At 38.6% G+C, this 228,930-nt stretch overlaps 7 protein-coding genes and 1 long non-coding RNA gene across 10 annotated transcripts; 4 read left to right on the forward strand and 4 right to left on the reverse strand.

Annotated features, from left to right (window-relative positions):
* The first annotated feature begins 8,533 nt into the window (after positions 1-8,533).
* On the forward strand, positions 8,534-9,223 carry ponzr10 (plac8 onzin related protein 10). The gene is made up of 3 exons (XM_056247608.1): positions 8,534-8,624; positions 8,747-8,934; positions 9,011-9,223. The coding sequence occupies exons 1-3, from the start codon at positions 8,534-8,536 to the stop codon at positions 9,221-9,223; spliced, it is 492 nt and encodes a 163-aa protein (XP_056103583.1).
* Positions 9,224-10,399: 1,176 nt separating this feature from the next.
* Positions 10,400-24,779, forward strand: ugt5g2 (UDP glucuronosyltransferase 5 family, polypeptide G2). The gene is made up of 2 exons (XM_056247834.1): positions 10,400-10,582; positions 23,198-24,779. The coding sequence occupies exons 1-2, from the start codon at positions 10,460-10,462 to the stop codon at positions 24,770-24,772; spliced, it is 1,698 nt and encodes a 565-aa protein (XP_056103809.1). The 5' UTR covers positions 10,400-10,459; the 3' UTR covers positions 24,773-24,779.
* Positions 24,780-43,673: 18,894 nt separating this feature from the next.
* Positions 43,674-48,642, forward strand: tlx3b (T cell leukemia homeobox 3b). Its single transcript, XM_056247835.1, has 3 exons — positions 43,674-44,354; positions 46,528-46,765; positions 47,928-48,642. The coding sequence occupies exons 1-3, from the start codon at positions 43,913-43,915 to the stop codon at positions 48,139-48,141; spliced, it is 894 nt and encodes a 297-aa protein (XP_056103810.1). The 5' UTR covers positions 43,674-43,912; the 3' UTR covers positions 48,142-48,642.
* A 2,961-nt stretch (positions 48,643-51,603) lies between these two features.
* On the reverse strand, positions 51,604-61,594 carry npm1a (nucleophosmin 1a). Its single transcript, XM_056247836.1, has 11 exons — positions 61,487-61,594; positions 60,188-60,267; positions 59,961-60,080; positions 59,763-59,856; positions 59,535-59,647; positions 59,411-59,460; positions 59,275-59,335; positions 59,104-59,181; positions 58,881-59,003; positions 58,608-58,682; positions 51,604-52,347 (listed from the first exon to the last, which is right to left on the reverse strand). The coding sequence occupies exons 1-11, from the start codon at positions 61,524-61,526 to the stop codon at positions 52,297-52,299; spliced, it is 885 nt and encodes a 294-aa protein (XP_056103811.1). The 5' UTR covers positions 61,527-61,594; the 3' UTR covers positions 51,604-52,296.
* A 1,442-nt stretch (positions 61,595-63,036) lies between these two features.
* On the reverse strand, positions 63,037-109,306 carry kcnip1b (Kv channel interacting protein 1 b). 2 transcript variants are annotated; one of them, XM_056247837.1, is made up of 8 exons: positions 108,541-109,306; positions 66,974-67,098; positions 65,300-65,369; positions 65,136-65,206; positions 64,935-65,042; positions 64,734-64,838; positions 63,845-63,907; positions 63,037-63,400 (listed from the first exon to the last, which is right to left on the reverse strand). In XM_056247837.1, the coding sequence occupies exons 1-8, from the start codon at positions 108,626-108,628 to the stop codon at positions 63,353-63,355; spliced, it is 678 nt and encodes a 225-aa protein (XP_056103812.1). In that variant the 5' UTR covers positions 108,629-109,306; the 3' UTR covers positions 63,037-63,352. The 2 variants fall into 2 exon arrangements, with proteins under 2 accessions (XP_056103812.1, XP_056103813.1); XM_056247838.1 differs by lacking the exon at positions 108,541-109,306 and adding an exon at positions 89,290-89,528.
* On the forward strand, positions 78,132-127,868 carry LOC130082920 (uncharacterized). The gene is made up of 2 exons (XR_008806801.1): positions 78,132-78,271; positions 127,773-127,868. It is a non-coding gene; the product is annotated as an uncharacterized LOC130082920 (long non-coding RNA).
* Positions 120,670-123,710, reverse strand: LOC130082919 (nucleophosmin-like). Its single transcript, XM_056247841.1, has 10 exons — positions 123,602-123,710; positions 122,303-122,382; positions 122,076-122,195; positions 121,878-121,971; positions 121,650-121,762; positions 121,526-121,575; positions 121,390-121,450; positions 121,219-121,296; positions 120,996-121,118; positions 120,670-120,797 (listed from the first exon to the last, which is right to left on the reverse strand). Exons 1-10 carry the CDS (start codon positions 123,639-123,641, stop codon positions 120,678-120,680), a joined length of 879 nt encoding a protein of 292 aa, XP_056103816.1. The 5' UTR covers positions 123,642-123,710; the 3' UTR covers positions 120,670-120,677.
* Positions 125,152-176,072, reverse strand: LOC130082917 (Kv channel-interacting protein 1-like). 2 transcript variants are annotated; one of them, XM_056247839.1, is made up of 8 exons: positions 175,307-176,072; positions 129,089-129,213; positions 127,415-127,484; positions 127,251-127,321; positions 127,050-127,157; positions 126,849-126,953; positions 125,960-126,022; positions 125,152-125,515 (listed from the first exon to the last, which is right to left on the reverse strand). In XM_056247839.1, exons 1-8 carry the CDS (start codon positions 175,392-175,394, stop codon positions 125,468-125,470), a joined length of 678 nt encoding a protein of 225 aa, XP_056103814.1. In that variant the 5' UTR covers positions 175,395-176,072; the 3' UTR covers positions 125,152-125,467. The 2 variants fall into 2 exon arrangements, with proteins under 2 accessions (XP_056103814.1, XP_056103815.1); XM_056247840.1 differs by lacking the exon at positions 175,307-176,072 and adding an exon at positions 151,405-151,643.
* Between the last annotated feature and the right edge of the window lie 52,858 nt (positions 176,073-228,930).

Here is a 228,930-nt window from a genome sequence, read left to right on the forward strand (position 1 = left end):
CGCTACTTCTGTGTTTTAGAAAGTTTAAAACAATGCTATTATGAATATATTTTTTAACGATTTAATTCAAAATATATATTTAAGAGATAGGCCTATATATATATATATATCAATAAAATATTATAAAATATAATATTTATAAAATTATAAAGTATAATAACTATGTTTTGTCCTATTAACAAAAGACAGGCAATGTAGCCTATTAACAAATGTTAATAGTGTTTTTTAAGTTAAAATGATACTTTATGCATCTGTTTTGTGTCAAATGATTAACAATATAAATTGAACAAAGCTTAAAACAAACAAAATAATAAAACGAAAACAAAGCTTGAGCATTTGAACATTTTATTTAATTGAAAAGCATTTTTTAAATAAAATGTGTTTTCCCCCCCTCTGAAATAGCAAAAGCATCACACACTAGCTGTACCTCCTCCAAATAAATAATAGTAATTAAATCAAAATATAAAATCAAAATAAATCAAATAAATAAATTATATAAAACAAAATCAAACCAAAGAAAATAAATCTTATTAAAGTTATGCAGGCACACATTTAACAATAATTCTCAAGTGACAAATAAACTAAATAAATCAAAACTCCATACACATGGAGTTAATCCTGATGATTTCATGAGGCGCCTTTCGTCATGACACTCGCTTTTATTTTCTTTGGTTTGATTTTGTTTTTTATAATTTATTTTATTTAGTTCGATTTTTATTTTTTATTTAATTACTATTATTTAGCTATTTAGAGCAGGTATATCTGTGTGTGATGCTTTTGCCATTTCAGAGGAAAAAAATAATTGTATTTATTTAATAATTTTTGTTTCAGTCCACCATAGAATTATGTTGTTTGGTCTGTGAAAAAAAATTGTTAGTTGTGAAATGGTTGAGTATTAACAAAATAGTTTTTTAAAAGTTAAAATTATACTTTATCCATTTGTTGTGTCAAATGATTAACAATATAAATTGAATAAAGCTTTAAACAAAAATAATAATAAAATTAAAACAAAGCTTGAACATTTGATTGAATTGAAAAGCATTTTTAATAGTAGTATATTGTCTTTTGTTAATAGGACAAATAATTATTATATTTTATAATATTTGATATATATATATATACAGGTGAAACTCGAAAAATTCGAATATCGTGCAAAAGTTATTATTTTGATAAATATGGCTTACAGATTATGAAAACCCCGAATTTAAAATCTCAGAAAATTAGAATATTACATGAAATCAATACAAAAAAGGATTTTAAATACAGAAATGTTGGCCCTCTGAAAAGTATAATCATGCATATGTATATATATATATACTAAATATATTAGTTTCACCTTTTAATTTGAATTACTGAATTACATGAACTTTTGCACAATATTCTAATTTTTCGAGTTTCACCTGTATACACACAACTATATATATATATATATATATATACACATCTTAAACATATCTTTAATTAAATCGTTTAAACAAATATTTATAGCATTGTTTTAAACTTTGAAACGTTCTAAAACACAGAAGTAGCGCAATGCCTGGCCACGCCCACTTCCGGCATCAGACTGTCAGGCTGGCGCTGTCATCCTCACACTGCTATGACGTATGGTTCTGCGGTTCTGCAGTCGGACCTATCTCCTAGACGCGCGTAAACGCGTCTTTACTAACATTGAAATCACTCGCGCCAGACGTTCAAGAGTGAGTGAGTAATCAAAAAACCTTTGCTTTAGCCTCAATTGAGAGTGTAACACCATATGTGTAACTTCGGCCATTCTCAGTGGTGTGACTGGGACACTAGCTCTGCTTGTCATCATAGAAACAGATAATCAGATTGTGATGTTTATTCTGAATATGCTGCCTTCCTTTCTACGCACAGCTCCACTGCCCAGCAGACCTGCAACCGTCTCGCAAGTATTGATAGGCTATTATTCGTCAGGTGTAACCAATCAGATTGCGCCGTGGGCGGGGCATTGAGCAAGTCTGCAGACTCGTGCAGAGCGGCAGCTAGCTTATATCAGAGCCAGCCAAAGTAGCGCATTTAAAAATAAAATTGACTTTAATCAAACCACGGATCCGTGATAAGTTTTGTGATCCGTCTCACCACTAGTGTAGTAGCACTGATCACTTTGAGGGGGGGATAAATTTATCCCCATCGGGGATAAAAATAATTAAGCAGAGGCAGGGATACATTGACCAGAAAGGGGGAAATCCCACGCATCCCCCCCCGGCAAATCGCACCCTGCATGTATTCATCCATCCATTATTTTGCGTGTTTTACGTGACATCTGCGTTAAGTTAATTTCATTTTCATGACTGGGTTCCCTCTGCATCACGCAAATCGGGACATACCTTTATCTGCAGGAGGGATGGTGTCCTATCCTCCTTTTGCAGCCACTTTGCGTCCACATTTCTTGCAAATTGGATATCTATCCTCGAGGACAACCACGCTTTTTTTCTACAAAGTATTTTCATACTGGCCATAATTCGCTTGGCGCTTCGGTTTCAGCTTCAGCTGGTTCTGCGTCACCTTTTTTGCGCGTTTGTTCTCCCGCCCTTCAATCAATGCAGTAGTTTCCGGAGTGTGTTTTTTCTTTTTTTTTCTTGTATTATTATTTTTTACTCAGTAACGGATATGATTTCAAATGTAGCGAAGTACAATAGGCCCTACTTCAAAGAAAACGTACTTAAGTAAAAGTAAAAGTAGCCTACAGATTTTAAAAACTAAAAAAGTAGAAGTAGGCTACACAAAAAAACTACTCAATTACTTAACGCGAGTAAATGTAATTCGTTACTTTCCACCTCTGAAAAAGGATCGGTACCAGATATTCGTGTTCCTGCTGAATCTCCAGAAGAACGGAAGTGAGTGTAACGTTTTATTAAACTTTATATTAATATATTAATCTTTGCAAATCGCTAGCTGCACGCTTCACAATGAATGCGTCTAAGGTTTACACTCAGGGTACATTACGGCATGTTTTCTATGTATGACGTTCTCAATATAATTCATAATCCCACGTTTATACTGAACAACCGTTATGGTTATTGAGTTACAAACGGTGTACGCACAGAACAGAGAGGCGGGGTGAGCAAAGCTCATTATCATTCAAAGTAATATGCACTGAAACGGCGTGCTGAAAACAGCTGTTTTTGACCAGGTAAAATAAGTGTTTTCTTACACTTAAACCAGGTAAAATAAGTGTTTTCTTACAATACCAATGAGAATTTTTAATTAAAGTATATTACAAACTTTTAATTTAGACCCTAAAGAATCATATTAGCTTGTACAAAAATGGCATTATATGACCCTTTTAAGTGCATCATTCTACCTTGCCACCAAGTGGCAAGCCGTTGTATGTGGAATATTTTCCCAAGGGGGTAATCCATCAGCCAGAAACTGAAGCCTCCCTGGGCGCCGCCATTGTAGCAGAACTTCACCTGCTGTTAGCATTCCATTGACTCCCATTCATTTTGGCGTCACTTTGACAGCAAATAACTTTACATCTGATGCGTCCAAAGACTCCATTTGTCCATTATAAATTTGTCCACTAAAGAAACACAACAATGTATAAAAGGCTCCATTACTTTGTATCTTACGTTATGGCCCCATAGAAGCCGTTTTTGTAAAAATAGGCTAACGATTGCGTCATAACACGCGACTCTGTCGCACAGTAGAGAAATTACCGTATAGACCGGAGAAGCTCGCAGGCAATCTTTTACTGTCTATGAGGCAATAGGTGGGACATGGAGGCATAAAGTCAAGGGAGAAGCCCATGGATAGAGAGTCCATACATATTTCAACAACGTCTCTGCAAGATTAGGTAATTCAGATTCCTCTTGGCACAGCTACTAGAAGACTTACAACTGTCAGACAGGTTGCTCACGTCACATCTACGTCATCAAGCTCAGTTTGAGCATGCCCAGTACGCTCAGCCATCAGTGCTTCTAATTGGCTTCACTTTTCTCCGTTGAAATCTATGGGGTTGCTGTATCCATAGATATCCATAATAGATGTCTCGTCCGCTGTGCTGGCCATGGAGGTCGACGTCTGCACCTGGCGGCCATCTTGTCACAGGCAGCTCGCTCACTAACATTGTGTTTTAATGGTGCATGTACTTTTTAAATAACCATAACTTGCTCAATTTTCTACCGATTTTCAAACGGTTTGGTTTGTTATAAACGTCTTAGATGTAGTTATGGCACTGCATACTTATGAATAATAAGTGTATAAATAAATAATCATCCAGAATTATAGCTACGTTAATAACGTTTGTATGAAACCAAACCGTTTGTAGATCCGTCAAGATTTCAACTAATAAGTATTTGTGTTCGTGCTGATCACTTATCTTACATCAGGTACCACAGAGCCAGCCAGGGGTGCGTTTCCCGAAAGCATTGTTAGCCAACTATGGTTGCAAGTTCCGTCGTTACCAATAGAGTTCAGTGGGATTTGCAACCAACTTGCGACCATAGTTGGCTAACGATGCTTTCGGGAAACGCACCCCAGAACGGTGGAGTGTTCCTTTAAAATCTTTTCTCAGAAGTGTGAGATATAAACTCGCAATTGCGAGTTATAAAGTCAAATTCCTAGAAAAAAAAAGATTGACTCTTATCAGAATTGTGAGTTTGTATCTCACAATTCTGACTTTATAACATGCAATTTGGACTTTATATCTCCCTATTGCGTGTTATATAGCCTAAAGTCAGAATTGCGAGATATAAACACCATCCTGCACAGGCTGAACATTTATCTAAGCATGTTACAATTAAAAAAAGTAAATAACATTGTTCTTAAAGGGATAGTTCACCCAAAAATGAAAATTCTGTCAGTAGGCTAATTACTCACCCTCATGTTGTTCCAACCCCGTAAGACTTTCGTTCATCTTCGGAACACAAATTAAGATATTTTTGATTAAATCTGAGAGCTGGATCACTCCTCCATAGGCTTCTAAGGGATTGAAACTTGCCGGCCCAGAAAAGTTATTAAAGACATCGTTCAAACAGTCCAAGTGACTAGTGGCTCAATCTTAAGTTTATCAAGCGACGAGAATAGTTTTTGTGCGCGAAACCCCCCCAAAATAATGACTTTATTCAACCATCTCTTCTCTTCCATGTCATTCTCCTAAGCCAGGGGTAGGCAAGTTCGGTCCTATAGAGCCGCTATCCTGCAGAGTTTGGCTCCAACACTGAAAAAAGACTTCTCCTGCCTATAGCCTTAGGAATCCTGAAGACATTGATTAGCTTGTTCAGGTGTGTTTGATTAGGGTTGGAACTAAATTCTGCAGGACAGCGGCTCTCTAGGACCGAACTTGCCTACCCCTGTCCTAAGCTGTTGACGTAGTGTAACAGCGCAGCGCTTCTGTGTTGTACGTCAAACGTAGGCTCACTATTGGCCGACGCTCGCCATGTGTGTGATGCGTGTGACGTACAACACAGAAGCGCTGTGCTGTTACACTATGTGAACTATCTCGAGGCCCACAGAGAAGGAAATGAATAGTTGAATAATGTCGTTATTTTGGGGGGGGTTTTGAGCACAAAAAGTATTATCCTCGCTTGATAAATCAAATCAAATCAAATCAAAGTTTATTTATACAGCACCTTAAAAAACACACTGTGTACCAAAGTGCTGTACAATTTCAAACGAATTAGATAAAACACAATAAAATATAAGAAAGAATACAATATAAAAATTAAGTAGTACAATACTATAGATATAAATTCAAAATCTAGCGGTCAGCAAAGGCCTCATCAAACAAATATGTCTTAAGCTGAGATTTAAACATGGTTACAGAAGTAGAGGATCTGATAAACATTGGTAACCCATTCCACAACTTGGGAGCAGTGACTGAGAAAGCACGATCTCCTTTAGTTTTTAAGCGTGACCGAGGAATTTCAAGGAGTAGCTGATTTTGTGATCTCAGGGATCTCTGTGAGCAACTCAAATGTATAAGTTCAGAAACATATTTAGGTGCCAGTCCATGTAGAGCTTTAAAAGTATATAAAAGTACCTTGTACTTTATTCTAACATGAACTGGTAGCCAGTGTAACGAGGCCAAAATAGGGGATATATGATCCCTCTTTTTTGTGTTTGTCAGCAACCTTGCAAATAAACTTAAGATTGAGCCACTGTAGTCACTTGGATTATTTTAATTATGTCTTTAATTACTTTTCTGGGCTGGCTCTCAGATTTAATAAAAAATATATTCATTTGTATTCCGAAGATGAACGAAAGTCTTACGGGGTTGGAACAACATGAGGGTGAGTAATTACTAACAGAATTCATTTTTGGGTGAACTAACCCTTTAAAGGTGTAGTAAGCGGTTTCAAGAAACTGTTGAAAGTGGATCTGACAAGTGTCACAACACACTCGTAGCCAATCAGCATAGTGTTCACTCATGATGGTGGAGAGAGAGTGAGATTTGAAGAAAGGCTGTTTTTTTTGTCAATGTTTATCTGGCGCTGGTGTGCTGCTGCATGGCGACTAAAAACCACCTCTTGCTTGTACTGTGCACTGTATGTTCATTTTTTGTTCTTGTTGTTTGTTTGTATTTTTGATTCCCATAGATCAGCTGACAAACTGCCTCTAGTTTACATACAATGTTCATTACATTTTAATTGACCTTGGATTGTTAATACGCTTCGGGTGCAATCATTTAAAAACATTTGTCATTGAGGTAAATAAGGGGGAAAGCAGAACAGTGGTGAACTCTAAATTTTATGTCTCTCTTGTAAGAATTCAAACCGCAAGAGGTGGAGAGATTCCATCATATTCATTGTGTTGAATCAGACAACCTTTTTTTCCACCACTAGGCCCTATTTACGTCATTAATAGTGAAGATTCAGGTTTAGCTGCATATTTTCTGTGTTTTTTTTTCTCTCACATGAGATCTTGCACTTATAAATGCGTCCACTTTCACTTTCTTTGGACAGAAAAGGGAGAGGTTGCACTAGAGAGAGTAAGTAAGCCTTATCTTTTCTCATTTTTTGTAGCAGTTAAATCAAATGTTTACACTGTTTACACTCTTACTGTGGCTGTCTTTTAAAAAAAGTTATACAGTGAGAATTTGTTTTATTTGTTTTTAGAATTTTAAATGTTACATATTTCTCATATGCCAAATGTTATATTTCATTTGTGTGTCTTGATAATTGCAAATTCCAATTACAAAAAAAAAAAAAAAAAAAAACCTGCATATCACTAACTTGATAAGGTTGCACAATGTTTATGGGTGAAATTTATTTAAGTTAAATCATCTGTACGTGTTTGCATGTACAATTAGGGCCCATTAGTTAACATTAGTTAATGTAATGCCTGTGTAATTTGTTACAGTATTTATTAATCTTTGTTAATGTTAGTTAATACAAATACAACTGTTCATCGTTAAATCTTGTGAGCTAACTCAGGTCCATTAAAAAATATGTACAAATACATTTTGTTTTAGCTATACGTATTGTATAAGTGTTTTTCATTGTTAGTTCATGTTAACTAATGTTATCCTTATTGTAAAGTGTTACCTAAATATGATAGAAATGGTCTTATTTTGTTTTCAATATGTAGAGCTACAGGCTGCACAAAACAGAAAATAGTTACGAATGAATCATTTTAATTTTTTGTAAGATTAAAAAAGAAAACGATCTTTAATTAAATAATCTTTGATTGATAGATTTAGTGATTTAAGCATTTCTGTGATCATTACTCAGAATACTTGAGAAGTTATTAATAACAGACATTTGAGAATAAATGAAGATTTTTGCAGTTAAATGCCGTTTTTGTAATGTCAGTTATGTTTTGTTCATTCATATACATTCACTGTTCTGACAAGCAGCAAACAAAACAAAACCCAGTGGAACCGGTTCAGGCCTTATAGGAAACTAATTGGCAAGTGATCATTTTTGAATATGAAACGAAACTTTACTTAAATAGTTTGGTAAAACTTGCCAGACAGGGCCATTTGAACACAGTGACCTGAAAGTTTACCAATGCATACAAAACAATTTCCAATAATTGTCCAGCATGCATTGCTGTATAAGAAAAAAAAACTAATAGAATAAAATTGCATTAAAGGATTAATAACCAATTATAATTTATTGCATTACTAAGCCTATGTTCAATACACTGCCTGTTATGCTTTTGTTACACTTTAGTTATATTTAATATGTATTTAAGGACTGAGTAATATTAGCAACATGTACTTACTATAGTTTTAGGATTAGGGTTTGGTTTAGGGTTAGTTTCATGCAATTATGCATAATTTAATGTTACTACTATTGCACATATCCATGTAACGTACAGCAAAGGAACTGTAAAGTAAAGTGTAACCCAAAGTTCTTTAAATCCAGCTTTCTTGGGTAAACTAATCGATTTGAGTTGGGTCAACTCCAAAAATTGCTAGTAATAAGTTATCTTTTTAAAGTGAGGATGTGTAGATTTTCAGTACAATTCAGTTTACAGGATAGTTTAAAAAACCGTACATAACTAGGATCAGTGAGAATCACTGAGAATTTTTGTCATTCCTCCATATCAGTAAGGTCACTTCACAATGGCGGCTTTAATGATGCAGCAACGTTACATCAATACTCATAGAGGATGGAGTTCAGGATTGTGTGACTGTTGCCAGGACATGAATTCTTGTAAGGATGCTAATTCCATTTAAAGGCCTTATAATAAATACTTCAGCACCATTTTTACTGTTCATTAAAAATAATACAAATGATATCCCGTTTTTTTAATATTTTTTTTATGTTGTCCTCAGGCTGCTGTGGGTTCTGGTGCTTTCCTTGTTTTATGTGCTCCGTCACTGGTGATTTTGGGGAGGGCACCTGTCTGCCTCTCCTGGACATATTCGGCCCAGGTTTCCTGGCTTTTTTCGAGATTCCAACATGTGTGCCGCCTGTGAGTCTGGGAATGAGGGTGGCAGTTCGCTACAAATATGATATTGGGGTGAGTTTTCCTTCGCTTTTACCAATAAACGAAAGAAGGCCACAAAACAATAATTTGTTTGTTTGTGTTGCAACAGGGCAATATCTGCGATGACATCATGGTGTCTTGCTGTTGCATCTGGTGTATGTGGTGTCAGTTGAGTAGAGAAATCAAAGCACACAAACAAAACATCACCATAGTGCAAACCTTACCTACTGTGATTCAACCAATGTCAACCACCACTCGAGTTGTCTCTACACAGCAGACGGTTAGTTTGGGACCGGTAGCAGCTCCTGCAATAGTGATGTAACCAATTCAGACTGGTCCAACTATGGTCACAACAGTTGTTAAATATAATATAGATGTTTGTGACATACACTCATGTTAAGTTTCCAAGTTTTATGGGGACTTTCCATAGACATAATGATTTTTATACTGTACAAACCCTTGTTTTCTATCCCCTAAACTTAAACACAACACTAACAAAAAAACTTTCTGCATTTTTTACATTTTCATAAAACATCATTTTGAACCACATGATTTTTTTTAACTGTTTTCCTCACGAGGACCAAAATATGTCCCCACAAGGATTTTGGATATGTGACATTTTGTCCCCATACCGTAGGGTTTACCAGAGCAACACACACACACACACACACGCACACACACACACACGCACACACACACACACACACACACACACACACACACACACACACGCACACACAACTAGGTGATCCATATAGTATAACATTGTATAGTATAAATTAGCAGCTTAATCAATACAAATTATTTTGTGTGCCCGTGTCTTTATTTGTTTATTCCTTTAATATATAGTACCTATGTAATCAGACTTATTCAAATGATATAATTATTCAAATAATAATAAAAAACATCTGATTAATTGGTTATAGAAGTCTTTTTTTCTTAATCTGCTGATTTTTGTTTTATTATTTTAAAGGGATCTTGTCTGTGAATAACTTTGAGTCTTAAATAGCAGAAGTGAGCAGACACCTCAATTCTGAAGAAAACTGATTTTCATAAACGGATATGCTGTTTGCACATTTACAGTATGCAGTATGGAAACTGAGATTTGTCAAAAACTAAAGCATTTAATTGTAAGAGAATTTGAAGTGTGTTGTGTGTATATAGACAATTTAAAAATGTAAATTTATGTGTGCAATTCAACATAACATCATAACACATTTTTTGCATTTCATGCTGGTCAGAAAGAACTTGGACTAAGAAATGTTTCACAACAAAATTCTTTTGCCAAATGAAGGAATTATGTTCAATAGGGAAGATAATCTCTCAGAGACTTTGTGAAGGCTTTTTTTTACGTGCAGCAACATTTTTGTGCGACTGAAACTGCAAAAGGCTCAACTGAGGTATGTAACCTAAACAAAACAGGTATATAAAATAAATTGACAGTCTACATTTTAATCATTTTTTAAATGTTGTGTACACATTACTTGTATTATAGAGAAATTTAAAGTGATGTTCATGCTGATTGTTCTTGTTATTTTGAGAGAAGAAAAAGAGAAGAATGTGTGGATACGCATTCCTCATTTTCCTTTGGACATCCATCCTTCTCTCTTTACCCTGTGGTTATAATGGCGACAAGATCCTGGTTTTCCCCATTGATGGCAGTCACTGGGTGAACATGGAGGTACTGATTTGAATACGCAGGAAGTGTAGATTTAAATGTGTAGAATTCCAGCAAAGTTCATTGTTCTTTATTTGACTGAGTTGCTGTTTTCCTGTGTTTCCCTCAAAGTAAAAACCAAATCTGGTCATTTAAAATAAACCAAGAAGTGAATAAAAGACGTGTAGTTGCATTATGATAAAATCACAATTATGAAAAATCAATTGCAAAATTTTGTCACAACTGAGAGATGTAATGTCACAACTCCCTTATTTATTTTTTAAATATATATATTTTTATTCCTCTGAAGATAAACCATTTATTTTTAAAAAAGACAAAAAGTGAAATGTATAACCAAGGTAATCTGTCATCCTTTTTGGGTAGCGTTACATTATGATCACCCTCATTCAAGCGCGACAAGACAAAAAGAAAACGGGCTGTTTGCGAATATACTGTCTATGTGACACACACACACACACACACGACACAAAGAAAGACGCGCGCGCATAGACAGTGCGCCATGCAGAGTTCTCTTTTGCGCTTGAACGAACAGAAAACACACAATTATGCCACAATGTAAGTTTTGTCCAGTATCCTCATAAGAGCAGTCTTAAATGAGTTCAATAAAGTCTTAAATGAACGTAAAGAGTGTGAGGCGTGTGAGATCCGTGTCACGAGCAGCAGCAGATCTTAAAGTGACAGCAATCCCTAATACTGTCTGTCATTAATGTTGAAGACCCCTTTGTGTAGAAAATGCAAAGTCATAATCAACACCATGGCTGAGTTTTTCTCCTTAAAACTGCAAGTGAAAAAAAGACGCAGGTGTTTCTGACATCACAACATACCTTAACCAATCACGAAAACATGTGGGTGGGCTTTTTAGCATATAATTAACTGGAAAGCAGGGGAGTCTCAAGAGAGCCTGTTAAGCCCGGTATATTTTTCTGGTGATATAAAAAAATTCAGGTACATTTAGCAATATAGTGGGTGAATTATGTATTTGATGATCAGGGTTTGAAATTAACACCCGCCAAATGCGGGTAAAAATAAATTGTGGCGGGTAACTATGAAGGTAAAATAATGCCATAAAGAATCGCAGGGTAAGATTTGTGAAAGTGTACATAAGATTGCAAGCGTAAATAAAATATGCGTGCGAAAGAGAAGATTTGTAAAGGTGTAAAAATATTTGCTGCATTTAACTGTTATTTTTAAGTGTAATGCATGTATTGTGAAACTGCAGCTTCATGCTTATGCAAAATAAATAGGCAAACAAGTTCCCAAAATAACCCTATTTGTACAGTTGTGTCTTTCTTTTAGCTGCGCAAAATTCAGTTTTAACTCATAGTCAGCCTAATGGTGCACAGCTTATTAAGAAATCATGATTTATTTATTTAACATGTAGGCCTATGTGTGCATTAAAAGTACAATTTCGGCAACGAGAACGATCCAAATGAAGATAAAGATGTGTTCTGGCAACTGGCGTGTTTATTGAACCAATCAGATAAGAGTAAAACTAAAGTCAGCCAGAAGCTCATTATGAAGAAGGTGGACCCTCCCTCCTCTTCGCGCTTGCAAAACTCAATGAGTGAGAGAATCGTGCCAAAATTGTAAGTGCAGGTAAAAGAAAGATGCAACTGTACAAATCGGGTTATTTCGGGAACTTTTTTGCCTTTTTTGGTCGGCGCGCCAGGCATGGTCTAAAAGGGTTGTCTCTATTCTCTTAATGAGTAATGGGTGTGTTATGGGATTTACGTGCAATAAACCAATCAGGGTCTCATCTCCCATTGCCTTTAAATTCCAGTTGCACTCGTACGCGAGGTTAACGCGTGCGAGCAGACTATGCGGGACAAGCCGGATTCCATCATATCTTTATGTACTCAATAATAATATTTTACATTTTAATTTTTTATATATATATTTTTTTATATTCACCTTTTAATTTTAATATTTGGCATGTTTGTGTGCTGCTGCGCGTCCCTGTGTGTTAAATAAGCATAGTATACGCGCGTTGTGGACCGTCACCCGCCTATAGGTGTAGGCTACATTACTAACAAGCTCTTTAAATAACAAAAAAATATTGCGCCATTGACTTTAGACCAGGTTTCAGTTGGTCAATGGTGCAGTCTCTTTCAGTTGCCCCAAAATAGCAACTCACCATCAATGCGCCTGAACACACCTCTTTTTCAGACCAACACGCCCATGGGCGCACATGGGCGCAAATGCTTGCTATTTTGCATGTGAAAATGATAACTGCGTCAGGCGGAAACTAGGAAAAAACACTTGCGTAGCACCTGGCGCTGCATGCAGGGTGTATGATAGGGCCCATTATGTTACTCACTTTGCTGGGGAAGGTCGTGTAAGCCAAATCTGAGCAGATTAGGCGCAAATAACTTGTGAGTCATCATGATATATAAAATACCGTGTATTGTGCAGAACCTGCGCGTATCTGGCTCCATATGAGGGCGCTCACAGGACGAGTGCAGAATGAATGGAGGTATAGGCTATATGGAGATACCCCACAAAAAATTTTTGGCTAGTAATTTGAATGTTGTATTCGAAAGGAGATTCAAAGAAATTACTCATTGCTGGGTGTTAGATTTTTTAGAGTCACTTTGCTTTAAAAAGTATTTTAAAATGTCAATGACGTCATACACATCGTACGACCAGAGATGAGATACTGCTTTACGGCAATCCTTCAGTCACTTTGGTGCTTTCGCGCTCTGCACCAGGGAATGTCTAATAAGGGACATTAGACGGGCTCTGTCTGCACTTTCTTTTCTCTCGAGGCACCGACAACACAGCTGACACAGGTAAATACACGTGCTAGAAGAGTTTTTGTTTTGTTGTTTTAAAAGACCACCCCGAAAATACACACACACACACACACACACACACACACACACACACACACACACGCACACACACACACACACACACACACAGGCCTATATATACACACACTGACACACAGACAGACAGACAGTATTAATGGTCGTTGGATTTTTGGCGAAAGTTACCCATCAGCTGGCTATTTTACTAGTGATGGGGAAATGAAGCTTTGTGAATCAATGAGGCTTTCCTCTCAAGTGTATCGTAAATTGGTTCATTACTCGAAGCTTTTCAACACGGTGCACATTAACGACATCTTGTGGTCAAAAGGTAGAAAAGCTACCTTTCCCAATTTTTCTATTTTTTGTTTTATGTTATAAATCACTTTGTGCTATGAAAACCACAAAGCAATATAATCATCAGTGTTAGTGTTGATGTTTACACAATATGAACAAATGAGAGATTAATTTATGAAAGAATTAATACATAGGACAAATTAACTCTGCTTTGTTTAACAAATGCAGCCTTAACTTTAGTCATAGGCCTAAACCTATGAGTTCATAGGCAAGGCTCATATATGCATACTGTAATCAAAAAGAAAGCTATTGTGGAATGGTGAAAGGCTGGGTAGTGAAAGTGCTTGTGAACTGGGGAGTTGTGTAATTGAAGAAATTAAAGATTTTTTACTAAGGAATAGGACTTGTTCAACAGTGTGAGGGCTAAGTCTATTTCTTTTTTTATTTACTACTTCCCCTGCCCAGTGGCGGATTTAGCAAATTGGGGGCCCAAAGCGAAGGTACGGATGGGGGCCCCCCCATCCCATCTTTATGAGAACGGAAAAAAAATTTTACTGACTGAATGGTAGGAAAAGCTAATCTACAGGGAAGTAAAGGTTGGAGAGGAGAAAAAAAAGCCTTCCCCGACAGAGAATAAGGTTTCAGATAACACCTGTCTTTGCCAAAATGCCAGGAAACCCAGCACTGTTTTTTCTTTTTTTAAGATCAAATCAATATCAATATAACCAGCAAGACAAGTAGTTAGGGTAAACCCCCACAAACAGCCATATACTTAGCAAATATTGCCAAGATGAATAATTGACTTTGAGTGAGTGAGGTTGCAATTGGCATTGCACATGAGATTGACATTTCAAACATTCTACAAACAAACATTTTTATAGGTTTGTATTAGTTTATATATTTTATAATGTAATAATTTCACAGTTAATCTACAAATGAATGTAGAGACAACATAAAGACAGTATATTTTAAATACTTGTTTAATGGCATCTTTTTATGAATGAAGGTCAGTATCACTGATACTAATACAGCTATTGATGTCTGGATAGAAAATATTTTTTCCCCTAATTTTAAACATTAATTATAGCCATGCCATCCAACATTACAGTGTAATTGAAAGCCAAAAAAATTACATTTTGTTAGGCTTCAAAAAATATATAACAACTTTTAATTTACGTGAACTTAAAACAATCATCAGATAAACCCATAATAAATGTCATATTTACTTTTGCCCTTTCAGTCTAAAGGCCTGTTCACACCGGGACGAATTTCGCGCGCGTTATTCGCCGACGTTTAACGCCTCGTGACTAAACAAAGGGCGCCTATTACAGGGGCCCTACTACGACCGCTGGTAGGGGGCCCCAAGCAGCCGCCTACCTATGCCTCTATGTTAAGACCGCCACTGCCTATGCCTCTATGTTAAGACCGCCACTGCCCCTGCCTTTGAGAATATTCTCTCACATGGGACTTGATACGACCTGAAAATGCTGCCAGGCTTCCGAACGGCCTCGTTTCACTACCGCTTCGGTAGTAGAAGCATGACACTCGAAACCTGCGCAAGGGGTTTGCGCTATTTTTGATTCAGAATATGAAGCAGTCACGTGGTTGTGTGTCGAAACGAAGCTTCGGACGTCACTGATCACATGGTTATGGCAAAACGAATCAAGCTCCGGTACAGTGGTTCATGTTCATTTTTTTATACAAGCTTCGAAGCCTCGGTGCCGAACGTCACATCACTATATTTTACTATACCCATCCTTTATTTCCTAACACAAGAATAACACAACAAGTACTCAAATTCAATTTATTTTCTGTGTAAATTTTCTGGTCCCGCTTCGGATGCCACGATGCCATCAAGCGGTATCTCTGGTCGTAACAGAATGCTAGCGTGTAATGGGCAACAACAACTCAACCTGTAATGTTTCATGCATAATCATTACTTTTGCCGGTTCTTTGTGGCAAGCTTTATTTCAGGTGTTGCGTGATATATCTGCGCCCAAGTAGCAGTACTTCGCCTGAGGCCACGAGTTACTATCTTGAGGCTACGAGTTAACTATCTTGAGGCCACGAGTTAATTATCTTGAGGCCACGAGATACTATCTTGAGGCCACGAGTTAACTATCTTGAGGCCACGAGTTAACTATCTTGAGGCCACGAGTTAACTATCTTGAGGCCACGAGTTAACTATCTTGAGGCCACGAGTTAACTATCTTGAGGCCACGAGTTAACTATCTTGAGGCCACGAGATACTATCTTGAGGCCACAAGTTAACTATCTTGAGGCCACAAGTTAACTATCTTGAGGCCACAAGTTAACTATCTTGAGGCCACAAGTTAACTATCTTGAGGCCACAAGTTAACTATCTTGAGGCCACAAGATACTATCTTGAGGCCACGAGATACTATCTTGAGGCCACGAGTTAACTACCCAGCAAACATTGGTCCGACGGCAACGTCGTGTCCCTGGCCAAAAATAGTTGCGGCCAGGACGTCATAAATCGGTAAAAATATGTAACACAGAACATTTCCTAAAAATGCATTCAGATACATTTGTACATGTCTACAGTTGCATGTATAATTGTTATTTTAACTTTTAGCTACGTGTAGTTATGTTTAATGTATCACGTGAGAGGACGTCACCTGGCGACGTCTTTTCCACGTGCATTTATAGTCCATCATGACCCTCTATGAAACCTTGTTAAATATGCAAAAGCTGCGCTTAATCCTCGCATGGTTAATACTGCAATAATTAATGTAATTGCCCATTAAAGTTTTTAAGGGGTTGTGAAGACGTCCACTGGCGTCCTTTACACGTCTAGTCAGGCTGTGAATAAACGTCCACTGACGTGTTTTGCACGTCTAGTCTAGCAAGACAGAAAAAAATTATCAGGAATTATAATTCTTTATAAAATACACGATTTATATACAAATGAATATTTACTTTATCTTGTTTTTATAAGTTATTCACAAAATGCCCAGTATAGTCAAGTGATTGCCACTAAAATGCAGATTGCCAAAGCCACTGCATTTTAGTCATTATTTTAACCTGTTATATCTTTATGAAATACACAATTTATATACAAAAGAACATATATCTACTTTATCTTGTTTTTATAAGTTATAATCACAAAATGCCCAGTATAGTCAAGTGATTGCAAAGCCGCTGCATTTTAGTCATTATTTTAACCTGTTGTACCTGATGTTGTCGTTGTTATTTTTTATGTAATGTATTTATATACAAAAACAGTAATGTACCCGGTCACCCTTTATGTCTGAATTGGATGTAATTGCCCAAACCATAAACTGTGCTGCCAAGATGTAGGAACAAAAAATCTCGCGATACAACAAAATCCCGCAATAGGATAGATTATCTCGCGAGATGTTAATGCGTTCTCACATTTAACGGCTCTGGTTCTCCCCATAGATTCTAGAACTTTGAACAACCACGAGGAGAGGACGGAGTTGTGTCGATAATATTATTAAAAATCTACTGTTTGGTAAGTACATGTTGTATTAGATTAACGTGCTTGAGGTTTACTTGTGTGACATGAATGAACAGAAAGAAATGATGCCCACATTGTCAACTGAAATTTACTGAGTTTGGCTAAAAGGAACTTTTAGCCAAACTTTTATATATTTTAGCCAATATAATAAAAGTATATTGTTTAATGATACAGTCAAAGTTATTACTGTAACTTATTAATGTAGCCTTTTGAGAGTTTCTTTCAGAAAGTAAATTATCTGAAATGGAATGAAATATTTAGCTGGATTTTAACATGTATGTTTACAGTAACTGCTTTAAAAATAAAAGCAGAACATATTTTATACAATAAAATAAAATGTAATGCATGTTGATTACCTTTTTCTAATGTTTCATTCATGATTCATTCATCTTGTTCCATGTTTTTTTTTTATTTAGCTGTAGACCATAAAAATACACCACAAATAAGTGCATATCATTTACTTCAAATTTATAATTTTATTTATAAAAAAAAAAAAAAAAAAAAAAAAAAAAAATATATATATATATATATATATATATATATTCTCTTCCTTTAGATGCTGTGAAGAGGTGGAGCCCAAATGCTACAGACTCTGAAATTGATGCAGCAATGGCAGAACACCTGAAAAGCTCCAGGAACAGCTGGTGGATACATAAACTGAGCCAAACAATGTGTTTAAAGGGATAGTTTACCCAAAAATGAAAATTGTCATCATTTACTCAACCTCATGTTTCAAACCTGTATACCTTTCTATGTTATGCTAAACACAAATATGTTTGTAACCAAGATGTCGCTCGCTTCCCATTAATCTTTCTCCAATAATGGTAGTCAATGGTTGCTCTATTTGCTTGGTTACAAACATTCTTCAAAATATCATCTTTTGTGTTCAGCAGAAGAAAGAAACTCATAGAGGTTTGGAACATGAGGGTGAGTAAATGAAAGAATTTTCATTTTTGGGTGAACTATCCCTTTATATAATAATACAGTATTTTGTAATTGGTATTTTAGTTTGGTTAACAAATTTAAACATTGAAAAAATATTAAGAGACATTTTGGCTGTTCAAGATCAATTAAATGTGCTAAATCAGAACATGCTGCTTTTTTTCTTATGTCCACAAATAATGTGTTCTTGTTTGTGATGTAGGCTACACGTGATTAAAACGTTTTATTGACGGTCAGGTCTGACTGGACCAATTTTGGACCTTTTTAGAACCTTTGTCAAGATGTGTAAACCTCAAGACTTGATTGCCTTTCACAATGTTACACAATATGTGTGTGATTATTTTAAATGCAGGCTTACATACACTTAAATTATGCAGCAACACATTTAAACACACAAATGACGACGCATTTAGACGTCCAGGGATGCGCTGAAGAGACGTGGAATTCACGGCCAGAAGAGACGTTGAGTTCACGGCCAGATGACGTCAAAGACGTCGGTTCAACTTCCATTTTGGAACTATTTTTCAACCATGACGAGACGTGTCGGACGGACGTCTTTTCAACGGTCGTTACACGTCCAAATGTTTGCTGGGTATCTTGAGGCCACAAGATATATCTTGAGGCCACGAGTTAACTATATTGAGGCCACGAGATAGTATCTTGAGGCCACGAGTTAACAATCTTGAGGCCACAAATTAACTATATTGAGGCCACGAGATAGTATCTTGAAGCCACGAGTTAACTATCTTGAGGCCACGAGCAGGGCCGTTTGAAGGAATTTGGGGGCCCCAAGCAAAATGGACATGGAGGCCCCCCAAGGACCCCATAAACACAATCATGCAAAGAAAAAAAAGCAGTAAACCACCCCTTTAATTGTATTAACTACCCTAATAACGTTAGAAAATCATGAAAATAAAAAAAATGACATGACAACTTATCGTTATAAAATCATTATTTATTTTATTAAAAGTTAAGAATTCAGGTTTGTTTATCAGTACCATAGCAACACTAACTTTCCCTGGAATTGTCAGATAGGAACCGTCCCAACGTTAGCGGTTGGTTATGACAGATCCAGAGTGACTCTGGGCAGATCCAATAGTTTTAAACTTCATCAGAGTACCCACCTACAAGGAAGTTAACGCTTGTCAATGGAGCGGTGCCAGACTCTATGTACAAATGTACGAGAGTCTGGTGGGACCAGGCTACGTCGCTAGTAGGCTACATAACAAATTACTGCGCGCTTATTTGCAATGAAGCAATAGCGAAGTTTAAAAAGCATTTGGTTAACAGAAAAGACAATGTTATTTTCCAACATCCTAATTTTTCTTGATGTTCTTTGTAATGTATTGATCTGTCACCTAAAACACATTTTTGGTGATGAGGATGAAAGAGGAAGGGAGCAGGAGATGGCTGGATGACAGGATTTTGTTTGAATAAGAATGTATGAAATCCAAACTGTATTTTTATATATATATACTGTATATATATATATATATATATAGCCTAGCTGTGACATAGTTAATCTGGTTTATTTCTTCATTTTGGCTAGTAGAATTTCTGAATGGCCGGTAACTTAAAAATGTCGTAGCCAAATTGGCTGGTAAATGAAAAAGTTAATTTCAAACCCTGATGATGATGTATATTACGATGTTATGATGAACTATATGCCTTTCTCCACTGACGTTCTAGGTTGTTCAAAGGATGTTGAACAACCTTGTTGTTTCTAAGGATGGCGAATGGGAACATGGTTTTGTGTAACATTAGCAACACATTATTAGCTGTTTGATAACGTAGTCAAGCAAAACGCTAATCATATTAATTACCGTTATGTGTCCGACGTTGTTGAGAGCGATACACAAAACGCATTACCATTCTGATTCATCGACTTGTAGACGACGCTGTACGACCGAGTAAATCTCTGAGCTGGTGCGAGTGAGTGGAGGCGGGGCTTATTGCATATTCATGGATCCATGGCATGTATACTAAATGAAGCAAGGGTGTAGTTACATTCAAGCTATTTATGGCATGAATAAAAAAAATTCACAGGAAAAAACTTTTAAATATGTCATTTTGATGATCAAAGATGAGTTTTAAGGGATAGAATTATTTACTACAGGGGGACTTTAATCAAAGAACAAACATAGAAAATTAGTCACTGCTCTTGATTAAATAACTTTTGTATTTAACTTTAATTATAAATGTTTAATTTATAATTTATGCAGGTCAGACTGTTTGATAACTTTATTCAATTTCAGTATTTTTCTACCTGTTGGAAGGGCACAGGTAAATGTGACATTTAGTGAAGTTCACAACGTAATATCGGGAGGAGTGAACCCATCTAATCGCAATTAACAGCCGGAGCATAAGCAGCCACTCACCTTGCTCTGGCATCAGCTGTTTTAGCATCCCTCCATGCGCCATCAATATAATTTAGGCATCTTGCTACCATACTCATCATCCAAGCATTAGTAGTCCCACTGGGGGGTATATCTAAGCCCGAGTTGAAGCTGCTTCCTCGAGCCCCTCCACTTGCGGACAGCAAGCCAAATACGCTTAAAGGTACAATATGTAGGATTTTTGCAGTAAAGAATCCAAAAACCACTAGGCCAATGTTATTTATTTTGTTTAGTTGATTACTTACAATATCCCAAATGTGTCCAACTATTTGTAAATTGTGAGAAAATTGCGATTTTAACCAATGAAACGGGGCGTGTGAGCAGGGGTGAGGAGTCGCCAGTCAATGGCGACATATCCGCATTACCCTTGGTTTCCGCATAGTAACCATGGCGACAGACGTGGACAACTGGGTTATGCCTAGCAGGACGCTCACGCTGTTGTTTTGTTTAAACATTATGGACCATGGTAAGCAGACTTTGAGACAAAAAGAGGACTAAAACGAAGATCAACATCTTTCGAGATGCCGAGAGCTTTACGTCGACTAACTTCGACTTGACAGAGACGTGAGTGTTGCATGTACTTTATTAGACAGGTGAGCAAATGTACATAAAACTGTTATTGTAATGTTGATCTAGCTTACTGCTAGTCTCATATAGCCAAAAAACAACCTAACTAACAACATTCAACACACTCAAATGCCGTTTAGTGTGATAGTGTAACTGTTAGAGCAAGTGAAACAGCGCTGCATTATCTCATGTTTAATTTGTCTAATAAACTGACCTGTGTGAGTATTAATTCAGCACTTGCGTGTAGTTCGGTAGAATGAAATGTCCTAATTCTTTTATATCCGCAGGACTCGCGTTGCGTGTGGCACTGGTATAACGTTACGTCTCTCATTAGCAATCGCGCCCTGCTTCATACCACAGTCATGTTAAAAACATTTATTTATTCTCTCATCCATAAAATATCCATTAGCTTGACGACAAGATCCATAATTACGCTTAATGCTTTGCGTCATCAATATACACCTTTGTTATTGTAAGAGGTTAGCGACCCCTGGTGGCGAAAAATCCTACATATTGTACCTTTAACCTTATTAGCTTAAAAATTATATGGGCAAAGGAACTCGTGAATTATGGGTTTATGTGAGGATTGTTTTATGTTCACTTAAATTTAAAGTTGTTAAATTTTTTGAAGCCAAATAAATGTTAAAAAATTTGATAAATTTAGACATACACTCACCTAAAGGATTATTAGGGACACCATACTAATACTGTGTTTGACCCCCTTTCGCCTTCAGAACTGCCTTAATTCTACGTGGTATTGATTCAACAAGGTGCTGAAAGCATTCTTTAGAAATGTTGGCCCATATTGATAGGATAGCATCTTGCAGTTGATGGAGATTTGTGGGATGCACATCCAGGGCATGAAGCTCCCGTTCCACCACATCCCAAAGATGCTCTATTGGGTTGAGATCTGGTGACTGTGGGGGCCATTTTAGTACAGTGAACTCATTGTCATGTTCAAGAAACCAATTTGAAATGATTCGAGCTTTGTGACATGGTGCATTATCCTGCTGGAAGTATCCACCAGAGGATGGGTATATGGTGGCCATAAAGGGAGGAACATGGTCAGAAACAATGCTCAGGTAGGCCGTGGCATTTAAACGATGCCCAATTGGCACTAAGGGGCCTAAAGTGTGCCAAGAAAAACATCCCCCACACCATTACACCATTACACCACCACCAGCCTGCACAGTGGTAACAAGGCATGTTGGATCCATGTTCTCTTTCTGTTTACGCCAAATTCTGACTCCACCATCTGAATGTCTCAACAGAAATCGAGACTCATCAGACCAGGCAACATTTTTCCAGTCTTCAACTGTCCAATTTTGGTGAGCTCTTGCAAATTGTAGCCTCTTTTTCCTATTTGTAGTGGAGATGAGTGGTACCCGGTGGGGTCTTCTGCTGTTGTAGCCCATCCGCCTCAAGGTTGTGCGTGTTGTGGCTTCACAAATGCTTTGCTGCATACCTCGGTTGTAACGAGTGGTTATTTCAGTCAAAGTTGCTCTTCTCTCAGCTTGAATCAGTCGGCCCATTCTCCTCTGACCTCTAGCATCAGCAAGGCATTTTCGCCCACAGGACTGCTGCATATGGATGTTTTTCCCTTTTCACACCATTCTTTGTAAACCCTAGAAATGGTTGTGCGTGAAAATCCCAGTAACTGAGCAGATTGTGAAATACTCAGACCGGCCCGTCTGGCACCAACAACCATGCCACGCTCAAAATTGCTTATCACCTTTCTTTCCCATTCTGACATTCAGTTTGAAGTTCAGGAGATTGTCTTGACCAGGCCCACACCCCTAAATGCATTGAAGCAACTGCCATGTGATTGGTTAATTAAATAATTGCATTAATGAGAAATTGAACAGGTGTTCCTAATAATCCTTTAGGTGAGTGTAAGTAGCTGTATTAGAATCAGTGATACTGGCCTTAATTCATAAAAAAATGCCATTAAACAAGTATTTAAAATATACTGTCTTTATGTTGTTTCTACATATTATAAAATATATATATATAAAAAAAAATTGCGATTAATCACAGAAAAATATGTGTATTAATCTAGTTAATTTTTCTAATTAAAACCTGGATGCACTCCTTTACTGCCCCCTAGGTGCTGGTGAAGAAGCTGCAGTCTCGTGGACACGAGCTGAGTGTGATTCGCATGGAGGACAGCTGGTTCATCCAAGAGAATTCACCTTCCTACACCTCCATTACAGTGAAGCTTAAAAAGAAACATATAGGCCTGGACCTGTTTGAGACCGCAGTACAAAGGATTCTTGAGGCCCGCAGGAAGGGCCCGATGATGGGAGCACTAGTCCAGATGTCTGAATTTATTGGAATCATGAATGTGGCTCACACCGCAACCTGTGCCATGCTGAACGCCATGCTGGAGAACAAAGCTCTGATGAGACAAATAAAGATGGCGAACTATGACTTAATGCTCACTGACCCTGCCACGCCAGGTGGGATCATCCTGGCACATTACCTCCACCTTCCAATGGTCTATAACGTCCGCTGGATGAGTTTTGGAGAGGGACACTTCTCCATCGCACCTTCTCCAATCTCCTACGTGCCTGTACCCGGCTCAGGTCTAACGGACCGAATGGGCCTGTTAGAAAGATCCCGTAATCTTCTGCATTATGGGTTGAACCTCATTCAAGAGCGCTGGCTGGTGATTCCCATGTATACCAGCTTGTTGCTCAACTACTTCCCTCCGGACGCCGACCTCCTCGCCATGCAACTTTCAGCGGAGATGTGGCTAGTGCGTGTTGACTTTGTGTTCGAGTTCCCACGACCCTCCATGCCAAACCTCGTCTACATTGGTGGCTTCCAGTGTCGTCCAGCCAAGCCTCTTCCTGCCCAGCTGGAGGAGTTCATGCAGAGCTCAGGAGACCATGGGGTGGTCGTGATGTCTCTGGGAACGCTGATCGCAGGATTGCCCCGAGAGGTCATGGAAGCCATTGCCTCAGCTTTCGCCCACATGCCACAGAAGGTGGTCTGGAGGTTTATTGGCGAGAGACCTTCATCATTTGGCAATAACACCCTTCTACTTCAATGGATACCTCAGAACGACTTGCTGGGTCATCCGAAAACCCGTGCTTTCGTGGCTCATGGTGGCACCAATGGTTTATATGAAGCCATCTATCATGGAGTACCAGTTCTGGGACTCCCTTTGCTATTTGACCAGCTAGATAACATTGTACGTCTTCAGGCAAGAGGTGCGGCACGGATGCTGGACGCAGCTACTTGTACATCAGAAGAATTCCTTGAGGCTTTGAGCGAAATCTTAGAGAACCCAACATATCGTCAGAACATGCAGAAGCTCTCTGGTTTACACCGAGACCGACCTCTGCATCCTCTCGACAAAGCAGTGTACTGGATCGAGTTTGCCCTGCGCAATAAAGGTGCGCGCCATCTGCATGCTGAGGCCTACAACATGTCCATGTACTCCTACTACTGCCTAGATGTGGCTGCAGTGGTTCTCCTCATGCTTCTGGTAACTCTGGGAGGTGTCTATACAATATGGATACGAAGATGGAAAAGAGAGACAAAAAAGGCTGTTAGAGATGGCAGCAAGAAAGCTGTAAAGGATAGCAGTAAGAGGCTGAAAGAGAGCATTAATGCTCTGAAAAACAGCAATAATATTTCTATTCCAAAACTAAGAGCAAGCAAAACAAGATTTTAGTACAAATCCAGAGAGCTACATACTTCATTGTTCTTTATATTTTTCTCACTTTCATTGTATCCAGTGTCCGTTCATTCGGTCGTCTTTCTTTCTTTCTTTCTTTCTTTCTTTCTTTCTTTCTTTCTTTCTTTCTTTCTTTCTTTCTTTCTTTCTTTCTTTCTTTCTTTCTTTCTTTTTTATTTCTTTCTTTCTTTCTTTCTTTCTTTCTTTCTTTCTTTCTTTCTTTCTTTCTTTCTTTCTTTCTTTCTTTCTTTCTTTCTTTCTTTCTTTCTTTCTTTCTTTCTTTCTTTCTTTCTTTCTTTCACCATTAACCCCCCCCCATTTCTTTTCCTTGAGCTCTTGCAATTCCCTGCCAAGACTAAACTGTGTGCTGGTGATTAGGTGCAGATCTCTTCCTGGAATCCTTCACATTTGTTGTAATCCCCCTGTTTGCACACAATGCATTTAAGGCCATTCGGAAAAAAGAAAAAAAGAAAAAAAAAGGTGAGTCACCTCACCAGTGACAAACAGCTGCTGGTCAATAGGCTATTCTGTGATCGAAGGATAAAGCCATGCTGTATAAGCTACTCAGCCTGTTCAGGATATGACATAAAGTTCCAAAGTGTACAAAACATGTAATCATTTGTAGCTCCATGAAACAATTTGATTGTAACCATTCACTTTTTCAGCGTGTAAAACATGGCTAATTACATGCATAGTAATGCATAACAAATGGTCAAAATAAACGCTCTTACCCGAGTCCAAAACAGCAGGTTTAATTTTAACAAGCATTTATATTCTGCAGCCAATCACCAGCAGGTGGCGCTATGGATGTATTCAAAGTACTGCTCACAATAATTTCTGCAATCCAAAATTAGATTACATACTATTTTACATCAGTGCAATGCTTTTTATACACCATACATCAAAATTCCATGTTTTCATTAAAGCAAAAATGATTTAAATTGAGATGATCACAAACCTGACCAAAATGGTGTGTGTCACCGCACTTTCTCTTTACCACAGGAGGAGGCCATTCTTTTCTCCAGATATGAGACAGGAGATGGCTGGAAGCGCATGCAGGGACAGAATGATAAAAAGAAGACAGGCAAGGATGAGAGAGCTCTAACTGATTGAGGGGACATTAGCCTGGGCTGTACTCGCTAATGTATGCTTCTAATGACTCGTTATCTCATTATCAATCTTATTCTCGCTCATCTTTTCTTTTCCTCACTCTCTCCCCTTCCTCTATCTCTCTATCTCCTCCCAATCGACCAGCAATGATGGGAATAGCAATTAGGACGCTAGGCTGCCAAATGGCTATTTTAATTAGCCTTTCTTAGCGAGAGAGAGAGGTGGGACGAGAGAGCGAGTGAAAGAGAGAGAGAGAGAGAAAGAAAGAAAGAGACTAATGTTCTTCATAAGTGCTACAGATTAGAAGGTCATTAGGCTTTTGCTTGAATTAATGATTAGGAATTCCTGCAGGTCATAGAAACTTATTACACAAGCCTACTTAACATTAATAGAACCATCCTATTTGTGTTAAACACAAAGAAATTAAAACTAAAAACCAATTACAGAGTGATGACATTGTCTTTCGCCCTCCCCCTGGTCACCCATAACGGAGACCCAGTGTAAAACTCTCTGGACAGTAGAGACTCTATTGTCGCACAAGGATAAATGATCGGTTTCGCTCGCGCTCCCCTGTTTTATTCTTTCCCAGTTTTACTCCCTGGTCATTCTACGGTTTTTCTATCTGCTTTCAATATCTTCTGCTTCTCCACTGTATGTTCCGTCATTGTCAGTAAACCGCAGTGTTTCTCCGTTGTGGTACGTAATTTTCTTCAAGAGCACAATGCAACATTCTTGTGTGTTATTTGTTCATTTGTGGCTTGTTTGGGACACGGGCTGGTCTGACGAAAATCTCTTCAGAGGCACTTTCCATCCCAAAAGAGATAGACTACTTATTTCAGCCCTTTCTTAGATCCATCCCCCTGACGCATAAAAACAAGGCAAAGCACACACACACACACACATATAACACACACATATAAGGCCTACTTTGTGCACATAGTGTTCATACAGAAAAAATACGTGCATAGATCATATAGAAAAGTAATGTAGAGTATAGCCTACATAACAAAATCATGATTAAAAATGTCCTCTGTAGCCATACGAGTGATTTGTGTGAGGAACAAACTGAAATTCACTATTTGCTGATAATGTTCCCCTCCAGTGAGCTGTTAACTGCTGCATTGAATCAGTGAGTCAGTGAGTTGAACTTAAGAACCGAATAAATTTGATTCATTAACAGACCGTTCCGTCTGTGTTTGTGAAAGGAATCTGAATTGATTCAATGAAAAGATCTGGCTCAAAGGAACAATTTTATGAAGAATGGTTGTAAACAGTACCAGATTAGGTACTACATTAAAAAGTCATGTCATGACTGGGGGTATATGTTTATACATAAACTAAACAGTAATTGAAAACTCAAACAATATAGATCTGTCACTTACATGCTTAGTTGAGAAGAGGGGAGAAGTATCCTCAACTGAACAGAGCTGGCCACACATTTTCTGTTAAAAAAATGAAAAAATAACAAAAGGACAGTATGATTGGTACAATTTTAAAGTTAAAATGTATATACATTTTAAGAAGGACATCACGTACCTGTTGAGAGTGTGTTGGCAGTCTGTGTAGTTGGATGTTGATGATTGGCTTTCAAAGAGTGTTTTTGACAGTTCCAGATTCAAAAAACAAAAGGGCGGGAATAAAAAAACCCCAATCTAAATAAAATAAAAAACACACAAAAAAAACATTTCAGCATCTTTCAGGATGATATTGTTCTTACTATATGGTATTTGTAAAGGACCTTTTAAGAACCATCTTTTTTTTTACAGTGAATGATTCATTTATGAATTTCTCTCATGAACTCAAGGTGGATGTAAAGATTTCTAGCGAATATAATGACTTAAGTTTTGATCTGTTTTTCACACAAGGTGTCATATGATTTTAAAAGATTTATAGCACACGAGTCACATGGACTACTTTTATGATGTTTTTATGGTCCTTTTTGCATCCTTTTTTAAAAAACAAACAAACAAATTACTTTATTATGGCATCACATTTCATATGTAGGCTAATGTAAGCAACCTTAACTATAATCATAATGTTACAACCCTCATATTTCAACAATTAAACATCACAACGATTCCTAGCTGTACATTGTGGTTGTATTTGTATAGTGTCCCTCAATTTTCTTTCTTTCTCTCTTTCTCTCTCTGTCTCTTTCCTTCTCTTCTTTATCATGACGTGCCCTGAGGTTATGATTGTTATGATTTATATCGGACTGTTTTGAGATCTCTCTCTTTCTCTGCCCTCTGTCTTCATCTCTCTTTAGCTTTCTCATTTCTCCTCTCTCCTTTCTAATCAGTTCTCCTTGCATCCCCCCAGGTCGATTTGGGGAGTAATAATGAAAGAGATTTAACCCTTTCATGTTCAACCGCTTTGACCCCGAACACCTACCCTCCATAGCTTTACACACACACACACACACACCCCTCTTATAAATAAATACACACATATTTGGGTGCGGATTACAACAAATGCAGACACGGATTGCAATGGAAAACATACAATGTAAAACAGATATTTAATTTTTTCTTCGTTCCAAAAGAGTGAGAAATTAGAACACTGTTGACTTTATGAATCCACATATTTTTCTCCCACACACTGTTCCTTGGATATGGTGTGATTTTCACCCGTTTATATCCTTGCTGCCTGTTTTGTACATCCATCTGCGAATCCGTCTACCTGCCCATCTGTCTGTCAGACTCTCGGCCTGTGCGTTTAAACCCCTGATGACGTCATGAATAAACAGGATATCTTCCCACCTAATTATGCGCTGTTAATTACAAATTTGGACTAATGTGCTTAATTAGACGAACATCAGTTGCTCTCAGATACAGGACATCTTTTTTTTTTTGATTTAGAAAATTATCTCTTTAACAAACAATATGACTTAATTGCAGACATTTGCATAAACAAATGAGCTAATTAATTACAACCAAGCACTTCCTGATGAGTCGAAGGACAATGAGACTCCAAATGTTTTCCTCAGGGATACAGAAGGAGGGAGGGAGGAAGCAAGAGAGAGAGAGAGTTTAAATGAAAGTTTATGAGCTTGTGAGCATGCTAATATGACTCTCTGAGCATGAGGAATTATGTATGTGTGAGAATTTGCTATAAATGTCCAGATAAATAAGTTTAAGTAGCTTACTTATCGGCTGTGGTGGTTCGGCTCTGGCAATATATCTCCGGATGGTATCGGTGTAACACTTAAAATCCCTTATTCCCTCTCTACATTCATCTCTCTCGTTTTCCCCTCCATCTCTTTTTCTGGAGGGTTTGTAGATAGAAGGGCCTCTCCCCTCCTTTTCTGTGTTGGAATTTAATATGCAACTTTTTATTGGAAAACAATCGTGCGTGCCTGCGTGAATCCTGACCGCAATATATCTGTTAGTGCAACTAATCCGATCAGGCCAGAGAGGGCTATTTATCACTGCAAATCCAGGGCATTTCAGCCCACATTTTATTATTTTAATATATTTCTCAGCTATTAAATCACCAAAATGATGAATTAGAACTGTCTGGCACGCTTTCAGCTGTATGACAGAAAATGATGCACTACCCAATTTGAGTGGTCATTTGGACTTTTTAAAGACAAAAAATGATACAGGAAAATGTCCAATATTTTTGTGTTGTTACGTCTCTGCCACCCCGTCCCTCCGCCTCCCCCCTCTCGCTGGCTGTTTTTAATAAAACACTCTAAGTGAGCTTTATTGCTGTGTTAGAGAGGGCAGGATCACAACTATCTTTAATATACAGCCAATTACCAAACGCACACAAACATGCGCGCTCACACACATACTTATGCGCACACAAAGACAGGTACGACGATACACAACTTTGTCTCTTAATCATAGCGGGCAAACATTAACAAATAGTCAATCTGTATACACCCACATTTCAAACGATTGAAGATGAGAATTTATGTTAGGGTGCCATGTTACCTGAGAGGTGAAAATATGAATTGAAACACATATTTTCACTTTCTTTAGATATCATACAACAATATTTACACTTATTCAGCTCTTTATTTACAGTTTATATTCCTTTTCTTTTCCTTCTTTTTTTGTTCTTTGCAAATGATGGGTTTATGCAAGATCAACCAGCATACACCTCGTATATTAGATTTAAAAAAAAGATTCAGAACTTCAGTTTATCTAAAATATTGGGTTCTGGGTAGAAATTATAATTAGTGCTTATTATCCACTGAAAGGGTGAAAGTTTGGAATTATTCTAGGGGCCCACACATGTCCAGAAGGGTCACAGGAATTTCTTAATTATTATTATTTATTTATTTTTTAAATGTAAGGGGCCCAGAAGGATATACATTATACACACAGAGGCACTGAACTCATACGTATAGCTCTGGTTAGGAGGGGAAAAAATAAGTTTTTTGAAAAATCATCTTAAAATATGTAAGCATAACTTTATTTACCTTGCAAGTGTGGTGCTTTATTAATTTGAACTGTTTTAGCATAAATAAATACTAAAATTAGATACAAATTGAGGTGTATTTAGGGTGCTTAAATTGTTTAAAGTCAAAAAGTATGCATTTAAAAAATATATATATACACAGTGGTGTGTGGAGGTGTTTTAAAATGAGCAGGTGAAGTCCTCACATTTTCATATAGGCCTATATATATATATATATATATATATATATATATATATATATATATATATATACACTCACCGGCCACTTTATTAGGTACACCTGTCCAACTGCTCGTTAACACTCAATTTCTAAGCAGCCAATCACATGGCGGCAACTCAGTGCATTTAGGCATGTAGACATGGTCAAGACAATCTCCTGCAGTTCAAACCGAGCATCAGTATGGGGAAGAAAGGTGATTTGAGTGACTTTGAACGTGGCATGATTGTTGGTGCCAGAAGGGCTGGTCTGAGTATTTCAGAAACTGCTAATCTACTGGGATTTTCACGCACAACCATCTCTAGGGTTTACAGAGAATGGTCCGAAAAAGAAAAAACATCCAGTGAGCGGCAGTTCTGTGGGCGGAAATGCCTTGTTGATGCCAGAGGTCAGAGGAGAATGGCCAGACTGGTTCGAGCTGATAGAAGGGCAACAGTGACTGAAATAACCACTCGTTACAACCGAGGTATGCAGCAAAGCATTTGTGAAGCCACAACACGCACAACCTTGAGGCGGATGGGCTACAACAGCAGAAGACTCCACCGGGTACCACTCATCTCCACTACAAATAGGAAAAAGAGGCTACAATTTGCAAGAGCTCACCAAAATTGAACAGTTGAAGACTGGAAAAATGTTGCCTGGTCTGATGAGTCTCGATTTCTGTTGAGACATTCAGATGTTAGAGTCAGAATTTGGCGTAAACAGAATGAGAACATGGAACCATCATGCCTTGTTACCACTGTGCAGGCTGGTGGTGGTGGTGTAATGGTGTGGGGGATGTTTTCCTGGCACACTTTAGGCCCCTTAGTGCCAATTGGGCATCGTTTAAATGCCACGGCCTACCTGAGCATTGTTTCTGACCATGTCCATCCCTTTATGGCCACCATGTACCCATCCTCTTATGGCTACTTCCACCATGTCACAAAGCTCTAATCATTTCAAATTGGTTTCTTGAACATGACAATGAGTTCACTGTACTAAAATGGCCTCCACAGTCACCAGATCTCAACCCAATAGAGCATCTTTGGGATGTGGTGGAACGGGAGATTCGCATCATGGATGTGCAGCCGACAAATCTGTGGCAACTGTGTGATGCCATCATGTCAATATGGACCAAACTCCCTGAGGAATGCTTCCAGCACCTTGTTGAATCTATGCCACGAAGAATTGAGGCAGTTCTGAAGGCAAAAGGGGGTCCAACCCGTTACTAGCATGGGGTACCTAATAAAGTGGCCGGTGAGTGTATATATATATAATGTAAATGTAAATGTATGTCCCTATTACACTTCATTTTCCTGGTTAAATAAACATTACGTAAAAAAGAGAGACCAAATACAATTCATTTTGTATTTTTACACTATGTTCTATTTATTAAAACCAAGTATAAATTTCATCAAGTTAGTGTTTTCACGCAAATTTGCATTTTTTTTTTTTTTTTTACGCATTTTGAAGCATACATTTAATTGACAGAATCGACAGAAAAAACATGAAAATATCTCGTGCTTGTGTAACTGTCGCAGGCCAGCAAGAGATGTGTGTGTAAACCTCACTCCTCTGATCTCAAGAGGCGCGCTGATGCTGGAGGCTGCGATCTTTAGCCTCCTTGTTAGAGCGACCGCCTCCCACGCCAGAGACCAGGGTCCGAGTCCCGCTCGGAGCAAGGCGAGTAGGACCGGTTACACGTGTGTTCACTACAGACCTTATTTCAAGCATTTAATAAAAAAAAAACTTTCTGTACATCTGAAATTTGAAAATTTGAACTTCGCGTTAAAAAAGTACGCTCTATATAGAATGTAATCCGGATGTACTAGGCCTACATCCGCCATGTTAAGTCATTATCATGTGACCTACCAGCGTCAGTTGCGTTGCTTCACCTCCATTCACAAATCCTTTCCCGTGGCCTCATGGGATAGTAAAGTGTCCATCACATGCACACTTCAGAATCTCGCCAGAAGTAGGTCATCCGAGTACTTTTCGGTACTGTTTTTTGAATAATATGTTTTCGGACATACTACTCTGTTGGCGTACTGTTTTTCGCATGCTATATACTAGGGAAGTATTTCGATTTCGGATGCAGCATTTGACTTCAGGACGATTAAACCGGAAGTGCTAAATGCTATCTCGTTTCCGGGTGTTGTAATCATCCCTGCTGTCGCATTCGGGAGCAACAGTAGGCTGCTTGAGTGCTTTCCATTAGACGGGAACTGTATTGACAAAACATTCGTATTGCAATTATTTAGCACTTTACATTTTACAAGTATATCACAGAGTTTTGTTTAAACACTATTAATCCAAAAGACACTTATTTTCCCGTTAAACGTCATTCCCCTTTGAAAATCAGTGAATAATTTGTGGAGCGGTGCGGCTACGGTCTGTTCAGCACAGACATTTTTTGACTTCAGGATGTGTAGATATGGTGCTTCACCGCCGAGACTCATCACATCAGCACATCGCAGCTTCAAGCACTTAATCTGCCAAGTACACAATAATTACTAATTACCTATTAACTAATTACTCTGCATCCAGCATCTGAAGGCAATCAAAATTACATTAAGAGTGTTGCATCGCTTGTCCACTCCCCCCCTTCCCTTTATTACTCTGATAGTACACTGCCGCTCCAATAGGGGGCGTCAGTGCCGCAGGTGGGTGGTGGGGTACACACTGCTCTGGGACAGCTGGCTTAAGCCTTCAGACCCCATGAGTCCTCACACTAATCAGCTCAGAGCAGCCAGAATCAATTAGCACCAGGAGGGGGGGGGTGGGGGTTGACGGGGGGAGAGACCCACAGAGGACGACTGGCCCCACACCTGGCCTGTCTCTCTCTCTCTCTCATCTAACGCACTGCTCTTGTCCATTCAATCATCCATCCATCCATCCATCCATCCATCCATCCATCCATCCATCCATGCGGATCCTCCAACAGTGTTGTTGTTTTTCAGTCCATCTTCCTGGCTCTCTCTTTTGGCTCTACATTTTAAAGATGTGTGTTAATAACTTTTAAATAGTCTGGCAGCATAGGGCCGCAGGGCTGGTTACTCACCTTATTGCTCTCCTCTTCTCTCTCGTGCGTTCATAAAGTAGCTCTATTTCTCCCTCCTGTTCTCATTCACCTGTACACTCCTTCCTCCCCCTGCCCACATCCATGTCCTTTTCTCGCTCTCTCCGTACAACAATAATAGCGAAAAGCATGTTCTTAAAAGCATTATGGGATTCGAGAATCTCCCTCTCTATTTCAGCTAATCTATTCCTCAGTGCTGCTCAGAGAGTGTAAATGATATTTTAGCATGTTCATAAAATACCGTGATGTATTCACAGTGCAGCACGTATTCCACTTTATGGTTCACACTGTCATCGTCTCTAACTCAAATAGAAACATTACATTGAAACAAATTATTGAGCTGGAATAACACACGTTCACGCGGCAATGGGAATTTATTTTCCTCTCGAGCAGGCTTATACTTCAAGCGAGGTACAGTATGATACAGTGTGTATTATAAAAGCACATGTATCATCTACAAGACTCCTGCACTCTTTTTTTTGAACACACATACACAAGGCAAGTGCAGTCGGCCCGGGTAGTGCTTTATAAACACATGTAATAATAAATCAATAGCGTCTTTGCCTCAGAGTCGACAGAGACGCTGACCAGCAGGTGTCAGTCTGTGTTCCAACTACAGACCGCATGGAGCAGATGGACTGAGAGGGCAACTTCTCAACTCAGAGCCTCTTCCTCGCTCAGAAACGGGAAAAGTTGAAGCAACAGAGGGATGGAGAAAGGGATGAATCGAGGAGAGGGAGTTGAAGATAGCCTTCTCCTACTCTCACACTAATTGCGTTTTCCCTGAGCAGAATTGAGTTCCAGAGAAAGAGAGAAAGGCCAGAGGCTTTTCATAATTGTATCGACAGGAAAATGAATATGATGAATGGCATTCATTCAGCGCGGCCAGGATTTATTGTCTTATCCTCCGGGCGTTAATCGCTCTGAAAAGTGGGGTGGAGAGAGAGAGAGAGAGAGACAGGAGGAGAGGGATAAAGAGAGAGAATAACTGAATTCCAAACCTCTGTCCTGACAGTCCTCTTCCAAACTTAAGTCAACTTGCAGAGCACCTTCATTACAAACTCTGCTGGCCGCATGGAGCCCCGCCCACAACTTTGATTGACACCTGTAAGGAAATCTGCTAAATCTAATTAGTTAAAAAAATATATATTTTTAATGAAAGTTATATCTGAGATTTCAGACAAAAAAGACCACAGAATGGATGAAAAGCACTCTATGCAATTTCCCCCCACACTTCACTATGTTTCTCTGTCGCTACCCAGTTTTTTTTCTTCTCACATTCGGTTCACACATGCGCGTGCACACACACACACAAACTCACACACATTCATACACGTCCCAGATAAATCTGGTTGTGGATGCTGTGAATCCAGATGAATGCTCAGCTCATAAAGTGTGTGTTTGAAAGCCATCCATCATGGAGATGTCAGAAAGAAAAGAGCAGAAAGAACCCTCTCTGAATGTGTGTGTGTGTGTGTGTGTGTGTGTGTGTGTGTGTGTGTGTGTGTGTGTGTGTGTGTGTGTGTGTGTGTGTGTGTGTGTGTGTGTGTGTGTGTGTGTGTGTGTGTGTGTGTGTGTGTGTGTGTGTGTCCATTGGTTTGGCTCACGAGTAGTGCTGCTGGTTTGCATGAGCGTTTGTGGACATTTCTTAAACTCAGGCTACTATATAGCATACATTTTCAATTTGTTTGAAATATGTAGAAGCTATTAAGGTAGTAATGGGGGAAAAAATCACTTAATTAATTCCTGCATTTTACTTCAGTTCACCGTATACTTACATGTTGACTTACTTATTGATAATAATAATAATAATAATCTCACTGGTTTTTTTTGTCCATATTAAAGTAAAAGGGGTTCAATGTTATTTTGGCCCCCACTGGCGTTCTTTGTATGAGTAGGCCTAATATCAGTTCCTCAAATGATTTTGTGTGTGTGTGTGTGTGTGTGTGTGTGTGGCCTGGTAAACCCTATGTCCCCACAAAGATGGCAATATCTGAAATCCTTGACCATGTGGGGATATTTTTTGGTCTCCATGAGGAAAACAGCTTATACTAAGTGATGTCTTTTGAGAAACTCTCAAAATGCAGAACGTTTTCTGTGATGAGTAGATTTAGGGTTAGGGGATAGAATATATACGGTTTGTACAGTATAACAATTATTATGTCTATGGAAAATCCCCATAAAACATTAAAACACAACGTGCGTGTGTGTGTGTTCCACAGAATAAAGTAAGTCATGTACAGTTTTGTAAGGACATGCTGGTGAGTGAATGCATTTTCATTATTGGGTGAACTTACAATACTTTTAAAGCATTTATCAGTGTAGATTAATGCCAAATTGAACATTTTCTAATGCATTTTGTATAGCATTTCAAATTGTATAGGCTAAATTAAAATTCATGTAGTATGAACAAACTTGAATAAAAAATAAAAAAATAAAAGTATCTAGATTCATAAATGCTGTAAAACATGTTTTTCATGGTTAGTCCGTGACACTTAATGCTAATGCTAAAATGTTTCCATTGTTTTTCAATGTCCATAACTAGCACTGTTATCTCTTAAATCCCCCAGTAGCCTCATGTTGGATGTCAGCACACACACATACTCGAGACAGCAAACAACATTAATAGAAAATCCTATAAACACCCTCAAACCAGTAGAAGAGTCTATAAACCGCGCTACAAGTATGTCACCACCTAATGTAACTTAAAACTGACAGTTAACTCTGTAAACAGACGAAAACAGCTTGGAGGGAAAAACGACTATTGCTACTAAAAGAAAATAGCACTAAAACTAAACCCCCCCAAAAAAGCGACAAAACATGAAATGAGCGGACTGGAAGTGAGCGGAGATGGATGAGACATAGGAGGAGACAGCGAAAGCCTCGGGCAGTGCTGAGAGACGGTGTGTGTGTATGTATAAATGTGTGTAGGGCAGGTGGGACAGCAGGGAGACTGGTGGCTCAACAGCTTGCTCCACCCTGAGGGCCCAGCGTGCTGGGAGGAGCAGGGTCTCTGCCAACGAGCGGGGCAGTAAGACTGGTGGCAGCTGGTCCTCGCTTGCTCCCGTCCCGCCGGCAGGCAGCAGGCAGGGTGAGAAGGTCAAAAGCCAGTCGTTAGGAAGACAAAGAGAAGCACAGCGACACACTGCATAATCGCCTTTTATTGAGTGTCTCTGACACGATTCACGGCGAGGCTGACACCGACACCACACACACGCAAAACACACACACGCACGAGCATGTACACACACATATTAAGAGGAAAACACAGTGCACATGTAGGAAGAAGCAAAATAAACACACTGAAGGGGAATTCAGAGCAGGAAGGCGATTGTAAGGTTTAGCATCAAGTGTCCCAACAAAAGTTGTTCTCCAGGCCAAAGAAGTCAAACTCTTGCAATGGTTCCTGCAGCTGCCCCCCTCAAACATGCAACCCAGCCCCCCCCAACCCCCCCGCCCCGTCTCATTTTCCATTAAAGCAAAACAGAGCCTCGCACTCAACCATCAGAGAAGCGGTTCTGCTCTCCACATGCCACAGATCCAGCGTCCCCTCCGGCACGCACAATGTTAATCTGCTTTCCATGTTCAGCGATCACTTCAGCCCTTTCTGATGACGACTTTACCTGCAAACCTGTTAGATCAATGCGGATCTGATTTGGTAATGTTTTAGATGACATTCTACGATCCTCATATGACCATCATTGATGTTTACTTCATTGATCCAGGCGAGAGTATTATGTATTTGAATGTAATATATAGATTCGCAATTGAAACATTAGAATGATATAAAAATGTTTGATATTATAAAATATATTTATTAATGCAAAGGAAATAATATACATATATATATATTTTTTAAATAAAAGAGGTAAATATTGAAATGACATTAAAATATTAGTATAGAAAAATGTATGTATATATGCATTAATCGCATATAATATAAAAGTTTGTTTATAATATATGTGTGTGTACATATTATTATATTTATATATATTTTGTGTGTGTGCGTGTCTGTGTATACATAAACACACACACACACACACACGTGTGTGTACAGTATATACACACAGACATATATATCATATATATAATAATATACACATATATATAATGTAAACAAACTTATGTTAGATGCGATTAATCGCAATTCATTGATTTGACAGCACTAATAATAATATATAATATTATGTTCTTATCAAATGTAATAATAAATGTTAAATCAATGCTAATAATAATACAATATTTTATCATAGAATATTAAAACAAGCAAACAAAAAAACTTCAGTTGGATTAGTTTGATTTAGTTTGTGGATTAGATGGGCAGATGCTGTTTTATATTACTCATAAAGCTCATCAAGACAGACAGAATGTGGAAACACTAAACGGCCATAGTGAAGCATTTACAAGACCACAATCTTTGCATCACATCAAACAAGGTCCAGTCCAACATACACAGAGAGGAGCACTTCCGATTGCGGCTCATTTCTACACAGCGTGGTGTGTTAAACTCTCTCCATCTCTTCACTCAATGGAGCGTAGCTCATCTGAACACTGAGCAATAATGAGGCACAGAGATGCACTTGTGTGTCTGTGTGAACCAAAGCGAGTGAGCGAGAGAGCTCTGGTAGAGGAGGGGGAGAGAGAGAGGCTATCCATTTCCTCCCTGGGGCAACTCCTCTTTGGCTCTTTGTTGCTGAAATGCTCCCAGTGAGCAGGTTACACTAAAGCCTGCTCTATTGTCTTAAACAGCTGTGCGTTGCACACTCCCTCTCTCTCTCTCTCTCTCTCTCTCTCTCTTGCTCATTTTTTTTCCAGGTTCCTCAATCAGGAGCAGTTTCTGAGATCTCTAAAAAGCAAAAGCCTGTGGCAGTGCCCCCCCCCCCCCCCCCCAAACACACACAGAGAGATCTGCTTCTGTTTACAGTGTCCCACGGTAGGGGGTCTTTCCTGATTCAGCTGCTTTTCTATACAGATAAACGGGTTCATATTACCATACACTGCAGATTACTAATAACAGCGAGAAGTTGAGAAAGACAAGGAATAATAATTATTGTAAGCTGAATAATACAATAGAAAAAAGATGATGCAGTAAATGAAGTCAAAACTCTGGCATGTTAAAACAAAATGTATTAATCTGTCTTGTATATTACAACATACAGACTGCTAAAATTATTCAGAAGAATTAATGTGCATATGTACATGGTCTTTAGTCTTATATTGATCAAGCAATGCATCAGTTTGGCAGAATCTGCGCATTTCGGGTGCTTATTTAACTGTGTTGTGAAACTTGGAGAACTGTGAATTTGTCAGCTGAATATTCATGGGGACAAATAGAGTAGAAATGTGTGTATCTGCATTTTGATGATATTTGACTCAATGATATGAATCAATTAGGGGAGACAGGAAAGTGTTACAGTCAAACTACTTAGTGTTTTTTTGTGCTATGTGTGTCTGATATTTTTTACATACTATTCCCATATTTATCTGCTGTATATTAAAGTAGTTAAAAAATTCTGTGTCTAATGTCAGGTACAAAATGTGCTGTTGTTACAACCTACTATACCTACCAGTGGATTGTAATAGCCTAGAGATATAATACTAAAGATTTTTTTTTGATTTTGTGGATTACTTTATAATTTATTGTGGTGTTCAAATTTACTTAAAATAATCATAATTCCATTCCCAATCCCATCACAACCCACTGCTGTTCAAGCCATTCAAGCTGTTTAATTTAGAATAGAAAAAAGAGGAACAGCAAATAAAATACAACAGTATAATACATCAAATGAATAACTATGTATAAACAAACAGTGTTTTTGCTGGTCACTCTCACAATTGTGGCAGACAAAGATTTTAAAAGACAGAACTAGCATCATAATCAGCAGGTTCTCTTGTTTAATTTGATGTATACAGCTATAACCTCCACACAAGCTTATGTTTAATTATTATAGAAATATGATGAGCAGAGAGTAGGGTTAAACAAACTTTCCAATGTGTTGATAAACATTAACTGCACAAAATGGGTCAGTGTAAGCATATCAACATGACTGTAAAAATCAAATACATTTTACTTTATGTCTACATTTTTAAATATGTTTTTATATTTTTTACACAGAAACTTACATGTTTTACTGTCATTTCAGGAGGGTGATGCACATGTCATTCCACTGTGGTGCATGGAAAGAAAGAAAGAAAGAAAGAAAGAAAGAAAGAAAGAAAGAAAGAAAGAAAGAAAGAAAGAAAGAAAGAAAGAAAGAAAGAAAGAAAGAAAGGCGCAGATGACGCACCATGTAAACTAAATTAAAAGGAGTTCTATTACAGCCCAAGAATAATAAGCAAGAACAACAAGCAGAAAAACAAAGAAAAGCCATAAAGGACATTAGGCGCTGAGCTTTATATAACATTTGAGTGAATATTTCATGGGCAGAGAGATAGAGAGAGACTCTAAACTTTCATTAAGCAGGGTATTTCGCTGGGAGGGAATTTCGGCGCCTTTCACTTTTTCTTGGCTTTTATTGCAATAATACAGATATCTCTCTGGCTCCCAGCCCCTCCTCATTCAGCCCATTTCCTTCCCGCCGTCTCTCTCACTCTATGCTTTTTAAAATATAGTAATAAAAACATACTAGATCCTTTTTAAATGCACTATTACTTATCATGGTCTTTTCATATCGTAGCATCACAGGTGTTTTAAAGCCGCTATAAAAGTGCGTCATTTATTATTCAAAAGCAGCGTCGTCTTTTTGCATATTATCCGAGCGCTTTTATACTGCGGGCTGCCAGACTCCCATTTAAAATGTTCGGCAGAATTGATAACGGCAGACACGCGCAATAAAAACAGCGCCGGAGGCAGGGTGGCACGCGCGCCCGCTCATATGCAGATCCCGGTAATTACTCCAACAATCCGCCAACCATTCCTTTATTTGCTCTTTGAGCGAGGGATTTCACGCTTTTAATTCAGTTTTCATCAATCTATTGATTCTCGGCTGCTAAATTGTTTGCACGGGTCAAAGATAAAAAGCAGGTCCGAGCGCCCTGCCAGGTGAAACCGTTTGTGTCCCTCATATTGTGATGAATGGATTTTATACACACCCACAAAAAAAGAAAAAGAAAGAAAATGTTACATTTTTAAAGTTGATTTTAGTCCATGCAAAACATTTAATTGAACTATAGGCCTACAAAAATGGACAATTGCACATTTTTAAAAAAGTGCTTCACCTTACAAAAATATAGTTTTTTATTGTACATAATAATAATAATAATAAAAAGAAGAAGACGACGTCGAAGAAGAAGAATACATAGGAATAATAAAAAAAAATATCGTACTATTTATGAGAGTTTTTATGAGCGTTTTTATGTGACTGAATGGCGATCTGTTTATTTACGGATTCTTGAACACGTATACGGCTATCTATATCTATCTATCTATCTATCTATCTATCTATCTATCTATCTATCTATCTATCTATCTATCTATCTATCTATCTATCTATCTATCTATCTATCTATCTATCTATCTATCTATCTATCTATCTATCTATCTATCTATCTGTCTATCTGTCTGTCTGTCTGTCTGTCTGTCTACAGTTGCTACAAAGTTGCTACATTTTTACATACAAACAACTTGGATGTTTAAGTCATTTCAACTTAAATTATATTAAACTGACTTAGAAAATTTGTTGAATCTTGTATAAACTATAAAAAAAAAGTTGAAAATTGCTTAACTTATTTTGATGAGTTCAGGCAAAGTATAAAAACACATGTTATCATTGATCAAATCATTTTTTACAGTCTATCTATCTATCTATCTATCTATCTATCTATCTATCTATCTATCTATCTATCTATCTATCTATCTATCTATCTATCTATCTATCTATCTATCTATCTATCTATCTACACTGTAAAAATATGTTATCGATTTGTTATCACAACATTTTTTTCTTTTGTCAAATCAACTTAGATAATTTATGTGGTTCAGATAACATAATGTTTTGAGTTTCTGTTGATTAAACCAATCCCCCTTATTGTATTAATTCAATTAATTCAATTAAATTAATTTGAATGAACTTACCAGGTTACTTACTTTTTTAAGTTAAACCAACAGTTTTTTTTACAGTCTATCTATCTATCTATCTATCTATCTATCTATCTATCTATCTATCTATCTATCTATCTATCTATCTATCTATCTATCTATCTATCTATCTATCTATCTATCTATCTATCTATCTATCTATCTATCTATCTAGGCCTATCTATCTATCTATCTATCTATCTATCTATCTATCTATCTATCTATCTATCTATCTATCTATCTATCTATCTAGGCCTATCTATCTATCTATCTATCTATCTATCTATCTATCTATCTATCTATCTATCTATCTATCTATCTATCTATCTATCTATCTATCTATCTATCTATCTATCTATCTATCTATCTATCTATCTGAAATATGTAACATGATGAAAGCAAAGCGAAACAGTGACCATGGGTCAACGACAAGCATCACGGGAATGACGTAAGCGTCTTCACCCGCTGGACAAGGGCCGAGCTCCCGGGGGAACGGGGCTTTTTAGCGTCAGCACTCACTAATGGTCTATTAAAATATCAACTACTTCAAAGTAAACGGATTTTCTCCACACCAGCTCCCACCCCCTGAAGCTAATCAAACGCGGCGGCCAGGCCAAAAGAGCATAATCATTTTTACGTGGCAGATTACAAGGAACCACTTAGATCCGCTGTCAGAAGATCGGGTGTCCCAACACTCTCGATTAAATAAGCGCATGGGAGTGCAGCTCTCCGAGCGCCGACACTGCATGGCTCCTTTAGGCGCACAGCTGCCAAACGCTTTCCGGATGCAACAGCTAGCTAAAGAGCATCTCAAAAGATATTAACATGTGCTGATTATAATGAACTCAATTTACTATAACATTTCAGAAAATATTTTACAGAAACAAAATAATTGACGTGGATTAAAGAACACTTTAAAAAGTCTGCATTAACAAAAGTGAATTTGTTTTTCACTTGTGAGATGATGTGCAATGTTATGTTACCGTTATTGTCAAATGATAGGCTACTCTGTATCTCGGACATAAACCATTGCTAAATTAAATCGTCAAAGACGTTTTTCTTTGGTGAGTCTCAGGCTGTTTATTTTTTGTAACATTTATGACTAACATATAAGCGCCGCGCTCTCAATAAACACGCACCAAAAGATGTGCAAGACCATTTAATTAACATGATTAATAAAATAAATCAGAATTTTAATAATAGGCCTATTATAACAGCGACGAAGTGAACAGCAAAAATGAAAACTCTTCATATTTTTACTTATTGCATAGTCCTACTTTTAATTATTTATCTTATCTTATTTATTTAGCCTATATATATTATCATTACTATATTTTCCTATATCTTGATATCATTTTATATGAACAATACACGACCTATTCCCACATTCCAACTGCCCCATGGACATAATAAATAAAGAGGATATTTAATTTGTTTCTCTTCATCCAATAAAGCCGAGAACGAGTCTAAAGTTGATTGACATATTAGAAAAAAAGGTTGAGGGCAGCTTTAAGGTCAAAAGCACTCATCTGATTGCTGGAGGCGATATAAAAATTTCGATTATTTTTTATTTAAAAGCGTGAATGATAATAAGCGTCCCTTGTTTTAGCTCGCCGTTTTTAAGTTTCTCATTAGAACAGATGGTTAAAAAAACTCATCAAATTATGCTTTCCTCATCTCATCTGATTAAATTGCATTATACACAGACAGGGCCATACATGGCCAATAATACAGTTGATGAACACTTTATTTTCCACATGAGGCCACGGTAGAATCTCTATTAAAACTCAAATATTTAAAGAGCTAATGATGACATGCTGATGTCAGCATGTCCATAATAAAGAGATACTTGACCAATACAAAAATTGAGAAGTAAATGATCTGCATTTTGAAGAATGATGTCACCATATTTTGTGACTTGTAACAAAATGAAAGCCAATAAAGAGAGGGAGATTGAGCGCTGTCCAATCAGTGAAGAGAAGAGCTCAAAGAGCCTCGTGCAGGGATCCAGTGGAGAGAGAGTGCCAGAAATCTGCCAAGTCCTCGTGCCAAAAACTTTTCACCCACAGACGAATGCGTCCAAGCCATCTTAAGTCAAGAATTGAATCTCGAGGAGTAATACATCAAAAAGTAGATATTACTAGGGATTCCCTTACTCATAGAGGCAGAGTTTTCCAATAGTGCAATTCCAGGGCAGTCAGAAATTGTCTGTGGAATAAACCCACTGGAAAGGTTCGGGTGGTGAGGATGGACCGAGCCTCAAGCTCCAGCCCAAGTGGCACTAGTCAAACATCACAACCTACCCAACATGAACCCATCAGCTTCGGCATTGACCAGATTCTCAGCGGCACCGATCAAGAGTCACAGCAGAACTCGAGCAGGAATAGTTCCGAGAGTAGCAGCACCGCGAGCGGAGGCGGTTACCATCTCGGCAGCCCAACGGGAGCGAGCGCAACGCCGTACACGACACTAACCGGCACGTTTCACGGTATCGCTTCACCATATGAGGAATCCAGTCCATACGGAGTGAACTTGACCCTTGCACCCGGAGGAGTGATTAGGGTCCCGGCTCACAGGCCCCTGGCCGCGGCCGTGCCTCCACCCATGGCCAGCGCGGTGCCCGGACTTGGGAGTCTCAGTTTTCCCTGGATGGACAGCAGTCAACGCTTCGCAAAAGACAGATTTGCAGGTAAATAAATACTCCCATTCTTTCGATCGGTTCCTTTCGTGTTTCTAACAAAAAGCTCCTCGTGTGTTTGAAATGTCCGAATCAGGAAATTGTAAATTGACTGAGAAAACAAAAAATCACTCAAGTTCACCATTTGCGCCTAACAATAAGACAAACATAACCGTAAAAAGCCCAAGCGCTAAACGAATTATGTTTTAACATAGGCTATTTGTGATGTATTTTGAAATGGCGTTTGTAGGCTAGATGTTGTTTGACAGAAGAAACGTTGAGCAGACACACAACTTATGAAATGTAAAACCATAATTTCTGCTTTTAGTAGCCTAAACAAACTAGGCTACTCTCTGGTGTGTGTGTGTGTGTGTGTTTCTTGTTTTAAATGTATTTTTATTTATTTATTTAAATTTCATTTATAGGACGGCATCATTAAACGTGAATAACTAAAATAGAAAAGCATTTTTTTATGTTCCTTATTGATGATAATAACAGCTTATTAGTAGCCTAATAATAACATTGAGCCTATTATTAGGCCTATATGCTTCAGCTATTAATAAAGTACATTTGAACAATTAGGTAATATATAGGCTATTTTTAATATATATTCATATTAACAAACTACGGATTCATCAAGTAGTTTATAATGTTTAAATACTGACGTATTAGGCTATAGTTATTGCAATAGTTCCCCAAAATACAATAACTGTACAAAAATCTTGTTATTTTAGCTGTGGAAACTGTGATGCAGTTGCATGTTTGCTTGTGAAAGGATCATAAGGATGAATTGATGAAGGTTTCAATACAATAAATATTAGACAGTCTGTCTGGGAATCTTGATCCTGGGTTTTCCAGATGAATGGATGTTGCTGAAGAGCTCGTTTTAATTAGACCTCGAAGAGCGTGAAACACCTGAACCGTTTATGAGTGAAATTAAAAGAAAAAGGGCAAAACAAAGTCAACACTTCAACACGTCAGTGTCTGTTTACTTTATCGGCATAAAGATGTATTATTATTTTTAAAATCTACGTTGTAGGCTATTAATTTAATCTTCAAGCGCGGACAAATTTTATAATCTGAATAATTCATCTAATTGTTAAAACCATAAACATTTTTTATAAGGCGTCTGAAAAAGGCTATAGCCTGTTTTATTTGAATACACCGTTTGATTAGGTGAAAATATGTGAATATAAAGACTATTTTTTCAAACATGTAGGCTATTGAACAAACGTGCAACATAAATACGGAAGTAAATGAGTTATTGTTATATTTAGTTAACCGCTGTTTTGCATATGAATGTAAACTCTTACAGTTCAGAGCTGTCACATAGATCATCAGCTTTTTTTATTCTGGGGCAAATGGTGAACGCTGTTCCATTAGAAAGACATATCAATATTTTACCAGCTCTAATTATTGCCACTATAACTGCGGTAACAGGCGCTATCTGCTGCTCTGTGTTTTTTAGGTAATAAATAAATTAACAATACGGGAAATTACTGTTATTATATGAGAACAGCTGGTGTTTGTATTTGATGCAACATTAATAGGATATATTTTGTGTGATTTTATTGTACAGCTTATATGTAACCTGAGTAACAGGCCTCTCAACAAATCCTAAGAGCATCAGCAATCCATCTATTTATGAGTTTTTTTTTAGTATTTATCAATCAATAACACAATGTCTGATTTTACATCTAAAAGGTATAGTGCATGATGAAGGTAATTTAAAATGATGATGAACGCAGTTTTCCTTTGACTCAGCAAGAGTTAGAAACTTGGGCTGATTAATGCAGTCTGCTGTGCAAAAAGCTGTTTACTTCTTAACAGTCCTTCATAAAAATAAAAATAAAAGATAAAAAGTGCATACATTCTTCATCTAATAGATTTAAAATTTCCTGTAATGCAACCCATTTTTGTGGGGACTTGGACAGTCTGTCTTTACATTCAAACGTATTTAATATAGGCCTATATATACTCTGAAAACAGTGTAGATACACAAAATAGGTATCTTAAAAATATACTTTTTATAGCATTTTTAAAAGGCATCTTGAAACTTGAAAAGGCAGATATAGCAATCATGCTTTTTTTTGTCTACTAAGAAAAATGATTGAGTGTGATAGAAAGAGGTCAGCAAGCTGTGTGACAGATTTTCCTCATCTCTCACTCCTTCTTCAAACCACAGCAGCTCTGACGCCCTTTACTGTGGCTCGGCGTATCGGTCACCCGTACCAGAACCGCACACCACCTAAGAGAAAGAAGCCCCGCACATCTTTCTCCCGAGTGCAGATCTGTGAGCTGGAGAAGCGCTTCCACAGACAGAAATACCTGGCCAGTGCTGAACGAGCAGCCTTGGCCAAAACTCTGAAGATGACAGACGCCCAGGTCAAAACCTGGTTTCAAAACCGCAGGACCAAGTGGAGGTGAGACAGCGAGAGAAAGTGAGATATATACTAATATAAGATAAATGACGTAAAACTTAGTGTGTGATCAGAGGAACAAAGGCAAGAATAATATTTCCCATTACATAGCTTATATTTGTTTCTAAACATTAGTCTTGAGTCAGGACATTGATAATGTCCAATAGCACATACTGTGAGTGAATAGGTGTCCTGATTTTTTAAATAACATGTTTTTAGCCAGAGTCGGAGCCAGAGATGAAATTTCAAATAAGGACATAAAACCACTGAATGGACTGAAATGTATATTTTATATAAATTATTGCCCTAAATGTAACAAACTAAAGACAGGCTAAAATCAAGACCTTTTTGAACAATAGAAGTAATATAGTATTTACAATATAGGATCTATCTATCTATCTATCTATCTATCTATCTATCTATCTATCTATCTATCTATCTATCTATCTATCTATCTATCTATCTATCTATCTATCTATCTATCTATCTATCCTATCTATCTATCTATCTATCTATCTATCTATCTATCTATCTATCTATCTATCTATCTATCTATCTATCTATCTATCTATCTATCTATCTATCTATCTATCTATCTATCTGTCTGTCTATCTGTCTATCTGTCTGTCTGTCTGTCTACATACCAACCAAATTAGTGTCTGTAATAACCTGAAATAATTTTTTTTTTTACATTTGACCTACTAACGGCCGTAACATCTGTAAGAATTAATGGGAAAATAATGGGGGTTGTCAGGAAGATATATGAATTATTAATTAAGGCAAATACACTAACGACATGCCACACTTTGGAGAAGAGGAGGGGCCGTTTGAATATTTAATATTTAAATAAACTCTACATTCACCTTTTGGTTCGGTCGATTAATCAATTACACTCCCTCGAAACCTTCAGCTGCGTGCTTCTCAAAATTGCGACAAAATTAGACCAATTCTATCCAAATTCTATTTCTGTCGGTAAAATATTCACACAGTTAGTGGTTTGTTTCTTCAAAGACGACTCGTAGTCTTAAATGCTTAATCTAGCTGTTTTTGATTCTTTTAACCCTGTAATTCAGGAAACTGATTAGATGCAGTAAATGAGCAAGTTTGTGGCAACTTCCACTCCTCTAATGTTCTCTATATCTTTTCCCTCTATATCACCTGTCAGACGGCAGACAGCGGAGGAGAGGGAGGCAGAGCGTCAGCAGGCCAACCGGCTGATGATTCAACTCCAGCACGATGCCTTCCAGAAGTCTTTGACTGATTCAGTTCCATCAGACCCACTCTGCATCCACAACTCCTCACTGTTCGCCCTGCAGAACCTCCAGCCTTGGGCGAGCGAGGAGAGTGGCAAGCTTGGAGGAGTGACCGCGCTCGTATGAGCGCCAGAACTCAACAAGGAAATGACATTCTCATTCTTTTTTTGATGGACTAGGATGTTGGTTGACCTTATCTCCGTCCCGAAAGACTATTTCATTACGCAAAAAAAGCGAGGAACTAATTACGGCCGTCCAACAGCGAGCAAACCCATATAAATAAAAAGGTTCTGCGTTGAACGAGCTTCTGCAGAATAAATGATGGCCGTTTTCTGTGGTGTGTCTGTGCATACAGAGACTTGTATCCCCATTAGGGTCAGTTTCATTGACAAAGTGACCTTGTAGAAAGCAACAGGCCATCTCAGCTGACCCTTTTACAGATCCACTGATCTTCTCCTCCATCCTTTCATTTGCCCTTCTGCCCCCTGTGTAATTCCTCCACCACTCAGAACTGTAGAATACAGGATTAATGCAGAAGAGGGAAGTAATGATGATTTAATTATTTATAATGTGAGTTGCACGACCTAAAATGCCCCCAATCTGGCCATTTGTGGAAGTAAAAGGACACAAACACGCACAAATAGACACACTCTTCAATCATCCATCTAATTTACTTTGTTTTAGGCTGGGTAGTATATAAATATTCATCTTTTTAAGGGTTTAAAGGAACCAGCTCCTTTTTTATTTATCTTATTTTAATGAAACCACATCGCGACCGTATGAGGAATCGCATGAAACGTCCAGAAGAGAGGCATATGACGTCATACGGGGCGGTTGCAATATACTTTAACGGTTTGATTTATTCAGCAGTGACTTCGATGGCTGAATGTTGTGTGTCAGAGAGAAAGAACAATTCAGATTCAGAAACAAGGGTTTGTTAGACGCCCCTATATGGTGTAGGTGTGCTGTTGCATTCCAAACTCTTTATTATACTTTGTATTTGATAAATATGTAAATAGCAAACAAAAAAGTAATAAACATTCTGTTTTGGCATTAACACAAAACGTGTGCTTTGCTTAATTTGCTATTCCCCTAATGTTTTCGGAAGAGGCATATCCCAAATCCCTAAGCAGCACTCTTCTCTGGAGTAATGTGTTGCTTTCAGAGGTCCTACCAGCGTTCTACACAACTTGATCGACAAATAAACACCGCGTCCTGGTAGTTGGCTACAGTCGATTATGCCTGCCACAGCAAAGAAGCACTTATGTCCTCAAGCAGATAAATGCGGGATCCTGTGGGACCATAAAAATGCCTTTATGCCCTCTGCAACCAACTCCCTCCTCCCAAAGTGCTGACTCTCAGGAACTGACCTGTTTTAAAGGCCTGGGTGGGGGGTAAATGGAGGGGTGTCCATTATAAAGTGATTTAACAGACTCCTTACATTATGATGCTGTCGAAGCCTCGGCAGGGCGAACCTGTGGAGTTTCGCCACAGCTCTTTGACAGATGGTTAGCAGTGACCTGTGTCAGGGCCTATTTAACTGGTGATGTGTACAGTTGAGTCGGGGTCATCTGAGAAAGCCTTCAGTGATATAGACTCAATGCTCAGGATAACTTACACAGGATGTATTCCTGGCTCCTTTCCACATTTACAGCAGTGACATCACTTCTACAGTTGCTCAACTAGCCTACAAATTGATTTGTAAAGAGTGGTGTTTTACTGCCCTCTGCTGGCTATCATGTGCAAATGCTCTTATGTCAGTCTACACTTCCAATGAGAATTTAAGATTTAATATAGTATACTAAACGTATAATAAAAATATCAAAGCTATATTAACAGAATGAAATACATTAAAATAATCGAACTTGATTAAACTTCTACAAAGGTGTAGAACAACATAAGTAGGCCTATGCAAGAATTCCTTGAAACATTTGATAATGTCTTGTCTGCCAAAATGGCAAACCACAGTGGCACAAATGAACAACATGACGTGTTATTAAACTTTCATTAAAGAGAACGTTTGACTTTGTGCATGTATTATTTATTTTTTAAACACGGAGTAACGAAAACCTCACATTTTACGCGTGAAAACAATAGCCTACCATAACCATGCCATTGAAGCGAAGTGACGCCCTCGGTTTTTCTCAACAGTTTTTAACTTTACAATTGATGTTGAAGTTAAGATTTTAAGAACAAAGTATTGTAAATGTACAATTTCACCAAAAGCAACGAAAGTCCACTTACAAAGTCTTAATGGAGTCCTTTCAGGGAATTTTTAAGATGTCGATTTGGTCATGATGTTAACAATTGCTCCTTTTGTGTTGATAAAAAAAATCTCTTCTATTACTGTAAATTTGCCAGTGCCTTTTGGGAGGATTTGCATTACTGGTTATTTCCTACATTTGAAGATTGACCTGTATATTAACAAAGGGAAATATAATATTTGGTATGTTTATGAAAGACGAATCACATGAGCAATTAAATATTATTCTTGGGAAATAATTTTTTACATGAATAGTTTTTTTTTGAAAACACTTCCAAACGAATAGATATACATGTACAAGGAACTGTCATTCTTAAAATGAATTGGAAAATTTTCCTTAAATTTTTGTAATTTGCCATTTATTTGGCCATTTAAATGGCTCATGACATTTATTTGATAGCTTTTTTTTCTTTCATTTGTTTTATTTTATGATGCTGTTGTCTAAGATTTTTTTCTTATTTTGTACCAGTCCATTATGGTTTTCAAGCTTACATTGTTCAAAAGTAGGCTACATAAAGAAATTAAATATAAATATATATATATATAAAACACCGTTTCAATAGGGTTAAAGGGATAGTTCACTTTGAAATTAATTTGTGATATGTTTTAGCTTACCTCAAGGGCAATCCAAGATGTAGGTGTTTCTGTTTCCGCAGTAGTTTCAATTTTGATATTTTTAGGTCAAACCGTTCTTGTCTGTCTGTCAGTCATAATGCAGGTCTATGGTCATGCACAGATAAGTCCAAATTAAACATGATTTAATGACTCGTAAATGTACACATTGATGGCCGAAGACACGAAACGAGCGGTTTGTGTGAGAAAACGAACAGTATTTATATCGTTTTTACCTCTTGTAACGCACAGACTGAAGCGCCCTCGCCCTCAGATCACTTGGATGTGGCTGTGCATTACAAGAGGTAAAAACGATATATATACTGTTCGTTTTCTCACACAAACCGCTCGTTTCGTGTCTTCGGCCATCAATGTGTACATTTACAGCGGAAACAAAGACACCTACATCTTGGATGCCCTCGAGGTAAGCTAAAACATATCAAATTTATTTCAAAGTGAACTATCCCTTTAACTGATAAGTAAAAAAAAAAAAAAAAACATCTTCCCCTAAAATCTACATATATTTTTGTTTCAGCACAGTGAATTAAGACAACACTAATACAGATATCCCACCCTGCTAAAACTCATTTCTGGGAGATGGCATAACAAAAAAATATATATTATAGCTGCTGTTGTATTTGTTCGCAGAACTGCCAAACAGGTTTGTTCATCCAATAGTTTTCGTCCAAAACACTGCACAGTAACTGTTTAAACCTGTTAAATATAAACTTTATTTGCATTTGAACAGATTCAAGGAAGTCAAAAAAGGTGAACAAGAGAACCACACCTGAACTGCAGTCATAGATTGAGTACTGATTCTGTTAAGATTTAGCTGCACAGACTGTGACATTACCTAAAATACACATTGTTGACATTGATTTCTTAATTCTCAATCCCAAACATAATACATTCCACCTTCTAGCATGTTACAGGATGTTGACAATTACAAAAAAAAACATGACCTGCAGATAAACTAGAATTCTGAAACCCACTCATGCATTGCAAACTAGGTCAAGCGTTTCAAGATTTCAATAAATCAACTTCAGTCGCATCTCTAAACAGAATGCCATGCACATTTACATGTCATTTTAAAGAAATCATGGACGGGTACAGTCAACAATTCTCCATATAAATTAGAGGGTTGAATTCTTCTGCTCAGAATCACATTTGAGCAACAAGGCTGCCAAATGAAGGCTACACTCTATGGACATGACAACACCACAGGGGTGAGGAGAGGGCAGATTGCAGAGATGAAAGAGGTCATGTTCTGAGTAAAGTCTTTTCAAGGAATGGCACGGATTTGCATAAAACTGAAAAGTACGGTGGGGGGGGGGGATAAAAAAACTTAAAATTGCAGGTAACAAAGTTAAATCATGAAAAAAAAAAAACCCTTAAAATAAAGTTTTTCAGTTCTTTTCCTTGACGTTCTGTCTCCACTTCCAGAGCTCCTCAATGACCTTAGAAAAAAACAGAAGAACAGTTAAGACCTTCATTCATGACGGTCTCCAATTAATTGTGTCACTGTGCGATACACTATTGTCTACGATAATTTTGTGATAGTTGTAACTATGGTTAGGAATCGAAAATCTATTCCAATTCTGGACCTCAAGGTCAGGAATCAGGTAGTTATAAAATTGCGATTCCTCTTATTGATTCTTTTGCGAGCATTTCAATATGACTTGGAACTAGGGATGCTCCGATTGATCGGACGCCGATCATGATCGGCCGATATTGGCTAAAAATAGATTGATCGGCGAACCCCAAAAGCCGATCACGTGACGTAAATTACTTGCGCGACTTTTTCCCACCTGCATGCGCGGCGCACGGGCACACAACAGCAGAGCGGAGCTTGGCAGTGGCAACATGAGTTTTCCTTCACCGGAACGAATAGGGAGTCTCCCAACGGATTGAAGCGCGCGTCCGAGTGAAGACCGTGCACCCCGCGAGCCACAAAAAAACACAGTATCCGCGCCACTGACCGCTGCGGCATCGAGCACTTTGATCATTCATTCACAAAAAAAAAAAAAAAAAAAAAAAAAATTCAGCTCTAGATCGCCTCTTATTTAACAAATGAACAAAAAGAATGCTCTGCTAGTTACCTGGAGATGTTTTATTTATTTGTATTGGTACATCCGTGCCGCGAGACGTTTCAAAAGTGGTGGTGTTTTTATTTATTTTTATTATCTGATGTAGTTGGTTCCTCAACTACATCAGATTCAGTTTATTTTATTTAATGCCATGTCAGCATTGAAAGCTATTTTCATGGCAAAAATTCTATTATAAAAATACAAATATCATAAATAAAACAAAACAAATATAAACAACAAGTCATATTATACAATATATATTTTTAAATTAACATATGATAAAAAAAATCCAAAACCTTTTCAGGCATAATCTCATTAAATATGTCCTTAAATGAAGTATCTTCATAAAAGAGCATTCTGCTCAACTACATCAGATGTTCATAATAATAACAGAAAAAAACTTGCCATAGTTTTGTCCTTTTGTCAGTAGCCAGTTTTGGTGTAACAAGTTGTACATTTTGTTGCCAATTAGTACATGTAGTCGGTGTATTAAGAGGCTACAATTTCCAAGTATGCCTAAGTGTAACTTGATCCCCTCCCATTAAGCTGATCTGATGTGTGTTGGTCTGCCTGACCCCTCTTTGTTTGGAATAATTTTATGTTACTCTGTCTTATTTGGGAAAGATGGCCTACAGTAGCCTTGAGACATCTCATTTTCTAAATGCAATTAAATAAACACTTGGTGGTTCTTCAAGAACTTGACTGTAGCCTATTCCCCCCCAAATAAAGTTAATTCATAGTTAGTTTCATTTCTACAAATGGTGCAAATTCGGCTAGATTATAGAAAAAAGATTCCCATTCCCCAGCCGGTGATCGGTAATCGGCCCCAAAAACGCTGATCGGAGCATCTCTACTTGAAACAATTCAAGAGCGAGACGTCTCACGCACTGTTTTCTGTGCTGTGCACACAAGTGATTCTCGACGTCTCTGCAAGTATTCTCTCGTTTATGTCATAAGTGAACAGGTGAGAAAGAGACCGGTTGTTAGTCAGTTTTTTTTGTTCGGTGCAGTCGGTCTTAAAGTGACAGCAAAAAAGTGATCCGATCCGTGGCTCAAAAACCGTAAATGATCCGAATCGTGAATTTTGTGATCCGTTCCACCACTAGTGTTTACTTGTCTTTAATAATCCTTGAAATTATATTATATATAAATTAGGCTAGTTGTTTTTCTATGGTATTTCTAAACCACAGGCAAACTTTCCTTGTATACAAGTGTTCTTTAGCCTGTTGATTTTTGTTCATGATATTCAGCTACAATTAAATTCAGACTAAATGTGAATGATATCTAAGTTTTTTTTCTTACCTTATTGGAATCGGAACCGTTACAAAAGAAATGATATCCAACCCTAGTTGTAACTGTGCTTTTCACACCACCTGCCACCTACTGCCGATTTAAAATTCCACATTTAAAGTGTCTGTCTTTTAAAAACATTTCTAATATCAATATTTGGTTTACTTTAAAGCATTAGAATAGTTATGCATTTGTAGCCGGATCTGGCCCGTATCCACCTCAGACGAAGGATCTGCACCTAGACATGACCACAACGCAGCCCTGAAGTGTCAGCAGAGACTGTCAACTAGACTATCCCCCGCAAAGGCCTCGGCTCAGACATAGTTTTGTTTTTTTCACAGCAAAGGTTTTCCACCATACAGATGAAAACGCTGTATTCTGCATGCTAGACAAGTAATTGGCCATGTCATTTTTTAAAGAAATACTATGCGCCTGCATGCATTCAAACTAGGGATGTCAACGATTAATCGATGATCGATTAATTGTCGATAACACGTTTAATCGATAAACCTTATCGATCATCGATTAAGCAGGTTCATGCGCGTGCGTGCTGCTCAACCGCGAAACATGTAAGCGAGCGCGCCGGAGTTATGTTTGGGACTATTTTACACCATCATGACTATAAGTTTGCGTGTGCATTCGCTGCCTTTCGTGCAAATGTAAGTTGTAATAGTTTATTTTGTGTGTGCCTATCTATATCTGATTTATCTCATATTGGATGCATTTGGTTAAGAATTGACGCAGCATGATCTTTAGCGCGCGCAGCTCAAATGGCAATGCACGACTACGACTATTCGGACTGTCATATTATATAACATTATAAAGAGAACAATATTGTAATAAAACATTGTGAATTATTTGGGTTTAGTTGCCATGTCGCGTTGTTCCAGGAAGAGCGCGTCCAAACATGAGTCATTCTGAATGGCACGTAACTTAGTTCAAGTTCACTTGTGCATTCACGTCATTTTGTGCAGATATTATTTGTAATATTATGTTTATTTTGTATATATCTGATTAATCTCATAGGATGCGTTTCTTTGAGTTAAATAACGTGCTAGCAAAGTGCTCAACGGTTAAGTTATTTATTCAGCGCGCCGCTCAAGCAGAATGCACGACTAATAACGAGGATTAATTTGGGACTGTCATATTACATAACATGAGAACACTATTTTATTAAATCGGTGTGAATTCATTGGGTTTAGTTGCCGTTTTAAGTGCGTTGTTCCAGGAAGAGCACGCGTCCACAAGTCACACATTCTGACAAGCGCATCTGAGGCGGCGTTGGTGACACGTTGTATTAGTCGTTATATTTGATTATTAAATATTTAATTTAATTCAGGGCCTGAATTTCGTTTTGGAAAATGGGGGGGAAATCCCCCCTTAGATGATTCTCATGGGGGGGATTTTTTTTTTTTTGAGGGGGAGAAGGGCGGGGGGGCATTTTTTCCAAACAAAAATTACATTTATCTTGCCTAAATGTTTGCGCTCATTGCATTTTTACAATGGGGTAATATTGTTGTTAAGAGTTTACACAACACAAGGAAGCTTGATTTAAATTGTTTAATTAAATTGAAAAAAGTAGCACAAATAAATACAATAGAATAAAGATACAAATAAAGACAAATAAAGAGAAATGTTTTTCAATGGGTCTAACTTCATATAGGCCTACAGAAACTGAATAAAGTAATCAAATGGAAAATAACACTGGGTAGTATTTTAGTCCTGAATAAATTAAATATATATAGGCTATTAATCCTGATTCCTTTAACTTAAAGCTATATTTTGTTGTTTTGACAACTAAATTAATGAGCTAGTGCACGGATCCTGTGTTCATTATACTGGCATGCGTTTTATGCTTATTAAAAGACAAAACCGACTATGTTTAGAGTATACTCACGAAGACCGAAATTGACACAATTTTGCGTGTTAAAGCAATATAATCCGCGAAAAATATCTTTTGTTACTGGCCAGCTGTTTTTGAGGCGGATTCTCTATGAATGTGCGCATAGAAAATCATCTCAGAGAGCGCGAGCACTGATTAGTTTAAAATCGCTTGAATGTTTAAACTTGCAAGACTTAAAAAGACGTGCAAATGGTAAACTTCAGTCACGATGCACTGCTGGCCCGATTGTGCAAGTGAATATTCCGTCATGTCCCGACTCCTAAACGCGAGTGTGTATTATCGCCGCAGCGCTTGATGCTTGCCTTGCACAACACATTTTGAGAGAAGAGAGATAGAAGACGCGGCACGCTGAACACTCACGCTGTTTGTGAAATTGCGCCTGGCAGATAGTTGTTAAAAGAATTATTTGATTTTATAATCTGTGTGGATTACGATTGCGGGAATTTCCTGCATTATAAATGGGAGACCTGTGGGAATTATTAGAATTATGCGCAATACCCGCAATCCCGCGCCGAAATTCGAGCCCTGAAATTTAATTATCAATCACATCGAAACATTTTACAATCCTACTAGCCCTTTATTTAGATTAAAACCATTCTCATTAATTTGGTGAGGAACATAGCGGTTTGAGCAGCATTTGCAGACGCTGTCATGCTGTTGGCCATATGCACTGCAGCAGACGCATATTGCAGTATTAAGGCTAACGATTAATCGATTAATTGATCGTTAATTTAAACGACGATCGATCATGGGAATTTGTGAAAATTGACATCCCTAATTCAAGCGCACTTACCTATGGACTAAACACGTACTGCGTATGCCGTCACAGTTTTCACGTTTTGAAGTTTACACAGAGATAACCATATCATTTTTCAAAAACCTACTTCAAAGTTTGCGTACTCAGGCCACCAAAACGCTGTTGTGGCAAATGCACGGCCAGAACACATTAAAAGTTTCAAGTTCAAAATGGTGTTGTGTAAGCGGCCCCTACGTTAATAACTAATGATTTTTACAACTAAAATTAATCAAAAACTCACTTAAGCAAGACACCGACTTTCTTCTAGAGCTTCTGTACAGCCAAAAACAATCTTTTTTGCATTATTTTCCTGTTATCACTGTAAAACTGCTTTGAAACAATCTGTATTGTAAATGAAGGTGACTTGACACTGCAGGTTAAATGCACTCGACACCTCTGAGCTGCATTAAACAGTAAATGCCACTTCGTGATTCCTCTGCATTGCAAAGATGAATTTTGTTGATACTGAATTAATTTGATTGGTAACAGCCCTATTGTCTCCTATAGAGATGCACCGATTACAATTTTCAAGGCCGATTCCGATTTTCATTGAGTTTGACCTGCCGATACCGATTTTAGCCGATTCCGATTTTATTGTTTTCTAACCAGTTTTTTATTTTCAATAACACAAATATTTATTTTCTATATATATATATATATATATTTTTTTTTTATAAAACACCATATACTTTTACCCAAACTGAATAATAAAAACAAGTTTAAATGGGTAAATTTTCTATAAAGACTCTTCATTTTAATTTCTGACATAGCCTACTCCAGTTCTTGTTAAAACACACTAGACATGCAAATTCTGTGCATTTTGGGCACTTTTTGTGAGAAATCATTTATTTTGACCATCAAAAGTGTGCTTTAACTTTAATTGAGCGTGAGCTGCGCAGCAAAAATAGACTCTGCGCCGAAACCCGCGCTTCACTGCTGCTCACGTGACACTCCTGCTCGACGCTCACGCGCTGCTCCTGCTCCCGGTGTGAATGCACTCGTTGATTAACATGCATGGCGAAAAAAATGTGCGCCGCTCACGCTTGCGGTGTGAAACGGCCGTAATTCACAAGGTTTCCTACATGTGCGTTCCGTGTGCACGTGTGATGTTGCGTGATGTTAATCATGCGCCGCCTGAGTGCATTTTGACCGGCATAAAATCGCCATATGTCAGACTGACCGGCCGGTCATGGCCGATCACGTGAAAATCGGCCAATTCCGCTCACCAGCCAATCAATCGGTGCATCTCTAGTCTCTTATTATTGTAACTGAATTTATTGATTAAATGTAAGAATTTGACACAAAAGATGCATTTATTTAATAATAAAACAAAAAAAAAAGCTTTTATAAAAGGTAAAAATGCCCATAAAAGGTAAAAATCTATTTAAAAATGGCTATTTATCCGTGTAAAATACCAGAACTGGCACATTCCACAGATAAGAATCCATGAACCGCATTATTATACCCCTTTTTAAGGCTGCAACATGTATTAAAACCATTTAAAAACAAATATCTGAAAAACTTGGTGGTGGCCAACATTTGAATTTCAATTGAATTGAACAATAACGATAATTAAAAAAAAAATCTTTGATAATCTTATGTTTTTGACACAAAGTCAAAGAAAAACAGCAATACACATACCTTTGCATCAGTGGCTTTGAAGCAGTTCTTCACAAAGTTCTCAAACTTTGGCTGTAGTTTTGGTAGTGATACACCCTACAAAAAAAAATATATATATATATATAAAAAAGGAAATTACCTTGTTGAAAGTGACATCTTCAGGTATGATTATTTTGTCAAGAATACCATGCATCAACTACACCGTATTCCATTGAGGTGCGGAATGTTTTTTTTTACCACATACACCATCTCATTGTGACTACTTATGCAGAGAGGACGTCAGGGAAAACGCACCTTTTCTACACTTGCCATCATCTTGGCCTTGATCTCTGGGACAGTGAAAACCCGTGGCGTCTGTGGCGTTTTGGGCGACTGTACTTTCTTGTCACCCTTGTTGTTCTTTTCTGGAGTCTTGAGCTGTGAGAGCATAATATCAAATCAATGAGAAAAGAAACGTCAGCAAATGCTGCAACTCAAGACTTGACAATTTTCTTTAAGGAGAAAGAGAGATGCTAACCTGCTTGGCAGGTGTATTGGGCTTGGGTCCTTTCCCATTCTGTGCAGGGGTCTGTGCTTTGGATGGGGTCTTCTTTACCTGACAGAACAATGGGAAAATATGAAATAAGCATTTCTGATCACACTTTTACACATTCTACAAGATTTAAGGGGTCTGGGTAACTCGTCTGACCTTTACAGGCGACTCTTCAAAGCTTTCTTCCTCTTCATCGTCATCCTCATCATCTTCATCCCTGGAAGGGAAGGTAAAATGTTACTATTTTATTTTGAAAAGCTGGCGTTTCTAAAACACTGAAGACAACACTCACTCATCATCGTCGTCATCATCTTCATCCTCTTCCTCCAACTTAATTTTTTTCTATGAAAGATAGTTAAATTAGCCACAAAATCAAATCATCATAATAAATCCTATAGATTAATTTGAGAGCTTACAGAAAGCTTCGGAGTCAATGACGCTGGCCTCTTTTTGCCTGTTGTCAATGTCTCTTCTTCTTCCTCCTCCTCCTCCTCCTCCTCTTCGTCAAAGGACTGGTCTCCTCCCATGACTGACAGAAGGAAGATTCCAATAAGAAATTTACTGAGGCTTCCCGAAGCAGTTTTTTATGCGTTTATCTGAGACAACAGTTAATAATCATAGACCAAGTATTATCAAGTACTCACTGACGAGATGCTGTCCACTAATGTGAACTGGACCGGAACCAGAGCGTAGACGGAACACAACAGGTGGAGTGATCTCAAACCCAACTAGAGACACCTGAGATTCAAACACATGTTTAGTTAAAAATCAACCACAGCAATTCCAGATTAACTCAAGCCCAACCAAAAGGAGTGTGAAATGACATGACTGATTCTGCTTACACTGGGGAGGGTGGAAGGCCTGAGTGTGGCCAGAACTGCTTTGACCTTCTGACCCTCTGAATCCTGCCCTTCAATCTCCACAACGTTCAGCTCATCTTTTGTTGCGGGATCGACACAGGCCTGCAGGAACAGGAACAAATGCCTTAAGTATGACATTTAAATGTTAATAAAACTTTGAGGACCATTTAAAAGAAGCCCAGAGAGGTCTGACAGCAAACGTAACATACCATTCTGACTGATAACTGATGATCAAAATCATCATCCTCTGGGTTAAAACTGACATCCTTGCCTGCCTTGAGTTCACAACCTGTAAAAACAAACAAAAAGTTTGTTTAAAATAAAAAAAGGCATCAATACATCTTTTGTATTGGGTAGTGTAACTAACTTCAGAGAACCAGTACTTTTGATAAACTCAAAACCAATTCAGTGATTCATTTCAGTCGACACGTGGTCCATGACGCACGCTTCTTGGTTTAATGAGCCAGTGAATCGCTAGGTCTGATAAAACTCGATTGGTGAAAATCATTCCGCACGTACGTTTTGAGAACGGATTCGTTGATGGTCTAAATCCAAAGAATATCAAAATGATTTCTAGCCGTCATTTCACTGCATGGCACGTTGCACCGGTTGTATTTGAGAATATTTCAAACAGGATTTTACCGCAACATAACTGACTTTAAATGTGGAAGTCCACGTGGCGAGGCTTGTGAGATGCTCCATCATGTTAAAATTTCATTTTACTAAAGACCTGACAATGCAGACAAAATGCTTAAATCGGGGCTGCGTTTCCCCAAACCATCGCACGTTTAAGTAAGTTAACGTTAGATACTAGAGATCATTCATTGGCAACGTTACCAATAGTTTAGAACTGGTGTAATTCGAGCAAATATGTTGTCAGGAAAACAAACGGAAAAAACAAGACTACATAATGAACATCCATTAACTTATTGCCTATAACGAAGAATACAACTTGAATTTTCAGTAGCAAGCGAAATTTACACACAATGCGTTGTCTCATCTAACACGTGTAACGTTAGTAGAGTGACGCCATTTTGGAGCCCCAAGGCCAGTCCACGTGTTTAAGAGAGCGCGTGCAGGGAGACATCAGCTGTGCTGTGAGGGTTCCGTTTTCGTTGCTTTAATGCATTTAATTCAGAAGATTATTTCGAATTTGATCATAAAAGCTGTCAGGGTTAACTGCTGACTAACCTTATGAAATCATAATCTTATGCTAATCGATTAGGCTAGCTAAGTTAGCCAATTCATGCTGCACACGTGCTTTAGTTTGTCACTCCAAATCGAGGGATTTAAGCAATATAATACGCTGTAGTTACAGCAGTTAAAACACCAACCTGTGCTTTTAAGCAATTTTGAGTCTGATAATATAACTTGGGTTAGCTGACAAGCTACCACACTACGCCATCTTCAGTTTTCTTAACTTAAAAATGCACATTGTCACGTTTACGTACTATACGTGTGATCTAATAGACTATGACACAGAACGGATCAAGGTAAGTATTACATACCGTATAAGAAGGTTTGGGGACCCATTTGTTCGAGATCCATCTCTGTAGGTTATGTGTGTCTGTACTAGGCTGAACTGTGTCGCGACTCGAACTCCAGTGCGGGATGGACACACTAACCCACATTGAGTAAACCACGCCCATTATGGGACGGTCCTCCAGTCCAGCCAATCAATGAACTCCATAGACAGAGACTCATAGGGTATGATTTATATGTAGGCAACTGTAGACAGAGCATGAGATTTATCCAAGTGAAAGATTTAAATGTAATATATTACACTCTCGAACTCTGTGCATTGGAAAAAGAATGCACATTTAGTTTACTTTTTGTTTCAATTAAAATTTGCCAAAGCCTTGGAATTTATTTATTTATTATTATATATTTTTTGGAGGTGTGATGATTAGAATTGGATGTGATATTACCACGTAACAGATTAATACCAAATTATGTAGTTTGATATAGGACACATTTATTTACTTAGTTATTTTTAATTAACAAGGCAATTTATTTTGCTATCCTTTATTACACACTAATATTTATCCTTAATTCACTGCCGTTCATAACACATTTTTGTTGGGTCACAACCCACCAGTTGAGAACTGTTGATCTATTCTGTTCTCCATTTCATAAAATATCAAATTCACAGTGAAACACTTTAATAAACAACATAGTTGATTAACATTAAACATTTAATGATTTTGAGACGTCATAATAAAGTTTTTTAAAAAATAATAATTATAATGATGCACTATAAATGGATGTCATTCATGCTTTCCAGCACTTACATAAAAAATAATAATAATAACCCAACAGACTGAACCCAGCATTTAAGTTTGAAAAATAAACCCAACCTTTTTAAGAGTATAATAAAAAAAACACAGCTGAATATTATTCCACAAACATTTTAATCAGTTTTGACTGAGATTTGAATTGCACAGCATATGTCTGATATTTAGTTTTCACAGTTTGTATTCTCCTCACTGGACATTTCCTCATGTGGCACCATACTTGCCATTATATACAGCTTATATTTCTTACGACTCACCCTGACCACTCGACTTCTATATATATTCTAAATATTCCCCCCCCCCCCTTTATTTTATATAAGTAATCTGGGTTTTTGTTGTTTTGTCCTTCTTGAAGGTATTAGAGTATCCAGGGCCTAGATTGTCAGTCTCTTACTCCTCACAGAGTTAACACTTAACTTCTGTCCCACCTTATTCACTATGATCTGGTATGGCTTGACAAGTACTGAGACAGATAGACATAAGCAGACGGACTGGAAACAGCAATTATTAACAAACAACTCTGACAACACAAGACACGGAAATCAACATCCAATTGAGTATTCCTCAAACCCCATAAAACATAAATAGATATTTTGAAGGCCAAGATTATTTCAAGCAACTCATAGGGAACACATCTGCTGGTTTTTATCATGCAAGCTCTTTTGGCAAGAAAGCAAGCAAAAGAGGCTGTATTTGCAGTCCCAGTACACCAAGAGTCCTGAGCTCTAGGGTCAAGCAAACGAAAAAAAAAGTTTGAGACTGGCGTTCGTTTTCACAGGAAGAAGGGTGTTGATCATCGCACAATGCTTTTCAAACATGTAGTCTTCTGTGGCTGGATCAAGGTGGATTCTGGGCTGATATAGTTTCCCAAAACACCAGCAAAAGACAACATTAAATATGTTATAAGGTTTGAAAAGAGAGAGAAAAAACGAACCCTAAAGACTCGCAGATTCCCTCAGGCCATTATATTCCCCCAGAACTCAGTCCAGTGAAATATAACACATTTAAATATAAAATCCCCATCTTGCTTTCTTTTCCCCACTCTCTGTTTTGTTCTTTTCTTCTTCTGGTTGATCTTTTCTACATCACATTTTCAAAGAGCTGCATGGATCTCATCATATTTTCATCCTGGTGAGAAAAAGAGAAACTTTTAGATGTAGTTCACCTGTTTGACCACACCGAGGCACCATACTCTTTTCAGTTAAACTGGATCACATTGCATGAACATTGCAGAGGATTTACATGTGGCTTTTCACGTGAATTTTTTGCTTTACTTTCATAGTATTTTTTTTTTCTAGCATCAATGGGGTAGGCCTACATCAACTCACTGACTGGTTACCGACATTCTTCAAAATATCTTATTTTGTGTTCAGCAGAAGAATGAAATTCATACTTTTTGAATTTTGAAACAACTTGAGGGTGAGTAGGTTAAATGAGTTTCATTTTCAGAATTGTCATCTTTAAGTGAACTATTTCTTTAAGCCATGAATAATTCGTATGGTTCTGAATTCACCTTAAGACTAAGGCAAATGTAAAACAGCTGAAATCACTTAGCATGTAATGTGAACATACCTCCTGACAGGCAATGACAAACTCCTCCAATGTTACAACTCCATCTTTGTTTTTGTCCATTTTCTGTAGGAGAGAGATCATTTATTTAAGTTGCTCTGTCATTTTTGCTGTAAAAATCAAGCACAGGGATGGGTAAATATCACTATTCATAATGTACAGTTAACCGCAAAATTGAAAGAAAGGAATGTATCAATTATTAATTAGGAAATTAAGTCTATATGTATTTTGAACCATGCACATTTTAGTATCTAGTAAGATTAATCTGAGTATGGAGTTAAAAAAAAGAGCCTTTATGTTGCTAAAATATGCTTGTATGTGTGTATAGTAGTGGCTAAAAGTGATGTCATGAGGGGATATTTGATTTTAATGTTAGATTAAATTAAACCATCAAAATATGAAGAAAATATTTTAGATTTAAAAATAATAACATATATTTTAAATATGAGGGACGAACAAAACGCTAAACTTAAGGTATTTGGCAAAAAAGGCAAACTACATGCTACATGTTTTATTTTATTATGCAAAACATTGCATAGAAAAACAAAAAGACCACAGAAAAAAAAGTAATTGACTACAACATAATCCGTTATACATTTTTGTTGGTTCTTTCTTGTTTTTGCATATGTAAAAAAAAAAAAATGATTATGACAGCTTGGCCAGAAATTATGTCTGCACAATTTGGCATGTTTCATCACAAAGCAAACAATTGACTCCAAGCACAATTACACAATATGCTTAAACAAATTTAATAGTATATTTGAATAAAGAGTGAAGATGTCAATTTTCCTAGGCCGGACATCAGTTTTGGCCAGATACATTTTTTTCCCATTTTGTTTTAAAATATGACCTGCATGTTTAAATATTCACCAAATAATGACTTATTACTGACCTCAAAGAAGGTATCCACATGCTGCTTCGGTACATCCCCTTTTAAAGCTGGATACGTGTACTTCCCCATCATGTCATAGATGGCCCTCACTATCTCCGTCATTTCCTGTGAGGTACATGAACATTGAGTTAGTTACTGAATTATGATAATTATTATTATAGTTAATACATTATTATAATTGCCTTTTTAATTATGACATACCTCCCTATTTATAAATCCATCTCTGTTAATGTCATATAGATGAAATGTCCATTCTAGTTTATCTCGGACGGTCCCCCGCAGCAGAGTAGAAAGTCCCATCACAAAGTCCTGAGAGAGAGCGAGAAAATAAATCCTGTGTGCAATGTCACATAAATATTATGTTCATATCTTATGCTCATATCTCATCTCATATCTTCATACCTCAAACTTTATGGATCCATTATTTCTGCTGTCGAACGCATTGAAGAGATAATGTGCATACGTGCTGGCATCTGGAACAGCGGTGACAACAGATGAAAACATTAGACATTTAAGATTCCCTGAAATGTATCGTAAGAAGCATGTAAGGATTTTACATCAAGTACCTCCATGTGGAAAAAACTGTGCATAAATGTGTTTAAATGTCTCTTCATTCACCACTCCACTTGGACACTCCTGAAGGTGGAAAAACACTTCATATTATTGGCTTGAGACTGATTCCTGCATATGCAAATTGGATATGATAACTTGAGCTCTGCAGACTTTTTTGTTAAAGGAGTAGTTCACTTTTAAAAAAACTTTTGCTGATAATTTACACACCCCCATGTCATCCAAGATGTCCATGTCTTTCTTTCTTCAATCGAAAAGAAATTAAGGTTTTTGATGAAAACATTCCAGGATTTTTCTCCATATAATGCACTTTACTGGGCACCAAACGGTCCAAGGTCCAAAAGACAGTTTCAGTGCAAACTGCAAACTGTTCAAAGGGCTTTAAACGATTCCAGACGATGAATAAGGGTCTTATCAAGCGAAACGATCGGTCATTTAAAAAATAAATAACAAAGTTTAAGTTTTATAAGCTCAAATGCCCGCCTTGCTCTGTTCTGTGATGCACGTTCGTGACTCTCCTGTTCGAACTCGTTCATCAAAATGAACAAATCTTTTTTCGAGTCATTTGATCCATTTAACGACCGAAATGAACGAATTGACTCGGAAAAAGATTTGTTCATTTTGATGAACGAGTTCGAACAGGAGAGTTACACAGAACAGAGCAAGGCGAGCATGTGAGCTTATAAAACTTAAACGTTGTTATTTTTTTTTTAAATGAGCGATCGTTTCGCTTGATAAGACCCTTATTCATCGTCTGGTGTCATTTAAAACCATTTGAACAGTTTGCAGTTTGCACTGAAACTGTCATTTGGACCTTGAACCGTTTGGTGCCCAGTAAAGTGCATTATATGGAGAAAAATCCTGGAATGTTTTCATCAAAAACCTTAATTTCTTTTCGACTGAAGAAAGAAAGACATGGACATCTTGGATGACATGGGGGTGAGTAAATTATCAGCAAAAGTTTTTTTAAAAGTGAACTAATCCTTTAATATATCATATAATTTTAAAAATGGGTTACACTTCATTTTAAGGTCGACGTATTACAGTGTAATTATACATTAAGTACTGAATAATAATAATGAACTGTAGCTACTTAATATTGGGTTATGATTAGGGTTAGTTGCATATAATAATTTATAGTAATAATTACTAAGTAATTATTAAATACAATTATAATTAAATACAAGTAATGTGTAACAAGGACACAAAGTGCTCAAACAATTAGGTTGATGAGATGTACAAATAGTAGATGCACTGCCATAGAGAACTACGCTGTATATTTGGTAAAGCTTGTTTTAACGCAACAAATATGAGCTGCTGTGTGGGTGTTTTGCTGACTGTTTATGTGTGTGTCTACAGCGTGTGAAGGTTGGTATTGAAATATGACTAGCTGACTGTTGCTTTAGGCTAGCGCACAGTGATTAGTGACACGCTGGATAATGCAAAGAGGAACAATAAGAGTTTACAGAGTTTTAAAGACAGATGAGACGTGGCAAACAGGACCACAGGGAAAGTATATGCAGATGAGATGCGATGATTCATAAGAGAAGATATTGAGGCGTAAGGATGTATTACATAAACACTATAAGCTTGTGAAAACGCGTCAAAAGAAATTTGTGAAAAGTAAATGTGCTGATGTGGGATTGAAGGAGAAATGCTGGGGAACATACATTTTTGAAGCCTCTGTAAAGGACTTGTAGCTCTTGCTTGGTGAAGTTGGTCTGCGCCTCGAGCTGCTCGAGACCCTCCGGCCGATGGCTGACCATTGTCATCTCCAATTCATCATCCACCTTATCTAGAGAGAGAACATATTTTAGCGCCTTCAAATAGATTGAATGTATACTCTACACCCTTGCCTCATTTAGTATACGCTGTTCTATGAATATGCAAATTAGCCCCGCCTCCACTCACTCGCACCAACTCAGAGATCCACTCGTTCACGTGATTGGTTTGGATCTCATATGGAAATCTCATACTTGTAAATAATGTAAATAATTTGATAATAATTCATATTATTATATAATTTTTATTATATTTTCCAGGAAGTGATGATTTTGTTCTCCTGAACACATGGAATGGAAACTGTGCTTTATTTGCAAATGTTTTTGCGGTACTCAAATTGTTCACATAAGTTAAATTTGTAACTTTGGATGGAAACATGGCTAATGAGAGATCTGAAGCCAGAAGATAGAAAAGCAAGAAAAAAACAAGAAAACAAAACAAAAACAAGCATAAACATCAGTACAGGAACAAAAGTTGAAAAGATTTGATGATGGAGAAAATCCTGAGCAGTGATGCCCAAGTTGCTTATTTTCGAACTTACAAGTATCAGCGATTTACTTAAAACTCAGAGACGATCATGCTGATTTATGTCAATCTAAAGTTGTAAACACATTCGCGAAATTTCGCAGGCAACAAAGTTCTGTTGTTTGCATAGTGATGTATCCAGCATTGCTTACACAGAAGTCAGTTTTGTTGGTCGATGTAGCGGATCTGGTGACGAAACTGAACCCGTTGCAAAATCTGCATGGGGAATCTTTCTCCCTCACACAAATTTCCCAGTGGTAAATGTGAAATAACACCATTGTGGTATCAGTACTTAAAAAAGAACAGAGATGCAAACACTAGTTAACAACAACAATATTTAGATTAAACTAAAAATTAATAATCTTTAGCTTGTCTAAATGATAACTTTGTTTCTTCTCAAAGGGGTCATATAATGGTACATGCACTTTTGCAAGTTGATTGTACTGAAATTTGTGTTGGCAGTGCCTGTACACAACCATCATATAATGATAAAAATCCATCCAGTGGTTTTGTTTTAATCTCCTTATATGTTTTCCCCTGCCTCAAATTGAGCCGTTCGTTTTTGTGACGTCAATAAAACGGACGCCCCTCCCACGATTGTTGATTGACAGGAGTCAGCACAGGAGTTTCAACACAGACCCGCCCTCGCTCGTCCTGTCAATCATAGTCTGCGCGGATCGGCGCGGTCATTGTTGATATGCTGGAGCACTGTCTATGAGCAGAATGGCGTCTAAGCGATTGTGGTGTTCTGTTCTTGGGTGTAATAACGAACACAGCAGTCATTTTAATGTTCCTAAATCCGAACCGCTGAAGACGCAGTGGCTGAGTTTGTTTTCGAAGGGAATATTCCCCACGAGCAACGTCAATGCTCTCATGTTTGCGAGAATCATTTCTCACCAGACTGCTTTATAAACGAGGGTCAATATAAAGCTGTTTTTGCTGAGAAGCTGCACCTGAATAAAGGATCGGAACCTATTCGTCTTCCTGCTGAACCTTCAGAAGAACTAAAGTGAGTGTAACGTTTTATTAATCTTTATATTAATATTTATATAATCTTTGCAAATCGCCAGCTGCACGCTTCACGATGAATGCGTCGGTTTACACTCAGGGTACATTACAGCATGTTTTCTATGTACAATGTTCTCAATATAATTCATAATCCCACGTTTATAATGAACAACGCGTGGTTATTGTGTTATTGTGTTACAAACGGTGTATGCGCAGAACAGAGAGGCGGGGAGAGCAAAGCTCATGATCATTTAAAGTCATATGCACTGAAACGGCGTGCTGAAAACAGAGCTGTTTTTGACCAGGTAAAATAAGTGTTTTCTTACAATACTAATGAGAATTTTTAATTAAAGTATATTACAAACTTTTAATTTAGACCCTAAAGAATCATATTAGCTTGTACAAAAATGGCATTATATGACCCCTTCAATGCATTTGGTGAGATTACGAAAGCATCGTGGGATTGTTGTGGAGTCTATAGGAACACGATCACTGCGTCCAAAATCGCCTGCTGTATACTACATTTGGTTTGAAACTTACTTCACAGTCATTAAAGGGATACTCCACTTTTTTGGAAATAGGCTCATTTTAAAACTCCCCCAGAGTTAAACTGTTGAGTTTTACCGTTTTTTACCATTAGCATTTCTAAAAAAAAAAATGACCAAAGAGTTTCGATAAATATATCGAAACTCTTTAGTAATTTTTTTTTTAGAAATGCTAATGATCTTGTCCACTTCAATGATGTATGCTAAGCTATGCTAAAAGTGGTACCGCCAAAACCGGAGATCGGCTGAATGGATTCAAAAACGGTAAAACTCCGGGGAGTTTAATGAGCCTATTTCCAAAAAAAAGTGGAGTATCCCTTTAAAAAGGTATGTTCTATATAGTATAATGTACTGTGAATGAAATGTTGGCATTGTCATGTGACCTACAGTGTCAGTTGCAATGCTTCACAGTCATTCACAACTCCTCTCCCATGGCCTCATGGGATAGTAAAGGGTCCATCGAATGCACACTTCAGAATCTCACCAAATCCGGGTACTTTTCAAATATTGAGACATAGCCAAGCCTACTTCTACTGTTTTTCAGTAGGGAAGTATTCATTTTTCGATGCAGCGGCTGTTTCCCTTCGCAAAAACAGATGTGCTCGCAGGGCAAACGAACCCACACACCTCCATTTCTTTTTGGTAAAGAAACTCAGATGACTCAGGTGTTTCAAGATACTCACACACACACACACACACACACACACACACACACACACACACACACACACACACACACACACACACACACACACACACACACACACACACACACACACACACACACACACACACACACACACACACACACGGGCCCCCTGCAGGCCCTGTGTCATCTCTGGAGAAGTGATTGTGGGTAGAGAGGCAGATGGGGTGATGGGGGAAATCAGTAGAACGAATGAAAATGGCCATGGGTAGCTTGGGGGAAGACCTTCATCTTTCACAGAACACTGGAGAGCCATTGAATCTCGTTTAATGCCCCAGCCCTTTATAAATCCTCTCTCTGGTTTTCACACACACACACACACACACACACACACACACACACACACACACACACACACACACACACACACACACACACACACACACACACACACACACACACACACACACACATTTTAACCTCCAGTATGCCCTCAAACTCAAACACATAAAGATGTGCATTTATATACCCACAAAGTGTTGTTGCTTACATATAGGTAAAGGTTTGTAGTATTTGGGATGTTAAATTACTCTCTTTGTTTGAGTTTGTTAAATGGATCGTTAAATGTGCAGAGGGATCAATAAGAAATCCATTCGTAGACTGATTTCCCTGAAGTGTCTGAACATTGTGCAGCTTTCAAAAGCTCAGTTAGAAGCGATCCATCGTGTCACTTTTGCCTCAACCAATTGTGTGATTCTGGGGCGTGGGCTATGTACCTGCAATAAGATAAGAAGGAGCTGCAAATGTAAATGGTGTGTGCTTGAATTCACATCGGATATTGTGCCACTGAGTTGGTCAAAATCTAAAGTTCTCTGTTTGATAGGCTCCGAACTATTTTGAATTAAAGGTGCAGTATGTCATATTGAAAGCTAGCTAGCGGTTGAAATGGATACTGCAGTTCAAATTGTAAATACTGGAGAGTTGTTTCCCCTGCCCCCTCCTCAGACTTTGCTCATGCGGGTTGCCAGTTTGAGGACACGCAACAGCAGCGAGCGCAATAGGCTCTATGCACGATCGCTTCAGTGTTTTGTCTCAGCCCGCCCAGTTACATCCGGTGCTGCGTCGCAAACCGTTTTTGCATTAGGTGGAAATAATGGAAAATTACACTCGCTGTTTACAAGAACTTCCAGCGGTTAACGTGAGTGATGTTAACAATATTGTGAGGCAGTTAGCTGTAAGAGTAAGAAAGAGAACGGCATTAAATTATATATTTCGAGCTACATCGACAACTTTGAGGGCGAGTAATCTCTCATATCATGCGAAATCCGACTAGCGTAACAGTTTCTAAAATTGTTGTCTCGTTTCTGAGAAAATGAATTTTATTAAAGTTTGGCCGCTAGTACACTTCGCTATAGAACGCGCTATGCGGAGGTAAAGACACTGGCAGCAGCGTTAGTGCATAGAGCCTGTTGACAATGGAAGACGATGATTACACACTGTTAGCTGATGAGTCGATTTATCTTTTTAAAGGGTCATGAAACCCCCCTCTTTCAGCTCAAGTCTAGCTCACAATCTTTTTGAAAAATGCAACTTAAATGGGCGTGGATGGCTGTGAGAATGGCCATCACTGTCATCGCCAGTATCCCATGCATATCGACTGTCACTAAGCAGTAGTAAAACGTGAGGAAATGCTAGATTTTTTTATAGCTGGCAAAGTTAAAGTCTTATGAAATACGACACTTTATTATTGTCCTTTCAAAAGTAACTGAATGCCCTGCAATATTAGCCTACAGTAATCATAATTCTATTGAGAACATATTACAGTATTTCTGAATTGCTAAAACACTAAAATCCATTTGCAAAACCAAAGTCACAAGTGTACAAGCCACTTTATTGATTGAATCACACAGTTTGCAGAACTTTAAACACTTCTCATGTGGTTAGACACAACTAGCAAATCGGAATCACTCTTTGTGCAAAACTGTAAACACATTGTCATTCACAAAGCACATGTAGCATTGTGGTGCACTTCAACTCAGAATGCACAACCCAGCCCTCAAAAGTGAAACACAAGCAACACACTGTTGTCATCGGTAACACACAGGCACTCAAAATTGAACACATCTGTTTCAAATCAGTAATGGATATATCTGGATATAAAGCCATGTCAAATCCAAATGGCATGTGTGATTTTCACAATGGAGGGCATGAGAGAAGGAGGAAGTGGAAGTGGAAGAGGAGGAGGAGGAAGAGACAGAGGAGGTAGAGACAGAGGAGGAAGAGATGGAGGAGGAGGTAGAGACAGAGGAGGAAGAGACAGAGGAGGAGGAAGAGACAGAGGAAGAGACAGAGGAGGAAGAGACAGAGGAGGAAGAGATGGAGGAGGAGGAGGAGGTAGAGACAGAGGAGGAAGAGACAGAGGAGGAAGAGATGAAGGAGGAGGAGGAGGTAGAGACAGAGGAGGAAGAGACAGAGGAGGAAGAGATGGAGGAGGAAGAGATGAAGGAGGAGGAGGAGGTAGAGACAGAGGAGGAAGAGACAGAGGAGGAAGAGATGGAGGAGGAGGAGGAGGTAGAGACAGAGGAGGAAGAGACAGAGGAGGAAGAGATGAAGGAGGAGGAGGAGGTAGAGACAGAGGAGGAAGAGACAGAGGAGGAAGAGATGGAGGAGGAGGAGGAGGTAGAGACAGAGGAGGAAGAGACAGAGGAGGAAGAGATGAAGGAGGAGGAGGAGGTAGAGACAGAGGAGGAAGAGATGGAGGAGGAGGAGGAGGAGGTAGAGACAGAGGAGGAAGAGATGAAGGAGGAGGAGGAGGTAGAGACAGAGGAGGAAGAGACAGAGGAGGAAGAGATGGAGGAGGAGGTAGAGACAGAGGAGGAAGAGACAGAAGAGGAGGAGGAAGAACAAGAGCCATCATTTCCAATGAAATTAGAGAAACAATCCATGTTCTGGTTCATGGAATGAGGGAAGCAGGACTCCGTGTTCAACCAAATATAAGCAGGTTCTCTGTGGCCTCCATTGTCAGGACATTCAGAGAAGAGAACAGGGAAGTGTACTATCATTTGTGCTCCCTCAAACTTACAGTACAGTATGTACAGTTGTGGAATGTCTCAGTAAATTACTGTAACATATCCAAAAAAATTGGCCCTTTTCTTGCAGTATTACATTCAAACTAATAGTAGTATTACATAAAAAGAATAGTTTTTTATGTATTGTACATATTTGGTGACATTTCAATGCATTAGGCCTGTCTGTACAATTCTAACAAGAGGTTTTATTTGCTAGAATTGAAAGACTGCCACATGCCGGTGGAAGGAGGTATGTTCTCACAACAGCAGGAGACCATTATTGTCCATATGGTCCTTCATTTGAGAGAAATTTGATTCCAAAACATTGCTTGCTATCGATCTGCTGCATATTTTGTTTGTGACTACATTTATATGTGTGCTGGATTGTGCAAGTACTTCATAATAAATATAATTTTCCCCCTTCTCTGCCCTGAGTGCAGTGTTTTGCATTTATCTCTGTAGTGTGTAATGACTGCTGTGTAGTGTTTATGGATTAGCTGGATGTGTGTGTTATCTGAAAACAGTGTTTGGTTTTGGGTAAAGATAACATAGTTCTGAAGCAATTGTTTGATATAGCAAGACAAGTCAAAGGTTTTGACAGTGTAGCTTAAGTTTGGAGATTTGTGTTTAAGGTTTTGAGAAAGCGAGAGAAACATTCAAAAAATGTGTTTTAGCAATTCAGAAATACTGTAATGTAGGCTACATGTATAATTATAATGTCATTATAAAATATATAGTTGTTTATAGACACCACATATATTTGAAAATTATTCATTTTCCGCTTAAAAAAAAAAAATTCCGTGCATAGCCTAGATCTACGCGCCCCCTGAACCCACATAATAAAGATGGCTATGTGGAGGTGGATGACTTCTCATTTTAGACACACACACACACACACACACCTCTGAAGGGATAGAAAAGTCCCCGGGACTTGGTACCGCATCACTCGCAAGATGCAACCTGCATTGGTTGTCAACAAGGCGAAGTCCACAATTCGGGCAAAATGTTTGCGGCACACACGTTTAGATGTGTCCGTGGTTGATAGAAAACCAACCGCCCGGAGCCAGAGCCTAGCCCGGGCAGCATCGCGGGGAAACATATTCAACCCAATTGGACTTTTGCACCACGAAAACAAACACTTGCGTGCGTCCCATGATTTCCTCTCTCATCTACTACGCGATATCACAGTTTGACATGTCTGTCATTGGAAAGATCCACGTGGTGTCATGAATAATTAAGAGATGGTGTCTTCTCATAGGATATGAAAACTCAGTCTCAATTATGAGACACCGATGAGTCATCAATGCACTCACAGTGCACTGCCACGTCACACCCTGTGATGAAGATTTTAAACCCGGAAGACGAAAAAAGCGAAAAAACCCTCAAATTTAACCATTTTAACCCTACTATTAAATCTAACTGATGCTAACATTGTCTGTGAAGTTTAAGCTCAAAATACCCCACAGAATTTTTTTATAGCATGTTAAAATTCACTTTTTAAGGGTGAGCAAAAACGTGCTGCTGTTTTTGTGCGTGTCCCTTTAAATGCAAATGAGCTGCTGCTCCCTGCACAGAGGGTGGAGCTTCAAGAGCTTGTAGCTTTGATGACCTCAGACACGCACTGGAAATTTCAAAAACTTTTAGCCTTTTATGTTCAAACCGGAGTCAAAGATGTAGAGACTTCAAGAAGAAGTGACAACATATAGAATGCAATAGGCCATTTCTGAATGGTTAGTTGATGAATTTAAATAGCTGATGTGGAGTGAACCATCTTCTAGTCATTGATTAGCATATTCTGTCATGATAATCTATAAATCGTGTTCCCGGGGCAGTGATTATGTAAATTTCAGTGATGTACAGTAACTAACCCTTAAAGAAGCTCTTTATAGTCCCTACCAGCTGTTTGTGATCCTTAAAAAGCTATTTCTGCAAAATAAAATATCTCCCTTTGCTTTACACTTTGAGCGTTGTAACTTTGCAGATGTTGTTTATGCTCAAACAGCAACATTACATTCTAACTAAAGTTAAAAAAGTGAAATCATAATCAACCACCCTTTAATATCCTGCCTTTCATAGAGATTTTTAGATGGATGCCTAGGCTTTTTAGTTCAGTAGAATCTGCGATCTCTGACCCAGTTCGCTCGCTTTTTTTTTCTTCCCCCAACTGGCAACCTGTGGTGTCAAAATACAATTAAATACTAGCCTACTATTAATATTATTATACTATAGGCTATAATAGCCTATATTCGCACAGACCAAAACAAAGACATTCTGACACGGAATGCACATTTCAAAGTAGCCTATAGAATAACTGGCTGTAGCATTGTTTTTCTGAGAAATAAGTATTTGAACTAAGCATGTTTCCTAAATATCTGCAAACATATTACGGTATTTTTATTCTTTAGTGCTGTAAAGTGAAAAAATTACATACAGCACCTTTAAACTGTCAATGACAATATATTACCTCCATTTTCCCCTTTACTCAACATATGGCCACAATAGCCCTGTGATTTATAGCACAGCCTGTAACAGCTCTCAGTCACTAATGAGTTTTATTCCTTCTTTTTTTCCTGCACACAGCTCTCAACACTGTCCCTTTTTCCTGAACACATAAATGCACCATCACAGTCACACAAGAATGATAAAGAATAATCACCTCTCTAGCCATTTCAGACTAGTTTGGACAAATTATGGAAAACAAATAAATTGATGATTTCATGTTTATCACAGCAAAAGTCCTGCTCAGAGTAGTATGAATTTCTAGGTTATTACAGGCTGGTTTATGCTGGTTGACTGAGGGCATTATCCGGGGACCGGGGACATTATCATCCAAAATACAACATACAATTATTGAAAAATAATGCTGTTGTCAGAGTTTGTCTCCCTTTTTTCTGTTCTATTCCTTGGAAAGTTCGGTCAGTGTGGACATATTTCACTCAGGTGTGTCTACTACACCGCCTATGATGCTGGTTATGTGTGAGTTAAATTCATCATAGCTAAAAATGCTCTAATGCTTTTCTTCCCAATTCCATGATTATCTTTGATAAAGAAATCAGTAAACAGTTAGCCTATGTCAAAGCTATGAGATGACATCTGAAGCCTTTTAATATTGTGCATGAATTATATGATGATGCTTTCTATCATTTTAGGAGTTTAACAGTCCCTGGTCATCATACTTACACCATTTGAAAAGAGCATGTCAGCATTCTTATAAACATCTTCTTTTTGTGTTCCACAGATAAAAGAAAGCCATAAGGATTTGGAACGACATGAAGGTGAGTTAATGATGACAGAATCATTGTAGTATTATCTTAAAACACAACACACTCTCAGTCAAATCCCAATCTTTTCTTTGCACCAGCTATTTTCAGATCCTTCAGCTTGCTCTTCATTTTTTCGCCAGGCTTGTTTGCTTCAGTCTTAATCTCTAACAGATCTCTGACATTTTAAAACAAATTCTGTCTATTTGGAAAGACTGAAGCTATTATAACCAGTTCGACAAGATATGTTTGTGATGGAGAATATAAGCTTGAATCTGGACTGAATGTGTCTTGAACAACTCCCAGACATTTTCCGATCTGTCTGATAACTGTGATAAGAATGTACTATAGTGAATATATCTCACTGGAATGATGTGAAGCTTCTAACTCAACAGGGCAGCCCCTCATTTCATCAGTCTTAATTATCACCTCTCTTCTTTTTAACACATGCAAACTGATGTGACAGTGAGAATGACAATGGAATTTGAGAGAAAACCAGGGAAACATAAATATGTAGAAAGGCAGAGAGCATTATCTGCACAATTAATGTGTATTACAAACGTATATTTTATTTTATATTTATATTATTTTATATTCTTAATTTAATTTAAAATATTTTTTTATGTTATTTTATTACTGTCACTGTTGTGTGTGTGTGTGTGTGTGTGTGTGTGTGTGTGTGTGTGTGTGTGTGTGTGTGTGTGTGTGTGTGTGTGTGTGTGTGTGTGTTTTGTTAAAACAATCATGGCAATAAATTACTTGGAAATTGAAATTGAAAATGGAAAAGACGGCTATTACACAAAAGACAATGGGTTGAAGATGTGTGTTTTCAGTATGGGAAAACAGAGAGATCAGTTGAAAGATGGAATAGGAGAGAGACATTAGCACAGGAAAAAAATTGTCTGGGAGAGCAGAAGTGCAACAGAACACAGCGTGTGTCTGAAACTCTCTCTCTTCATCCATCCATTTCTCTCTCTTCCTCTTTAATGCTTAAAACAGCAACAAAGTCCTTGAAAACAGCAGCAGTAGGAACACTAAAATAAACTTTAAAGACACATTCTCCATTCAAGCTGTTATTAGTGCCATTAGAGTGCTTCCTCTAGCACAGAGATAGATGAAAGTTTAAAACAACATCAGCACAAGCCTTCTTGTCTTGTTACGATGTCTATCTTTTATTGATTTTATTACTGAGATGATCTCTTAAATTAATTATGTTCCATCTGAACTCATTAGGAAATCACTGGAGATTGAAATTGGTTAACTCCAAGCAAATTGTAATGAAAATCTGTTATGACAAAAATGAAAATGAGATGTTTTTACCAGTGCAGAGATCATCGTTTGACATGTAACTAATGACACACTATAACGTATGGTTGCAAATGAAAACCAGTAATTAATTATGATTGTAGAGTGTTGTATTTTATTTTATTAGCTAATTCAGTGTCAAATATGAGCATTTTAATGAGCCAATTATAAAGACAGGTTAAATCAAGTTGGCTGACATTCTTCTCAGTACAGGCCAAGTGTAAGAAAACAAATAATTCCAGTTCAGCATTTTGGGGTTATGTATAAGACTCTAATTTAGAAGCCAGCCTTTGACGTCAAACTCAACTATATCCCGCTAAGAGGTAATTAACCAGAGCAAGCCGCCCACATTACGCAATGGAGCACACAGTGATCTATAGGGTTAGATGTCAGGGAAAAGTGACAAATAGCAAGCAAATAGTTAAACAGCAGGATGGATATTCATGAGCAGCTGCTGTAAAGGCAGTGTAAGTCACTTGTTACTGCAGATCTAAACTCCCCTCTTATTAGGACTGGGGTTGAGTCACACCCCTCAGATAGAGACGAGAAGCCAAGCAAAGGGATCTCAGGCCAGTATAAAAGGTCTTGGATGGAGCAAAAGGAACTAAATACCATCTGCCAGATGGCAGCAGTTTCATTTAATTTTGCATTAAGAGTTTTTTGGTTAAAGGATTAGTTCACTTTTAACTCACCCCCATGTCATCCAAGATGTCCATGTCTTTCTTTCTTCAGTCGAAAAGAAATTAAGGTTTTTGATGAAAACATTCCAGGATTTTTCTCCATATAATGGACTTCAATGGTTGCCAAACGGTTCAAGGTCCAAAAGACAGTTTCAGTGCAAACTGCAAACTGTTCAAATGGTTTTAAATGACACCAGACGATGAATAAGGGTCTTATCAAGCGAAACGATCGCTCATTTAAAAAAAAAAAAAAACAACGTTTAAGTTTTATAAGCTCACATGCTCGCCTTTCTCTGTTCTGTGTAACTCTCCTGTTCGAACTCGTTCATCAAAATGAACAAATCTTTTTCCGAGTCAATTCGTTCATTTCGGTCGTTAAATGAATCAAATGACTCGAAAAAAAGATTTGTTCATTTTGATGAACGAGTTCGAACAGGAGAGTCACACAGAACAGAGCAAGGCGGGCATGTGAGCTTATAAAACTTAAACGTTGTTATTTATTTTTTAAATGAGCGATCGTTTCGCTTGATAAGACCCTTATTCATCGTCTGGAATCGTTTAAAGCCCTTTGAACAGTTTGCAGGTTGCACTGAAACCAGAGGTGGGTAGTAACGAAGTACATTTACTTCGTTACATTTACTTGAGTATTTTTTTGGAAAATTTGTACTTTTAAGAGTAGATTTAATTGTGGGTACTTTTACTTTAACTCGAGTAGATTTCTAATGAAAAAACTGTACTTTTACTTCGTTACGTTTGGCGACGTTCCTCTCGTTACTTTATTTTAATGCAATATGTTGTTAAAAGCGTACGTAGTTTATTCTAAGCGCGCGCTCTCTCTTTTTTCTGGGCATGAGCGATGCTTAATTCACAAATGAATCACTCTTTTGAGTCGATTCTGTTCAAAGACTTCATCAAACAAGTTGGGCAGATCTGTCTAAATCGGTTTGCGAATCAGTTTGAATGATCTGTTCAGTTTCCTGCACGCACTGAATCGTCTCGGAGTCGTAACAGGAAGATTTAAGAACATCAAGAACGTTGTATGAAGTGGCGGTCCATAGTCTACAGTACAGTCTAGAAAGTAAATCTGCAAATGCATCATATTTTTTGCCAGCGATGAAGATCTTTATTAGTTGAACTTGAACATCGTATGTTACTTCGTAAGCTGTCTGTGAATGAATGATTCCACACGACGATACATTCGATTTTATTCAGGTAATACATTTTACAACCAAACAGATTATTACGCCATATAGCATTACTACAAAGTATGGCATTACCCTTTTTTTGGACATATACATTACTTTATACATTAAATAAGCTATCATCGTCCAGTTTATGAATGTGTGTACACACACAATGAGTGTGTATTGCGCAGTGGCGTGCGAACTCGACTTGAAAACGAATGCCTTTGCCTGCCTTATTAGAATCAGTTAACCAGTTTAAAGATGCTTTCATAAATATAGCCTACATTTAAATACATTTTGGAGAACAGACAGAAGAAGATCCGTGCATTTGATCGTTGTTTATGTTGGGCATGACATGACTGCGAGCACATGTGCAGAGTTTTAACACTTTCTAATCTGTCAATGGTTCCCATCCCTTGAATGCAAAACTCCATAGAGTCACTTTATTCCGACATTGTCTAATAATCCAAATGTAGTTGTATAAGTTACTATACTATTATACAAACCAAAGGACAGCCAATGGTTTTCAGGCTATAGATATACAGAAATAATGTTTGTCTCTTCTGTTTTTGTTGCAAAGATAGCTTATCTAATTATGATAATAATAGTCATTTAAATGAAAAAAAAAATCTAAATAATATCATGTTACATATACAGTATATATAATATATATATATATATAGGCCTATGTGTAAACTAGTAACTAACTACTTGAGTAGTTTTTTCATTGGATACTTTTTTACTCTTACTCAAGTAACTTTTAAGATTATTACTTTTACTTTTACTTTGAGTAAATATTTCTATAAGTACTTGTACTTTTACTTGAGTACAGTTTTTGGATACTCTACCCACCTCTGACTGAAACTGTATTTTGGACCTTGGACCGTTTGGTGCCCAGTAAAGTGCATTATATGGAGAAAAATCCTGGAATGTTTTCATCAAAAACCTTAATTTCTTTTCGACTGAAGAAAGAAAGACATGGACAACTTGGATGACATGGGGGTGAGTAAATTATCAGCAAAAGTTTTTTAAAAGTGAACTACTCCTTTAAGAGATTGTTGAGGAATAGTTCACCCAAAAAAAAAACATCTGATTAAAACCACCAGTCGTATGCATTTAAATCACCCAGAGGGGTTGTGCGGAATTTAGAATTGAGAAATTGACTCCCTTTTAGTTCATGATTTGAAATGAATTAATTATACCCTAAAGGAAATTGAATTAGTGACAGGACGTGGAATTTATTGAATTATTATTCAACACAGGGTAATGCATTTTAGAGAAATCTGTTAAAATTCTATTTTAATGATGTATTGAAATAAATTATATTTACAGTTCTGTCGCTCTTTCAGTCAATAAGGCTTTTTTAAAGGCTTTAAAAATGTCAAGGATTTTTAATACTTTCCCCCAAAAACCTTCCCACAAGGCTTTGTTTTGACAAACTTGGCTTTTCTAGTTAAAAATGACAGTTATAAATGTATGTTTCTACTTAAGTTCATTTTAATATTTTTTTGTTACATTCTTTCTAATTGAAAATGAATTACATTCAAATTCAACATTTCAAGAGACACTTTATGATGCTTTTTATATTTGTGGAGCTCAACAGCATTGTACGGAACGGAGCAGCTTGGACATTTTACAAAATATCTTTTTTTGTGTTTTACAGAAGCAGGAAAATCACATAGACAAATGTGAAATATATAATCAAAATATTTTTGGGAGAATTATGCATTTCGAGCACTTCATAAATTTTATATATATATATATATATATATATATATATATATATATATATATATATATATATATATATATATATATAATGTATTTAAATGTTTAAGCACAGAGATTACGTTTTAATAGATTCCTGTTTATTTGCTGTGCTAATTTAGTGTATAATTTAGTGATTGGATGAATAAATGATACATATTACTCGAGTTTAACCATGATTAAACTTGTGATCCATGTGAATTGATCAAAAACAGTTGGAGTGCTGTATGTATAATGCTGTCATGTCGATCATAACATCCCATCATCTGCTGTACCAAGCATTAGAAAGCTGTCTCCATGACAACTACACCAGGGCGCATGTGAACAGGAGGGTTGATATGTGAGCAGAGTGTTAAAACAACCGCTCACGTACCAAGATGCCACACACACACACACTCTGTCGATGATGTTTATCAGTGAGGGACGAGGTTAAACCATCATTTGTAAACAGCAGACCGTGATGTGTTGCTTGTCTACTGCATATCTTCTCTGTTTCAACCATGCATCCATTCCATCCTCTTTCAGCTCTCTTGAAAGAGGAGGGAAAGATCACGTCTTTTTATAAGTGTTATCCATCACAAATAGGGCACTCTTTCTTTTCTTTGAGCGCTCTTTCAGTCCTTTCAGGGTCTGAGTTAGCCATTGATTTAGTGCTGTTGTTGATACTTCAAAACTCCTTATGTTTTAGTCTTTCTGAACAATAATGCAGCATTATTTATGTGAGTACAAGTCGGATAATCTGTCATTTGTCAACATACCTCTGGCTCTGGATGGTCTTTGTCTTGTCTGCATAGTCAATGTGCCCACTACTGCTCCCATGTTGTCACCGCAGAGACACGACGTTCAAACTAATAAGCGCTGAGTCCGCCAGTCTGTCTTTCTTTGTTGAAGCCCCTGCTCTTGTTTTCCTCTCCACTCTTCTCTTACTTGTCAGTGAATGAAGACAAGCTGGAATTTTCTTGCTAAAAGCATATGGTTGCTTCCTTGATGCCCCTCCCACAAATTTCCCTCCCTCTCACTCCCTTCATTTCTCTTTCTTTGCTCTCGCTCTGGCTGTTTCTGCTGGGTCCCGTTTGTTATTCGGTGTCAGGAACTGTTGCTCTGCATGATGGGAAGCAGTAGGAAGAGTTTGAGGATGAAATGCTAATTTCTATTGCACACGCATACACACACGCACACAGCAAGCAGATCTCTTCCTTATTGAATTACAATTTTTTAAACTGAATGTGGCAAGATGGATGATGACTTTCGTCTACACACTGCTGCTCTTATACGCACATACATTTGTTTTTCTATCTTAGTAGGACTGTTATATTGACCTCTATTGTTTTTATACTGAGCTAATGATGTGTATCCTCTAACCTTACATCTAAAACTAACAAACCATTTTTAAAGGGATAATTCACCCCAAAATGACAATTCTGTCATAATTGAGTCACTCTCGTGTTGCAAGCTGAAGCTCTGGTGCATGCAGTATGGACTACGTCCACGTCTCCTGTGGCCGCTAACCCTCTATGAAGTCCCGCTCTCAAAGGTGGAGAAGCTGGAGAGACTGGTCAGCTCATATATAAAGAAGTGGCTTGGCCTTCCCAGGTGCCTCAGCAGAATTGGGCTTTATGGCAAAGGGATGTTACACCTGCCCATTTCCAGTCTGACAGAGGAGTACAAGTGCACCAAAGTCAGACTGGAGATGATGCTGCTGGGTTCGAGTGATCCATTTGTAGCCCAAGCTGCCCCCATCCTGGCCACTGGGTGGAAGTGGACCCCATTTGCTCCAACTGAGCAGGCAAAGGCAGCACTCGGACACAAGGACATCGTGGGCTGAGTGCAGGAGGGGAGGAGTGGTCTTAGCCTTGGGACCAGTACACCAGCGTGGAGCAAGGCCTCTACATCTCAGAGACGCAAGCTGGTGGTCCAGGACGTACGTCGGGAGGAGGAAGCAGGAAGGTGTGCCCAAGCTGTGGCGCAGGCAAAGCAAGGGTAGTGGATGGCATGGAAAGGAGTGGAGAAGAGGAAGATCTCCTGGAATGAGTTGTGGGAGATGGAGGCATTCAGGGAAAGTTTTACCATCAGGGCTGCCTACGATGTCCTGCCTTCCCCCGCAAACCTAAGCCTTTGGTATGCCGAAGACAAGACCCCACGTGTGCTTTATGCCAGAGTCGAGCAACACTGAAGCACATATTAGTGGGATGCAAGACCAGCCTCACCCAAGGCCGGTATACCTGGCGGCACAACCAGGTGGTAAAGTGTCTTGCAGCAGTGCTGGAAAGTCAATGGACAAGTGTGAATGCCCTTCCTCTACCGTCATTCCGGTGGCAGCCGACACCATTTGTTCGAGAGGGCGAGGGTCAAGCCAGCCTCACCACCACAAGACCAGACACTGGGCAGCTGGGCAGAGCACAGGACTGGAAGCTGCTGGCAGACTTGGACAAGAAACTCTGCTTCCCAGCTGAGATCGCAGCTACCAACCAGCGACCAGACCTAGTTCTGCGGTCAGCCTCACTCAAGCTTGTCTACGTCATAGAGCTCACCGTGCCCTGGGAGGGTGCAGTGGAGGAGGCTAATGAACGGAAAAGGCTGAGATACGCTGAACTTGCAGCCGATGCGCAACAACAAGGCTGGAATGCGAACGTACGCCCAGTGGAAGTAGCCTGCAGAGGGTTCGTAGCCACCTCAACATCCAGGCTACTCGGGGAGATGGGAGTGCGAGGGAAGGCCCATCGGCAGGCAGTCAAAGACCTCTCCAGGGCTGCTGAAAAGGGGAGCCAGTGGCTGAAAAGAAAGGACTCCTCCTGGGCCTTCAAGTGAGTTGATGGCACCTAGCGAGTGAACCTGGGACGCTGGGATTCACTGCTGAACTCTTTGGAGGTGTCCTATCAGCGAAACACCGAAGAAGGAGGGCGCTCACTTGATAACTCAAAGGGTGCCATCACTCATTTGACCGTCCTACGAAGTCTCATCGGTGCCTCAAGTACACATTAATTGAGGGATATCAACATCTAGTCCTATACAACAGACCTTGTTTCAAACCTTATGTTTGTTTTTCTATTTTCTGTGAAATCTTCAACTGTTTATGTTCATACTATGTTTCATCCGTCATATACAATGAAAGTCACTGGTGGCCAAAACAACACTGGATCCTTAAAACTCAAAACTTTAAAAAATGATGACACAACTTTTTATTTTGAGTGAAATATCCAAAAATATTATCCCTTTAAAACTTTATTATTATTATTTATGGTGTTTATTTATTATTATTTGATTATTATTTTTGTATTATTATTTATTATTACTTATTGGTTAGTTTATCAAGTATTTTACCTTATAGGAACACTGTAAAAAACAAACAAAAAATAAACAGCCTCTGTGGTTGCCTGAAATTGACAATAAAAATATAGTGACAATGTTTCACGTATTATGGGATGGCATGTTAAAAGTTTAACAAATTATAAAAATTATAACCGAATACTGCATTTCATTATGTGATATAATGTTAATTTACCAAGCTACAAAAAAATCTGCTTTTTACTTTAAAGAAATAATAACCACTAAGTAAATAACAAAACTAAATCGAGTAAAAATAAATAACTAAAAATAAGAAACTAAATTGCTTACATATAAAATGTAGTCACGTGTCATGCAGGGAATCTCCTTTACCGTTTTCATCGTAAATTATTGTAATTCATACTTGCAAAAAACATACATTTGACAATATTGTATAGTAAAATTACAATTATAACAAATAAAGTTAAAACATTAAAATGTACAACTATTCTAACATGTTTTAGCATTTTTAGTCTTGTTTGTACAAACATTTTTTACAGTGTATCACTGGCTGGTCATTGCAAGATATTTCAGATTTTACTGCATTTGTGGAGTCATTTGGTCCCAATAATGTAGGGAAATCCTGTTCCACATATATCAAATGAGCTGTGGTACGGCTGTAAGTAGTTTGTTTTATCATCCATTGTTCATTTCCAGCCATTGTGCGCGACTCAGAAAAGAATGTTTCATGGATCAAGTAATTTTTAGTGTGAATGCACAAATGTGCTTTTTTGTTTTGTGTACTGTACATATACCATTTGAATGCATTGTAAAATGACCTATTGTTTGTTTCATGCTCTCCCTCATTAGTAGCGAACCGATCTAACAAACTTTTCTGAGTAAAAAGACGGACATAGAGATACAGAAAGATAGAGACTACAGAGGAAAAGAAATTGCCAATAAGGGATGTCTGAGTTTCAAAACAGCAGATCTGTAACCTTATTAATAATACAAAAAAGAAGAGACTTCAGATGGACAAGCTTTGGGCTGGGAGTGTAGAGAGAAGTTGAAGGTAATGAGTCATTCCTAATCAACCCTCACGACTGCGTATTACGCAAATCCCACAGGACTGACCTGAAAATCAGGCCAAGATATCCAGAGATATCCTCATTCTAGCACATACACATCTGCACTCCATCACCACAACCCTGTCTGCACTAAACTCTTTCTCTTTATCTAATACCACCTGTCTTACACAGGATAAAGACATTTGTAATGGTATTCTTCTTGCTTTGGCACTCGTCCATGGAAGAGAAACAATAATATCCAGCAAACGACTGGCATGTGTGAAATCCACTCAAGCAGGTGTAAGCCTCTTTTTCTCACTCAAAAAGTGTCTATGTTGGACTTTCTCTATTTAGACGCCTTATTGAATCTGCTAATGCACTTGGGGAGGTGGTTACTGATGATTTACTTACCCTTGGAAACATGCAATGGTCCGAAGAACAGCCTGAACCCTTGTATAGCTTTAAAATGAATCAAATACACCCAATATAAACCATGTATTTGAACTAAATTTGTAGTCAATTCAAGCATGTAGAAATTTTTTATTTTTTTATTTTTAAGAAGCTTTAAGTAACTGTAACGAATTAAAAGTAACTAATGACTTTAAGTAAATGTTACTTAGGTTGGTTTGTTATATTAAGTGTTATATTCCTCAAATATCACAAAATAGAAAAAAAAACTTTATTCATTTATTTATTTATTTATTGATTGATTATTAGAAAATTTCCAAGGTGTAAAATTAGGCGCTGTGTCCGAATACTACATAGTTAGCGAAAAACAGTACTGTATGTGAGCCGAGTATATGTCCAAATTCATAATATAAACAGTATTGGCGAAAAGTATTCAAATGACCTACTACTTCCGGTGAGATTCTGAAGTGCATTTGATGGACGCTTTACAATCCCATGAGGTCACGGGAGAGGATTTGTGAATGGAAGTGAAGTGACGCAACTGCCATAGGTCACATGACCATGACAATATGGCGGATATAGTAGGCTACTTCCAATTTGCATTCATACTACTGTTAAGACCCTAAGGCCCCATCCACACTACTGCGTTTTAGTTTAGAAACGGATAATTAAAACGAATACGATCTCCGTCCACACCAGCGTTTTAGCTGCGTATAGAATTGATCTCCGTCCACATTAAAACGACTGAAAACGCGGATCACGTGACCTTTCACCAACACTGGGCATGCGCGTGCCGGTGCAAACACAACTTCATTGATAAAATTATCCCACCATGCTCTGGGTTAACCCCAAACCGACGCTCCATGTACGGTCAACGCCGCCGCTGCACACGGGAATTGTCACAGATCGCTCGAATAATAGCTTGACTCCGGCGCATGTAGGCAGTTATAGCGTTGTAAAATGCAGAATTTACTTGTACAACAGCTGCTAGCAAAGATATAGGCCTACGCCATGACTGATGACACCCAATCATAGAGCCGAGCTGAGCCTCTACTACGTCATCGTTTCTAAAGTCCTCCGTTTTGACCCGTCTACACTAAAACGCCCTCCGGAGATTCAAAACGAAAAACGGGTCGGCAGCGTTTCTAAACTTCTCCGTTTTGGGTCTCCGTTTTTGCCGTTTTAGTCTGGACGGGAGGTGCAAACGTAGCAAAAGGTCTCCGTTTTTAAACGAAAACGCAGTAGTGTGGACGGGGCCTAAGGGTCATGTGTTTGGTTTGGTGTGTGTTCCTTTTCTCTCTCAGGTAGTGGCCCCTCCCCCCACGTCTCGGCTGTATGAGTGAGTGGCAGCAGGTGTGACTGATCAACACTCAGTGCTTGGAGGATAAGAAGGAAGGCTTGGTATTTTCTTCACAGTAGCTCTCTGTTTGTTTTGCCCTTGCTACCTCACTCTGATCGCACTGCAGACCAACCTCACTCAACCAGTGGGTTGAACACCAACTTGCATTTTTCGTGAGTTCAGAACAGTGTCCGGTTTTGTTTTTGTTTTTGTTAACCTCCTCAGTGGAGGGAGGACCCATAACCTCTGGTTATCTATCTATCAGACTGGCGCGTTTGTGACCGTGAGATCCGCTTAAGCGGCTGGCATTGGCGACATAGATTCCTAATGAATGAATAAAATATAAAGTAAAGAGTTAAATAGAACAATCAAATGTATTGCTAAACTATTATAGGTTTGACCAACAACCAATTGACAATCTAACCTAAATCCGAGGCCGTGATAAAATGGAGTCAGATAAAAGCTTAAATGGAATTAAATTACTTTGCCACGCAGAAAGACAATAACACAACGAGACCTTCCCCCGTTCTATCGGATGCCGATATTGGGCCGATCTAGACGGGCTTGCAAGCCTACGATTTTTGATGCAGCAAGGGTGACAGCTATTTAACACTACGATACTGGTTCATGCTCTAACTGTTTGTCAGCTTTATTTACAGCGTCGTTATTGATTTTGTTTAATAACTTGTTTTGTGATGTCTGGAATTCATTTTCTAGTTAGCTAAAAACTAAAATTACCTGTTAACTGTTACTGTTTGAAATGTATCTTAAAGTAAAGTCCACCAAGTACAACTATTCCTGAGTGAGTTAAACCTACACGTTTAACACAAACACAAATACAAACAGTATTTTAAAACAATAGTGCAGTCGCAGTGCATTATATATAGGCCATTCCTACAAACTACAAAACTAGAGAAACATATTTAAAGTTATTTATATTTAAACATATTTAAAACTGAAATCTCCTAGTGATCATCATCACAGTTTTTATCCCCAATGCATGAACCTGAAGTAGCGGCGTTCAGAAATCCAGCAGAAGTTATAGTCCGTCAGGGCTGAGTGCCATAGCTGACACATGCAGTTTGTGTCTCTAGTTATAAACTCACAGGCAGCTCCTGTAACTCCTGGGGATTTTACTGAAGACTTCAAACAAGCTTTCTGTCTTTCTGCCCAGAACTCGTAATCCTCTCGGCTCCTTAATCTTTCTTCAGGTCTCCGATGTGTGTATACGTGTGTGTTTGTGGATATGAAGTGTGGCTCTCTATTGCTCTTATGAGTGAGTATAAACACATGCTCACACATGTGAGTGCAGTGGTGTTGATTTGTTGATTTGCTTTGGTATTGTTTTAGCATATTCTGTAGCGCATTAAGGCTGTGGCGAATCAGAAATGGTAAATATGCATACAGTGTTGGTTAATTAGCCTTCAAGGCATAAATAATCTCTAACAATCCGCCTTCTCTTTTTCCTCTTTATGCATTTTCTTATTGCATACTTGCAGCCTGATCACTCCGCTTTTCAAATCGCCTCCTCCATCCTCTCAGCTCTGGGCGTTATAGGAGGTAATCATTTTGGAATAAATGGCCATGTAAAACTTTCATAACTCATAATGCCTTGTATGAAGCCCATGTCAGCATATTCCAACACATTCAATTCATCCTTCGCACATGCATTCTCATTTACTTTATTGAAACTAAAATTTGGCTAAATAAAATTGCTATTTGCTTGCCCTTTGAGATATAAATTCTGGAATTTGTGGAAGTGAATAAAAAAATTATTTAGTCTCTTTATTAACCATTTCCCCCTTTTAACACGGCCATAAAGAGGAGTTTTTTCTGTTTTAGCCAACTTCAAAGGCATTCTGTTGCAATTTTGTTCTCCAAAAATGATCTGGGTTAGAAACACACATGCAGACATTGAAGTCACACACTAAGTAGAACAAGATTATTAAGTGTAAAAAAAAAAAAGAAAGAAAAAAAGCATACACTCAAAAAAATCTATTGAAAATCATCCAAATGACACTGAATCTAATATCGTCTAATTCTCTCATCCTTCTCATCTATCTATCCTTCGATCTCACAAACCAATTACTCATTAGTGAACGTATTTCTATCTGGTTAATGTGTAAATTGGATCCTACCTGTCCTGTAGGTGACCTGTTTGGTGTGCATAGAGAAGGTCCCCAACACCACACCCATCTTCAACAGAGTTCTTCACTTTCCTCACTTTGATCTTGGTTTGAAAAAATTCACTATTCCTTGTTTTTGTATTTTATCCCCTGATTTTTCAACCCTCTCTCGCTCTCAGGGTTGTTGGTTACTTAGCTCTCACTGTCTCTGACTTTCCTCCGCGTTCTGTCTGTCTATCATGTGGACTCTGAAGGATGCTCATCATTTCCTGAGCTTTTATTGGGGGCTGAGAGAGAGAGAGAGAGAGAGAGAGGGAGAGGGTGAGAGATGGTGAGTGGTTCATATACTAGTGGAGAATGAGGGAGTGATACAACTAAGTAGTTAATAGGTCCATTCAGCAGTGAGTAAGAACACTCGTGGGTGCAGATATCTTTTATATCAGATATCTTTGTCCAGCAGTTATGAAAAGATGATTGTCTTCAGTCAGAGATTTAGTGAAGTGTGTAATATCTGTGGCACCAGCTTCATCAAACAAAATTGTAAAAATAAGGACTGTTTTCCAAACAGGTTTCCTAAACATTCCTTGTCTTCTATTGGTCAGTCAAACAGATTGCCCCGCCCCAAATTCACACCATTGGTTGAGCCAGTGCTGATGTTGTCGGGCTCGTCAGGATGCTCAAACAAAGAGCTTGTTTTGATTTCACTTTTTGGTGAAATCAGCCTACAAATAGCTTATTTGTGGTGCACATAACTTTTTTGGTCTGGTTCTCAAGGGAACGTTTTACGCGGCACACTTATCCTACAAGCCGTTGTCATCACTTTCCTCCTGACTGCTCTCCTCACTATCTTCTAACAATATTTGTTCACAATAGAAAGTTTATCTTTGTCAAAGCTGTATTTTAACATAAATGACAGACAACAGCAGGAATATTAAGCTGCTGTCACTTTAAGAACGAATGCACCAACCGAATATACTGATACACATCCAGTTTCTTTCTCAACTGTTCACTTACGACATAACCGAGATAATACTTGCTGAGATGGGTATTTTGACATAATTTTGTGTGTATATGTCCGTTCAAGCTCAAGTAAACGCGAAAGTGGAACTAATTTGGTGTTCGAGCGCTGTCTGAAACACCTCTCTCTCTCTCTCTCTCTCTCTCTCTCTCTCTCTCTCTCTCTCTCTCTCTCTCTCTCTCTCTCTCTCTCTCTCTCTCTCTCTCTCTCTCTCTCTCTCTCTCTCTGCGAAATCGAGTCCCGATTTTCGCCTCTTCTTCCACGTTTAAAATCATTTGAATGAGTAAATTGGCAAGACAAAACACGTCCAAATGATACACTTTCACTCTATGATGGTTAAACTTAGCATTTAATCCTCGAATCACATGCGTGCCAAACCATGGGGCCTGGTCCGTATCACGGATTAACTGTGATCCGTTGCACCCCTAATAATTCATGAACACACTTATCATCATAATTGCTATCTTACCAGAGATGGAGAAAAATCCTACTCCAGTAAGTAAACGTGCCCTGTCCCCAAAAATGCCAGAAATGTTGGTTTTCAAAAGCGCTTCCCGTTTTCTACTGTGCATTATTTATTTTTTACCACGCATGCACACCAGTTAGATGCATATTAAATCCTATAATGCCATCTTCACAAGATGTGAAATAAGTCTCGGATGTCCCCAGAGTGTGTATGTGAAGTTTTAGCTCAAAATACCCCACAGAAATTTTGTATAGAATGTTAAATGTTGTCACTTTCTGAGGATGAGCAAAAAACACAGCGTTTTTGTGTGTGTCCCTTTAAATGCAAACGAGCTGCTGCTCGCACAGAGGGCGGAGCTTCAAGAGCGCGCGTGTGTGTGTGTGTATGTGTGTGTGTGTGTTAGCAGCTCTCCTCTGATAACCTCACACAGACAGCACTAAAAAAAAAAAAAAAAAAAAAAACATTGGGCTTTTTATGTTCAAACCGAGGTCGGACAAAGATGGAGAGATTCAAGAAGTGACAACATGTAGAATGCAACAGGACATTTCTAAATTGTTTGTTGATTAATTTATGTTGCTGATGTGAAGTTAACTCTCTTCTATTGATTAGCATATTCTTTTCGTTAGTCCTTAAAAAATCTTCTTCTGTAAAATAAAATATCTCCCTTTGCTTTGAATTTTGAGTGTTGTAACTTTGCAGATGTTGTTTATGCTCAAACAGCAACATTACACACTAAAGTTAAAAACGTGAAATCATAATCAACCACCCCTTTAAGATATTTTACCGTTAAAATTAGAAATGTTAATACTATTCATACATGTTAAAATGTCGGTGGTTTGGGACTATACAGCTCTCGAAGACACTACTGTGAAACATTAAGAATGATTTGCTCCTGAAAAGAGTCATATTAGAGAATAGTTTTATCTCTAATGGAGATTTTAACACGTTTTATTACTGGATGGGGTGACTTAATGTTTTTGTTACTTGGTATTGCTTTTTTAATTATGCATATGGTATGAATTATATAACAGCAGTCCTATTAAGATTATGTAATGGTTGGATATACAGTACGAATCAAAAGTTTAATTAGTAACTTAATTGTATTTAATTAGTTTAAAAAAAACACAGTAATATTGTGAAATAATATAACAATTTCAAATAACAGTTTTCTAATATAATAGACCTATATGATGTCAAAGCTGAATTTTCAGCAGCCATTGCTCCAGTCTTTAGTGTCACATGATTTGGTTTGGTGTTTAAAAAAAACATGTATTATTATTATCAATGTTAATATTTATATATAGTAATAGTGCTGCTTAATATTTTTTTGTGGAAACCATGATTCTTAAAAAACAAAGAACTTATAACTCCAAATCTTTGAACGCTAGATTTGTTTGTTGAATAAAATATTGAATATTATTTATGATTGCATTGTTTGATATGTCTACATATTTTGATTTTGATTAAATATGTATTTCTTTTTCCATTTTTAAAGTTGATTTTGGAAATATACATTTGATTTGAACCATTGGATTTCTCACTCAGATACATGGTTTTATCAGTAGTCAGAGTATCACAGTGTGAGGATTAAAATAATCACTTTAACCGAAGCTCTCTCACTCGCTTTCTAGAACATGCTGGACTCTTATCTATCTGGGCCACTTATACATTAACATCTTTCAGTTCAGCACTCCATATTGACTCTTTCACACGCAGAGGGAAAAGACTAGAGATTCAATTACACCCCGCAATTAAAATACAAGCATTCTGGCTCTTAAAAAGAGAGATTTAGGAGCATCAAATCCTTGAGCACAGGATAAACACAAAGCAGGACTAAAGCATGTGCTCGGAAGGGAGAACGGATACAGAAAAAAAGGCTTAGATGAGGTTAGAAAGAACAGGGTTGATGTGAGGATGACGAGGAATTGTGAGGACGAGGCTTTGCACCCTTCATCTTTGCACAAATCTCTCTTCTTCTCTGTGTGCGGAGGGAAATGTGTAACAGCCGGATAGAAGTGAATGAAAGTGAAGCAGAATAAAAGACAAAGGAAATAGAAGGGAATGTTGAGCTAAAACATGTCTCAGCAATGTGCTTGCACATCATTCTGTGTCCTTTCATCTGCCCATCCCTTTCTTCTTCTTCTCCTTAATCTTCTTCCCCATCATCCCCATTTCCACCCGCCCTGCGTGTCTGTGCTTCTGCTGTCAGTGGAGGATCTGAGGCAGGTGAGATTAGGACATAGGATTGATCTGTGTGTTCTTAGTTCAATATCAGGTACTGTTTTGGAAAGAGAAATCACAAAGGAGATCTCTTTATTTTTTCTTGGCTGTTTCTCTTAGACAGCAGTGAGATTAAACGGCAAACAAATTGAGACTTTTTCTTTAAGTCAGCATGCACTGATAAAAATGATTTTGTGGTGAAGTAAATACTACAGAAAACAACAACAATGTAGTTAAATGAAAAAGTTAGTTCAGACAAGAATTAAAAATACTAAGTAAATACTATATTAGTACTCAATTCAAGCGTGTAGAAATGAAAGGGTAAATATCAACGTTATAAAATTATAAGTAAAAATACTTGACTTTTCTGATACTGGTGTTCCCTTCATGCACTGGGCCTTGAATAATAAATGAGGTTGATTTTTCACTGTTTTCCAGCTGTATTTACACTGTTTCATCATTGCTTTTGTTGTTAGGATTAGTAATTGCCATTTTGTGACATTTGGAGTTCATTTTCCTCTCAAAATGACACATTTAAACAAAAACGATCCATCAAATGTTACCGTCATTGTGTATTGTCTACCAAGTATTGAGGTCTCTGCGTTCACTTGATGTGTGACTCTCATATGAAGAATATCTATTGTAGTAATAATTTAGATGTTATTAAAAAAGCATATATTTTGAAAGTGTGGTCTAATTCAATATTATATTTGTTTTGAGTGAAATGAAATGGCAAAGGAAACTTCAACTAAGTAGATATAGTATTCAACCCTTTACTAGTCAAGTTACAATTACTTATTTCCCTTGTTACTTTCACTTAACTTAGTTAAGTAGAGTTGACTTAATTTCATATGTGACATGTACTTAAAAATATGAATGTGAAATTTACTTAAAAAAATTCGTGCAAAAACTTGCCAAAGAAAAATTAAGTAAATTTTACTTATTGTTTTTTTCCCAGTGAAACTGTGTTAACTCATTTTACTTCCAAAGACAGCAGCTGAAAAGAAGAAAAACAAAAAAACATTAAATGATTGCAAAATACTTTCATGTTAAACAGGTTATTTCAAAGTTTTCTGATAAGTATGTTTTCGAGCTGTTTAATTAATTAAAATTTAATTAATGCTTAAAATTAATTTAAATTATTTAACTAAAGCTAAATCTATAAAATGGTCCCATGATAGGAACCCATAAACGGTTCTATAAAGCACCTGACAGAACTTTTTAAGTGTTAATATAGAAACTTTTCTTGTTCACACCAACGCGTTTGGCACGGAAATTAGGTCCTATTTTTGCATATAATTTGTCTTCTGCTTGTCAAAGAAAATAAAGTAAGTTATTTGCATGTTTTCAAAAAGTCAATCGGATTTTTGTATTCGCTATGTTTATCAAACAACACCAGATATAAGAGAACAGAGACAAGAGAGCTGGTTCTGGATTCTTCCTCTGTTATTCACTATAATTGCTTAGTTTTATGTAACAGCAGCAGCTCAGGATGTGACCAAGTTAAATTTTATTGGTTGGTCAGTGGGAAAGACATATTAAAAAAAGAATCTGTCACAGGTTAATGTTTGTGTCAGTCTGAACAGACAACAAATTGAATGTGAAAATCTTACTGTATTTTTGTTGACATTCATAGTGGTGTGAACAGGGCTTCAGTCATTTTGGACATACCTATTGTTGTCTTTTGAATCATTAAACACATTTATTCAGCTGAACACAACATTTTGATTAATATGGTATAAAGAGTGGTTAAAGTGATTCAATATTTTATGGTAAAACAACAATTTAGTAAAATTATGTAGTAAATAATAAATAAAATTGTCATTTTTCAACACAAAATATGAAAATGTTCTCTCGTGAAAAAGTAATTTTGCATATGCCAAGATCTCAACAATGTCACAATGTTGTGACTCGCATCAATCAAAATTCAGAATCCCAATATAAATTTATTATGAATTTCTCAGAAAACAAATGCTATTCACATTACTTTTATAGCACTACACTCTTTCTGTCTGTGAATAGTCTCATTTGTTTCCATTTGTATTCCTCCTAAGGATTAGATGAAATATCTGAGCCGGAATCGATATTTAAATGAAACAAGCTTTGAAAGAGCAACCATTTAGTTTGCAGTCGAATTTTCCTCTGAGTATATATAGGCTACTCTGCACTATAATACTAACAACAGGACAAAGAAAAGAAAAGAGAAAATGCACCATGCCAGCTTAATATTGTTAAACTGAGGTTATTTATCTCAGTATATGGTATTTTCAAAGCTAATGGATCAGTTGCTCGACAGCGGCAGGCAGCTGCAGCTCACAGTATGTGAGTTCCTGCCTGGGGTGGATCATCAGCCCGTGCCCCCTCATGTACCCACAGTTCACAGTCAGCTTCTGCTCCAGGCCTGCTGTCCACTGCATGTAAACAGTCCCTCGTGCCCGCGTAAGGACTGCAGTATGATTTATGAGTGTGATATGATTAAGATTACAAATGCTGCAAATGCTGTTTATGCCATGGAAAATAAACTTACAGGCTTGATTATTCAATTGTGCAGTGGCTAAACTGTGTTTTTCAGGTTTCTAACCTGTAGTCAGTTTCTTTATGAATAGCTGTTACACATGTTTTTGCCGTGTAGGCGATTTGTTGAGCGTGTTGGCTGCAGATGTATTTTCCTTTTGACATATCTAATTTTACCAGCCACCCTCTGAATGCTTACAGAAGAGCATTAAATCATTTTAGTGCAAGGATTTTCCTCAAGTGCTTTTATGTTGGATATATACTGCCCTCTTGTGGTAACGATGGGACCAAAGAAAAGCTGTCAGACATTAATGGTTAAAGCTAGGCTAACCTTTGGCCCTCCAGCGGTTGAAGCATAAAACTACAAGTTACTTGCGTAGGTACATTGTTTTGGTTGTTAGGTGAGTTTGGCTTCTACTCTTCTATTTTGTGCTGGTGAATCTGATGGCTTTATGCATAAACACTGTTTTGTGAACACTGCCAATACACAGAAAATGTGATGGTATGCAAACTAAACTTATTTCTGAAAGTCCATTCCAGTGTGGATTTGTTTTTTTGTTTATACAGGCACTAGGCCATTGCTTTCCTTTTTGGCTGAAAAACTCGTATTAGTTCGACTCGAGGTTCATTTGTTGTTGCATTAGGACCTTCCAGTGCATATTAGTAGCCTTTATTTATGGATATGAGGTAAACAAGGATGTATGACGGAAGTATGCATTTTCCCGCGAAATCCGTCCCTGGTCTTGACAGCTCTAAAAATAAATAATTATTTAAGGCTTAATTTTATTGAGGGTGAGGCAAAAACACGGATTGGAAGATGGATTTATGATGTACTCGGTCATTATTTACATTTTGTTAATTTAGAAGGAAAAATATTGCATAGTTTAGCTTAAAGGTTCTCTAAGCGATCCTGGGTGACGTCACTTCTTGTTGACGTTCGAACTATTGTCAAACAAACCGGAGGCTAGCTAGACCCTCCCTCCTCCTCATCCGCACACTAGCCCCCCAAACCCTTCTTGTCGGTCATTGGCTGGAACAGTTTGTTATGTTTTGGGGAGCGGGTCGCTGCAGTTTGTTTTTGGTGCTGTTTGTGAAGCATGGGCTGTCTACAGAGATCGCGTTTCTTTACAGTGTGTTCAGGGGACAGGCAGCCAGCGGATAGTGAGGAGATGTTTGCTGTATGTGACAAAAAATGTTTTGGCCTAAAAAACACATGACATCGCTTAGAGCACCTTTAATATGTAGGCCTAACTCAAAAATAAGGCTTTTCACACTGCCCCAGATTAGTTGCTCTAAAGTCGCGTGCTTTGTTCGTCCAATCAATGACACTGACACTGAATTTACCCTGGGTAAATTATGAGCAGTGTGAAACACGAAGGAAGACAACCCAGGATTCTGTTTACCGGGGTTTAGAATGACCCAGTGTTTACTATTTCAAGTGTGAAAGGCTCTAAGGAGTAAGTAAACAAAAGTCCATTTCACATTTAAAATATTTAAACCTGGGTTATTCTAAACAGTCATGAAAAAAAAAAAAAAAAAAAAAAAAAAATCATGATAAATCACTTATAACAAATACTGCAATATTCCATTAAAGGTACAATATGTAAGAATTTTGTAATCAAATATCCAAAAATCACTTGCACAGTGTGATATATTTCCTGCAGTTGTGTACTTACAATATCCCAAAAGTCTCCAAAGATTTTTTATTTCAGAGAAATTCCAATTTTAAATAAGTGGCCGTCCCGGAAAAAAATGTCGCCTGTCAATGATGCAATATCCGCGCTATCCTCGGTTTCCGTTCATACTGCCATGCCATGACGTAACCATGGCGACAGACCTGGACAACTGCGTGGTGCGTAACGTTTAGCGGCACGCAAGTCTTGTTTCTTTCAAACATAGACCATGGCAAGCAGACTTTGGGACAAACAAGGAGAAATAAAATGAGGATCAATATCAGCGTGGCGTTTTTGAGATGCCGAGAGCTCCACGTCCGCGACTAACTTGGACTTGACAGCTTTATTAGACAGGTGAGCAAATGTACATAAAACAAATCAATGTTAAATAACGTTAGCTCAACATGATGAAATGTTAGAATATGGTCAGTAAGTTATTCTAATGTTGATCTAGCTTACTGCTAGTTTCGTATAGCAAACGAACTAACACGTAGTATAACATTATAACTTTCAACACACATTTAAATGCCGTTTAGTGTGATAGTGTAACGTTAGACCAAGTGAAGCAGCGATGCGTTACCTCACAAGTTTAATTCGTCTAATAAACTGACCTGTGTGAGTAATCCAGCACTTGCGAGTAGTTCGGTAGAATTAAATGTCCGTATTCCTTTATATCCGCGGGACTCGCGTGTGATGTCTGTCTCTTTAGCAATCGCGACCTGCTTCGTACCACTGTAATGTTAAAAAACATGAATGTTTGCACTCATCCATAAACATTATTAGATCCATCAGCTTGACAGCAAGTCCCATCATTCAGCTCATCACTGTGTCATAAACCTACGCCTTTGTTATTGTTGGAAAATGCGCCCTCTTGTGGTGAAAAAAACCTACATATTGTGCCTTTAAAAAAATAAGATTTGTCAATATTGATTTCATGGTTAATTTAAAGGAATATATCACCCAGAAATTTAAAAACATTCATCATTTACTCACTCATGTTTTTCCATATCTATATGAGTTTCTTTGTTCTGTTGAACACAAAATAAGATATTTTGAAGAATGTTGGTAACCAAAGAGTTGACGGTTGACCGAAAACAAATACCATGGAAGTCAGTGGTACCCCACAACTGTTTTGTTTCCAACATTCTTCAAAATATCTTCTTTTGTGTTCAACAGAACGAAGAAACTCATACAGGTTTGGAACAACATGAGCGTGAGTAAAGGATTTTTTTGGGGTTAACTAACAGGTGTACATAGATAGGTACTTCCATGAACCAAAAGGGGGCAGCATTTTACACATTATCTCCCACCAAACCTCTGCAATGTCAGGCAGTGATGCTGTGCAGCTGTAAGCAACTTTTATCCACTGTGCATATTGATATAAAATAAGTCAACTAATCTATAAGTCAACTAAATTCCTCTCTGTCCAGTTCAATGAGCAACCATGCTTTTCTTATGTAGCCCAATAGCTTCTTTACATTCACTGTATGTTTGACTTGTGTCAGATATCTCTATTGTCCAATTTTGATCTTGTAATTTATGGAATTTTAGTGTGGACATAACTGCATAACTATACTGTTAGTGAAAATGAGTTTATAAAATATAATCACATATGTGGGAAGAACATCAATATCTTTCAGGGCCTGCCTAAAAATAACACACACCACATGTATCTCCTTGGAAACCATCTGCGCAACCTTAACACAGATGATATATATATATATTTATATATCTTCTCAAATGAGCCTTGCTGAAAATAAAAATGTGCCTATAATCAAGGTGATGCACAGAATTGTTTTGATGCAGTATCTCATAGTTGTCATTCATGTCACTTCCTGTATGCGCCAGTTTTGTTTGGTCCAGCACGTTGTCCATTTAATGAATGTACCTCCTCTAAAAACCCTTTAAAGTTCATTATACTAAGCATAATGCATAGAGGTCACATATCCGCCTAGAGGGGTAAAGAGTCACCCTCTCTTCTCTCATGCGCACTTCACCTCAGTTTCAGGAAAATCACAAAATAAAATGTAAAAAATTACCCAGTTTCTGATGAACATACATTGATATGCATATTTTAGTGTTCCCCCACACACAAAGTCCCAGGTAAAGGACATTCACATTGACAACGAAGTGACAAAGCTACCAGAGTAAAGTCATTCATTTTCAATGCAACTTGGTAATAATGATAATAATAATGTCAGTTTATTGGTTTAAAGTTATTAACACTGATTGTAAGCTACTCGTTGCAAACAAACTGCAAATTGGGGACCCACTTTGAACAAAAGCACATGCTCTGGCATCCCTGAGGTATTGCTAGAAAGCTTACAAGCGATAGTACAGTGCCTAGCAGGGATAAAATCTATTCTGTCGCCGTTCTGATATAATGCACTGATCTCATAACTAAATGATTCGTAATGTTTGTTACAGTGGCTCCTAAACTCTCAGGGAGCAAATCTGAGCCAACAACGATCGTCTCAGTAAGAGCTGTGCAACATCGACCCGACGCAAGGCCTCATGCCGTGGGTCAGCACGCATATGACAAGAGAGAAGGAAATGATGCATATGGAGAAACAAAGAGCAGAGAAAGAGGGAAAGAGATGAGAGAATGGGGGAAGTGTCATGAAAATGGAGGAATGAAGGGTAAAGGAGGAGAGAGATGGAGATGGATTGGGATGCTGGGGATAAAAATAAACTGCAGGAGGAAGTAGATTACGTAAAACGGGACGAGTGATTTAAAAATTAAAGATGGAGACGTGCCCTGTCTGCTTCGATCTGCTGTTAGAGAGAGAGAGAGAGAGAGAGAGAGAAAGTGAGGGCAAGACAGAGAGAGATAACGTTAGATTTCCGTAAGTTCGAGTATCGTAGTAGACGTTTATGTTCACTCTGCAGGGGAGAGAAAGAACTGCTGCCAGCCAGACATAGTCTCTGTCTACACTCCAGTGAGTTTTACATCTGGCCTCTGCAGACATCTGGACAGGCAGCATTTTAACAGCTGTTTCTTAGTCCTTAGTCTCGGTGGATACAGTGAGACTACTGAGTCTCATATGAACCTATTACTGTTTACCTATTTATTACTAGTTTTTGCCTGTCTCCTGTGACTTGGATGTTTTTGTGTTATTTTGTTAATAAACTGCTATACTGCACTTGGATCCTCCTCTTCCTTGTTTCTGAAACACTGAACACCAGAATACATGGATCCAGCACTTATGCGTCTCCGACAAGGAAGTCCGCAGTATAGAGGACTATGTACTGGACTTTATCGATCATGCTCAGTTGACAAATATGGAACAGAACAGGAAAATAAATAAAAGTCCACACAAGACAAGGGGAACACAAGACAGGAATCATGACACTAACTTGTACTTTTGGTGATGTCCTCAGCCATTACTTCAGTCTTTAATGTTACCAATATTGAGTTATGCTGCATTTTTTTTTTAGCCGTCTGTTTTCTAATCGCTCTTGCGGTACTTTGATGTCATTCACCGATTGGTCTGTGCAGCGCCGGTTCAAGCCGAACAAGCCTAACATAACACATGAGACTTGGGAAGCACATGATATGATCACATGACAAAGGGAAGCATATGGCAAACCATGAAACATGGACATGGAACAAAAACCAAAACTACACGTTACACCAACATGTTTTTGCCTAATTTGTGAGGAGCATCAGTAGGAATAATTTATTATTATTATTATTATTACTATTAACGTAAATTAAAAACCTTGCAATTTATTTATGTAATATTATGTAAATTAATAATTCAGTCATGAAACTCTAGATAGCGCAGGCTGACTGGTCCTTTAAATGCTGTCTGTAAGCAATCACATCATTACCGCATGGCACACGCTGGTTGGCCTATGCTGATACTGTAGCCAATGAGATTGCTTGCTCAACATTTTAATAGTCCCTCCACCTCCCCCAGCTACACCTGCCTAGATCTGCTATGGGGTTTACATGTCTATTCATGCAGCAGCAGCTGACCTTACATGCTCACAGCAGCGTGTCTGTGTATCTATTGGCAGTAGAAAGTCAATATATGCATATACACACACACACACTGTGTGTGTGTGTGTCTGGCCATCTGCAAGTAATGTTTAGCCCATAAAAGAGAGAGAAAGAAAGGGAAAAAAGAAGGTATGTGTTCATAACTAAATGTTTCTATTTGTGTGTTTGTTCTTGTGTGCAAAATAAAGGGCAGGAAGGACAGCAAATGAGACAGGACTATAGAAAGAGAGCTGACTGCTATCTCTAGGGAGAGTTCGGTCCAGGTGTTTCTGAAACAAGCGCGTCCAAGTGTGTGCCAATGTGCGTGTGTGAACCTTGAAAAGTGCTGAACGCCTCTGCGTCTGTGTGTGAGCGTGTGTCTGCGCGGCTACTTCTCCTGCTCAAGCTCACATAGACTCAAACACACCTCTGGGACACTGCAGTCAGGTGGACTCTGCTCTCATACACATGCAGTGCTGTTCCGCTCTGGTCTCTCCTGGTTCCAGCTTATCTCTCCATTAAAAGTCAAGTCAATTAAATCCCCTCTGTTAAACAGCCAGTGTAACCATGGTTACATATGCATGCAACCCTTAGTTTGCCTGTGCAAAGCCTGTTGTCAGAAGCGTGAAACCAGGTTTTCAGTTGTGTTTTATGAAACATGCTGCACGAACGTTGAATGAACGTTGCTTGAGCAAACTAAACAGAAATCTACATAAACTTTCTGAAACACTGCAGTGCAGTTCTTCATTTTGAGACAGAATTTGCATTAGAATCTACGATAAATTATAAATATCCTCTTTTTTTTTACATTTTGTTTTTAGCTGCATAAACATGTTAAAACTGCAGTGTGTATTTTTTTTCTATGAAATATCACACTGTGTATTTATATTTGTGGTGCTTGGGCATTCTGCAATTTTCTTACATGTTTGTCACTACATAAAGTGGCTGCATTATTCAAAACATCTACTTTTGTGTTCCACAATAGAAAGTAACTGATACAAGTTCAAAAGGCACAATAGTGAATGGCCATCCTGATTTATTCAGCTTAATTGGGACACTTTTTACCACTGAGATGACTAGGAAAAAGTGTCCCATTTAACCTTAATTAACCCTTTAACTGGTTCAGACTGCAGTGTGTTTTTCCAGTGCACAGTTATAGACTAATGAATGATAAAGACCACACCAAGAATGATAACTACTAAAAGATAATGATAACCATATTAGCATCCACACCAGTGGACAATATCATTCTGTTTATTATAAGAGAGCGCTGCAGTTTTGTCATCTGTCGCTTTAAATGCTCAAGCTCTTTAAAGCATGATGGATTCTTATTGACCGTTAGTGTTTTTATCGTTCTTCAGTTTAAAAAAAAATCTTTCTGAAAGTGATTCCAACAATATAATTTATCTGTGACATTATCGTTATAGTTGCGGCGTAAACTCTGCTCTTCTTTTACACTTAGAACATATTTTTATTATAGTTATTCATAGTGTGAACGGACTTAATGCACAGATCAGTGCAAGCACACAGGACCTGAGTTCAGTCTCCCACACACATATTAGCATGCTAATACAGGCATATTCTTTTAAAGGTCATGGAAAGGTCATTAGGAAGTCACAACAATTTTTTTCGCTCTCGCTCTAATTACTTTTCTCCTTCTTTAGATAAAAGGAAAGATGTTAGAGGTTGGGTCCTGCTGGCATTGCCTGTGTTATTGCCGCAAGTTATTATGAACCTCAGAGACAGACACACACACACACACACACACGTATTATCAACAGCTCAGCAGGAGCAGGAGGCCGAGGTGGAGGAGGACGTGAACAGGCCTGAATACATTTGAGATGTGAATGTTTCACATCTAATGTTACATTTACATAAGATGATGCTGAGGAATATTTGGCACCTCCACAGCTGCCTGAGCCAAAACGAAACAGAACAGCGCATGGAGAAAATGCCAGGGTTTGAAAAGAGAATTCAGCGAGTGACAGAGAAGGAGATAGCCTAGAAGAGGAGAGAATGTGCGAAGGAGAGAAACTGTGGGGGAGAGTTAAATTGCATTTGGCATTGTAGCTGTCAGACAGATGGTCACAAACTAGTGTCAACTAAAGAGTTTAAAACCAGATGGAGCTCTAAAATAAAAAAATAAAAAAATAAAGGAAATATATCATATTAGTTCAACTTCAATGGATAAAAAGCACATTGACTCATATACATCCTCATTGCAATTTATTTATCCAATTTCAAAGACATTTTAAGTATGCACTCATTAAAAACCTCTCAGACATTTTAAGTTTTACTATTTTAAATCAGAAACACCTGTCACTACCTTTATTTATTGTATCTTAAAGAGGTTATCTCTTTTGGGGTTGTATATTGAGAAAATGTTATAGTTCAATGTTTAGTTCAATGTTTTTAATGGAAACTAAGATGCAAACACGTTTTAATTTTGTAAGTGTAAGTTCTAGATGTGTGTAGCACCTTCCACTCTGCATATCAGAGGGGGTTGTAATCAATAACTGGTATTTTGGTCAGTTTCTCACACATGTATGGTTTTGAAGATTTGGAATATAGACTGAGTCATATTATGATACTTTTGATATGATAGCCTACTTTTATGGGGCTTTTTTTTTTCATTTTGCAGCTTGACAGGTCTAGTTCCTTTCACTTTCATTAAAAGAGGTGTGCAGAATATCTTTTAAAAATTGTTTCACTGAAGGAAGAAAGTTACACAGGTTTAGAACTAGGGTTGTCACAGTACCAAACTTTCAGTAGTCGGTAGGTACCAATATACCAGTCTCAATACCAGTTCTCAGTACCAGTTTTGGTACCATAGCAAAAACTATTTGAACTATTTGGTTTAAAAATTATTTTGTTCAATATGAATGGCTTATATATAGAAAGCAAGCAAAGAATGCTCCTTTTAATAAATATGCATGGAGCCAGGGTTTTTGCTACAAAACCCAATGGCCAAGGTCAAAGTTTATTTATACAGCGATAGATGACCAATGTGCTTTACACTACATCATAAAACATAAAACAAAACATAGGAAAAGGACAAAAAAAAAAACATAACAGACACACATCATAAATGAAAGGCATGTGAGTATATATCAGCATCTAATGATCAATAAATACCAGAGAGAATAAATAGGTTTTTAACAAAGACTTAAAAAGAGGAAGGGAGGGTGCGGGTCTAATCTGGAAAGACAAGCTGTTCCAAAGTTTAGGGACCACAACAGAAAATGCACAATGTCCCCTTTGCTGTAATCTGAATCTAGGGACAACTAAAAGGTTTTTTTTGTGTGTCCCAGATCTGAAAGGGACTAATAGAATGTAGTAAAGCACCAGATTATTCAAACATTTACAAACAAATAGAAGGATTTTAATATCAACTCTAAAACCAACCAGCAACTAATGAAGTGATGATAAAATTGCAGTGATCGTCATGTTTTTGCATAGACATTTATACACAAAGAGGATACGCAGAGAGAATTATCTCGATAAAAAAAAAAAAAAAAGGTTTTATTTTTATTTAGCTTTAAAAAGTTAGCGGACATCCATATTGGAATATCGTTTAAGCAAGCCAGCAAATGCTAAAGTGAATTATTTCCAGAGTGTTTGAGTGGGACATAAATCTAGGTGTCGTCTGCGTAACAATGGAATAATACATCATGTTTCCTAAAAATGGAGCCCAAAGGGAGCATATAAAGAAAAAAGGGTGGAGCCCTGAGGGACCCAGAGGACTCAGATGAGCCAAAACTGACAGTGAATTTACAATATTTCAAAAAGGAGCTGAACCAGTTTTATACAGTTCCCTTCAAACCAGGTTCAATTTGAGAAATATGAATATCATGGTCCACCATGTCGAATGCAGAACTGAGGTCACCAGCATCCGTTGTCAATGTCAAATAAATATAATTGAGATTTGGTACTGTGAAATGCTCTGAAGCCAGACTGAAACCTCGCATAGATAGAATTTAGGTTAAGATAAGAATGAAGTTGACATAACACAACTTTTTCGAGAACTTTGAAGATGAAAGGTAAATTAGAAATGGGCTTATTGTATTTTTTAAGTAGCAGAATCAAGATTTGGTTTCATAAGAGATGAAACTATAGCATGTTTAAGGTCACTTGGAAAAGTCCCCAGACTGAGTGATTTATTAAAATTATTGATTAGTCGCTCTCCATCTCTTTCTCTGTTTCTCTCTTTGTGAGTGTGGTACATCTTGGTCTGTACTATTCTAAAATATTCTGGTTTAGAGTCCTCAGGCAATTGGACTGTGAACATTGCATCAGCACTTCAGACGTGATAGCCTCATTCATAAAAAATCTATTAAAGGCACACAAAATGGGAGAGTTTGGCCTTTCGATGCAGCGGAATTTTGTAATCAGAGCCCCAAAGGTTCAACCAAAATAATTTATTCACCCTCTTCCAAAGCTGTATGACGTTATGTGGAACAAAAACAAGGAGTTATGTTATATATTTAGAAACAAGCTGCATGGTGCAAAACTCTAAGTGAGTCTGCATCAGTATTGATTCCGCCAATCAGAAGGGTTCACATGAACTGTTGTATGGATGCGCCGTACACTCTCATGTGCGCTGCAGTTCCTATACAGAACAGGGAAGATTTGCAGCATGTCAAGGGAAGTAGGCAGGATTGATCGACCCTGTACTCTTTTAAAATGTCAAATGCTCTTTCTCTTTCCCCCAGAGGCTTATTCTATTGGAGCTGTAAAACTGCAGTAACACTAACATTGTCACCATAACAAAAATGTTGTGTATTCATGTTTTATGGGGAGTTTCCACAGACATAATGATTTGTATACTGTACAAATTGTATCTTCTATCCCCTTACACTAACCATACCCCTTTACCTACCCATCACAGAAAACAATCTGCATTTTTACATTTTCAAAAAACCATCACTTAGCATGATTTATAAGCTGTTTTCCTTAAAAAAAAATTCCCCACAAGGACATGGATTTCGGATATTGCCATCTTTGGGGGGACTTTTTGTCCCCCCACCCTCCTCACACCTTGCACTTAAACACAACACAACACTTACACCTTGCCATGTGCTTGACTGACCTTGTCACTCAAGGTTGCTACTGTAACAACAAAACAGCTTCTGACTGAGCGTACGGGCAACAATATTTCTTCCTGCAGTGTTCTCTACATTTTTTTTCTGGCAATAAGTTTATGATGGAAGATCTGGATACAGAATGTGCCATACAGCTTACATAGACAATTTTGCACCTTGCATTAATGAGTGTGTAAGATATTAGTTTGTAGAAATAGTGCATATTAGTAATAGTGCATATAGTGCATCACACTAATTATCATCTCTAAGGTTTAGCCAAAGGGTTTTTTCTTTATTTTTTTCTTCACATCGCCCCTAATAAAACTAAGTAATAAAACTAAAATGTTTTATTACTTCAGAATAGTACAGGTTCTATACATATTCTTTCCTACTCTGCTTTGATAAGATTCGATTAAAGATTCTATACTATTGTGTTAAGTTGTCATGTTGTTCTGCTAAAGACCTTATTCTATTCCATATTCTATTCTTTTTTTGTTACGTTTTAATTATTCTAGCCTGTTTTTATTCTATTCAAGATTCCATTCCAATTTTTTTAGAGAAGAACAGAATAGTATCTATGCAAACTATTCTATTCTGTTCGATAGAAATGCCATTCTCTATTGAGCCAAAATTCTACTATTCAATGTTCTGCTAAACATTTTTATTTTTTCGAATTAAAATTATATATATTCTATTAAAAATGATATTCCACTTTGATGTATCCTTATAAATAATCTATTCTACTCTATTAAACATTATTTTTATTGGGTTTAAACTATTCTTCTCTTTAGATATTTTAGCTTCTAGTTTATTAAAGATTTTACTCTATTCTGTTATTCTGTTCTACTTGGTAAAATATTCTATTGTATTCTGCTAAAGCATAAGTATATTGTATTGCAATGTTTCTAACAAAACTTTTAGCAGTTCCTTTGGGGGGGAAAGATTATATTGTTGTCTGCTACTATATTTTACTTGCACAGCCTAAGATAACAACACTAAGATAAAGTCAGTGCACACAAGTACAAAGTATTTGAGTCACCGCTTCCTTTCACAGCTTTAGCGCTCTCTGGGTTTATTTCCATACTGTGTTGCTATAGTGGTCTAGAGAGAGCGTTTTAGATTCTATACGGTCTCTCCAAATCTTCAATATCCTCTTTAAATTAACTTCCTACTCCCCTGTGTATAGGAAGAGTATCTATCAGTGAGGAAGATCTAATGAAGGAGTGGAGAGATAGCGGGGTTCAGCCAGGTTCAGTAACAGCAGATAAACAGCCACTGCTTGGTTACAGCATCTCCACGGGCTCCGGCGGCACAGAGATCAACCATGCAGTGCTTTTTCTGCTGACACTCGAGAAAAAAAAGAGATAAGAGAGATGAAAGAGAGTAAAGAATACCACTGGCAAACAAAGTGCCCAGACTCTTTTTTAAAGGAAAAAATGTGATAAAAGGATGATTTTCTAAGACCTAAAGGAGGTGGAAATGTGTGCTGATGAAAGAATCCAGGTGAAGCATAAAAGAGTGAGTCAATGAAACTCCATCCTAACATTGGCGTATTTTTCTATTTGGCGCTATTATACAAGCTAAAAAAAAATAGACAAAAACATTATAAATGAATACAGGTAGACACTTAACACATTTCTGTGGTTGGTGTTGTTTTAAAATATGATTCTAAATTGCTCCTATCCCATAAATAATACCATTTTCAATAGCAAAATTATTCTCTACAAACAGAGGAAAAAGGAAGAAATCTTTTAAAAAAAAATCTTTGCATTACATATTTTACAATAAATAAAATATTAAAAACATTATATTGAAAATAATATTAACATAAAATCTTAAATATACTATAAACAAAAATATCATATAATGTAAAATAATTTTTGTATATAGGCCTAGTAAATATAATAGCAATATTAATGACAAATTCTTTCTAATAAATACAATATTAAAGTTTATACTGAATATAATGACTAAAATTACGAATAAAATATTGAATATAATATAAAAAAACTATAAATATAACATTAAAATACAATTTTATTGTGAATATAATAGCAATATTAATGACAAATTCTTACTAATAAATACAATATTAAAGTGTATGTTAATGACTAATATTACAAATAAAATATTGCATATAACATTAAAAATAAATACTTAAAAAATCATATAGAATCTAATATTACAGTAAAGTCTTTATATTAAATATAATATAAAAAGCAAAAACTTTGTTTGTCCCAACTAACCTTTACTCAACCTTTCAAAACAAGCTTGTTTCCCTTTTTCTTTTAATGAAGGCGTCTTACCTTTACTGAGGGTTCCTGAGACAAGCCTCTGAAGGGACTGAATGAGCTTTAGCACCCCCTGTCTGCAGCGGCTGGTACAGCCAGCCATGATGAGAGAGAACCCGAGGGTGCACAGAAAGCCCCTGCAACAGCCCAAACACAGCACAGAGCTGCTTTCACCAGCGGTGCTCACAGACGAGGCGCACGTCCCATACGAGCCTCTCTGTGGACTCCAGAGTGCTTCTCACGTCACAGTCTCCCACGTTTAGTCCCACAAGAGCTGCGCTTTAACCAATGGGTACCAAGTCCGAGAATGAGATGACCAGGATGCCCTCCGTCCAGACAACACACACAGCTTTCGCCCACTCTCACTCACACAAACACACACAAGACGCTCACAAAGTGCCTGAACCTGTTTTTCCTCTGCCTCTGTGCCAACTGTTTAAAAGGAGAGTTGCTGAAACAGCCGAGTGCTGATGTGCAAAAGTTCGAGAAGGAAAAGTTGGTGAGCGCTGCAGGCTCAAAGCTCAGAGACCGACCCGATGAATTATTAAGCGGATGGCAAGAGCCCGCTGCTGTGCTACACGAACTAAGAACTGCTCGAAGGAAGTGGAGTGTCCATGGAGACAAAAGAGTGGCTTTCCTTTTCTTTCACGCTGCTTCTGGTTACGCCTCTGTCTCTCTCTTCCTCTGGTTGTATGTGTGTGTGAGAGTGTGGTGTGTGTTGTGGCTAAAAGTCGTTGGTCTGCTGCAGTGTTTCCGACTGCTCTGTGCTGCTGGACAGATCCCTGCAGCATAAAATAAGAGACAAGTGCTCTCTCTCTCTCTCTCTCTCTCTCTCTCTCTCTCTCTCTCTCTCTCTCTCTCTCTCTCTCTCTCTCTCTCTCTCTCTCTCTCTCTCTCTCTCTCTCTCTCTCTCTCTCTCTCTCTCTCTCTCTCTCTCACAGAAAGCATTTCTTGCACACCTCTCTCACTCTCGCTTTGTCATAGTTAAAATATAGTAGAATAGATAGAATGGATCATTAAAGATAATCTATAATAAACTATTTATCTTTCGCTGTATTCTATTCTATTAGTTTATGTTCCATTCTATTCTATAATTTTCAATTATATTCTACTCTATTCTGTTGAAGATTATATTTCATTACAAACTATTTTTCCATTAGTGTCTATTATATTAAAGGGGGACCTATTATGCAAAATTCAATTTAACATGGTGTTTGAACATAAATGTGTGTCGGCAGTGTGTGTACACAACCATAATGATAAAAATGCACCCATTCGTCTTTGTTTAAAGGGGTCATATAATGCCATTTTTGTACAAGCTAATATGATTCTTTAGGGTCTAAATTAAAAGTTTGTAATATACTTTAATTAAAAATTCTCATTAGTATTGTAAGAAAACACTTATTTTACCTGGTCAAAAACAGCTCTGTTTCAGCACGCCGTTTCAGTGCATATGACTTTAAATGATAATGAGCTTTGCTCTCCCCGCCTCTCTGTTCTGTGCGTACACCGTTTGTAACACAATAACACAATAACCATAACGCGTTGTTCATTATAGACGTGGGATTATGAATTATATTGAGAACGTCGTACATAGAAAACATGCCGTAATGTACCCTGAGTGTAAACCTTAGCCGCATTCATCGTGAAGCGTGCAAGCGATTTGCAAATATTAATATAAAGTTTAATAAAACGTTACACTCACTTCAGTTCTTCTGGAGGTTCAGCAGGAACACGAATAGCTGGTACCGATCCTTTTTTCATGAGCAGCTTCTTAGCAAAACCAGCTTTATACTGACCCTCGTTTATAAAGCAGTCTGCTGAGAAATGATTCGCGCAAACATGAAAGCATTGACGTTGCTCGTGGGGAATATTCCCTTCGAAAACAAACTCAGCCACTGCGTCTTCAGCGGTTCGGATTTAGGAACATTAAAATGACTGCTGTGTTCCTTATTGCACCCAAGAACAGAACACCACAATCGCTTAGACGCCATTCTGCTCATAGACAGTGCTCCAGCATATCAACAATGACCGCGCCGGTCCGCACGGACTATGATTGACAGCTCGCTCACGAGCGAGGGCGGGTCTGTGTTGAAACGCTGCTGTCAATCAACAATCGTGGGAGGGGCGTCCGAGCGTGTGACGTCACACGGTCGAACCATAGGGGTCGAACGGGTTGATTTGAGGCAGGGGAAAACATACAAGGAGATTAAAACAAAAACACTGGATGGATTTTTATCATTATATAATGGTTGTGTACAGGCACTGCCAACACACATTTCAGTACAATCAACTTGTAAAAGTGCATGTACCATTATATGACCCCTTTAATCCCCATAAATCATGTCTCAGAACAAGCGTTTGCAGATTGTAGCTTTTGTGATGTCACAAATGCTTAGGCTCTGCCCATGACTGCTGACAGACTCTGCCCTATTAGTATAGACCCGCCCCGAGTGAGCTGTACACAGTCCCACATGTTTATCTTCTCGCCACAGCATTTAACAGCAGCATTCAAGTAAGAAATGAATTCTTATTAAAGCTATAATAAAGTTATTCAATCAAGACCAGTGAGGGACTTTCTGTTTTTTCTTTTGTTGTTTGATTCATATTATCAGCATATATTAGCCTGGGAAAACCCAGACAACTTCCGGCAAATTTGGATTTGCTCTGAAAGTTAGTCTGGCAAAGAGCTCATTCAAGCCCATTTCCAATCCGTCGAAATCGAGGCACCAATCAGAAACGTTGGGGCGGGTTTACACGATGGCGACAGCGCTGGGATTTTGAAGCAGATTTTGTAGCCTACATTACAAAGATGGATGCCGCCGTCGAACATCACTCATTCGAATCAGCTATCGCGTCTGTTTTAAGCGATTTGAACGTTTCCTTTTTGTTAAAAACCGAGCAAAGAACAACACTCTGAGATGTCTCTCATACGTCATCTCCTTCATCGCTCTGATTGGTTTTAGGTCTATCCGCGATGTCCGTTCACTGTAAAAAGTAATACCTAGATCTAACTTATAAAAAGTGAGGCAAGTGGCTGCATTGGATGTTTTATGTTGATTCAACTTGCAGCCTTTTTTAAGTATATTGAACACTTTAACATTACTTTATACAAACGCAATAAAATCAAGTTGAGTTAACTAATAGTACTAGTATTACTCCGTTAGATAAACCTACTTTTCTTGGTACAGGTAACTTATTTATGGGTTGCTACAAGTAACCTGTACTCATTTTAATTAGGTTTTATGAACTTTATTTTCTTAGTAAAATTAAATTAATCATATGTGAATAAACATTTTAATATATATTTTTTAATTGTCAATAACAATTACAAATTCAATTGAACAAGAAAAAGATGAGAAGATAGATTGAAGACAATATTCAATTTATTCAATGTCAACCAGTGTCACTTTTAACAGTGACTACAAAACAGCAGATAAATGTGGCCGCACATGTACACTCTAATATAAAACAAACACTGTAGAAGTGTATTTTCAACCTGTTCTGAACAGTACAGTGAAATATCCAAACTGCCCAATCTGAAATGTTTGGATCAAGGTAAATGTGAGCCATAACATCACATTGTATCACACTGGAACTGCAATGTCAAAAATGACATGATGATGGTTTAGGACGCACAGGGTCCAATCCTACAAAAAGCCTCTGATATATCTCAAGTATACACCAGTTTTGAGGGATACTTGAAGTCGAGAGCATAGGTAAGTTCAAACAGGAGGCAGCATGCTTTCGACAGGTTTGGCACACCTCTGACCACGGGCTGTCCTTATATGATAATCCCAATCGTGTCGGGGTGATGGCACATGTACATTTTCAGTGGGCAACTCCCAAGCTCAGCGTGCACCTCTGTTTCAGCCCGACTCTATTGGTGGAGACAAAAAAGAAACAAGAGTTTGGTCAGACAAATAGGAAATGAGATGAATATAGCAGACAGGTAGAAGAGATAAGACACAAAGTCCAAATTGTACTTTTGTTGCTAAAGGTGGTGGATACAAGATGGATACTGTGACTAGAACATGTGACCAGAGTGAAGTCTACCATGACAATGCCATAGAGTGTGGGTACTAAAATATCATGATCTACTCTAGCATTAGTGTTGTATTTTTCTGGTTCAAAGCATTCATTACAATAAAACAAATGCAATTGTCCTTGCCTGTACCTGATTGGTCATCACATTACTGTTAATTAAGCTACAGAGTTTAAATATCTTTCAAGAGCAAACGTAATCACCCCATATCATCACAATATTAATAAACCCACTAAGCAAAATTATGTCCAAAAGACATCTTTTCAACGTCTTTGTCACAATGACGTACATTGAAAAGACGTCCACTGAGGAGCCAGAATGAAAGTTTTTACGACTTTTTTTGAGGTGTTCTGTAATGAAACTAGTTCAGATGTGGACAATGTGGACAATTTTCAACATCATTTAAGGTCTCATTTGGACAATTTATACTTATTCTAGACCAAATAAACACTCTCAGGATATATTAAATTAAAACTCACATTTATTTCAATGTAATTTCCATGTGTAATTGCAAAGCAATTCACAGACAGTGAAGTTTCTTTTCATGATTTTTGGACAAACACGCACTGACACCTTTAGACAGCTTAGCATCTGTAGTTTATATATTTGGATCGTGAGAGAAATCAGATTCGAACCAGGGACCTTAAGCTGCCTGCCCTAAGTAGACAGTAATGATTTCATGATTTTTGGACAAACACACACTGTCTGTGAGTTGCTTTGCAATTAGAAATTACGTTGAAATAAACATGAGTTTTAATTTAATGCATCCTGAAAGTGTTTATTTGGTCCAGAAACAGTTTAAATTGTCTAAATGAGACATTAAATTACATAAAATATGTCCACATCTGAACTAGTTTTTAACCTTGTATGGAGGTTCCCTGAACGTCTATTGGACTTACAGAACACGTATAATCTGATCAAATTGTAATTGAATCTATTCTGAAGTTTGTCTTACCTGGATGTGAAGCTCGAAGACCCCAGGTAACAAAAGTGCTTGGGTATCTAAAGACCAGGAAAATGTTAGATGTTAGAAATAAGGTTAAAAAATCAGTTGTAAATGTAACTTCTTTAAGTAATAGGTTAGAAATAGTTTAAAAATCTAGACCAAAAATCTGTCATTAATTGACTATGCAGCATTAAAATAACGTGGATCAAATCTCTAAAATCAGACAGACTACTAAACATACATCTCTACAGTCTAATCTGTGCATCTGCTTTAGTAATGCAAAAGTATAATAACATAATCTCGGAGTCCTGTCAAAGACACACAACACACAAAACAAAGTGTTGTCCATAAAACACCACATCTTACTTTCCCTTATTTACCCGCACAACTATTGCCTGAAGGCTCGAAATTGCGACCGTTTCGATCGCATATGATCCCAAAATTTAATCTGTGCAATCTAAAAATATAACTGAGGACATTTGTGCAACTAATTATTACATACGTAACTTGTATGTGTTTTTAAACACTGCTGTTGTCTGCCGATCGACCACACTGTGCAGCCATCTTAGCTTACCATGTGTGCAGGATAGCTAGCTATACAATTAGCAAACCTAACCTCAGCTCCCTAGTGGAGTAAGCGATTTTGCGTGACTTTAGTTTACATCACCAGTCATTCGGCTAAATTTGCTCAACTTACCGTGTTAATCAGACCCTGAAATTCAGATCCGCTGCAGCGACCAAACAGTTGAAGTGCCGAGGAAGATATTGCATCTGCCTGGAGTCCCCGCCAGTGAAAAAGGGATAATGCCAACTAATAAAATTTAAAATATTTACGTTTGATGAACACACCTGTCACATCGACAGCTGCTCAAATAAATTGTGCATTGTCAACTCACTTTTATAACATTTATTGTACACAACAACCACATACAAATAACTACCCAAATAAATTGCATGGGTTTTATTTAAAATATATTATTATATAAAAACTGATATATTTTAAGTAAAGAGGAAGTATTTTGATACTTTTTTGTATAAAACCAATAAAATAAACTAGATTACAAATATTTAAAATATATAAAACCTACTTTGTGGGTGTAGCACTTTTTACAGTGTTGGTGACGCCCCTCTGGAAATGATTTGTCTATGACGCTTTGCCAGACCATAACTCAGTTACAACTGAGAATGGTCTGGTTTTAACCAGGCTAAGCATATATAGCAGATACTGTATATTACGCTGCTGTCACTTTAATACACAGATCTAATACACATGTGATTTCTTTACTTGCTGTTTACGTCCATAAACATAACCGACTGTTTATGTGAACTTTGTGTGTTTTTGACATAACCTTGTATGTATTTGACAGTTTAAGCGCAATAAGACGTGAAAGAGAACTTAGTTTAATACTCATGGGATGCACCATCTGACATCCAGGTTCGGATGTGTGCGTTCAGAAAACCATATATCAGAAGTTAGACAGATATGGGTTTAAAACGCATGCAGATAATAAACTTTCATGATGAAGAACTGCAATGTCAAGTGAGCGTGACCGCGATGGAGATGATAATCAAGATTAAACAGATGTTTTAGTTTTTGGCATAGTATTGAGCTGTAAACGCTCCGCCCTCTTCTGGAAAGCGTGGCGGAGAGCAGCAGCTCAGTTGCATTTAAAGATACATGCACGAAAACAGCATGTTTTCCCTTCCGCTCAAAAATGGCCATTTACAACATAATAAATTATTTGTGGGGTATTTTGAGCTGAGATTTCACAGACACATTCTGGGGACAACTGAGACGTATATTACATCTTGTAAATTGGGGCACATAGGTCCCCTTTAAAGTTTCTAGTCTGTTCTATTTTACTTTTTTTTTTTTAAATTATATTTATTAAATACTCTATTTTATTCTGCTTTTTTTTAAGATATTCTATTCTATTAACGTTTCTACTATATTCTATTGAATTTCCTTATAACTTTTTTCTACTATACACCATCAAATATTATATTCTATTAAATGTTATTCTATTCTGCGCTATTGTTTTAGATTTTATTTGTTTTAATGTTTCTATTCTGTTAAAGATTATATTATATAAAAAACTGTATTCTTTTGCTGTATTCTAACAGATTATATTAGTTTCTGTTCCATTCTATTCTATAACTTCCCATTATTTTCTAATCTATTCTGTAAAAGATTATATTTCATTTTTTTACATTCTATGCTAGCCTCTATTATATTATAAAGTTTATATTCTGTACTATTTTACTCATCTGTTTGATTATATTTATTAATATTCTATTTTATTCTGCTTTATTTTCCTAGATTTCATTCTATTAAAGTTTCTACTAAATTCAATTGAATTATACTTTATAATTTTCCATTCTACTGTTAAAGATTATATTCAGAATATCAATATCATTTTGCTAGGTAAAATATTGCTTGTTTGAAATATATTTTTTCCAACCCCAAAATTCCCACGAACAACCCACTCCAACCTCTTACCCTCATTTGTCATCCTTGCCCTAACTGAGGGGAATCCAAAATAGTCAGACAGAATACGAGGAAAGTGAGAGAGAAAGAGGGAAGAGGTAATGAGAAGTGACAGCTCTGATAGATGGCAGGATGATGCCGGAGGAATGAGACGGATAAAGTTAAGAGGAAATACGAAGGAAAGATGCAATGCATTTTCTCTGGAAAAGTATTCTCTAGAGAAAAAGACCCTGGTAATATCACATGTGTCTCCACAAGGGTTTCAGAAGAGATTTCAACAATGTCTCAAACTGTGCTCAGATGTGCCAAGATACCAAAGTCTGCAAAGTAAGAGATCTGAAATATGAACTTTTCTCATGTCCAAACTATGTGCAATGAAATCCACCTTATTTGAATCTTTATACTGTACATGTCAACAACTGTTTAATTTTTATTTGTATTCCTTCTAAGGACACATCTGAAACAAAGCTGAGACCTGAGAGCTCCTTGGAAACCATAACCTCTATGCGGTAGAATTTACCTTTAGGCATAAAGCGATTTTTTTTTTTAATGTCACTCTAAATATAACAGTAATGTGATAATTGACTATTTGTTTCTTTGTTTGAAACCTTTCTTTTAGTGGGAGGTTTGTAAAGCATGTCCCCAGAGCAGATGCTTCTTATTCTATTAGACATGCTCAGAAAAGACCTTTTATGTCCTGTGCTGCATATTGAAATATTTTTGGACTATGTGGGTGGAAGTGCAAAGTGGATCGAGAGCAGCAAGACAGAGTGAGAGTTTTGTATTTATTGATTAGGAGATTTACATAAGAATTTAGACTTTAGTCTCCAGTTTTCCTTTTGTATTTCAGTTCTGCTTCTGCAAGATTCTGAATCTTTTATGTGCACAGATGAAACTATAAAAGAAGTTATATTCCTACCTAAAACAATAAAGAAAAATATGTTATCATTATCACATACCGGTAATTATGAAGTAACGTGCAGTAAAACTGTGCAGTAAAATTCAGTGGTCACAATATGCAATAGTCAGTAAAGCATTTCAGAATGCTTGTGTTTGTGTGTTTTATGTTGTAAGAGAGCAGCAGGATTCATTCAAATCAGGAGTATCAGTTCACAACAGCTGCAGTGAGGTTCAGTCATACAGAGATGTGCTTCAACTCTGCAGGTTTAACACCCCTATTTCTGCAAGCTGCTGGATGCATTTGATGCAGTCAAATTGCATTTGAAGAGGAAAACAATGATATATTCAGAAAAAAAGCATGTTACACATAAATATATGTGGATAATGGCTTCATAATGCATTCTTATGTTATGAGTATTGTGTTCTTAAAGGGATAGTTAGCCCAAAAATTAAAATTTGCTGTTAATGTAATCACCCTCAGGCCATCCAAGATGAGTATGTATGAATATGTAAATTTTCATTTTTTGAACTATCCCTTTTAACTGTTTATATGAATACATCTTGAATTGGGAGACCAATATCTAGAACAGGGCAATTAATTCTAATAATAATAATGATAATAATTTGTTACATTTATATAGCGCTTTTCAGGGTACTCAAAGCGCTTCACATATGGAAGGGGGAATCTCCTCAACCACCACCAATATGACATAATTTAATATAGTAATGTAAAAATCTGAAGACTATTTAATATTGCTGTTTAATAAAAAGTGTAAATTATATAATAATTTTAACTAAAACGTACAAAATAAAGCGGAATCTAAATATGTAGACCCAATAGGCACAATACCCTTTGGCGCATAAAGTCCACTGTAGTGGGCAGATGTATTTTCTGTCACAGAAAAAAATGTACAAGAAAAATATTATTAAAATCTGGATAAAAGTATTTGCAACATCTTATTGCTCATTGCATTTTTACAATGGGGTAATATTGTTGTTAAGAGTTTACACAACACAAGGAAGCTTGATTTAAATTGTTTAATTAAATTGAAAAAAGTAGCACAAATAAATACAATAGAATAAAGATACAAATAAAGACAAATAAAGAGAAATGTTTTTCAATGGGTCTAACTTCATATAGGCCTACAGAAACTGAATAAAGTAATCAAATGGAAAATAACACTGGGTAGTATTTTAGTCCTGAATAAATTAAATATATATAGGCTATTAATCCTGATTCCTTTAACTTAAAGCTATATTTTGTTGTTTTGACAACTAAATTAATGAGCTAGTGCACGGATCCTGTGTTCATTATACTGGCATGCGTTTTATGCTTATTAAAAGACAAAACCGACTATGTTTAGAGTATACTCACGAAGACCGAAATTGACACAATTTTGCGTGTTAAAGCAATATAATCCGCGAAAAATATCTTTTGTTACTGGCCAGCTGTTTTTGAGGCGGATTCTCTATGAATGTGCGCATAGAAAATCATCTCAGAGAGCGCGAGCACTGATTAGTTTAAAATCGCTTGAATGTTTAAACTTGCAAGACTTAAAAAGACGTGCAAATGGTAAACTTCAGTCACGATGCACTGCTGGCCCGATTGTGCAAGTGAATATTCCGTCATGTCCCGACTCCTAAACGCGAGTGTGTATTATCGCCGCAGCGCTTGATGCTTGCCTTGCACAACACATTTTGAGAGAAGAGAGATAGAAGACGCGGCACGCTGAACACTCACGCTGTTTGTGAAATTGCGCCTGGCAGATAGTTGTTAAAAGAATTATTTGATTTTATAATCTGTGTGGATTACGATTGCGGGAATTTCCTGCATTATAAATGGGAGACCTGTGGGAATTATTAGAATTATGCGCAATACCCGCAATCCCGCGCCGAAATTCGAGCCCTGAAATTTAATTATCAATCACATCGAAACATTTTACAATCCTACTAGCCCTTTATTTAGATTAAAACCATTCTCATTAATTTGGTGAGGAACATAGCGGTTTGAGCAGCATTTGCAGACGCTGTCATGCTGTTGGCCATATGCACTGCAGCAGACGCATATTGCAGTATTAAGGCTAACGATTAATCGATTAATTGATCGTTAATTTAAACGACGATCGATCATGGGAATTTGTGAAAATTGACATCCCTAATTCAAGCGCACTTACCTATGGACTAAACACGTACTGCGTATGCCGTCACAGTTTTCACGTTTTGAAGTTTACACAGAGATAACCATATCATTTTTCAAAAACCTACTTCAAAGTTTGCGTACTCAGGCCACCAAAACGCTGTTGTGGCAAATGCACGGCCAGAACACATTAAAAGTTTCAAGTTCAAAATGGTGTTGTGTAAGCGGCCCCTACGTTAATAACTAATGATTTTTACAACTAAAATTAATCAAAAACTCACTTAAGCAAGACACCGACTTTCTTCTAGAGCTTCTGTACAGCCAAAAACAATCTTTTTTGCATTATTTTCCTGTTATCACTGTAAAACTGCTTTGAAACAATCTGTATTGTAAATGAAGGTGACTTGACACTGCAGGTTAAATGCACTCGACACCTCTGAGCTGCATTAAACAGTAAATGCCACTTCGTGATTCCTCTGCATTGCAAAGATGAATTTTGTTGATACTGAATTAATTTGATTGGTAACAGCCCTATTGTCTCCTATAGAGATGCACCGATTACAATTTTCAAGGCCGATTCCGATTTTCATTGAGTTTGACCTGCCGATACCGATTTTAGCCGATTCCGATTTTATTGTTTTCTAACCAGTTTTTTATTTTCAATAACACAAATATTTATTTTCTATATATATATATATATATATTTTTTTTTTATAAAACACCATATACTTTTACCCAAACTGAATAATAAAAACAAGTTTAAATGGGTAAATTTTCTATAAAGACTCTTCATTTTAATTTCTGACATAGCCTACTCCAGTTCTTGTTAAAACACACTAGACATGCAAATTCTGTGCATTTTGGGCACTTTTTGTGAGAAATCATTTATTTTGACCATCAAAAGTGTGCTTTAACTTTAATTGAGCGTGAGCTGCGCAGCAAAAATAGACTCTGCGCCGAAACCCGCGCTTCACTGCTGCTCACGTGACACTCCTGCTCGACGCTCACGCGCTGCTCCTGCTCCCGGTGTGAATGCACTCGTTGATTAACATGCATGGCGAAAAAAATGTGCGCCGCTCACGCTTGCGGTGTGAAACGGCCGTAATTCACAAGGTTTCCTACATGTGCGTTCCGTGTGCACGTGTGATGTTGCGTGATGTTAATCATGCGCCGCCTGAGTGCATTTTGACCGGCATAAAATCGCCATATGTCAGACTGACCGGCCGGTCATGGCCGATCACGTGAAAATCGGCCAATTCCGCTCACCAGCCAATCAATCGGTGCATCTCTAGTCTCTTATTATTGTAACTGAATTTATTGATTAAATGTAAGAATTTGACACAAAAGATGCATTTATTTAATAATAAAACAAAAAAAAAAGCTTTTATAAAAGGTAAAAATGCCCATAAAAGGTAAAAATCTATTTAAAAATGGCTATTTATCCGTGTAAAATACCAGAACTGGCACATTCCACAGATAAGAATCCATGAACCGCATTATTATACCCCTTTTTAAGGCTGCAACATGTATTAAAACCATTTAAAAACAAATATCTGAAAAACTTGGTGGTGGCCAACATTTGAATTTCAATTGAATTGAACAATAACGATAATTAAAAAAAAAATCTTTGATAATCTTATGTTTTTGACACAAAGTCAAAGAAAAACAGCAATACACATACCTTTGCATCAGTGGCTTTGAAGCAGTTCTTCACAAAGTTCTCAAACTTTGGCTGTAGTTTTGGTAGTGATACACCCTACAAAAAAAAATATATATATATATATAAAAAAGGAAATTACCTTGTTGAAAGTGACATCTTCAGGTATGATTATTTTGTCAAGAATACCATGCATCAACTACACCGTATTCCATTGAGGTGCGGAATGTTTTTTTTTACCACATACACCATCTCATTGTGACTACTTATGCAGAGAGGACGTCAGGGAAAACGCACCTTTTCTACACTTGCCATCATCTTGGCCTTGATCTCTGGGACAGTGAAAACCCGTGGCGTCTGTGGCGTTTTGGGCGACTGTACTTTCTTGTCACCCTTGTTGTTCTTTTCTGGAGTCTTGAGCTGTGAGAGCATAATATCAAATCAATGAGAAAAGAAACGTCAGCAAATGCTGCAACTCAAGACTTGACAATTTTCTTTAAGGAGAAAGAGAGATGCTAACCTGCTTGGCAGGTGTATTGGGCTTGGGTCCTTTCCCATTCTGTGCAGGGGTCTGTGCTTTGGATGGGGTCTTCTTTACCTGACAGAACAATGGGAAAATATGAAATAAGCATTTCTGATCACACTTTTACACATTCTACAAGATTTAAGGGGTCTGGGTAACTCGTCTGACCTTTACAGGCGACTCTTCAAAGCTTTCTTCCTCTTCATCGTCATCCTCATCATCTTCATCCCTGGAAGGGAAGGTAAAATGTTACTATTTTATTTTGAAAAGCTGGCGTTTCTAAAACACTGAAGACAACACTCACTCATCATCGTCGTCATCATCTTCATCCTCTTCCTCCAACTTAATTTTTTTCTATGAAAGATAGTTAAATTAGCCACAAAATCAAATCATCATAATAAATCCTATAGATTAATTTGAGAGCTTACAGAAAGCTTCGGAGTCAATGACGCTGGCCTCTTTTTGCCTGTTGTCAATGTCTCTTCTTCTTCCTCCTCCTCCTCCTCCTCCTCTTCGTCAAAGGACTGGTCTCCTCCCATGACTGACAGAAGGAAGATTCCAATAAGAAATTTACTGAGGCTTCCCGAAGCAGTTTTTTATGCGTTTATCTGAGACAACAGTTAATAATCATAGACCAAGTATTATCAAGTACTCACTGACGAGATGCTGTCCACTAATGTGAACTGGACCGGAACCAGAGCGTAGACGGAACACAACAGGTGGAGTGATCTCAAACCCAACTAGAGACACCTGAGATTCAAACACATGTTTAGTTAAAAATCAACCACAGCAATTCCAGATTAACTCAAGCCCAACCAAAAGGAGTGTGAAATGACATGACTGATTCTGCTTACACTGGGGAGGGTGGAAGGCCTGAGTGTGGCCAGAACTGCTTTGACCTTCTGACCCTCTGAATCCTGCCCTTCAATCTCCACAACGTTCAGCTCATCTTTTGTTGCGGGATCGACACAGGCCTGCAGGAACAGGAACAAATGCCTTAAGTATGACATTTAAATGTTAATAAAACTTTGAGGACCATTTAAAAGAAGCCCAGAGAGGTCTGACAGCAAACGTAACATACCATTCTGACTGATAACTGATGATCAAAATCATCATCCTCTGGGTTAAAACTGACATCCTTGCCTGCCTTGAGTTCACAACCTGTAAAAACAAACAAAAAGTTTGTTTAAAATAAAAAAAGGCATCAATACATCTTTTGTATTGGGTAGTGTAACTAACTTCAGAGAACCAGTACTTTTGATAAACTCAAAACCAATTCAGTGATTCATTTCAGTCGACACGTGGTCCATGACGCACGCTTCTTGGTTTAATGAGCCAGTGAATCGCTAGGTCTGATAAAACTCGATTGGTGAAAATCATTCCGCACGTACGTTTTGAGAACGGATTCGTTGATGGTCTAAATCCAAAGAATATCAAAATGATTTCTAGCCGTCATTTCACTGCATGGCACGTTGCACCGGTTGTATTTGAGAATATTTCAAACAGGATTTTACCGCAACATAACTGACTTTAAATGTGGAAGTCCACGTGGCGAGGCTTGTGAGATGCTCCATCATGTTAAAATTTCATTTTACTAAAGACCTGACAATGCAGACAAAATGCTTAAATCGGGGCTGCGTTTCCCCAAACCATCGCACGTTTAAGTAAGTTAACGTTAGATACTAGAGATCATTCATTGGCAACGTTACCAATAGTTTAGAACTGGTGTAATTCGAGCAAATATGTTGTCAGGAAAACAAACGGAAAAAACAAGACTACATAATGAACATCCATTAACTTATTGCCTATAACGAAGAATACAACTTGAATTTTCAGTAGCAAGCGAAATTTACACACAATGCGTTGTCTCATCTAACACGTGTAACGTTAGTAGAGTGACGCCATTTTGGAGCCCCAAGGCCAGTCCACGTGTTTAAGAGAGCGCGTGCAGGGAGACATCAGCTGTGCTGTGAGGGTTCCGTTTTCGTTGCTTTAATGCATTTAATTCAGAAGATTATTTCGAATTTGATCATAAAAGCTGTCAGGGTTAACTGCTGACTAACCTTATGAAATCATAATCTTATGCTAATCGATTAGGCTAGCTAAGTTAGCCAATTCATGCTGCACACGTGCTTTAGTTTGTCACTCCAAATCGAGGGATTTAAGCAATATAATACGCTGTAGTTACAGCAGTTAAAACACCAACCTGTGCTTTTAAGCAATTTTGAGTCTGATAATATAACTTGGGTTAGCTGACAAGCTACCACACTACGCCATCTTCAGTTTTCTTAACTTAAAAATGCACATTGTCACGTTTACGTACTATACGTGTGATCTAATAGACTATGACACAGAACGGATCAAGGTAAGTATTACATACCGTATAAGAAGGTTTGGGGACCCATTTGTTCGAGATCCATCTCTGTAGGTTATGTGTGTCTGTACTAGGCTGAACTGTGTCGCGACTCGAACTCCAGTGCGGGATGGACACACTAACCCACATTGAGTAAACCACGCCCATTATGGGACGGTCCTCCAGTCCAGCCAATCAATGAACTCCATAGACAGAGACTCATAGGGTATGATTTATATGTAGGCAACTGTAGACAGAGCATGAGATTTATCCAAGTGAAAGATTTAAATGTAATATATTACACTCTCGAACTCTGTGCATTGGAAAAAGAATGCACATTTAGTTTACTTTTTGTTTCAATTAAAATTTGCCAAAGCCTTGGAATTTATTTATTTATTATTATATATTTTTTGGAGGTGTGATGATTAGAATTGGATGTGATATTACCACGTAACAGATTAATACCAAATTATGTAGTTTGATATAGGACACATTTATTTACTTAGTTATTTTTAATTAACAAGGCAATTTATTTTGCTATCCTTTATTACACACTAATATTTATCCTTAATTCACTGCCGTTCATAACACATTTTTGTTGGGTCACAACCCACCAGTTGAGAACTGTTGATCTATTCTGTTCTCCATTTCATAAAATATCAAATTCACAGTGAAACACTTTAATAAACAACATAGTTGATTAACATTAAACATTTAATGATTTTGAGACGTCATAATAAAGTTTTTTAAAAAATAATAATTATAATGATGCACTATAAATGGATGTCATTCATGCTTTCCAGCACTTACATAAAAAATAATAATAATAACCCAACAGACTGAACCCAGCATTTAAGTTTGAAAAATAAACCCAACCTTTTTAAGAGTATAATAAAAAAAACACAGCTGAATATTATTCCACAAACATTTTAATCAGTTTTGACTGAGATTTGAATTGCACAGCATATGTCTGATATTTAGTTTTCACAGTTTGTATTCTCCTCACTGGACATTTCCTCATGTGGCACCATACTTGCCATTATATACAGCTTATATTTCTTACGACTCACCCTGACCACTCGACTTCTATATATATTCTAAATATTCCCCCCCCCCCCTTTATTTTATATAAGTAATCTGGGTTTTTGTTGTTTTGTCCTTCTTGAAGGTATTAGAGTATCCAGGGCCTAGATTGTCAGTCTCTTACTCCTCACAGAGTTAACACTTAACTTCTGTCCCACCTTATTCACTATGATCTGGTATGGCTTGACAAGTACTGAGACAGATAGACATAAGCAGACGGACTGGAAACAGCAATTATTAACAAACAACTCTGACAACACAAGACACGGAAATCAACATCCAATTGAGTATTCCTCAAACCCCATAAAACATAAATAGATATTTTGAAGGCCAAGATTATTTCAAGCAACTCATAGGGAACACATCTGCTGGTTTTTATCATGCAAGCTCTTTTGGCAAGAAAGCAAGCAAAAGAGGCTGTATTTGCAGTCCCAGTACACCAAGAGTCCTGAGCTCTAGGGTCAAGCAAACGAAAAAAAAAGTTTGAGACTGGCGTTCGTTTTCACAGGAAGAAGGGTGTTGATCATCGCACAATGCTTTTCAAACATGTAGTCTTCTGTGGCTGGATCAAGGTGGATTCTGGGCTGATATAGTTTCCCAAAACACCAGCAAAAGACAACATTAAATATGTTATAAGGTTTGAAAAGAGAGAGAAAAAACGAACCCTAAAGACTCGCAGATTCCCTCAGGCCATTATATTCCCCCAGAACTCAGTCCAGTGAAATATAACACATTTAAATATAAAATCCCCATCTTGCTTTCTTTTCCCCACTCTCTGTTTTGTTCTTTTCTTCTTCTGGTTGATCTTTTCTACATCACATTTTCAAAGAGCTGCATGGATCTCATCATATTTTCATCCTGGTGAGAAAAAGAGAAACTTTTAGATGTAGTTCACCTGTTTGACCACACCGAGGCACCATACTCTTTTCAGTTAAACTGGATCACATTGCATGAACATTGCAGAGGATTTACATGTGGCTTTTCACGTGAATTTTTTGCTTTACTTTCATAGTATTTTTTTTTTCTAGCATCAATGGGGTAGGCCTACATCAACTCACTGACTGGTTACCGACATTCTTCAAAATATCTTATTTTGTGTTCAGCAGAAGAATGAAATTCATACTTTTTGAATTTTGAAACAACTTGAGGGTGAGTAGGTTAAATGAGTTTCATTTTCAGAATTGTCATCTTTAAGTGAACTATTTCTTTAAGCCATGAATAATTCGTATGGTTCTGAATTCACCTTAAGACTAAGGCAAATGTAAAACAGCTGAAATCACTTAGCATGTAATGTGAACATACCTCCTGACAGGCAATGACAAACTCCTCCAATGTTACAACTCCATCTTTGTTTTTGTCCATTTTCTGTAGGAGAGAGATCATTTATTTAAGTTGCTCTGTCATTTTTGCTGTAAAAATCAAGCACAGGGATGGGTAAATATCACTATTCATAATGTACAGTTAACCGCAAAATTGAAAGAAAGGAATGTATCAATTATTAATTAGGAAATTAAGTCTATATGTATTTTGAACCATGCACATTTTAGTATCTAGTAAGATTAATCTGAGTATGGAGTTAAAAAAAAGAGCCTTTATGTTGCTAAAATATGCTTGTATGTGTGTATAGTAGTGGCTAAAAGTGATGTCATGAGGGGATATTTGATTTTAATGTTAGATTAAATTAAACCATCAAAATATGAAGAAAATATTTTAGATTTAAAAATAATAACATATATTTTAAATATGAGGGACGAACAAAACGCTAAACTTAAGGTATTTGGCAAAAAAGGCAAACTACATGCTACATGTTTTATTTTATTATGCAAAACATTGCATAGAAAAACAAAAAGACCACAGAAAAAAAAGTAATTGACTACAACATAATCCGTTATACATTTTTGTTGGTTCTTTCTTGTTTTTGCATATGTAAAAAAAAAAAAATGATTATGACAGCTTGGCCAGAAATTATGTCTGCACAATTTGGCATGTTTCATCACAAAGCAAACAATTGACTCCAAGCACAATTACACAATATGCTTAAACAAATTTAATAGTATATTTGAATAAAGAGTGAAGATGTCAATTTTCCTAGGCCGGACATCAGTTTTGGCCAGATACATTTTTTTCCCATTTTGTTTTAAAATATGACCTGCATGTTTAAATATTCACCAAATAATGACTTATTACTGACCTCAAAGAAGGTATCCACATGCTGCTTCGGTACATCCCCTTTTAAAGCTGGATACGTGTACTTCCCCATCATGTCATAGATGGCCCTCACTATCTCCGTCATTTCCTGTGAGGTACATGAACATTGAGTTAGTTACTGAATTATGATAATTATTATTATAGTTAATACATTATTATAATTGCCTTTTTAATTATGACATACCTCCCTATTTATAAATCCATCTCTGTTAATGTCATATAGATGAAATGTCCATTCTAGTTTATCTCGGACGGTCCCCCGCAGCAGAGTAGAAAGTCCCATCACAAAGTCCTGAGAGAGAGCGAGAAAATAAATCCTGTGTGCAATGTCACATAAATATTATGTTCATATCTTATGCTCATATCTCATCTCATATCTTCATACCTCAAACTTTATGGATCCATTATTTCTGCTGTCGAACGCATTGAAGAGATAATGTGCATACGTGCTGGCATCTGGAACAGCGGTGACAACAGATGAAAACATTAGACATTTAAGATTCCCTGAAATGTATCGTAAGAAGCATGTAAGGATTTTACATCAAGTACCTCCATGTGGAAAAAACTGTGCATAAATGTGTTTAAATGTCTCTTCATTCACCACTCCACTTGGACACTCCTGAAGGTGGAAAAACACTTCATATTATTGGCTTGAGACTGATTCCTGCATATGCAAATTGGATATGATAACTTGAGCTCTGCAGACTTTTTTGTTAAAGGAGTAGTTCACTTTTAAAAAAACTTTTGCTGATAATTTACACACCCCCATGTCATCCAAGATGTCCATGTCTTTCTTTCTTCAATCGAAAAGAAATTAAGGTTTTTGATGAAAACATTCCAGGATTTTTCTCCATATAATGCACTTTACTGGGCACCAAACGGTCCAAGGTCCAAAAGACAGTTTCAGTGCAAACTGCAAACTGTTCAAAGGGCTTTAAACGATTCCAGACGATGAATAAGGGTCTTATCAAGCGAAACGATCGGTCATTTAAAAAATAAATAACAAAGTTTAAGTTTTATAAGCTCAAATGCCCGCCTTGCTCTGTTCTGTGATGCACGTTCGTGACTCTCCTGTTCGAACTCGTTCATCAAAATGAACAAATCTTTTTTCGAGTCATTTGATCCATTTAACGACCGAAATGAACGAATTGACTCGGAAAAAGATTTGTTCATTTTGATGAACGAGTTCGAACAGGAGAGTTACACAGAACAGAGCAAGGCGAGCATGTGAGCTTATAAAACTTAAACGTTGTTATTTTTTTTTTAAATGAGCGATCGTTTCGCTTGATAAGACCCTTATTCATCGTCTGGTGTCATTTAAAACCATTTGAACAGTTTGCAGTTTGCACTGAAACTGTCATTTGGACCTTGAACCGTTTGGTGCCCAGTAAAGTGCATTATATGGAGAAAAATCCTGGAATGTTTTCATCAAAAACCTTAATTTCTTTTCGACTGAAGAAAGAAAGACATGGACATCTTGGATGACATGGGGGTGAGTAAATTATCAGCAAAAGTTTTTTTAAAAGTGAACTAATCCTTTAATATATCATATAATTTTAAAAATGGGTTACACTTCATTTTAAGGTCGACGTATTACAGTGTAATTATACATTAAGTACTGAATAATAATAATGAACTGTAGCTACTTAATATTGGGTTATGATTAGGGTTAGTTGCATATAATAATTTATAGTAATAATTACTAAGTAATTATTAAATACAATTATAATTAAATACAAGTAATGTGTAACAAGGACACAAAGTGCTCAAACAATTAGGTTGATGAGATGTACAAATAGTAGATGCACTGCCATAGAGAACTACGCTGTATATTTGGTAAAGCTTGTTTTAACGCAACAAATATGAGCTGCTGTGTGGGTGTTTTGCTGACTGTTTATGTGTGTGTCTACAGCGTGTGAAGGTTGGTATTGAAATATGACTAGCTGACTGTTGCTTTAGGCTAGCGCACAGTGATTAGTGACACGCTGGATAATGCAAAGAGGAACAATAAGAGTTTACAGAGTTTTAAAGACAGATGAGACGTGGCAAACAGGACCACAGGGAAAGTATATGCAGATGAGATGCGATGATTCATAAGAGAAGATATTGAGGCGTAAGGATGTATTACATAAACACTATAAGCTTGTGAAAACGCGTCAAAAGAAATTTGTGAAAAGTAAATGTGCTGATGTGGGATTGAAGGAGAAATGCTGGGGAACATACATTTTTGAAGCCTCTGTAAAGGACTTGTAGCTCTTGCTTGGTGAAGTTGGTCTGCGCCTCGAGCTGCTCGAGACCCTCCGGCCGATGGCTGACCATTGTCATCTCCAATTCATCATCCACCTTATCTAGAGAGAGAACATATTTTAGCGCCTTCAAATAGATTGAATGTATACTCTACACCCTTGCCTCATTTAGTATACGCTGTTCTATGAATATGCAAATTAGCCCCGCCTCCACTCACTCGCACCAACTCAGAGATCCACTCGTTCACGTGATTGGTTTGGATCTCATATGGAAATCTCATACTTGTAAATAATGTAAATAATTTGATAATAATTCATATTATTATATAATTTTTATTATATTTTCCAGGAAGTGATGATTTTGTTCTCCTGAACACATGGAATGGAAACTGTGCTTTATTTGCAAATGTTTTTGCGGTACTCAAATTGTTCACATAAGTTAAATTTGTAACTTTGGATGGAAACATGGCTAATGAGAGATCTGAAGCCAGAAGATAGAAAAGCAAGAAAAAAACAAGAAAACAAAACAAAAACAAGCATAAACATCAGTACAGGAACAAAAGTTGAAAAGATTTGATGATGGAGAAAATCCTGAGCAGTGATGCCCAAGTTGCTTATTTTCGAACTTACAAGTATCAGCGATTTACTTAAAACTCAGAGACGATCATGCTGATTTATGTCAATCTAAAGTTGTAAACACATTCGCGAAATTTCGCAGGCAACAAAGTTCTGTTGTTTGCATAGTGATGTATCCAGCATTGCTTACACAGAAGTCAGTTTTGTTGGTCGATGTAGCGGATCTGGTGACGAAACTGAACCCGTTGCAAAATCTGCATGGGGAATCTTTCTCCCTCACACAAATTTCCCAGTGGTAAATGTGAAATAACACCATTGTGGTATCAGTACTTAAAAAAGAACAGAGATGCAAACACTAGTTAACAACAACAATATTTAGATTAAACTAAAAATTAATAATCTTTAGCTTGTCTAAATGATAACTTTGTTTCTTCTCAAAGGGGTCATATAATGGTACATGCACTTTTGCAAGTTGATTGTACTGAAATTTGTGTTGGCAGTGCCTGTACACAACCATCATATAATGATAAAAATCCATCCAGTGGTTTTGTTTTAATCTCCTTATATGTTTTCCCCTGCCTCAAATTGAGCCGTTCGTTTTTGTGACGTCAATAAAACGGACGCCCCTCCCACGATTGTTGATTGACAGGAGTCAGCACAGGAGTTTCAACACAGACCCGCCCTCGCTCGTCCTGTCAATCATAGTCTGCGCGGATCGGCGCGGTCATTGTTGATATGCTGGAGCACTGTCTATGAGCAGAATGGCGTCTAAGCGATTGTGGTGTTCTGTTCTTGGGTGTAATAACGAACACAGCAGTCATTTTAATGTTCCTAAATCCGAACCGCTGAAGACGCAGTGGCTGAGTTTGTTTTCGAAGGGAATATTCCCCACGAGCAACGTCAATGCTCTCATGTTTGCGAGAATCATTTCTCACCAGACTGCTTTATAAACGAGGGTCAATATAAAGCTGTTTTTGCTGAGAAGCTGCACCTGAATAAAGGATCGGAACCTATTCGTCTTCCTGCTGAACCTTCAGAAGAACTAAAGTGAGTGTAACGTTTTATTAATCTTTATATTAATATTTATATAATCTTTGCAAATCGCCAGCTGCACGCTTCACGATGAATGCGTCGGTTTACACTCAGGGTACATTACAGCATGTTTTCTATGTACAATGTTCTCAATATAATTCATAATCCCACGTTTATAATGAACAACGCGTGGTTATTGTGTTATTGTGTTACAAACGGTGTATGCGCAGAACAGAGAGGCGGGGAGAGCAAAGCTCATGATCATTTAAAGTCATATGCACTGAAACGGCGTGCTGAAAACAGAGCTGTTTTTGACCAGGTAAAATAAGTGTTTTCTTACAATACTAATGAGAATTTTTAATTAAAGTATATTACAAACTTTTAATTTAGACCCTAAAGAATCATATTAGCTTGTACAAAAATGGCATTATATGACCCCTTCAATGCATTTGGTGAGATTACGAAAGCATCGTGGGATTGTTGTGGAGTCTATAGGAACACGATCACTGCGTCCAAAATCGCCTGCTGTATACTACATTTGGTTTGAAACTTACTTCACAGTCATTAAAGGGATACTCCACTTTTTTGGAAATAGGCTCATTTTAAAACTCCCCCAGAGTTAAACTGTTGAGTTTTACCGTTTTTTACCATTAGCATTTCTAAAAAAAAAAATGACCAAAGAGTTTCGATAAATATATCGAAACTCTTTAGTAATTTTTTTTTTAGAAATGCTAATGATCTTGTCCACTTCAATGATGTATGCTAAGCTATGCTAAAAGTGGTACCGCCAAAACCGGAGATCGGCTGAATGGATTCAAAAACGGTAAAACTCCGGGGAGTTTAATGAGCCTATTTCCAAAAAAAAGTGGAGTATCCCTTTAAAAAGGTATGTTCTATATAGTATAATGTACTGTGAATGAAATGTTGGCATTGTCATGTGACCTACAGTGTCAGTTGCAATGCTTCACAGTCATTCACAACTCCTCTCCCATGGCCTCATGGGATAGTAAAGGGTCCATCGAATGCACACTTCAGAATCTCACCAAATCCGGGTACTTTTCAAATATTGAGACATAGCCAAGCCTACTTCTACTGTTTTTCAGTAGGGAAGTATTCATTTTTCGATGCAGCGGCTGTTTCCCTTCGCAAAAACAGATGTGCTCGCAGGGCAAACGAACCCACACACCTCCATTTCTTTTTGGTAAAGAAACTCAGATGACTCAGGTGTTTCAAGATACTCACACACACACACACACACACACACACACACACACACACACACACACACACACACACACACACACACACACACACACACACACACACACACACACACACACACACACACACACACACACACACACACACACGGGCCCCCTGCAGGCCCTGTGTCATCTCTGGAGAAGTGATTGTGGGTAGAGAGGCAGATGGGGTGATGGGGGAAATCAGTAGAACGAATGAAAATGGCCATGGGTAGCTTGGGGGAAGACCTTCATCTTTCACAGAACACTGGAGAGCCATTGAATCTCGTTTAATGCCCCAGCCCTTTATAAATCCTCTCTCTGGTTTTCACACACACACACACACACACACACACACACACACACACACACACACACACACACACACACACACACACACACACACACACACACACACACACACACACACACACACATTTTAACCTCCAGTATGCCCTCAAACTCAAACACATAAAGATGTGCATTTATATACCCACAAAGTGTTGTTGCTTACATATAGGTAAAGGTTTGTAGTATTTGGGATGTTAAATTACTCTCTTTGTTTGAGTTTGTTAAATGGATCGTTAAATGTGCAGAGGGATCAATAAGAAATCCATTCGTAGACTGATTTCCCTGAAGTGTCTGAACATTGTGCAGCTTTCAAAAGCTCAGTTAGAAGCGATCCATCGTGTCACTTTTGCCTCAACCAATTGTGTGATTCTGGGGCGTGGGCTATGTACCTGCAATAAGATAAGAAGGAGCTGCAAATGTAAATGGTGTGTGCTTGAATTCACATCGGATATTGTGCCACTGAGTTGGTCAAAATCTAAAGTTCTCTGTTTGATAGGCTCCGAACTATTTTGAATTAAAGGTGCAGTATGTCATATTGAAAGCTAGCTAGCGGTTGAAATGGATACTGCAGTTCAAATTGTAAATACTGGAGAGTTGTTTCCCCTGCCCCCTCCTCAGACTTTGCTCATGCGGGTTGCCAGTTTGAGGACACGCAACAGCAGCGAGCGCAATAGGCTCTATGCACGATCGCTTCAGTGTTTTGTCTCAGCCCGCCCAGTTACATCCGGTGCTGCGTCGCAAACCGTTTTTGCATTAGGTGGAAATAATGGAAAATTACACTCGCTGTTTACAAGAACTTCCAGCGGTTAACGTGAGTGATGTTAACAATATTGTGAGGCAGTTAGCTGTAAGAGTAAGAAAGAGAACGGCATTAAATTATATATTTCGAGCTACATCGACAACTTTGAGGGCGAGTAATCTCTCATATCATGCGAAATCCGACTAGCGTAACAGTTTCTAAAATTGTTGTCTCGTTTCTGAGAAAATGAATTTTATTAAAGTTTGGCCGCTAGTACACTTCGCTATAGAACGCGCTATGCGGAGGTAAAGACACTGGCAGCAGCGTTAGTGCATAGAGCCTGTTGACAATGGAAGACGATGATTACACACTGTTAGCTGATGAGTCGATTTATCTTTTTAAAGGGTCATGAAACCCCCCTCTTTCAGCTCAAGTCTAGCTCACAATCTTTTTGAAAAATGCAACTTAAATGGGCGTGGATGGCTGTGAGAATGGCCATCACTGTCATCGCCAGTATCCCATGCATATCGACTGTCACTAAGCAGTAGTAAAACGTGAGGAAATGCTAGATTTTTTTATAGCTGGCAAAGTTAAAGTCTTATGAAATACGACACTTTATTATTGTCCTTTCAAAAGTAACTGAATGCCCTGCAATATTAGCCTACAGTAATCATAATTCTATTGAGAACATATTACAGTATTTCTGAATTGCTAAAACACTAAAATCCATTTGCAAAACCAAAGTCACAAGTGTACAAGCCACTTTATTGATTGAATCACACAGTTTGCAGAACTTTAAACACTTCTCATGTGGTTAGACACAACTAGCAAATCGGAATCACTCTTTGTGCAAAACTGTAAACACATTGTCATTCACAAAGCACATGTAGCATTGTGGTGCACTTCAACTCAGAATGCACAACCCAGCCCTCAAAAGTGAAACACAAGCAACACACTGTTGTCATCGGTAACACACAGGCACTCAAAATTGAACACATCTGTTTCAAATCAGTAATGGATATATCTGGATATAAAGCCATGTCAAATCCAAATGGCATGTGTGATTTTCACAATGGAGGGCATGAGAGAAGGAGGAAGTGGAAGTGGAAGAGGAGGAGGAGGAAGAGACAGAGGAGGTAGAGACAGAGGAGGAAGAGATGGAGGAGGAGGTAGAGACAGAGGAGGAAGAGACAGAGGAGGAGGAAGAGACAGAGGAAGAGACAGAGGAGGAAGAGACAGAGGAGGAAGAGATGGAGGAGGAGGAGGAGGTAGAGACAGAGGAGGAAGAGACAGAGGAGGAAGAGATGAAGGAGGAGGAGGAGGTAGAGACAGAGGAGGAAGAGACAGAGGAGGAAGAGATGGAGGAGGAAGAGATGAAGGAGGAGGAGGAGGTAGAGACAGAGGAGGAAGAGACAGAGGAGGAAGAGATGGAGGAGGAGGAGGAGGTAGAGACAGAGGAGGAAGAGACAGAGGAGGAAGAGATGAAGGAGGAGGAGGAGGTAGAGACAGAGGAGGAAGAGACAGAGGAGGAAGAGATGGAGGAGGAGGAGGAGGTAGAGACAGAGGAGGAAGAGACAGAGGAGGAAGAGATGAAGGAGGAGGAGGAGGTAGAGACAGAGGAGGAAGAGATGGAGGAGGAGGAGGAGGAGGTAGAGACAGAGGAGGAAGAGATGAAGGAGGAGGAGGAGGTAGAGACAGAGGAGGAAGAGACAGAGGAGGAAGAGATGGAGGAGGAGGTAGAGACAGAGGAGGAAGAGACAGAAGAGGAGGAGGAAGAACAAGAGCCATCATTTCCAATGAAATTAGAGAAACAATCCATGTTCTGGTTCATGGAATGAGGGAAGCAGGACTCCGTGTTCAACCAAATATAAGCAGGTTCTCTGTGGCCTCCATTGTCAGGACATTCAGAGAAGAGAACAGGGAAGTGTACTATCATTTGTGCTCCCTCAAACTTACAGTACAGTATGTACAGTTGTGGAATGTCTCAGTAAATTACTGTAACATATCCAAAAAAATTGGCCCTTTTCTTGCAGTATTACATTCAAACTAATAGTAGTATTACATAAAAAGAATAGTTTTTTATGTATTGTACATATTTGGTGACATTTCAATGCATTAGGCCTGTCTGTACAATTCTAACAAGAGGTTTTATTTGCTAGAATTGAAAGACTGCCACATGCCGGTGGAAGGAGGTATGTTCTCACAACAGCAGGAGACCATTATTGTCCATATGGTCCTTCATTTGAGAGAAATTTGATTCCAAAACATTGCTTGCTATCGATCTGCTGCATATTTTGTTTGTGACTACATTTATATGTGTGCTGGATTGTGCAAGTACTTCATAATAAATATAATTTTCCCCCTTCTCTGCCCTGAGTGCAGTGTTTTGCATTTATCTCTGTAGTGTGTAATGACTGCTGTGTAGTGTTTATGGATTAGCTGGATGTGTGTGTTATCTGAAAACAGTGTTTGGTTTTGGGTAAAGATAACATAGTTCTGAAGCAATTGTTTGATATAGCAAGACAAGTCAAAGGTTTTGACAGTGTAGCTTAAGTTTGGAGATTTGTGTTTAAGGTTTTGAGAAAGCGAGAGAAACATTCAAAAAATGTGTTTTAGCAATTCAGAAATACTGTAATGTAGGCTACATGTATAATTATAATGTCATTATAAAATATATAGTTGTTTATAGACACCACATATATTTGAAAATTATTCATTTTCCGCTTAAAAAAAAAAAATTCCGTGCATAGCCTAGATCTACGCGCCCCCTGAACCCACATAATAAAGATGGCTATGTGGAGGTGGATGACTTCTCATTTTAGACACACACACACACACACACACCTCTGAAGGGATAGAAAAGTCCCCGGGACTTGGTACCGCATCACTCGCAAGATGCAACCTGCATTGGTTGTCAACAAGGCGAAGTCCACAATTCGGGCAAAATGTTTGCGGCACACACGTTTAGATGTGTCCGTGGTTGATAGAAAACCAACCGCCCGGAGCCAGAGCCTAGCCCGGGCAGCATCGCGGGGAAACATATTCAACCCAATTGGACTTTTGCACCACGAAAACAAACACTTGCGTGCGTCCCATGATTTCCTCTCTCATCTACTACGCGATATCACAGTTTGACATGTCTGTCATTGGAAAGATCCACGTGGTGTCATGAATAATTAAGAGATGGTGTCTTCTCATAGGATATGAAAACTCAGTCTCAATTATGAGACACCGATGAGTCATCAATGCACTCACAGTGCACTGCCACGTCACACCCTGTGATGAAGATTTTAAACCCGGAAGACGAAAAAAGCGAAAAAACCCTCAAATTTAACCATTTTAACCCTACTATTAAATCTAACTGATGCTAACATTGTCTGTGAAGTTTAAGCTCAAAATACCCCACAGAATTTTTTTATAGCATGTTAAAATTCACTTTTTAAGGGTGAGCAAAAACGTGCTGCTGTTTTTGTGCGTGTCCCTTTAAATGCAAATGAGCTGCTGCTCCCTGCACAGAGGGTGGAGCTTCAAGAGCTTGTAGCTTTGATGACCTCAGACACGCACTGGAAATTTCAAAAACTTTTAGCCTTTTATGTTCAAACCGGAGTCAAAGATGTAGAGACTTCAAGAAGAAGTGACAACATATAGAATGCAATAGGCCATTTCTGAATGGTTAGTTGATGAATTTAAATAGCTGATGTGGAGTGAACCATCTTCTAGTCATTGATTAGCATATTCTGTCATGATAATCTATAAATCGTGTTCCCGGGGCAGTGATTATGTAAATTTCAGTGATGTACAGTAACTAACCCTTAAAGAAGCTCTTTATAGTCCCTACCAGCTGTTTGTGATCCTTAAAAAGCTATTTCTGCAAAATAAAATATCTCCCTTTGCTTTACACTTTGAGCGTTGTAACTTTGCAGATGTTGTTTATGCTCAAACAGCAACATTACATTCTAACTAAAGTTAAAAAAGTGAAATCATAATCAACCACCCTTTAATATCCTGCCTTTCATAGAGATTTTTAGATGGATGCCTAGGCTTTTTAGTTCAGTAGAATCTGCGATCTCTGACCCAGTTCGCTCGCTTTTTTTTTCTTCCCCCAACTGGCAACCTGTGGTGTCAAAATACAATTAAATACTAGCCTACTATTAATATTATTATACTATAGGCTATAATAGCCTATATTCGCACAGACCAAAACAAAGACATTCTGACACGGAATGCACATTTCAAAGTAGCCTATAGAATAACTGGCTGTAGCATTGTTTTTCTGAGAAATAAGTATTTGAACTAAGCATGTTTCCTAAATATCTGCAAACATATTACGGTATTTTTATTCTTTAGTGCTGTAAAGTGAAAAAATTACATACAGCACCTTTAAACTGTCAATGACAATATATTACCTCCATTTTCCCCTTTACTCAACATATGGCCACAATAGCCCTGTGATTTATAGCACAGCCTGTAACAGCTCTCAGTCACTAATGAGTTTTATTCCTTCTTTTTTTCCTGCACACAGCTCTCAACACTGTCCCTTTTTCCTGAACACATAAATGCACCATCACAGTCACACAAGAATGATAAAGAATAATCACCTCTCTAGCCATTTCAGACTAGTTTGGACAAATTATGGAAAACAAATAAATTGATGATTTCATGTTTATCACAGCAAAAGTCCTGCTCAGAGTAGTATGAATTTCTAGGTTATTACAGGCTGGTTTATGCTGGTTGACTGAGGGCATTATCCGGGGACCGGGGACATTATCATCCAAAATACAACATACAATTATTGAAAAATAATGCTGTTGTCAGAGTTTGTCTCCCTTTTTTCTGTTCTATTCCTTGGAAAGTTCGGTCAGTGTGGACATATTTCACTCAGGTGTGTCTACTACACCGCCTATGATGCTGGTTATGTGTGAGTTAAATTCATCATAGCTAAAAATGCTCTAATGCTTTTCTTCCCAATTCCATGATTATCTTTGATAAAGAAATCAGTAAACAGTTAGCCTATGTCAAAGCTATGAGATGACATCTGAAGCCTTTTAATATTGTGCATGAATTATATGATGATGCTTTCTATCATTTTAGGAGTTTAACAGTCCCTGGTCATCATACTTACACCATTTGAAAAGAGCATGTCAGCATTCTTATAAACATCTTCTTTTTGTGTTCCACAGATAAAAGAAAGCCATAAGGATTTGGAACGACATGAAGGTGAGTTAATGATGACAGAATCATTGTAGTATTATCTTAAAACACAACACACTCTCAGTCAAATCCCAATCTTTTCTTTGCACCAGCTATTTTCAGATCCTTCAGCTTGCTCTTCATTTTTTCGCCAGGCTTGTTTGCTTCAGTCTTAATCTCTAACAGATCTCTGACATTTTAAAACAAATTCTGTCTATTTGGAAAGACTGAAGCTATTATAACCAGTTCGACAAGATATGTTTGTGATGGAGAATATAAGCTTGAATCTGGACTGAATGTGTCTTGAACAACTCCCAGACATTTTCCGATCTGTCTGATAACTGTGATAAGAATGTACTATAGTGAATATATCTCACTGGAATGATGTGAAGCTTCTAACTCAACAGGGCAGCCCCTCATTTCATCAGTCTTAATTATCACCTCTCTTCTTTTTAACACATGCAAACTGATGTGACAGTGAGAATGACAATGGAATTTGAGAGAAAACCAGGGAAACATAAATATGTAGAAAGGCAGAGAGCATTATCTGCACAATTAATGTGTATTACAAACGTATATTTTATTTTATATTTATATTATTTTATATTCTTAATTTAATTTAAAATATTTTTTTATGTTATTTTATTACTGTCACTGTTGTGTGTGTGTGTGTGTGTGTGTGTGTGTGTGTGTGTGTGTGTGTGTGTGTGTGTGTGTGTGTGTGTGTGTGTGTGTGTGTGTTTTGTTAAAACAATCATGGCAATAAATTACTTGGAAATTGAAATTGAAAATGGAAAAGACGGCTATTACACAAAAGACAATGGGTTGAAGATGTGTGTTTTCAGTATGGGAAAACAGAGAGATCAGTTGAAAGATGGAATAGGAGAGAGACATTAGCACAGGAAAAAAATTGTCTGGGAGAGCAGAAGTGCAACAGAACACAGCGTGTGTCTGAAACTCTCTCTCTTCATCCATCCATTTCTCTCTCTTCCTCTTTAATGCTTAAAACAGCAACAAAGTCCTTGAAAACAGCAGCAGTAGGAACACTAAAATAAACTTTAAAGACACATTCTCCATTCAAGCTGTTATTAGTGCCATTAGAGTGCTTCCTCTAGCACAGAGATAGATGAAAGTTTAAAACAACATCAGCACAAGCCTTCTTGTCTTGTTACGATGTCTATCTTTTATTGATTTTATTACTGAGATGATCTCTTAAATTAATTATGTTCCATCTGAACTCATTAGGAAATCACTGGAGATTGAAATTGGTTAACTCCAAGCAAATTGTAATGAAAATCTGTTATGACAAAAATGAAAATGAGATGTTTTTACCAGTGCAGAGATCATCGTTTGACATGTAACTAATGACACACTATAACGTATGGTTGCAAATGAAAACCAGTAATTAATTATGATTGTAGAGTGTTGTATTTTATTTTATTAGCTAATTCAGTGTCAAATATGAGCATTTTAATGAGCCAATTATAAAGACAGGTTAAATCAAGTTGGCTGACATTCTTCTCAGTACAGGCCAAGTGTAAGAAAACAAATAATTCCAGTTCAGCATTTTGGGGTTATGTATAAGACTCTAATTTAGAAGCCAGCCTTTGACGTCAAACTCAACTATATCCCGCTAAGAGGTAATTAACCAGAGCAAGCCGCCCACATTACGCAATGGAGCACACAGTGATCTATAGGGTTAGATGTCAGGGAAAAGTGACAAATAGCAAGCAAATAGTTAAACAGCAGGATGGATATTCATGAGCAGCTGCTGTAAAGGCAGTGTAAGTCACTTGTTACTGCAGATCTAAACTCCCCTCTTATTAGGACTGGGGTTGAGTCACACCCCTCAGATAGAGACGAGAAGCCAAGCAAAGGGATCTCAGGCCAGTATAAAAGGTCTTGGATGGAGCAAAAGGAACTAAATACCATCTGCCAGATGGCAGCAGTTTCATTTAATTTTGCATTAAGAGTTTTTTGGTTAAAGGATTAGTTCACTTTTAACTCACCCCCATGTCATCCAAGATGTCCATGTCTTTCTTTCTTCAGTCGAAAAGAAATTAAGGTTTTTGATGAAAACATTCCAGGATTTTTCTCCATATAATGGACTTCAATGGTTGCCAAACGGTTCAAGGTCCAAAAGACAGTTTCAGTGCAAACTGCAAACTGTTCAAATGGTTTTAAATGACACCAGACGATGAATAAGGGTCTTATCAAGCGAAACGATCGCTCATTTAAAAAAAAAAAAAAACAACGTTTAAGTTTTATAAGCTCACATGCTCGCCTTTCTCTGTTCTGTGTAACTCTCCTGTTCGAACTCGTTCATCAAAATGAACAAATCTTTTTCCGAGTCAATTCGTTCATTTCGGTCGTTAAATGAATCAAATGACTCGAAAAAAAGATTTGTTCATTTTGATGAACGAGTTCGAACAGGAGAGTCACACAGAACAGAGCAAGGCGGGCATGTGAGCTTATAAAACTTAAACGTTGTTATTTATTTTTTAAATGAGCGATCGTTTCGCTTGATAAGACCCTTATTCATCGTCTGGAATCGTTTAAAGCCCTTTGAACAGTTTGCAGGTTGCACTGAAACCAGAGGTGGGTAGTAACGAAGTACATTTACTTCGTTACATTTACTTGAGTATTTTTTTGGAAAATTTGTACTTTTAAGAGTAGATTTAATTGTGGGTACTTTTACTTTAACTCGAGTAGATTTCTAATGAAAAAACTGTACTTTTACTTCGTTACGTTTGGCGACGTTCCTCTCGTTACTTTATTTTAATGCAATATGTTGTTAAAAGCGTACGTAGTTTATTCTAAGCGCGCGCTCTCTCTTTTTTCTGGGCATGAGCGATGCTTAATTCACAAATGAATCACTCTTTTGAGTCGATTCTGTTCAAAGACTTCATCAAACAAGTTGGGCAGATCTGTCTAAATCGGTTTGCGAATCAGTTTGAATGATCTGTTCAGTTTCCTGCACGCACTGAATCGTCTCGGAGTCGTAACAGGAAGATTTAAGAACATCAAGAACGTTGTATGAAGTGGCGGTCCATAGTCTACAGTACAGTCTAGAAAGTAAATCTGCAAATGCATCATATTTTTTGCCAGCGATGAAGATCTTTATTAGTTGAACTTGAACATCGTATGTTACTTCGTAAGCTGTCTGTGAATGAATGATTCCACACGACGATACATTCGATTTTATTCAGGTAATACATTTTACAACCAAACAGATTATTACGCCATATAGCATTACTACAAAGTATGGCATTACCCTTTTTTTGGACATATACATTACTTTATACATTAAATAAGCTATCATCGTCCAGTTTATGAATGTGTGTACACACACAATGAGTGTGTATTGCGCAGTGGCGTGCGAACTCGACTTGAAAACGAATGCCTTTGCCTGCCTTATTAGAATCAGTTAACCAGTTTAAAGATGCTTTCATAAATATAGCCTACATTTAAATACATTTTGGAGAACAGACAGAAGAAGATCCGTGCATTTGATCGTTGTTTATGTTGGGCATGACATGACTGCGAGCACATGTGCAGAGTTTTAACACTTTCTAATCTGTCAATGGTTCCCATCCCTTGAATGCAAAACTCCATAGAGTCACTTTATTCCGACATTGTCTAATAATCCAAATGTAGTTGTATAAGTTACTATACTATTATACAAACCAAAGGACAGCCAATGGTTTTCAGGCTATAGATATACAGAAATAATGTTTGTCTCTTCTGTTTTTGTTGCAAAGATAGCTTATCTAATTATGATAATAATAGTCATTTAAATGAAAAAAAAAATCTAAATAATATCATGTTACATATACAGTATATATAATATATATATATATATAGGCCTATGTGTAAACTAGTAACTAACTACTTGAGTAGTTTTTTCATTGGATACTTTTTTACTCTTACTCAAGTAACTTTTAAGATTATTACTTTTACTTTTACTTTGAGTAAATATTTCTATAAGTACTTGTACTTTTACTTGAGTACAGTTTTTGGATACTCTACCCACCTCTGACTGAAACTGTATTTTGGACCTTGGACCGTTTGGTGCCCAGTAAAGTGCATTATATGGAGAAAAATCCTGGAATGTTTTCATCAAAAACCTTAATTTCTTTTCGACTGAAGAAAGAAAGACATGGACAACTTGGATGACATGGGGGTGAGTAAATTATCAGCAAAAGTTTTTTAAAAGTGAACTACTCCTTTAAGAGATTGTTGAGGAATAGTTCACCCAAAAAAAAAACATCTGATTAAAACCACCAGTCGTATGCATTTAAATCACCCAGAGGGGTTGTGCGGAATTTAGAATTGAGAAATTGACTCCCTTTTAGTTCATGATTTGAAATGAATTAATTATACCCTAAAGGAAATTGAATTAGTGACAGGACGTGGAATTTATTGAATTATTATTCAACACAGGGTAATGCATTTTAGAGAAATCTGTTAAAATTCTATTTTAATGATGTATTGAAATAAATTATATTTACAGTTCTGTCGCTCTTTCAGTCAATAAGGCTTTTTTAAAGGCTTTAAAAATGTCAAGGATTTTTAATACTTTCCCCCAAAAACCTTCCCACAAGGCTTTGTTTTGACAAACTTGGCTTTTCTAGTTAAAAATGACAGTTATAAATGTATGTTTCTACTTAAGTTCATTTTAATATTTTTTTGTTACATTCTTTCTAATTGAAAATGAATTACATTCAAATTCAACATTTCAAGAGACACTTTATGATGCTTTTTATATTTGTGGAGCTCAACAGCATTGTACGGAACGGAGCAGCTTGGACATTTTACAAAATATCTTTTTTTGTGTTTTACAGAAGCAGGAAAATCACATAGACAAATGTGAAATATATAATCAAAATATTTTTGGGAGAATTATGCATTTCGAGCACTTCATAAATTTTATATATATATATATATATATATATATATATATATATATATATATATATATATATATATATATATATATAATGTATTTAAATGTTTAAGCACAGAGATTACGTTTTAATAGATTCCTGTTTATTTGCTGTGCTAATTTAGTGTATAATTTAGTGATTGGATGAATAAATGATACATATTACTCGAGTTTAACCATGATTAAACTTGTGATCCATGTGAATTGATCAAAAACAGTTGGAGTGCTGTATGTATAATGCTGTCATGTCGATCATAACATCCCATCATCTGCTGTACCAAGCATTAGAAAGCTGTCTCCATGACAACTACACCAGGGCGCATGTGAACAGGAGGGTTGATATGTGAGCAGAGTGTTAAAACAACCGCTCACGTACCAAGATGCCACACACACACACACTCTGTCGATGATGTTTATCAGTGAGGGACGAGGTTAAACCATCATTTGTAAACAGCAGACCGTGATGTGTTGCTTGTCTACTGCATATCTTCTCTGTTTCAACCATGCATCCATTCCATCCTCTTTCAGCTCTCTTGAAAGAGGAGGGAAAGATCACGTCTTTTTATAAGTGTTATCCATCACAAATAGGGCACTCTTTCTTTTCTTTGAGCGCTCTTTCAGTCCTTTCAGGGTCTGAGTTAGCCATTGATTTAGTGCTGTTGTTGATACTTCAAAACTCCTTATGTTTTAGTCTTTCTGAACAATAATGCAGCATTATTTATGTGAGTACAAGTCGGATAATCTGTCATTTGTCAACATACCTCTGGCTCTGGATGGTCTTTGTCTTGTCTGCATAGTCAATGTGCCCACTACTGCTCCCATGTTGTCACCGCAGAGACACGACGTTCAAACTAATAAGCGCTGAGTCCGCCAGTCTGTCTTTCTTTGTTGAAGCCCCTGCTCTTGTTTTCCTCTCCACTCTTCTCTTACTTGTCAGTGAATGAAGACAAGCTGGAATTTTCTTGCTAAAAGCATATGGTTGCTTCCTTGATGCCCCTCCCACAAATTTCCCTCCCTCTCACTCCCTTCATTTCTCTTTCTTTGCTCTCGCTCTGGCTGTTTCTGCTGGGTCCCGTTTGTTATTCGGTGTCAGGAACTGTTGCTCTGCATGATGGGAAGCAGTAGGAAGAGTTTGAGGATGAAATGCTAATTTCTATTGCACACGCATACACACACGCACACAGCAAGCAGATCTCTTCCTTATTGAATTACAATTTTTTAAACTGAATGTGGCAAGATGGATGATGACTTTCGTCTACACACTGCTGCTCTTATACGCACATACATTTGTTTTTCTATCTTAGTAGGACTGTTATATTGACCTCTATTGTTTTTATACTGAGCTAATGATGTGTATCCTCTAACCTTACATCTAAAACTAACAAACCATTTTTAAAGGGATAATTCACCCCAAAATGACAATTCTGTCATAATTGAGTCACTCTCGTGTTGCAAGCTGAAGCTCTGGTGCATGCAGTATGGACTACGTCCACGTCTCCTGTGGCCGCTAACCCTCTATGAAGTCCCGCTCTCAAAGGTGGAGAAGCTGGAGAGACTGGTCAGCTCATATATAAAGAAGTGGCTTGGCCTTCCCAGGTGCCTCAGCAGAATTGGGCTTTATGGCAAAGGGATGTTACACCTGCCCATTTCCAGTCTGACAGAGGAGTACAAGTGCACCAAAGTCAGACTGGAGATGATGCTGCTGGGTTCGAGTGATCCATTTGTAGCCCAAGCTGCCCCCATCCTGGCCACTGGGTGGAAGTGGACCCCATTTGCTCCAACTGAGCAGGCAAAGGCAGCACTCGGACACAAGGACATCGTGGGCTGAGTGCAGGAGGGGAGGAGTGGTCTTAGCCTTGGGACCAGTACACCAGCGTGGAGCAAGGCCTCTACATCTCAGAGACGCAAGCTGGTGGTCCAGGACGTACGTCGGGAGGAGGAAGCAGGAAGGTGTGCCCAAGCTGTGGCGCAGGCAAAGCAAGGGTAGTGGATGGCATGGAAAGGAGTGGAGAAGAGGAAGATCTCCTGGAATGAGTTGTGGGAGATGGAGGCATTCAGGGAAAGTTTTACCATCAGGGCTGCCTACGATGTCCTGCCTTCCCCCGCAAACCTAAGCCTTTGGTATGCCGAAGACAAGACCCCACGTGTGCTTTATGCCAGAGTCGAGCAACACTGAAGCACATATTAGTGGGATGCAAGACCAGCCTCACCCAAGGCCGGTATACCTGGCGGCACAACCAGGTGGTAAAGTGTCTTGCAGCAGTGCTGGAAAGTCAATGGACAAGTGTGAATGCCCTTCCTCTACCGTCATTCCGGTGGCAGCCGACACCATTTGTTCGAGAGGGCGAGGGTCAAGCCAGCCTCACCACCACAAGACCAGACACTGGGCAGCTGGGCAGAGCACAGGACTGGAAGCTGCTGGCAGACTTGGACAAGAAACTCTGCTTCCCAGCTGAGATCGCAGCTACCAACCAGCGACCAGACCTAGTTCTGCGGTCAGCCTCACTCAAGCTTGTCTACGTCATAGAGCTCACCGTGCCCTGGGAGGGTGCAGTGGAGGAGGCTAATGAACGGAAAAGGCTGAGATACGCTGAACTTGCAGCCGATGCGCAACAACAAGGCTGGAATGCGAACGTACGCCCAGTGGAAGTAGCCTGCAGAGGGTTCGTAGCCACCTCAACATCCAGGCTACTCGGGGAGATGGGAGTGCGAGGGAAGGCCCATCGGCAGGCAGTCAAAGACCTCTCCAGGGCTGCTGAAAAGGGGAGCCAGTGGCTGAAAAGAAAGGACTCCTCCTGGGCCTTCAAGTGAGTTGATGGCACCTAGCGAGTGAACCTGGGACGCTGGGATTCACTGCTGAACTCTTTGGAGGTGTCCTATCAGCGAAACACCGAAGAAGGAGGGCGCTCACTTGATAACTCAAAGGGTGCCATCACTCATTTGACCGTCCTACGAAGTCTCATCGGTGCCTCAAGTACACATTAATTGAGGGATATCAACATCTAGTCCTATACAACAGACCTTGTTTCAAACCTTATGTTTGTTTTTCTATTTTCTGTGAAATCTTCAACTGTTTATGTTCATACTATGTTTCATCCGTCATATACAATGAAAGTCACTGGTGGCCAAAACAACACTGGATCCTTAAAACTCAAAACTTTAAAAAATGATGACACAACTTTTTATTTTGAGTGAAATATCCAAAAATATTATCCCTTTAAAACTTTATTATTATTATTTATGGTGTTTATTTATTATTATTTGATTATTATTTTTGTATTATTATTTATTATTACTTATTGGTTAGTTTATCAAGTATTTTACCTTATAGGAACACTGTAAAAAACAAACAAAAAATAAACAGCCTCTGTGGTTGCCTGAAATTGACAATAAAAATATAGTGACAATGTTTCACGTATTATGGGATGGCATGTTAAAAGTTTAACAAATTATAAAAATTATAACCGAATACTGCATTTCATTATGTGATATAATGTTAATTTACCAAGCTACAAAAAAATCTGCTTTTTACTTTAAAGAAATAATAACCACTAAGTAAATAACAAAACTAAATCGAGTAAAAATAAATAACTAAAAATAAGAAACTAAATTGCTTACATATAAAATGTAGTCACGTGTCATGCAGGGAATCTCCTTTACCGTTTTCATCGTAAATTATTGTAATTCATACTTGCAAAAAACATACATTTGACAATATTGTATAGTAAAATTACAATTATAACAAATAAAGTTAAAACATTAAAATGTACAACTATTCTAACATGTTTTAGCATTTTTAGTCTTGTTTGTACAAACATTTTTTACAGTGTATCACTGGCTGGTCATTGCAAGATATTTCAGATTTTACTGCATTTGTGGAGTCATTTGGTCCCAATAATGTAGGGAAATCCTGTTCCACATATATCAAATGAGCTGTGGTACGGCTGTAAGTAGTTTGTTTTATCATCCATTGTTCATTTCCAGCCATTGTGCGCGACTCAGAAAAGAATGTTTCATGGATCAAGTAATTTTTAGTGTGAATGCACAAATGTGCTTTTTTGTTTTGTGTACTGTACATATACCATTTGAATGCATTGTAAAATGACCTATTGTTTGTTTCATGCTCTCCCTCATTAGTAGCGAACCGATCTAACAAACTTTTCTGAGTAAAAAGACGGACATAGAGATACAGAAAGATAGAGACTACAGAGGAAAAGAAATTGCCAATAAGGGATGTCTGAGTTTCAAAACAGCAGATCTGTAACCTTATTAATAATACAAAAAAGAAGAGACTTCAGATGGACAAGCTTTGGGCTGGGAGTGTAGAGAGAAGTTGAAGGTAATGAGTCATTCCTAATCAACCCTCACGACTGCGTATTACGCAAATCCCACAGGACTGACCTGAAAATCAGGCCAAGATATCCAGAGATATCCTCATTCTAGCACATACACATCTGCACTCCATCACCACAACCCTGTCTGCACTAAACTCTTTCTCTTTATCTAATACCACCTGTCTTACACAGGATAAAGACATTTGTAATGGTATTCTTCTTGCTTTGGCACTCGTCCATGGAAGAGAAACAATAATATCCAGCAAACGACTGGCATGTGTGAAATCCACTCAAGCAGGTGTAAGCCTCTTTTTCTCACTCAAAAAGTGTCTATGTTGGACTTTCTCTATTTAGACGCCTTATTGAATCTGCTAATGCACTTGGGGAGGTGGTTACTGATGATTTACTTACCCTTGGAAACATGCAATGGTCCGAAGAACAGCCTGAACCCTTGTATAGCTTTAAAATGAATCAAATACACCCAATATAAACCATGTATTTGAACTAAATTTGTAGTCAATTCAAGCATGTAGAAATTTTTTATTTTTTTATTTTTAAGAAGCTTTAAGTAACTGTAACGAATTAAAAGTAACTAATGACTTTAAGTAAATGTTACTTAGGTTGGTTTGTTATATTAAGTGTTATATTCCTCAAATATCACAAAATAGAAAAAAAAACTTTATTCATTTATTTATTTATTTATTGATTGATTATTAGAAAATTTCCAAGGTGTAAAATTAGGCGCTGTGTCCGAATACTACATAGTTAGCGAAAAACAGTACTGTATGTGAGCCGAGTATATGTCCAAATTCATAATATAAACAGTATTGGCGAAAAGTATTCAAATGACCTACTACTTCCGGTGAGATTCTGAAGTGCATTTGATGGACGCTTTACAATCCCATGAGGTCACGGGAGAGGATTTGTGAATGGAAGTGAAGTGACGCAACTGCCATAGGTCACATGACCATGACAATATGGCGGATATAGTAGGCTACTTCCAATTTGCATTCATACTACTGTTAAGACCCTAAGGCCCCATCCACACTACTGCGTTTTAGTTTAGAAACGGATAATTAAAACGAATACGATCTCCGTCCACACCAGCGTTTTAGCTGCGTATAGAATTGATCTCCGTCCACATTAAAACGACTGAAAACGCGGATCACGTGACCTTTCACCAACACTGGGCATGCGCGTGCCGGTGCAAACACAACTTCATTGATAAAATTATCCCACCATGCTCTGGGTTAACCCCAAACCGACGCTCCATGTACGGTCAACGCCGCCGCTGCACACGGGAATTGTCACAGATCGCTCGAATAATAGCTTGACTCCGGCGCATGTAGGCAGTTATAGCGTTGTAAAATGCAGAATTTACTTGTACAACAGCTGCTAGCAAAGATATAGGCCTACGCCATGACTGATGACACCCAATCATAGAGCCGAGCTGAGCCTCTACTACGTCATCGTTTCTAAAGTCCTCCGTTTTGACCCGTCTACACTAAAACGCCCTCCGGAGATTCAAAACGAAAAACGGGTCGGCAGCGTTTCTAAACTTCTCCGTTTTGGGTCTCCGTTTTTGCCGTTTTAGTCTGGACGGGAGGTGCAAACGTAGCAAAAGGTCTCCGTTTTTAAACGAAAACGCAGTAGTGTGGACGGGGCCTAAGGGTCATGTGTTTGGTTTGGTGTGTGTTCCTTTTCTCTCTCAGGTAGTGGCCCCTCCCCCCACGTCTCGGCTGTATGAGTGAGTGGCAGCAGGTGTGACTGATCAACACTCAGTGCTTGGAGGATAAGAAGGAAGGCTTGGTATTTTCTTCACAGTAGCTCTCTGTTTGTTTTGCCCTTGCTACCTCACTCTGATCGCACTGCAGACCAACCTCACTCAACCAGTGGGTTGAACACCAACTTGCATTTTTCGTGAGTTCAGAACAGTGTCCGGTTTTGTTTTTGTTTTTGTTAACCTCCTCAGTGGAGGGAGGACCCATAACCTCTGGTTATCTATCTATCAGACTGGCGCGTTTGTGACCGTGAGATCCGCTTAAGCGGCTGGCATTGGCGACATAGATTCCTAATGAATGAATAAAATATAAAGTAAAGAGTTAAATAGAACAATCAAATGTATTGCTAAACTATTATAGGTTTGACCAACAACCAATTGACAATCTAACCTAAATCCGAGGCCGTGATAAAATGGAGTCAGATAAAAGCTTAAATGGAATTAAATTACTTTGCCACGCAGAAAGACAATAACACAACGAGACCTTCCCCCGTTCTATCGGATGCCGATATTGGGCCGATCTAGACGGGCTTGCAAGCCTACGATTTTTGATGCAGCAAGGGTGACAGCTATTTAACACTACGATACTGGTTCATGCTCTAACTGTTTGTCAGCTTTATTTACAGCGTCGTTATTGATTTTGTTTAATAACTTGTTTTGTGATGTCTGGAATTCATTTTCTAGTTAGCTAAAAACTAAAATTACCTGTTAACTGTTACTGTTTGAAATGTATCTTAAAGTAAAGTCCACCAAGTACAACTATTCCTGAGTGAGTTAAACCTACACGTTTAACACAAACACAAATACAAACAGTATTTTAAAACAATAGTGCAGTCGCAGTGCATTATATATAGGCCATTCCTACAAACTACAAAACTAGAGAAACATATTTAAAGTTATTTATATTTAAACATATTTAAAACTGAAATCTCCTAGTGATCATCATCACAGTTTTTATCCCCAATGCATGAACCTGAAGTAGCGGCGTTCAGAAATCCAGCAGAAGTTATAGTCCGTCAGGGCTGAGTGCCATAGCTGACACATGCAGTTTGTGTCTCTAGTTATAAACTCACAGGCAGCTCCTGTAACTCCTGGGGATTTTACTGAAGACTTCAAACAAGCTTTCTGTCTTTCTGCCCAGAACTCGTAATCCTCTCGGCTCCTTAATCTTTCTTCAGGTCTCCGATGTGTGTATACGTGTGTGTTTGTGGATATGAAGTGTGGCTCTCTATTGCTCTTATGAGTGAGTATAAACACATGCTCACACATGTGAGTGCAGTGGTGTTGATTTGTTGATTTGCTTTGGTATTGTTTTAGCATATTCTGTAGCGCATTAAGGCTGTGGCGAATCAGAAATGGTAAATATGCATACAGTGTTGGTTAATTAGCCTTCAAGGCATAAATAATCTCTAACAATCCGCCTTCTCTTTTTCCTCTTTATGCATTTTCTTATTGCATACTTGCAGCCTGATCACTCCGCTTTTCAAATCGCCTCCTCCATCCTCTCAGCTCTGGGCGTTATAGGAGGTAATCATTTTGGAATAAATGGCCATGTAAAACTTTCATAACTCATAATGCCTTGTATGAAGCCCATGTCAGCATATTCCAACACATTCAATTCATCCTTCGCACATGCATTCTCATTTACTTTATTGAAACTAAAATTTGGCTAAATAAAATTGCTATTTGCTTGCCCTTTGAGATATAAATTCTGGAATTTGTGGAAGTGAATAAAAAAATTATTTAGTCTCTTTATTAACCATTTCCCCCTTTTAACACGGCCATAAAGAGGAGTTTTTTCTGTTTTAGCCAACTTCAAAGGCATTCTGTTGCAATTTTGTTCTCCAAAAATGATCTGGGTTAGAAACACACATGCAGACATTGAAGTCACACACTAAGTAGAACAAGATTATTAAGTGTAAAAAAAAAAAAGAAAGAAAAAAAGCATACACTCAAAAAAATCTATTGAAAATCATCCAAATGACACTGAATCTAATATCGTCTAATTCTCTCATCCTTCTCATCTATCTATCCTTCGATCTCACAAACCAATTACTCATTAGTGAACGTATTTCTATCTGGTTAATGTGTAAATTGGATCCTACCTGTCCTGTAGGTGACCTGTTTGGTGTGCATAGAGAAGGTCCCCAACACCACACCCATCTTCAACAGAGTTCTTCACTTTCCTCACTTTGATCTTGGTTTGAAAAAATTCACTATTCCTTGTTTTTGTATTTTATCCCCTGATTTTTCAACCCTCTCTCGCTCTCAGGGTTGTTGGTTACTTAGCTCTCACTGTCTCTGACTTTCCTCCGCGTTCTGTCTGTCTATCATGTGGACTCTGAAGGATGCTCATCATTTCCTGAGCTTTTATTGGGGGCTGAGAGAGAGAGAGAGAGAGAGAGAGGGAGAGGGTGAGAGATGGTGAGTGGTTCATATACTAGTGGAGAATGAGGGAGTGATACAACTAAGTAGTTAATAGGTCCATTCAGCAGTGAGTAAGAACACTCGTGGGTGCAGATATCTTTTATATCAGATATCTTTGTCCAGCAGTTATGAAAAGATGATTGTCTTCAGTCAGAGATTTAGTGAAGTGTGTAATATCTGTGGCACCAGCTTCATCAAACAAAATTGTAAAAATAAGGACTGTTTTCCAAACAGGTTTCCTAAACATTCCTTGTCTTCTATTGGTCAGTCAAACAGATTGCCCCGCCCCAAATTCACACCATTGGTTGAGCCAGTGCTGATGTTGTCGGGCTCGTCAGGATGCTCAAACAAAGAGCTTGTTTTGATTTCACTTTTTGGTGAAATCAGCCTACAAATAGCTTATTTGTGGTGCACATAACTTTTTTGGTCTGGTTCTCAAGGGAACGTTTTACGCGGCACACTTATCCTACAAGCCGTTGTCATCACTTTCCTCCTGACTGCTCTCCTCACTATCTTCTAACAATATTTGTTCACAATAGAAAGTTTATCTTTGTCAAAGCTGTATTTTAACATAAATGACAGACAACAGCAGGAATATTAAGCTGCTGTCACTTTAAGAACGAATGCACCAACCGAATATACTGATACACATCCAGTTTCTTTCTCAACTGTTCACTTACGACATAACCGAGATAATACTTGCTGAGATGGGTATTTTGACATAATTTTGTGTGTATATGTCCGTTCAAGCTCAAGTAAACGCGAAAGTGGAACTAATTTGGTGTTCGAGCGCTGTCTGAAACACCTCTCTCTCTCTCTCTCTCTCTCTCTCTCTCTCTCTCTCTCTCTCTCTCTCTCTCTCTCTCTCTCTCTCTCTCTCTCTCTCTCTCTCTCTCTCTCTCTCTCTCTCTCTCTGCGAAATCGAGTCCCGATTTTCGCCTCTTCTTCCACGTTTAAAATCATTTGAATGAGTAAATTGGCAAGACAAAACACGTCCAAATGATACACTTTCACTCTATGATGGTTAAACTTAGCATTTAATCCTCGAATCACATGCGTGCCAAACCATGGGGCCTGGTCCGTATCACGGATTAACTGTGATCCGTTGCACCCCTAATAATTCATGAACACACTTATCATCATAATTGCTATCTTACCAGAGATGGAGAAAAATCCTACTCCAGTAAGTAAACGTGCCCTGTCCCCAAAAATGCCAGAAATGTTGGTTTTCAAAAGCGCTTCCCGTTTTCTACTGTGCATTATTTATTTTTTACCACGCATGCACACCAGTTAGATGCATATTAAATCCTATAATGCCATCTTCACAAGATGTGAAATAAGTCTCGGATGTCCCCAGAGTGTGTATGTGAAGTTTTAGCTCAAAATACCCCACAGAAATTTTGTATAGAATGTTAAATGTTGTCACTTTCTGAGGATGAGCAAAAAACACAGCGTTTTTGTGTGTGTCCCTTTAAATGCAAACGAGCTGCTGCTCGCACAGAGGGCGGAGCTTCAAGAGCGCGCGTGTGTGTGTGTGTATGTGTGTGTGTGTGTTAGCAGCTCTCCTCTGATAACCTCACACAGACAGCACTAAAAAAAAAAAAAAAAAAAAAAACATTGGGCTTTTTATGTTCAAACCGAGGTCGGACAAAGATGGAGAGATTCAAGAAGTGACAACATGTAGAATGCAACAGGACATTTCTAAATTGTTTGTTGATTAATTTATGTTGCTGATGTGAAGTTAACTCTCTTCTATTGATTAGCATATTCTTTTCGTTAGTCCTTAAAAAATCTTCTTCTGTAAAATAAAATATCTCCCTTTGCTTTGAATTTTGAGTGTTGTAACTTTGCAGATGTTGTTTATGCTCAAACAGCAACATTACACACTAAAGTTAAAAACGTGAAATCATAATCAACCACCCCTTTAAGATATTTTACCGTTAAAATTAGAAATGTTAATACTATTCATACATGTTAAAATGTCGGTGGTTTGGGACTATACAGCTCTCGAAGACACTACTGTGAAACATTAAGAATGATTTGCTCCTGAAAAGAGTCATATTAGAGAATAGTTTTATCTCTAATGGAGATTTTAACACGTTTTATTACTGGATGGGGTGACTTAATGTTTTTGTTACTTGGTATTGCTTTTTTAATTATGCATATGGTATGAATTATATAACAGCAGTCCTATTAAGATTATGTAATGGTTGGATATACAGTACGAATCAAAAGTTTAATTAGTAACTTAATTGTATTTAATTAGTTTAAAAAAAACACAGTAATATTGTGAAATAATATAACAATTTCAAATAACAGTTTTCTAATATAATAGACCTATATGATGTCAAAGCTGAATTTTCAGCAGCCATTGCTCCAGTCTTTAGTGTCACATGATTTGGTTTGGTGTTTAAAAAAAACATGTATTATTATTATCAATGTTAATATTTATATATAGTAATAGTGCTGCTTAATATTTTTTTGTGGAAACCATGATTCTTAAAAAACAAAGAACTTATAACTCCAAATCTTTGAACGCTAGATTTGTTTGTTGAATAAAATATTGAATATTATTTATGATTGCATTGTTTGATATGTCTACATATTTTGATTTTGATTAAATATGTATTTCTTTTTCCATTTTTAAAGTTGATTTTGGAAATATACATTTGATTTGAACCATTGGATTTCTCACTCAGATACATGGTTTTATCAGTAGTCAGAGTATCACAGTGTGAGGATTAAAATAATCACTTTAACCGAAGCTCTCTCACTCGCTTTCTAGAACATGCTGGACTCTTATCTATCTGGGCCACTTATACATTAACATCTTTCAGTTCAGCACTCCATATTGACTCTTTCACACGCAGAGGGAAAAGACTAGAGATTCAATTACACCCCGCAATTAAAATACAAGCATTCTGGCTCTTAAAAAGAGAGATTTAGGAGCATCAAATCCTTGAGCACAGGATAAACACAAAGCAGGACTAAAGCATGTGCTCGGAAGGGAGAACGGATACAGAAAAAAAGGCTTAGATGAGGTTAGAAAGAACAGGGTTGATGTGAGGATGACGAGGAATTGTGAGGACGAGGCTTTGCACCCTTCATCTTTGCACAAATCTCTCTTCTTCTCTGTGTGCGGAGGGAAATGTGTAACAGCCGGATAGAAGTGAATGAAAGTGAAGCAGAATAAAAGACAAAGGAAATAGAAGGGAATGTTGAGCTAAAACATGTCTCAGCAATGTGCTTGCACATCATTCTGTGTCCTTTCATCTGCCCATCCCTTTCTTCTTCTTCTCCTTAATCTTCTTCCCCATCATCCCCATTTCCACCCGCCCTGCGTGTCTGTGCTTCTGCTGTCAGTGGAGGATCTGAGGCAGGTGAGATTAGGACATAGGATTGATCTGTGTGTTCTTAGTTCAATATCAGGTACTGTTTTGGAAAGAGAAATCACAAAGGAGATCTCTTTATTTTTTCTTGGCTGTTTCTCTTAGACAGCAGTGAGATTAAACGGCAAACAAATTGAGACTTTTTCTTTAAGTCAGCATGCACTGATAAAAATGATTTTGTGGTGAAGTAAATACTACAGAAAACAACAACAATGTAGTTAAATGAAAAAGTTAGTTCAGACAAGAATTAAAAATACTAAGTAAATACTATATTAGTACTCAATTCAAGCGTGTAGAAATGAAAGGGTAAATATCAACGTTATAAAATTATAAGTAAAAATACTTGACTTTTCTGATACTGGTGTTCCCTTCATGCACTGGGCCTTGAATAATAAATGAGGTTGATTTTTCACTGTTTTCCAGCTGTATTTACACTGTTTCATCATTGCTTTTGTTGTTAGGATTAGTAATTGCCATTTTGTGACATTTGGAGTTCATTTTCCTCTCAAAATGACACATTTAAACAAAAACGATCCATCAAATGTTACCGTCATTGTGTATTGTCTACCAAGTATTGAGGTCTCTGCGTTCACTTGATGTGTGACTCTCATATGAAGAATATCTATTGTAGTAATAATTTAGATGTTATTAAAAAAGCATATATTTTGAAAGTGTGGTCTAATTCAATATTATATTTGTTTTGAGTGAAATGAAATGGCAAAGGAAACTTCAACTAAGTAGATATAGTATTCAACCCTTTACTAGTCAAGTTACAATTACTTATTTCCCTTGTTACTTTCACTTAACTTAGTTAAGTAGAGTTGACTTAATTTCATATGTGACATGTACTTAAAAATATGAATGTGAAATTTACTTAAAAAAATTCGTGCAAAAACTTGCCAAAGAAAAATTAAGTAAATTTTACTTATTGTTTTTTTCCCAGTGAAACTGTGTTAACTCATTTTACTTCCACACTGTAAAAAGTAATAAGTTGACTTTACTAAGAAAAGCTGTGGAAACTGATTGCCTCAAATTTTTCAAGCAAATTAGGTCATAAGTTTTGACTTGATACTACTGTCTACTTCTTTGTAGAGTTAACTTGTGTATTTGTAGAGGTTACCATAAAACTTGAGTACAGGTAACTTAATAAACTCAAGTTTAGGCAACTTACAGATTTAAGTTGAGATTTGTAAGCAGAACTTAAACAAAACAGTTAATTTAACATGTCTGCTTGTTCATTTTACTAGAGGAATGTGTGGAAACTGATTGCCTTAAATTTCTCAAGCAAGTTGTACTCAAAATTCTAAGTTGAAAATACAAAGACAGACAACACATTTGGCAAAACACTAGAATGTTTATTTGTTCAACAATAATAATGTTAAAACATTACTGGCCCGCCAACAACATTTTAGAAATAAAGCACAATGCACTCAAGAAAAAAAGAAAAAAACTAAAGACAATAAAGACATCAATGTTTCTTTGTTTTTAACATCTTTACAATGTTTCAACAGTGGTTGAAAGCAGAGCGTTTAAGTCACAGAGTTTGGTACAGAATGCCTTTCCTACTACAGTTCTCTTTAAAATTCTCTTCTTATAAAACTCTATTCTAAAACCAAACAAGTAAACTTGAAATTCAAAACATCCTGTTAAATATGGATATGTTTTATTTTTTCATTTTCAACAATTGGAAAACACTGACGTATCTGTAAAACAGTACTGAACAATTTTCTTTAGAGTTCTCTTAAAGGAACACTCCACCGTTTTTTCATATTAAACTATGTTATTCCCTTAACTAAGACGAGTTGATACATAGGCCTACCTCTCTCGTCTCAGTGCGTGCACTCAATCGCTCTGGCGCGTCGCGACACTTTGATAGCACTTAGCTTAGCCCAGTTCATTAATTAGGATTCAAACAGAGAAGCGACCAAACACCTCCACGTTTTCCCTATTTAAATACAGTTACACGAGTAGTTACACGACCGAGAATGGTGTAAGATGATTACACCAGTGTAAAATGGATAACTATAATGTATGGCGGAATAGCACTTGAGAGCACTTCGACTCGGTGCAGTAATATCATCACTCCTAAAAAATCCTCTCATCATCAGGAGTGATGATATTACTGCGCCAAGTCGAAGTGCTCTCAAGTGCTATTCTGCCATACATTATAGTTATCCATTTTACACGCTTAGAAAAGCGCCACGTTTTATTTTGTGTCACCATACTTGGTCGAGTTACACTACTCGTGTAACTGTATTTAAATAGGGAAAACGTGGAGGTGTTTGGTTGCTTTTCTGTTTGGATCCTAATGAATGAACTGGGCTAAGCTAAGTGCTAACAAAGTGTCTAGCGCGCCAGAGCGATTTAGTGCGCGCACTGAGACGAGAGAGGTATGTATCAACTCGTCTTAGTTAAGGGAATAACATAGTTTAATATGAAAAAAACGGTGGAGTGTTCTTTTAAAGACAGCTCTATTCACTCAAAGCATCATGGCTATGATCTATTACTGCATCAGGCGATTTTTCAGTGATTGGATTTTAGGTTTGAGTGACTTGTGGCCAAGGGACAAAATCACTCTCTGTATGAAGTCGAATGTGCTCTTCAGTGCTGCAGGTTTAGAGCATAAATTAGTCCAAAGAGCAAACACATTGCTTGAGGAAGATTTTCAAGATCATCCACAACCACTGTACCTTCCAGAACGATTGCCGTTGTTGACGCATCAAGATGCAGGGAGTAGGGTACGGCAGCGGTTGCAGACGACTCGGGAATCACTGTCAGAATACCTATTTCAATGTTGGACATATCTTCATTGTCATCAGTCCTAAAAATGGGAATAGCATATAACAAAAATGAGGTCAAAGAAAGCCACAAAACATATTTTAAAGGAACACTCCCACCGTTTTTTTCATATTAAACTATGTTATTCCCTTTACTAAGACGAGTTGATACATACCTCTCTCATCTCAGTGCGTGCATTCAATCGCTCTGACGCGCGGAGACTCTTTGTTAGCATTTAGCTTAGCCCAGTTCATTCATTAGGATCCAAACAGAGATGAAGTTAGAAGCGACCAAAAACCTCCACGTTTTCCCTATTTAAATACAGTTACACGACCAAGTAAGGTGACACAAAATAAAACGTGGTGCTTTTCTAAGCAGGTAAAATGGATAACTATAATGTATGGCGGAATAGCACTTGGACTCTGTGCAGTAATATCATCACTCCTGAAAAATGATATTACTGCGCTGAGTTGAAGTGCTCTCAAGTGCTATTCCGCCATACATTAGTTATCCATTTTACCCGCTTAGAAAAGAACCACGTTTTATTTTGTGTCATCATACTTGGTCGTGTAACTACTCGTCTAACTGTATTTAAATAGGGAAAACGTGGAGGTTTTTGGTCGCTTCTAACTTCATCTCTGTTTGAATCCTAATGAATGAACTGGGCTAAGCTAAGTGCTAACAAAGTGTCTCCGCGCGCCAGAGCGATTGAGTGCACGCACTGAGACGAGAGAGGTATGTATCAACTCGTCTTAGTAAAGGGAATAACAGTTTAATATGGAAAAACGGTGAAGTGTTGCTTTAAAGGGATAGTTCACCTAAAAATGAAAATCTTGTCATAATTTACTCACCCTCAAGTTGTTCTTAACCTGCATGAGTTTTTTTTCATCTGTTGAACTGAAAAGAAGATATTTTGATGAATGTTGTTAACCAGACAGTTGAGAGTAGCCATTGACTTAGAAAAAATACTATGGAAGTCAATGGGTAATCTAAACTGTTTCATTACCGACATTCTTCGAAACATTATTTTGTGTTCAACAGAAGAAAGAAACTCATACAGGTTTGGAACAACATAAGGGTGAGTAAATTACAGAATTTTTATTTTTGGGTGAACTATCCCTTTAAGAGCACATACTCATTAAAATGTGAAACAAACAAATAAATAAAACTTATCTTTCACTTTCTTTTCTCTAACCCTTACTTTGTTTCAATGTCCTGACTGTTTTTCTTGCCTTCATAACTCTTCTTGCCAGATATCAACTGTTTGAAGAACAGTTTGCCTGTTAAATAAGAATCACATCAGAGAAAAAAATACTTACAAAACATGTCTTGTAAAAATCGGTGGGGTCCTCTCCGAGAAGGAGTGGTAGGCCATGAAGAACGGCTGTTTGTTCCGCATTGATGTTGGATTTCTGCAAAGTTATAAAAATGTATATTGAATAGCGCTCGACACTAGCACAACACAGAGCAAAAAAACAACAGCAAAAGCATTTGTTTTGCTATCGAAACATAATTGCGATGAGCTTACGTCATTTTTAATCTGCTGCAGCCAATGTCTCCACATTAAGTCTTGAAGTTATTGGTGAAACGTTGAGTGGGTGGCGATAATGCTCCTTAGGAGTTAATCGCCATTAAACAACAAGAAGAAGAAGAAGAAACGTTGAGTGAATCTGTCACAAAATAAAACGACAAAATAAGCTAATACCTGCTTGTTAGTTACACTATTTTAATTAATGCATCGTGTTGTTAATTTCCATGTGAACGACACGTGAGCATCGAACTTTCTAGACAGAATGAAAGTAACGTTAGGCCGCACAGCCAGGATTTACATATTATTAATGATAATCCCCGAACTTATAAACGTTTAACACAGCTTACAAACTGTACATAAAACAGTGTTCAGTAAAAATCGATTTTTGCAACCTAACGTTAGCTAGTAAGCCACTTGTCTCAACTGGTCTCATTCGACATAAAACTAACGTAACTTCAGTGTGCCTTTTCCTCTTACTGCACAATGAGCTAAATAAATTCTGTTTTTAAGCAATACAATGACATTAAAGTTGATAAATAGTTGTTCAAGAGGCTAGCATACCTAGTTTTGCTGCCGCATCCCGATCCCGAACACGAGATGAAGTTCTTCGTCGATGTCGTCTTCTTCAAGTTCAACCGTCCAATTGGGCAAATGCGCACGCGCGAGATGAAAAAAAAACCCGAGTTGTTTCGTCTCATGCTGAAACTTCATAACCAACGAACAGTAAATATATAAAGCTCTGTAATACAAATAAGTACTGTGAAGCAGTAGCAGCCGATGGCTTATTAATAAATAAATACACACGCACGTGTGTGTGTGTGTGTGTGCGCGCGCATGTATATATATAGCTATAGCTATCATCAAACCGTTTCTAATTGTATGGTATTTACTAAAAATGTTATTAATTTATTTATTTATTAATAAGCCGATGGCTTATTAATAAATAAATACACACGCACGTGTGTGTGTGTGTGTGTGTGTGTGTGTGTGTGTGTGCGCGCATGTATATAGCTATAGCTATCATCAAACCGTTTCTAATTGTATGGTATTTACTAAAAATGTTATTAATTTCATTATTATTATTATTATTATATGCAAATTCTGTGCTCCAGATATTTGCAACAGTGTGAACATGCCTTTAGTACAATACACTTACCAATCTTAAGTACAATGTACTAGATTTGTTTAGTTTCACCTAAAAGTTCACAGTACACAGTGTAATCAAGTTAAATCAACTGAGTTTTCAAAGTAAGTTAAATTCACTAGTTTTTCTTAAGTAGAATCAACAATTACTTTTTACAGTGCATAAAGACAGCAGCTGAAAAGAAGAAAAACAAAAAAACATTAAATGATTGCAAAATACTTTCATGTTAAACAGGTTATTTCAAAGTTTTCTGATAAGTATGTTTTCGAGCTGTTTAATTAATTAAAATTTAATTAATGCTTAAAATTAATTTAAATTATTTAACTAAAGCTAAATCTATAAAATGGTCCCATGATAGGAACCCATAAACGGTTCTATAAAGCACCTGACAGAACTTTTTAAGTGTTAATATAGAAACTTTTCTTGTTCACACCAACGCGTTTGGCACGGAAATTAGGTCCTATTTTTGCATATAATTTGTCTTCTGCTTGTCAAAGAAAATAAAGTAAGTTATTTGCATGTTTTCAAAAAGTCAATCGGATTTTTGTATTCGCTATGTTTATCAAACAACACCAGATATAAGAGAACAGAGACAAGAGAGCTGGTTCTGGATTCTTCCTCTGTTATTCACTATAATTGCTTAGTTTTATGTAACAGCAGCAGCTCAGGATGTGACCAAGTTAAATTTTATTGGTTGGTCAGTGGGAAAGACATATTAAAAAAAGAATCTGTCACAGGTTAATGTTTGTGTCAGTCTGAACAGACAACAAATTGAATGTGAAAATCTTACTGTATTTTTGTTGACATTCATAGTGGTGTGAACAGGGCTTCAGTCATTTTGGACATACCTATTGTTGTCTTTTGAATCATTAAACACATTTATTCAGCTGAACACAACATTTTGATTAATATGGTATAAAGAGTGGTTAAAGTGATTCAATATTTTATGGTAAAACAACAATTTAGTAAAATTATGTAGTAAATAATAAATAAAATTGTCATTTTTCAACACAAAATATGAAAATGTTCTCTCGTGAAAAAGTAATTTTGCATATGCCAAGATCTCAACAATGTCACAATGTTGTGACTCGCATCAATCAAAATTCAGAATCCCAATATAAATTTATTATGAATTTCTCAGAAAACAAATGCTATTCACATTACTTTTATAGCACTACACTCTTTCTGTCTGTGAATAGTCTCATTTGTTTCCATTTGTATTCCTCCTAAGGATTAGATGAAATATCTGAGCCGGAATCGATATTTAAATGAAACAAGCTTTGAAAGAGCAACCATTTAGTTTGCAGTCGAATTTTCCTCTGAGTATATATAGGCTACTCTGCACTATAATACTAACAACAGGACAAAGAAAAGAAAAGAGAAAATGCACCATGCCAGCTTAATATTGTTAAACTGAGGTTATTTATCTCAGTATATGGTATTTTCAAAGCTAATGGATCAGTTGCTCGACAGCGGCAGGCAGCTGCAGCTCACAGTATGTGAGTTCCTGCCTGGGGTGGATCATCAGCCCGTGCCCCCTCATGTACCCACAGTTCACAGTCAGCTTCTGCTCCAGGCCTGCTGTCCACTGCATGTAAACAGTCCCTCGTGCCCGCGTAAGGACTGCAGTATGATTTATGAGTGTGATATGATTAAGATTACAAATGCTGCAAATGCTGTTTATGCCATGGAAAATAAACTTACAGGCTTGATTATTCAATTGTGCAGTGGCTAAACTGTGTTTTTCAGGTTTCTAACCTGTAGTCAGTTTCTTTATGAATAGCTGTTACACATGTTTTTGCCGTGTAGGCGATTTGTTGAGCGTGTTGGCTGCAGATGTATTTTCCTTTTGACATATCTAATTTTACCAGCCACCCTCTGAATGCTTACAGAAGAGCATTAAATCATTTTAGTGCAAGGATTTTCCTCAAGTGCTTTTATGTTGGATATATACTGCCCTCTTGTGGTAACGATGGGACCAAAGAAAAGCTGTCAGACATTAATGGTTAAAGCTAGGCTAACCTTTGGCCCTCCAGCGGTTGAAGCATAAAACTACAAGTTACTTGCGTAGGTACATTGTTTTGGTTGTTAGGTGAGTTTGGCTTCTACTCTTCTATTTTGTGCTGGTGAATCTGATGGCTTTATGCATAAACACTGTTTTGTGAACACTGCCAATACACAGAAAATGTGATGGTATGCAAACTAAACTTATTTCTGAAAGTCCATTCCAGTGTGGATTTGTTTTTTTGTTTATACAGGCACTAGGCCATTGCTTTCCTTTTTGGCTGAAAAACTCGTATTAGTTCGACTCGAGGTTCATTTGTTGTTGCATTAGGACCTTCCAGTGCATATTAGTAGCCTTTATTTATGGATATGAGGTAAACAAGGATGTATGACGGAAGTATGCATTTTCCCGCGAAATCCGTCCCTGGTCTTGACAGCTCTAAAAATAAATAATTATTTAAGGCTTAATTTTATTGAGGGTGAGGCAAAAACACGGATTGGAAGATGGATTTATGATGTACTCGGTCATTATTTACATTTTGTTAATTTAGAAGGAAAAATATTGCATAGTTTAGCTTAAAGGTTCTCTAAGCGATCCTGGGTGACGTCACTTCTTGTTGACGTTCGAACTATTGTCAAACAAACCGGAGGCTAGCTAGACCCTCCCTCCTCCTCATCCGCACACTAGCCCCCCAAACCCTTCTTGTCGGTCATTGGCTGGAACAGTTTGTTATGTTTTGGGGAGCGGGTCGCTGCAGTTTGTTTTTGGTGCTGTTTGTGAAGCATGGGCTGTCTACAGAGATCGCGTTTCTTTACAGTGTGTTCAGGGGACAGGCAGCCAGCGGATAGTGAGGAGATGTTTGCTGTATGTGACAAAAAATGTTTTGGCCTAAAAAACACATGACATCGCTTAGAGCACCTTTAATATGTAGGCCTAACTCAAAAATAAGGCTTTTCACACTGCCCCAGATTAGTTGCTCTAAAGTCGCGTGCTTTGTTCGTCCAATCAATGACACTGACACTGAATTTACCCTGGGTAAATTATGAGCAGTGTGAAACACGAAGGAAGACAACCCAGGATTCTGTTTACCGGGGTTTAGAATGACCCAGTGTTTACTATTTCAAGTGTGAAAGGCTCTAAGGAGTAAGTAAACAAAAGTCCATTTCACATTTAAAATATTTAAACCTGGGTTATTCTAAACAGTCATGAAAAAAAAAAAAAAAAAAAAAAAAAAATCATGATAAATCACTTATAACAAATACTGCAATATTCCATTAAAGGTACAATATGTAAGAATTTTGTAATCAAATATCCAAAAATCACTTGCACAGTGTGATATATTTCCTGCAGTTGTGTACTTACAATATCCCAAAAGTCTCCAAAGATTTTTTATTTCAGAGAAATTCCAATTTTAAATAAGTGGCCGTCCCGGAAAAAAATGTCGCCTGTCAATGATGCAATATCCGCGCTATCCTCGGTTTCCGTTCATACTGCCATGCCATGACGTAACCATGGCGACAGACCTGGACAACTGCGTGGTGCGTAACGTTTAGCGGCACGCAAGTCTTGTTTCTTTCAAACATAGACCATGGCAAGCAGACTTTGGGACAAACAAGGAGAAATAAAATGAGGATCAATATCAGCGTGGCGTTTTTGAGATGCCGAGAGCTCCACGTCCGCGACTAACTTGGACTTGACAGCTTTATTAGACAGGTGAGCAAATGTACATAAAACAAATCAATGTTAAATAACGTTAGCTCAACATGATGAAATGTTAGAATATGGTCAGTAAGTTATTCTAATGTTGATCTAGCTTACTGCTAGTTTCGTATAGCAAACGAACTAACACGTAGTATAACATTATAACTTTCAACACACATTTAAATGCCGTTTAGTGTGATAGTGTAACGTTAGACCAAGTGAAGCAGCGATGCGTTACCTCACAAGTTTAATTCGTCTAATAAACTGACCTGTGTGAGTAATCCAGCACTTGCGAGTAGTTCGGTAGAATTAAATGTCCGTATTCCTTTATATCCGCGGGACTCGCGTGTGATGTCTGTCTCTTTAGCAATCGCGACCTGCTTCGTACCACTGTAATGTTAAAAAACATGAATGTTTGCACTCATCCATAAACATTATTAGATCCATCAGCTTGACAGCAAGTCCCATCATTCAGCTCATCACTGTGTCATAAACCTACGCCTTTGTTATTGTTGGAAAATGCGCCCTCTTGTGGTGAAAAAAACCTACATATTGTGCCTTTAAAAAAATAAGATTTGTCAATATTGATTTCATGGTTAATTTAAAGGAATATATCACCCAGAAATTTAAAAACATTCATCATTTACTCACTCATGTTTTTCCATATCTATATGAGTTTCTTTGTTCTGTTGAACACAAAATAAGATATTTTGAAGAATGTTGGTAACCAAAGAGTTGACGGTTGACCGAAAACAAATACCATGGAAGTCAGTGGTACCCCACAACTGTTTTGTTTCCAACATTCTTCAAAATATCTTCTTTTGTGTTCAACAGAACGAAGAAACTCATACAGGTTTGGAACAACATGAGCGTGAGTAAAGGATTTTTTTGGGGTTAACTAACAGGTGTACATAGATAGGTACTTCCATGAACCAAAAGGGGGCAGCATTTTACACATTATCTCCCACCAAACCTCTGCAATGTCAGGCAGTGATGCTGTGCAGCTGTAAGCAACTTTTATCCACTGTGCATATTGATATAAAATAAGTCAACTAATCTATAAGTCAACTAAATTCCTCTCTGTCCAGTTCAATGAGCAACCATGCTTTTCTTATGTAGCCCAATAGCTTCTTTACATTCACTGTATGTTTGACTTGTGTCAGATATCTCTATTGTCCAATTTTGATCTTGTAATTTATGGAATTTTAGTGTGGACATAACTGCATAACTATACTGTTAGTGAAAATGAGTTTATAAAATATAATCACATATGTGGGAAGAACATCAATATCTTTCAGGGCCTGCCTAAAAATAACACACACCACATGTATCTCCTTGGAAACCATCTGCGCAACCTTAACACAGATGATATATATATATATTTATATATCTTCTCAAATGAGCCTTGCTGAAAATAAAAATGTGCCTATAATCAAGGTGATGCACAGAATTGTTTTGATGCAGTATCTCATAGTTGTCATTCATGTCACTTCCTGTATGCGCCAGTTTTGTTTGGTCCAGCACGTTGTCCATTTAATGAATGTACCTCCTCTAAAAACCCTTTAAAGTTCATTATACTAAGCATAATGCATAGAGGTCACATATCCGCCTAGAGGGGTAAAGAGTCACCCTCTCTTCTCTCATGCGCACTTCACCTCAGTTTCAGGAAAATCACAAAATAAAATGTAAAAAATTACCCAGTTTCTGATGAACATACATTGATATGCATATTTTAGTGTTCCCCCACACACAAAGTCCCAGGTAAAGGACATTCACATTGACAACGAAGTGACAAAGCTACCAGAGTAAAGTCATTCATTTTCAATGCAACTTGGTAATAATGATAATAATAATGTCAGTTTATTGGTTTAAAGTTATTAACACTGATTGTAAGCTACTCGTTGCAAACAAACTGCAAATTGGGGACCCACTTTGAACAAAAGCACATGCTCTGGCATCCCTGAGGTATTGCTAGAAAGCTTACAAGCGATAGTACAGTGCCTAGCAGGGATAAAATCTATTCTGTCGCCGTTCTGATATAATGCACTGATCTCATAACTAAATGATTCGTAATGTTTGTTACAGTGGCTCCTAAACTCTCAGGGAGCAAATCTGAGCCAACAACGATCGTCTCAGTAAGAGCTGTGCAACATCGACCCGACGCAAGGCCTCATGCCGTGGGTCAGCACGCATATGACAAGAGAGAAGGAAATGATGCATATGGAGAAACAAAGAGCAGAGAAAGAGGGAAAGAGATGAGAGAATGGGGGAAGTGTCATGAAAATGGAGGAATGAAGGGTAAAGGAGGAGAGAGATGGAGATGGATTGGGATGCTGGGGATAAAAATAAACTGCAGGAGGAAGTAGATTACGTAAAACGGGACGAGTGATTTAAAAATTAAAGATGGAGACGTGCCCTGTCTGCTTCGATCTGCTGTTAGAGAGAGAGAGAGAGAGAGAGAGAGAAAGTGAGGGCAAGACAGAGAGAGATAACGTTAGATTTCCGTAAGTTCGAGTATCGTAGTAGACGTTTATGTTCACTCTGCAGGGGAGAGAAAGAACTGCTGCCAGCCAGACATAGTCTCTGTCTACACTCCAGTGAGTTTTACATCTGGCCTCTGCAGACATCTGGACAGGCAGCATTTTAACAGCTGTTTCTTAGTCCTTAGTCTCGGTGGATACAGTGAGACTACTGAGTCTCATATGAACCTATTACTGTTTACCTATTTATTACTAGTTTTTGCCTGTCTCCTGTGACTTGGATGTTTTTGTGTTATTTTGTTAATAAACTGCTATACTGCACTTGGATCCTCCTCTTCCTTGTTTCTGAAACACTGAACACCAGAATACATGGATCCAGCACTTATGCGTCTCCGACAAGGAAGTCCGCAGTATAGAGGACTATGTACTGGACTTTATCGATCATGCTCAGTTGACAAATATGGAACAGAACAGGAAAATAAATAAAAGTCCACACAAGACAAGGGGAACACAAGACAGGAATCATGACACTAACTTGTACTTTTGGTGATGTCCTCAGCCATTACTTCAGTCTTTAATGTTACCAATATTGAGTTATGCTGCATTTTTTTTTTAGCCGTCTGTTTTCTAATCGCTCTTGCGGTACTTTGATGTCATTCACCGATTGGTCTGTGCAGCGCCGGTTCAAGCCGAACAAGCCTAACATAACACATGAGACTTGGGAAGCACATGATATGATCACATGACAAAGGGAAGCATATGGCAAACCATGAAACATGGACATGGAACAAAAACCAAAACTACACGTTACACCAACATGTTTTTGCCTAATTTGTGAGGAGCATCAGTAGGAATAATTTATTATTATTATTATTATTACTATTAACGTAAATTAAAAACCTTGCAATTTATTTATGTAATATTATGTAAATTAATAATTCAGTCATGAAACTCTAGATAGCGCAGGCTGACTGGTCCTTTAAATGCTGTCTGTAAGCAATCACATCATTACCGCATGGCACACGCTGGTTGGCCTATGCTGATACTGTAGCCAATGAGATTGCTTGCTCAACATTTTAATAGTCCCTCCACCTCCCCCAGCTACACCTGCCTAGATCTGCTATGGGGTTTACATGTCTATTCATGCAGCAGCAGCTGACCTTACATGCTCACAGCAGCGTGTCTGTGTATCTATTGGCAGTAGAAAGTCAATATATGCATATACACACACACACACTGTGTGTGTGTGTGTCTGGCCATCTGCAAGTAATGTTTAGCCCATAAAAGAGAGAGAAAGAAAGGGAAAAAAGAAGGTATGTGTTCATAACTAAATGTTTCTATTTGTGTGTTTGTTCTTGTGTGCAAAATAAAGGGCAGGAAGGACAGCAAATGAGACAGGACTATAGAAAGAGAGCTGACTGCTATCTCTAGGGAGAGTTCGGTCCAGGTGTTTCTGAAACAAGCGCGTCCAAGTGTGTGCCAATGTGCGTGTGTGAACCTTGAAAAGTGCTGAACGCCTCTGCGTCTGTGTGTGAGCGTGTGTCTGCGCGGCTACTTCTCCTGCTCAAGCTCACATAGACTCAAACACACCTCTGGGACACTGCAGTCAGGTGGACTCTGCTCTCATACACATGCAGTGCTGTTCCGCTCTGGTCTCTCCTGGTTCCAGCTTATCTCTCCATTAAAAGTCAAGTCAATTAAATCCCCTCTGTTAAACAGCCAGTGTAACCATGGTTACATATGCATGCAACCCTTAGTTTGCCTGTGCAAAGCCTGTTGTCAGAAGCGTGAAACCAGGTTTTCAGTTGTGTTTTATGAAACATGCTGCACGAACGTTGAATGAACGTTGCTTGAGCAAACTAAACAGAAATCTACATAAACTTTCTGAAACACTGCAGTGCAGTTCTTCATTTTGAGACAGAATTTGCATTAGAATCTACGATAAATTATAAATATCCTCTTTTTTTTTACATTTTGTTTTTAGCTGCATAAACATGTTAAAACTGCAGTGTGTATTTTTTTTCTATGAAATATCACACTGTGTATTTATATTTGTGGTGCTTGGGCATTCTGCAATTTTCTTACATGTTTGTCACTACATAAAGTGGCTGCATTATTCAAAACATCTACTTTTGTGTTCCACAATAGAAAGTAACTGATACAAGTTCAAAAGGCACAATAGTGAATGGCCATCCTGATTTATTCAGCTTAATTGGGACACTTTTTACCACTGAGATGACTAGGAAAAAGTGTCCCATTTAACCTTAATTAACCCTTTAACTGGTTCAGACTGCAGTGTGTTTTTCCAGTGCACAGTTATAGACTAATGAATGATAAAGACCACACCAAGAATGATAACTACTAAAAGATAATGATAACCATATTAGCATCCACACCAGTGGACAATATCATTCTGTTTATTATAAGAGAGCGCTGCAGTTTTGTCATCTGTCGCTTTAAATGCTCAAGCTCTTTAAAGCATGATGGATTCTTATTGACCGTTAGTGTTTTTATCGTTCTTCAGTTTAAAAAAAAATCTTTCTGAAAGTGATTCCAACAATATAATTTATCTGTGACATTATCGTTATAGTTGCGGCGTAAACTCTGCTCTTCTTTTACACTTAGAACATATTTTTATTATAGTTATTCATAGTGTGAACGGACTTAATGCACAGATCAGTGCAAGCACACAGGACCTGAGTTCAGTCTCCCACACACATATTAGCATGCTAATACAGGCATATTCTTTTAAAGGTCATGGAAAGGTCATTAGGAAGTCACAACAATTTTTTTCGCTCTCGCTCTAATTACTTTTCTCCTTCTTTAGATAAAAGGAAAGATGTTAGAGGTTGGGTCCTGCTGGCATTGCCTGTGTTATTGCCGCAAGTTATTATGAACCTCAGAGACAGACACACACACACACACACACACGTATTATCAACAGCTCAGCAGGAGCAGGAGGCCGAGGTGGAGGAGGACGTGAACAGGCCTGAATACATTTGAGATGTGAATGTTTCACATCTAATGTTACATTTACATAAGATGATGCTGAGGAATATTTGGCACCTCCACAGCTGCCTGAGCCAAAACGAAACAGAACAGCGCATGGAGAAAATGCCAGGGTTTGAAAAGAGAATTCAGCGAGTGACAGAGAAGGAGATAGCCTAGAAGAGGAGAGAATGTGCGAAGGAGAGAAACTGTGGGGGAGAGTTAAATTGCATTTGGCATTGTAGCTGTCAGACAGATGGTCACAAACTAGTGTCAACTAAAGAGTTTAAAACCAGATGGAGCTCTAAAATAAAAAAATAAAAAAATAAAGGAAATATATCATATTAGTTCAACTTCAATGGATAAAAAGCACATTGACTCATATACATCCTCATTGCAATTTATTTATCCAATTTCAAAGACATTTTAAGTATGCACTCATTAAAAACCTCTCAGACATTTTAAGTTTTACTATTTTAAATCAGAAACACCTGTCACTACCTTTATTTATTGTATCTTAAAGAGGTTATCTCTTTTGGGGTTGTATATTGAGAAAATGTTATAGTTCAATGTTTAGTTCAATGTTTTTAATGGAAACTAAGATGCAAACACGTTTTAATTTTGTAAGTGTAAGTTCTAGATGTGTGTAGCACCTTCCACTCTGCATATCAGAGGGGGTTGTAATCAATAACTGGTATTTTGGTCAGTTTCTCACACATGTATGGTTTTGAAGATTTGGAATATAGACTGAGTCATATTATGATACTTTTGATATGATAGCCTGCTTTTATGGGGCTTTTTTTTTTTCATTTTGCAGCTTGACAGGTCTAGTTCCTTTCACTTTCATTAAAAGAGGTGTGCAGAATATCTTTTAAAAATTGTTTCACTGAAGGAAGAAAGTTACACAGGTTTAGAACTAGGGTTGTCACAGTACCAAACTTTCAGTAGTCGGTAGGTACCAATATACCAGTCTCAATACCAGTTCTCAGTACCAGTTTTGGTACCATAGCAAAAACTATTTGGTTTAAAAATTATTTTGTTCAATTATGAATGGCTTATTTATAGAAAGCAAGCAAAGAATGCTCCTTTTAATAAATATGCATGGAGCCAGGGTTTTTGCTACAAAACCCAATGGCCAAGGTCAAAGTTTATTTATACAGCGACAGATGACCAATTTGCTTTACACTACATCATAAAACATAAAACAAAACATAGGAAAAGGACAAAAAAAAACAACATAACAGACAAACATCATAAATGAAAGGCATGTGAGTATATATCAGCATCTAATGATCAATAAATACCAGAGGGAATAAATAGGTTTTTAACAAAGACTTAAAAAGAGGAAGGGAGGGTGCGGGTCTAATCTGGAAAGACAAGCTGTTCCAAAGTTTAGGGTCCACAACAGAAAAAGCCCCCTTTGAAAATGTCCCCTTTGCTGTAATCTGAATCTAGGGACAACTAAAACGTTTTTGTTTTTTTGTCCCATATCTGAAAGGGACTAATAGAATGCAGTAAAGCACCAGATTATTCAAACATTTACAAACAAATAGAAGGATTTTAAAATCAACTCTAAAACCAACCAGCAACTAATGAAGTGATGATAAAATTGCAGTGATCGTCATGTTTTTGCATAGACATTTATACACAGAGGATACGCAGAGAGAATTATCTCAATAAAAAAAAAAAAAAGGTTTTAATTTTATTTAGCTTTAAAAAGTTAGCGGACATCCATATTGGAATATCGTTTAAGCAAGCCAGCAAATGCTCAAGTGAATTATTTCCAGAGTGTTTGAGTGGGACATAAATCTAGGTGTCGTCTGCGTAACAATGGAATAATACATCATGTTTCCTAAAAATGGAGCCCAAAGGGAGCATATAAAGAAAAAAGGGTGGAGCCCTGAGGGACCCAGAGGACTCAGATGAGCCAAAACTGACAGTGAATTTACAATATTTCAAAAAGGAGCTGAACCAGTTTAATACAGTTCCCTTCAAACCAGGTTCAATTTGAGAAATATGAATATCATGGTCCACCATGTCGAATGCAGAGCTGAGGTCACCAGCATCCGTTGTCAATGTCAAATAAATATAATTGAGATTCGGTACTGTGAAATGCTCTGAAGCCAGACTGAAACCTCGCATAGATAGAATTTAGGTTAAGATAAGAATGAAGTTGACATAACACAACTTTTTCGAGAACTTTGAAGATGAAAGGTAAATTAGAAATGGGCTTATTGTATTTTTTAAGTAGCAGAATCAAGATTTGGTTTCATAAGAGATGAAACTATAGCATGTTTAAGGTCACTTGGAAAAGTCCCCAGACTGAGTGATTTATTGAATTATATATTGATTAGTCGCTCTCCATCTCTTTCTCTGTTTCTCTCTTTGTGAGTGTGGTACATCTTGGTCTGTACTATTCTAAAATATTCTGGTTTAGAGTCCTCAGGCAATTGGACTGTGAACATTGCATCAGCACTTCAGACGTGATAGCCTCATTCATAAAAAATCTATTAAAGGCACACAAAATGGGAGAGTTTGGCCTTTCGATGCAGCGGAATTTTGTAATCAGAGCCCCAAAGGTTCAACCAAAATAATTTATTCACCCTCTTCCAAAGCTGTATGACGTTATGTGGAACAAAAACAAGGAGTTATGTTATATATTTAGAAACAAGCTGCATGGTGCAAAACTCTAAGTGAGTCTGCATCAGTATTGATTCCGCCAATCAGAAGGGTTCACATGAACTGTTGTATGGATGCGCCGTACACTCTCATGTGCGCTGCAGTTCCTATACAGAACAGGGAAGATTTGCAGCATGTCAAGGGAAGTAGGCAGGATTGATCGACCCTGTACTCTTTTAAAATGTCAAATGCTCTTTCTCTTTCCCCCAGAGGCTTATTCTATTGGAGCTGTAAAACTGCAGTAACACTAACATTGTCACCATAACAAAAATGTTGTGTATTCATGTTTTATGGGGAGTTTCCACAGACATAATGATTTGTATACTGTACAAACTGTATCTTCTATCCCCTTACACTAACCATACCCCTTTACCTACCCATCACAGAAAACAATCTGCATTTTTACATTTTCAAAAAACCATCACTTAGCATGATTTATAAGCTGTTTTCCTTAAAAAAAAATTCCCCACAAGGACATGGATTTCGGATATTGCCATCTTTGGGGGGACTTTTTGTCCCCCCACCCTCCTCACACCTTGCACTTAAACACAACACAACACTTACACCTTGCCATGTGCTTGACTGACCTTGTCACTCAAGGTTGCTACTGTAACAACAAAACAGCTTCTGACTGAGCGTACGGGCAACAATATTTCTTCCTGCAGTGTTCTCTACATTTTTTTTCTGGCAATAAGTTTATGATGGAAGATCTGGATACAGAATGTGCCATACAGCTTACATAGACAATTTTGCACCTTGCATTAATGAGTGTGTAAGATATTAGTTTGTAGAAATAGTGCATATTAGTAATAGTGCATATAGTGCATCACACTAATTATCATCTCTAAGGTTTAGCCAAAGGGTTTTTTCTTTATTTTTTTCTTCACATCGCCCCTAATAAAACTAAGTAATAAAACTAAAATGTTTTATTACTTCAGAATAGTACAGGTTCTATACATATTCTTTCCTACTCTGCTTTGATAAGATTCGATTAAAGATTCTATACTATTGTGTTAAGTTGTCATGTTGTTCTGCTAAAGACCTTATTCTATTCCATATTCTATTCTTTTTTTGTTACGTTTTAATTATTCTAGCCTGTTTTTATTCTATTCAAGATTCCATTCCAATTTTTTTAGAGAAGAACAGAATAGTATCTATGCAAACTATTCTATTCTGTTCGATAGAAATGCCATTCTCTATTGAGCCAAAATTCTACTATTCAATGTTCTGCTAAACATTTTTATTTTTTCGAATTAAAATTATATATATTCTATTAAAAATGATATTCCACTTTGATGTATCCTTATAAATAATCTATTCTACTCTATTAAACATTATTTTTATTGGGTTTAAACTATTCTTCTCTTTAGATATTTTAGCTTCTAGTTTATTAAAGATTTTACTCTATTCTGTTATTCTGTTCTACTTGGTAAAATATTCTATTGTATTCTGCTAAAGCATAAGTATATTGTATTGCAATGTTTCTAACAAAACTTTTAGCAGTTCCTTTGGGGGGGAAAGATTATATTGTTGTCTGCTACTATATTTTACTTGCACAGCCTAAGATAACAACACTAAGATAAAGTCAGTGCACACAAGTACAAAGTATTTGAGTCACCGCTTCCTTTCACAGCTTTAGCGCTCTCTGGGTTTATTTCCATACTGTGTTGCTATAGTGGTCTAGAGAGAGCGTTTTAGATTCTATACGGTCTCTCCAAATCTTCAATATCCTCTTTAAATTAACTTCCTACTCCCCTGTGTATAGGAAGAGTATCTATCAGTGAGGAAGATCTAATGAAGGAGTGGAGAGATAGCGGGGTTCAGCCAGGTTCAGTAACAGCAGATAAACAGCCACTGCTTGGTTACAGCATCTCCACGGGCTCCGGCGGCACAGAGATCAACCATGCAGTGCTTTTTCTGCTGACACTCGAGAAAAAAAAGAGATAAGAGAGATGAAAGAGAGTAAAGAATACCACTGGCAAACAAAGTGCCCAGACTCTTTTTTAAAGGAAAAAATGTGATAAAAGGATGATTTTCTAAGACCTAAAGGAGGTGGAAATGTGTGCTGATGAAAGAATCCAGGTGAAGCATAAAAGAGTGAGTCAATGAAACTCCATCCTAACATTGGCGTATTTTTCTATTTGGCGCTATTATACAAGCTAAAAAAAAATAGACAAAAACATTATAAATGAATACAGGTAGACACTTAACACATTTCTGTGGTTGGTGTTGTTTTAAAATATGATTCTAAATTGCTCCTATCCCATAAATAATACCATTTTCAATAGCAAAATTATTCTCTACAAACAGAGGAAAAAGGAAGAAATCTTTTAAAAAAAAATCTTTGCATTACATATTTTACAATAAATAAAATATTAAAAACATTATATTGAAAATAATATTAACATAAAATCTTAAATATACTATAAACAAAAATATCATATAATGTAAAATAATTTTTGTATATAGGCCTAGTAAATATAATAGCAATATTAATGACAAATTCTTTCTAATAAATACAATATTAAAGTTTATACTGAATATAATGACTAAAATTACGAATAAAATATTGAATATAATATAAAAAAACTATAAATATAACATTAAAATACAATTTTATTGTGAATATAATAGCAATATTAATGACAAATTCTTACTAATAAATACAATATTAAAGTGTATGTTAATGACTAATATTACAAATAAAATATTGCATATAACATTAAAAATAAATACTTAAAAAATCATATAGAATCTAATATTACAGTAAAGTCTTTATATTAAATATAATATAAAAAGCAAAAACTTTGTTTGTCCCAACTAACCTTTACTCAACCTTTCAAAACAAGCTTGTTTCCCTTTTTCTTTTAATGAAGGCGTCTTACCTTTACTGAGGGTTCCTGAGACAAGCCTCTGAAGGGACTGAATGAGCTTTAGCACCCCCTGTCTGCAGCGGCTGGTACAGCCAGCCATGATGAGAGAGAACCCGAGGGTGCACAGAAAGCCCCTGCAACAGCCCAAACACAGCACAGAGCTGCTTTCACCAGCGGTGCTCACAGACGAGGCGCACGTCCCATACGAGCCTCTCTGTGGACTCCAGAGTGCTTCTCACGTCACAGTCTCCCACGTTTAGTCCCACAAGAGCTGCGCTTTAACCAATGGGTACCAAGTCCGAGAATGAGATGACCAGGATGCCCTCCGTCCAGACAACACACACAGCTTTCGCCCACTCTCACTCACACAAACACACACAAGACGCTCACAAAGTGCCTGAACCTGTTTTTCCTCTGCCTCTGTGCCAACTGTTTAAAAGGAGAGTTGCTGAAACAGCCGAGTGCTGATGTGCAAAAGTTCGAGAAGGAAAAGTTGGTGAGCGCTGCAGGCTCAAAGCTCAGAGACCGACCCGATGAATTATTAAGCGGATGGCAAGAGCCCGCTGCTGTGCTACACGAACTAAGAACTGCTCGAAGGAAGTGGAGTGTCCATGGAGACAAAAGAGTGGCTTTCCTTTTCTTTCACGCTGCTTCTGGTTACGCCTCTGTCTCTCTCTTCCTCTGGTTGTATGTGTGTGTGAGAGTGTGGTGTGTGTTGTGGCTAAAAGTCGTTGGTCTGCTGCAGTGTTTCCGACTGCTCTGTGCTGCTGGACAGATCCCTGCAGCATAAAATAAGAGACAAGTGCTCTCTCTCTCTCTCTCTCTCTCTCTCTCTCTCTCTCTCTCTCTCTCTCTCTCTCTCTCTCTCTCTCTCTCTCTCTCTCTCTCTCTCTCTCTCTCTCTCTCTCTCTCTCTCTCTCTCTCTCTCTCACAGAAAGCATTTCTTGCACACCTCTCTCACTCTCGCTTTGTCATAGTTAAAATATAGTAGAATAGATAGAATGGATCATTAAAGATAATCTATAATAAACTATTTATCTTTCGCTGTATTCTATTCTATTAGTTTATGTTCCATTCTATTCTATAATTTTCAATTATATTCTACTCTATTCTGTTGAAGATTATATTTCATTACAAACTATTTTTCCATTAGTGTCTATTATATTAAAGGGGGACCTATTATGCAAAATTCAATTTAACATGGTGTTTGAACATAAATGTGTGTCGGCAGTGTGTGTACACAACCATAATGATAAAAATGCACCCATTCGTCTTTGTTTAAAGGGGTCATATAATGCCATTTTTGTACAAGCTAATATGATTCTTTAGGGTCTAAATTAAAAGTTTGTAATATACTTTAATTAAAAATTCTCATTAGTATTGTAAGAAAACACTTATTTTACCTGGTCAAAAACAGCTCTGTTTCAGCACGCCGTTTCAGTGCATATGACTTTAAATGATAATGAGCTTTGCTCTCCCCGCCTCTCTGTTCTGTGCGTACACCGTTTGTAACACAATAACACAATAACCATAACGCGTTGTTCATTATAGACGTGGGATTATGAATTATATTGAGAACGTCGTACATAGAAAACATGCCGTAATGTACCCTGAGTGTAAACCTTAGCCGCATTCATCGTGAAGCGTGCAAGCGATTTGCAAATATTAATATAAAGTTTAATAAAACGTTACACTCACTTCAGTTCTTCTGGAGGTTCAGCAGGAACACGAATAGCTGGTACCGATCCTTTTTTCATGAGCAGCTTCTTAGCAAAACCAGCTTTATACTGACCCTCGTTTATAAAGCAGTCTGCTGAGAAATGATTCGCGCAAACATGAAAGCATTGACGTTGCTCGTGGGGAATATTCCCTTCGAAAACAAACTCAGCCACTGCGTCTTCAGCGGTTCGGATTTAGGAACATTAAAATGACTGCTGTGTTCCTTATTGCACCCAAGAACAGAACACCACAATCGCTTAGACGCCATTCTGCTCATAGACAGTGCTCCAGCATATCAACAATGACCGCGCCGGTCCGCACGGACTATGATTGACAGCTCGCTCACGAGCGAGGGCGGGTCTGTGTTGAAACGCTGCTGTCAATCAACAATCGTGGGAGGGGCGTCCGAGCGTGTGACGTCACACGGTCGAACCATAGGGGTCGAACGGGTTGATTTGAGGCAGGGGAAAACATACAAGGAGATTAAAACAAAAACACTGGATGGATTTTTATCATTATATAATGGTTGTGTACAGGCACTGCCAACACACATTTCAGTACAATCAACTTGTAAAAGTGCATGTACCATTATATGACCCCTTTAATCCCCATAAATCATGTCTCAGAACAAGCGTTTGCAGATTGTAGCTTTTGTGATGTCACAAATGCTTAGGCTCTGCCCATGACTGCTGACAGACTCTGCCCTATTAGTATAGACCCGCCCCGAGTGAGCTGTACACAGTCCCACATGTTTATCTTCTCGCCACAGCATTTAACAGCAGCATTCAAGTAAGAAATGAATTCTTATTAAAGCTATAATAAAGTTATTCAATCAAGACCAGTGAGGGACTTTCTGTTTTTTCTTTTGTTGTTTGATTCATATTATCAGCATATATTAGCCTGGGAAAACCCAGACAACTTCCGGCAAATTTGGATTTGCTCTGAAAGTTAGTCTGGCAAAGAGCTCATTCAAGCCCATTTCCAATCCGTCGAAATCGAGGCACCAATCAGAAACGTTGGGGCGGGTTTACACGATGGCGACAGCGCTGGGATTTTGAAGCAGATTTTGTAGCCTACATTACAAAGATGGATGCCGCCGTCGAACATCACTCATTCGAATCAGCTATCGCGTCTGTTTTAAGCGATTTGAACGTTTCCTTTTTGTTAAAAACCGAGCAAAGAACAACACTCTGAGATGTCTCTCATACGTCATCTCCTTCATCGCTCTGATTGGTTTTAGGTCTATCCGCGATGTCCGTTGGTGACGCCCCTCTGGAAATGATTTGTCTATGACGCTTTGCCAGACCATAACTCAGTTACAACTGAGAATGGTCTGGTTTTAACCAGGCTAAGCATATATAGCAGATACTGTATATTACGCTGCTGTCACTTTAATACACAGATCTAATACACATGTGATTTCTTTACTTGCTGTTTACGTCCATAAACATAACCGACTGTTTATGTGAACTTTGTGTGTTTTTGACATAACCTTGTATGTATTTGACAGTTTAAGCGCAATAAGACGTGAAAGAGAACTTAGTTTAATACTCATGGGATGCACCATCTGACATCCAGGTTCGGATGTGTGCGTTCAGAAAACCATATATCAGAAGTTAGACAGATATGGGTTTAAAACGCATGCAGATAATAAACTTTCATGATGAAGAACTGCAATGTCAAGTGAGCGTGACCGCGATGGAGATGATAATCAAGATTAAACAGATGTTTTAGTTTTTGGCATAGTATTGAGCTGTAAACGCTCCGCCCTCTTCTGGAAAGCGTGGCGGAGAGCAGCAGCTCAGTTGCATTTAAAGATACATGCACGAAAACAGCATGTTTTCCCTTCCGCTCAAAAATGGCCATTTACAACATAATAAATTATTTGTGGGGTATTTTGAGCTGAGATTTCACAGACACATTCTGGGGACAACTGAGACGTATATTACATCTTGTAAATTGGGGCACATAGGTCCCCTTTAAAGTTTCTAGTCTGTTCTATTTTACTTTTTTTTTTTAAATTATATTTATTAAATACTCTATTTTATTCTGCTTTTTTTTAAGATATTCTATTCTATTAACGTTTCTACTATATTCTATTGAATTTCCTTATAACTTTTTTCTACTATACACCATCAAATATTATATTCTATTAAATGTTATTCTATTCTGCGCTATTGTTTTAGATTTTATTTGTTTTAATGTTTCTATTCTGTTAAAGATTATATTATATAAAAAACTGTATTCTTTTGCTGTATTCTAACAGATTATATTAGTTTCTGTTCCATTCTATTCTATAACTTCCCATTATTTTCTAATCTATTCTGTAAAAGATTATATTTCATTTTTTTACATTCTATGCTAGCCTCTATTATATTATAAAGTTTATATTCTGTACTATTTTACTCATCTGTTTGATTATATTTATTAATATTCTATTTTATTCTGCTTTATTTTCCTAGATTTCATTCTATTAAAGTTTCTACTAAATTCAATTGAATTATACTTTATAATTTTCCATTCTACTGTTAAAGATTATATTCAGAATATCAATATCATTTTGCTAGGTAAAATATTGCTTGTTTGAAATATATTTTTTCCAACCCCAAAATTCCCACGAACAACCCACTCCAACCTCTTACCCTCATTTGTCATCCTTGCCCTAACTGAGGGGAATCCAAAATAGTCAGACAGAATACGAGGAAAGTGAGAGAGAAAGAGGGAAGAGGTAATGAGAAGTGACAGCTCTGATAGATGGCAGGATGATGCCGGAGGAATGAGACGGATAAAGTTAAGAGGAAATACGAAGGAAAGATGCAATGCATTTTCTCTGGAAAAGTATTCTCTAGAGAAAAAGACCCTGGTAATATCACATGTGTCTCCACAAGGGTTTCAGAAGAGATTTCAACAATGTCTCAAACTGTGCTCAGATGTGCCAAGATACCAAAGTCTGCAAAGTAAGAGATCTGAAATATGAACTTTTCTCATGTCCAAACTATGTGCAATGAAATCCACCTTATTTGAATCTTTATACTGTACATGTCAACAACTGTTTAATTTTTATTTGTATTCCTTCTAAGGACACATCTGAAACAAAGCTGAGACCTGAGAGCTCCTTGGAAACCATAACCTCTATGCGGTAGAATTTACCTTTAGGCATAAAGCGATTTTTTTTTTTAATGTCACTCTAAATATAACAGTAATGTGATAATTGACTATTTGTTTCTTTGTTTGAAACCTTTCTTTTAGTGGGAGGTTTGTAAAGCATGTCCCCAGAGCAGATGCTTCTTATTCTATTAGACATGCTCAGAAAAGACCTTTTATGTCCTGTGCTGCATATTGAAATATTTTTGGACTATGTGGGTGGAAGTGCAAAGTGGATCGAGAGCAGCAAGACAGAGTGAGAGTTTTGTATTTATTGATTAGGAGATTTACATAAGAATTTAGACTTTAGTCTCCAGTTTTCCTTTTGTATTTCAGTTCTGCTTCTGCAAGATTCTGAATCTTTTATGTGCACAGATGAAACTATAAAAGAAGTTATATTCCTACCTAAAACAATAAAGAAAAATATGTTATCATTATCACATACCGGTAATTATGAAGTAACGTGCAGTAAAACTGTGCAGTAAAATTCAGTGGTCACAATATGCAATAGTCAGTAAAGCATTTCAGAATGCTTGTGTTTGTGTGTTTTATGTTGTAAGAGAGCAGCAGGATTCATTCAAATCAGGAGTATCAGTTCACAACAGCTGCAGTGAGGTTCAGTCATACAGAGATGTGCTTCAACTCTGCAGGTTTAACACCCCTATTTCTGCAAGCTGCTGGATGCATTTGATGCAGTCAAATTGCATTTGAAGAGGAAAACAATGATATATTCAGAAAAAAAGCATGTTACACATAAATATATGTGGATAATGGCTTCATAATGCATTCTTATGTTATGAGTATTGTGTTCTTAAAGGGATAGTTAGCCCAAAAATTAAAATTTGCTGTTAATGTAATCACCCTCAGGCCATCCAAGATGAGTATGTATGAATATGTAAATTTTCATTTTTTGAACTATCCCTTTTAACTGTTTATATGAATACATCTTGAATTGGGAGACCAATATCTAGAACAGGGCAATTAATTCTAATAATAATAATGATAATAATTTGTTACATTTATATAGCGCTTTTCAGGGTACTCAAAGCGCTTCACATATGGAAGGGGGAATCTCCTCAACCACCACCAATATGACATAATTTAATATAGTAATGTAAAAATCTGAAGACTATTTAATATTGCTGTTTAATAAAAAGTGTAAATTATATAATAATTTTAACTAAAACGTACAAAATAAAGCGGAATCTAAATATGTAGACCCAATAGGCACAATACCCTTTGGCGCATAAAGTCCACTGTAGTGGGCAGATGTATTTTCTGTCACAGAAAAAAATGTACAAGAAAAATATTATTAAAATCTGGATAAAAGTATTTGCAACATCTTATTAAGCTGAAAAGTATTTTTGTACCAGTCTGGTTTTCTGAGAATAAAAGGATTTAACACTTATTCCTCCGCCGTTTTGAATGTATGATGCAATATCTCAAAACAACAAAGAGATACAAAGACAATAATTAAATGGAATTGTAGACAACCCTTTGGGGGTTCGCACTTGGTGGTTGGGAATGGGACATGATACTACAACTTAAATGGTTCAAAATGGCTTGCAAATATCTGTCCACTAGTGGACGCCATGCACGAAAGGGTTAATAATCCATACGACCAAACAATCCAAAAGGCAGGCGAGCAAACACAATCTAACATTAACATGACCAAACAAATAAAAAGTGCAAACACAGCAACTGAAATAGTAAGGCAAACGAAGATAATTAATGACAAACAGCTGAACAGAATGACTAATCATATCAGTAACAATAACTCAAGAGTGGTAGGAAACTAGAACAAAGGAAACATGTGACTAAAGATAAACAAACTAAAAGTCCATGAAAATTAATTTAACAGAACATAACTGTGACAGTATGCCCCCTCCCAGAAGGAGTGACCTCGTGCCGTATCAGAAGAGGAGAAGGAGGAGGGAGGGTGGGGTTTAGGAGGTGGATGAGGAGCAGGCGAAGGGCTGCAGAGTCCACAGTGGAGTCGACGGAGGGAGGAGCCATTATGGTGACTTGGCTGACGACATTCGGGGGAGGACTGACTGAGGTGAAGCCAATGGAAGTGCAGCCCTAAGCGCAGACGGAAGGCAGATGGAGTGATGGGACGCTGTTGACCTGGCTGGCCACGACAGCGCAGCAGCGACAACTCCCTGAGATGGAAGTGGGGATCCGGGGGGCTGAGGTTGAGCTAGAGTGACTGAGGGCGGAGGTGGAGCCCGAGGGAGAGCCAGTCCGCAGCGTGGCGATGTCCGACCCTGGTGGAGCAGGCAGTCCGAGGGAGCCCGGCGAGGCCGAATGGCCAATGGTCCACACTGGAGTCGAGGGAGGAAGGAGCGCAGGCATAGGAGTCAGGACGACAGGTCAAAGAGGGACAGAGCACTCTGAGTGTCGAGTCGGAGCCACGGGCTCATCACGCCCAGGAGGAACTGGCTCCCAGCAGGTCTGTGGTGTAACCACGCCACTAAGAGGAGATAGAGGTGACACTGAAGGTACACGGGGCAACTTTTTGAGCAATGTTGCTGGGCAATGTTGCCATCAACAGTCAACCAGGTGAGACACAGGGCCCACGGCGGGAAAGTGCCCAAGCAACATCACTCGGCAACATTGCCCAGCAACATTGCTCAAAAGGTTGCCCTGTGTATCATCACCTTGAGGGACCGATGGGGGACGATGATGACTGTGTGGCAGGAATGGCTGAGGACTGAGTAGGAGAATGAAGAACAGCACAAAAACCAACAAAAAACAGGGAGGCTGGATGGGGTTAGCAGGACAGAAGAAGACAAAACATATTCTGGCAAGATCAAGGGACACAAGCAATGCATATCTCCACACTTACATTAACTGTCTATTAGGTCCTGGTCAGACTCCGCTTCGACTTGCTTCGACTCCGGGGCGATGGTGGGCGCTGTCCTCCCTTCCTTGGGAGTAGGCTCACACGTCGCGGCAGGTGGAAGCTTCCAGTCTGCGGGGGACTCTGGCGCAGTCTCAGTCGATTGGGGGTGGTGACGGGCTGGGCTCTGAGTCAGGCTGTAGCTGAGGTGTGGATCGGGAGTAGACACTCTCCAGACACCTGATGATTGCCTCCCTCCACATAAGTCCTTTGGTGTCTGGGAGGTCTACTGGTAGTAGTTTGCCCGGATCCAATATAGTGATTTGAGCGTTTCAGATGATAGATAGATTGATTGATTGATAGATTGATAGACTCATTGGTTGACCTCTAATTTTTATATACTTGAGAAAGTGGCTCCTAAAATATCAAGCACCAAAACATCTCCTTCCATATTTTCTGATCTGTTAAACGATCCTCCAGCTTATGATCCTCCAGTGTGCCCAGTAAAAATGCCATCCCATCCCTATCTATCCCACAAAGTCTGTGCACTTCAAAATTTCTAAATGTTCCTTGAAACACACAGACTCAGACCAGACACTCAGTTGGCATTGCATCACACTGTCTGAGAGCACCCATCTCAGGCAATTTTTCACTTCTAACAATTTAATGAAGCTGCCACGGCTCACATTTACACACAAACACACAGTGATAAACGCACACACGCTTAGGGCAAGAAACTGCACTCAGCACTGTTGAATTAACCTTCAGACTTCTCTTTAGCTCCCTTGCATCTGTTGTATCCCACTGCACTGAACGACACAGTCTTCTAGACCGCTAAGAGCACACTTAAGTGTGAAATTCTAATTAAAGAACTGAATCTATTATAACAGAATACTTAAAAAAAATAAAAAAAATCTATGGATGATTATGAGTTTTTAAGAGTCTATTTGATAGACACAGACTACCAACTAATCATAGATCATGTATGAGTCAGAACTGCTGTATTTTTTGATGTTCCATTTCAGATGGAAGCAGTAGGTACAACAAAACACATAAGACCAGATTAAGTTTATTTTGAGTAAAATAAATGTTAAGAAGAAAACAATATAATAATAATATATCCTAATATATCCAATATAATATAATAAATCCTTGCGTATACCTTACCTGCCCACCTGAAGAGTGTGCTTGCTTGCCCTTAATGGACAGACTTTCAGTTTCAGACAGACTGTAGCTACTGTCTGACTGACTCATTCACATTCTGTTGCAGCATGAACACACACCTCTTCAAATACTATTGCCCTTTACCAGCACTCTTCTTACTCCCCCGTAATATTTGAGCTGTACTTATCTTCAAAACTTCTTAGTTTTATTTATAATCTAAAGCCTATTTAGAGTACTTGACCCCTGCAATAGTATCTGCTATGCGTATTTAGAGTGTAGTACTTTTCACAGTGTGATCTTTATATCTGTATATGTGTGGAAAATTACTATATTTATCTATTTCTTAGCCAATCAGAAGCATTCAACCTGAAGCAAGGATGTAGCTTAGACCTTGGTGAAGGGTATAATTGCTGTGATCTTTGTAACTATAACCGGGACGGCATACGAACTCCATGTGAGTCTTGAAGCTGACTTCTGCTGATGAAACTGCTAAATATCTTCAGTAAAACTTTTCTTAATTTTTTTATAATTCTGACTCCAGGTCTTCATTAATCATATCTGGTTCTGGGTCCTTGACTGTAAATCCCCTTACATCTCCCTGTCACTTCAGGGGACACTATACCCCTGACGGGTGGAGTTCTCAGGAAAACCAATCTCAAACGAGAGGAGATCTAGCAACACTAAAAAAATATTATCAAGGAGGCTCACAGAGAGTCAACGACCTGATAGTATCCGAGCGGAGCTCTATGAACAGAGGCCTCAGCAAGACAAATCTCTAAAATGAGAAGAGGCCTAACTACATTCTACTCTAAGGACTGCTTACAAAGAGGCTCACAAAAGAGTCTGACATCTCGATACTGCTATCCAAGCGGAGCTCTGGGGAGCGGAGGTCTCAGCATGACGACTCTCTAAATCAAGAGGAAACCTAACAACGCTTCCCTAAGGGTGGTTCCACCAAGTAGGCTCACAGAGAGCAATACAACCCGCCGTAGTCACCGTGACCGAGCTCTAAGAACGGAGGCCTCAGCAAGACGACTCTCCAAAGCGAGAAGAAAAGACATGTCAACTACTTGTAATTAGAGTATAGACTTGTCTGCTTAATTTCTGATAACAATTTATTTTGATGGTCTGCCAACAGACATTCTGTAGACTATTGAGAGTGAGGAGTCACGTGCCGATTTGGGTTGATTTGGGCCATGATGGTAGGAGCTATCGGTTGCCAGGGGCAACGCCTTCAGAACTTCACAGAGGCACGACTAAATATTCCAGAAATAGCGAGAGAGAGACAGCGCAGCTTAGTATTTGTTTACATTTTAGCAATACGCCGCAGTTTCTTTGGAAGATATGGAGAAGGAAGAGAAATGAAAGGGGTTCTATCGGGAGAGACTAAATAACAATGCTAGCCAGCTTTATTTAGAGAAACTGCTTGTCAATAAACTGACAGCAGCAACAGCGAGCAAAGCATGATTTCAAAAACAACACATTTCAACACAGTTCGCCTTTTATTTAACACAAACGAACAGAATTAATACTCTGTTATTCAGCTAGAGTTGTTTAATTTGTTATAGATATATCTGTATCGCGAAATGTTTTAAAAAGAAACCTTTTTTAATGACGTACGACTCGCATTGAATGGAAATGTCCGATCTGTCCGCTTGACGTTGCACGGCAGGTGCAAATGCACGTGTCTGATTCATATCAGATTTATTTCCACATATGAATGAGGCCTGAAACATCAAGTATGACTGAACTCTAGCAGTTAACGTTACAGGTTTGGGGGTTTCTAAGTCTTGCACCAGCCGCAGCAGAATTGTTCATAAGCTTCTAATGACTTAAAGCTTCTGAACTCTTGCATTGTGTAGGCAGTACCGTTAGGCACTGATACCATAAACCAGGGAATTGACTATGTCAGGGTATGTGAAAGGTAGTAGTGCTTTGGGTCTTTCGTCCATTCTGTAGCAGGTCGTACGGGTCCATGTTGTTGATGTCAAGTAGTCTCTCTAAATAACGCTGCTTGGTGTTGTTATCTAGTCTCTCCCGATAGAGCCCCTTTCCTTTTGCTTCCCCCTTCTTCATTTATTCCCAAGAAACTGTGCCTTATCGCAAAAATGCAAACAAATATCAGGCTGCTCTCTCTCTCTGTCGCTATTTCTCAAGAAGTAACCATGACAACAGATAGCGTGTCCTTCCAAGATGGCGACACCTTCCCACAATACAATGCGGAGTGAAACACGTGACGTCACATAACTTGTAACTTTGCAAGTAGGCCTACATGTCAACATATTCTACTAACTCTAACCCTCACCTAACAGTCTACTACAATCTACTAATACTCTGAGTTAGTTGACATGTAGTAACAAAGTTACTTACACTTACAAAGTCACCTACAGAAGAATGTCTATATGTCTGTATATGTAACCAAAAACATTTTCAGAAAGTCTTAATATACACATTTCTTTCCTTTTCAAGAAAATATATCTTGATTTGAAAATGTTTAGATATTGTAGCTTACTGAAAAACAAGGGAAAAAAAATGGAAATACAACAGTGTGGGTCTTTTTGCAGCACTGACATCTTTGGAATACCAATGGCTTCTAACTTCGGTTAGTTTATGGGGGAGAGCACAAGAGATAATGTTAAGGATCTTGATTGAGTTAATATGATAAAATAAGGTGGTGGTATGACATAAATGTAGAGTACTTTATGAAGAGATATGATAATACATTAGAATATAATGAGATAAAGCAAGACTAATTTGCACTCACAAGTCAAATTTATAAAGCTATATGACACCTAATGGATAACACCACACCACCCCTATGCTATCCTGCTACAACTGAAAATGCAGTCACTGTAAAGTAAGATACCACAGCCTTTATTTAGCACAGCGTTATATGTGATAATGGACAGAGTATGTGTGATTTAAGTGCAGTTGATAGGTGACAGATAGCAGGTGTCAGCCAGTTGTGGCACCACATCTCAAAAGTGAACTGGAGGTAGGTTTAAAACTGACAGAAAGGTACACATCTGCGAAAGCTTACAGAGCTTTCTGTCACAGCTGAGAACGCTATAGAAATGAAAGCTTTAGCATAAGTTCTGCCAGGAAGACTCAATCGTTACGTCACTTATTACCTTCACATCTAACCAATCATGTTCTAATACTTGCAGTATAAAAGATCGGTACTTACACTTGTCTGAGTTCGCAGATGCTGACGCAAACAATTACCACCATCCTCCCCGCCACCACCAGGATGGTCCCTTCCCATACCTCCCGGGGGGTCGGCTGCGCCCCTGCCTTCGTCTTCAGGCAGGAAATGCAGATTCCGCTACCCTCGGACTCCGCGCTACGGACGGGGCCTACGCTAAAGAACTTTATAAATATTTGCTTGCTGGGCTCTTAATAAATACATGCTTTTGTTACATTTTATCTCCCAAGTCTTTCTGGTAGAAATGGTTCAAATGGGTTAGTTTATAGAACCACTGCTACAAATATACTTCTTTTTACTCGTTTATATCTGGTATTAGCTAGGAGTGTAAATGTTAATCGATTCTTATCGATGCATCGATTATACAGCCGACGATTCGATGCATCGATGCGTCCGCAAGAGTATCGATTAATGTGTTTGTTTTGCCGCCTGTCTATTTTCAGCATCCGCTCATATGCGTACAAATGATTGTTGTTATGCACTGGGCTAACGTTAGTTAGTCACCGAACTAAACTGCCAGTGTGAATACACCCTCAGTCACTTAGTCGGCGAATTCCAAGCTAGCAGTTACTAACGTAAACAAACAGGCGCTAAAGTGTACAAAAGGCTACTTCAACAGCTTACTTGAAAAGTCTGGGCGCTTTCACACCAACTCGGAACGGAACGGGCACGGTTCGCATGAAAAATCGCTAATTATGTAAACGCTGTCTATCATGCGGACCCGGGTGCGCACTGGGGTACCAAACCCGAGACTGCCTGGAGGAGGTGCGCTGAGTTCGGTTGCACTCGAACCGTGCCGCGGCTCGCGTGAATGTGAAAGCATCACAGACTCGGATGTGCACTTGTTCAGGAAGTAAGTGACCTGCGCATTCTTTTGAGCTGATTATGATGTATTTAGTTAAATAAAACACATGTAAGGGATGATAGTGTTGATAATTTACCTTGGATAAGAGCGAGAGTGAGTCTGTATTCGCACACACATAGCGCGTGGACTCAGGGCAACAAATTAATGGAAATCCACTGTCTCCTGCGTTTGCAATCAGCAAAAAGCCAAATGCGACACACAGTAAACCGGTGTTCACTCAGCTGTGCATAATAGCACCGAATAAAATAAAAAACACAATATATTGACCCGCGTTCTGTTTTCTATCATGCGTCATGCACGTTTGCGATGACGTAAGATGCACGGAAACGCACCAGGATTCGATAGAATCAAGTTTAGAACTGTATGCAGTAACTGTTATATTTGCTGTTCTATTTGCAGTGCATTGAGCACAACATACACATTATGTGAATATAATACTGTTCTTGTATTCTCAATAAAAGGCAAATTCTAAACATTTTTGTTGATTGATTTGAAACTTAATAGATATCATGTAAAAATATCGATTATTGAATCGTATCGAATTGAATCGTATCGTATCGCGGGGAATTCTGAAGTATCGAAAATAATCGAATCGTTGGCTTAAGAAATCGGTATCGTATCGAATCGTCATGGCTCCGATTTACACCCCTAGTATTAGCAGGCGTTTCAAATGATCTCACTGCTTTTTTTCAGATTTCGTTGAGACAACCCCCCACCCTCCTCCTATTTCGACACTTTCGTTGGAGCGCCAATGATTGAATACTTTTAAATGAACAGACTCATGTTTATGTGGCTTACCAGTGAGTGGGAAAGAAAGGAAGCGAATAAGGAAGGCAGCTGCGATTTCCACCGTAATCAATGTATGTGGTATAATGCAGCAAAGATAAAATTGCTTGTTTTGGTGTTTCTTAAAGAACGTTCACATGTTAGTGACTGGTCGGCGAGTAGGTGGTGCTTCTGAGCGTTTACACTGCAACTGTGATGTGGTTACCTTCATGCGTGATTTCAATGAATAGATGAGGTCGGAAGTAGCATGCACGCTGCAGCACCGAATAAGCCAATAAGCATGTCCCAATGGGTTATTGAACCAAAGAACCGGTTAGAAATTAACTAATAACTAATAACTCTCGACCTAGTCATTACAAACTCCGGTTATCTCAGCAATCTTTTAGTGTATGACCTGGGAGTTTCCGACCATAAGGTCATCTCCATGAAAATGTCTTCACCGTCCACCCTCATCAAGCCCAAACGCCAAATCTGCTTCAGAAACCTGAAAAACATCAACCTAGAGACTATGGCATCCGACCTTCAGCATCTCCTCTCTGTAAACTGTTCACAACCCATGGACTTAGTGGACTATTACAATAACACCCTCAGAAGCAGGGGCGTAGCAACCGGGGGGGACACGTCCCCCCCACTTTTAGAAACAGGTGATTCAGTCCCCCGCATTTTTTTTTTACTCCGCGCCAATATTTCCGCCCGTGTTCTCTGATTTGTTACTTAGACTTGAGTGAGCTAACATTCAGCCAATCACAGCGCGAAGCATATTGGGCGCGTCTGCCATGAGCTTCAAATCTTTTGTTGCTCTTGCGAATTTTCGTGTTTGTTTAGTCGCTTTGCTGTTTGGCCGTCTAATGCACCCCTGAAAAAAAAGCAGAGGACTACATCATTTTTTTTCAAACACACACTGTTACAGTATGTCGCGATGACATGAATCACAGGTAAAGTTTCCTTATTATGATTTAACCTACTGTAACGCTGTAAGAAGTGTAAGACAACAGAACCCGTATGGCCTCGTCACGTCGCGCCGGATTGTGCCGAGTGTGTGTTAAATGCTCTCCTACTTGTTGCTTTGGATAAAAGCGTCTGTTAAATGAGACATAACAGATTATTCCCAGCAGGCACACAACGTCATAAGACGTTGATATTTGGTTAAATTTTGGTTGCGACGTCGGGTGACCAAAATTCAATGTAAATTCAACATCTAATGTCAATGTTAAATTGATGTCCAATACCGAATACATTGATTTAGGTTTTATTGATATATTTTTATAAAATGTCTGTTGTATAAAATTACTGTAGGCTAGATGTAATCTGTTATGTACTCATTGAACACTTTTTTTGGTCCAACTGTTAGTAAGATAAAAGTTATTGTTCAAGTGTAGTTTAACTGAAATATTGTAAATATCATAAAATATCTTTATTTCATAAAAATAAAGTATAGATGTCCACAGTTGTCTGAAAGTCCCAAGTCCTGCAATATTTTTTTATTTTGAGTATGATTTCACAAAAATAGGTTGCTGTAAACTATCATGGCATGTTCCCAAAATTGGCACTAGGGTGCTGTAAAATGCCAATTGCTATTCCATCTAGAATTTATTATTATGAACATCACCTTTCAGTTCCTCCAGAAAAACGCGATTATGCGATCGCATGATTCAATAATCAGCCAAAGTCCGCATATTTATGCGGGGGCATTTTTTCAAATACGCCGCACTTTTGCCGTATAAATTGCCGATTTCCACGCAAAATATGCGGGGCTTGTATGATTTCATAATCCCCGCATTTTTGTTGCAAAAAAAAGTCACATATATCTTAGCAGAAAGTTGAAAAATGTTGCGTTTGCTTCACACGAGAGCAGCCGTTTCCCCCTGTTGCCATGGGAATGTTATGAAGTGACGTAATTACGCGACATGAACATCATTAAAAAACAAACAAACTGTAAAACAGGAAACATTTTTTTCATATTTTATTTATTCATTTTTACAGAAGTTGTAGCATATTCCTTTTGTAAAGCTACAGAACTTGTTTGACTCATCAATGTTTTGTAATTTTGAGCCATGTGTTTATTAAGGTCTGAAATAAAACAAGATTAAATATTCCAGCACTTTCTGTGATGTAGTATGTTTGCTTATCATAGGAAGTAATAAGAAATAGCTCTTTACATTAAGCTAGTAGCCTAGTGAGAACAGGGTGTTGGGGAATCACTTTTTCTCTCTTTTTCATCAAACCGCAGTTTTTGCAAGTTCCCGCAATTTCATCGCATAAAATTGCATAAATATCCTGCATATTCCATCGCCGCATAATCAAGGATTTTTGCCCGCAACAATCACAAAAAAACTCCGCATTTTTCTGGAAGGACTGACCTTTGGGTCACATCACCACACCATTTTGTCCCCCCCACTTTTATAATGGCTGCTACGCCCCTGCTCAGAAGCATTATGGATCTCCATGCCCCGATCAAAACCAGAACGGTCACTTTCTCCCGATCAGCCCCCTGGTATACTGATGAGTTACGGAAAATGAAGGCAGCTGGCCGTGCCATTGAGAGGAGATACAAAGTCACAGGTCTCTCTGTGCACAAGCTCGCTTTTCGGGAACACCAAAAGGTCTACTCAAAGTCACTTACAAAGGCACGGTCACATTTCTACTCAAACGTCATCAAGAATAGTCCCGGAAATTCCAAACAGCTTTTCTCCACCATAAATCATCTGCTCAAACCACAAACCCCCTCACTTATAGAAACTACAGAAGAGCACTGTAATAATTTTCTGGACTTTTTCAAAACCAAAATAGACTCAATTCATTCTACCTTTCCTGGATCCTCACCACTATCCACCCAGATTTTTCACTCACAGCTTGCAATCTCCGAGCCCCTACACTGCTTCCCAGAAATCACACAGCACAGACTGATCTCATGAAATGGCGTATGTATGACACGCCAATTCGTATTTCCATTTTTGGCGTGCTATCAACACGCATAATCGCTTTTCAGTGTGTTTATCAACGCCTTTGACTTAACGTTATATTACTGTATTATGTATATATAGATATATGACCTACCCCAACCCCGTCCCTAAACCTACCCGTCACTGGGGTTAATAGCATTTATGAGTCTTTTCCTACCATCCTAGGAAAAGAAATATCGCTCCACAGATGTAGATATAGATTTTGCTTCGTTTCGCTCGGACATTTAACGGCGTACACATACACGCGGAATCACTCGGACGTTTAATGGCGTCGACATACACGCAAAAGATTTCGGCGTGGACATACACACGGATAGCTCAAAATGCGTATAGATAACACGCCACTTGACTTGAAAGTGGCGTGTATGTTTACGCAAAGTCATGATGTCATGTTGCGCAAGAGGTTGAGAAGATAATCAAAAGGATGAAACCGACCACCTGTGCCCTCGACCCTTTTCCTACATCTCTAGTGAAAGTAAATATATCTGTCCTAAGCCCTCTGATCACCACTGTGATAAACGACTACCTCCAGTCCAGCAATGTTCCATCTGCCCTAAAAACTGCCATGATCAGACCACAAAAAATCCACCCTTGATCCAGTTGTATTTGCAAACTACAGGCCCATTTCCAATCTCCCATTCCTCTCCAAAGTACTGGAAAAGGCTGTTGCCGCCAATCTACAGGAACATCTCAAACACAACAATCTTTTAGAAAAATTCCAGTCTGGTTTCCGCCATGCCCACAGCACGGAAACAGCCCTGGTTAGAGTCACAAACGACCTACGAATGACAGCTGATGCTGGTTCACCATATTACTCGATCTGTCTGCTGCTTTCGACACAGTGGATCATGGCATACTCCTAAATCGTCTACACCAAACCACTGGAATCACTGACACTGCTCTTAACTGGTTTAAATCATACCTCACTAACAGAACAGAGTACATTTCACTTGGAAGTGCAAGGTCCCGGCAACACACAGTCACCTGCGGGGTCCCCCAGGGGTCAGTTCTTGGCCCCATCCTCTTCATCACTTACATCATCCCTCTCGGCCATGTCATTAGCCGCTATGGAGTCTCATTTCACTGCTATGCTGATGACACACAACTGTACTTGAAAACGGAAACAAACACCACTGCAATTTCACCAACATCACTTCCGTCTGCAACACTCACCGCCTGTTTGGAGGAGATAAAGGTGTGGATGAAACACAACTTCCTCCAGTTAAACAGCTCCAAAACAGAGGCAATTCTTGTTGGCACCCCACATCAAACCCAGTCTTCCTCCATAACTGGTATAACTATCTCTGGTCATGACATTCCCCTCTCCACAACTGTCACCAATCTTGGTGTAAGATTGGACCCACAACTCACATTCGAAGCCCATATCAAAAACGTCTGCAAGATTTCCTTCTACCATCTCAGAAAAATTGCAAAACTACGTTCTATACTCACCTTAGCAGATGCTGAAAAACTTGTCCACGCATTTGTCTCCTCCAGACTGGATTACTGTAATGCACTTCTCATCGGGATCCCTAACAAAAGCCTGCAGAGACTGCAGTATGTTCAAAATAGTGCTGCAAGGATCCTGTTGAGAGTGCGAAAATACGACCACATCACACCTATTCTCCATTCACTTCACTGGCTTCCTGTTTCCGCCAGGATTGAATATAAGGTCTCCCTTCTTACCCACCAGTGCATCTATGGAAACGCTCCCCCCTATCTGAAAGAGCTACTCACACCTCTAACAACAACACGATCCCTCCGTTCAACAAAGACAAACCGTCTCCTTCTCCCCAAGACTAAGCTCAACACCATGGGTGATCGGGCTTTCTGTTCTGCCGCTCCTCGGATCTGGAATCCCATCCCTGACCATCTGAGGGCACCTCAAACTACTGAGACTTTTAAAAAAGGACTAAAAACTTTTCTTTTTAGGAGAACTTTTGACTTTTAACTACTATGTTTTTTTTTTAACAATGCTTTTATGATCTTAAACTGTAGCACTTTGAGATTTGCTCTAAATGTAAGGTGCATTACAAATAAAATCTATTATTTATTAATATTATTATTAATAAAAAAAACAGAATGAGCTAGTTCTAAGTGTTGAATTTTTCAGAGCATAACCTCAACATGACCAAAAAGCTGACTTTCAACTCTGCCTGTAGGTTTGATTTGTTAATTTCGAAAAGATTCTTTGGTAAACAGGGTTGTTCCAACGTGGTCCATGATGGCCTATAGGCATGTTCAGAAACCTATTTTAATCTCTTCATTTTAACCATCAAACATCTTTATTTGATACCCATCAAAACAGTGTGGGATTGTGATTCATGATGCAGATACGTCAAGAAGACAAACAATAGGCCTACGTGAAGAAGCTTCCAGCTTCTCATGGACTCAATTGCTCGCAAAATACCAGGATTTGGGAGGGTAATGGCAATGCAGCATGTATCCACTTTCTCCTTGTGTGCTGGAAGGAAACAGTGTTAAACCTAATATCACCTGAAGTAAAAATAGACACTGTCTTCCAGTTCCTGACTTGCATGCATGCCCCTGAATGAAACCATATGATGCGGCTCTTCTCTCCCCCACCCCCATACCCCCCACTCCCTTTATTCCTCTCTCTCCTCCCTTTTATTTTCTCTCTACACAATATAAACAATTCTAAGAAACGTACAATCCACTGTGCAGGCTTTTTCTAACACCCAGCCCAGAAATATCCCAGGCTCATTTTACATTAAGAGCGAGAGACATAACGTTGTGCTTGTTTCACTCATATTCACTCGTTTAGGTAATTGTTTTCTTCATGTTCCCCTGGGGAAAGAATGTGTGCTTTAATCATGCTGCTTCTCTTCAGCGCTCTGACCATCCATGTCCAAGAGAAATCCCTCCAGGCTCTTTCTGTCATCATAATCTTGCTTAACGTGAATGTTTTTTCCTGGTTGCCGGTCTCATGCGATTGGCCATGTTCTGGTGTTTTACACTTTTGGGGTTCTTTGGAGACATAATGATCTGTATTGCATTGCACTCTAAATAAAGCTTCCAAACAGAGGTTTCTGTAATGCCACAGAAGATGCATTTTGGGTTCCCCAAAGAACATTTCAGTGAATAATTGTAAAAAAAAAAAAAATCCTTTGTGTAAAGAACATTTTAATAATCGGAAGAACCTTTTTCCACTATAAAGAACCTTTTGTGTAGTGGAAAATGTCCATGGATGTTAAAGGTTCTTTGTGGAAGCATTGATGCCAAAAAGAACCTTTATTGTTAAGAGTGTGTTGGATTAGTCTTCAGTCTTGCTTCCTTCACCTTTTGCAATGAAATCAGGCTGTGGTAAATAAGAATTTTAATTTATTTTATATAAATTAAAAATATTCATTTTAATCTATCATGGCCATTCTTGTAAAATGCATTGAGAGCATTTGTGGAACCAATGGTTTGTGTTACTTGAATATTGCAGTAGGAGTGCTCCTTGATGATTGGACCATAGTGGCATGTGACTGCTTACATCAGCACATTTCTGCTGCCCTGAACAGAAACGGTGAAATAATCAAAGTTTGGCTCTTGTGAGTAAAATAAATAGAGCACATGTTTTACAATCATTAATTATGAAAGACTGAGAGTAAGCAATGGAGATGCTGGCATTAGGACATTTACATAGAAATCAATGCTGTGAGGTTTAAGGGCAGGGAGATCCAAGAGAGTGTTTGGGCTAAAGTTACGTAGTGCACAAACACTAACACTCAAAATCATAGTTATGTAACCAACGGAGACAGACCACTTTTAGAATACAGTGTTTCATACCTCACTGGGCCGAGGACATTTTCAGTGACTCGCTCTCTTTTTCTCTGAGTCACATAGTGCTTCTTGTTGTAATATTTGGTTATGACTTTCATAACTCATCTTCTGAAAGAGAAAAAAGCAATCCACATAGTGTCCATGAACAACACACTCACATACACTCACACTAACAAATCCATATCCAAAGCTCTCCAGGGGGTAAAAACAGCCACAGGTATAATATTGTGTTGTGCATTTGGCTGCTCTTTTGAGTGTAATAAAAGTTAATTAGGATCTTATTTTTTAATGTTCTGCAGAATAGTGAAAGTTTTGGAATGAAATGAGTGTGTATTGATAGATTTTTCCTTTTGAGTGTGTGTATTGATAGATTTTTCCTTTTTGGGTGAACTATGCCTTTAAGTTGTGAACAAAATCATTCTTTTGTACCAACACTTTTCAATGAATTGGTTGATCCAGTTCACAAAATTGATCTGAATGATTTGTGTAATCTGAATCTTGAGTTCAGCTCACTGGCTGTAGGGTACAAGTCATGTGGACAGCTTTCATTGCAACTGCATTAAAAAGAGCGACCAGTATAACCATACTTCTTTTGTGTTCTACAGATGATATAAACTCATACAGAGTTTGGAATGATATTAGGGTGAGTTATATTAGGGTGAGTTAATGCACATTTCTTTTAATATGTTGAATTCATCCTTGCAGAGGTCATCTAGTCAAGTCAAGTCAAGTCAAGTCATCTTCATTTATACAGCGCTTTTAACAATGTAGATTGTTCCAAAGCTGCTTTACAGTGATAATAGGAAATTAAAGTAACAGAGATTGTTTTGGCTTTATGACAGCTCTAGAATAAAGTTATCTTCCAGCTAAAGTTAGTTTTAATTGATTCACTTCCGTCGCAACGATCATTAGTTATTAACTGAGGGGGCGCTAACACGACACCGTTTTAACAGAAAACTCTTAAGTACTCTCTACGCCAACTTTAAAAACGTGAAACTGTGAGAACGCTGATGGCGTGCACATGCGTATTAAGAATTTATTCTATAGGTATGCACGCTTGAATATATGTGGGCAGGCATGTAGTCCTTCCCTAAAAAACCAACCCTCAACAAACTACTTGGCCGGCCTTAAAATTTATAATACAGAATTTTATCGCTTCGGCGTAGCCACGTGAACTGGAATTATCCCGACAATGATTATCTGTACAGAGGTAAAGGGAGGGAGGCCTTCACAGGGGAGGGACTAGTTGTCGTCGCGTCCAGACGCATGGTCCTTCATCAGATCTGGATACGACCTGGACTGCGGGATAAACAGAGAGACTAATATTAGCGTAGATGCCATTCTTATGATGTAACGAGTACATCAGGATTTATGGGAAGTGTTCCCGGTTCCGGCTGACCTAATCTTTGCAGCCTAACATTGAATTATAGAAGTCTATAGTGTGTTATGTGTATGCAAGGTCAAAGAGATGTGTTTTTAGTCTAGCTTTGAACTGACAGAGTGTCTGCTTCCCGGACAATGTAAGGAAGACTGTTCCAAGGTCATCTTTGATAATGCACATGTTACCAGAGCTCCATATCTTTATTGATCCTAGAAAAAATGCTCACGGTCCTACTAACTTCATTACTTCCTAAAACCAAGAGCAGAAATAATGTACTGTCCTCAACAAAACTTCACGCTGACTTCTCCTTCGATCTCTGTAACAACACTGCATACAAAATCAATGAAGCATAGTCGATCTTCTCTCTCTCTTTCTCTGTTTCTGCTTCAATTTTCAGGGATGAGCTGTGTTGTACATGGAAAGATTGTAGAGGGGGAGCTTAATTCAATATTTCATGAAGGATGGTTGAAGGGGGACATGGGTTGCATGTGTTGTGCCGTACCACTAATTTGTGCATATCTGCATGTGTATGTGGTTTATATTTCACTAATCAGACGTGTGATCTATAATGAGGCTTTGCCAACATTAATTCTATTATCTTGTCTTATATAGGTACACAACTGCATGTTTTAGTCGCACCTGCAATGTTTTTGAATTCCACGCTCCGTGCTTCTTTCTCTGTGAAGAGAAGAAATCGCTGAAGCTTTGTGTTGGGCCAGGACTCAGTGCTGTCAGTAATAATCTTTTATTTAGGGCCCTGCTTGCAAATGAAGAAATGCTATTCCCCCCCTCACACAGACGCTGCCCTCCTTCCCTCTCTCATATCTATACAGGTAGGTGAATAAAGGCTAATAACGTTAAAGAGCTGTTACTGAACTTAAGCTGAAAAAGGTGACAAGAGATCAAACAACTAATAACAGCCCAAACCTCAGGAGGTACATCTTGTAATAAAAGTTTGCATGTACTTTAAAGTGATTGGATGAATGGTAATTACAAGATTTATGTATTCAGGTCTAATTACAGAAGAGAGAGAAGAGGCTTAAACTTTTAAACCTGCTCCATTTGACCATGAGAGGAAAGCCCTGAGGTTTTTCTAAAAAAGACTGAAGAGAATTACATAAGTAAATAAACAATATTTAACCATGTTATTTATTATATTTTGATGCAAAATTAGTGTTAAAACATTCCATTGGTCATTGCGTGAAAATACTATTTTATAAAATAATTTGGATGCCTTGTGACTAATGTCTCAGTTTTAACATTGATATCCATGAACTAGTTAGTTATCAGACAGTCAGGATAAGGCTTTACTGCCATCTATTGGTTGTAGAGTGCTGCCAAAGGGGCGGTTTCCCAGACAGAGATTAAAGGGATAACTTAGTTCACCCAAAAATGAAAATTAACCAATGATTTACTCACCCTCAAGTCATCATAGGTGTAGACATTCTTCTTTCAGACGAATACAATCGGAGTCCTATTAAAAAATGTCCTGGCTCTTCCAAGCTTTATAATGGCAGTGAATTGCTGTTTTGTAGTCCATAAAAGTGCTCCAGTCCACGCAGCTCCGGGAGGTGAAGCGAAGCGAAGCGATGCGTTTGTTTGAGAAAAATATCCATATGTAGCCTAAACGTTTATAAAGTAAAAAAAAAATTGATTCAGGCCAAACGAACATACGGATTCCACTTAAGCAATTCACTGCCATTATAAAGCTTGGAAGAGTCAGGATATTTTTTTTATTATAGACGAATCCGACGAGCGTTCTGTGTAGGCTGCCATCTTGTGGCGACGCCATTACTTCTTCTTCTTCTTCTTCTTTTGTTTTTATGGCGGTTGGCAAACCAACTTAACGGTGCATTACCGCCACCGACTGGGCTGGAGTATGAATCAAGAGATATTGGAACTTAGCTAAAAAAAAAAAAAAAAAATTAAATCCTTTTGGCTACGTCTATGTCTCTCAGATACTTAATAACAAAGTGATAAATATTGCTGGATGTTTTCCCTAATAAACCTTGCATTGTAAAATTATTCTGATTGATCATTCTGAGAGACTGAAAAAGCTGGTTTCTTTCTTGACTGTATTTTGTGCACTGAAATAAAATATGCTCCACAGTTTCTAAATGAGTACAATGTTGGCATTTCCCTGTTGGATGTGTCCCTATTAATTTCAATGAAGAATTGAGCCCTGTGTGTCCTATTCTTAACCGTGTAATTATACTTTCGCGACGCCATTACTGAGCTGTTACCGGTGTGTTAACAAACCTCTGTGATAACCATAGACTGTGGTGATAACGCACCCTCGATGACAGCTCTATGTAGGGTGACCAGACGTCCCGTTTTTCCCGGGACAGTCCCGTATTTCAACTCTAATTTTAGTGTCCCGACTTAATATGAAAAAATCATGTTTTGTCCCGTATTTCATCGTTAATATATATTTTTATATATTATAGGTTTCGTTTTCGAAAGGCTACGTGAATATGTATGTATGTAATGTTCAAAACCGTGTAGCGCGCGCATGACAGAGAGGGAGAGAGCGAGAGACCTTGCGTGTGTGTGCCCGTGTAGCGCGCGAACGATAGAGAGGGAGAGAGCGAGAGACCTTGCGTGTGTGTGCTATAGTACGCATTAATACGCATGTAGAATAGAACATGTTTTCCCACTCGACATTATAAAAGTTGTAACGTTAGTGACAGTCGTAAATCGCGGGCTGTTTATTCCAGTGGACGCAAGTTGCAAATAAAACAATAGGAGGCAATGGCGCAACGCTACCCAGCAACAGCTCAGTAATGGCGCCCGCTTACTTCCGGTAGTTTCGCCGGATTCGTCTATAACTCCGATTGTATTTGTCTGAAAAAAGAAGGTCATATACACCTAGGATGACTTGAGGGTTAGTAAATCATTGGCCAATTTTCATTTTTGGGTGAACTATCCCTTTAAGCCTAGTCCTATGGCCCTTTACACCAGATTAACAGAAATTAGCTTTCTCTGTCATGGGTTTAAATAGTTCTAGACTTAATCTAGTCCAGAGTTTAATAAACTGATTTCCTGGAGGAAGACTAGAGCAAGGACTAAATTGAAGCTTAAAGGGATAGTCCACCCAAAAATGAAAATTCTGTCAGTAAATACTCACCCTCATGTTGTTCCAACCCCGTAAGACTTTCGTTCATCTTCGGAACACAAATTAAGATATTTTTGATTAAATCTGATAGCTGGCTCACTCCTTCATAGGCTGCAAGATAATTTCATCTGCCGGCCCAGAAAAGTTAGAGCACTACTCCATCTGTCCAGATCCTTCAGTTTCCCAAGTCCATGCATGTTGATATGCTCTAAGTTTTCAATATAGTTCAGGTCAGGGTACTGGGATGGCCATGCAGAAAAGTCATTTTGTGCTCAATTACTTTTTTTGTTGTTGTTGTTGCTGATTTTTAACATCTATATGAATCAGTGACTTCAGTGTTTATCAGACAGTCAGGAAAAGGTTATACTGCCATCTGTTGGTTGTATGTTAGGCTACTCTTATTGCCCAAAGGCCTCATGCCACTAAATTAACCAATTAAGGTAGCCTGGGTTTCCCCATACTGCCTTACCGCAGCGCGATTCAATTCACGCTGAAAGGCAGTCTGGATACCATGGCCAGATTTTTCGCCTCATTTAGGGAACCAATCACAGAACGGGGAGGGAGCAGCTAGACGATGACGACATCTATGCGACACACGGAAACAGTTTGTTTATATCGATTTAACATGGCTGAAGACGCGAAGCTACTCTTTGATGCAGCCTTAGAACAATGTCTAAGTAGTTTAGAATGCAAGTTCATTTTGAAAAAAGAACAGCTTTCGGCGTTAAACCATTTCTTAAACAAGAATGATGTTTTTGCCCTGCTACCAACAGGCTTTGGAAAAAGTCTGATATATCAACTAGCCCCGTTAGTGGCTAAGGCAATGGGGCTTCGCGAGACCCCAGTCGTCATAGTTGTTTCGCCATTAATCGCCTTAATGGATGACCAGGTACAGGAGGCTGTTAAGCTTGGAATTTCTGCCACTCAGCTGAGTCCTGATAAAGAAAATGCGATTAAAAATGGTCGATACCAACTTCTGTTCGGCAGTCCCGAGGCCTGGATGAGCGCAAAGTGGCAAGACATGTTAGCCACGGAGTTCTATAGAACCAACCTGATAGGCATCGTTGTAGATGAAGTCCATTTAACATATAAATGGTAAGTGGTATTTATTAATATCTTATTGTCATTATGTCTGTAGACTGCTATCTACTGTGTTTGTCACAGTGCCACTAAGTTGTGTTGCTTTTCAATATCAATATACAGCTACTGCTTTAGTAGCATAACTTTCATCTGTGCACACGTACACGATTAAAGTTGTTGACACTTTAGTCATTAAATTTAATTTTTAAACTTGTGAAGTACAACCGCAAACAATTTCCAATGCAAATAATAACTTCAACATCTATGCTAAACTGTACTTAATACTTATGATTTTATTTTGTCTAACAGGGGGAAGGCTGCGAAAGGACAGAAGGCCTTTAGGGAAAGCTTTGCAAGGTTGGGGGAACTTCGAGCAATCGTACCTCCAGGTAGGTTAACAATAACACTTTAGAGATTACTGTTAGCATGGGCGTAGATTTGGTCTCAGCTTTGGTGGGGACATCCCCACCATCAGAATATCACAATACAGAAGTGAATCTACTTCATCTCATATATATTGTATCCTGACCCCGATACACCATCCTGTATACTGTCAATAAAGAGCTAGTATAACTGTATAATCTCAAAAATGCACTCTCAAAAAATAAAAACCTGAGACTGTGTAATGCTGAACAACCAAAAATTTTATTTAACATAAATTATTATGTACATTAGTATTTACACTAACAAAAAATACTGTCACAAGGAAGTACTTTCAGAACTTGTGGAGCAAAACAAATCTAAATAAATAAATATAATAACCTTTTTCTATTATAAACACTTTTTACCCTCCAGTACCTCTAACAAATACTCACACTCACGTTAATACCTGGGAATGTGAAATGCTGAACAACCATCCGGTTTACTGCTTCTTTTGTTCTCAATTGTAAGTCGCTTTGGATAAAAAGTGTCTGCTAAATGAATAAATGTAAATCTGTTGTGGTTTGATGCTGTCTTTCCTGCATACAAAATGGTTAATTAATTTTGTAGTCTTTATCCTATGGCTAGCAAGTTTAACCCTCCTACTGGATATTATCAATCAAATAATTAGGGCCCGAGCACCGATGGTGTGAGGACCCTCTTGGAATTGCTCCGTTTATGATTCATTATATTTGAATAACCAATAGTGTTAACTTTAGCCTTTTAAACATTGCCAACATGTTTTTCCAGCACATATGTGTCTAGCAAGTAGGCTACACTCACAAATACATTACATAAACAGAATGTAGAAACGAAAAATGTCTCAGATGATCCATTGTTTATGACTGCAAGATTCTAAGTTAAGGTAGGCTAATAGGCTTTATGCCGAGCGTCACGTGACCAAACCGGAAAACAGGTCTCATTGCATCCGCAATGTCAGAGAAATTGTTAGCGGCCGTAAGAACTAACTACGATATCTATGGATTTTTAAGGTAATCAGCTAACCTACCAAGTTCACTTTGTTATTGGTGTTTTATGCTATTTAAATATCTAAACGTTAGTGTGAAGAAGAAAAATTTAAAAAACTTTTAAATATCAATCTGCACATGCGAGGGACATTGGTTGTGCTCATTTTTGCTTGCTCCTTTTAAGTTATCTTGAGTAAAACCGCACAAAATTTCATGAAGCACATACAAAAGACCTGAATCGGAAGCGATGTGATCTGTTTTCCGGCTTGGTCACGTGACGCTCGGCATAAAGCCTATTAACATTCAGCGACTTGCTAACGTAACGCATTCTATCATGATAGCGCGACTTCTATGAGTCTATCCGTGCTGCACACCCCTAATTAATGCTCCTAACCTTGAAAGATTGCAGAAGATAGGTTTAACTGTAACAATATCCTGGGTAACCAGGATCACCAGTTTATACTATTTTCAACAGTAGAATCTGCATTTGAAAGCCTGGTCAGTCACTACTACTGCTAGTTATTTGTGTGGCTAGTTATTTTTGCCTACTTGCACTCTGCTTTATGAAAAAGCTTCGTATGTCCCCTTTCTTCTTCTTGGGTGACATAGCTGATCTACAAAGTAAAAAAAGGGGCAAAAAAACGGAATATTAAAATGTTTTACTCTGGCCTTTGTGGCAGGCAGAGAGACAGCCCTGGTAACTTACCGTCGGCGTCGTCACACACACACACACACACACACACACACACACACACACACACACACACACACACACACACACACACACACACACACACACACACACACACACACACACACACACACACACACACACACACACCACCCGCTTGCTGCCAGTGAGTGCAAGCACAAAAAGTAGTCCCGGCCAGCGCGTGTAGCCTGCCTGTCAGATACAATCAAATTACGGCGTATCTTGTACTGTAGTCGTCCTGGCCGTTGGAATCGATCTAAATAGCAGCGCAAATATCAAAATAGCAGCAGTTCAAAGGAGCTTGCTAAATATTGGTGGGGACAAATTTGTCATCTCAAAATATTGATTGGGACTAGTACCTAGCGTCCCCCCCTAAACCTACGCCCTTGACTGTTAGCTTTACCTGGATCAACACTACATATGGCATTTCTGTTACTCGGGCACTGAAATTTGTTGACACATCCAACCCATTACCCTTTCGATGATAAGCCATCTTTCAAATTATGGTTTTGCTACTGTAATATCACACCACTCTCACAACATTTATTTACCAGTGTTAAGTAACTTATTGTCTGAACATGAGTATTAGCCTCTATGTAAACAATGACATTATAACATTACACAAATTACACATTGCAAAATTATCATGTAATGCCTTGTTTTTTCTTTGGCATTGTTACTTTCAAAACACTGTTACAATTTAATGTTTAAGTGTAAAAAAACTATACAGTGGGATGAATAAAATGGGAATGACTTCAAGGTTTCTCATTTGTTCTTTTAAATTTTATTTTTTAGGTACTCCAGTATTGGCATTGACCGCTTCTGCAGATTTGCACTCAAGAGACATTGTCAGGAGACAGCTACACTTCCAAAATGCAATCAACATCACTGTTAGCCCCAATCGACCCAACATTAGACTTGGGGTAAGAAGACTTACAACAGATTCTCTGGACTGTTTTGACTGGCTGGTAAAAGACTTAAAAGAAAAAGGACTGGAGATGTTACCGATCATCATATACTGCCGGACAATAAACACTGTTACACGAGTTTTCTGCCACCTCAAGGCTGAACTTGGGGATAGCGCCTGGGTCGGTGAAGAGAAAATAGGTAAAAACCTATTGATTGGGATGTTCCACAGCCAGACTCTACCTGTAAACAAGAGCAGGGTACTTTCTTCATTTAATGGAGAAGGCAGCTGCAGAGTGACTGTGGCAACTACAGCACTTGGAGTTGGCCTAAATTTCCCAAAGGTCTCCCATGTGGTCATGTATGGGTTACCAGAGGACCCAGAGGCCACTCTCCAGCAGGTTGGAAGAGCAGGCAGAGATGGCTCTCCAACTCATGCTGTTCTCTATGCAAACAATCAGCTTGCCAAGACTGACAAGGCAGTAAAGGATGTTCTTCAAAAAAGCTTAAATGGCTGTTTTAGGAAGGCCCTATACTCTCATTTTGAGAAAGACACGTCTAGTGTTGAGCCTGGACATTCTTGGTGCACCTATTGCCATTCAATATGCAAGTGTAGCTCTGACAGTTGCTCTGTAGAAACACCAAATTACGAGATGCCAAAACAGATTCCATCACCTGACAAATGCAGACAAGTCACATTAGATGAGCAGGGATTGGTCAGAGAGCTTTTAGAGAAATATAGAGAAAGTCTAATTTCGCCAGATGAACACCTGTACACACATGCATCATTCTGCACCGGTTTCAGCAATGTACTGATTGAATCAGTAGTTGAAAATGTATGTGAAATATTTGACTTCACCTATGTCATGCAGAATCTACCTGTATTCGACATAAACCATGGCCTGGAAATCCTAAAAATTGTGCACAAAGTTTTTGAAGACTTTGATTTATGCAAGTACCCAGAGACTACAGAAGAACCATATTTGCAGCCTGATATTGACTTCAAGGGGTACTTTGATTTAGAGGATGAGGATGATGAAAAATCATTAAGCAGCATTGAGTCAGGCTTATCTGTGCTTCCAATATCAGACTAATTACTGAGCCACTGTAAATAACTACACAGTTGTATATATGTTTGATTCTGAATACATATTTCTATTTACACTTCAGTAATGTGTCCAATGTGTTTAAATTCATGAATAAGCAAATTTACAACAAGGTTTGTAAACATACAGCTTTAATAATATCAATGAGCATGAGGAAATATCAAAATGTTTAAAAACAAAAAAATGTGTTTACATAAACACACAGCACAATTAACACAATGTGGTCATGTTCTCAAGGTTTACAAAGGGACACTGCGCCATTCATTTAGTTTGCTCATCATCCATTTCCACAGTGCTTTATGATCCAGCTTTACCAATAGGTTTTTTCGGAAGCCAGGGAAGGCAGCATACACTCGACCTGGTTGTTGTTTAAAAAGCTCTGCCTCTTGCAGAGTTTCCACCAAGGTGAGGATGTCTTTGGTCATGTCCACATGGTGAGCACCAGTTTGCCCAGATATGCCCAGCTCAATATCAGTGCCTGCCATCATTTCTTTCATGACTCCTATAGACCTGCTTATTCTTGCTGCTGAAGTCTCATTCAGGTTAGGCCCCAGGCCGCTCAGGAAAGATTTCAGGAATCCATTTAAGTGCTCCAGATGTAAATCTAGTGGAATGTTTCTTCCCTTGCCTCCCCTTGTGCTCCAGAATCTGTTCCACTTTAGACTGTGAGCAACTTGTGGAGACAACGTGGCATTAATTTGTACAGTAAGCAGGAAAGTACTGTATGCGTAGCTAGTGTGTCCGTAAGCTTTGTAGAACAACATGGCTACTGTGTAGAGACGCATCAGTCTTTCACCATCTCCTTCCTTTACTGCATCTAAAATGTCCAAAAGAATAAAGCTGAAGCCCAGTCTGGCAACGGTGTGTTCATACTTGTGGTCACAGTGAGTGCAGGGCCGGATTAAGAATTCAGAGGGCCCTGGGCACAATGTCTTGTAGGCCCCCCCTTAGGCAGGCCAAATGTAGTTTGTCCAAGGACATTTTAATTTGGCATTAACTGTATTACTGACTTAAAAGGAACTTTGTTGTACATATTACTTCATAAATGATCTGTGTTTCCCATAGGATTTTATAAAACTATGTTGGGTGGAACTCTATCCCTCTAGGGGGGTTCGGGGGCATGGTCCCCCGCAAGAATTTTTTTTACATTTTAAGGTTAAATGCATCAATCTGGTAACCTGGCCCTAGCCAGATGAATTTCGCTCCGCCTAGCTTCACTCACATCCATCTGGAACCTCTTCCATTGAGAGTGATTTCTCCAACCAACTTTATGGTTTAGCCAATCAGGACGCAGGGCGGGAGTTTCATAGATGTGACGTAGTGGAGAAGCGACCGTGAGACTGTTTTGATTCAGACAACAATGGCGGCTCGCATCGAGGAAGCAAGCGTTAACATTGATGCTGCTATTTCATCCGTGTTGTCCAATCTACCTAATATTGTTTCATTAAAAGAACATCAGAGAACGGCTCTTAAGGCTTTTGTTGGTGGAAACGATGTTTTCGCCCTTCTCCCGACCGGATTTGGCAAGAGCTTGATCTACCAAATGGCTCCTCTGGTAGTGTGAGTGGTTGAAATAGCACGTCGATAAAGATGACAGACAAGTGGCTTATCCAATCATATGCAAGGATTTTTGATAAGGCCCAGCCTTCTGAAACGCCATTTCAATGGATCGGTTCCAGATGGATGTGAGTGAAGCTAGGCGGAGCGAAATTCATCTGGCTAGGGCCAGGTTATCAATCTGGTGCACTTTGAGAGCTCACAATTAAGAGCTTCAACCGGCTTTAACCCATGAACTGTGCACATTGAACAAAGAAAAAGCATTGACTTGTACCTGGACATTAAAGAGGGCTCAAACATCTTTTTAGTTATGATATAGAGTCTCAGTCTGCATTACATTATCACTGGTGTTTTAGGATGCCAAACAATTATTATAATAATGATTTATATAATTATTCCTATGACGTAAAATCATATACCTCCTATAAATGTAGCCTAAAAGTATTTTGCATTACATTACACAGTATAGGAAAAGTACAATACTTTTGTCCTAATTTCTTTAATTGCCAGAAATAAACCCTTGAGCTTTCATTTTGGAGAAAACACCAGATCACCATGCTGATCGCGTGAGCAAAGTGCGCACTTCTATTTAAATCACGCAGCACAAACAGAATGCCTAGGCTACTTAAAGTCTTTTGCTGTTTTATAACGGCACGAAGCAATATCACAGTTTCAATTTGACTTCGTTGGCAAAATATAACGCTAAACAGTCGAGACCTTTATGTTAGGCAACCGTAGGCAACTGCTTCTCCATCACTTCAAATTTCAGAGCGTCAAGTCACGCGACGCGAGTCGACATGATAGCTCACTCTCGCTCACTGCGCAGGAATACAGACGCTGTTTTTGACGCGATTTAACATTATATTTTGATCGAATGGGTTGCAAAAATATGCATATAATTAGGAAAGTGAGGACTGCGTTTATAACGTGATCTAACATAATATTTGACGGTGCGCAGGGCCCCTTAGATGTCATGTGCCCCTGGGCAAGTGACCAGTTGCCCTAATGGTTAATCCGGCCCTGAGTGAGTGGGGATGATTGGTATCGAGTCTGTTGGCACAACCAGGTTGTGTGTCTTTATTTCGTGGCTTTGTCTTCTTTTGCAATAAGTGAACATTCTTGAACAACCCTCCATACGACAATGGAACTTATTCTTTTGAATTGGTGTGGCAGATGTTTTACTTGCAGCCTCTGCAGCATCAGTGATGTCAGGAAGAAGAACATATTTGTCCACGATTGAGGCAGTTAAGTTGTTGAACCATGTCCTCCTTGCTTCTGGAGAGGCCTCTTTGATGTGTTCTGGTATAAGGGACTCAGGACAATCTGTAAAAGGACAAACAAAACAGGGACCAATTAATAGAGGTAGTATTCCAACCCCACACATGCAGATATTTGCCAGCTTCAATATTGAATCAGCCATCTTGAAGGTATCAAGACCAATGTGCGAGTTAAAAGTTTGTTATACACACCAGGTAAATTTTTACAATATATAATCATCAGTTTCATTTATTGTGACAACAAAATGTGTTGATGTTAATTGATGGTTTACCTGTTACATGATTAAAACCAAGATGCTCAATCGCCGCATCTAGGAATAGAGCAGTCGTGTCCTTTATCACAAAGTCCCTGTAAGCATTGAACGCAGCATGGGGTCCACTCTTGGCATTGCTGCACCTGGGATGAGAAAATATTTCAATGTAGTGTTGGCCTTACACATTATTGTCTTGTGTCAAAAAACAATCAGTCACTCTGGAGCTGCTTCACATAACTTGTAAGTTATATGACACATTCAATAACTCACAATCACTTATGCCGCACACAACAGTTAGTCTCTCTGTAGCCGCTTCACATCCCATGCAAGTGCAGTAACACAAACTCACATTCACTCACTCTATTATGTTATAGTTTGTTATAATGTTAGATAATAAAAAAACAAACATTCATACAGTTCATAGATGAAATCATACCACCATAACAATTGCATTAACCACCTCCCCGGGAATAGCACAGCTTAGGTCATGATGTCAGGACTGTTTTTCCCATCCCACAGTAAAGAACATTATCCAGACATGTTAGCCGTGGATTTAGAGTCATCATGAACTGTGGGAAGCATTATAGACCGTTAACTTATCAAAGACAATATACAGTTTAATGGCTTTGCAGTCAAAGTACTCGAGGTGCTGAACAGCATTCATAACCTCTGTCACAAAGAAAATGTTTAAATTTATATGCTAGTTATTATTTTAACAAATAATAACTCTATTGTCATACCTCAACTTGGTCATGTTTGCAAAGAGTGTTCCATGGTCCTTGGCAGACTCCTTAAAGAAAATCTTGTGATGGATCTACAATTTAAAAATAAAAACACATTCAAACATATACACAAGTTTAATAATTTTAAAATTAAATTTTTTTTTTATGAATATTGAAAATAAACAAATAATTCCAATTTTTGTTCTTTTTCACATGGTAACTCACTTCAAAGAGAACTCGAATAGCATGACAGTCCTCGAATTTAAAATGCATCCCCTCCATTCTTTCCTCCTCAGTGTCTGCATCTGAAAATCCCCATTGTACATTGCGGCAGTTAGCCTCTGTGAGACGGTCCCCTCCAATTAGTAGGTGTTGTGCCCCATCAGGATCCTTGGGCATATACCTAAGCAAAAAGAGACACAATAACATACTTGAATGCAAATAAAATTTTTACAGAGTAACTGAATTGGTATATGATTGTCATAGACTTGGTCACAAGAGATTGTAACATATATCATGATCAATACTCACTGTTGTTGTATATGTCTCATAACTTCCACCAAGTCATTTCTTTTGTTCTCGTCCTTGAAATAGAGGCCTAAGGGGTACTCCAGAACGAGAAAAAGTAAAAATAAAAAGGTATTTAAATTCCAAACATTTTTATAACATATAGCCACATTAGAATGTCATTGTAACATCTTACATCGGTTGAGCGTGTAGACATTTCACTGGAATATTCGTGAGGAATGTGATGCACCACAATGTCTCTGTAAGGTATGGACTGTCAGTTGACTTCCTCCTTTCCTCAAGCAAGAATGTGTGTACAACACACACACACACTCTCTCTCTCTCACACACACACAAAGAACGGGGTGTTCTGTGACAAGACTGAGCTTTATTACCCCTTGGAATGTCCCAGAGAGTGTGATTCCTCCTTATTCTTGCTGAGAAGAAGTAACGAACCCGGGTTTAAACCTGTATATTCTATGTATATACATATAACCATGTGATACATGCATCTAATGTTCCATCTCATGATTTTCCTTTATGTTGTTTGGTCTGTGTGGCCTTGTAAACTCTAATGGGCTAATGTTGAGACGTGACTTGCATACTATGAGAAACAGAAATCACTGTGTAGCATGTTTAGTCTCGATAAACTCCAACCTTCGTTCCCATTTGTTGATTTACATTACATCTTGCTAACTTTGTGATGCAGGGGTGTTATAAGAAATCTTGAAGGTTCTTTCTCTTAAACACCAAATTAACTGACATATTCAGATGTCCTGCGAGATTCACCCGGACTGTAGCCCGCAAGCTTCAGAGGAATGGCCAGAGTCATAAAATGCTTGAACATTCCATGCCCTCCCCCATCTCTGCAAGAGAGATAACAGAACTCTAACACACACACACACAAACCAACACACACACATAATGGACCTTTACATTACACTCATAAAACGAGCCATTACCAATTGTATACGATATATTCCTGTATGTCTGTGTGTTTCCCAGTCCATGGTAGTCTAGATGTGATCTCCTAGCGTATCAGTGAAACTCTTGAGAGTTTATAGTTATGTATTAAGATGTATCTTCGTATTCCAATTATGTGTAAATGTTTTGTTTGGTACCGTTTTAATTATCTGGTTAATTATCTGATTTGGTCAGATACAGAAGATTACAGTAAAATGTATGTTTTCTATGTTTTTACCATCTTGTGGAATGATTCTGACAAATTCTGACTGGTCATAAAAGAGGCGGACACGGCCATAGTTTAACTTTGACAAGACAAAGAGAATTTGGCCGCCAAAAGTTTCGTTGAATGTCATTGGCCAGTTCGCACCTCAGAGGTGTGGACTCCAGTTCCTCTAAAGAGGACTGAACCTCCCTCTGGACGCCTCTTCCTCCCTTGTCCTCGTGTCATAATGTAACGTCTCGCCTCCGGGCGAGCTCTTCGCCTTTCTTTTATTTGTTTCTAGTTTAGTTTTTGTTTTTCAGTTGTAGATAAGTCTCTGTGTTTAATTCCAATCGACGATTGAAAAGAAAACTTTTCAAAAAGAAAATGCTTTCTCTCTCTCTCCCTCTCTCTCTCTCTCTCTCTCTCTCTCTCTCTCTCTCTCTCTCTCTCTCTCTCTCTCTCTCTCTCTCTCTCTCTCTCTCTCTCTCTCTCTCTCTCTCTCTCTCTCACTCGCTCACGCGTGTAAGTTATCCATTGTCCAAACTTTACGCATTTCTTGTTCATTGATGTCTTATTGTATTGTTCATTGATGTCGATGTGTTTGTAAATACATATATATCCCGTGTAACCATAGTAAATACATAAGTAGTCATGCCTCTATTAAATTAAATATATATTCATTTGATTGATGTACTGTCTCTTTGCTCAGTTTCAAGTCCCTTAAGTGCCAAAGATCTTATGCTACAAGCTTACTAAAATTAAAAATACCTTAAAGAGTATGTGTTGTGTTTATAGGGCGGGAAACCCAATTCTTCTGGCCAGAGAATTGCGTTTCCTGAAATCCTATAAAGTAAGATGATATGGTGGATCCCCACAAATATTATCCTGACAATTGAGCTAATTCATTTTACCTGTTTTGTGAAACGTGGTCCGTGTAATTAATTGCAATCAACTTGTGGTTAATTTCAAGGATTCACATGCATGCATGCAGGTAAAATGACAGATCCTCCCTTATCGGGAGATTTATTAACATGTAAGACTGATCTAATCCAAACATGCATGAATAATTATTAATTACCAATTATTAATTATGGTATGCAAATTCCCCACGGATTAGATCCGCCGATGAGTCTTTACAAATTGGTGGAGAAAAATGCTTGGCACACTTTAAACTTGTTTTTGAGCAAAAATCAGTTTTCAATCTATGTCTATATTGTGATTTAATATTGTACGCGCGCCTCGGGTGAGTTAACGCAATGCGAACTCACCGGCTGACTGAAGAGGCACAAAGCCAGTCCATGTCAGCGGAGCACATTACAAACTGCTAAATTCGCCTAAACGTTTTAGTCGTTGTAATTGCTAAAATGAATTGCAGTTCGTAATACTGATATTCACGGTTAAAGTATTGAATGTAAACTGTAGTTCGTAACAAAAGAGATATTACCTCTGTAAAGACGTTTACATGTTAATATATTTTCTTTTGATCAGCCTGTTTTCAAAACGAGAATCTTTTGAGCAGAGCGAGAGAGGATCTGAATACAGCGATGCTCCTGTATTCAACCTAAAAGGCCTGATATTATAGTCATTAGACCAGGGGTCTCCAACACGTCGCTCGCGAGCTACCAGTAGCTCGTGGCCTGATTGGAGGTAGCTCGCCAAGGGGCCGTTCACATATCGCGTCTTTTGCGCGCTCAAGTTCGTTATTTCAAATGTAGGTGCGTGGGCAAGCGCGCTCATAATTGAAGCGACGTGCTCATTTTTTCCAGGCGCAGCGAGATGAAAACACCTTAACTTTTCAGAATGCCACGAGCGCACCGCAGGTCATGTGACAAGATCCAACCAATCAGCTTCACCCTTTCCGTAACAACATTGAAAGCTCAGTCAACATGAAGGAGGGGGGTGCACCCAAACACTACGGGTGTTTTTCTCTTCTCCGTAAATAAATCTTGTAGCAAAGCTACAGCAAGCGTTTTTCGGTAGTGGAAATCCATTAGCTACTAAAACTTATTTGTCGTTGTGAAGAGCATATGGTTGCATAGCAACGACAGACGCCACGGGAAAATCGGACTGATTTTTACTATTAATAATAAAAGATAAGCTAATGTGCATTGCAAATGTCTGTAATTTATCTTTTTTGACTCATTCTTTTTATAAAAATGATTTAAAGGCTGAGATATGTGAGGTTTATCTTTTTATAAAACCTTTTTTGTCAAAACTTTATTTGAACTTGTTAGTAGATAACATGTTGCAAGACACTCCTTTAAAATCTGGCCATCATTTTTAATGTTATTATTTTAATGTTTATTTAAACAAAAAGTGCATATTGATGCTATTTTTTTGTTATTTGCTGGTTTTCGACATATAACTTGGTGAATTGATTTTATTTAGTAGTATTTTTTTAACAGGATTCTGTGATAACCGTGATCATTTTGGTCACTATAATCATGAAAGGAAATTTTCATGCCATTTCATCTCTAGTAATGATGCACTATAAAATCAACTATAATTATGTGTTTACAGTTGTCACGGTTCATGAATCCACTGTCTCATTCTGCTGTTTTGTGTGTGTATGCGTGTCTGTGTGGGCGTGGTTTTCCAATCCCATTGATTGTCCGTGCCAGCTGCTGTTCATCACCGTTCCCTTTATATGTCAGTAAGATCCTTCTCATGTTGTCAGATCGTTGTGGCTTCCCCGGTGTCGTGTCCTGTTCCTGTGTGGCTCTCTTCGTCTCCTCGTGTGGATCTTCTTCGTTGTCTTCGCCTGTTGGATTGTTTATTGTTCCTGGTTCCTGAGCACGCTGATCATCACCACCACTCACCGGATTGCCCATCAACGTCCCTGTGGCACTTCTCCACCTGAGTGTTTGTTCCCGGACCTGTGTTCTGTGTTAGACCTGACCATCTTTAATAAACGCCTTTTACTTGCATTTGTATCCGAACTGTTTCATCACAGAACGATCTGACCTGCCATGGATGCAGCAAGTGCGGCCAGTCTGAGTGATTTCCTCGCGCACAGCACCACAAGGATGGATCAACAGGGAGAGGAGATCGCGAACACAGGTCGCGCGGTTCAAGCACTCGTGACACAGGTGTCCGAGCTCACCCAACGTCTACAACATCTACATGTGTACGCTGCGCCGCCCACACCGCCGATTCAGCCCCCCCCCGCCGCCACAAGAGAATCTGCCTGAGCCTCGTCTGCCCACGCCTGAGAGCTATTCAGGTGAGCCTGAGTACTGCCGTGCTTTTCTCACAAGATGTTCTATGCACTTTGCATTGCAGCCACGGACCTTTGCCAACGAACAGTCCAAGGTGGCGTTCGTTTTAACTCTGCTATCGGGGAAGGCGGCTCTCTGGGGAACGGCGGTGTGGGAGAACCAGGACATCTGCTGCGCCTCGTTCCAGGCACTCTCCGAGGAGATAAGAAGAGTGTTCGATCGGGCGGTGGCGGGTAAGGAGGCAGCCAGATTACTCGCCGATCTACGACAAGGTGATGGCTCGGTGTCGGATTACTCCATTCAATTCCGCACCCTGGCTGCAGAGTGCCATTGGAACGAGGAGGCGCAGTGGGACATGTTCCTGCATGGGCTGGCTGACCGCGTCCAGAAAGAGATTTATATCCTGGACCTGCCTAGATCTCTTAATGGCCTAGTGGAGCTGGCGCTGAGGGTCGATTCACGTTTGAATCGCACGGCGAATCGGGTACGTTCGAGTCCAACCATGGAGGTTCCACGAACCAGCGAGCGGGGCGCGGTCAGCCCAGTTTGCGACCATGAGCCCATGCAGGTAGGGAGAGCTCGGCTTTCCCGGGAGGAGAGGGAAAGGCGGAGGTCCCAAGGACTCTGCCTGTACTGTGGCAAGGCTGGCCATTTCCTCTACTCGTGTCCAGTAAAAGAGAAAGCCCGGTAGTAAGTATGAGGCTACTATCGGGTGGGATCTCCGCCGAGAAGTCCTCATCACCATCATCAACCCTCCTCCCGGTAAGACTGAGATGGGCAACCTCAACGCACGCCACTCAAGCACTATTGGATTCGGGAGCAGAGGGTAATTTTATGGATTTCAGTTTTGCATCCAAGCTCCAGATTCCCATCACTTCTCTCACGCACCGTATATCTGTCAACGCACTTAACAGACAAGAACTTCCTAGGATCTCTCACTCTACTGAAACCATCACACTCATCACGTCTGGCAATCACACGGAAAATATCTCATTTCTTCTCATGGACTCCCCGATAGCACCAGTAGTTCTGGGACATCCTTGGCTCACCAAGCATAACCCACGTATCGACTGGCACAACAATTCCATTACCTCCTGGAGTAACCACTGTCACGAGTCATGTCTCTTGTCTGCCTGTTCATCTGTGTCTGGTTCTGTGTTTCAGAAGGAGGCAGTGGATTTGTCTAACGTGCCCGCAGAGTACCTCGACCTGAAGGAAGTGTTCAGTAAGTCTCGTGCTGCTTCTCTTCCTCCGCATCGTCCCTATGACTGTGCTATAGATTTATTACCAGGTAAGTCTCCGTCTAAGGGCAAACTTTACTCTCTTTCTGTTCCTGAGAGGGAGGCCATGGAGAAATATATTTCTGATTCTCTAGCCTCTGGGTTCATCCAACCTTCCTCTTCTCCTGCGGGGGCGGGGTTCTTTTTTGTTGGAAAGAAGGATGGTTCTCTGCGACCTTGCATTGATTACCGAGAGCTGAACAACATCACGGTAAAGAATACTTATCCTTTGCCGTTGATGTCTTCAGCTTTCGAGAGGTTGCAGGGAGCGTCCATTTTCACAAAATTGGACTTACGGAACGCTTATCATTTGGTTCGCATCAGGAAGGGGGATGAATGGAAAACCGCATTTAATACCCCTAGGGGGCATTTTGAATATTTGGTCATGCCTTTCGGTCTGTCCAACTCCCCAGCGGTTTTCCAAGCACTCGTTAATGACGTGTTGAGAGACATGGTCGATCAGTTCATATATGTTTACCTGGATGACATATTGATTTTTTCTTCGTCTCTCCAGGAACACGTTCAACATGTCAGACGAGTGCTTCAGAGATTGTTAGAGAATGGGCTTTTTGTCAAGGCGGAGAAATGCGACTTTCATGCACAGTCTGTTTCTTTCCTAGGGTACATCGTCTCCTCTGAGGGAATGCGCATGGATCCTGACAAGGTTAAGGCTGTGATGGATTGGCCAAGTCCAGATTCCCGTAAGGCCCTACAGCGGTTTCTGGGGTTCGCCAATTTCTATCGCCGTTTCATTCGCAATTTCAGCCAACTAGCCGCACCTCTGACCGCCTTGACCTCCCCCAGAACTGCGTTCAGGTGGTCCGATACTGCGGAAGCAGTATTTACCAAACTCAAGAGTCGTTTTATTTCGGCTCCCATTCTTGTCACCCCTGATCCCACACGTCAGTTCGTGGTGGAGGTCGACGCGTCAGAGGTGGGGGTAGGCGCAGTTCTTTCCCAACGCGTTTCCTCAGACGACAAGATGCATCCCTGCGCGTTTTTTTTCCCATCGCTTGTCGCCTGCAGAACGTAATTATGACATTGGTAACAGAGAGTTGTTGGCGGTCAAATTAGCGTTGGAAGAATGGCGACATTGGTTAGAAGGGTCAGGGGTACCTTTTATCGTTTGGACCGACCATAAGAACCTTGAATATATTAGATCTGCTAAAAGACTCAACTCCAGGCAGGCTCGGTGAGCACTTTTTTTCGGACGTTTTGATTTTGTTCTCTCGTACCGCCCGGGTTCCAAGAACATCAAACCCGATGCCTTATCTCGTATTTTTGATCCATCCGAACGCCCGGTTACTCCCGAGTGTATTTTACCTGAGAAAGTAGTTATCTCCGCACTCACATGGGAGGTCGAGTCGAAGGTCAAGACAGACTTAGAAGGGGTAACGCCTCCGCCCGGTTGCCCACCGAGTCGTTTGTTTGTTCCGGAGGGGTTACGGTCCGACGTTATTCGGTGGGGTCATTGTTCCAACGTGGCTTGTCATCCAGGAGTAAGTCGTACCAGCGGTTTGGTCAAGCAACGATTCTGGTGGCCATTAATGACCCGTGATATTCGCGATTTTGTTTTAGCTTGCTCGGTTTGTGCCACTTGCAAGACGTCTAACCGACCTCCTGATGGGTTACTCCGACCGCTGCCTGTCCCTTCGAGACCCTGGTCCCACATCGCGCTAGATTTTGTCACCGCCCTCCCGCCCTCTAATGGCATGACGGTTGTTTTGACCGTAGTGGACCGTTTCTCGAAGGCGGCACATTTCATTCCCTTGCCCAAATTACCTTCAGCCAAGGAGACAGCGGTCACAGTCTTGATCACGTCTTTCGGTTACATGGCCTCCCGAAAGACGTGGTCTCTGACAGGGGTTCCCAATTTGTGTCCAAATTTTGGCGGGAGTTTTGTAAGTTATTGGGGGCCACGGTTAGTCTGTCTTCGGGTTATCATCCCCAGAGCAATGGTCAATCCGAGCGAGCTAACCAGGATTTGGAGAGAATGTTACGGTGTTTGGTAGCCAAGAATCCTTCGTCCTGGAGCCAGCAACTTTCTATGATTGAGTACGCACATAACTCGTTGCCAGTGTCATCAACGGGCCTCTCTCCGTTTAAGTGTAGTTTAGGTTACCAGCCACCAATATTTCCCAGTCTGGAATCCGAAGTCGCGGTCCCCTCCGCCCACGCATTCGTCCAGAGGTGCCGCCGCACTTGGACCAGAGCCCGGGAGACTCTGCTCCAGGTGGGGGGGCGCATGAAGGCCAAGGCCGATCGCCACCGGTCAAAGCCTCCCGTATACGTCGTGGGTCAAAAAGTGTGGCTTTCTACCAAGAACATTCCGCTCCGTGCCGTTTCTAATAAGTTAGCTCCTAAATTTATTGGCCCGTTCCCTGTCACCAAGATTATTAGTCCGGTGGCAGTCCGACTCAAACTTCCTCCGGCGTACAGGACAATTTGTCCCGCCTTTCATGTCTCTAAAATCAAGCCCGTGTTTTATTCTCCTATTAACCCGCCAGTCCCAGTTCCCCCCCCGCCGCGACTCGTAGATGGGGAACCTACATATTCGGTACATCGTATTCTGGACTCGAGGCGAAGGGGACGCGGATTTCAGTACTTGGTGGACTGGGAAGGTTACGGTCCGGAGGAGAGAAGTTGGGTGCCTGCTAGAGACATTTTGGATCACTCCCTTATCGATGATTACAATCGACAGGTAAGTGTGGCTGGGAACGTCAGGAGGCGTTCCTAGGGGAGGGGGTACTGTCACGGTTCATGAATCCACTGTCTCATTCTGCTGTTTTGTGTGTGTATGCGTGTCTGTGTGGGCGTGGTTTTCCAATCCCATTGATTGTCCGTGCCAGCTGCTGTTCATCACCGTTCCCTTTATATGTCAGTAAGATCCTTCTCATGTTGTCAGATCGTTGTGGCTTCCCCGGTGTCGTGTCCTGTTCCTGTGTGGCTCTCTTCGTCTCCTCGTGTGGATCTTCTTCGTTGTCTTCGCCTGTTGGATTGTTTATTGTTCCTGGTTCCTGAGCACGCTGATCATCACCACCACTCACCGGATTGCCCATCAACGTCCCTGTGTCACTTCTCCACCTGAGTGTTTGTTCCCGGACCTGTGTTCTGTGTTAGACCTGACCATCTTTAATAAACGCCTTTTACTTGCATTTGTATCCGAACTGTTTCATCACAACAGTATAATACGCAAAGTACAATTTTCTATAAAAAAAATTAATCTCTTATTCTGTTCTTTTCTCTGACATTTAAGGGTGACATATATAGGCCTACAAAAACTCTTTTAGGTCTAAAACAGTTTGGATAGCTGTTAATATGAGTTATGAGACATTATTTAGGAGATTTAAGTATTGTATTACATGAGTAGCTCTCGGCCACTTTCATTTTTAAAAAGTAGCTCTCAAATGAAAAAAGGTTGGAGACCCCTGCATTAGACTAACGAAAACTCCTGGTTTCAACTTTGATGTAGCTAACCAAATGTTAAACCAGAACATTTTAATCATAAAATGCTATTTGATAAATGTATTTGGATCCGAACGACAGACGTGTAATTCCTGTTGTCCCTATGCGTGTGTGTAGAGAAAAAAAATCCTGCCACGCCGTTGTGTGAAATATAGCATCGAAAAATCCAAAACCTAAAAACATTTTAATCATAAAATGCTATTTGATAAATGTATTTGGACCCGAACGACAGACGTGTAATTCCTGTTGTCCCTATGTGTGTGTGTAGGAAAAATCCTGCCACGCCGTTTTGTGAAATATAGAACCGGAAAGAAATCCGTCGAGATTTAAATTCCGCACTATTTGTGATTTATGCAGCAATTGAGGCGTGTAATTTGCTCGTCCTCTGAGACAGTCACATTTATTTACAGTACATTTATTTTGAATTTAGTTCAAACCACGTTTGAATTTAAAATTCAAAAGTAGGTATTAGCAGTTTCTGATGACTACTTAGGAGGAGGGCGGCCCCCCTTGTGGCCTTCCCCTGCTAAGTCAGCTCATCTCTTAGTTCCTAACATCATTCTGTTCTGAAGTGGCTTTCTCCCAGTTGGTTTTATTTTGGTTATTATCGTTGATACCTCACCATAGTCGTAAGCATCATCAAATATAATGCCAACCTTTAATTTCCTACACTCATTCAAATTTGGTTTGAAACAAACAAATTTCAAGATTAATTTGAATTAAGTCTCCGTTCCTGTTGGGAATGGTTTTATGGCTTTATTTCTATATTTCCTTTTTCAAATTATTTTTAGTAATTTTGATTCGATACGTTATGACAACTGTATCCTTACTTTCTAGAAGTTACTTAACATCTATGCATATGCTTGATTTGAATTGTAGTTAAACCAGTTTGAATGCAATTTAAATCAAGGTCTCTGTCAGCCAGATTGACCACTAGGAGGAAGTGGCCCAAACCCTTAGTGGCCCAAACGCGCCACTGCAGCTTGCTTCCTCCTGTGCTCTTCCTGCTGCACTTAATCTCTTCTCTGAATGGAGGCTAGGTTGTTCTGATAATTAACATCGTCATAATTTCCTTTTTGTTTGTACCATAATTTTAGTAAAGCCGTTGCCTTCGATTTTTTCTACAAAGATAGACACTCAATTTGATTTAGATAGAGAGAGCTTTAATTCACGTTGAGGTTCACTTGTCCTTCATCCTGTTTTGTGTTTGCAGGTAGAAATTTCTCTCGTGCTGTGGTGATTTGACAGTCATCTCTGCTTGGAGTCCAGCCTGCTGGTTCACCTGACCTGCGTCACCAGCGCTGACTGAGCACGGGTCTCGGACTTTCCCGTGTCTCTCCGTTGGTGCGGCCCGCAACACAACACCACCAATTTGGCACTGCCGGTTGCGTGAGAGGGCGCACATCGGTACAGATATACGGAAGGGCCCGGGACACTGCTGTCAAGTGTTTGGGGACGACAGAAAGACCAACCACGATGCTGACTCCAACCCGAATGACCTCATTTCACCCCAGGCAAACTAGAAAAAGGTATTGAACCCATCCACTTAGTATTGGCCACATAATCTATGAATTCCCCCGGTCATTGAAGCGTTTGGCTCCCTTCTCCTCTCCGAGCCACAAACCGCAGGCTTAGGCCTCCTCTTCCCTTGTAACACTTCCTGTGTACTATTGACGCCATTTCATTACAGACCTTTCCATCTTTGATGGTTGCATGTTACTTCAAACTTTGCTATCTTGCCATTGCTCTTTTCTGTTGTGCTCTGTTCCTTTCAGTTCACCTAGAAGACAGAACCTATCTGAGACAACAAGGAACGCTGAATAATAGTTTGACAAACCAAGCCGTTAGCATCAACAGGTGACCCCTAAGCTACCGCCCTGTTAAATTTTATTCAGGCCCACACTGACCTACCTAAATTGTCCCACCGAATGATTTAACTGTCTGCATCAGTTAACCAAAATTTTCATACACGGCATAGCCCGTATTATAGCTCGTTAAACGTAGAACGAAATCGCATTGGTCTCTCTGCGTGTGTTGTGTTCCTCTCGCCCACAGTGAAGCCGGTCCTACAGTCCCACAACCCGCTGGGACAACCTCGACACATGGCCAACGGCCATGACGGCTAACTTCCTGCCCGAGGACGCTAGTGACTCAGAGCCTCGAGCCAAGAGCATCGCAGACGCGGACAAGCTGACGGTGCACAAACCAAGCCAAAGCTCCCACGACAAAGACCGGTCAGACACGTCAACCTCACTTGCCAGCTCATCACACAAGAACGTCTCCACGAAAGGAGCCGCATCGCCCTGGAGCACGAAGTTGCAACGCTAAGGATGCAAGCCGAGGATGACAACGACCCCTAGCTACAAGAAAGAAGTGGAAAGACTTCAAACTGCCCTGTCTGATCTTCATCTGCACAATAGACCGAAGAGAGCAGTCAGAGAAAAGAAACAGAGAGGAACTCGACGAGAAACTCCGACAAAAGTGAAGCCCCTTGCAAAGAGCAGAGACTGAACTTAAAGAGACTCAAAAGCCTTTCCAGGAGAGGCCTGCCACTAACCACGGCATGGCTCCCAAAAGACTTAACAAGCTAAAAGAAGCTTACACCAAGCAAAAGACTATGTCCTAAAAGACTTTGAATAACCCCACAATCTACTCTGTCTCTGAACAATACTCAGAGATGCCTCTAGAGGGCACCCCACAACACCATAGCCCTGTGTACAGAGAGTCAAGACCGTTCCAGGCCAACAGAGGGCAGCACTACTGCAATGGTGCTCATCCAAGACACCAGAGCGAGCGTTTTGACAGATTCCAGGACCTGCAACAACCACCTGACCAGCCAAAAGGTGGAGCCACAGGGGAAACCGACCAATGGCCCAGAAAGAGCCGAGCCCCAGCGACCAGACCATCAAGCCCAGACAGCCCAGAGCGGAACCCCTCTCGACATGCCACTGATAAGCACAAGTCTGAGCACACACCAGATAAAAAGTGCCGCCACGTCTGAGACAGCCGAGACCCTGAAGTCGCTGAAAAGCTTCTTCACAAAAGACTTTCCAAAAATTCAAGAGGTACGAGCCTTACATCCTATGTCTGAGCGTCATACCTACAGCAGCACACAGCCACCACAGCTGACAGCTGCACAGCCTGAGCGAGACAGCACAGTTTCCCACAGCTGGGTCCGAAACCCCAAAAGACCTGATCAAAAGGGGGGTGGGCCCGGAAACTCTACCTACCCATCACTCTAGACAATGAGGTGAGCCTTGAAACCCTGGTAGACACCGGCTCAAACCTCACTCTAATGTCAGCTCAACTCTTTGAAAGACTCAGTGCTAAAGCTAAGAGCGAAGATCGAACTCTTATACCCCAACTATGTGAGCTGAATGTGCAGTCGTACAGCCAGAACGACCTCCGGCTCGAACAGAGAGCTCCCACTTACCTGACAATTGGTCTGTTGAGGCCTACCCACCCGGTGCACATCTCACAAATGGACATGTACCCCTTTCTGATGGGCAAAGACCTGCTAGAATGCTCTGAGCTTTGATTAGACTTCAAACACCTGACCGTCTGGGCCCAAGTTCAAGAACCCCGCCCCTCCAGTCACACAGGTCACCAAAGCCAGACTCCAAGGTCACAGAGTTCCCAGGAACTCCAGCAGCCATCCAGGAATACACAGCCTCAGCACCAAGCCAAGGTTCAAGTTCGCGACCCTGCACCTTCCAGCTCGCCAAAGACCACGCAATGCCCACTCAACGATGCGTGACCTAATGCAGAAGGCCTCCTCACAAAGAATTCCTAAAACCCCACTGACTTTGAACTGCACAAACACAGTGCAAGACTCTTCTAAAAGGGTCCCTGATCAGCATAAGGACATAGAACTTTTAAGAATAGACGAAAATGTGTGCTCAAAGAGATACAAGACTCTGCAATAGGAAAAATTAGAACTTTACTGATTTAAAGAAAATCTCGAATAGACGTGTGAGCCTCACCTGCCAAAAGACTATGCACGACTCTTTTAAAAACAAACATTTGCGACATGCTGGTTGAAATGACACTGCTAAACATTAGTTTCCATGACAATGAAGGGTTACAAGAAACACTAGCTCCAAATAGAGCATACTTTAACGCCAGAGTGTAGGAAAACTACCCCAGTTTTAAACTACTGTTAACCTACAGGCATGCTTGTGGTCGTTGCGATCCAACCAGAACACAACGTGCAATACGCATTTTTGATCGCTGGCTTGTCTAAATGCAGATAAAACGATAGCTGGAATGGACATCTCTACTTTAAGTAAAATAGCCTTAGATTTCCAACTAAACTTAGCATGTTCGGCAGTAAAGCGTAAGTCTGTTTGACGAAGAAACCCCATCTCAGCAGCTTGTAAACTGTACCGATATCTATTCTGCTTTACTTAAAAGAAATCCAAATTGTAATATGACTAAACCTGTGTCTAACAAAGAAAGCTCAGGAAAAAGTTATATCTAGGTAGACCTGGGTGATGCTCCCCTTTCCACAAATGTAAAGGCCTTACAAATTATTGTTAGATTGATGTAATTCACCTAAATTTTACCTGCATCTACAAGCAGAGAACTACCTAGCGATTTAAAACTGTTTCATCGCCGAAAAGTCAGCATTTATGCACGAGAGGGACATAACTATATATGCTTAGACAAGCTTTGACTTCCAGCAAATCTATTTCCTTACTCTGTAAACAAATAGATTAAGTTGCGTAAAATAAAGAGAACAGTTCCACGAGTAGAATGAGCAAATGCCAAAACACATCTGCATTTTACTTAATGTAACACCAAGTTCTGGAAGGTCTTAAAATATAAGTGCCTCCTGTTTAAACATGCATAATTCATGTAAAATGTACAGACATTTTTCAGGGACTGTTGAATTGTCTGACATGCTCTGATTCCCATGACAACAGCCTGTCACAGGAAGTGCTAACTTGTGATGTCACTTTGTAAACAAACCAGCCTAGGAAGCTAAACTAACCTAACCTGGCGTCCATCCAGCTTATGCTAAGCTAAATAATAACTTCTACCGTTAGCAGTTAGCATCATTTACTTGAACCCTTAATCACCGCTTGTGTTCACACAATGCAACGTATTCTAGAATACTTTCCTTAACACCGGTTAGGGTTTCTAATTATTCACTTTCCGTGTTTGCAATTCCTCTTAGCTGAAGTTTACCTTCCCTAGTTCAGGCATAGTCCTTACTAACTGTCGGAGGATAACTTCGCAGATGACCTGTTAACTAAACTTAAGTTTAACTACATGTAAACTGTGTAGCTAGAGAAGAATTCATATAGCAATAGGGATTTTCATCGGCAGGTGACTAACCCTTTGATGGGACACACACGGTGTGGTCTGGAACACGCAATCGCCGTAACCCACTATGAAGTGTTGACCCAGGTAAATCCAAAGTTTAGTCACTAAGGCCACTGATTATTCTCGCCTTAAGATCATTCCCGTAGTTTTGATCACTTTTATTTCTTTTCGCTTTTAATTAAAAAATTTTTTTTTTGCTCTTCGTTAATTCTTTAATTTCTTTGACTTTGATAATAATAGCACTCAGCTATTCCCTTGGCTATTCGATCATCTATATGATTTACTTTTATTTCCTCTCTTATTCAAATGTGGTTTCAGTCTCCATAGGGCCCAGAAAGGAAACAGAGACACTTTTACTTGTGATTGTGTTTATTTTCAACAAGCGCACTCATTTTTGTGACCCTGAAACACAAGTATTTCAGCACTTTACTAGGGCACAACTATAGTCCAGAGAGTTGATAATAAGCATAATTTGAATAGGAAAGCTGTCCTTTTTCCCCCTATCATTCACTTCGTCAAGCCGTAGTGAACCATGACTATGCCCTTTTCAGGACATACTCTCGGAACCACATAAAGTCTTGGCCTCCTAACATCCACAGCTAAGATAAGGATACAAGACACACTTCACTAGCTAGCCACACGTAAAACACCTAGCTTTATGCTACATACCTAGTGAACCCGTTAAACCGTGGTTCTGAACTTTTAGGGTCATGCATTAGTCTCTCCCCACAAGTGTGACAAAAGTCACAGAGCCCCTGCTTCACCTGACCTTAACCTTTCAGCTTACCAAAGACTATGACAAAACAATGGACACTATGAGAAACCACCTCTCATACCCCTCCAACCACCCACGGACGCCGTCTGCACAAACCGACAACCGGTGCCCCAGACAACCTACGTCAACAAGCACATGCTGCGTGCACTAAACAAAATTCAGCGTTCTGCACCTGATGCCATCACCGCGCCACAGCTTGTGATGCCACAGTGCAAAAGGGGGGTAATGCCAATGTATGCCGCTGCACGCCGCAGCACCAGAGACACTTGCAAGACACCGAAGCAAGTGGCATACCGGCGAAATTTTTCCTCCCTTTCTCTCTTTCTCTCTCCCTTTCACTTTTACCAGGATGCTGCTGTGCCTCCAGCCAACCAGAGGGCAACCGCAATCGGACATCTCACCAGGTCTGGCACCAGGACTCCTTTTCTGCCGGACCCGCACTCAGAAAGTGAATGTGCCACCTGATCCTCACAACGCCTACAGAACACACTACCCCAGCGTAACAACACAATACAGCTGGGTAGGTGCCGATGGACAAAGGACTCCCGCACGCACGCTGAGACCGAGGTTGAACACATGCTCAAGCAACTTGAGAAAATGACTGTCACGCTAGCGGAGCCAGGTGGCCACAACCACCGCCGCACTGCCGTCAGAACTCTGTTTAACACTTGTATGTCCAGCATGAATGCAGCAAACCTCGCCAACGTGGGACGGCATGTAGCCGAAATTCAGACTGAGATTCCACAGATAAAAGAGCACTCACAACAGAGTGCATCCCTGCAGACCATCGACAAGACACTAAAGGGAACTGTGGTAACTTTCAACACTCACAGCGTTGAACCCCATGCACTCCAACACTCACTCCATGAAACAGCTGTTTACTGTCTTCCAGAATGACTTTGCTCAAACTCAGCTGGTAACAGCCCTGATGACAAACCTGCTGCAGGGGGTGAACTCCTCCATCGACAGCCTCGCCAGGGGTAGAATTCCACCGCACCTGATACCCTTAAGCCTCGTGAAAACCGTGCTGGCGTCCGCCATCACCACGCCAACTGACTCTTTACAAATACACCTTTCCTACTCTCTGGGTAGTGCCATCCCTCTCTGCGTCGACTACAAGCAGAGAAGGGGGGGGGCTTTCTCCTGTACTTGCCCATCATAGAGTCAAGCCGAATCTACCGGCTCAAGAACATTGTCAAGGTCAGATTTTGAAAAGTAACATTCACATCAAGATCCACACGCCGGGCGGGGTTGACTGCAACGACAGCAACACAAAGCCGTCCTAAGCTCCGAACCCGTACGTGTGCACATTGACCAAAGAAATTCACTATCTCTGCCCTAACAAGCCTTTCCTCAGAGACAACACTGACGGAATCTGCGGGCTGCAGATCAGCGACACCCGCTGCCATGCCGAAGCCAAGCCACGCACTCAAGGCATCAAGACCCAAGCAGAGAGTGTAAGTGACAGGCGGCTCGCTAACACTCCTGTGCGCACAGCTGCACTCACTTACGACCAGAATGACACTGACACCTGTGTCACCTCGCTCCACTAGAGCCTGTGAATCCAAGCACCGAAAAGTGCCATCCTTCACCTTGACGACCTGGCATGGTACCATCTTCCATGCAAAGAGTACAAATTAAAACTGGAAATCCCATCCTTCTCCAGGAACCACACTTTCACCCTAACTCCAGAACGGGAGTTGTGGTTTGCGAAAGGGGGGTGATCCCAGCTAATTGACATTGCTCCTATCGACACAGCCCTCCGAGCTTTGTCTCGACTACCCATTCTGACTACCTCACCTGTTGTCCAAGCCTGGACCGCAGCCGACACTGCACTGTGTACCTCTATGGTAGTCAGACACACCCTGACACTGGGCTTGACCTTCATCCTATACAGGAGACTCAACGAGATACAAATATCTTCAGCCAAGCTCACGAAAGGTTTCGGACGAAACCCGCAAAATGGGGGTGCCAAGTCAGAGACCAGGCCAGAGGCAGCTTCGAACCTCATAGAGCTGAATCCTCAGCCCTAATAACCACCTGCTGCATGAGTCATGATTCACCTGCCATCCGCCCATTGTGATGTGTCGTCCGATGATGTCCACAAAGGGACGTCATCGGACGAAAAGGGGGACTGTAAGGTATGGACTGTCAGTTGACTTCCTCCTTTCCTCAAGCAAGAACGTGTGTACAACACACACACACACTCTCTCTCTCACACACACACAAAGAACAGGGGTGTTCTGTGACAAGACTGAGCTTTATTACCCCTTGGAATGTCCCAGAGAGTGTGATTCCTCCTTATTCTTGCTGAGAAGAAGTAACGAACCCGGGTTTAAACCTGTATATTCTATGTATATACATATAACCATGTGATACATGCATCTAATGTTCCATCTCATGATTTTCCTTTATGTTGTTTGGTCTGTGTGGCCTTGTAAACTCTAATGGGTTAATGTTGAGACGTGACTTGCATACTATGAGAAACAGAAATCACTGTGTAGCATGTTTAGTCTCGATAAACTCCAACCTTCGTTCCCATTTGTTGATTTACATTACATCTTGCTAACTTTGTGATGCAGGGGTGTTATAATAAATCTTGAAGGTTCTTTCTCTTAAACACCAAATTAACTGACATATTCAGATGTCCTGCGAGATTCACCCGGACTGTAGCCCGCAAGCTTCAGAGGAATGGCCAGAGTCATAAAATGCTTGAACATTCCATGCCCTCCCCCATCTCTGCAAGAGAGATAACAGAACTCTAACACACACACACACAAACCAACACACACACATAATGGACCTTTACATTACACTCATAAAACGAGCCATTACCAATTGTATACGATATATTCCTGTATGTCTGTGTGTTTCCCAGTCCATGGTAGTCTAGATGTGATCTCCTAGCGTATCAGTGAAACTCTTGAGAGTTTATAGTTATGTATTAAGATGTATCTTCGTATTCCAATTATGTGTAAATGTTTTGTTTGGTACCGTTTTAATTATCTCGTTCCAACTGATTTGGTCAGATACAGAAGATTACAGTAAAATGTATGTTTTTACCATCTTGTGGAATGATTCTGACAAATTCTGACTGGTCATAAAAGAGGCGGACACGGCCATAGTTTAACTTTGACAAGACAAAGAGAATTTGGCCGCCAAAAGTTTCGTTGAATGTCATTGGCCAGTTCGCACCTCAGAGGTGTGGACTCCAGTTCCTCTAAAGAGGACTGAACCTCCCTCTGGACGCCTCTTCCTCCCTTGTCCTCGTGTCATAATGTAACGTCTCGCCTCCGGGCGAGCTCTTCGCCTTTCTTTTATTTGTTTCTAGTTTAGTTTGTGTTTTTCAGCTGTAGATACGTCTCTGTGTTTAATTCCAATCGACGATTGAAAAGAAAACCCCGTGACATATCTCTTCAGCAAATCCATCTACAAGGGACCTTTAAACGAGCGCTCGCTCGCTTTGAAGGAGAAACACGCGCACGTGACCACGTGACGCGCCGGCCCGAGCGACGCACGCGCTTCTTCACCAGCCATGCAAAGATGTAACGTTAACTCCGCGTGATTTCCCCGTAGAGATCTTTATTTCTTTTTTGTTAGTCAAAGTTTTGTTTTCCGTAGTTGACTCAGTTCACTTCCACGAAGTGAAACGAACTTAGCCGAACTATTTCCCTTTGGTAATGTTACCCCAAAGACTGTGAACCTCCGTTCAACACGCGCGCCAAGCAGCCCACGTGACGCTTCCTCACACACAAAGGACTCAGCTCACGCGGCCAGACAGGGCCGTAAGGGAATGCCTCGACACACCGAGAGACCATAACATAACTTGTGCAAGTATAATCTCTTTTGAAGCTTCTCAGAAGCATTAAGATGATGTGTTTCGTGTTGTTACAGAGAGGTGAAAGTCTAGGGAAAAATCG

This window comes from Rhinichthys klamathensis, unplaced genomic scaffold, assembly GCF_029890125.1.
Source record: "Rhinichthys klamathensis goyatoka isolate OS25496 unplaced genomic scaffold, OSU_Roscu_1.1 h1tg000050l_1, whole genome shotgun sequence".
NCBI classification, from domain to species: Eukaryota; Metazoa; Chordata; class Actinopteri; order Cypriniformes; family Leuciscidae; genus Rhinichthys; species Rhinichthys klamathensis.

What these genes read in the sequence shown, in the direction of transcription:
- LOC130082917 (XM_056247839.1), bottom strand. Translation starts at nt 175,394, where the DNA reads ATGGCTGGCTGTACCAGCCGCTGCAGACAGGGGGTGCTAAAGCTCATT. An exon ending in CTCAGGAACCCTCAGTAAAG is followed by an intron (nt 129,214 to 175,306) that starts GTAAGACGCCTT and finishes TTCTCTCTCTAG; the next exon opens with ATAAGGTGGATGATGAATTG. An exon ending in TTTACAGAGGCTTCAAAAAT is followed by an intron (nt 127,485 to 129,088) that starts GTATGTTCCCCA and finishes TTCCACCTTCAG; the next exon opens with GAGTGTCCAAGTGGAGTGGT.
- npm1a (XM_056247836.1), bottom strand. Translation starts at nt 61,526, where the DNA reads ATGGATCTCGAACAAATGGGTCCCCAAACCTTCTTATACG. An exon ending in TCCCCAAACCTTCTTATACG is followed by an intron (nt 60,268 to 61,486) that starts GTATGTAATACT and finishes TTGTTTTTACAG; the next exon opens with GTTGTGAACTCAAGGCAGGC. An exon ending in TTGAAGAGTCGCCTGTAAAG is followed by an intron (nt 59,182 to 59,274) that starts GTCAGACGAGTT and finishes TTGTTCTGTCAG; the next exon opens with GTAAAGAAGACCCCATCCAA.
- tlx3b (XM_056247835.1), top strand. Translation starts at nt 43,913, where the DNA reads ATGGACCGAGCCTCAAGCTCCAGCCCAAGTGGCACTAGTCAAACATCA. An exon ending in CGCAAAAGACAGATTTGCAG is followed by an intron (nt 44,355 to 46,527) that starts GTAAATAAATAC and finishes TTCAAACCACAG; the next exon opens with CAGCTCTGACGCCCTTTACT. An exon ending in AACCGCAGGACCAAGTGGAG is followed by an intron (nt 46,766 to 47,927) that starts GTGAGACAGCGA and finishes ATCACCTGTCAG; the next exon opens with ACGGCAGACAGCGGAGGAGA.
- ponzr10 (XM_056247608.1), top strand. Translation starts at nt 8,534, where the DNA reads ATGGCGGCTTTAATGATGCAGCAACGTTACATCAATACTCATAGAGGA. An exon ending in TTGCCAGGACATGAATTCTT is followed by an intron (nt 8,625 to 8,746) that starts GTAAGGATGCTA and finishes TGTTGTCCTCAG; the next exon opens with GCTGCTGTGGGTTCTGGTGC. An exon ending in GCTACAAATATGATATTGGG is followed by an intron (nt 8,935 to 9,010) that starts GTGAGTTTTCCT and finishes GTGTTGCAACAG; the next exon opens with GGCAATATCTGCGATGACAT.
- kcnip1b (XM_056247837.1), bottom strand. Translation starts at nt 108,628, where the DNA reads ATGGCTGGCTGTACCAGCCGCTGCAGACAGGGGGTGCTAAAGCTCATT. An exon ending in ATGTGGATACCTTCTTTGAG is followed by an intron (nt 63,908 to 64,733) that starts GTCAGTAATAAG and finishes TCTCTCCTACAG; the next exon opens with AAAATGGACAAAAACAAAGA. An exon ending in TTGTCATTGCCTGTCAGGAG is followed by an intron (nt 63,401 to 63,844) that starts GTATGTTCACAT and finishes TTTTCTCACCAG; the next exon opens with GATGAAAATATGATGAGATC.
- LOC130082919 (XM_056247841.1), bottom strand. Translation starts at nt 123,641, where the DNA reads ATGGATCTCGAACAAATGGGTCCCCAAACCTTCTTATACG. An exon ending in CATTGACTCCGAAGCTTTCT is followed by an intron (nt 121,576 to 121,649) that starts GTAAGCTCTCAA and finishes TATCTTTCATAG; the next exon opens with AAAAAAATTAAGTTGGAGGA. An exon ending in TTGAAGAGTCGCCTGTAAAG is followed by an intron (nt 121,297 to 121,389) that starts GTCAGACGAGTT and finishes TTGTTCTGTCAG; the next exon opens with GTAAAGAAGACCCCATCCAA.
- ugt5g2 (XM_056247834.1), top strand. Translation starts at nt 10,460, where the DNA reads ATGTGTGGATACGCATTCCTCATTTTCCTTTGGACATCCATCCTTCTC. An exon ending in GTCACTGGGTGAACATGGAG is followed by an intron (nt 10,583 to 23,197) that starts GTACTGATTTGA and finishes ACTGCCCCCTAG; the next exon opens with GTGCTGGTGAAGAAGCTGCA.